At 48.3% G+C, this 280,871-nt stretch overlaps 10 protein-coding genes, 1 long non-coding RNA gene and 1 other non-coding gene across 25 annotated transcripts in view; 3 read left to right on the top strand and 9 right to left on the bottom strand.

Annotated features, from left to right (window-relative positions):
* TNPO3 (transportin 3) overlaps positions 1–45,869 on the top strand; it is an 83,547-nt gene extending 37,678 nt beyond the window's left edge. The window contains exons 5-23 of one of the 3 annotated variants that reach the window (XM_068973134.1): positions 2,709–2,852; positions 5,955–6,130; positions 6,868–7,006; positions 8,215–8,361; positions 11,238–11,345; positions 13,041–13,132; positions 15,100–15,239; positions 20,446–20,637; positions 22,952–23,043; positions 24,245–24,321; positions 26,128–26,188; positions 26,994–27,134; positions 29,696–29,812; positions 30,671–30,765; positions 32,190–32,346; positions 33,603–33,770; positions 35,956–36,068; positions 43,171–43,262; positions 44,773–45,869. In XM_068973134.1, coding sequence (XP_068829235.1) covers positions 2,709–2,852; positions 5,955–6,130; positions 6,868–7,006; positions 8,215–8,361; positions 11,238–11,345; positions 13,041–13,132; positions 15,100–15,239; positions 20,446–20,637; positions 22,952–23,043; positions 24,245–24,321; positions 26,128–26,188; positions 26,994–27,134; positions 29,696–29,812; positions 30,671–30,765; positions 32,190–32,346; positions 33,603–33,770; positions 35,956–36,068; positions 43,171–43,231 — 2,220 coding nt within the window. In that variant the 3' untranslated portion in view covers positions 43,232–43,262; positions 44,773–45,869. The remainder of the gene's footprint in view (positions 1–2,708; positions 2,853–5,954; positions 6,131–6,867; positions 7,007–8,214; positions 8,362–11,237; positions 11,346–13,040; positions 13,133–15,099; positions 15,240–20,445; positions 20,638–22,951; positions 23,044–24,244; positions 24,322–26,127; positions 26,189–26,993; positions 27,135–29,695; positions 29,813–30,670; positions 30,766–32,189; positions 32,347–33,602; positions 33,771–35,955; positions 36,069–43,170; positions 43,263–44,772) is intronic. The other 2 variants (XM_068973135.1, XM_068973136.1) reach the window with 2 other exon arrangements.
* On the bottom strand, positions 44,595–47,342 carry LOC138080179 (uncharacterized). Its single transcript, XR_011144942.1, has 4 exons — positions 46,409–47,342; positions 46,127–46,270; positions 45,431–45,577; positions 44,595–45,029 (listed from the first exon to the last, which is right to left on the bottom strand). It is a non-coding gene; the product is annotated as an uncharacterized lncRNA (long non-coding RNA).
* An 845-nt stretch (positions 47,343–48,187) lies between these two features.
* IRF5 (interferon regulatory factor 5) lies at positions 48,188–62,341 on the bottom strand. 5 transcript variants are annotated; one of them, XM_068972499.1, is made up of 11 exons: positions 62,272–62,341; positions 57,607–57,713; positions 55,818–56,026; positions 53,385–53,574; positions 52,924–52,970; positions 52,417–52,450; positions 51,961–52,239; positions 51,332–51,724; positions 51,124–51,242; positions 50,583–50,824; positions 48,188–48,233 (listed from the first exon to the last, which is right to left on the bottom strand). In XM_068972499.1, the coding sequence occupies exons 3-11, from the start codon at positions 56,010–56,012 to the stop codon at positions 48,218–48,220; spliced, it is 1,515 nt and encodes a 504-aa protein (XP_068828600.1). In that variant the 5' UTR covers positions 56,013–56,026; positions 57,607–57,713; positions 62,272–62,341; the 3' UTR covers positions 48,188–48,217. The 5 variants fall into 5 exon arrangements, with proteins under 5 accessions (XP_068828600.1, XP_068828599.1, XP_068828601.1 ...); XM_068972498.1 differs by lacking the exon at positions 62,272–62,341 and adding an exon at positions 61,361–61,393; XM_068972500.1 differs by lacking the exon at positions 62,272–62,341 and adding an exon at positions 61,361–61,393 and having other exon boundaries at positions 55,818–56,023.
* An 18,335-nt stretch (positions 62,342–80,676) lies between these two features.
* Positions 80,677–113,552, top strand: KCP (kielin cysteine rich BMP regulator). The gene is made up of 40 exons (XM_068972424.1): positions 80,677–80,755; positions 83,822–83,988; positions 84,513–84,702; positions 84,783–84,859; positions 85,458–85,538; positions 90,677–90,763; positions 90,969–91,062; positions 91,905–91,987; positions 95,906–95,999; positions 96,126–96,205; positions 96,282–96,375; positions 96,704–96,789; positions 96,864–96,945; positions 97,203–97,355; positions 97,446–97,549; positions 97,627–97,720; positions 98,715–98,888; positions 99,008–99,090; positions 99,536–99,635; positions 99,718–99,906; positions 100,220–100,390; positions 101,121–101,297; positions 101,921–102,006; positions 102,251–102,341; positions 102,465–102,547; positions 102,616–102,709; positions 104,716–104,889; positions 105,163–105,245; positions 105,837–105,957; positions 108,506–108,585; positions 108,782–108,881; positions 109,394–109,482; positions 109,787–109,889; positions 109,985–110,127; positions 110,390–110,562; positions 110,646–110,757; positions 110,849–110,950; positions 112,145–112,309; positions 112,745–113,051; positions 113,194–113,552. Exons 1-40 carry the CDS (start codon positions 80,677–80,679, stop codon positions 113,460–113,462), a joined length of 4,914 nt encoding a protein of 1,637 aa, XP_068828525.1. The 3' UTR covers positions 113,463–113,552.
* A 9,499-nt stretch (positions 113,553–123,051) lies between these two features.
* Positions 123,052–125,417, bottom strand: SPMIP1 (sperm microtubule inner protein 1). Its single transcript, XM_068972366.1, has 2 exons — positions 124,997–125,417; positions 123,052–123,161 (listed from the first exon to the last, which is right to left on the bottom strand). Exons 1-2 carry the CDS (start codon positions 125,415–125,417, stop codon positions 123,052–123,054), a joined length of 531 nt encoding a protein of 176 aa, XP_068828467.1.
* Positions 125,418–125,994: 577 nt separating this feature from the next.
* On the bottom strand, positions 125,995–128,677 carry ATP6V1F (ATPase H+ transporting V1 subunit F). The gene is made up of 2 exons (XM_068973162.1): positions 128,460–128,677; positions 125,995–126,430 (listed from the first exon to the last, which is right to left on the bottom strand). The coding sequence occupies exons 1-2, from the start codon at positions 128,615–128,617 to the stop codon at positions 126,229–126,231; spliced, it is 360 nt and encodes a 119-aa protein (XP_068829263.1). The 5' UTR covers positions 128,618–128,677; the 3' UTR covers positions 125,995–126,228.
* A 3,610-nt stretch (positions 128,678–132,287) lies between these two features.
* Positions 132,288–160,147, bottom strand: FLNC (filamin C). Of its 4 annotated transcripts, XM_068973028.1 has the most exons (48): positions 159,793–160,147; positions 154,196–154,444; positions 152,595–152,692; positions 152,328–152,478; positions 152,117–152,235; positions 151,876–151,953; positions 151,503–151,665; positions 151,079–151,279; positions 149,573–149,710; positions 149,089–149,215; positions 148,802–148,938; positions 148,392–148,585; positions 148,190–148,303; positions 147,429–147,572; positions 147,096–147,219; positions 146,786–146,946; positions 146,478–146,568; positions 146,222–146,391; positions 145,909–146,026; positions 145,552–145,814; positions 144,352–144,949; positions 143,565–143,738; positions 143,306–143,468; positions 142,903–143,063; positions 141,948–142,115; positions 141,747–141,870; positions 141,045–141,201; positions 140,780–140,969; positions 140,660–140,683; positions 140,292–140,539; positions 139,774–139,854; positions 139,361–139,460; positions 138,926–139,066; positions 138,532–138,660; positions 138,272–138,445; positions 137,549–137,710; positions 137,238–137,441; positions 136,639–136,791; positions 136,428–136,550; positions 136,060–136,302; positions 135,615–135,884; positions 135,380–135,517; positions 135,001–135,116; positions 134,157–134,289; positions 133,892–134,068; positions 133,527–133,745; positions 132,674–132,883; positions 132,288–132,561 (listed from the first exon to the last, which is right to left on the bottom strand). In XM_068973028.1, exons 1-48 carry the CDS (start codon positions 160,145–160,147, stop codon positions 132,374–132,376), a joined length of 8,163 nt encoding a protein of 2,720 aa, XP_068829129.1. In that variant the 3' UTR covers positions 132,288–132,373. The 4 variants fall into 4 exon arrangements, with proteins under 4 accessions (XP_068829129.1, XP_068829130.1, XP_068829131.1 ...); XM_068973029.1 differs by lacking the exon at positions 139,774–139,854; XM_068973030.1 differs by lacking the exons at positions 136,060–136,302; positions 139,774–139,854; positions 140,660–140,683 and having other exon boundaries at positions 139,361–139,502; positions 159,793–160,084.
* A 6,638-nt stretch (positions 160,148–166,785) lies between these two features.
* On the bottom strand, positions 166,786–194,578 carry CCDC136 (coiled-coil domain containing 136). 3 transcript variants are annotated; one of them, XM_068973088.1, is made up of 16 exons: positions 194,521–194,578; positions 193,622–193,729; positions 191,812–192,063; positions 191,654–191,728; positions 185,587–185,910; positions 183,266–183,377; positions 182,507–182,675; positions 182,117–182,257; positions 181,625–181,780; positions 181,173–181,343; positions 180,511–180,696; positions 178,789–178,983; positions 178,117–178,344; positions 176,182–176,691; positions 175,578–175,805; positions 166,786–166,896 (listed from the first exon to the last, which is right to left on the bottom strand). In XM_068973088.1, the coding sequence occupies exons 1-16, from the start codon at positions 194,576–194,578 to the stop codon at positions 166,786–166,788; spliced, it is 3,024 nt and encodes a 1,007-aa protein (XP_068829189.1). The 3 variants fall into 3 exon arrangements, with proteins under 3 accessions (XP_068829189.1, XP_068829190.1, XP_068829191.1); XM_068973089.1 differs by having other exon boundaries at positions 183,266–183,374; positions 185,620–185,910; XM_068973090.1 differs by lacking the exons at positions 166,786–166,896; positions 175,578–175,805; positions 176,182–176,691; ... (3 more) ...; positions 181,173–181,343; positions 181,625–181,780 and adding an exon at positions 171,044–171,145 and having other exon boundaries at positions 183,266–183,374; positions 185,620–185,910.
* A 9,795-nt stretch (positions 194,579–204,373) lies between these two features.
* TRNAP-AGG (transfer RNA proline (anticodon AGG)) lies at positions 204,374–204,445 on the bottom strand. The gene has a single exon. It is a non-coding gene; the product is annotated as a tRNA-Pro (tRNA).
* Positions 204,446–211,521: 7,076 nt separating this feature from the next.
* Positions 211,522–214,518, top strand: OPN1SW (opsin 1, short wave sensitive). The gene is made up of 5 exons (XM_068973476.1): positions 211,522–211,867; positions 212,164–212,332; positions 212,648–212,813; positions 213,230–213,469; positions 214,399–214,518. The coding sequence occupies exons 1-5, from the start codon at positions 211,522–211,524 to the stop codon at positions 214,516–214,518; spliced, it is 1,041 nt and encodes a 346-aa protein (XP_068829577.1).
* A 1,118-nt stretch (positions 214,519–215,636) lies between these two features.
* CALU (calumenin) lies at positions 215,637–238,555 on the bottom strand. 3 transcript variants are annotated; one of them, XM_068973318.1, is made up of 7 exons: positions 238,486–238,555; positions 230,870–231,101; positions 225,611–225,804; positions 221,729–221,895; positions 221,465–221,525; positions 219,469–219,668; positions 215,637–217,974 (listed from the first exon to the last, which is right to left on the bottom strand). In XM_068973318.1, the coding sequence occupies exons 2-7, from the start codon at positions 231,088–231,090 to the stop codon at positions 217,870–217,872; spliced, it is 948 nt and encodes a 315-aa protein (XP_068829419.1). In that variant the 5' UTR covers positions 231,091–231,101; positions 238,486–238,555; the 3' UTR covers positions 215,637–217,869. The 3 variants fall into 3 exon arrangements, with proteins under 3 accessions (XP_068829419.1, XP_068829418.1, XP_068829417.1); XM_068973317.1 differs by lacking the exons at positions 225,611–225,804; positions 238,486–238,555 and adding exons at positions 225,878–226,071; positions 231,276–231,288; XM_068973316.1 differs by lacking the exon at positions 238,486–238,555 and adding an exon at positions 231,276–231,288.
* GARIN1B (golgi associated RAB2 interactor 1B) lies at positions 237,976–260,754 on the bottom strand. The gene is made up of 8 exons (XM_068972423.1): positions 260,506–260,754; positions 259,120–259,304; positions 257,413–257,665; positions 253,212–253,333; positions 250,134–250,171; positions 246,375–246,550; positions 238,486–238,773; positions 237,976–238,038 (listed from the first exon to the last, which is right to left on the bottom strand). Exons 1-8 carry the CDS (start codon positions 260,752–260,754, stop codon positions 237,976–237,978), a joined length of 1,374 nt encoding a protein of 457 aa, XP_068828524.1.
* Between the last annotated feature and the right edge of the window lie 20,117 nt (positions 260,755–280,871).

The following is a 280,871-nucleotide window of genomic DNA, read 5'->3' as shown; positions in this document are numbered from 1 at the left end:
AGTAAGAGGCTCTTTAGTTCCTCTTTACTTTCTGTCATTAGGGTGGTATCATCTGCATATCTGGGGTTGTTGATATTTCTCCTGGCAATCTTGATTCCAACTTGTGACTCATCCAGCCCAGCATTTCAAATGATGTACTCTGCATATAAGTTAAATAAACAGCTTGACAATATATAGCCTTGTCATACTCCTTTCCCAATTTTGAACCAGTCAGTTGTTCAATGTCCAGTTCTAACTGTTGCTTCTTGACCCATATACAGGTTTCTCAGGAGATAGGTTATGTAGTGGAACTCCAATCTCTTTCAGTTTTCCACAGTTCGTTGTGATCCACATAGTCAAAGGCTTTAGCACAGTCCATAAAGCAGAAATAGATGTTTTTCTGGTACTCTCTTGCTTTCTCAGTGATCCAGTAGATGTTGGCAGTTTGATTTACCTTTTCTAAACCCAGCTTGTACATCTGGAAGTTCTTGGTTCCTATACTGCTGAAGCCTGTCTTGAGCGATTTTGACATAACTTTGCTAGCATGTGAAATGAGCGCAGTTGTACGATATTTGAACATTGTTTGGCATTGCCCTTCTTTGGGATTGGGATGAAAACTGACCTTCTCTAGTTCTGTGGCCACTGCTGAGTTTTCCAAATTTGCTGACATTCTGAGTACAACACTTTTTTAACAGGATCATCTTTTAGGATTTTTAATAGCTCAGCTAGAATTCCATCACCTCCACTAGTTTTGTTGTAATCCTTCCTAAGGCCCACATGACTTTATATTCCAGGATATCTGGCTTTAGGTGAGTGACCACACTATCGTGGCTATCTGGGTCATTAAGTCCTTTTTTGTATAGTTCTTCTGTATATTCTTGCCATGAATACACATGAAATGGTCCCTTGATATCTCTAATTTTCTTGAAGAAATCTCTAGTCTTTCCCATTCTGTTGTTTTCTTCTATTTCTTTGCATCGTTCATTTAAGAAGGCCTTCTTGTCTCCCCTTGCTATTCTCTGGAACTCTACATTCAATTGGGTATATCTTTTCCTTTTCCCTTGCCTTTGGCTTCTCTTCTTCCTCAGCTATTTGTAGAGCCTCCTCTGACAACCGCTTTGCCTTCTTGCATTTCTTTTTCTTTGGGGTGGTTTTTATCATTGCTTCCTGTACAGTGTTACGAACCTCCATCCATAGTTCTTCAAGCACTCTGTCTACCAGATCTAATCTTTTGAATCTATTCATCATCTCCACTGTATAATATAAGGGGATTTGATTTAGGTCAGATGCGAGTCTGAGTGAACTCCGGGATTTGGTGATGGACAGGGAGGCCTGGCGTGCTGCAATTCGTGGGGTTGTAAAGAGTCAGACACGACTGAGCGACTGAACTGAACTGAACTGAATAGCCTAGTGGTTTTCTCTACTTACTTCAGTTTAAGCCTAAATTTTTCAATAAGGAGCTCATGATCTCAACCACAGTCAGCTTTTTAGGTATTGTTTTTACTGACTGTATAGACTGTCTCCATCTTTGACTGCAAAGAACGTAATCAATCTAATTTCAGTATTGACCATCTGGTAATGTCCATGTGTAGTCATCTCTTGGGTTGTTGGCAAAGGATGTTCTATAACCAGCATATTCTCTTGATAAAACTCTGTTAGCCTTTGTTCTGTTTCATTTTGTACTCCAAGGAGAAACTTACCTGTTACTCTGGATATCTCTTGACTTCTTCCTTTTGCATTGCAATCCCCTGTGATGAAAAGGACATCTTTGTGTGTGTGTGTTTGTGTGCTAGGAGATGCTGTAGGTCTTCAACGAATTGGTTAACTTCTTCAGCATTAATGGTTGGGGCATAGACTTGGATTAATGTGATGCTGAATGATTTACCTTGGAAACAAACTGAGATCATACTGTTGTTTTTAAGATTGCACCCAGGTACTGCATTTTGGACTCTTTGTTGACTGTGAGGGTTACTCTATTTCCTCTTAACAGATTCTTGTCCATAGTAATAGATATGATGGTCATCTGAATTAAATTCTCTCATTTGAGTCCCTTTTAGTTCACTGATTTCTAAGATATCAATGTTCAATCTTGCCATCTGCTGCTTGACAGTGTCCAGTTTATCTTGATTCATGGACCTAACATTCCAGGCTCCTGTGCAATATTGTTCTTTATAGCATCGAACTTTACTTTCCTCACCAGACACATCTATAGCTGAGTGTTTGCTTTGGCCCAGCCAGTTCTCTCTTCCTGGAGCTATTAGTAGCTGTCCATCCATCTTGAGTGGTGCTGTACGGCATGGCTTATAGTTTCATTGAGTTATGCAGACCCCTTCGCCATGACAAGGCTGTGAAACATGGAGGGGCTGAGATGATGAGTGCTAAAGACGATTCTCTTGATAAGATTATATTAATACAGAAGTGGAATCTAAGAAATATAGTTGTTTCTGAAACATATGTATCTTTGAACCTCTGTGTAGTTCAGCTTCTTAGGTTAGAAAGTGGAGATAATAAAGATAATAGTATATACATCCTTGTACAATTTTAGTGGAGATTAAATTAATTAAGAGCAACAAGACAGTGTCTGGCAAGTAAAAAGCACTTTTAACTGTTAGGCTGTTATTGCTATCCTTCTCAGTATCATATCTATAAAGTAATCGTAAAAATATTTCATTTTTTAACAATGTATGTAAAAATTGGTGTTATTTTTATAATTTTTTTCTTCTTTTCAGATGACTTGTGTAGAAAAAGCAGGAACAGATGAGAAAATGCTTATGAAGGTCTTTCGCTGTTTGGGAAGTTGGTTTAACTTAGGAGTTTTGGACAGTAACTTCATGGCTAACAATAAGTTACTAGCACTCCTTTTTGAGGTTTTGGTAAGTAATGGCTTCATTTATGAAATGACTTCTGTTTATTTCTGGCACATAGTCACTTACAGTAACTGCCCTTATGGGATATAAGAGTGTTTTTGGAGTTTTGCAGTGTGAGTAGGAAGTGTGTGGTAAGAAAGCAGCACTGTCCGTTCCTTGTTGCCAAATATCACATTAAGATATTATTTTCAGTGCTCAGAATAGAATGAGTTAGGTTTAAGAGAAAAGCAGTTTTATATGTAGATCAGTGATTTACATATTAAAATTCAAGTAACAAAAGTACCATTGGCATCTTTTTCATTATTTTTAAAATATTAAGTTGTGTGTTTCTAATAATGACCATTGGGTGGTTGAGACAATTACAGATCAGAATATTATCTTTGTAGTTGAGATAGTTAAACATTGGTGAAGTCTCTCAGTCGTGTCCGACTCTTTGCGACCCCGTGGACTGTAGCCTACCAGGCTCCTCTGTCCATGGGATTTTCCAGGCAATAGTACTGGAGTGGATTGCCATTTCCTTCTCCAAGGAATCTTCCCGACCCAGGGATCGAACCCAGGTCTCCCACATTGTAGACAGACGCTTTACCATCTGAGCCACCAGGAATAGGGTATGTATAAGATGAATTTTGGGTTTTTGAGATTAAAAGTCATGTCTTTTTATATACTGGTACGTTTCTTTCTTAAACTTTAATAATGCCTAGTAGTACATTCCTCTGTCTTGGTTGATGGGAGTGCTTAGAATAAGACTAGTTTTTAGAACAAAAAGCAGCAGTATCTCAAGCACAATTGTTAAATGGGTCTTTGGAGGTGGGTGTGACTTTGTCTCTTTCTCCTTGATGGTTTTCCTTCCATGAACACATATTAGGGTAGAAATTCTGTATTTCCATTCTGGGTGTACGCTGGTAAACTATTTAGAAGATGCTAGCATGGTGGGCTGCAGGCCATGGGATCTCCAAGAGTCGGACACGACTGAGCGACTTCACTTTCACTTTTCACTTTCACACAGTGGAGAAGGAAATGGCAGCCCACTCCAGTGTTCTTGCCTGGAGAATCCCAGGGACGGGGGAGCCTGGTGGGCTGCCATCTCTGGGGTTGCACAGAGTCAGACATGACTGAAACAACTTAGCAGCAGCAGCAGCAGCATGATATTAATTGATATCACTGGATTTAAGAAGGAACAGGAAAATGGATTCTTCAAGGAGACATTTTAGATATTATCTATAATGTTTTTAGTGTATTGTTGCTGTCATTCTTGCATCAGAAGCTAAAATTCAGGAAAATTAAAATGCTAGTAATTGTTTTGCTAATCATTATCTTTGTCTCCATGTCTGTTGATGCCATACCTTAATGACAGTAATTCTGATTTTCATCTCACCAGGTTGTGTGAAAGAGTAGTCAGTATTAAAAAATCCAGGTCCTTTTTTTTTTTTTTTAAAGTATATAAATACGATAACGTATGAATGGAGGACAGGCTAAAATACACTTCAAACTTCAATGATGACTCTTGGGAACTGAGATTGGGGTAAAGAACAAACTAAGTAATGTGCCAGATATATTGCTATTGTTTTCTCTATTGATCCAGTGTCATGACCAGTCCTCTGTTACTTAAGAATGTTTCTAGAGTCAGGGTCAGATATATTCTCATTCTTATATTCTTTCAGTGGTTTGCAGTCATGCCACATAAAACTAAATAGTTTGCTTTATGCTAGGGCCTCCCTGGTGGTTCAATTGTAAAGAATCTGCTTGCAATACAGGAGATGTCAGTTTGATCTCTGGGTTGGGAAGGTTCCCTGGAGAAGGAAATGGCAACTCAGTGCAGTATTCTTACCTGAGAAATCCCATGGACAGAGGACCCTGGCAGACTACAGTCCGTGGGGTCACCAAAAGGGTTGGACATGACTTAGCAACTAAACAAATGCTTAGGCCAGGACCTTATTATATAGCTTTTTTTCTTATAGTTCTTAAAATATATATATTTTAAAAATAATAATTGATATATACAAAAGAGTAAATTTGAACATTTATTTAACTTTTGAAACATTGTAGTACAACGAATATTTTTGAGTTCACCACCACTCAAAGAATAACCTAATGAATAATTTGTGTCTTTGTGCTTTTCCAACCCTGATTTTATAGCTTTTTACCCCCTTGGAGATTCTAAATGTCCTTGTTTTTTATTATTCACAAACGACCAGTATGCCTTTACTAAATTTATCCAGTCTCTGGACTGTTTAATAGAACCCCTAGGGGCCTCCCTCCTTTAACCTTCTACTATGCTCTAGTTTTTTTTGTTTGTTTGTTTTTGTTTGGTTTTTTTCTTTTCTTTTTTTTAAAATATGCTCTAGTTTGTATCAGTTGTGCCTAGTTGTCATCCTGGGACTTCTCTTTACTCTGCTGTGGATTGGATTAACCTTTTTTTTTTTGGACCCATCTCAGATACTTTCCTCAGAAGGATATGTGGGAAATAAATGCTGAGTTTTTGCATGCGTTCCTGAGAAATATTTTTATTTCATTCTTAATTAATGATTTAGCTTAGATATAAAGTTCCAAATTCACTATTCTTTTTCTTCAAAATTTCCAAGGCCTTGTTTTCCTATATACTGGCAGGTATCATTACTAATGAGATGAATAACTTGATTTTTGCTCCTTTCTAAGTTACCTTCTCTTTTCCCCAGAAGCTTTCAGAACCTCTGTTTAACCTTAGTATTCTGAAATATCACAGTAATGTGTTAGGTTTGAGTAATTGATATTTGTTGAACCTTTTCACTTTTAATAGTACTTGAATATCAGAAAAAAGATGGAGAAGATTTCCATGGAAAATAGGGCAGGGAACACAAGGCATTCCAGGAGGGACTAGTAAATGGGAGAAAACATGAATTTTAGAAGTCATGTGACCATCTATGATTGAGGTACCAAACGGCAGATTTGCTTGGCAAATAGGGAAATAATAGTCAGAAATAGGAAGATTGATGGATGTTGTCTCGTTGGAGGCCATGAATATTAGGCTGTTATGCATATATAAAGTACATGTTCAGAAACAGGTTTTAATTGCTGTCCTATTGGATTACAGCTTAATTATCTTACTTCCCTATTCCTGCTACCTCCCAGCAACAGGATAAGACCTCATCGAACCTACACGAAGCTGCTTCAGACTGCGTGTGCTCAGCTCTCTATGCCATTGAGAATGTGGAAACCAACTTGGCATTAGCCATGCAACTTTTTCAAGGAGTCCTGACATTGGAGACAGCCTATCATATGGCTGTGGCACGTGAAGATTTAGATAAGTGAGTAGTTATTAAGGGCAATAGACCATACAGCCTGGGATTCTTTTAAGTCACATTCTGTCCATCCATATTTTGCCACTGAAGCCCTGTCTCTAGCTTCAGTTATTCTTTAGAGTTTATAGCTAAAAAACATACCAAATCTTAACTGTACCTTTAAGTTTTAACATCCAAAATTTTTCTCCAAATCATGGAAGGAAATGAGAATGAGATTGAAGAGACTTAAAGAGTCTTCTTCATCTCCAAATCTCTAAGACATGCTGCCACTTAAGTTTGGTAGATTTAAAAGAAAAAACCTCCATTCTTCATGACCCTGTGTAAATATATACATTGCATCCTCAAGATGCTCTGCTATTCTTCTCTGAACCAGAAGTGGAAATCAAATGCAGAGGGAGATGTGGTGATCATGCAGAATAGTAAGTTTTAGCACTTACAGAGGATAAGGCTCTAAGAATTAGGGATGACCTTTGAAGTATCAAGTGTGATTTAATGGGAATTTTCTTCAGATGTTTTAATAATTGAGAATTTGAACTGACTGACTTACATTTGCTTATATGTTTAAAAGTATATGATTTAAGGAAAGATGTTTGCTAAGGAGATTGTGCTACACCATAGCAAATAATCACTACATGTCTCTTAGGCCAAGGATTGTTTCTTTATTTCATTAACTGTGTCTGTGAGTATGTACACATAATATACAGATATCTGACTTGGTGTTCTTATTCATCTTTCCTTTACAGAGTTCTGAATTACTGCCGTATTTTCACTGAACTTTGTGAAACTTTTCTTGAAAAAATTGTTTGTACGCCAGGCCAAGGCCTTGGAGACCTACGAACTCTGGAACTGCTTCTTATCTGTGCAGGGCACCCTCAATACGAGGTAGTGTTTACACTATGCTGTTGCCATTGTTTTTCAATTGTATGTTTCATATTGTCTACATTCTGTTATCTCCTATCCAGCTTTTTATTTGTGGGGAGTTATAGTTTTATTTTCAATTAATGTCATGAAGCATTTACTCTGCGGTGAATTAAAAAAGAAAATTATATGTCAGCTTCTGCTTTGATTCTTTTCTGTTTTCCTACTTGGTTTTAGCTGGGCTGATTGGTACATAGCATGAAGGAACCTGTTAGGAACAAAGCTTATTACTTTTCCAATGAGGCCCCCTCTCTAGCTTTAGTTATTATTTAGAGCTTTATAGCTTAAGAAATATACCAAATATTAACTGTACCTCCAAGTTTTAAAATCCAAAAATTTTCTCCAAATTATGGATGGAAATGAGAATGGGATTCAAAGGACTTAAAGAGTCTTCTTCATCCCCAAATCTCTAAGACATGCTGCCACTTTTAAGTTTACTAGATTAAGAGAAAAAACAAAACAAAACAAAACTCTGTTTATTCAAAAGGCTTTATATCCTCTTAATAGTATAAGAAGTGAGAAGAACTCCCAAGCTTGGTTAGCTCTATTTAAATAGCTTCATTTTGGATCTTTGATGGGAAAAGGATGGTAGGGCCCCTCTCAGGGAGGGGCCCAGTAGTTCTTGTGAGTCTCAGTGTTTTTTCTGTGATCACATAGAAGATAATAATGTGTTTGCTTAACATACTTTCATGACAATATCTAGATTTTGTTGAAACTCAAAACAGTTTTGGGCAGAAGTATTGTTCTATGTAATAATTATCTTTCCTTTAAATAGTGCCACATATAAGATAAGCTGTGGTTTGTACAGATATTTGTAGGTTTATCTGCTGAGAGGTATTTTAATTTCAAAAAAATAATTTCAGAATTTAGGGAAAAAGACTAAATTTTAAAGAGATTTCTGTATCTGTTTCTCTAAATTTAGAATCCAGTGTATTGCTGGAGAAATTATCTCAGGCCTAGACAGAGAATATAAAGCCAGTCATCCTAAATGTTGAGTTTTGGGTCTAACATGGAAAGATAATTTGGGAAGATAAAAATCTGCTAGAGAAAAGGTGGCTGCTGAACTGGTTCCACTACTACTAGTTTAAAGTGTTTCTTTCCTATTAGCCCTAGTAATAATAAAACTGCCTTCTTTTCTGGTTCAAATCAATGTTTTCTCTTTCTTTTGATAGGTAGTAGAAATTTCCTTTAATTTTTGGTACCGACTAGGGGAGCATTTGTACAAAACGAATGATGAAGTTATTCATGGCATCTTCAAAGCTTATATTCAAAGGCTGCTTCATGCCTTGGCTCGCCACTGCCAGTTGGAACCTGATCATGTAAGTTTTCTTCTCTATTTAATCATGTCTTGATTTCCTCTTCTTTTCAGTGCTAACTTGAAAAGGAACTGAAAAGATAGAGAATAAAGCTAATGGAATCTGCAGGTTTTCTGTCACTCTAGCTTACACTGAGGAAGTCAGTACCAGTTTAGTGAAGAGTGCTATGCCTATGTAGAAAGAAATCAGTCCTGCTGAGTCAGTAATTCTTCTGGGAATTCACCTTAAATAATTCTGCTGAAGAAAAAAATTGTTATGTACAAGGCATTTTCTATAAATGTAAAATATGGTAAATCCATGTACAAGAGTATAGAAGAGGAAATTCCTCGGGGAGCCAGTGGTTAGGACTTGGTGCTTTCACTGCTGTGGGGCCCAAGTTCAGTCCCTGGTTAGGGAGCTAAGATCCTGCAAGCTGTGCCCTGTGCCCTCCCCACAAAAGAGTGTTATAGAAGAGTTACATAAATTATTATGTAGCAACTTGATGGATCATAATGCAGCAGTTAAAAGTAATTACTGGACTTCCCTGGTAGCCCAGTGGTTAAGACTTTGCACTTCCAATGCAGGGGGTGCGTGTTGGAGACCTAAAATCTCATGTGCCATGCAGCCGAAAAAGTAAATAATAATAAATAAAACCAAAAGAAACTATAGAAAAAAATAATATGTTTTAAAAATAATAACTTGAGATAGCAATAGTTGGTATCCTAAATAAAAAAATGAGAATGTAAAATTTTATGCTGTGTATTTTTAATAGTATAAAATACGTGGTTGGATTAAAACTAAACACAAAAATGAAATATTTAAGGGAGGACATGGAAAATAACATGACTCTCCCCTGAACACATAAGTGCAAATTTTTCTTTATATTACTTATGCTGATTTTATAATTTAAAATAAAATGTAGAAATAATCTATTTACTTAGAAGAAAATATACAAGAAATATTAGAAAATAGTTAATCAGAAAATGCTTCAACCACATTCTTTGCTTAGTTATTTCAAATTTTATAGTGTTTATTTCATCATTTTGGTTGGTTAGTTTAGTATCTCTATGCTTCAGCCTATAAATTGGAGTGGATTTTTTTTTTTCCTATTACTATTAAACCTGGCATGAAAACTGTCTGTGCTCTTAATGTTAATGTTGTCATCTGAGTTATGGTACTTTGTATTTCCACAGAACCTTAGTGATGATTTAGTTCAGTGGTTTTCATTACTTTTTTTTAAACTGAGGAATCCTGTCTTCAGCTCCATAGTGCTTGGAAACATGAGTAAATAAAAACAGGGCTACTCTGGTTTAAATGGCTGTGTTTGCTTGATCTCTTTGCTAGTTCTGTGGTACCATTTCCCTTGTAGGTAATTCCATACATTTGTAGGTGTGCCATGCTTCGTAATTCATTATCTCATCCGAGTCAACCATTATTTCCTCCTCATTCCTTGGCTTTAATTTTTTTCATCTTAAATTAAGAATGTTGAATTAGATTAGCAATTCTCAGTAATACTAAGGGCTTTTCTCAGAAACTCATGGTCCAAGATTCTTATACATACCCATAACCATCTCATAATTAGTAAACCTTCCGTCTGTGGGGTCGCACAGAGTTGGACACGACTGAAGTGACTTAGCAGCAGCAGCAGTGTACTCACAGGAGGATGTTAGAGTAAGAAAAACTTCAGAAGCATGAAATGTGAATGATCTCTGTATTTTTTAATGAAAAAATTAAAATATACAGCAACGGTGAAATAATTTTATAATGAATATCTGTATTCAGTTCAGTTCAGTCGCTCAGTCGTGTCCGACTCTTTGCAACCCAATGAATCTCAGCATGCCAGGCCTCCCTGTCCATCACCAACTCCCGGAGTTCACTCAGACTCACGTCCATCGAGTCAGTGATGCCATCCGGCCATCTCATCCTCAGTCGTCCCCTTCTCCTCCTGCCCCCAATCCCTCCCAGCATCAGAGTCTTTTCCAATGAGTCAACTCTTCGCATGAGGTGGCCAAAGTACTGGAGTTTCAGCTTTAGCATCATTCCTTCCAAAGAACACCCAGGACTGATCTTTAGAATGGACTGGTTGGATCTCCTTGCAGTCCAAGGGACTCTCAAGAGTCTTCTCCAACACCACAGTTCAAAAGCATCAATTCTTTGACGCTCAGCTTTCTTCACAGTCCAACTCTCACATCCATACATGACCACTGGAAAAACCATAGCCTTGATTAGACGGACCTTAGTTGGCAAAGTAATGTCTTTGCTTTTGAATATGCTATCTACGTTGGTCATAACTTTCCTTCCAAGGAGTAAACGTCTTTTAATATCATGGCTGCAATCACCATCTGCAGTGATTTTGGAGCCCCCCAAAATAAAGTCTGGTGCTGTTTCCCCATCTGTTTCCCATGAAGTGATGAGCTGCTGCCTAACTCCTACCATTAATATTTTATTACACCTCTGTTATGTATCTGTGCACCTTTATAAAATTCTTTTTAAAGTCTAATATTCTATTGTGTGTCTAGTTGTAGTAATGATTGATTTTGGGAGGTCTTGAATCATAGTTTCAGAGACTTATAAAAAGCTAGACTTTATCTATTATAGATAGACTTATATTCTAGAACACTTTCTACCTCCACCACTCTAGATTTTTCTAGCAACAGGGCAGGATGTAGCTTGGACATGTCTAAAAAAGAGTTTCTCATAGTAAAGGTAGAGAATAGGTTGTATTGATTTGACATATCTTAATGTTTGGGATACTTTCTGTGGTAAAATGTCTTTGTGATTGATGCAATTTATCTTTTTATTCATTGGGACCGAACTGCTTAATGGATTTTTTATTCTTTTAAAAGTTAGTGAAAGCCTTAGTGGGTTTAAAACAAATGTTATCTGATTTGAAATTTCAGGAGGGGGTTCCTGAAGAGACTGATGACTTTGGGGAGTTTCGGATGCGCGTGTCAGACCTAGTGAAGGACTTGATTTTCTTGATTGGATCTATGGAGTGTTTTGCTCAGGTAAGCCCATTTGAAGATTCTAATCAGCTTTACCAGTCATTTAAATTGTGTTCACTTCTGTGTCTTCTCTAAGTGTTCCATCTTTTTCTTCAATCTTGATGGCTAAATGGGACAGTAGATATGCAGGTGCCTAGCACACTGCCTGGCATATAGTAGCTATGTTTATTTAGTATCTTACGAGCCAATTGCAGTGAATAGTTCAGTTATTGTTTTACACTATATTCTTGCTAGTGAGAGCTGTTCCACTTGTACCATTGAAATGGAAGATCATAGATAAACCTTAAAGCCCCCAAGATACTTAAAGGGAATTTGGACCTAGCCAGGAAAAATAGACAAATTTTTCTGCTTTTAACAAGTATGTATCAACTCCTGGCAATCTTAGTTTTTTGGCATTTTGTTTGTTTAGTTATGGTTAGATTCCTTTGCAGTTTCATCCCAGAGATGACTGTAGTAGAGTAGAAGAATCATGTCCTATGGTTTTCCTAACAATCAGTGAGTAACATTTTAGGTCTTAAGGTTACAGTCATCACCATTCCATGTCACTTAACATCAGCATAATATCAGGTGGTTTTCATATTGCTGGATCATGCTCTGAATCCTGAAATACTGATTTTGATGGCTTATCAGTCATACTGAACTGACCTAATTTGGAAGATGGGTAACCCATGCATTTGGTATATTTTGGGGTATCATCTGATCTAGAAAGTGTTAATATAGTTGTAACTGTATTTCTTTATATTAAGCAAAGTGTGTTTCTTGACCTAATTACAAAGGGTTAGGGATTCTTAGAAAGCAGATTTAAGTGAGATCCCCACTAAATCACAGGCAGATGCTTTGTGCTCAGATTTCAACTCTTTTCTCACTGGCTCCATGACTTTGAACAAATTACTTGTTCTCCAGACCTCAGTTTACAAATGTACATTTATTGTGAGTCTTGTCCAAGATGTGTACTGTGAAACACCAGTCTCATGAGATGTTCTTTTCTGGAAAAAAATAGTTCTGTCAATTAAAACTGGAAAATGACCTAAATAGTATATTTAAAGGTTCTGTGAAGTCATACAAGAGAATTGTTTAATTTCATTTTACCTAGCAGTGTGTTATTTGATTACAGAAGCCTTATTTAGACTAACAGCCAGTCACATTCCACTGATGGCTATACCCTGGGGAATTTTAGGACATCTCTGAGTACATTTTGCTTTGTCTCTCCCCACCCACCCTTGCTTGGACATGGTATTGTGATGGGTGCTTCAGAACAGCTACTTTTTAGGAATTTAATCTGTATTACTAGTGTTGATGCAGACAGGGAGTTAAAATAATAAATGTAAAGCCAATGCATATGCGGAGGTTTTACATCATTTTTAAGTATGTTAATGTATTTATCAGTTACCAGAACCAAGAAAAGACACTCATGTAATATGTTTTGTTTTTTCCATAATACTGTTTTGTAGGGGCATATGATAATCTTGATATACTCTTGGGAATCTAAATGGATTTGTTTCAAATATTAAACTAGTATTGATTTAGAGTTAGTGAAGATTTGAAAAGTGAAAATACTATTCTCCCCTGGCTCTGAGAGATAATTAAATTTAGAAACAAGGGGCTAAATTTATTTTAACTAACAGGTTTTTTGTTTTGTTTTGGAACTCTATTCTGTTTTTCTTTTAATGGATCCATAATCCACCTCTTCTTCTCTAGTTATATTCTACTCTGAAAGAAGGCAACCCACCCTGGGAGGTGACAGAAGCGGTTCTCTTTATCATGGCTGCTATAGCAAAGAGTGTTGATCCGTGAGTGTCTATAAGTCTTTTGCTGGGAACTCTTAATATCAGAGGAAGGAAAATTGCGCCATTTTTCCTCATGTGGGATATGTTTGGAAACTCGTAGAACTTCTTTCTTCTATAATGCTGTCTAGTCTTCTGACTTCTAAGAGACTAGTTCAGAGTAGCATGCATTGCTGATCATGTTTTAACCACATTTTCTAGAGTTAAAATTCTTTTGTTCTTGATGCTAGGAAAAGAATGCTGATTTATTTTTCCAATCCAGGCTCCCTTGTGAAAGTTAGTATAATCAAAATTTTATTAGACTGTTAAATTGTTGGCACTTGCTTAAAAGCATTTGAATAGGCACTTATTTGGCTCTCACCTGCTTTTGTGATCTTGGGTAAGTTATCCTTACAAATATTTAATTATATTGTTCTCCTTTTTTCCTGTCTTGGAGAATCATTTGTAAGTTTCAGAGAGGCACAGCATAGTTACACCTCTTAAAAGAATAGCAGAATCTAAAGGCAATTATTTTTGTTATTGCTGTTGGAAATTTTTAAATTATTAGAATTTGATTTCTCCTTGATTACCAAAGAAATTCTATTTATTATTTCAACATGAATCCTTAAAAACAGAATTTACTTTGTTCTGTGAGTTTATAAATTGATGCTGATATCTGTCAAGTTTTCATGTATTGTATGTAATCAGACACCTGCAGTTGAGCTCTCTGTACAGGGCTTTGGTTGGAGAGATGGTTAAGGCATGTATTCATAAAATGTACAGTGCTTCTTTCTGAGCTGGCTGTCAGGGTCTAGTCAATGAAATCTTATATACTTTCTAATCAAGGAAATATTTAAGGAGATCAGAGTTGGTTTGTTTTTCTCTATTAAGAAGTTCTAGTCCTGAATCACTGATCATACTATTTGCTTTTAAACCCTTTTTGGTATCTTTTGGAACCTTCAGTAACAGTCTGAAGATACTACGCTAATGATCTAACTGATTTGTGATTGTGTATGAGAAAGGATGCGTAGAGAGTCTCAACACTAGCTTAGTGCCTTTAGGAAACAAGGCATAAATGAGAGAAGATTTTATTTTGTTTTTTCTTTATCCACATTTCACACCAACTGCATGATTATAGGTGTGGGTTTGTTTTTGTTTTTTAACGTATAAAAGGCTTAATAGACTTAGTTTATCAAGAAGGAGTGTTCTTGCGCTAATCCAGGATTTATTTAAACATCTTTCATTTCTGGATTATGTTCTGGTCATTTGGGGGGCATCCTCCCCTCTGCTTAAAAGAACTTGAGCCAGTATCCTTGAGGGGTGAGAAAAAGAGAAGGAAAAGGAAACAATAAACTCATGGAGCTGTGAAAGTATTTGGATAACTTTAATTTTCCCTCATGTTATAAGTCAGAGCACCTTTATCTATTCCTACAGCTTTTGTTCTCGATTCTTTAGTCAGTGAGCTGGCCTCCCCATGCTTACCTGTTCTTAAGGTTTCCATTATCCAGCCATAAGAAATCTTTTGGAGAATAACAACTAATAGGAAGTGGTCTATAAGAATTATTTAATCATTTAGTTATTCAGTAATATTTATTTATTGAGTGCCCACTATGTGCCAGGCGCTGTTCTAGGTGCTGCAGATAGAGGAATAAATAAAGTGAATTCACTAAAAGACATTGGTCCACAGTAAATGCCTACCTGTCCAGTTTGAAGAGCCTTATTTGATAGCAAGATGTGTCTTTAGACACTTCACTGACATTCAGAAGATTAAGGAGCAGTGTGCTTCTCAACTGAAACAATGATAACTTCCATTTCTGTCTTTTACCCCTTTGTGAGGGTTAAAAATTTTTATATCAGATTTAAGCACTTTTATTCAAATGGTTACTTATTTAGAAAGAAACCCTTAGCAATGACTTGTGTCATTGCAGCCTGTTTTATGGCCGTAACCTCACCTCTGAAATTGTTAACTCTGAGTACTTGCCTTCTAAACTCAGGGAGAACAATCCAACACTCGTGGAGGTCCTGGAAGGAGTTGTCCGTCTCCCGGAGACTGTGCATACAGCTGTGCGCTACACCAGCATTGAGTTGGTTGGAGAGATGAGCGAAGTGGTCGATCGAAATCCTCAGTTCCTTGGTATGTGTGAACACTCCCCTCTGTAGCTACTGCTTCTGATTTTTCTGATTTCTTTCTCTCTTATTTTTGCTTTTGTTTTCCTACTTTCTCTTTTATTGATAAGTAGACTGTTTCTAGACACTGAGAATAGATATATGAGTTACTGCTCAGTTGATACATTTTATAATCTGATCACAGACTTTGGAGAAAGAACCTTTGAAAATTAGATCTCTAGATAGGGTGACAGTTTGCTACTAGTACTCTGCTCCAGCATAAGTAGTTCTGTCTTTGTTAGGCTTTGGCATAAGCTTGAGCTAATCAGACTCTCCTGTAGTTCTAACCTAGAAGCTGCCAATAGACTAGAGCAAAGGGGAGGGCATTTCAGTGTTAAATACATGCACTATTTAAAAACTAAGAATTATTATTGAAACTAAGTAAGTATAAACTAAGAGGAAGAGTGTTGAGTTGTATAACCTGGCTGTCTTGAAAAAAATAAAGATCATATAAAATAATTTTAGAATTGAAAGTAAATTTAGAAATAATTTCTTCTGATTCCCTCATTTTCAAGATAAGGAAAGTGGAGTCCAAAGAGACTAAAGGATTTATCTAGGTTAATATAAATAAAGTCCCACTGATACTCAAGACTGACATATTCTGAGAATTTTAAGAATCCTTAAATTTGTGAATATAATTAAGTTCGATGTGCTGTGCTTATCTGTCTCTTTTTTTTGACTGTGCTGGGTCTTTGTTGCTGCTCAGGCTTTCTCTTGTTGCGATGAGCAGTGGCTGTTCTTCAGTTGCAGTGCACGGGCTTCTCATTGTAGTGGCTTGTGTTGCGGAGCACAGGCTTTAGTAGTTGCAACATGTGGGCTTATGCTTTGCAGCGTGTGGGATCTTCCCAGACTAAACCCTCTCCTGCATTGGCAGGCAGATTCTTTACCACTGAGCCACCAGGGAAGCCCTGTGCTTATCTTTATTACTACCTTTTGACTTGATTTTATTTTACACATGATCGCTTTTTTTATTGCCTGAAACTCTTACTTAAAAAGAGCTGTGTTGGACTTCCTTGGTGGTACAGTGGATAAGAATCCCCCTGTCAATGCAGGGGACATGGGTTCAATCCCTAGTCCAGGAAGATTCCACATGCCATGGAACAGCTAAGCCCATGTGCCACGACTCCTGAGCCCGCGTGCTGCAACTACTGAAGCCCATGCGCCTAGAGCCTGTACTCCGCAACAAGAGAAGCCACAGCAAGGAGAGGCCTGCCTGCCACAACTAGAGAGTGGCCCCCGATCTCCAAAACTAGGGAAAGCCCAAGTGCAGCAACAAAGACCCATCATATCCAAAAATAAAAGAGAGAGCTGTGTGTTCCTGTTTCTTGTATCAGTATACAGAGCATATGATAGGTAGGCTTACATTGTAGTTGAGCCACTTTCAAGTTTAACATACCATTAAAATTTTTTTTCAAAATACCTATTTTCTAATTCTTAAATTTCTTTCACTTATCTGCCACATCATTTGGGTTTCTTTTCTGAACAGTTTTTCCACAAAGAAACAAAGTGAGTTTACCTGTTTGTTAACACTTATCTTTCAGTACCACCTTGAGTATTGTTTAAATTTGTGCCTCAGTTAGAAGACACAGTGCTGCATATTCATACTTACTGTAGAATAGTCAAAATCACAGATATTCAATTTGAGAATCACTGAGGCCTATAGTATTGGACAGGAAAGCCTGGCATGCTACAGTCTATGGGGTCACAGAGAGTTGGACACGACTGAGTCGACTGAACTGAACTGAATAGTACTGGAGTTACTTGGACTAGGTTTTAGATTTTAGTTCTGATTCTCATGCTAAATAGGCTGTGTGTTGTGTGAAAACAGGGGTTCTTGTTGGGTTGCTGCCTTATTTTTCTCATTAGGCTAAAAATGGAAATAACTTTTAAATGGGCTTTCAGAGATTCTTTCCTTTATGATTTGGTATGAGGTTACTCTATAGTTTGGACTTCCCTGGTGGCTCAGATGGTAAAGCGTCTGTCTACAATGCGGGAGACCCGGGTTCAATCCCTGGGTTGGGAAGATCCCCTGGAGAATGAAATGGCAATCCACTCCAGTACTATTGCCCAGAAAATCCCATGGACAGAGGAGCCTGGTAGGCTACAGTCCATGGGGTCGCAAAGAGTTGGACACGACTGAGCGACTTCACTTTACTCTATAGTTCACAAAAAGTGCTCTTTAAACATGTATGATTTTTCTTAGGGTTTTTTCATAGAAAAACTTTTACAATTTTCATAGAAAAACTGTTACAAAGCAAGATAAAGGATAATTAGGATTTGCTGTATAGAAATTTGCCTTTATAATGTTTTCTTAGAACACTTAGATTGGTAACAAGTAAGACATGATGGACATAATGAAGACATAATGAAGACTCTACACATGGACATCACCAGATGGTCAACACCGAAATCAGATTGATTATATTCTTTGCAGTCAAAGATGGGGAACCTCTACAATCAGCAAAAACAAGACCGGGAGCTGACTGTGGCTCAGATCATGAACTCCTTATTGCCAAATTCAGACTTAAATTGGAGAACGTAGGGAAAACCACTAGACCATTCAGGTATGACCTAAATCAGATCCCTTATGACTACACAGTGGAAGTGAGAAATAGATTTAAGGGATTAGATCTGATAGATAGAGTGCCTGATGAACTATGGACGGAGGTTCGTGACATTGTACAGGAGACAGGGATCAAGACCATCCCCATGGAAAAGAAATGCAAAAAAGCAAAATGGCTGTCTGGGGAGGCCTTACAAATAGCTGTGAAAAGAAGAGAGATGAAAGGCAAAGGAGAAAAGGAAAGATATAAGCATCTGAATGCAGAGTTCCATAGAATAGCAAGGAGAGATAAGAAAGCCTTCCTCAGTGATCAATGCAAAGAAATAGAAGAAAACAACAGAATGGGAAAGACTAGAGATCTCTTCAAGAAGATTAGAGATACCAAGGGAACATTTCTTGCAAAGATGGGCTCGATAAAGGACAGAAATGGTATGGATCTAACGGAAGCAGAAGATATTAAGAAGAAGTGGCAAGAATACACAGAAGAACTGTACAAAAAAAATCTTCATGACCAAGATAATGACGATGGTGTGATCACTCACCTAGAGCCAGACATCCTGGAATGTGAAGTCAAGTGGGCCTTAGAAAGCATCACTACGAACAAAGCTAGTGGAGGTGATGGAATTCCAGTTGAGCTATTTCAAATCCTGGAAGATAGATAAATCCTGGCTGTGAAAGTACTGCACTCAATATGCCAGCAAATTTGGAAAACTCAGCAGTGGCCACAAGACTGGAAAAGGTCAGTTTTCATTCCAATCCCAAAGAAAGGCAATGCCAAAGAATGCTCAAAGTACTGCACAATTGCACTCATCTCACATGCTAGTAAAGTAATGCTCAAAATTCTGCAAGCCAGGCTTTGGCAGTACATGAACCGTGAACTTCCAGATGTTCAAGCTGGTTTTAGAAAAGGCAGAGAAACCAGAGATCAAATTGCCAACATCCACTGGATCATGGAAAAAGGAAGAGAGTCCTAGAAAAACTCTGCTTTATTGACTATGCCAAAGCCTTTGACTGTGGATCACAATAAACTGTGGAAAATTCTGAAAGAGATGGGAATACCAGACCACCTGACTTGCCTCTTGAGAAACCTATATGCAGGTCAGGAAGCAACAGTTAGAACTGGACATGGAACAACAGACTGGTTCCAAATAGGAAAAGGAGGACGTCAAGGCTGTATATTGTCACCCTGCTTATTTAACTTCTATGCAGAGTACATCATGAGAAACGCTGGACTGGCAGAAGCACAAGCTGGAATCAAGATTGCTGGGAGAAATATCAATAACCTCAGATATGCAGATGACACCACCCTTATGGCAGAAAGTGAAGAGGAACTAAAAAGCCTCTTAATGAAAGTGGAAGAGGAGAGTGAAAAAGTTGGCTTAAAGCTCAACATTCAGAAAACGAAGATCATGGCATCTGGTTCATGTTCATCAGTTCATGGGAAATAGATGGGGAAACAGTGGAAACAGTGTCAGACTTTATTTTTTTGGGCTCCAAAATCACTGCAGATGGTGATTTCAGCCATGAAATTAAAAGATGCTTACTCCTTGGAAGGAAAGTTATGACCAACCTAGATAGCATATTGAAAAGCAGAGACATTATTTTGCCAACAAAGGTCCATCTAGTCAAGGCTATGGTTTTTCCAGTAGTCATGTATGGATGTGAGAGTTGGACTGTGAAGAAAGCTGAGCACCGAAGAATTGATGCTTTTGAACTGTGGTGTTGGAGAAGACTCTTGAGAGTCCCTTGGACTGCAAGGAGATCCAACCAGTCCATTCTAAAGGAAATCAGTCCTGGGTGTTCTTTGGAAGGAATGATGCTGAAGCTGAAACTCCAGTACTTTGGCCACCTCATGTGAAGAGTTGACTCTGTAAAGACTCTGATGCTGGGAGGGATTGGGGGCAGGAGGAGAAGGGGACGACAGAGGATGAGATTGCTGGATGGTATCACCGACTTGATGGACGTGAGTTTGCGTAGATTCTGGGAGTTGGTGATAGACAGGGATGCCTGGCGTGCTGCAGTTCATGGGGTCACAGAGAGTTGGACATGACTGAGCGACTGAACTGAACTAAAGACATAATGAATTAATTCTTCTCAAAGTGCTAAGGATCTGCCGCTGTGGTTTTTATAATTATAAAGAAGTAAGTATAAAAGTGTCACTTTTTGGTAACTTGTCATTGTCCTGATTAATGTCGTGATTTTTTTTTACAAGTAATGATTAATCTATGAGTATTGTGGTACTTTCTGAGTTTTATCTTCTTTCTTACTTTAACTGTATTCTTAATACTTGGATGGTTATATCCACCAGTGTTTCAAACTGAGTCAGTGGTTTTCAAACCATGCTTTGTGAAGCCCTAGCAATAAGTAGAGCAGTTCATGTCCACAAGGTAAGTAATGCAAGATAAATAGATAGCCGTCGGAGCCCTCTGACACTGTCTGTCACTGAGATCAGCTCCATTTTTATATGTAAATACCTTGGGGTTTAAACATACTTTATTTTTTAAAAATGGTTCTTTTGCTTTAAAGGAGAATATAAATCTCTGTTCTAACAGCCTAGAAGTTTTCCTTAAGTTTCAAATATGTAATCTTTATGTATGACTTTTCTCCTTAGACCCTGTGTTGGGCTATTTGATGAAAGGCCTGTGTGAAAAGCCTCTGGCTTCTGCTGCAGCAAAAGCAATTCATAACATTTGCTCTGTTTGCCGAGACCACATGGCTCAGCACTTTAACGGACTCCTGGAGATTGCCCGTTCCCTTGATTCCTTCATGTTATCTCCAGAAGCTGCTGTGGGCTTGCTAAAAGGTATTTAGTTAAGATATTAAGAAAGAAAAGTCTCTAAGCCACTTCTGGGGATTATCTTGTGTCAAGTTGTATCCCCCTTTTTAGTTGCAATTTACTCAATGATGAGGAAGGTCACTCTGGGAGGAAAGGATGTGTGATTATGTGTGCATGCATTGTTAGAATGTTTTAAGGCTATATAACTAATTCAAAGTGCTTATAGAACTTATGATCCTAGATTTTGAGTGGAGTTAACATATTGGAACTAAATCATAGTTCCTTTTTGAGTTGGAGGAAAGAATAAAAAGGGAGACAAAATAAGCATTGCTATACCAAAGAGATAGGTGGAATTTTAAAGGTAGTCTGCCTAGATCAGTCCTGTAACTCAAAGCCAAGGGTTCTGGACACTTTTGGTCTTTAACCATTACTAATTAGTTTACACTGAATGGTCAAGAGGCAAAAGCCAGGGTAGTGATGAAACTCAAAATAAGAGAAGAATCAGAGATATTAACACTTGGGGAAAAGACTTAGACGAATGGCTATTTTTTAATATATGAAGGATTATTTTATAAAAGAGGGAGCAGGTTTATTTTATGAGTAATTGATTATTGACAGTTTACTGGCTTTTAGAAAGAAAATGCTTCCTAACCATGCTTTCTGCAAACAGATTGTTGTGTCCTGTCAGGTAGTAAAGTTCTTACAGCTGGATCAAATAAAAGATTCGGTGATGGGACCTTTGCAGAATCTTCTAAGTTTCTGTGAATGGCAGATAGCCTTGTCTGGATTGGATGACTGTTCTTTCTCACTTCTGTGATCAGGTTCCCTACCAGCCAATGTAACTATGCATTTTTAAGACAGACTTTCTTTTTTAAGCATGGGTTTTTGTTGTTTTTCTTCAGAGGCATAGATAATGAGGCATTAAATCAGGTCATATATTTTCTTCACTACTAACTGTGGGTATTGCTGCCATCTTGTAATTTTCTAGTGAAATTTAACCTTGATGATAGCATGACAGCTAACGTAATAAAATGTGGTATCCCAGTTAATACTGGTGGTATCTTCTAGATGGGGAAACCTTTTTAGTAACATTCTTTTCTGTAGGGATAAATTAAAAGAAAAAATTGTGTTTGTTAGATTTTTACCCCCTTTAGTTTTAAGTAAAAAATCTAATTCATCCATGGTTATAGACTATTAAGAAAAATCACTCAATATTTTATTCAAATTTGAAGGTTTGAATTGATTACTGTTCTGTTGAGTAAAATTTTAAGAGATGAAAAAATAATAGTCAAAGGATATAGCATAATGTGTAATCCTTTGGATGTTGGGGAGATACTTCAGCATTTGATAGGAATTGTGACACAAGGGAAGCTGGATAGGAAGGATTTGGGCCTTCTGTCCCCACTTTAACTTTCCTCTGTTTCTTTTTTAATCTGTTTTATTGGAGTTCCAAGTTAAGATTTTATTTGGGAAAAGGAGAAAGGGGAGATTTTTGCAACTATTTAAAAGTGAAATAAAGACAAACTTAACTATTACTGTTCTGTTCGAAGCGCTCATTTTTACAGGTAAAGAAACTGATGGTCTGAGAGAATGTCTTACCCAGCTCATAGGGTCTGTTATGGGAGAACTAGAGTTAATCTCTAACTTCAACTCATTCTTCCAGTAATAATAATAATAATAATAATAATGTCCCTATTTCTCAGACTTCTCTGATGATAAGAATTGCCAATAGTACTTATCAAAAATAAAGGCACTCCTTGACCTCTGGGACGTTTGAGAACCATTGTACTATGCTATATAAACTAGCTTTGGCATTGGCCTTGTGAAGGAGATTTTTAGTCTTTGAAGGATTAGAAGTGGAGAGACATATTTTAACATCTTTAAACCAGTTGGCTACTGAGGAGAAATAATTTAAGTAGGTCCCCTGGTGGCTCAGACGGTAAAGCGTCTGTCTATCGATGTGGGAGACCTGGGTTCGATTCCTGGGTCGGTAAGATTCCCTGGAGAAGGAAATGGCAACCCACTCCAGTACTCTTGCCTAGAAAATCCTATGGACGGAGGAGCCTGGTGCAGGCTACGGTCCACGGGGTCGCAAAGAGTCAGACACGACTGAGCAATTTCACTTCACTTTACTTCACTTCAGTTGTGAATGTCAATGTGAAAGTCTGTATGATCTTACTAAGCCCAACCATAAATAACAAAATATTATAATTTTTTTAAAAGTGCTGATCTTTTTAAAAGAATAGAACCAGTTAGCTTTTGTAAGCCATATAATGTAGACCAATGAATTACTTCAGTTTGGCTTTTATTTTCTTCATTTGTGTCATCCTTTGTCTTTCAGGGACAGCACTTGTCCTAGCCAGATTACCTTTGGATAAGATTACTGAATGTCTTAGTGAACTATGTTCTGTTCAAGTTTTGGCATTGAAAAAGGTGAGTCTAATTAAGAGGTGAAACAAATATAGTGTGTTTATATGATAGAAAGGAAAAGAGAAAATTGTTTTATTTGCAGGTGGTCTTTTAACTACCTAGAAAAGTCAAGCGAATGAACTGAGATGTTATTAAGATTAATGAATTTATCAAAGTAGCTACATATATGAAATAAGTGTTCCCAAATCAATAGATTTCCATTGTATCAGAAATACCATTTAAAAGATACAGTGGAGACAACACCATTCAAGTTAACTTCCGAAACCATAACCTACCATGTTTCCTTGAAGACTGTTGCGGAAATGTCAGCTCTTCTCAAATTACATTTATGGTGCAATAGCAGTGAGCATACCAATGGTAGTTTTAGGAGAACTTGATGAAATGACTCTAAAGTTTATCTCTAATGATATACTGGTAGAAGTGTCTAAGAAATTTTATGAAAGAAGAGGAAGCAACTTGCCTTACCTCTTAAAATAAAAAGATATAATAATTTTGAAGCTTTATATTATAAAATTATTGTATATATATGTATTATATAGTATAATACATATAATCTATACTATAATAAGAATGTCTATAATATCCTAATCATTATAAAAGTAAATGGGAAAAAATTAAATGATACTGCTTTCCTTTTTTTAATATAAATTTATTTAAATTGGAGGCTAATTACAATATTGTATTGGTTTTGCCATACATCAACATGAATCCACCACAGGTGTACATGTGTTCCCCATCCTGAACCCTCCTCCCACCTCCCTCCCCATCCCATCCCTCTGGGTCGTCTCAGTGCACCAGCCCCGAGCAATCCTGTATCATGCATCACACCTGGACTGGCGATTCATTTCACATATGACAACATACATGTTTCAGTGCCATTCTCCCAAATCATCCCACCCTCGCCCTCTCCCACAGAGTCCAAAAGACTGTTCTGTACATCTGTGTCTCTTTTGCACTGTTTTCCACTGTACAGTGATCATATAGTAAAAGTTAATATGCAGTCTTGGCCAGAATGCAGTAAGATGGAGGAAAATAGTTTGCTAATATGAACTTAAAAGTTTTTACCATTTTGAGTAACTTTCAGGAATCTGATGAAGGAAATAGAGATTGAGACAGAGGTTGATGGACAGAGGCATATGTTGCCATGTTTGCTATAGGTTTGTATGTTTAATGACTGGGTGTTAATATCTTTCTGTCTCTTCAGCTGTTGTCTCAGGAGCCCAGCAACGGCATATCCTCAGATCCCACTGTATTCTTAGATCGCCTTGCAGTCATATTTAGGTAAGAAGGGAAATGCCAGGTTCCTGCCCTGGGTTAAAATCTCTAATGAGACTACTATATAGAAGTAAGAAAGTTTTTTTTCTCAGCTTCTGAGTACTTCCTATAAACTGCGTCTGTCAGAAGACTAATTTACTCCTATTACAAACTGCAAAGGCAAATTCTAAGAATTTATTTTTGCTAAACTTTTGTCAAAAGACTTTAAAATGTAATTAATTCTTTTGGTCTCTGAGTCAGTGATGCTCAAACTTTGAAAAGTAGAAGTGTTGGTCCGACTCTTTTGTGACCCCACAGACTGTAGCCCACCAGGCTCCTCTGTCCATGAAATGCTCCAGGCAAGAATACTGGAGTGAGGAGCCATTCCCTTCTCCAGAGGATCTTCCCTACCCAGGGATGAAACCTGGATCTCCCACACTGCAGGCAGATTCTTTACCATCTGAGCCACCAGGGCAGGCCCTCTCAAACTTCAACGTGCATCAGAATCACCTGTGGTGCTTCAGTTCCCAAAGCAGCAGATTGCTGGGTCCCGTTCCCAGAGTGTCCGATGGATTGGATCTTGATAGGACCCAAGAATTTGCATTTCTAATAAGTTCCCAAGTGCTATTGCATTGTATTCCAAAGACCATACTTTCATAATCATTGCTATGTAATAGTGTATGGGGGCAAACAAATAATGAAGTCTCTTCCGTGACCAGGTGAAATTAAACCTTCTTTGATGTTAAGAGGAGCCTACTAATTGTATTTTTAAAAAGAGAAAAAGAAAAAAGCATTAGAGCAACAGTATTCAGAGAGTGATCTTTCTTAGTTGGATAATATAACTTATGTGTCCTATAGCTATATCTGGAATATCAATTAATATTTGTGTAAAAACCTGTGTGGAAGAAGTTGAAACTGAGGTGTTGTTTTAGCTTGTTCTTGCCTACAAGTATCTTTTTCTGAGTTGGTATAATGCTTTTCTTGTATAATTAGGGGAGCCCCTGTTGCATACCATTCTGAGAGTGTATTAACAGTCTTATTCCACAATAAATGAAAGAAAATCTGCAAAAGGTGAAATGCCTTAATGTAAAGAAAAATTATATTTTTTTATATTGGGCTTCCCTGGTGGCTCAGCAGTAAAGAATCCACCTGCAGTGTAGGAGACTTGGATTCAATCAAGAAGGGAATGGCTCCTTTCTCCAGTATTCTTGCCTGGGCAATCCCATGGACAGAAGAGCCAAGAGGGACACAGTCCATGGGGTCGCAGGAGAGTTGGACACAACTGAGCAACTAAACAACTACGACAGCATATTTTTATTGAGTTGCTGTTGAGCTTTTTAAAATTAAAGAATTGTTTTCCTTTAAAGAGATTGGTAGTTAATCATAGTTTTTGTTTTTTCCTGCTTTCCTTCAAGTTAGTGGATTCTAGAATGAGATAGATAGGTGAATTCATTGTATTGTGGGTGGGCCCACATTGTGTATCATTGAGTTTAGACTAGAACTGTGGGAAATGTCTTTGGTAGACCAGAGTTTCAAAAGCTTTTACCTTTTAAGTGCTGGGAATGAAGCAGTACTTGAGTTTTCGTAGTGGATTCAGACAACTTGAATATATTTATTAATTTGGAAAAAAACTACATATTCAGGTTTATAAAAGAAAAAAAAATGAAAAGGGTAGTTGTAGTGCCCCATACCTGAGCCCATGTACCCAGAGTTGACTATCTGGTTTTCTTTAATTGGTGAGAATGATACTAAGTAAACTAACAGGGATTAGAGCTCTGTGTCCTTGATGAAATTGCTCTTCTTTCACTAATTTGGATCATTGTCTTTCCCCAGACACACCAATCCCGTTGTAGAAAATGGACAGACTCATCCGTGCCAAAAAGTCATACAGGAAGTAAGTACTAATCAATGCCTGTGGAATAAGGCTTTCTTCCTTTTTCCTTATAAGACCCTAGGTAACTAAAGTGAGAAGGTACTGTCTTCTAGGTTCATAGGAAGATTAAGTTTGTTTGTAGGAAGATTCAGTATCAGTGAAAAGATGATTGGAACTATCCAACGAAACATTTTTTATTTTCGATTTGGTAAGAAAACAGGCTGTAAGAAAACACCGTGAAAGGCCAAAGTAAGAAGAGATTTAACTGTGTGAATCCTATAGTTGTTTAGAGGCCTGGTCAGTACTGACAGAATGTTTTTGACAAAGCTGATTAACCATCATAGCTTCCTCTTTAACAATACTTCCTTTGTAAAAACTCAGGGCAATGTGCGGATTAGGGGGCATGTTTTGAGAAGTGCTTTTCAGACTTAAGGGGAGAAACATCAGTTATCCTTGAGTGTTCACTGGTATCAGATATCTCTTCCTTTAACTTGTTCTACTTTTTCCCATCCTAAATCAGAAGTTCAGAGTTTAGGAAAATAGAGATCTTTGTCTTTTTAGTAAAATTAGTCATGCTTCTCTTCTGTTGTAAAGAATTACTGTGTTTCCCTTAAGACATGGTTGTTTTCATTGATGGATAGTGAATTGAACCCCAGCACATATACACACACCCACTGACCTGAATCAGGCCATGTGTGTTCCTGTAAAGAAGGATTTCCCCAAATTATTTAAAAGTCAAATCAGTTGTTACCAACTTGGGAGCATTTTTCTCAGCACTTAGTTGTTCATTATTTTCTTCCTTGTGCTCTTTTCACTTTTGACTCAGATATGGCCAATTTTATCTGAGACTCTAAATAAGCACCGGGCTGATAATCGGATTGTAGAGCGTTGTTGCCGGTGCCTCCGTTTTGCTGTTCGCTGTGTAGGCAAAGGATCCGCAGCCCTGCTGCAGCCACTAGTCACACAGGTGAGTTCCCTGAAAGATGGAAAATGTAAAGGGTACAGAATTTTGAAATAGGAGGCTTTAGAACAAAAGCTCTTGCTAATGAAATGAAACACTTCAACATTTCTTAAATGCAAACTAAAAAATATTTGAAAGATAAGTAGTGCCTGTGGTAGGTGTGTTATTTTTATGGCAAATAGCCTGTAATCTGTTCTGTGTAGTGATAGTCTAAATAGCAGCACATCTTAGTGTAAAATTCATAAATGGGAATGACTTTAATGAATCAGCTCTTATGTATTAAGCATTTTATATTAATTTCCTTTCTGAAAATGTGGCAAGTCTAGCTTTGCTATTTCTGGCCTAAAGAAATTTTCTTTTTTCTTCACCATAGTTAGTTGTTCATCTAAGTGTCTTTATTTGTCAGGAAATAAATTTGACTCTTTCAATCAGCATGATTGGTATGTAATTATGCTGGTGTGGCTCTTGTACATGGCTCTCTGAGATCATATCATCTAGAATATTCTTTTGAGACGCCTATGACTAGGGACTTAATTTACTAAGTAATTTATGTTGGGGTTAACCTAACAGCAGGGCCAGAACTAGATGTAGGCAAGTGAGCTGCCATGACCTAGAATTGATGGAGGCAAGGCAAAGTGCCAATCTTGCATTTGCAGGTCTCTGAGCAAGTACCTTCTCAAATTTTGCACTCATCTGTGAGGAAAGCTACTGCAGGGCTTCAGGCTAGACCTCACCCACTCAACCTGAAGGGGCCTTCTCCAACTGGGCAGGGCATCTATTGGACCGACCCTGACAGTGAGTGCCCCTCAAGTTCTTAAGTTCTGCCTCACTCTTAAGGAAGCTCTTATCCTGAACCAGGGTCATCCTGTTGGCTGTGTCAGTTGACACTTATATGATCACACTTCCTTAAATTATAGATTTGATTGAAGTTTGTAAAGGTAAATATGTTAACAGAATTTTTTGTGATTTTTCTGCATTTACTATACCCTGAGTACAACAGTATGTGTTACATTTAGACTGTTCATTTCTGGTCAAGTGTCTTCTTCAGTGCAATACATTATGGGTCCTATACAATGTGGTTTAATTCCCCTTTGCTCTTGGAGGATATGCCCATGACTTCTGGGCTTCCCTGGTGATTCAGATGGTAAAGAATCTACTTGCAGTGCCAGAGACCTGGGTTCAATCCCTGAGTTGGAAAGTTCCCCTGGAGGAGGGAGGGGCTACCCACTCCAGTATTCTTGCCTGGAGAATCCCATGGACTGAGGATCCTGGCAGGCTACAGTCTATGGGGTCACAGGCAAACAGGACTGAGTGACTAACACTTTCAGTCATGACTTTTATATTACTCTTTTTTTCCAGTAGCATAGGGTAGCATCTTATATAGAAAGTATGTTCAAAAGTCTGTACATGTGACAAAAAACCTACAAATTCGAGGTCACTAAACTCCAGCCAGTGGGCTTGCCCCTTGTTTTTGTAAATAGAGTTTTACTGATAGTCATGCTTAATCATTTAAGTATTGTTTATTGGCCATTTTTGTGCTTCAGTGGCAAAGTTAAGTGATCAAAAGATTATAAAGCCAGTAGAGCCTAAAACCCTTTGATGTCTGGCCCAGCCTGTAGCTTATTCAGTAAGAACAGCATACAATTTTGAGTATACAACACTGAACAGATTCATAGCTTCCATCTTGTGTTCTTTTCATGCCGTATGCTGATAAGAGCCAATTACTGGACCTTTCCACCCCACCAAGATCAAAGAATTGAATTTATGTAATAAGATCAAAATATGTGTGTTATGATGGCTTTTTTTTTTTTTTTTGCCGCACTTCTTGACTTGCAGGATCTTAGTTCCCCGACCAGGTACTGGACTCCAGGCCCCAACAATGAATGCACTGAGTCCTAACCACTGGATGGATGACCAGGGAATTCCCGTGTGGTGGCATTTTGAATAGATTATGTATGGTGGCCTAATTTTTGGAGGATAGTAGGGTAAAAATTCTAAACAAATAATTTAAATGCTTAAATTGTATTAAAATTTTTATTCTCCAGAAGTCTAGATAATCTTAATTAGAAACACTGTTCATTACCCAAAAGATTAAATAAGAGTTTATAAACCAATTTAAACAATGCCTTCCTTCTCCTCTAAAATGAGGGGCATTTGATACTTTGTTCCTACTGTGATTGTTTTTTTTTTTTTTTAAAGAATCATCTTTAATGCATATAAGAGCAACCTGTTGGTTAGAAAGTTTAGGTATACTTTATTAGGGCATTGCAAATATAACAGAAGCCTCGGATAATAACTTATGAATAGTTCCAGTCTGTAGTATTATACAACTCTCCTATAGCATTGTTTTGAAAAGGTGAAAGGTCGAAGACCTGAACGAACTCTAAATAGAGTACTTGACAATTAGTCAGCCCTATATTTTAGAAAATGTTGTCAACAAGCTTTATTACATTGTCTTAGAGAAGAGACCAATCTATCTCAGAATTTCTTCCCTCAGACAGCTAGCTGCCTAACCTGATACTCTTTGACAGATGAATAATTGAACTAATTGGTTTTTCCCTTGGCAGATGGTAAATGTTTACCAGGTACATCAGCATTCCTGTTTCCTGTACCTTGGTAGTATCCTTGTGGATGAATATGGCATGGAAGAGGGCTGTCGGCAGGGACTACTAGACATGCTCCAGGTGTGTTCTCTTGGAGGGTCTGAAGGCCTAGCAGTGTGTTCTTCACCATGTCTTTAATTCTGTTCCTTCTTCAGGTTTGCTTCCCAAGCATAATGATTTCCTAATATGGAAGTAGATCTTCCTAGTTATTCTGTGGACAGGCCTGCTTGGAAGAATGAGAGAGAGATTGACTACACCAATGTGCTAGTCATTACAGTTAATTGCTGTCTAATTTATGTTCTCCAGAGATAGAATTTTTTGGGAAGGTGGGAAGGTGGGCAAGTGAATTTAAAATAAAGGATCTCTTAGCTCAAGCATGATTATATTTTTAATTTCTTGCCCGAACAGCCAGTGAACTAGTTTACTTAGCAGGGATGGTCTCACCTTAGGGTAAATAGCAGGCATTGGAAAAGGCTTCCCATATACTGCTTTTACCCTCTCCTAGTCAGAGGGGAAAATATATTAGGGAGTTAAATCATGGTGCTCCTTTTCTCAAGATGTATTTCCCTTTAAAATTGCCATTTCATAATTAGTATTATTAAAATGTCAGCTACTCCCTTAGTTGACCAGATCATATCTAGTACATAAGCACAGTTGTCACTTCCAGAAACTTCTAAAACTTTGAGATGACATCTGTCCAATTTCATCAACAGAAGTCTGTACCCTAAACCCTTTCTGAAATGTAGACCTCATATGTGAATACTTTTTATGTCAACTGAGAAGGATTTTTGTCTTCCCTTTCTTGATCTGAATCTCATCACAGTCTTTTTCTTATCTGTGCTTTTACCTTTGTTCTCTGTGTATGTTGTGATATTTAGCAAGTCAGAATCCCATGGCATTTATTTACAAGCATTTGTTTTAAAATCATTTCTGTTTTAGGCACTGTGCATCCCTACCTTTCAGCTCTTAGAACAGCAGAATGGACTCCAGAATCACCCTGACACAGTGGATGACCTATTCAGGCTAGCCACGAGGTCAGTCCTTCTGAAAAGCAAACTTTTATTTTATCAGTCATCCTCATCATTGCTTTGTCTTGTCACCTAACACTTACCTGTTTCCTTCTCTGTAAAATGAGGTAAGAGAAGTAGGTAGAGTAATTATTCATAATCCAAAGTTAAATCGTGAACCAGAGTATTGCCATAAATGAAGAAGAGTTGGATAAGCACAAGGGGAAATAACTGAGCTCCTTTCATAAAGGAGGGAACACACCCAAGACAATAAAAATGAGTTTTGCAAGAACATTTGACTAGACAGTCTCTAGAATCCTGTGTGGTTTTAATGTTTTATGCTACTATGATGTCATGACTTTAACTTTTTCTTGAGAAGTGTAGCATCCTTAAAATATAATCATATCTCAGAATAAAAATTTTTTAGACTTTTAAGGTACTTTAAAAATTATCTGATACTGTACTTCCCATCTCTGCTCTTAGCCTACCACCCTATTTGTTGCTTAAATTCCTTTTACTAGTAACACTGACATTTGTATTCATTCTTAGTCCCCAGCTCAGGAATTTGATCCAAATCAGTTGGTAATGAACACTTTTTTGGTTCATTTTTGGACAAGTTAGAAAACCCTTTTTATTTATTTATTTATTTATTGAGTTGGTATGAGAAAACTGTTGGGTGGGCCGTCAACCTGTTTTCCTTGTGTGCTTCTTGAAAAATTAATCTCAAGAGATTCTCTTTGCACAAATGATCGTCTGGTAAAATAAATTTGGAATGTTATTTTACTTTTTCTCGGAGATTTTCTATGAACATTAGAGAATCTGAGAAAATTGTATAGAGTTCCCATATACCCTTAGCTTCCCCCCTCCTTCTTTCACAGCCTACCTTGCTATCAGCATCCCCCACCAGAGTGGCCCATTTATTAAAATTAATGAACTTCCATTGACACATCATTTTTAAAGTACTTACTTTACATTAGGATTCTGTCTTGGTGGTGGTATTCCTATTGTTGTTTAGTCGCTAAGTCATGTCTGACTCTTTGCGACCCCATGGACCATAGCCCACCAGGCTCCTCTGTCCATGGGATTTTCCAGGCAAGAATACTGGAGTGGGTTACCATTCCCTTCTCCAGGGGTCTTTCCAACCCAGGGGTCAAATCTGTGTCTCCTACATTGCAGGCCAGTTGTTTACCATTGAGCCACCAGGGAAGCCAAGGTCTTTCTATGGGTTTGGACAAATGTATGACATATATCCACCATTGCAGCATCATAGAGAATAGTTTTAGTACCGTCAGTATCCCCTATGTTTTACCTGTTCATGTTCCTATCCTCCACTCTGTCAATCCCTAACAACCATTGATCTTTTTACTATCTCCATAGTTTTGCCTTTTACCCTGGCTACATTTTTATAGCCTAATTTTGTAATTTTTACCTTGCCTATCTTTCCATACCAGGTTTATTCAGCGTAGCCCTGTTACCTTGCTGAGAAGCCAAGTTGTCATCCCTATCTTACAATGGGCCATTGCCTCTACTACCCTGGACCACCGGGATGCCAATTGTAGTGTCATGAGGTTCCTACGAGACCTCATCCATACAGGGGTAGCCAATGATGTAAGTATAAACAAGGTATTAAATAGTTTTTTTACTTGTAGCTCATTATCACCTCATATATCATTCCTTAAGGAAAAAGAAGCATCTCATTTGATCTGTGTGGGTAGGTATATCCCATAGTGGATCATTCACTAACCAAAATATCGACTAGTAGATTTAAGACAACCTATACTACGTGTTGTAAGCTGTATCAACTAGTCTAAACTGTCTCTGCTTCCAAGCCATTTGGTGTCTAATTGAAGAGAGAAATAGAGTTGTAAAGAACTAAACAATAGCAGCAAGGCAATATTTGATTGTCAGATAAGTGATAAAAGTTGTGCTTGCTTTGAGATCAGAGGAGGGAAAACTCTTTGGAAAGAAGTAGGTTCGGATGACTTTCTGGACTAGGAGGGACCACAGTGGAGCCATTTGGATGGATTGGAGGAAAATCTAAATGGGTATATAAATCATAATCAGAAAGGACTAAGTTTGTTAGTAGATACTTCAGAGACCTTTTTGGCTGGAGGTAAAGTGGTTCACAGAATTTTCAAACGTAGATTTGACTAGATGTGGAGTAGAATTGAAAGTAAGGGAGAACAGTGAAGAAGTATGTGATAGACTAATTGAAGAGTTTTGACAATAAAAAAAGAGAGGGAATGAAGGTAAATAGCTAGAAGTGAAAGGCACTTTAAAAGGTTTTTTTTCAACATATTAGAAATACGTATATTCAAAGACTAAAAGGAAGAAAATAAGTAAGATTTTTTTTTTAATTTATTATTTTTGTGGACACCCACAGCATGTGGGATCTTAGTTCCTTGACCAAGGATCAAACCCAAACCTCCAGCAATGAAAGTGCAGGATCTTAACCCTGGATCCCCAGGGAAGTTCCTAAGTAAGATTTTTTTGATAGAGGTTAGATATTTGATAGAAGTCTTCTTTTTTCAGTTGCTTTTTAAAAAAGGAAATAGGAATACTTTATCTTTTACCAGAATAAAAGGTTAAAAGGATCGCTACTCTTAATCTCTAACCATTGTTTCTCCTCTGTGTTCTATTCATGAAAAACCTAAGGGTTAAGGTTAATCTCAACTGAAGCCCTTACCCGTTTCCTTGAAACTAAACTCTTAATGTTTTCTTCCTTGTGACAGACAGTGCACCTTGTGAGTCCAGCTATTATATATACTGTCTTTTCTGAGAAAGAAAATTACTAAAGGGGAAAGAGTACTTGCCCTTCAGAAAGCTGAAATTAGCACTTTCCTGTTGTTCCTGTTTTCTTACAGCATGAAGAAGACTTTGAATTACGGAAAGAACTAATTGGACAGGTGATGAACCAGCTTGGACAGCAGCTTGTAAGCCAGCTGCTTCACACGTGCTGCTTCTGCCTCCCCCCATATACCCTACCGGATGTGGCCGAAGTGCTCTGGGAGATCATGCAGGTTGACAGACCGGTAAGATTGTTTGCATAAGGAACCCACTTTCAGTCCTGGACAGTTTCTTGAGAGGCTGACTCTAACTTTGAAACTAGTCCTATTGTATGCTCTTGGTGGTATGTCTTACATTGCTATGTTTAATTGTTAAATGAAGGAGCCAGTAGGAGGATTCTAGAGAATATGTCTGTGTCACTGTAAGAATCTAATACAGTAGTATTTTTGTTTTTCTGAAAAATACTCTTTGAGCCGTTGCGGAGTGACAAGTTTATTCCAAACATCATTGATAATAGAAATAAAATTTCTGTACTCTTACTTTTTAATAAATATACTTGGTTTCCAGGTAACAAAAACCTTATTATATACATTTAACTTTACAAAAAATGTTGGATTTGTAAGCCTTTATTATCTCTTATCTTTCTGATCATGACCTTTCTAACAGGCCTTAAGATGATATGTCTTTATAGTTTTAATTTGCATTCCCATTATGATTGGTGACACTGAGCATTTTTTATGTATCTGTTGGCCTTTCATGTATCTTCTTTCAAGAAACGTTTGTTGAGGTCCTTTGCCCATTTTTTAACTGGGTTATTTGTTTTTTTGCTAGACTTCTGTGGGTTGGTTCTCTATGTATTTTAGATACTAACCTCTTTACCAGGTATACGGCTTACAAATATATGTTTTTTCCCTTTCCTTAGGTTTTCTTTTTACTTTGTTGATGGTTTCTGTGCAGAAGCTTTTAAGTTTGATGTAGTTTCCTGTGTTTATTTTGCTGCTTGTGCTTTAGGTGTCATTGCCAAAAAATCATTACAAAGACCTATGTCACAGTACTTTAGGCCTTTGTATTCTTCAAGGAGTTTCATGATTTCAGGTCTGTGTTTAGTCTTTAACCTGTTTTGAGCTACTTTTTGTGAGTGGTGAAAGGTAAGAGTCTAGTTTGTTTTACATGCAAATATTCAACTATCCCAGCACTGTTTATTGAGAAGGCTGTCTTTCCTACACTGGATAGTCTCATCTCCTTTGTTCTATATTAGTTGACAGTATACAATTTAGTTTCTTACTGTTTTTATTTTCAGGAGATACTATGGTTAACTTACGGGTCATTTTGGATGCCAAAATGTTGTCAGTTAAGAGTTCGTTCTCCCTGTTTGCCTCTTCTTATTTCTGTCTGAGTGGTGTGTTGTCTTCCTTGGAGGCAACACTTGGAGAATTCGGTGGTGCTTCCAAGCATTTCTAGTGGAATGTTACTTTTGGTCTAGTCTGTGGTGATCATGTGCTTAGTCACTCAGTCTGTGTCCGACTCTTTGCAACCCCATGGACTGTAGTCCACAGGTGCCTGTGTCCATGGGATTCTCCAGGCAAGAATACTGGAGTGGGTTGCCATTTCCTTCTCCAGGGGGTCTTCCTGACCCAAGAGCTCGAACCTACATCTCTTGTGTCTCCTGCTTTGGCAGGCAGATTCTTTTCCACTGTGCTCCCTTGGAAATCCCATTGTGATCATAAATTAACATAGTGGAAAAATACATAATGTAAAAAATGTAGGTATAAAAACGTTCTTTTCAGCTAAAAACTATGACCAAAGCATACATCCTACTTAAAGACATGAAGAAAAATTAGAGCCAAAAAAGAAAACAAAAAGAGCAACAAAAAAGAATTTTCTTAACCTAAAGACTAGGCAGTTATCACAAAGGAACTGACTGGATGTGACTTCTGCTGAGAGAAATGACCTTAAAATCCTTAAGATTCTGGATTCATATTTGTATATACACTTTTTTAAACGTTTACTTGTTATACTTTTTGACCCTGCTCTTTCTAGTACCTGAACTTTTGCTTTGGGTTGCCCTTGATCTCCAAGCTCAAGAGATTTTTGGCAGCAGTCTGATTTTTTAAATATTGCATGTTTAATGATAGAAACAGAATAATAACTTCATCCAGAAGAGACTTTACTTCCAAGGTAGAAGGGCTCCACCTGAAATGATGTCTGCTGCCCCCTTGAAGGGAGCCTGGACATGCCTTTGTAGGCTGTTCCAACCCTCAGTAGGTTGGAAGGCCAAAAATAGTACTTCTGTTAACTCCTTTATTTACTTCCAAGTCTGGAACGCTAATGCTACTAAGGAAAACTTGTGGGTTTTTGTTATTACCTGTAGGGTCTCAATTGAGTAAGCCCTGCCTCCCTTTAAAATGCTTATCCTTCTTCTCTGTACAGACTTTTTGTCGATGGTTAGAGAATTCTTTGAAAGGTTTGCCAAAGGAGACAACAGGGGGAGCCGTCACAGTGACACACAAACAACTTACAGATTTCCACAAACAAGTCACTAGGTGAGTGATAAACAGCAGCTGGCCTATGTAGAAAGAATGTCTTTGTTTCTTACATCATCTTAGTTACAAATACACCCAGTAATATTTTTGTGTGTATACCTTTATAAATTAAAATTTTATGTCTTCTGAACGCTTGAATTGCACAAATTGGTGTTGGAAACCAATCTGTGGGGAAATAATCACCATGTATGCCTGTTTTATTGTTCATATGTATCAAACATATCCTAATAGGTAAGTGGAAGCATTATGTCTTCCAGCAGAACAACAGTGCCTTGAACAGCTCACTCTCCTTCAGGAAATCTGTATCTTTTTAAAGTCCTTCCCAGCCCTTATCCATATTCAGGGGTCAAGAATGCAGGTGTCTGACTAGGTGAAGCAGTGCTTGTAAAATAATATGGAGTGATGCAGACTGATTGGGAAGTTTTTGCCATGCCTAATTCAGAAGATAAGCAAGTTCTAATGTAATGCAGGCCAAACGAAACCTCTCTCTGGGACACATTAGTCCCATGAGCCACTTGCTTACAGCCCAGTTAAAATGTTAAGTATACATGTATGGGTTTGTTGGGTTGGTTTTTTTTCTTACTGTAAACATAATAAACATTTTAAATATAGCTACATAGTCTTCCTAATTACAGTTTTATAGCTGTAAGATATTGATTGATTTCCTTACAGTGCTTCTATTAATTTTCATTTTTTAGTATTATGAGTAATATTAAATGTCTAGCCCTTAACTTCTTTTGACTACTTTCCTTAAGAAATAATTACTGACTCAAAATTATGTGACTTTTATGGTTCTTGATAGTATTAACAACAGCAACTTAAATTGGATTTTGTAACTGTGTGTTAACCTTGCTCTGATATTTCTTTTTCTGTCTAGTCTTTAGAATTTTGACTAAATTTTAGGCAATGGCTTATATTCATACAGTTGTGTAATGATTTTAGGTCCAAAAATGAGTTATTGCAGTAAGGTTTGTAATAGTGGAAAAGAAGAAGGAAAAAAATACATGTGATGATACAGAAAAATATATAAGATATAAAGGGGGAAAAAACTATTATGTAACCCAGTTTGCACTTAAGATTTTCTTGATTTAAAATTTTGATAAAATACAAACAAAATTTACTACCTTAACTTTTTTTTAAACCATTTTTAAGTGTATTATTCAGTAGTATTGCTGCATTCACACAGTTGTGGAATTAACCCCAAATTTTTTTTATCTTGCAAAACTGAAAGTATATTTATTTAACAACTCCCCTTTCCCTCCTTCCTCTAGCCCCTAATAATCATCGGTCTACTGTCTATGAGTTTAACTACTCATAAAGTGAAATCATATAGTTTTTGTCCTTTTGTGATTGACTTAGCATAATGTCCTCAAGGTTCATCCAGCATTGTAGTGGGAATCAGAATTTCCTTCCTTTTAAAGGCTGAGGAACATTCCATTGTATGTATATGTTGTATCTTCATCCATTCATCCTTTGATGGACATTTGGTTGATTCTGCCTCTTGGCTATTGTGAATGATTCTGCTATAAACATGAGTGTATAAATATTGCTTCAAGACCCCACTTTCAGTTCTTCTGGGTTGATACCCAGAAGTGGAATTGCTGAATCATATGGCAATTCTGTGTTTATTTTTTTTTTGCATAACTGCCATACTGTTTTCCATAGCAGCTATACCATTTTGCATTCCTATCAATGGTCCACAGGTTCTAGTTTCTCCGTATCTATTTTTATTTTTGTTGCCTGTGCTTTTGGTGTTACATTCAAGAAATCATTACCAAATACAATGTCATGAAGCTTTTCCCCAATATTTTCTTCTGAGAGTTTTATAGTTTTGGGATTTACACTTAGGTCTTTGATTCATTTTGAGATAATTTCTGTATGTGATGTATGTTAAGGGTCTGACTTCATTCTTTTGCAGTTTGCCCTGCACTGTCCTTTTTTCATTGAATGGTCTTGGTACCCTTATTGAAAGTCATTTATATGTAAGGGATTTATTTCTGGACTCTTTATTCTATCCCAGTGATTGTCTTTATTTCAGTCCCATACTGTTTTGATTATTATAGCTTTGTAATAAGTTTTGAAATTGGGAAATTGAGACCTCCAACTTTGTTTGTTTGTTTTCAAGAGGTTTTTGGCTATTTGGAGTCCCTTGAGATTTCATATGATTTCTTTTTTGGACTCTAATCCTAGGTTTATTCCACATAATCCTTTTACTCTACACAACAAAGTAGTACAAACACGACATTATCTAAAATACTACAAAGTTACAAAACTCAAAACAGAAAATGTATAGTACTAAGTCGACAATAAAGGCCAAAGAAGCACTGGACACATTACTGAGGTGACCTGCCTGGCCACCTTGAATGCCAGCACAGCAGGTGGAACGGTGTTCATGCAAAGTTTAGGATAGGCTTTTCTGTTTCCACAAAAAACGTCATTGGGAGTTTTGGCTGGGATTGCATCGTATCTGTTGATCACTTCATTATAGCACTGACACCTGAACAGTATTGGGTTTTCTAGTCTGTGAACAGAAGATGTCTTTCCATTTATTGGTGTCTTTAATTTCTTTCAGTCACATTTTATAATTTATTTTACTCTTTTTCATGCTGTTGTAAATGAACCAACTTGTACATTTAAAAGCTGTTCTATTATATATATATATATATATATATATATATATATATATATATGCACACACACACAGGCTACTTTATTACAAATAATAAGTAGTAAATTATGTACATAGGATTTTCCTAATCTGTGCTATTTTTTTTTCATGAGCATAGTGTATATACTTTTACAGTTAAAACCAGACCTAGTTTTTTAAAAGGAGATAAAACTAAATGTTAATCTTTTTTTATGAGAATTGATTTCTTGTTACTCTCAAAGTTTACTTTCTCATTCCCCAGAGTCTCCAATAATTTTGTTTATGTTAAAATCCCTAATCTTTTAGTATTACTTTTTTGTAGTTTACAAAGTGGCCTAACTTCATGTCCCAGAAATAACTGACTTTGGGCCACAGATCAAGTGACATGCATGACTTAAAAATAGCATGTGACTGCCTTCATGACATATTTTGCCAAAGGAGGAGATCTCTCTAGTAGATAGTCGTATACTAATTGGGATAACCTTAAAAAACTCTCTTTTTTTTTGTTTTTTTAAAACTATGAATCTTCCCAGTTGAAGTAGTATTCTACCTGCAAGGTGTCTCAGGGGAAAGAAGTATAACAGTTGTTTCTCTCTACTTCTGTTTTTCTCTGTTTTATCTAGTGTTGCTCTTTAGAAGAACAGGATCATATTGGCCCTAGATTGGGGCGAATGAGAGCATGGGGAGAACCCTCAAAGGAGGTCTGGGCTTAAAGTCAAGGCGGTTGGTTTGAATCTTGCCACTTACTGTTACTTTGCAGGAGACTTTTTATCTGTAAAATAGAGTTAGTGATACCTAGCTCATAGGATTATGGTAAAATACCAAGTAGAAATTTAAAGATGATCTGGCATGTAGTAGGTGATCAGTGAATGTTAATTTTCTCCTTGGAAAAGAGCCTGCCAGAATGTCATTATGTACTTGCAAAACTAGCTAGAGCGTGTCTCCCTCAGCTCTAAGGCAGACACCCACACATGGAATAAGTCTCTACCAAGTTCATATTTCCTTATGCAGGCTAATACATGATGGATAGAAATACAGCATAAGTCTGAAATAAAAGTCATGGACATTCCATAATGTAAGGAAAATCTTGAGGCTAGGAAAATGAACCCAAATAATGCATTGCTTTAAACAAAAATATCTGTGATCTTTGTCCTGTAATACAGGAAAATAAGATACATCATCCACCTGGCCTGCTTGATTTCTTACTGCTAAGCAAGTTTTACAGCTCCTCCTTTAGTAGGCTGTGACATATGGTGGGAAATGAACAGAAGTAAGAGGTAATATTGAGGTTCTAGAGAAAGGATTTGAAATTGCTCACCTCCTCTTAGTAATTCTCTTTCTCTCGTGTGTGCATTACCCTTGAACCTTCTGTTCCACACATGACTCAGTGTCCCTTTTGGTTTTAAGGTCCTGTTACTCCTGCCTCAACATGCTGCTTTGTTTGCCATCCTAGCAGGGAGGGTAAACTGGTTCAGTTTCATTTCAGCAAGTCCAAGCCTGTTTCTCATATGTACTGGTAATTAATTCCCTGGCATTTTTAGTTGGCCAACTCGAAGAAAACTGGAGTTTTTCATTCTAAAATATCATTCTTGCTTTCCAGATACCACTAAGCATGTCCAGAAGAAATTTTGCCGTCATTTCCCATTTCTCTTGTCTTGGTACTTACTCTGTGAGTGTCACTTGCATGAGGATCTCAAGGTCAGAAGATAGGAATACGAAGCCCTGACACTAGAATAGGCCGGTATGGGGGTGTCTTCTTGCTGAATGAAGTCAGTAGTTAGAGCTTGATCACTTTCCATTATGCACATCAGATGAAAAGAGCTACGTTTCTCAGCACACTACTGGGATTATGGGGCTTGAGGAATAGTGACCATGAAATTACTCAAAGGTACGGTGAAAGTCTCCTGGGCATGTATCTGGAGAAAACTATAATTTGAAAAGATAACATGCACCCCAGTGTTCATAGTAACACTATTTACAGTAGCCAGGTCACGGAAGCAACCTCTAAATGTCTGTCAGCGGATGAGTGGATGAAGATGTGGTGTATATACACAATGAAGTTCTACTCAGCCATAAAAAGGAATGAAGTAATGCCATTTGCAGCAACATGGAAGGAGCTAGAGATGATCATACTGAGTAAAGAAAGGAAAGTCAGAAAGAGAAAGACAACATTATGATCTAACTTACATGTGGAATCTAAAATATGACACAAATGAACATATTTACAAAACAACGACAAGACAGATATAGAAAACAGATATAGAAAACTTATGATTACCAAAGGGGAAAGGATTGAGGGAGGGATAAATTACACCGCATACTTCGATTATTTAAAAGTAAATAAATAAAGGATAAGGATTAGGATGGTAGGACTAGAAGTCAGAAAATTCTACAAAAACAATGGCAATTTTGAATGAATGAATATAAATAAATAGGTGTAAATTAAAACAATCCCAAAATATTAAATGCCAGGAGGACTGAGGCAGAAAACAGAAAATAGTTTTAGTTTTTAAGTAAGTTTTTATTGTATTTATCTATTTTAAATCCATTTCTTTGGACTTAATCACCAAGGACACTTAAGTTAAACATTGACTAAAACTCTTGACAGCAGAGCAGTTGCTGACAGGATTGGGGGCAGAAGCTGAGCCGATTCTAGAGACTGTAACCATACCTCATTTCACCCTTTCTCACCACAGTTCTCCTGTACTTGTATTTGGGTTTCAGTACTTTTTCGTGTGTCATGAAAGAGGCTAAGAATGGAGTTGTCATTTCTTTTCCATAGTTAACCAGGATCTCCTGCTGAAGAAGGGTAGAATTGAAGAACATGTAAGGCTTTAGGATCACAGAAGATTTTGAGTCTCTAACATTATCCTAAGTTTATCTCTTTCCTGTTGTTTTAGTCCCTTATAATATCAGTAACACACCACACAGTGACTTTTCTAGAGTTACTTATCTTCCTCCTTCATGACTTTCAGAAGCATGCATGAAAGGGGTTCACTCACCAAGGCTGCCTACTTAGAGTCAGTGTTGATTTGGAAATAGAGAAATGTTATGTTTTTATTGAAACATGTTAAATTCACAGGGCAAATGGCAGAATTTCCATAAAACTAGAAGATCTTCTTTAATTTCCTTATATTTTTAGAATGGAGGGAGACTAGAAGAAAGTTTCTGTTTAATCAAGTCCTGAAATCTAAATCAAAGTTCTTAGTGATGTTTCAGACCCTATAATAAATAGCTGAGGAATCCAGATACAGGCACTTAAGGTGATAGCTCTCGTTACCTTTTTTATGCTGGATCACAGTTAGTGATTCCCGCTCTGACATTTAACCATTACAGGAAGGAGAGAGCTTTCTTCTGACATTGAATCCTAGGCTATAGGCTGTGGTCCCTGATTTTTCAGCACCAAAGAGAGTGCCACATGAGGGTGAGCATATTATTAATTGAATGTGCTTTGTTTAGCTGAGCCTCATGTTCAGTTACCAAAAACTATTATGAAGACTGGCAGAAAAGAATGCAGCTGGCATCAACTTGTTTTTTGGTGACAGGCTTAAGACAAAGGAAGCCTTTTGAAAAAAACAGGGTCAAATTAATATTGGGCTATTCATACCACCTAGGCACCTCTGTGCTTGCCTGAAGACCAAGACCAGCTTCCTCCTCCTCCCTTTCTTCATGCCTTAACCCTTTCCTCTCTCCTCTCCCTTCTCCTCCCACAGCGGGAAATCTTGAGCAGCCTGTTCAACTAGACTGATTGAGAGTTACTTGCTGAACTGGGCTGTAAAACAAAATCTGCTTTTGGAAAAGAATGAGGAAACCAGGGTACCTAAGTTAGCTCAGTTCATAGAGTTAAAATTATCCACCTTAGATGAATATGCTTGCTTTTTTACTTTGAGGGTTCTGACTTCTTAGATTTATCAAGGACATTAACCAAGTATTGTTACTGTTATTTGGCCGCACAGCATATGGGATCTTAGTTTCCTGATCAGGGATCGAAACTTTGCCCCCTACAGTGGAAGTGCAGTCTTCCACTGGACTACCAGGGAAGTCCCACAAGCAAGTTTTATTGTTGTAGCAGCCTATATTTGTCAAATGCTATTTTGTTCCCGTTCTGTTATCCTAAGCACTTTACATACAGGAACTGATTTAATCCTCAGAACATCTTGGGGTAGATAATGGATGAGGAAACTGAGGCAGATTGGTAACTTGCTCAAAGACAATGAAACCAAGATTTAAACCTAAGCAATTTTTTCTCCAAAGCCCACTCTTTAAGGGCCACATAGCTTAATTATTCCCATATACAGTAGTTAATATTTACCCCTGAGTTACAGAAAGATCAAAAGTAGGGTCAAGAGCAGAGCTGGGACAGTTCTCAGCGTCCCTCAAAGTTGTGGTTGCTTTTCATTGTATTATACTTTTCTTATCAGGCAGGGACCAACCTACCTTTCTTTTCTTTTCTAGTGCTGAGGAATGTAAACAAGTTTGCTGGGCCTTGCGAGACTTTACCAGGTTGTTTCGATAGCTCACACTCCCGTACTGTGCCTGTCACCCAGGTGAGTGGTGGCTGTCAGGAGTACTTGAGGGTGGGCACAGGCTTTAATGCCCATCATGGGACTAGTACTATAGCTGAAGTTTTTGGATGCCATTCACCCCCATAAGAAAGTTACTATTGCAGAATATCTTTTTTTAAAAATTCCTCCCTTCCTCTTCTTACAGATACTTCCAGAATGGTAAGTATGTGTGGTGACAGATGAGAGTACTTTTCAACCTAGCTATTTTGGTGAAAACAGTGCTGGCCTTAAATCCATGATACATGGCACTGCCCTCCTAAAACTGATCTTTCAGATTTGAGGAGCAAAGAGGCTGTTCTTACCAATTTTTATCATTTTAACACTGAAATGCCAGGCTTTTGACCAAGGCAGGAGGTATAGGAAAGGAGCCAGCCTATTTGTCTAGCCCCTGATCATCATCAGTTTTCTCCATGGACTTCCTGATTCTGAAGTAAAGCAGAGAAGCTTAGCTGAGGGAGGAAAGGACTGAATGGTGGGATCTGGGTGCCTGTTTCTTGACTGAGAGAAGAAAGGCAGCTCTCCTGTAAGTCCACTCTTTGATGTCTTAAGCCAAATTTTTCCTCCTTGGAGGTAATTCTTGATGAATGTGCAGCCCTCTCATTGATGTTTTTGTGATTAAATGCTTTATGGGTGACGATGCTGTTCAGCGGTGCCACCCATTACAGAAATTGTTCTAAACTTTGGTTTTTTAATTAGTAATATCGTTTGGAATCCTCAGGTTTTGCAGTGTCTGAATAGCTAATATTGATGCACATAGGGTTATTTGTGCATAGCTGTGGGTATTCGTAGTTAACATTTATGGAGCCCTGATTGCGTGTCTGGTACTATGCGAAGTACTTTGTATCATGTACAAAGCATATTATGTACTAACTGTAAGATAGTCCTCACACAGTCCTCTGGATTAGTTACTATTATTTCCATTTTACAAATGAGATTTGTAAATTTGGTTTGAAGATGTTAAGTAATTTGCTTGATGCCACAGTCAGTAATTGATAGACCCACAGTTCACTTTTCTGGTGTCAGAATCTTCACCTTTACCCACTCTACTTAAAGCTTTTACATAGTACCCTTTACGTAAAGTCTAGATCAATGATTTTTAAACCTTTTTTTAGTAGGCAGAGCTTTCTTTCAAAATAAAATCTTGCATGCAACCCCAGTATTTAAGGAGACTTAAATGGAGGTTTCCGGGTTTGGTTTTGGAGTAGGCAGCCTGGATCTGCTGGCTACTCCTTACCTCTACATATTACCCCTGAGCACACTCAGAATTGGAAAAGAACGACAGACAGTATTTCATTAAACCAGTAGCTCCTTTAAAATGACAAGGTAAAAAATCCAAGTGCTTCTTTTCCTTTGTTTTTAAACTGAAGTTCTTACATCAGAGGCCAGAGTGAGGTACTGGAGCATGTATAGAAACTTCTGCCTTGTAGTTGACTTTATGAAGTGCTTGCCATCTCCTGGACCAGTTAATTGACTGTCTTCTCTCTTTTGTCAGGAATGTCTTTTTTAATTAGAAGACAGGAAGAAAACAAAAACCAGACTGTGTCCCACAATCAGAAACCTCCACTGTGGCAGAGGGGCCTTCACCCGCCACCAGGGCATCCCGCCAGACAGGGAGAGACTCCAGCCTTCCAAGGCCACCCTGAGGAGTTCCTGTTTGGGGATGTGAGGGAGAATCAGCGCTGTTTAGAGAGATGGCTGTGGCCTGTCCGGCGTGGTGGGAGGGGAGCTGGTTTCCTGGTGAACTTGTTTCTAAAAGGAAAAATAATTTTAAAGAAATAAAAAAGAAAAAAAAAAGGGAAACTAAACTGAAACTACAATTGAAAACATTCTCCTGGTAGCAAATGACGTGCACACTTACATACATGTACCTACACACACACATGCTAGCACGCATGTGTGCACACAGAAAAATAAAATTACAAATCTTTCTGTGAAACAGAAACATTTACTTAGGGAAGATGGGGATTCAAATGAATTAAACAGCTGCAATCGGAAGGAAAGGATCAGGATCATCTCTTAAGGTTTTGTTTTGTCCTTTCATTCTCTCCTCCCCTCTCTTCTTTTCCTTTCCCCTTCCTCTTTTAATGAAAGCGAGTCGAAATTTCTCCTCGTGTCCCAACTCGTGTGTGGTCCCAACTGTTTATTCTCACCTTTAGAGTTGTTCACATAAGGAGAAGTAAGCAAGGAGCCTGTTCTGCTTTTTATCATGGTCACATCAATGATATTAGGACCTGCCAGGGCCAAAATTCATGTATACGCCAACTCTGACCCTATTCAGTCTCTTTAAGTCCAGTCATCTTTGGAGAGAAGAGCCAAAATTAGGGTGAGTGGGATACAAATACTTTTTTTTTTTTCTTTTTCGTTAATTTTTTACCCATAGACTTGAGAGGAAAACAGAAGGTGGGAGAATGGAAAAAAGTGTTTACAGGGCTAACTGTATTACTAAAAAATGTGGAAATTATTTGACTTCATGGGGGGTGAGGCAGGAGAGGAAAGCTGAAGCAAGCCCTGGATGCTTTAAAGGAATTGTAGCCCTGCAGAGGCACTGGACGCAAGGACATGTCCTGTCTGGTGGTGTTGCCATCTCAAGAACAAATCAACAGCAACGAAAGAAAGAAAGAAAAAATAAATAAATTTTTAAAATTTAATCAGTGTTTGTTTTTCCTTCCTTTCACTGCTTCATGAATCTGAGATGGTACAGCTGGTGACTGCCTGAGTGGATAGTCTTAGTTGTTCTCTAATAGATGTCTGGGTACGGAGGTTGAAAGCCAGGTCCCTCCCACTGCCCAGACCCTTCATATTTCAGGGGAGTGGCTCGCTCTGCGTCTTTCATTCTTCCAGCTTACCCTAAAACTCCTGCTACATTCTGTCCTCCCGTATGGCCTCAGTGGGTAGGAGAATGGGTCACTTGGCACGTTAAACAAAATGTAGTGTGTTCTTTTTGCAGTGGCCATCCAAGTAGATTGTTTCCTAACTACTGAATAGTCAATCTTAAAAAAAAAAAAGAGCCCTGTAATGAAGAGTCGTTGACATAAAATAAGCTGCATGTGTTTAAGATATACAGTTGGTAAGCTTTAACACAGGGTACACACATGAAACCATAAAGACAATGAACCTAAGTTCTTTACCCAAAAGTTTCTTCATGCCTCTTCCCATCCTCTCCCACACTCAAGTGACCACTGCTGTCATTGTGGAGTAGTTTGCATTTTCCTGAGCTTTATGTAAATGAGATCAAAGAGTATGTTAGTAATTGGGCTTGGAGCTAATAACCTTGACCACAAAGTTGCATCTAGCATTTGGAGTCTTTGAAACAAACCTCTCTGCATAATATCAGAGTTTTATTTTCTAAAGAGGCAGTGTTACAAAGTGGAGAAAAAAAACGAGTATGGAACAGTATTTGGAATAAGATGATCAAATTCTGGGGATCAGCACCTTACCTTAGTCATCCTGCTCATTTTCTGGCTAAACAAAATTTTGAAGCCTAATTCAGCCTTAGGTCCTTTCAATGATCCATTGACTTTAGTCTGTTTAAGGAATTTGGCTTTTATCACAGAAAGTTGTATCTGGGACTGAAAAATGTGGAAGGCTTAATACGACTCCCCAGCCACCAAAAAGTAGCCTTTGGAATATATATCTTAGTATATATCAAGAACATCTCCACAGCTACAGTATTGAAAACCAGAACTGTTATTAATGGTTCTCACTGTAATCTTCAGTGTCAGATTGTTTAGACTACTTGATACAAATAGTCTAGCTAACAACTTCTGTCATAGCAAGGATACCCACCTATATTTCAGTTTAAAAGGATCAGTTTACTGTTTGGGATCAGGTATCCTAATATAATCCTGTCTTCCTGCTTGACATTGTCTAGTGGAAGTAGAATGAGTCTTACACCTGAATTAACCTGTCATAAAGTTCCCACGGAGATATTCCCTTATTTCCATGACTTGACTTAGCCAAGTAATTTTAGTCATGATTGTGTGGAACACAAATCACCCATTGGGCCTATTCCCAGCAAGATTTTACTAAGGAGAAGTAACTTATAATTTTATGTACCTGTTCTATAAAGATCAATAACTTGAGTTATTGTAAATAAGATAGGATCTTTTGGATGGCATCCACACCTCATGAAAAGTACGTGTCCACATTGTATAGCCCTGGTACTAAGTCGCTTTACAAGGATGAAAGCCAAAAATCCAGAGAAGTTAAATATCCAAGATTTTGCAACAAGGTATGTCCAATTTTGGTGAGATGTATTACTAGCAAGTGAGAAGGTTGCCTTGTGAGAACACTCCTCTGACAAAAATGAGGGAAAGCTATCAATATTCTCTCCTACTGGACAAAGACTGAGAAGTTCTTCAGGTTAGTGAAAAGCTGAATAAGAGGAAGGAGTCTTGAATTAAAAGGGAGTATTATGTCGGATACAAGGATGAACTTGGGGAGGAGAAGCCTTGAAGAACTGAGGGAAAGTACTGCATGCTAAAGAGGTGTATTCATCCCTGGCATCATGAGTATCAGTATTCTGTGGATTCCAACCTGCATGCTAGCAGAGGCCACCAGGGCAAAGGCCACTACCAAGGGGAACTGGAGCCTAGTGGAGCAGTGAATGGCAACGCGTTGTCCTGGCTTTAACTCTGGAACTTAATGATATTCAGTATCTGCTACTGTGGGGCAGGCAGAGCGGGGAGGGGTGGCAGTGTAGCGGCTAGTGCTCCATCTGCCACTGGCTACTACAACACAGTCACCCTACAGGAAATGATGGCCAGGCGTGCCGGGGTTTTTTGCTTTTTGCTTTCATTTTTGTTAAGAAATCAAAATGTAAGTAGAAGCCAAAGGAGGATCCTCAGCAGCCACTGCACTGCCAGCGGTATTGGAGAAGTCAGTCCAGGGAAGGTCGCCTGCTTCATCGTTTCATCTACTCGGGTGAGAATGGCAGTTCATCTCTGTGTCTTCCTTGCAAAAAACCATGAGAGACATCAGATAAATCCAGACTGAGACATTCTAAAATGTACCTCCAAGCCATCCAAGTCATCCAAAACCAGGGAAGTCCAAGAACCCGTTAAATCAGTGATAGCTAGGGAGACACGATCACTAAATGTAAAGTGATCCTTTGGATGAGGTGCTAGAACAGAAAAAGTGTGAGATTAAAAACTAATGAACTCTGAATAAAGAGTGGAATTTAGTTAATAATGATGTATTCATTTTGTTTCATTAGTTGTGACAAATGTTTCATAGTGATGTAAGGTGTAGTGTAAGATGTCAACAGTTGGGGAAACAGAGTGTGGGTCATATAGGACTCTATTAGCTGCTGCTGCTGCTGCTGCTAAGTCACTTCAGTCGTGTCCGACTCTGCGACCCCATAAACCACAGCCCACCAGGCTCCCCCGTCCCTGGGATTCTCCAGGCAAGAACACTGGAGTGGGTTGCCATTTCCTTCTCCAATGCATGAAAGTGAAAAGTGAAAGTGAAGTCGCTCAGTTGTGTCCGACTCTTTGCGACCCCATGGACTGCAGCCCACCAGGCTCCTCCATCCACGAGATTTTCCAGGCAAGAGTACTGGAGTGGGCTGCCATTGCCTTCTCTGACTCCATTAGCTACTTTCCTGTAAATCTAAAACTATTCTGAGATTATTTTTATTTAAATCACTAAAATCTGCACAGGCCACTTAACCATATGAAGATGCTTATCCTTGTTCATAATGAGAAATGATAGACATACTATTTCTCACCTATCAGATTGGCAAAAATCCAAAAAATTGGCATTATAACCTTGTTGAGATTGTGGGGAAACAGCTGCACTCAGAAATTTATCTGGATTTTGCAAATATTTAAAATTAGACCCATTTTTATCCTTTGAGCCAGAAATCCCATTTCTGTGGATTCATCCTAAAGATAAACTGGCAAAAGTAATAAAAAGACATAAATATGCACAAGCTTATCCACTGTAGTGTTGGGAACTTAGATGAGAAAGACTATGAATTGATAATTATTGAAGCTACTACATGGGAATTTTATACCATTCTCCCTACTTTCACAGATGTTAAAAACATTCCATAATAAAAAGATAACAGCAAAATTGTCCAGGTCAGAAAATTACATCTATAAGCCAGATTCAAACAATGAGCTCCCAATTTGTATGCATTGTCCTAATATATTTAATAGCGTATGAATATACATGAGGCTAACAGATAGTAATGGTCCTTAGTTGAGATCCAGCCCCTTTTCACCATTATGGGAAAATTGATTTGGACAGGATCTTAGACTCTGCACACATTTAAAAGTCCACACCCTTGCTTCAGCTGGCTTCCTCCTGGAAAGCAAAGCCAGCCAGCTGAGTGCTTGTGAAGGCCCCACTGACTCATCAGCCTGGAAGGCAGGCCCTCCCTGTGTCAACAGCCCCAGAGCAGGAGGGCAGGTGCTGGGGTAAAGAGAGCTAGCTGGCAGGAGAAATACGGTCCAGTAAAACAGCATGGGAGCAACTGGTGCTGAAAAATAATAACTGAGTCTGTTTTTAATATTTATTAATCCAAAAATACATAAATGTCCCCTTTTTATCCTAGGTTCTTAGTTTCTCAAGGGAGGTAGCTGCCAGACTTAGTATCTGGTGTAATACTTAATCTGTCTCTGGATGTTGTGAGGAAATGAGTCTCAAGCTGTGTGTGTGTGTGTGTGTGTGTGTGTGTGTGTGTGTGTGTGCTCATGTGTGCACGCACACTCAGTCGCTCAGTCATGTCTGACTATGAACCCATGGATTGTAGCCCAGCAGGCTCCTCTGTCCACGGGATTTTCCAGGCAAGAATACTGGAGTAGGCTGCCATTTCCTCCCCCAGGGGATCAACACTAAAGCTAGGGAACTCCAAAAGCAGGCCCATGCCCTGCAGAGGACCTGCCAGGGATGTCTGACCCCCAGCACTTGGCTCTTCTTGCCAGAAGAAATGAGGCAGCCACAGGAAGGGACTGCTCTGGGGCAACTCCCTCTGTACAACTAGGCCCCCTGAGTTGGCGGAGTTCCTTCCCTCCACACTGATGCTGATGGCCAAGTTCCCCCAGAACCAGTCCAGGAGAGACATATGCAGGAAGACAGAGTCCTCAAAGCAAAACTGGCTTCCAGCTTCCCTCAGCTTCTGAGGAGAACCTGGATCTCAGGCCTCTTTTCCCTCTTCTTCATGACCCAGATCCACTTCTGGAGACCCCAAGATAGGACCCTGCTGCTCATCAGGTGCCCCCTGGGAACTTTCGCCCTCCACATCTCCGCACAGCCACCCGGGAAACCTGGGCCAGTCACTATGTGCAGCCTCCTTACTGCATGCCAACTGGGTGCATGGGCCAGGGTCCCTGTGCAGCACTGAGGCCTGGCATGGCAGGGGTTTGGGCCACAGGCTGCAGATGCTGCTGAGACAGCCAGATGTGATGGAGCTCCTTGAACTGTTCCACCATGCGGTCTTTGAGGTCTGGGTTTGAGATCTGTAGCCGGATGCTATCAGCTGACCAAGAAAGCTCCCCTGAGAACATCTCCAGCAATAGCCGGGCTGCTACGGGTACCACCTAAGCGGGTGAAGAAGAGACAGGACAGGGTGAACTGTCTAGATCGGCAGGGCTGTCCAATCGAGTTATGCATGAGGGGATCCACCAGGGGCAGGTGGTAGTTCACATCCGCCAGAAGAAGGGGCACCAATTTCTACTTCATAAAAAGGCAGCTTATGTGTGAGCAGTGCCGGTCCTCATTTAACACTGACTGCTGAATTCACCCTACCCAGACAGTCCTGCCCCTCCACCCTGGGGCAAGGGCCCAGGATTCCCCAATATCCAAAGCAGAGTTCAGGAGGTTGAAGATGGGAGTATACCTGTACAGTAATGAGCTTCTTCTCCCGGGGTTTGCAGTCAGGCCACTCCTCCCCAAAGCAGAAGAAGATCTCGAATGGAGGTGGGGTGTTGGTCTGGCCCTTCTGGAATAGGATGAGCTCTGCATTGAGAGCAAGACCCTTAGTCAGAGGCGGGCGCCAGGCCCCTGGATGAAAAGAGACCCAGAGGAACACGAGGTGGGGCCCTCACCATTGAGAAAGTCCTCCAGGCTGAAGAGCTTGGTCTTGACCTCCCGCTGGATGGGGTTGGGGTGCAAGCCATGGGCTGAGGCGCAGGGCCCGCTCCAGAACACCTTGCACTGGCACAGGCGGATGGCATACAGATCCTGGCCTTGTAGCTGAAGGATGAGCCCACGGTCCAGGACGTCCAGCAGCTGGTTGGTGTAAAAGCGCTGCTTCTCACTGGGGATGTCCTCAGGGCTGGGGAAGCGCACTTGCTCCAGGCTCACCGGGCCAAAGAGCTCCACCTGCTCCTGGGTGGCCTCCAGTTGGCTGTAGAAGAGCCGGCAGCCTTGAGGATTGCTGATGGTGAGAGCCCGGGGTGGCCGCCCCCGGTATTGGAACTTGATCTCCAGGTCAGTCACTGCAGGACAGAGAGGCAGGCCCGCCCCGCCCATGAGCCCCATGCCTCCACATTCTGCCACCCACTGATCTTCTCTGCCCTCTCTGCCCTGCAGCCAGGCCATCATCAGTCCTCCCCACTTCCCTCCCAGCCAAGCAGGGACTGGTATGGGCATTTTTGTTCTTCTCTTCATCCTCCTCCACCCTCCCAGCTGCTCCTCCCTGCCCGCCCTCCACCCCCCTCCCGTGGGTTCTTACGAGGCAGCATGTGGGGGCTGATCAACAGGTCAGGCAGGAGTTGTTCGCCTGCGGGGGGCAGGCTGGTAGACAGGGGCCCAGGCTGCGGGTGCGAGCTCGGCAGGACCTCAGAAAACACCTCCCCAAAGTCAGCGGCGTTGCCAGGAGCAGGGACCAGCAGGTTGGGGCCTGGAGCAGGGGGTGCCAACACCACAGGCAGCGGCTGGAGAGTGGGTGGCCACTTGACATCCTCTTTGGGTAAAGAATAGGGTGCCATGGCAGGGCCGGGCTGCACTGCTTCTATAGAAGGTGGGAGTGGACAAAATTTTAATGTCACTTCTAGGAACTGCCTCCAGGCTTACCTACTCCCAGCCCTGGGCCATCCCCCAGCCTCCCTTCAGCCCCCTCCCAGGCACCTGTGGTCCCCACAGCTCCTCCTTATACTAGACCCCCAACCACACCACCTCCCAGCCCCACCTGTGATGCTCAGGCCTGGTAACATCTTCTGGAGCTGAAGAGAAGACACAGGCAAAGGAGGAACGAGGAGGCCAGAGAGAGAAGGGAGGTCAGGTTATTAAACTGATCCGATGCTGAAGAATGAGACCCACAAGGCAACTCCCTGGTCTTCAGCTTAGGTGAGGCCAGACCCTCAGGCCCAGCTCTGCCATCCAAGGCATGTCAGTAGGCTCCTGGTGCCCCAGTTTCTGCTTCTGCAGGTGGGAATACCTACTAAGCCCCAACTACTGAGGCTGAGACCATGCATGAGCATGTTTTCTACCAACAGAGTCCCAGGGAGGTTCAAGGTGGTGACTTTGTTCCTGTCCCCAGAATCCCAAGAGAAGAAACCCAGAGAAGGGCTGCAGAAACGGCAGCAGGCTCCAGAGGAGTGGAACTGCCTAGTCCTGCAGTGGAGTGGGACAAGCAGCCAGGCCTAGCAAGGCCCAGGGCGGCGGCACAGGCTGCCAAGCGCGCCCCCAAGCTCACCTCTTCCTCTTCTTCCTCCTCCGCATTATCCTCACTGGGCTGTGACTCTGCAGGGGGAGACAGAAATGACAGACCAGAAGGGAGTCAGTGGGGGAGAGGGAGGAAGGCCTTCAGGGCTCCGGGTGGCTTCTCTCCTGCCCAGAGCTGCCCAAACACAGAGGGAAAGGCCACACAGCCACCAGCAATCACTGGGGACACCGCCCCTGACCCCACGGCGCTCCCCTCCCTGGGTCACCCGACCTACATTCGCTGGAGCCAAGAACCAGGATGGGGTGAGGAAATCAAACCCGGCGGGGAGGGGCCTGGTCCATGCCAAGCCGCTCCTAGCCTCACCAGTGAGCCACTTCTGGGAGCCCTGGGTTACTGCCTGAGCGGCACGTCCCCAACCACTGCACGCTGGAGGGGCCCCAGGCCTCCGTGCATAGCCCGCTAGGTGGCCCACATTCAGCCAGGCAGAATACCTGCGGGAGCCGGGCCATTGGCGCAGACCTCGTAGATCTTGTAGGGCTGAGGCGGCATGTCCCGGGGCCCATCATAGATGAGGCGGAAGTCACGGCTCTTGTTCAGGGCACAGCGCAGGTTGGCCTTCCACTTGGCCGGATCGGCCTCGTCCACCCCCTCGGTGTACTTCCCCGTCTCCTTGGCCCAGGCCTAGGGCAGGAAGACAAGACAGACAACCACAGAGAACCACGCCCCTCACCGAAGCCAGCCCCTCTGGGCTGGGGGGAGTCACTGCTGTGGATGAGACCATCACACAGGCCGAGCCCAGCGCCCATCTGCAAAGTGGGAGTTAGGAGGCCAGTCTCTTAAGGCTCCAGCAAGCTAGAGGAATTCTAGATGCTTTGAAAGGCATCATATTCACTGGTCTTAAGATGGCAAACAGGTATAATCTCTAAGGAGATGGGATAACATGGTGGATAAGAGGGGTCTGGAGAAGAACTGGCTTTGGATCGGAATCTGCCACTGCCACCTGTGTGCCAGGCCATGTCACTTTGCCTCTCTTTGGTCTCCCCACCACAGCATCTGCCTCACAGTGTGGTGGTGGAGACTCAGACTTAATGCCCATAAAGCTCTCTGAACTGTGTCTCCCCTTGGGATGGACTCTGTACACTTGGGCTGCTGGTATTATTATAACGATTTTTTTTTTGTAGGGGGTGCCTTACCATGTGGCTTGCGGGATCTCAGCTCCCTGACCAGAGATTGAATCGGGCCATGGCAGTGAAAGCGCTGGAGTCCTAACCACTAGATCACCAGGGAACTCCCAGTACTGTTATTTTGGAAGGTAATTTGGTTGATCTCAGGATTACCACTAGATCACCAGGGAACTCCCAGTACTGTTATTTTGGAAGGTAATTTGGTTGATCTCAGGTTTACACATTTCCATCCTTTAACCCAGTAATTTGACTTCTGGGAATTTATCTGACAGATAAAGATGCATCCACACAAAAGCTTGCACATATAAGCTTATTCATTGCAGCTCTGTTTCTAAAAGAAAACGACTCTCAATTATCTAAATGTCCATCAATGGGGGCTGGTTAAATTATGGCCAACCCATAAAATGGAATATTGGGCAACAAGAAAAAAAAAAAGGAGGAAGTTTTTTATATACTGACACGTTGTAATCTTCAAAAAATGAGGTGCAGAAGCATCTACCATTGTTGTCAAAAGTAGGGGAAAGGATCGGAGAAGGCAATGGCACCCCTCTCCAGTACTCTTGCCTGGAAAATCCCATGGATGGAGGAGCCTGGTAGGCTGCAGTCCGTGGGGTCGCTAAGAGTTGGACATGACTGAGTGATTTCACTTTCACTTTTCTCTTTCATGGAGAAGGAAATGGCAACCCACTCCAGTGTTCTTGCCTGGAGAATCCCAGGGACGTGGGAGCCTGGTGGGCTGCCATCTATGGAGTCACACAGAGTTGGACATAACTGAAGTGACTTAGCAGCAGCAGTAGGGGAAAGGATAGGCACATATTTGCTTGCATATGTACAAAAATCCCTCAGGAAGGATAAACAAGAAACAGAATACAAACGGTCCCAAAGGAGGAGGTTGGGTGTCTGGGAGACTGTCTCCCATTTGGGAGACTTTTTGCATTTTACACTTTTTTAAATGTTGAATTATGTGACCATGTTACTTATTCAAAAATGAGAAATGGATTTGAAAGGAACCTTGAGAAGACAAACACTAAGCGCAAAAACTAAGCAATACATGGCCAAAACTTTAAAAATAAGCATTCTCTTCAACCCAGAAGTGTTTAACTCTAGGAACTAATCCCAAAGGAAACCATTTGAGATGTGCCAAGGATAAGAGTTTAGAGGGTGTCCATGGCAGTGTGATCTTCAACATGGAGACACTGAAAGCAACCTAAGGTGTCCAAAATCTGGGACTTGGTGACTAAAGTGTGCTCCCTGCTCTGATGGAACGTTCAGTGGCATTTGAATGTGGCATTTGTTGGAATGGGGAAGCCGGTCCTGATGTTGGGTGGAAAATGCAGGTTACAAAATAGAATCTATAGCTTGATTCCATCTTTGCACTTCATATACACATGGAGAAAACTGATAATACAAGCAAAAAAATATTCATAGTATTAAGATTATGGGGGAATTCTGTGGTCCTTTAAGTGCATGTGTACACCAAATGTGCATCCTGGACAGGTGCTCACGTGTGATGAAAAAGTACAAAGAGAAAGAGGGGGAGGAGTTACCCGAAGGTCTCCTGGGGCCCCTCAGTCCTCACCTTGCTCCAGGGATCGGGTTAGAAAGGTTGCCCAGCGGTGATGCCTGCAGCCCTTAGCCCCGGCCTGGGGTCGCTGGCCACAAGGCAGCTGGAAGAGTTGCCAGTCTGATGTAGGGGGGAGCCCTCTTCTAGGGAAGGGCCTTCAGAGGCCCAGGGCTTACCTTGAAGATGGTGTTATCTCCGTCATGGCTAGGGCCGTGCCGCGTGGCGTGGCGCCAGGGGATGTAAAACAATTTCTTTTCCCCATTGACCCACTGAAGCCCGGGGTACTGGCAGCTGTTGACCTGGGCCACCAGCCAGGGCTTCAGCCGCACGCGCCGGGGCGGAAGCAGGGTGGCGGGGGCCGGCTGGTTCATGGCACAGGCGTCTGCTGGAGAGAGCAGGGGGCAGTCAGTGCACATCAGAGGGCCGAGCCACGGCCCATAGGACTCCCCCTTCCTCCCAGCACAGGAGCCCAGAGTCGCTCCAGCCTGTCCAGATGCTTGAGTCAGTTCTCCTCTCCAAGCATCAGCTTTCCTGTCACAAGGTCCCTGCGTCTAGGCTTTGTTTGAGGGAAAGGAAGGAGGGGTACACAGCTGGAGTGGACACTGTGGGTGTCCCACCCAGACGTCCTGTGTCCGGCGGGGCAGCAGTTCCCCAGCTGCTGTGAGCCCCAGCACAGCACGGAGCTGCCCATTGCCGGAGAGCTGCCCTCAGCTGCCCCCCTCCAGGGCCAGGCCACTCCTCCACTCTGTGGGGGAGAGCCCACAGTCAGTGACACACAGGGACAAAGGGCCGGTCCCCTTGCTTCAGGCGGAGCAAATGTGCACTCCGGGGTCCCCACAGGTTCTAGCTGAAGCCAGTCTCCGGCTGAACCCACATCCTTGCTCAGCTTTCTTCCTGCTTCCCCTGTTCCCCTCCGTCTCCCTCACCAAACCAACTTCCAAGAAATTCCGCTAAGACAAGGCAGAAGCTGTGAGTCAGGGAGGGGTTTCCACACCCAGTCCTCAGAGCTTCCTTCCTTCCTTGGTTTCCCTCAGGGATGAAGCTTCCCACCCTCCTCCGACCTGGACATCTTGAAAGAAATCCCATGAGCCAGCTCCATCTACCGCCTGAATCGCTGGCAAGGACAGTGGCCACCAAACTTAGAACTTCTGCTTTTCAAGGCAGCAATTTCCTAGACTGGTTCCTCCACCAACCATGCATTCATTCAGCAGCACCTTATGTTCGCTGTGGGATCCACACAGATAGGGTCCCCACCAGACCGAGTGCCACCCCCCACCCCAGGCCACAGACTTGCCTCCCTGGTCAGAGGCCAGCTGGTCACAGGGAGTCTCTGCCTCCTCCACTGCACCTGCCAGCCCCTCTCCAGACCCCGGACCGAAACTTCTCTCCACTGTCCTGAGCCTGCTTTCACTCTGCTCCACTCCTGCGGGGTTTCTCCCCTGCGCTTGCCCCTCACCTGTGAGCCCGGGGTCAGCGACAGAAGGGACGGGGCCATCATAGCCCCCCGGGCTGAGACTCAGAGGAGACTCTGTCAATGGGCAAGGAAGGAACAAAGGGCTGAGCCACGACGAGAAATGAGGCTGCCTCCCACCCTGGGCCCTAGGTTTCTGAGCACGTGTGAGTTAGGTGGGCGTGCACTTGCGTGTGTAAGAGGACACACACTGTGCAGGTACCATGCTCCTCTCCCACTTCCTTGGTCCACCCATCCCCTGTAGAAGACGCTCCACAAGTGATGGAGAGGGAGTGGCCACGACGGTGGCATAGGGGTGGGGTGGGCCGGGGTCTTTCGCAGAAGTCGTGCTTCCTGAAACAAGGGTGCCAACACTAGCCCTCCAGGCTGGGTCTTCCAACACTCACAGCTCCCTCTCCAGAGCGCCACGGCCTGCCCTGGACTCTCCTCCACTGAGACAAGTGGGGCTCCTATTCCACCCTGCACAGCCTCCCCCACCCAGACGTCTTGCTTACTTTCCAGGTCAGTGGGCAACCTCTTCAAGGGCAGGAGTGCCTCCGGGTCTTTCTTCCTCACCACTCTCCCCTCCTGGGCATCTGCATTTACTGGGCCAAAGTAGCACCTAAGGAAGGCCAGCCAGATGTTGGAAGCGTCCATCCTCCAGCTGTTTATCACCCCACCCCCACCCGGCTGCCACCCCAACCAACCCTCCCCTCCTCTGACTCAAAGGTGAGACCAGACCCAAGAGGAAAGCTGTGAGCGCTGTGGGGCAGTGAGGGTCTGAGGTGGGCAGGTCTGTCGGGGAAGGGATGACTGAAGGAAATGAGGTATCTGGGTGGCTGATGTAAACACTCAGTGGGGTGGGGATGAGAAATACCCCCGTGTGGCAGAAAGACTAGGGTTCAAGTCAAGACCAAGACAGCCTCCCCTGCGACAGACTACATCCTTGCTGAAGAACCTTCTGACAGCTAAAGCCACCCAACCACAGGCTGAACTGTTGCTGGGAACAAAGGCTTCTGGGAGTACAGAAGTCTTGGTGGGCTTCCTGGCCTGCACTGGGATACACACACACACACACACACACACACACACACACATACACACACCCCATCATCCAAGCCTGCTTCAGAATGTCCCCTGAAATTCCCTGCCCAACACCTTTCTGGGTTGTGGTGGCTAAGTGCCACCTCCACGCTGCTAAGGATTCTCGTCTGTGGCAGAGAGCAGTGCCCAGCACTGGGCTGGGACAGAGAGGATGGGAGAGCACCCAGCCCTGCCCCCCGGTCTCAGAAGATGGGTGACTCGGTTCCCCTTTCTGCACTAGCCTCCACCCAGCCCTAGGGGAAATGAAAGTGGCCAGACCGGACAACTCGGAAACCTGACTCACGACGAGCTGGGGGAAGGAAGGGTTGGGGAGAAAATCACATTTGGGTCCCCCCAACCAAATGCTCCGTCTCTCATCCTGTAGCCCATCCCCCAACCCTCAAGCCCGCTGGCAGTCATCGTCCATTGTGTGATTCACAGCGTTGGAGAGCTTCATCCAATTCGTGTCTGTTGCATCCCCACGCCTCCCAAAGGCCTGGGTCCTAGAACAGACGGGCGACGGTCACAGCAGCAGGCCATTCTTGCTACGAGAAGGTGGACCGGGGAAAGTTCTGCTGACAGAGGGCAAGGCAAGCTTCCCTGATGACCCCCACACATGGTCTGGCCTGCAGCTGTGCCAGAGGTGGTGAACTGGGAAGCCAGGAAGGTCGATTTCTCTGCCCAGGGCAAGGAGGGTGTCAGGGCAAGTCCAGCTGCACCGCTCTACAACACCAACTCTGAGCTCTTGGCAGAAAGGTGCAGCCCCTTCTAGCAGCACAGGGAAGGGCTCTGTAGAGGGCCTCCCACCAAAAGCCTGGCCATGGCCAAGGGAGGGTCTGCCTAGCAAGCCACACAGGGAGCTTCAGCCACAAGTCTGCCTGCATCCAGGGGCATCAGGACCAGGCTCAGCATCAGCTTGCCAAAGAGGCTGCTTCCTGCCTGGAGATGGACTTAGACCTGATGCAAGCTATCCCAATGCCAGGAGTTCTGAATTTCAGTGCCCTTGCACTCCATTCCTACTTCCATCCTGAAAGAAGCAGTCACTTAGATTCCCAGGGAGTCCCAGAAGCATAGCCCTGAGAAAGTCCATTCTACATCCCTCCCTCACCAGAAAAGTGGCTCACGAGGTAAAGAATCTGCCTGCAATACTTTGCTCTAGAATAACAGGTCCTATCTCTGGATGGGGAAGATCCCCTGGAGGAGGGCATGGCAACCCACTCCAGTATTCTTGCCTGGAGAATCCCCTGGACAGAGGAGCCTGGTGGGCTATAGTCCATGGGGTCGCAAAGAGTCAGACACAACTGAGCAACTACACACACACACACACACACACACACACACACACATGCCCCTCATGGCTGCTGGGAGGACTTGACATCCCATCAGGATGCAGGTTGGTGAGGGGGTTTGCCCTGACTCCTCAACAGCTGTGCAGGTTTGCAACCCCCAGACTAGCCTTGTGGATTAGAGCCCTGAAAGATGGGGAAAGGCGGGATGAGCATACATCAGCTTCCATGGAAACATCAAAGGGGGAGTGGCCTGCTGAGGACCTGAGGAAGGCCCTATTATAGGGGAAGGGGCAGCCCAGGAGCACCTCCGGAGGTGCACAGGCCCGGCAACTCCGGGACTCCCAGGAGCCAGCCACAAGGGAAGCCTGAACACTGTGGGTACCAGGGACCCCTAGGGGAGGAGGGGAGGAGGCTCTGCAGCCCCCAGCACTGCGAGATCAGCAAGCCCTTGCACCTCCTGAATTTGATTCAGACGTTTCCCGCAAACTCCACACCAAACTCCTGGAGAAGGCATGGGTGCCCGGCGCACAGCGAGACCTTAAGCCCCTCCCCCTCCAATGGAGACGAGCTGAGACTCCAGGGCGGCAGATGCGGGCAGAAAGACGCTTCCCTCGGCTTCCTCTGGGGGCACGGTGGGGTAAGGCCAAGGAGCAGGTGGGGAAACCCCAGGGTTAAAAAAAGGGTGGTTTCCCAAGGCTTCCCTTGACTTGCTGGGAGCCCCAGTATCCAACCCTATAACCCTGCTCTGGCCTGGCTGCCTCTCCCGGGAGACTCTAGCTTTCTCCATTGACCCCGCCCTCGTCCTTACTGGTCCTGGTCACTCATCCCCGCTCTGGGCGTGCAGGGAGCCCCAACTCGGCTCTGCTCTCAAGACCGTCCCCGCAGGTGCCCGGCTTGGCCGCGCCTCCTGGCCCAGCCCACTGAACTACCCCCACTCCCTCCCCGGCCCGGAGCGCTGGTTTAGGGTCTGCCTCTCCGACCGCTCCTCGGGGTGGAGGAGCCCCCGCCCTCATCCCCGCTCTGCTGGGCGCAGGGTGGCGGCGAAGGCAGGGAAGTCCCCTCCGCCTCAGGTCCCCAGGGCCAGATCCGGTGCCTCCGGGGCCACAGAGACAACTGCGCGCCCGGGCCGCGCAGGTGTTCACCGTCTCCTATCCCGCAACACGGTCACACTGGTCTCACTTTCCCTCCACTTTTAGATTCTCGATTGTTTCCTTCTGATGTTCGGGGGAAGGCTGTAGAGAAACTAGTCTAAGAAGTATCACGTCTGTGGTTCTTCTCGCTTAGGAGGGTCAGCAGCTGCTTTTCTCCGCTGCAAGTAAAAGGACAGCCGGAGCCTCGCCTGACACCATCTTCCTAACCACTCTCTGCCCGAATTCTTGCCATTGTCTTAAGATCCAGGGAGAGATGGACCTCTTAAACCTCATTCTCCTACTGGAAAGGATGAGGGGAGGGCTGCCCGGGGAAGGGGGATCGGAGCGTACAGAATTCTAGGCGGAATCGGGGCTTTCCCTCCATGGCCCAAGCCGGGCGCTGCCCATCCCATGGCAGCCGGGCGCTGCCCATCCTCCGCGAAGCCCAGAGGAGGGGAGAGAAGGAGAGCTGGCGCCCCCGGCCGCGGTGCGGACTCCGCCGCCCGCGCGTCCGGGCTCCTCGGGTGCCTTCTGGACCAAGGCTGCTGGTGCGGGGCACCCCTCTCTGATCAAGACATAGGAGGCATCTTGGAGACCCCCACAACGGCGGGGCGCGTCCTGCCTTGGGCGTTCCCCACCCTGAGCTCGGGCACCTGGAAGAGCCGGACGCTGACCCCTCCCGCGCGCCCGCACCGCTTCAGTCCCCAGCCCGCCGCCGGCAGGTACCCCGCGGGCGCGGAGAGGAGCGCGCGGCTGCCTGGACTTACCTGTCTGCTGTGCGCCCGCGTGGCTGCGCCCGGGAGCCCCGGCCAGGCGGTGGGGCCGAGCTGCGCTGTCCTGGAGCCGCGCCGGTCCGCCCGCCCGCCCGCTCGCCACTTCCGCATCACCCGCCCCCGCCCCTGGGCCGCGGCCGCCCAGCCTCGGTGCACCGGCAGCGCCCCGCCCTGCCCCGCAGAGCCACCCTGGGGTCCCCGCGCAGACTCAGCGACCCAAGGGACGGGGCTGAGCCCCGGGCCAGGCTGGTTCCCCTGCAGCCCAGGGCCTGGCGGAGACGCGCGGCAGCGCGGTGGCCTGGACGGACTGCTGGGCTCCTTCAGAAATCTGGAGGCGCAAGAGTCGTTCGACAACCTCAGCCCCCCCACCCCACCCTGCCATAGTGATCGGCTGGGCCCGGGAACTTTCTAGCCCGTCCCTCCGGGAGCTCTAGATCGGTGCGGACACTGGCGATCAACCGAGCCACATACTAGCGCGGTGGGGGTAGTAGTAGCCCCTGGCGTTCGCCTCACGAGCCCGCGAACCCTTCCGAGGGTCGCCCAGTACCCAGCCACTGGCATCCAGACTCAGACACTCCCTCCACGAGGTGCCTACAGACAGGGATGGTCAGGCTACTCTCTTTCTGATCCTTAACCTTCGCACCTGCCTGCCCCTGCTCCCCGTCCCTGATCGCCTTGGGGACCTCTGTGGGTCAGCGCCTTGGTCTCTTGTCCCACGTCTTCACTCAACGCTACCTTGACCATCCGTCTGCCAGTCTGAACGTTTTTTTTGTTCCGCAGGCAGGCCTCGCTCGCTGGTTGCAGCCCTCACATTGTCCAGTTACCACTCCTGGAGCATTCTTCGCTTGGGAACTCCTGCTCCTCTTCAGATTTTGTTTCAACATCACCTCCTTTGAAAAGCTTACCTTGACTTTGTCTCCTAGGTAGGGTTCCCAGACCCTGAGGCTTATCTTCACTGGTTTTCACTTAGGAGTTTAATGTCTGATTTCCACTAGAATCAGCTTACTCAGGAACCATGCCTGTCTTTTCATCTCCTATTTTCTATAGTAATTTTTAATGAAAAAAAACATTTTTATATGAAGGAAATTTATGTCAATCGATTACATCTTAGATAGAAACTAAAATATATAAGTTCTAGAAAGTACTCTTTGCCCATTAAAGTTTAGTGCCTGTATTTTTAACAAACACAGGGGTAGCAGTTAGTGGATGAATCAGAACTTTGACCTTCCCTTCCCGCCTCCATCTCTGTAGAAATACCTGGGTTAATCTTCACCCCTGATCTGTATCATTTGCTCGTTACATGTTGTCCTTTTTCTCCTCTCTTGCATTTCTCTCCTTCTCCCCGACTCTTGTAGCCCTAATATAAAATAGAAATATAATCTTATATAAGTACTGTATTATTTGTATCTGTTGAATATGTCGCTACTTAAGATTTTTAAGATTTAAAGTGTGAATGCAGAAAATGAGGATAGGGAGATTGTTCTGTATTTCTTTCTTTAAAAGTAAAACTGCTATTTAAATTGAAAATAGTTCCCCCCAAAATACAAACCTTTTTCATTGGAGGTGAGTCATGCTTAATAGGAAGTATTCTATGTTGGACTAGAAAATATATCTGGAATGATCATCAAGAAGAGTCTTCTTTTTGCTAAATGTCCCCCACACACAGTCTAAGGGAGACTAGGACTAGGATTCTGCCTGCCCCCACGACTATCCCCAGTCCTCAGGTGAGGCCCCCTACCCTGTGAGCCCCTGAACTTGGTCTAAAACCATTTGGGGGATTTCCCTGGTGGCACAATGGCTAAGACTCTGTGCTCCCAATGCAGGGGGCCCAGGTTTAATCCCTGATCAGGGACCTGGATCCCACTTGCTGCAGCTAAGACCTGGCACAGCCAAATAAGTTTTAAAAAAAGAATCCTCTGGAGGCCATGTGTAGAAGAAGGGGCACTGCCCTTGAGCTTGCACCCACTTCCGCTGTGTTCAAGCTCAGGGACCTTAGGCAGGTCCTGTGAATCTCATTTCCTGCGGTGAAAGGGGAGGTGATGGTACTATTGAGATCGCAGCATTGGCATGAAGCTCCAGGGCCAGGGGCTATGCAAGGGCTCCACATCCCTTGGGTCCTGCCTTTCCCAGGTTCAGGGGAACCTGAACCAAGAAGCACTCTGGGCCAAAGACACGGCATCAGGAGGACGGGGTGGGGACAGAGAGCATCTCTCAGACTCTTCCAAAATTCAAGGGTCCCCTTGCTTCCGGATGCTGACTTATGGTGAGGCTCAAGCAAAGGAGAAGTGAGACTGCACCAGTGACCCCATGTGATCACTCCAAGTTCCCCCGCAGTGGGGCCAAGGCACACGGGGAACGAGGAGACGTGGCCTCCACAGCTGGGAGCCTCAGTAGAGATGTGTGTCCACACCTCTCATTTCCAATGGTGAGACAGCCCCTGCCCCCACTTCCCCTGGTCGGGGCATCAGATTGAGGGTGTGGTGAGAGGCCTGATTCCGGTTAAAGCCACAGTGCGTGTGTGTATGTGCAAGGGTTGGGGGTGGGGGGAGCCACATCACCAAAGGGAACCGAAAGCCCAGTGTGAGTGGTGGGGAGAGAAGCTAGAGGTCCTGCAGGCAGCAGGACAAGACCCCCTCCCGACTCTAGCCCCATCCCCTCAACACAGGCCCGGGACCCACCCCCCACACCCGCCCTCCAGGAGGCCCGGCCCCTCAATCCAGGCTGTCAGGCTTCCCCGGGCCGCCCTGGCCCTTAGATATTCACCCCCATTTCTGGGAACTTGTTGGCGAGACACTAGACTCTGGGATCCAGCTGCCCCGAGCCACACCCTGGCTCTCCCTCAGGAATGGTCTGATCCTGGGCAAACCTCAGACTCCGAGGACCCCCAAGTCCTGCCCGTAATGTGAGAATGATAACCTGAGAGTCACAGTGAGCCCTTCGGCCATGCCAGGTGAAAGTGGCCAACCAAAGTCCGCTCGGTCTAAACACCCCTGCCCTCCTGGAGCTTCCATTCTGTGGAGCCAGACAGACAGTCAGTGCCTCAGGAACAGAGCTGGGCCAAGGGCGCCCCGTGGTCTGACCGCAGGCTTCATGCTGCCATTCTGGCTCCTGCCTGCAGAGGACATGACACCGTATCTGACACGCATCGCCATGGCCCAGGACGCCGCAACTGGGGCTTCCTTCCCCTTTCTCACTAAACCCTCCTCCTCGGAGCACTCAGAGGTGTGAGCTGGAAGTCCCCCACTCGGCCAGCACTGTCACACAGACGCCTCTAGACCTCACATCCCCCTTCTCCCAAATCTGCTCTCTTTCCTCAAATGGTCTGAGTCCCAGGAAGCTCCGCGGCCACCCTTGTCCATCCCCAGGCCCACTGAGAACCAGTGCTACTTCCCTTTCCCTCCATGGTCAGCCCCTCTCCTCTCCCTAATCCTCGACAATCTGGCTCCCCCCCATGGATTCTGCTCTGGACCTTGGACCCACAGCTCCAGCAGCCCCTGAAACCCCCAGGTATGCCTCAGAAACTCCAGTCTCTGAGTTTCTTTCTCACTTCAACCCTCAGGTCCTGAGACTTCACTATTGCTTGAGTTTCTCACCATCCACTGTAAATAAATGCCCTGGCAATCTGCTCCTAGCTCAGCTCGGGGTCTTAGTGTCCTCCTCTACCCCACGCCGCCTGCCCCTACCCTGCCTCTTGGTGCAATCGTCATTGGTCCTTCTGCCAATTGTCCCCCGACTTGTATCATGTGCCCCACTGAGACATGAGGATGCCTTTCGCCCAGATCCTCATCTTCGCGCCCCTTCCTCCATCTGCCCTTGGTCTGATTCAGACTCTCCTACAATCTGCTTAGTTCAGTGCTTCGCTCAAACCACTTCCCTCCCCTCTCCTGGGCTGTGTCAAGGAAGGGGCCAGGGCCTCCATCCTTCCTGCCAGTCTGGAGGACTCACTTTAGAGCATGCAGCTGTTGGACAAGGAGGAAAAGAAAGAGAAAGAAGTCCAACCTGGAAACAGCAGCCTTCCAGGGCTCTGGCAATGGGAATGGCTGAACCCCTGCTTTGTGGGTACGGAGGCCACCCCAGTCCCACAGGAACCAGCAATGGACTTCAGTGTTCCTGCTTGTCCCAAACAGACTTGGCCGAAGCCTAGAATTCATAGGTGTCCCCACTGGAGAAAGGGGTCCCATCTAGATGCATGAGGACCACTCATCATCGATGTGGGAGGCAGGAGGCCCCGTGGCTTCTCAGCCAGGTTCATCTCAAGTCCCTGAAACTTACAACCAGGGCTCAGGATCCCCCTTGGGGCAGGGACTATTGTCCCTCTAAGGTGGGGGGTGGTGTGTGTGGCTCAGCTGTGTCCAGGATGGTAGGGTCAGCCCAAGGACACAGGGGGCCTTTTCTCAGCTCACGTCTGGCCCTCAGGGTGGTGGAATGAGGCCAGAGCCACCCTGGATGGGAAGGGACACCCACGATGGCTCTGGGAGTCCAGAGGAGGCACTCTCTGACCTGGAGGAGCTGGCACGTGAGATTATGGGAGGATATTTGTCCCACACAGCCTCTCAACACTTTGTCGTGGGAAGGGGATGTCCAGGCTGTCCCTCTGGCCTCCTAAGGGGTGGGCTGGCTGGGGGTTGTGGCATAAGTACATCACATGCATAGCAAAGGCAGGGCAAGGAGCTCCTGGAGGGCCGGGAGCCAACGGAGCTGCGGGTACAGGTATTTGGTTCTTCCCAGCCAGGTACCCTTGGGCCAGAGCTACTGCCTTGTAGGAATCAGGCCTGGGGGCCCAGGTGGGGAACCCCTAGGCTGCTCTGCTGCTATGGCCTCTGATGTTGGGGGCAGAAAATCAAGAAAGCAGAGAGCCCTGAAGGCTGAAGGACTCTGGAGGTGGGGAGGTGGGTTAGGCCTCTCTGAAGAGGAATCCAGAGGAAGTTCTTACCAGGCCAGCGTCCTGGAATCTCAGTGTTTCACAGTTTTCCAAGTCGGGAGCCAGCTGGCACTCTGATACCCACTCAGGACCCTGTGCCAGGCAGACTGGACCCATAAGGACGCTGGTGGGCATGCAGGATCCAGGAGTCTTTGCTGATCTGTGCTAGTCTGTGGACCAGTCTCCCTACCTCTTTCAGCCTGTCCTCCTCCCTTTCTTCTGAAGCAGCACTTCCAAAGCTGCAGGGAAGGCGACACGGCCTGACAGCGTGTCCAGGCCCATCAGTGACTTCCAGGACAGGGACAAGAACGAGGAACCTGCTCAGGTAGAAAAGAGCTTACAGGGGCTTCCTCATCACCCCTCCACACACTGCAAAGGCTTTGGTGGCAGTAACAGGTCACAGGGATGCCCAAAAGGACTCAGCAAGAGGGCAGTGAGCCTGAGGATCCTGGGTCCATCTGGAACTCGGCTGTCTAGAGAGCACGTGTGCTCAGTCCAGCCTCCTCACTGTAGTTCAGAGTCATGGTGGACAGGAGAGAGAGAAAACGGCAGGCCTCTTGCAAAGGGACAGCCCATCCCAAGCGATGGGGAAGAACCAAGAGAAGTCCGGCCAGCCTGGTGAGTGAAGGCCCTATTGTAAAGGGACGTGGTGTTCTGGGGAGGGCAAACCGCATGCTGGGCTGGGTGGAGGAACCCATGTGTGTGCATGTGTGCATGCTAGGTCGCTTCAGTCAGGTTCAACTCTCTGCAACCCTAGGGACCATTCCTCTGTCCATGGGATTCTCCAGGCAAGGATACTGGAGTGAGCGGCCATACCCTCCTCCAGGGGATCTTCCCAACCCAGGGATCAAACCTGAGTCTCTTAAATTTCCTGCATTGGCAGGTGGATTCTTTGCCACAACCAGGTAATGCTATGAACCCCCAAGACATGCGGGACACCACTAAGCACTTTTCATACATTATTGCATTTAACTGTCACACCGACCACCATGAGATAGGTGGGCATCATTCGTACGTGTCCCCATTTGCAAAGAAGCAAACTGAGCGACTGACTTGCTAACCTTTCAAACCTGAACAAGTTACTCAACTTCTTTGTATTCTTAGACTTATCTTTGGTGTTCCTTGGCTTGAAGAAGCATCACCATGATCTCTGCCTTCATCTTCACATGTTGCTCTCCTTGTGTCCATGTCTCTGTGTCCCAATTCCCTTTTTTATAAGGACGCCAGTCATACTGGATTCGCACCCACCCTAATGACCCCATCTTAACTAATTACATCTGTGAAGACCCTATTTCTAAATAAGGTCACATTCAGAGATACTGGCAGTTAGGACTTTAATTTGCAGGGAGGACACAATTCAACCCATGACAGTATTTACCGTGCAATCCATTATCCACCAAACATGGGTCACATTTGATTCTCATAACAGCTGTGCAAGGCAGGGATATGTACTATCTTCATTTCATAGACGAAGACATTGAAGTTCAGAAAGGTTAGGCAGTTTCCCCAAAGGCACACAGCAACTAGTAAAATGAGGCACTTGGATTTGAACCTGACTACGAGTGATCTTTGTTCACTTTAAAGTCACACAGCGCCAGTCTATGTCTGACGCAGGATACAGCATGCTTGGGGCTGGTGCATGGGGATGACCCACAGAGATGTTATGGGGAGGGAGGTGGGAGGGGGTTTCATGTTTGGGAACACATGTAAGAATTAAAGATTTTAAAATTAAATAAAAAAAATTAATTATTAAAAAAAAAAGTCACACAGATCTTGATGTCAGGTCGCAGCTGTCTGATTTTGAGCAAAGCATTCAGCCTCTCTGAGTCGCAGTGTCCTTGTTTGTAAAGGGGCTTAACACCCTACTGCCAGGAAAGAACTGCTATTCAGTAGTAGGGTTGGGTGGTCGGGTTGTCTAGCCCAGCGCCTGGCACACAGCAGCAGAAGTGATGATAATTTAAACATAGCAGCAGCTACTCCCCAGAGTACATCCTGTGTTCTGCTGGTTCTGGGTGGCTGCCTCACTACAGCCAGCTGTCCTCGCTGAGTCCCTGGGGTAGGCAGAGCCAGGGAGGCAGGCAGATCCCACCCTCTGCCAGCCCAGACCATCCTGGGGCTATTCCCCCACCTCCAGGCACCCATCCAACATGCCTTCCCCTGGGAGAGGAGAGGGAGCCGGCTGCTAGGGGCCTCCTTCCTCACTCTCAGGCCCTGGGGGGTTGTCTGTACAGAAAATGTGGCCTTTGTGTGCCGGGGCATGCTCATGGCCCCTGAGAGAGGCTGCCCACTCCCCAGCCGCCTCACCCTTAGAAACAGGCCCAGGAGAAGGTGTAGGATCACAGCACAGAGCTGGGTGGGTGGATGGGGGACTGTGGGGAGGGGCTGACCACCAAGGGGGGGCAGTATGAAGTGATGGGAAGGGTTCTCTATCCTGATCTGATTGTGGTGACAGTTATACAACCCTCTGTATATTCCAAAACTCAGAACTGTGCACTAAAAAGTTTTCACTGTATGTAAGGCATTAAAAATAAATAAAAAGGGCACTCAGAAAATCCAGATTCTACATGTTGAGAAGTTTTAGGAATAGAGACTTCCCTGGGGGTCTAGTGGCTAAGACACTGTGCTCCCAGTGCAGGGGCCCTGGGTTTGACCCCTGGTCAGGGAACCAGCTCCCACATGTCACAAGACTTTGCATGCTGCAATGAAAGATCCTGCGTGTGGCAACTAAGATCCGGCACAGCCCAATAAATGAATAAATAAAAATAAATATTTTTTAAAAAGAAGTTTTAGGAACTTAAGAAATGTATTAGCTTGTAATTTTCTTTTCATGGAAGCAAAAGACCTATATATGGTAAATAGGCCTTAAAGAACTCTTTTAGTAAGTCTTAGATAAAAATTCTAAATAACTTTAAAAAGAAAAGTGAAAGAACAGGCTCATCACACAGACGCTGGGGTGGTGATTGCCCCGACCCTCTCCATTTCTTCCTCCCTCTGCCTGGCTCTTCCGCCCCTCCCCTGCTTGTCCTGCTGCACCTCTACGGACTTCCTCCCGCTCTCAGGAAGCTGAGTACTGTCTCTGGGGTTTGATGACTTCTCACAGGCCCCCTGACTGCCCCAGGGACTCAGAAAAAGGGGACACCTCAGTGTGGGTAGCTCCGGATAGGAGGCGTATGAGACGAGGTTGTGGCAGGATGCAGGTGAAATTAAATGGAAGCAAGTTTAGAATATTTGCAGAGATGTGAACAAGATTGAGCTTCCCAGGTGGTGCTAGTGGTAAAGAACCCGCCTGCCAAAGCAGGAGACATAAGAGATGCAGGTTTGATCCCTGGGTTGGACAGATCCCCTGGAGGAGGGCATGGCAACCCATTCCAGTATTCTTGCCTGGAGAATCCCATGGATAGAGGAGCCTGGTGGGTTACAGTCCGTGGGGTCACAGAGAGTCAGACATGACTGAAGCAACTTAGCACACACGAACAGGATTGACGAAGCCACTGTGAAACTTCCAGGCCCCCAAGGTGAGCATCAGCAGGGAACTGTTACCATCCACAGAGGGGCTGCCCTCCAGGATCCATGGCCATGCACAGTCGGCGTGGGTTAGGGGGGGGGCAGGGGGCTCCATCTGTGCCACCCTCCTGCCCTCCTATTTCTTTCCAATGCCTCCCCTTAGCCAATTCCACCCAGAATTCAGAGGCCAAGGGACCCCATGTCACACAGGCCCAGCAGCTTTGGGGAGTGAAGTAGAACAGAGAAAAGCAGAGGGTGGTACCCGGACGGGAGGTGGTGAGGATGGGGGGGCAAGAGGTGAGAAGCCAAAACCCTGGGAAGGGAGGACCCTCCTGGGGAAACTGGGGGCATACCCTGGTCCCATGGTTGCCTCAGGCTTCTGCTGAGGGCCAGCCAGCCAGCCATCCTAGCTCTTCCATGGTGGGAGTTCCTGGATGAATGAATGTTAGATGAGAAAAGGAGTGGGTGACAGAATGAATGGGAAGGGGTCTGTTTCCATCCGCACTAAGAACAAGGTGGGTCCTGTTCCCCAGGATTTCCACCTTTCCGGGACTTTAAGGACTACTTCCTAAGTACCCACTTTGGGGCCTTACAGAAGACCCTGAGCAAGATAAGCTGAGGTCACGGGCTGGGCAGGATGGGGCGCTGTGGGCCATCAGGTACAGGGGGAGCCTGAGGGTCCTGCAGTATAAAAGGCCTGACTCCTCCTCCGTCTCCCTGGAAACCTGCCCCGGAAACCCTCCCTCCCCAAGCCCCACCTTCTCCATCAGGCTTTCTCAAGGACATGGGCTGGGTTCACTGGGCTCAGTCAGCCGTTGGCTGCCGAGGAGGGGAGGCATAGCAGGGTGGAAACCGAGGGACCTGTCACCCCGAGTAGCGCCCGCGTGCTCATCCGCGGAGCAGCAGCCATGCTCCCCAGAGCGGCCTCCTGGTGGGGGGAGCAGCGTCTGGCCTTGGACCCGCACACGCTCTGAGTGCCCTGGGAGGCGGGGCTGGTAGCTAATGGGGAAAAGGCGGGTAGCCTCCATTCCCACTGAGCCCTGCCGCCTGTTGGTCCCTGGGGGCTGAGGGGCACTGTAGACCAGCTCAAGGGTCCACACTGGGAGGCATTTGAGGAGCAGGATGGAGCCACAGGGGCAGCTACCCCGGGAGCCTGACTACAAGGCTACCAATAAGTCCTGCCTGGATCTTAGAATACGCATTTCCCTGAATGTGGACCTCTGCCCTGACTCAAAAATCTGAGGTCCGTGCAGCCCCACAAAGTTCCATCACAACTGCAGCCTGTATCCTGGGGCTACCACACTGTGGCCATCTCCCTGGTCAGTCCAGCCTCCTGTGGCCCATCTCTAAGGCCATCTTTCTTCAGGCAGCTCTCCTGCCCACTTGCTCTGCCCAGGACCTTTCCTGGGGACAACTTACCTGGATGGGACAGGAAGACAGTAAACTGTTCACAAGTAAACCCTAGAATAACCGCTAAGAAAACAGGAAAAAAGTTTTTTTTTTTTTTAAATCATTAAAGGAATAATTAAAATGTTATACAAGAAATTACTGACTTGGAACTTGCCTGGTGGTCCAGTGGTTAAGACTCCATGCTTCCAATGCAGGGGGCATGGGTTCAGCCCCTAGCTGGGGAACTAAGATCTTACTTGCCATGCAGCACGGCCAAAAAAAAAAAAAAAAAAAGAATTCACTTAATACAAAAGGAGGCAGTCTAAGAGAAACAGAGGAACAAAAATAAGAATGATACATTTAGAAAACAAGTAAAATCCCTAATGCAAATACAACTATATTAGTAATGTGAATGAATTAAACAGTCCAATCAAAAGGTAGAGATCATCAGACCAGATTTAAAAACAAGATCCAGCAAAATACTGTCTATAAGAAGCATACTTTGAAGATACAAATAGATTTAAATTAAAAAGATGGAGAAAAGTTTTATCATACAAACAGCAACCATAAGAAAACGGGAGGCACTATAGCATCACCAGACAAAATAGATTTTAAAACAAAAAACGTAACTTAAGGTAAAGATGGACATTTTATAATGATAAAAGTATATTCCATCAGAAAAGTGACAATTATAAACATATGTGTACCTAACAACAGATCCTTACTCCATATACAAAAACTAACTCAAAATGGATCAAATCCTATATGGAAGAGCTAATACTATAAAACCCTTACAAGAAAACACAGGGATAAATTTTTCTAACCATACACATGTCAGTACGCTTGCCTGGCAAATCCCATGGACGGAGGAGCCTGGTAGGCTGCAGTCTGTGGGGTCTCGAAGAGTCGGACACGACTGAGCGACTTCACATACACTTGTCTATAGTCAAAGCTATGGTTTTCCCAGTAGTCATATACGGACGTGAGAGTTGGACCATAAAGAAAGCTGAGCACCGAAGAATTGATACTTTTGAATTGTGGTGCTAGAGAAGACTCAAGAGAGTCCTTTGGACTGCAAGGAGATTCAACCAGTCAATCCTAAAGGTAATCAATTCTGAATATTCATTGGAAGGACTGAAGCTGAAGCTGAAGCTCCAATACTTTGACCACCTGATGTGACGAGCTAACTCATTGGAAAAGACTTCTGTGAAAGATTGAAGGCAAAAGAAGAAGGGGTTGGCAGAAGAAGAGATGATTAGATAGCATCACTGACTCAATGGACATGAATTTGAGCAAACTCTAGGAGATATCAGAGGACAAAGGAGCCTGGTGTACTGCAGTCCTTGGGGTCGCAAAGAATCAGACATGAGTTAGCAGCTGAAGAACAACCACCATATACTAGGCAATGATTCCTTAAATATGACACCAAAAGTACAAGCCGCAAAGGAAAAAAACAGATAAATTGGACTTTACCAAAATTAAAAACTTTTGTGCTGCCAAAAAAAAAAGAAACAAAACAAATCATAAAAAATGAAAATGACCCACAGTATGGGAAAAAAATATTGGCTATCTATATACTTGATAAGTTACTCGTATCTAGAATATATAAAGAACTCTTACAACAAAATAATAAAAAGACAAATAACTCGATTTTTTAAATGAGCAAAAGACTTGAATAGACATTTCTCCAGAGAAGAAACATAAATGACTAATGAGCTCATGTAAAGATGTTCAACAGGATGAGTCATTAGACGAATGCAAATCAAACCACAAAGAAATACCACTTCACGTTCACTAGATGGCTATCATCCAAAAAATCAGATGATAATAAGTGTTGTCAAGGAAGTAGGGAAATTAAAACCCTCATACATCACTAGGCTTCCCTGGTGGCTCAGACAGTTAAGAATCTGCCTGCAATGCAGGAGACGTGGGTTCAATCCCTGTGATGGGAAGATCCCCTGGAGAAGGGAAAGGCAACCCACTCCAGTATTCTGGCCTGGAAAATTCCATGGACAGATGAGCCTGGCAGGCCGCATTCCATGGATTGCAAAGAGTCAGACATGACTGAGCAACTTTCACTTTATCACTTATCACAGCCCTGCTGGGAATGTGAAATGATGCAGCCAACTTTTGAAAACAATTTGGCAGTTCCTCAAAAAGTTAAAGTCATAGTTACCATACGCTGTAGCAATTCCAGGCCCAGTAATATCCCCAAGAGAAATTACGGTGTCTGTCCTCACAAAATCTTGCACATAAATATCCACAGCAGCATTATTCATAGCAGCCAAACAGCAGAAACAACCCAAATGTCTATCAGCTGATGAGTGGATGAATAAAGTATGGTACATACACACAATGAAATATTACTTGGCAATAAAAAGGAATGAAGTACAGATACATGGTACAAAATGGATACATTATGACAACATTATGCTAAATGAAAGGCCGGACAAAGGGCTACTTATATGAAATGTCCAGAATAGGCATATACATAGACAAGAAATGTAGCTGAATGGTTGCCTAGGACTGGAGTATGGATGGTGGCGGGAAATAGCGGGGGAAATGCTAAAGGGTGTGGGGTTTATTACAGATAAATGTTCTAAAACTGATCACAGTGATGACTGCACAACTGTGAGTATATTAAACTATCCAATTGTACACTTTAAACAGGTGAATTTATGGTGTGTGAATTATATCTCAATAAAGCTGTTACCAAACACCCCAGACGAGTAGGAGTTTGAGATCAGTACTGGGTGCCAAGACATCTGGGGCCTCAAGATGACCCCAGCTGTGGCTTTGACCCACTGGCCTCCACTCCCTCACCCTCTGACCCCCTCTCTTCATATGACCTGGAACAGACAGCTGCCATTTCCCCTCCCTCAGCCTAAGATCTTGCTTGTGTCCAAACTATGGAGTGGAGCTATGGTGCTGAGTGAGGTCAGGGCCTTGTCCAGAGGCCCCTGGCAAGTCCTGGCCCAAACTCCTGCAAGATTCTCTCTTCTGGCCAGCCTTCGGGGGAAGGTCTGCGTGGGCAGCTTCCTTCCTGCCTGCAAAGGAAGTCAAGAGGCAACCATTCAATTACATTTCTTTACACTGCCATCTGGGGTTGGGGCCTGGAGCCATGGCAGCCACATGGGGCTGTGCGCTGCGCAGATCGAGGAGGCCTCTGCGCAGATCGAGGAGGCCTCATCCACATCTCCGCCATTGTGGACCCATTACAAAACTTTCCCAGCCCATGGAAGGGAGTAGGCTGTCTTGTTAAGCTCTCCTTTTCACTAATTTGCACAAATTTGCCTTACAGTCTGAATATGTGCTACGTAGCCACTAGCTACATAGAGCTATTTGTATTAAAGTGAGTTAGAGTTAAATAAAGCTAAAAATTTAGATCCTCAATTGCATTAGCCATATTACTACTAGGGGCTCAGGAGCCTCGTAGGGCTCTTGTATTGGACGGGGCAGATATAGAACATTTCCATTGTCACAGAAAGTTCTATTGGACTGTGCTGCCCAGAACCACCAGAAGAGGTTTTATGGGATCTTGAGAGCAGGACTATGAGGCATTGGAAGAAGAAAAATGGGTGGGAAGAAGGGGAAATTGCATGCAGGAAGCCACACACATTTCCTCTCCTCTTTGCCCCCGCCCCCCGCCCCCCCCCCACCTCAGCGTCTTCAAGCCCTAATGATATCCCCAAGGATCATTCTTTGTGAAAAAGAAAGTCAAAAGAGGTTGGGGAAGTCCCAGTTTCCCCAATCAGCCCAAAGCTGATTGGCAAGCTCCCCTCCAGGCTGGAGAACCTCGTGGCTTCGAGGTCCCTGTGTGGTGCCTGGAGATATTCTGCCAGTACTGCCTATCTCCAGGTGCTGGCTCTGTGGCAAGGTTCAGACAGGCAATCTGACTGCACTGGTCTCTCTTTACCAAAAGACAGTAACAGAAAAACACACACACTCCTAAAATCCCAGCAGGTTCCATCCAACAAGGAAGTACTGAGTTCCAACTCTGCTATTAACCTGTGAGCAGTGATGGTCAAGTGTGTGGGCTGACACTGGTACTTGAGAAGGCATGCTGCAATTTGGCATGGTCCCTGGAATACAGTGAGATGGACCCCTGCAGATATTTTAAGGGACAGAAGAAGTCCTTTCTGGAAGGGGCTGGCAGCCTAGTTATTCTGAATCAGGTGGAGGGGTGGCCAGCTGTGGGATACAGCTGTGGAATTAGAATCAGATCTGTGATAAACAGCGCCCAGTCAGTCAGGGTAACCTTTGCCTGGGGTGAACATGATGTTGTGAGCGGGGAGAGAGGGTCCTGGGTAAATAGGGAGGTGGAGACAGGAACCACCAAAAGAGGAGCTTCACGGGAGAGTGGGTGACTTGCAGGGGCAGACTGGGGTGGGGGGGAGGGATGGGATCCTGCCCAGCCTGTTCCCAAGCACCACACCCAAACGAAACCATGTGATGCTCACAGGCTTGCACGTGGTCGTGTGGGCCAGGGGATGGGTGTGGAACAATGGACCTTGTTACCATTGCTCACGCTGGGGGGAGTGATAAGCAAGGAAGGGCTGAAGCAGGTGTCATGATGCGCTTTGCCTTTATAACATTGTGATGGCTTACTTCACTTGTTACAACTGGCGTGGTTTGAAAGGTTGCTGTCATTTAGTCAATAAGTCATGTCCAACTCTTTTGCGACTCCCTAGACTATAGCCCGCCAGGCTCCTCTGTCCATGGGATTTCCCAGGCAAGAATGCTGGAGTGGGTTGCCATTTCCTTCTCCAGGGGATCTTTCCGAGCCAGGGATCAAACCCGAGTTTCCTGCATTAGCAGGTGGATTCTTTACTACCGAGCCACCAGGGAAGCCCCAGACTTGAAAGGCATTAAGTACAAAATTAACGATTTCCTTATCCCTATCTCCCTCACTCCTTACAGCAACCTTTTGCTTCCAGCCACAAAATCCAGAGGAAAATCAACCTGCTGCTCTTGTCAGTACAACTCGAAGGAAGGGAAGAAGAGAAAGTAACTTATGTTGGGTTCTTTTGTGTATCAGGAGCCACACATGTGTCAGGCACATCACATGTACATTGCCTCACTGGACTCTCCCAACCTACAGCAGTGGTTATTACTTCCTTTTACAGATGAAGGGGCTTCCCAGGCTCAGCGGGGAGAATCTGCCTGCCAATGCAGGAGATGCAAGAGACATGGGTGTGACCCCTGGGTCCAAAACATTCCCTGGAGTAGAAAATGGCAACCCACTCCCGTATCCTTGCCTGGAGAATTCCAAGGACAGCGGAGGCTGGCAGGCTATAGGCCATGGGGTTGCAAAGAGTCAGACACAACTGAGCACTCGTATGCACGTATTACATTACAGATGAAAGATTTTGGCTTAGGGAGGTAGAGTATACGTGGTAAGGTTAGCATATAAGCTAAAGGACCAGGAGAAAAGAGAATTCCCCTCCAAAGGGGTTAGCTAAAGAGAAATTTACGAAGGGACCATTTACAGGTCTGCAGATATGGTTAAGAGAATCACCAGGGATGCTGAAGGCCAAGAACTTGTTAGCAGGGATCCACTGCCACCCTCTGGGCTGAGCAGATAAGGGACAGGGATAATGTGGTGAGCAGGAGGCCAGGAAGAAATACCCCAACCACTCTCCTCTCCTGCCCGCAGGTCCTGCCTGTGCCTCTCTTCGACTGACCCAACAGGAAGACAGAGGGCATGAAAGCTAGAGTGAAGCAGTCTGTAGGCCGTGGAGGGGGAGGATGAATGGAAGAGGTAGACATGGAGATCACTCAGCACAGACAGTAAGCAGTGGAGCAGGATTTGAACTCAGGACTCACTGACTCTAGACCCGGAGCCCTTCTGCTGCCATACTGAGCTACACACGCTACTGTGCCCACAAGCCCTGCTGAGTCACAGACGTGGGGACACCCTGTCAAGTAAGGACTCAAGCCTGGCCAGAGTTATTCCTTGTTTCTCTAGCCAGAACATTCCTGGCTAAAGAAAACAAGAAAGCGTTGGTTTTTGGTGAGGATGGTGGCATCTGGTTCCACTAGCTGAGCAGAGAGATATGAACCCCTTAGCCTGACACTTGCGTGCACCAAGGGTCGTGTGTTCGTGCCCCTCCCTCCGCTAGGGGCCATGTCCCACATCCCTCGGCCTGGCCCAGGGCGTTCTGCCCATTGCTCTTCCTGATTTGTTCATTCCTGTATTCCTGTATCTGGCTCGATACCTGGCGCCAAGAGGCTATGATCAGTCGTGGTTGAAACTCAACTGCCTCTCCCAAACAACACCCTTTCCTGGGTTTTTATTTCATAGAGTGACTTTTCCAGAAGTTTCTGTACCTTCTGTGGCAGATAAAGAAGGCTAATATTAGCTTTTCAGGTTGGGCTTCAGCAGGAGATGACAATGATGTCGATAAAAATAATATGTTTGGGGTGCTTAACATGTGCCGAATACCGTAGAAAGACTTCTACAGGCATTGTCTCATTCGTTGGACACCTCTTCTGCTAATTCTTTCAGTTCAGTTCAGTCGCTGAGTCACGTCCGACTCTTTGTGAACCCATGGACTGCAGCATTCCAGGCTTCCCTGTCCATTGCCAACTCCCGGAGTTTACTCAAACTCATGTCCATTGAGTTAGTGATGCCATCCAACCATCTCATCCTCTGTCATCCCCTTCTCCTCCTGCCTTCAATCTTCCCTAGCATCAGGGTCTTTTCCAAGGAGTCAGATCTTCACATCAGGTGGCCAAAGTATTGCAGTTTCAGCTTCAGCATCAGTCCTTCCAATGAATATTCAGGACTGATTTCCTTTAGGATGGACTGGTTGGATCTCCTTGCAGTCCAAGAGACTTTCAAGAGTCTTCTCCAACTCACCTGCACCTTAATCCATTCTCCGAAGCAGGCAGCTCTGCAAACACGCATCCTGGCAGTGTCTCGCCTCAGGCCCCAGCTGTTAATTGCTCCCATCTTGCTTTGGAACTTCCCTGTTGAGCGGCACTGGACACCTTAGGAGCCCACTTAAACACTTGTTCACACCTGACTGGGAGCAGTGAATGCCCTGTGAGGCTAGCTCAGGGGAAAAGTGTTTCCTCTTTCCGTCTGAGCTGCTTTCATACAGACGGACCTATGGGATTGGACACACAGATGCCCAACACAGTGATCAGCTCCTCCACAAGGCGGTCTTGTATCAGTTTTCCATCCTTCCCACCCCTCATTCCTGCTCCCTGGGATCATATTCCAAAATAAACCTACATGTAAGCCTTTGTCTCAGGCTCTGCTTTCAGGAAACCCAGGCTAAGACAGCCCTTATAAGAATCACGAGGGAGGTACTATTATTACCCCTACTTCACAGGGGAGGGACCTGAGGCTGAGAAAGGTTTGATAACTTGCCAAAATCATATAGCGGATAAGGGTGGGGCCACTGAAACAGTTAGGAAGGAAGGCAAGGGTATGAAATGCTCCTCTCTGGGAACAGGAGATTGGATTTACCAGGGATTTTTTTTTTTTTTTTTTTAATTTTTGGCCTCTTTGCACAGCATGTTGGATCTTTTTCCCCAACCAGGGATTGAACCTGGGCTCCCTGTAATGGAAGCATGGAGTCCTAACCACTGGACCACCAGGGAGTCCCCTTACCAGGGAACTGTAATAGAATTTCTGATGGTGTTGCATGTCCATTGAAGTTTGTAGGTATGAATTTGAAGTGAATCTAGTCACCCAAGGGCAGCGATACTCAGGTGCTCTGACAGAGGACGGAGGGGATGGAGTGGGCACAGTGGGAGGGTAAGGGTGTGGGGGGTTGGCCAGAGCAGAAAGCAGCTGGGAGCTGGGGTGGCCAGGGCAGGTGCTTGGGCTCCTGGTGGTGATATGCAGTACGGGCCCTGGGGCCCCAAGGGCCTGGCATTGAATCCAGGCTCCGTGGTTTACTCCCAGGGTGACTTACCCGACTTCTCAGATTCTTCATCTGTAAAGGGGGAATGATGGGGTGACCAACATCCCAGAGGAGAAGCGATAAGACCTAATGCCTGTGTGCCAGGCCCATGCTGAGTCCTCTTTCCAGCTAACTTGCTAACCCTCACGCACCAATGAGGTGGGTGCCATTAGAGCCACAGAGAAGAAAAAGTAGCCACTGGAAGTTAAATGACTTGCCTGAGGTCACAGCAGAGAGCATCAGACTCTGGACTGACCTGGAGTCTGCTCTTAGCCTCTCCTCCACCCAGCCTCCTGGGGCCCTGCTTCTGACAGACATCACTTTCCTTAACCCTGGTGGGAGCACAGCTGCCACTTCCTCGTTCCTCTTCCAGCCAGCTGGCCCTGGCGCTCTTCTGCTCCCAGGAGCCTGGCTCCAGGCTTAGCCAGGCCTGGTCTCAGTACCGGCCCATAGCTGCCCTCTCTGCCCCCTGCTGCCAACTGCTGGGAAACTTTCAGGGGTTCACACTTGGGGTGGGGGCGTTGGGCGGGGGAGGAGACACACCTTTCCCTGGGGGAGTAGGGGGCGGGGGGAGGGAACGACTGCTATGGCGGGATTCGTGGCTCCACTCTCCACGTCCCTGGGCCTGTGAGCTGGGGCCCATCCCCACCTCCCCTGCTTCCCAGCTGCACCGAGGAGTTTCCCAGGCTTGAGGTCCACGTGACCAGTGTCTCTCACTTCCTCCCTTTTTCCCCCTCCCCCTGCAGAGCCCAGGGCCTAGCCTGGCCCCCTGCCTGGACTCACAACGCCCCCCTCCTGAGGCCAGGCCTGAGCCCAAGATCTGGCAATGGGTTGGGGAAGGAAAGTCTTGGCATTTGGGGCCCAACCTGGGGCTATCAGGGTAGATGGGAATGGTGGGTAGAGTCCAGGAAAGAAATGCAGAGGTGGAGAGGAGGAGGAAACCAGGAGTCCTTGACTTTGGAGACCTGGAGCATCACCACTTGTTTCCTTTGTTTACTGAGCACTTAGTCTGTGCCAGCCACTACCCTACCCTAAATTCCTTATCTCCATAGTTTCGCTTAGTCCTCACTGCAAGTCTACACAAGTAGATATTATGACCAGTTTACAAATAGGGAAACTGAGGCATGAAGTTAGAGGCTATGGGCACATGGAGTTGGCTGAGCCAGAATTTGAACCCAGCTCAGTTTGCTTCTCCTATACACAGGTGAAGAAGGGAACCCCAGGGTGGCAGAGTGACCCAAGGGTCAGGGAGACCGGCAGTCCCAGAGCCCGAGAGTGACGAATTTGTGGGGTTTTTTTTAGGGTTGGCTCCTGGACCTTATGCAGGAGAAGTCACCCCCACTTGCTTCCAGCTTCTGCCCCCCCCCCCCCCCCCCCCCCCCGCCCCAGGCACTCTCCTGCACCTCTGATCCAGGGCTGGGGTCAGGAGGTGCCATGAGGGAGGCAGGCACCACAGGCCTGGATGACAGACACCAGAAGCCCTCCCTGAACAAAGGCTGGGTGGGAGGCGGCCTGGTGTGTCCCCACCCCCCTCCCAGTGCCTGCTGAGCCAAGACCACAGTCAGCAAGGCGGGGCGAGCATGGCCAGAGCTGCGGCCGTCCTCCTGTCCCTCATTCTGCAGCTCGCGAGCCAGACACTGGCCCCGGGGACCGACCGAGGTAAGTTGGGGTGCTGAGGGTTTGGGGACAGCCAGGTGGGACCTCACCTCTTGCTCAGCCCAGTCTGAGGGGACAGCTGGGCTGGGAGGGGGGCTGCCTCCCGGGGCACTGCCTTGCGGTATGTTCACCTCTCCAGCCGGCCTGAGTCCTCCCCATCGGTGGAGGAGCGAGCGTGGGGGCGGCAGCACGGAGACTATGGCACGGGGTTCCGGGGTCCCGGAGAAGAAGAGGGCTTCCTGCTCTGGCCTCGGGAGGAATTCCTGCAGGCAGCGGTGGGGGAGAGGCTGCCCTGGAATCTGGGAGTCTGAAGTTAATTATTTGTCTCGAGAACGGAGGGGAAAAAAAAGAAGGTCCGCCATGGGAACTGGCTTTGAGTGTCTGTATCTGGCTTTCCTCCAGCAGGACCGGCAGGAATAGAGGGGTCAGTGCATGGATTGTGTCGGGCGGGGGTTGGGGCGGGGAAGGGAAGGGAGCTGAGGACAGTTCCATGGGAAGCAATCAGGCTTTGCACAACAACCAGGAGCTCTTCTCTACAGGTCTCTCCAGGCAAAAGACTGGCCGGATCTTCCCTGAGGGTCCCAGAGGACCCCAGCTTCTCCTGACCCCCTGACTGTGTTTGCTTCAGCAGGCGGGCAGTGGCCTGAAAGAAGGAATCATGGGGCATGGGGTGTAGAGGTGGGGTGAAGGGTGTAAGATACCAGGACCACTTTGGCCACCCTTCATGGGGCCAGGAAGGGAGCTGGATCCCACACCAGGACAGAGAGCCATTCCAAGTGATGACACCCTGCCCAAGGTATGGGTGTTGGGGGGTAGGAGAGTAGGCTGAAAAGATAACGGGCACTTGGGAAAGGTCACATTTGGATTTGCTGCTGGGCGCCTTCAGATGTGGGATTTAAACCGACTGTGCCAGGAGAAGAGGAGCAGCTGGAGGCAGGGAGATTTCAGCCTCCAGAGTGGAGATAAGAGGGGAGAAGAGTGGAGCTGGGGAGATGGGGTGAGGGGATAACCGGCTGAGACCAGAGACTGATGGGGTTTGGGAGGGGTACCAAGAGGGCAACCAAGCCCCAGATTTCTAGGTAGGTGGGGGTGGCATCAAGCTTCCCAGGTGGCGCTAGTGGTAAAGAACTTACCTGTCAATGCAGGAGACCTAAGAGACGCAGTTTCGATCTCTGGGTCAGGAAGATCTCCTGGAGGAGGAAATGGCAACCCACTCCAGTGTTCTTGCCTGGAGAATCCCATGGACAGAGGAACCTGGTGGGCTACAATCCACGGGGTCACAAAGTCAGACACGACCAAAGCAACTTAGCATGCACCACAAAGGTGGCATTAACCAAGCCAGGAAACTCAGGACAAAGCAGGTTTGGACAAAAGAAGACAATTTAGGTTTTGGACTAGACTCTCCAACCCACTTTGGTGGAGGCAGTCGGGGGCTGGGGAGTGAGCGACATTGTGCCCTTGCTTCACTGGACTAGCGATCACCAGAAGCCCTTTCAGCCGCCCAGGCCAGCCTCACTAATGAGATGCCTCTGCGGAAGGACTCTTCCCTTTCCCTCCTCCCCTTCCTGCTCCTCACCTCCTTTCCGCTCCAGACCCTCTGCTGCCCGGCCCACCTCACCCAGAGGAGGGATGATGTTTGGGAACCAAGCCTGGAGTCAGACGATCCCCATTTGCATAATCTTTATTTTCCTGACTGTGGAATAGAGATCAAAGTGAGGTGAAAGTGGCCTTCCCCAGCCTCTCCTAGGACCCAGTATCGTGTAGAACCCGGGACCGGCTGTCTTCATTCTGATGGAGCCTTGAAAGCTAGTAGGGGCCCTGGCAGCACTTTCCCCAAACCCTTCAAGAAATGCAGCCACATCCTGCTTTCTGGAGCACACCCTGCCCAGTGTGGGTTCCCAAGCCCCTCTGCCATAGGCCTGAAAAGGAGTGGCAAGGCTTGGGCGTGACAGCAGGGGGAAAAATTGCCCATTGCTGTGCCCAGAAGCTGTGTCCTTTCTGAAGATGAAGCCGAGCAGATGGAGGCGGGGTTTGCTCACAGACACCAGGTCCCTGGAAGCAGGCCCATCTTGCACTGGTCTGTCTCCCTCTCCTGCTGACTGTGCTGACTTGTGGGCCCTCCCAGCATGACCTGTCAGTTCCCCAGGCTGTCCCTGGCAAAGACCCTGGTCTGAATGAGGCTGGATGACCCTGGCACGTTCCCCGTGGCTGGGGACCCCTGCAGAGTCAGAGCAGGCTACAGGGAAACCTGGTCTATATCCTCCCCCAGGCCCCCAGTGAGCTGGGATCCCTTGGGCTTATACCTGCCTGAGGTTCTTGTTACTCTTATTCAGTCAGTAAGTTGTGTCTGACTCTTTGATACCCCATGGACTGCAGCACACCAGGCTTCCCTGTCCTTCACTATTTCCCGGAGTTTGCTCAAACTCACATCCATTGAGTCGGTGATGCCATCCAACCATCTCACCCTCTGCCACCCTCTTCTCCTTTTGCTTTCAATCTTTCCCAGCATCAGTGTCTTTTCCAATGAGTTGGCTCTTCTCATCAGGTGCCCAAATTATTGGAGCTTCAGCTACAGCATGAGTCCTTCCAGTGAATATTCAGGGTTGATTTCCTTTAGGACTGACTGGTTTGATCTCCTTGCTGTCCAAGGGACTCTCAAGAGTTTTCCCAGCCTCACATTTCGAAAACATGAATTCTTTGGTGCTCAGCCTTCTTTATGGTCCAGCTCTCACATCCATACGCAGCTACTGGAATAACCATAACTTTGGCTATACAGACTTTTTTTTTATTTTTTATCAAAGTGATGCCTTTGTTTTCAATATGCTGTCTAGGTTTGTCATAGCTTTACTTGGGAAAACTGGTCTGGGTCACTTTTGTCCACCCCGGCACCCTCCTCCTCCTCCCATGCTTTCACTCCAGCCCCTCACAGACCATCTCTCCTTCCCAGGACGGTGGGTTTGGCATGTGGACAAGGGTTGGGTATAGGACTGATATCATTGGGAAGACAAACCCAGGAAGCCTTGCTAGCCCCCTCACCCATAGGCCCTCCCTGGATCCTTGTGCCTTCAGGTGGGGCTGTCTCCAGGGAGCTCCTTGGCTTTGCTGACATCCACGACTACCAGTCAGAGGGGCCAGCCCACTCCTCAGCCCCTGCTGGGGTCCTCGAGGAACGGTGGCGCCCCCTGGAGGAGCGGCTGGAAAGGCTGGAGGCTGAGGTCACGGAGCTCAAAGAACAGGTACCATTGAAGGCAGTGGGTGTGCAAGGGGCAGGGCAGGCCTGGTGTAGTGGAAAGAAAGGAGGGAAGGGGAGCCTGTGGGACCCTGAAATAGAGTTTTGTTTTAAAAGCACATAGAAAGGCTCTTATCTGAACACTTAACATCGATTCTTTCTTACATGAGGACCTGCAGGTATCTGTCAACCAGATTTTCATTTTCTTTCATGTACTTGGTGGACATTATGGAGTGCCTACTTCATGTAAGACATTGTCAGGGAAGATTTTGGATGGATAAAGGTCTTTAACTGGGTAATGAGGCCTGGGTTCCCTTTTGTCTAAAGAAGAGGACTGGGGGCCCATGCTCCTCTGAAGCCCGTCCCGACCCCAGGCCATGAGAACTGGCGCTGTCTGATCGGGTTGCTGCCTGGAGGTGGGCCCACCTCTGCTCCATCAAGTTTCCTTCTCATCCTGCCCTGGCTTTCATACCCTGCGGGAGACGGTGGGGAAGGCTGAACCAGTGCCTCCTGCCCCCACCTCTTCCCCAGAACAAGGACCTGCAAGGCAGGGTGAAGCAGCTGGAGTCCTGTGAGTGCCTCCCGGCTCCCCCCCAGTGCTGGGGGCTGGGCCGGGCCTGGCCCGAGGGGGCTCGCTGGGAGCCCGACGCCTGCACAGCCTGCGTCTGCCAGGACGGGGCTGCAAACTGTGTCCCCAAGCCCGGCCCGGCCCGCTGCCACGGTGAGTGCCATCCGCCTGCCCGTGGGTACCACCCTGGGGCTTGGAGATGGCCCTGAGTGACAGCACTGTGTCCTCCCTAGGCTGCAGCCACAATGGTCAGGCCTATAGCAATGGGGAGACCTTCACCCCAGATGCCTGCACCACCTGCCGCTGCCTGGTGAGTTCTCGTGGACCCCGAGGATACCCCACCCCTGTCCTCCTCACCTCAGCTGCCTGTCGCTGCAGCTGGTGTGCAGAATGTTTCGAAGTGGGGGGGTTCTACCTGCCATCCCTCCAAGCCTTGCCTCTGGCAGCCTTCAGTTGATTCTGAATTGTTGTGCTTTCTGGAGCTCAACCCCCGCAACACACGCAGAGGGGTTCTTATCCTCCTGTACCCGCTCCTCACCTGTGCACCCTCAGTGTCCCCCACTCATGCATCTGTCTCTGTCATCTACCTGCCTCTTCTCCCTCGCTTGGCTCCACCTTCCTCCAGCCTTCCCTCTTCACCCCTCCATAGCAAGCGTTCGGTTCCCTTCCCAGGATCTCCCCACTCTGGAGATGTGGGTGGCTCTTGAAAGCGCTGATTTCCGAGGGTTGAGAGTGGCAGGAGATGATGGGGGTGGGGGAAGGACATCCCTTTTCTGCCCTTGGGCCAAGAGTAGCCTGCAGACTCTGAGCCCGCTCAGCCTCTTGCTCCTCCGGTGGGTCCCAGCCTGGGGGGAAGTTTTGGTTCTGGAAGACCACCCTCCAGAGTTCTATCACCTGCTTCCCCACAGGAAGGAGCTGTAACTTGCACCCAGAAGCCATGCCCAAGAGGACCCTGCCCAGAGCCGGGAGCATGCTGCCCACACTGTGAGCCCACTCCGCTTCCTGTCTGCCCCAGCCCCACTTCCCACACTGGTTCTGGGGCCCCCAAGCCTGGCCTGCCCCCTGCCATGTGCCCAGAGGGTGCCCGCCCACTTGCTCCAGTTTAGGGAGTTTGGAAGTGAAGTGCAAGTCAGCAAATGCTGCCTCTGGCCTGGGACTGAGCCAAAGGCTTGACATGATCTTCTTCGTTCCCTCCAGGAGCTTCTAATCTAGTGAGAAGATGAATTTATATAGCTAGTGCAATACAAGATTTAAGAGCCAGTGAACAGATTAAGAGGATGCAGAGAAAGGTAGTAAGTGGCTGGTTGCCAGAGGAGAGGGCAGTAAAGCAGGGAGGGCTCTATGGACAATGGGTCATCCAAGCTGGGTCTTCAAGGGAGAGTGGGGTTTCCTCAGAAAGAGGGTCCTCTGTGCACCAGAATGCGGAGACGTGTGTCACAGCAAATCAGCCTGGGAAGGCCAGTGGGAACAGGCTGCTATAAGCCTTGCAGTTTGGACTTTCTTTTGTGGACAATGGGAGCCACTGAAGGCTGCAGAGCCAGAGTGTGGCATGTTCCAAGAGGCATTTTTGGAATATTCATCTGGTATGGGCTAGATGCAGGAAGACCAGGTAGGGGGTTATTACATGCTCAGTGGTCTGGGCATGGAGCCAGAGACGACAGTGGGCTGCAGAAGGAAGGTTGTTCCTAAGGAACATGGTTGTATGCCATGGGAGAGTGGACTCTGAGCTTTAGGAGACTAGGAAGGCCATGGGCCAGTGACATGAAGAGAGCTGGGCAGAAGTGGAGGCAGTGACTGCTGGGAAGTATTACTAGCTCATAGTTAGGAAGATAAGGTTTTCAGGTTCAGCAAATAAAAACAGGATGCCCTGTTATATTTGAATTTTAGATAAATAGCACATATTTTTAAAAGGATGTCCTGTGCAATGTGACTGGTGATAGAAGCAAGGTCCGATGCTGTAAAGAGCAATATTGCATAGGAACCTGGAATGGCAGGTCCATGAATCAATGCAAATTGGAAGTGGTCAAACAGGAGATGGCAAGAGTGAACGTCGACATTGTAGGAATCTGCGAACTAAAATGGACTGGTATGGGTGAATTTAACTCAGATGACCTTTATATCTACTACTGCTGGCAGAATCCCTTAGAAGAAATGGAGTAGCCATCATGGTCAACAAAAGAGTCTGAAATGCAGTACTTGGATGCAATCTCAAAAATGACAGAATGATCTCTGTTTGTTTCCAAGGCAAACCATTCAATATCACAGTAATTCAAGCCTATGCCCCAACCAGTAATGCTGAAGAAGCTGAAGTTGAATGGTTCTATGAAGACCTACAAGACCTTTTAGAACTAACACACAAAAATAATGTCGTTTTCATTATAGGGGACTGGAATGCAAAAGTAAGAAGTCAAGAAACACCTGGAGTAACAGGCAAATTTGGCCTTGGAATGCGGAATGAAGCAGGGCAAAGGCTAATAGAGTTTTGCCAAGAGAACACACTGGTCATAACAAACACCCTCTTCCAACAACACAAGAAAAGACTCTACACATGGACATCACCAGATGGTCAACACCAAAATCAGATTGATTATATTCTTTGCAGCCAAAGATGGAGAAGCTCTATACAGTCAGCAAAAACAAGACCAGGAGCTGACTGTGGCTCAGATCACGAACTCCTTATTACCAAATTCAGACTCAAATTGAAGAAAATAGGGAAAACCGCTAGACCATTCAGGTATGACCTAAATCAAATCCCTTATGATTATACAGTGGAAGTGAGAAATAGATTTAAGGGACTAGATCTGATAGACAGAGTGCCTGATGAACTATGGACGGAGGTTCGTGACATTGTACAGGAGACAGGGATCAAGACCATCCCCATCGAAAAGAAATGCAAAAAAGCAAAATGGCTGCCTGAGGAGGCCTTACAAATAGCTGTGAAAAGAAGAGAAGCGAAAAGCAAAGAAGAAAAGGAAAGATATAAGCATCTGAATGCAGAGTTCCAAAGAATAGCAAGGAGAGATAAGAAAGCCTTCCTCAGTGATCAATGCAAAGAAATAGAGGAAAACAACAGAATGGGAAAAACTAGAGATCTCTTCAAGAAAATTAGAGATACCAAGGGAACATTTCATGCAAAGATGGGCTCGATAAAGGACAGAAATGGTATGGACCTAACAGAAGCAGAAGATATTAAGAAGAGGTGGCAAGAATACCCAGAAAAACTGTACAAAAAAGATCTTCACGACCAAGATAATCACGATGGTGTGATCACTCACCTAGAGCCAGACATCCTGGAATGTGAAGTCAAGTGGGCCTTAGAAAGCATCACTAAGAACAAAGCTAGTGGAGGTGATGAAATTCCAGTTGAGTTATCTCAAATCCTGAAAGATGATGCTGTGAAATTGCTGCACTCAATATGCCAGCAAATTTGGAAAACTCAGCAGTGGCCACAGGACTAGAAAAGGTCCATTTTCATTCCAATCCCCAAGAAAGGCAATGCCAAAGAATGCTCAAACTATCGCACAATTGCACTCATCTCACACCCTCGTAATGTAATACTCAAAATTCTGCAAGCCAGGCTTTGGCAGTACATGAACCGTGAACTTCCAGATGTTCAAGCTGGTTTTAGAAAAGGCAGAGGAACCAGAGATCAAATTGCCGACATCCGCTGGATCATTGAAAAAGCAAGAGAGTTCCATAAAAACATCTATTTCTGCTTTATTGACCATGCCAAAGCCTTTGACTATGTGGATCACAATAAACTGGATCACAAGACCCTGTGGAAAATTCTGAAAGAGATGGGAATACCAGACCACCTGACCTGCCTCTTGAGAAACTTATATGCAGGTCAGGAAGCAACAGTTAGGACTGGACATGGAACAACAGATTGGTTCCAAATAGGAAAAGGAGTATGTCAAGGCTGTTTATTGTCACCCTGCTTATTTAACTTCTATGCAGAGTACATCATGAGAAATGCTGGACTGGAAGAAGCACAAGCTGGAAACAAGATTGCTGGGAGAAATATCAATAACCTCAGATATGCAGATAACACCACCCTTATGGCAGAAAGTGAAGAGGAGCTAAAAAGCCTCTTGATAAAAGTGAAAGAGGAGAGTGAAAAAGTTGGCTTAAAGCTCAACATTCAGAAAATGAAGATCATGGCATCTGGTTCATGTTCATCAGTTCATGGGAAATAGATGGGGAAACAGTGGAAACAGTGTCAGACTTTATTTTGGGGGCTCCAAAATCACTGCAGATGGTGATTGCAGCCATGAAATTAAAAGATGCTTACTCCTTGGAAGGAAAGTTATGACCAACCTAAACAGTATATTGGAAAGCAGAGATATTAATTTGCCAACTAAGGTCCATCTAGTCAAGGCTATGGTTTTTCTAGTGGTCATGTATGGATGTGAGAGTTGGACTGTGAAGAAAGCTGAGGGCTGAAGAATTGATGCTTTTGAACTGTGGTGTTGAAAAAGACTCTTGAGAGTCCCTTGGACTGCAAGGAGATCCAACCAGTCCATTCTGAAGGAGATCAGTCCTGGGTGTTCATTGGAAGGACTGATGCTGAAGCTGAAACTCCAATATTTTGGCCACCTCAAGTGAAGAGTTGACTCATTGGAAAAGACCCTGATGCTGGGAAAAGTTCAGGGCAGGAGAAGGGGATGACAGAGGATGAGATGGCTGGATGGCATCGCTGACTCGATGGACGTGAGTTTCAGTGAACTCTGGGAGTTGGTGATGGACAGGGAGGCCTGGCATGTTGCAATTCATGGGATCGCAAAGAGTCGGACACGACTGAGCGACTGAACTGAATTGTGCAATATTTTCGGTGTACTTATACTAAAAAATTTTGTGTTTTTCATCTGAAATTCACATTTAAGTGGGTGTCCTATATTTTATCTGGCAACTGTACTGCAGGAAGAATAGCAGCTGGTAGTTTGAAAGGTGGGACAGGGGCCCAGGCACTGGTTGAGGTCTGGCAATGTAGCCTGAAAGTCTTGGCCAAGATGAGATGAGGAGTAATGTCTTTGGAGTCATTAGATCTCAGTGAAAAGGGACACACACACACATACACACACGTGCTCGCACACGCACACACATAGCTTATAAAATAAATGGTGCCTCAGGGCCACTGCTAGCCCATATGATGTCTTAGAGAGCTGACTCTTTTGAAAAGACCCTGATGCTGGGAAAGATTGAAGGCAGGAGGAGAAGGGGATGACAGAGGACAAGATGGTTGGATGGCATCACCGACTGAATGGACATGAGTTTGAGCAAGCTCTGGGAGTTGGTGAAAGACAGGGAGGCCTGGCGTGCAGTCCATGGGGTCGCAAAGAGTCAGACATGACTAAGCAACGGAACTGAACTGAACTGAACTGATGATGTCTTTGGTGAAATTTTTAAAAAGTCACTCTTCCCTCACTGCTTCCATGTGCTGTAAAATGATGGACCTACTGATATTAGAGTCAGACACTATACTGCCATCTGCTGAAATGTTGTAGTAAATATACAAATCTGATTCTCACCTGAACAGTGCCCCTTTGATGTTTTGTCCTTGTCTTTTGCCCCAATTCTCTGGGTCCCTTACTTGAGGGTGTGGCCCTGGTTTTGCAGGCTGCCCTGGAGGCCACAGAGATGGGGAAACATGGCAATGGGAGCGCTGTGTTATCTGTACCTGCCAGGTAAAGGAATCAGAGCCTGGCCCCAACTACCACCTACGTCCCTGCTGTCCAGCCTACCCCAGGCCTGGCAGTGCTAAGCCTGACCTGGGGGCCAGGCAGGGCTGCTGCTGCCACCCTGGCACTGAGCCCTGGAGCTATCTAGGCCTCCACTCAGCTTGGGCAGTGGAGAAGGAAGGAGGGCTCTGTGTCTGTCCTGCAGGCAGGGACAGTGCGGTGCCAGGGGCCCTCATGCTCAGAGCTCAACTGCCTGGAGAGCTACACCCCACCTGGGGAGTGCTGCCCCGTCTGCCGGCCAGGTGACCTGCCCTTGTCTTGTCCACCCCGCCCCCGCCCCTGGCCTCAGCCCCAGAGGGTTCTTTACCTACTTGGTGTCATGCCTTCCCCTGGGTGATGACCACCCACCTTGCTCTCTGCTGACCAGCTTGTCTTTCTGGCAATCCTCCCCAGGCTGTGAGTATGAGGGGCAGCTTTACGAGGAAGGGGCCAACTTCCAGTCCAGCTCCAACCCTTGTCTCCAGTGCTCCTGTCTGGTGAGTCCTCCGAAACTTTGCCTGGGCCCTGCTCTTCCTGGGATACCCGCGCCTGCTCTGGGCCGCACCTGCCACTCTTTCAGCCCCTCACATACCACCCAAGGCCTGATGCCAGAGAGATTCTCCCTCCATCCCCACCCTGTGGCCCAGTCTGCTCTCTCTGGGAGCCAGAGCCTGAGGCAGCACAGCTGTGGGTGTGTTATAGAGGAGCCTGGTTCGCTGCGTGCCCACGAAGTGCCCGCCCATCCCCTGCTCCGAGCCAGTCCTGAGGCCTGGGCACTGCTGCCCGACCTGCCAAGGTGAGAGCCCCTGCCCCTTCCCTGGTGGAGCTCCAGGTGGGGCTGTTAGGCTGTTTCGTCAACCCAGAGCCCACTCTGCAGACCCCTGACCTGGGGGTCCTGTCAGCGGGGGAGCCGCGCCTGACCACACCTGCTCCAAGTTCTGCCCTTGACACTTAGCACTTGTGTGCCTCTGAGGGAGTTACTCCGTGTCTCAGTTCCCCATCTGTAAAAGGGGATAATGATACTGTATACCTGAATAAACATTGACTATTACCTGCTTTGTGCAGACACCCGGTGGACCCTCGAGGCAGACCACTAGAGGGTGTCACTGAGTCACAAACTAGGACTGGCAAAGGCGGGATTAGATTACACACAGATACTATGGAAACTCAGAGGAAGGAGACCTAGTGGAGACCTAGTCCAACCTGGGCACGGAAGGGAGGGCATCCTGGGGGTGGTGGGTCCGGACAGAACCTCAAGGCTAAAGAGCAGTTCGCTAGGTGAAGGGCAGAGGGGATGCCAGGAAGAGAGGGCAGTTTGGGACTAACCCTCCATGTGAGGTGGGCGTGTGTTGGTTGGGAAGGTGCAGGCAGGTGGGCGTGGTTTACACTGAGAGGTGGGCGGGGCCAGAGACAGGTGGGCGTGGCCATGCTGGCCCTCGAAGACCTAGAAAGTCAGGCCAAGGAGCTTGGGCTTGACCCTGCCTGGGGTGCTGGGAAGCCAGGGCAAGGGGTCCAGGCAGAGGCAGGATCTGGCTGGATTTAGGCTCCGGGGAGGACCCTCAGAGGGCATGTGGAGGAGGGAAGGTCTGGCTGAAATTTCCACCAGGCTTCCTCTCTGCCTGTCTCCCTCAGCTCAAGGCTGCACAGAAAATGGTTCTCACTGGGAGCATGGCCAAGAGTGGACTACCCCTGGGGACCCCTGCCGGATCTGCCAGTGCTTGGTGAGTCCCCATGCTGCTCCTGGGTTGCCCCCACCACTCCCCGACCCCGGGTCACCCAGATTCATTCCTTCAGTCCACTGAACACATCCCAAAAGGCACTGTGAGGGGACAGAGATGGAGGAGACCTAATTCTGGAGGCCGTGAGGCTGGGGAAGGGGTTGTGCCCTGTATGTCCAGTTCCAAGCACAGTAGGTGGGCAGCATGTTTGTGAACCCAAACCAAGGCGCTTCAGGTTACAGGAGGAGTGAGGCTGGGCAGGCAGGATGTGACGGGGGCACAGACTCCAGGGACAGAGAAATACAGTTGATCTGAGATGTCCGGAGCCCTGCTGTCTGAGCAGGAGCCACTCCGTGTGGACACTGAGCTCTCAAAATGTGACTGTCCTGTTTGAGATGGACGTAAAGGGTAGACTACGCACTGGATTTCAAAGACGTATTATGAGAGAAAGAAGCATAAAATGTCTCTTAACACTTCCTGTTGATTACATGTTGAAATAACTTCTTGGATACATTGGTTTGAGTGGAATATAATGTTAACATTTAGTTCCATCTGATTCTTTTTCTTTTTGAATTTTAACTACCAGGGAATTTTAAATGACATATGTGGTTCGTGTTATATTTCTATTGGGCAGCACAGATCTAGAAAAACTTCGGGGTGGGGTGGTGTTTACTTAGGTCTGAATGAGTGAGTAAGATTTGAGCAGGGAGGAATGGGGGGACACTCCAGGTGCTATAGACTGAATGTCTGTGTGCCCCCCTCACATTCATATGTTGACATTTTAACCCCTACATGATGCTATTAGGAGGTGGGGCCTTTGGGTGGTGATTACTTCTAGAGGGCAGAGCGCTCATGAATGGGATTTTGTTGTTGTTCAGTTGCTCAGTCATGTCTAACTCTTTTTGACCCCATGGACCACAGCACACCAGCTTCCCTGTCCATCACCATCTCCCAGAGCTTGCTGTAACTCATGTCCATTGAGTTGATAGTGCCATCCAACCATCTTGTCCTCTGTCATTCCCTTCTTCTCCTGTCTTCAATCTTTCCCAACATCAGGGTCTTTTCTAAAGAGTCGGCTCTTCGCATCAGGTGGCCAAAGTATTGGAGCTTCAGCTTCAGCATCAGTCCTTCCAATGAATATTCAGGACTGATTTCCTTTAGGATTGACTGGTTTGATCTCCTTGCAATCCAAAGGACTCTCAAGAGTCTTCTCCAATACCACAGTTCAAAACATCAATTCTTCAGCACTCAGCCTTTTTTTATAGTCCCAACTCTCACATTCATACATGACTACTGGAAAAACCATAGCTTTGACCAGACGGACTTTTGTTGGCAAAGTAATGAATAGGATTAGTGCCTTTATAAAAAAAAAAAAAAAAAAAGACCCCAGAGGGATTTCCCTGGTGGTCCTGTGGTTAAGACTCCATACTTCCACGGCACAGGGCACAGGTTTGATCCCTGGTTGGGGAACTAAGATTGTGTGTGCCACAGAGCACAGCAAGTACAGCCAAAAATGAAAAAAGACCCCAGAGAGCTCTCTTGCCCCTTTCACTATGTGGGGGACACAAGCAAGAATACAGCAGGACTGGGAAGATCCCCTGGAGGAGGGCATGGCAACCCACTCCAGTATTCTTGCCTGGAGAAGTCCATGGACAGAGGAGCCTGACAAGCTACCGTCCAAAGCATCTCTAAGAGTTGTACATGACTGAAGTGACTTAGCAGGCACTCACGCTTGAAGCAGGAACGGGCCTCTCACCAGACATTGAAACTCCTAACACCTTTATTTTGAACTCCCTGGCCTCCCAAACAGTGAGAACTAAATTTTTTGTTGTTTGTAAGCCACCCAGACTACAGGATTTTTATTACAGTAGCCTGAAGGGACTAAGACACCAGATATAGGGAGGAGTCAGGGCAAAGCCTGGGGGAGAAAGGCAGGGACACGAAGGCCTCACATCCAGGCAGGGTGCACGCCAAGGAGGGCTATGATTCAGAGGGCTGAAGCCAGAGCCACAGAGCTTCCTGACAGCTCACCAAGGACGAAGGACTCCACTGTGAAGGCCATGGTGCACCCGCCCCCTTGTTACCATGTGCTTCCCCTCCCTGTTCACACTGACACCCAAATCCCTACCCCACCTGTGAGAGAGTCACTGGCTGCCCAGACACTTACGGGGCTGGAGGTAGCGAGCCCAGGTATAGGTGTGAACTCCAGGGACTGTGTCTGTCTGGGAAAGACCGTGGGGAGTCATAGCAGCTAAGTGTTTGTTAAGTGTCAGCTTCTGGAGGTGGGTGCCACACCACACACTTATCTTATGCCCATACAAGGCTATGAGGACAGGACTATTATTGTCTCCTTAAAAATTTTTTTATTTTATTATTTAAAAAGTTCTTTATTGGAGTTTAATTGCTTTACAATGTTGTGTTGGTTTCTGCAGTACAACAAAGTGAATCAGCTATCAGTTCAGTCCCTCAGTCGTGTCCAACTCTTTGCGACCCCCTGGACTGCAGTACACCAGGCTTCCCTGTCCATCACCAACTCCTGGAGGTTACTCAAACTCATGTCCATCAAGTCGGTCATGCCATCCAAAATCTCATTCTGTCGTCCCCTTCTCCTCCTGCCTTCAATCTTTCCTAGCATCAGGGTCTTTTCTAATGAGTCAGTTCTTCCCATCAGGTGGCCAAAGTATTGGAATTTCAGCTTCAGCGTTAGTCTTTCCAATGAATATTCAAGACTGATTTTCTTTAGGATTGACTGGTTTGATCTCCTTGCAACCCAAGGGACTCTCAAGAGTCTTTTCCAACACCACAGTTCAAAAGCATTAATTCTTTATGGTCCAATTCTCACATCCATACATGACTACTGGAAAAACGATAACTTTGGCTAGGCTAGGATCAGTTATACGTATACACATGTCACCTCCCTCTTGAGCCTCTCTCCCTCCCACTGCTCTAGGTCATCACAGAGCACCGAGCTGAGCTCCTTGTGCTATTGCAGCAGCTTCCCATCAGCTAGCTATTCACACGTGGTTGTGCATATATCTCTGGAGAAGGCGATGGCACCCCACTCCAGTACTCTTGCCTGGAAAATCCCATGGACGGAGGAGCCTGGTGGGCTGCAGTCCATGGGGTCGCAAAGAGTCGGACATGACTGAGCAACTTCACTTTCACTTTTCACTTTCATGCATTGGAGAAGGAAATGGCAACCCACTCCAGTGTTCTTGCCTGGAGAATCCCAGGGATGGGGGAGGCTGGTGGGCTCATGCCGTCCTCCCCTCCCCCACCCCTTCCCCCATGCCATAGGCCCATTCTCTACATCTGCATTTCTATTCCTGCAAATAGGATCATTCTCTTTTTTTTCCAGATGGGTAAACTGAGTCACAGAGAACTTTAGGTCACATGCCAGGTTATACACCTGCATTTGTTTTTAGGGCTGCATAACAAAGTGCCACAAACAGAGTAGCTTAAACAGAAATTGGTCCTCTCATGGTTCTGGAGGCAGAAGTCCAAGATCGAGGTGCTGGCAGGGTTGGTTCTGACTGAGAACTGTCAGAGAGACTGTTCCAGGCCCCTCTCCAGCTCTGGCGGCTGGCTGGCAATCCTTGGCAGCCCGTGGCTTCTGCCTTCGTCTCCACAAGCTGCTCTCTCTGTGCGTGTCTGTGTCCAAATTTCCCCTTTTTAAAAGAACACCAGTCATTGGATCAGGGGCCACCCCCTTCCAGTCTCACCTCATCTTACGTGATTACATCTGCTACGACTCTATTTCCAAATAAGGTCACATTCTGATGGAGTTAGGACTGCAACATAAGAATATGAAGGGGGACACAATTTGCTCATAACAACATCTAGTAAATGGATAGCTGGGACTTGAAGGCTACTTCTGCTACCTGGCTGCATTCTGATGGCCCCTTCCTCTGTCCCCCACAGGAGGGCCACATCCGGTGCCACCAGCGGGAATGTGCCAGTCTGTGCCCATACCCTGCCCGGCCCCTCCCGGGCACCTGCTGCCCAGTGTGTGATGGTGAGTCAGCAGAGGGTAGGGGGATCGGAAAGCGGATGGACAGCCTATCACAGGCCTCCTGAGAAGACCAGGACACTGACTGGCACGCGTCCCTGAGGAGGGTCTCAGGCACCGTCTTCCCAACAGGCTGTTTCCTAAATGGGCAGGACTACCGCAGCGGGGAGCCCGTGGGGTCTGGGGACCCCTGCTCGCACTGCCGTTGCGCCGTGAGTGTGGCTGCCCGGCAGGGAGGGGCTGGCGTCTGGGCCTGCCTCTCACATGCTGACCAGGCCTTGTTGGCAGAACGGGAGTGTCCAGTGTGAGCCTCCGCCCTGCCCACCCACGCCCTGCAGATACCCAGGGAGGACCCTGGGGGGGTGCTGCCCTGTCTGTGACAGTGAGTGAGGGTTCCAGTCTCCAGGGGGAGGGCTAGCCGCTGCCCCAGGAAAGGCTCTGGGTCTTGGGGTGGGAGTGTTTCCCTCCACTGAACCTACAGAAGCCCCCTTGAACGAACCTGAGCTCTGTCACCAAGGGTGAGGGACGAGTTCTCACCTCGCCTCATGGCATGCTGGGCACCTGGGGGCCGGCAGAGGCTGGCAGGCAGGGCTTCCTGGAGGACACGTGTGACTGTCCTTATCAGGATGGGAGGTGGAGGCCTCAGGTGTGGTGAGGCTTCCCCATCCGCCCCCAGCCCTGTCCCCCTGCCCCTCTGTCATCTTGTCCAGGCTGTGAGTACCAGGGACACCAGTATCAGAGCCAGGAGACATTCCAACTCCAAGAGAGTGGCCGCTGTGTCCGCTGCTCCTGCCAGGTAGGCAGTCCTGCTGTCTCACATCCCAGGTCTGTCTTGTCCCCTGAGGGCCTCTCACCCAGCCTCCCTCCTAGGCTGGCGAGGTCTCCTGCGAGGAGCGCGAGTGCCCAGGCATGCCCTGCACCCTGCCTGACTCTGGCCCCCAGCTCTGCTCAGGTGTGTGTATTGGGGGACAGGGCGGGGGACAACCCTGAAAGGGTGCTGCTCCCAGCAGCCAGGAGTGTTTCTTCACAGTAAGGCGGGGGGCACATCCCTAAGTCCACCAGCCATTCCAGAGAGGGTTCAGAGGCGGCTGTGGGGATGGTGAAGCTGGGGTCCTGGGAAGGGTTCTGGGTGGTCTGGGAAGGACAGGGATGGATGGAGGTGCCTGGGCTGCCACGGTGACACCCGTTCCCTGCCTCACACCACTGTAGTCTGCGTGCTTGATGGAGAGGAGTTTGCTGAGGGTGTCCAGTGGGAGCCTGATGGCCAGCCCTGCACGACCTGCTCCTGTCAAGCTGGGGTACCTGTATGTGGGACTTTGCTCTGCTCCCCAGCTCCCTGCCAGCACCCCACCCAGCCCCCAGGTGAGTGCCCTGCCCAGAGCTAGCTTTCTCCCCTGTGCCTTGACCAGTTCACCTTGATGGGTAGGGCTCTGACCCACCTGCCCTGCCCAGGTGCCTGCTGCCCCAGCTGTGAGAGCTGCACTTACCACGGCCAGGTGTATGCCAACGGGCAGAACTTCACAGATGCAGACCCTTGCCACACCTGCCGCTGCGAGGTACCTCCCCAGGCTTGCCGCTGCCCGGCTCAGCCCCTCCCAGGACCCACTGCCATTGCCCTCTCACCTGCTCCCAGGATGGGACCGTGACATGCTCCTTGGTCAACTGCCCTCCCACAACCTGTGCCAGGCCTCAGAGTGGACCCGGCCAATGCTGCCCCAGGTGCCCAGGTATGTACTCATTGCACCCGTGTGGCTCGGGGGACCCTTGACTCTAACACTCCATGGCCCCTTGGGCCCTTAGTGAAAGTGAGAGTCGCACAGTCGTGTCCAGCTCTTTGCTACTCCATAGAGTGTAGTCTATGGAATTCTCCAGGCCAGAATACTGGAGTGGATGGCCTTTCCCTTCTCCAGGGGATCTTCGCAACCCAAGATTTAACCCAGGTCTCCTGCATTGCAGGCAGATTCTTTACTAGCTGAGCTACAAGGGAAGCCCAAGAACACTGGAGTGGGTAGCCTATCCCTTCCAGCGGATCTTCCCGACTTAGGAATCAAACTGGGGTCTCCTGCATTGCAGGCAGATTCTTTACCAACTGAGCTATCAAGGAAGCCCCCCACCCTGGGGCCTAAGCCTAACCCTAACTTTAGACAGAAATGGCTTTCTGAATTGTTTTCAGTCTGACCCAGCTTGGAACTCTCTGGAACTCACAAGGCAGGGGTGGGAGACACGGTAGACATCTGTTTGTCCCTTCGTGTTACTACACCCACCCTTCTCTCCCATCTTGTACTACTTCCTCTTCCACTGCCCACACACCCGGACCTCGTGTATCTACCTGTACAAGACTGGTTCAGATGACAAGTGTTCAAGTTTTCCATACCATAGGCTGGAAGCTGGGATGTGGTGTGCCCTGATCCCCACCCACATGGAAAGTGTTTGGGGTGCAAATCAAACATAGGCAGGCACGTGCACTAGCCCTTCAGCTCTTCACCCTCAGAGGCACACACATCTGCCTGCAGGTAAAGGGACTACACACATACGCACATGCACGTGTGCTCACAGAGATACCCTTGCGTGTGTACACAGCCCCTCCTCCTCCTCCATGCGGACAGCTTCCAAGTGGCACTTCCGCAGTGGCTCTGGACTCAAGGCAGGAGGGGGCTGTCAGCCTGCTCCTTGCGCTGTCTCTGTGCCCCCATCCTGCCCACCCCCGACCCCACTGTGCAGACTGCGTCCTGGAGAAACAGGTGTTTTTGGATGGTGAACGCTTCTCGCATCCCCGAGATCCCTGCCAGGAATGCCAGTGCCGGGAAGGCCATGCCCAGTGCCAACCCCGGGTCTGCCCCCGAACCTCCTGTGCCCACCCTCTGCCTGGTGTCTGTTGCCAGAACAACTGCAATGGTGAGGCGAGCAGAATAGGGGGTGGTTTCCGGGATTGCTTGGCCTTTAGGGCTGGAGAAGGCAGCGTGCCCTTGGGGGAGGAGGGCCTGTCCCGGGCCTCTAGCTGCCCTCTCCTCCAGGTTGTGCCTTTGGTGGGAAAGAGTACCCCAACGGGGCCGACTTCCCCCACCCCTCTGACCCCTGCCGTCTGTGTCACTGTCTGGTGAGTCTGCCGTATGGATGGGAGGAGGAGTCGGGGAGGGAGGGCGGGGATTGGGAGGAGGAGCCGGGGAGGGAGGGCGGGGATTGGGAGGAGGAGTCGGGGAGGGAGGGCGGGGATTGGGAGGAGGAGTCGGGGAGGGAGGGCGGGGATTGGGAGGAGGAGTCGGGGAGGGAGGGCGGGGATTGGGAGGAGGAGTCGGGGAGGGAGGGCGGGGATTGGGAGGAGGAGTCGGGGAGGGAGGGCGGGGATTGGGAGGAGGAGTCGGGGAGGGAGGGCGGGGATTGGGAGGAGGAGTCGGGGAGGGAGGGCGGGGATTGGGAGGAGGAGTCGGGGAGGGAGGGCGGGGATTGGGGAGACCAGGCGAGGTCAGCCAAGATCAGGGTGGGAAGGCGTGGGGTCTCCTCCACCTCCTACGCTAACTGGCCCTGGCCTGGTCCACCTGCAGGGAGGCACCGTAAAGTGCCTGGCGCGCCGCTGCCCGCCCTTGCCCTGCCCAGAGCCGGTCCTTCTGCCCAGAGAGTGCTGCCCACGGTGCCCAGGTAGGCGCTGCGCCCCTCGCCGCCTCTCCAGGGTGGATCCCTTCCGCAGCTTGTCCCCAGCCCTGCTGATGGAGGCTCTCCCCTGCAGCCGCCCCCTCGGGCTGCCCTCGGCCGGGGGGCTTGGTCCCCGCCCGCCACCAGGAGCACTTCTCCCCGCCCGACGACCCCTGCCGCCGCTGCCTCTGCCTGGACGGCTCGGCGTCCTGCCAGAGACTGCCCTGCCCGCCTGTGCCCTGCACCCACCCGCGCCAGGGGCCCTGCTGCCCCTCCTGTGACGGTAATGCCCTGGCTATCCCCCTCCCTGCCCTGTCCCCACTTCTTCCAACTCCACCCCTTGCCTTCTTGGTGCCCCTCTTTATCTCCAGGAGGGTGCCACCTCCTCTCCCCACTTCCTCCTGGCCTGCCCTTCCCACATTGGGGTTCTCACTAAGAAAATGGGGAAACAGTGCCCACCTGATCCACAGGGCCTGGCAGAATGGGGGGTGGTCTCCGGGATGGCTTGGCCTTTAGGGCTGGGAGGGCAGCATGCCCTGGTAATGCTCCTGGTACTCCACGAGCCGCCAGCCCCTCGCCTGCCCGACCCCCCCCAGGCTGCCTGTACCAGGGGAAGGAGTTCGCCAGCGGGGAGCGCTTCCCTTCGCCCACTGCCAGGTGTCACATCTGCCTCTGCTGGGAGGGCAGCGTCAGCTGTGAGCCCAGGGTCTGTGCACCTGCCCAGTGCCTGTTCCCTGCCCGGGGTGACTGCTGCCCTACCTGTGATGGTGAGGGGCAGGGACTGGGGGGTGGGCTGGGAGGACGGGGTCAAAGTCTTCTTTACTGCCCAGTGTGCATGCTAAGTTGCTTCAGTCGTGTCCGACTCTTTGCGACCCCATGGATTGTAGCCTGCCAGGCTCCTCTGTCCATGGGATTTTCCAGGCAAGAATACTGGAGTGGGCTGCCATTTCCTTCTCCAGGAGATCTTCCCAACACAGAGATCAACCCAGGTCTCCTGCAATTGCAGGCAGATTCTTTACCATCTGAGCCACGAGGGAAGCCCCTTTACTGCCCTCAGTTCAGTTACTCAGTCATGTCCAACTCTTCGTAACCCCATGGACTGCAGCACACCAGACTTGCCTGTCCATCACCAACTCCTGGAGCTTTCTTAAACTCATGTCCATCGAGTCAGTGATGCCATCCAATTTACTGCCCTGGTGTGGGTCAAAGATATTTATTATTATAAGAAAAAAAGCCCCAGACTAAATTCTAGGTGGATTTTCCCTATAGACTGGACAGGGGGCTTCTTTGCAGACCAACGGGGAGAAAGTCTGTCCTTTGGCCAGTCCATCCATCCCCCTGCGCACCGCCCACCCCCCACTGCCAGGACTGAGCCCGCCCTTTGCCCCCAGGTCTTTGAGCCCTTGAGCTCAGGCCAGGTCCAAGCTCAGAGCCAGATGACTGGTCTCCTCTCTGATTTCCGCTCCTCCACCTTGGCCTCCCTGTCCTCTCTTGAAGGCTGTGAGTATCTGGGGGAGTCCTACCTGAGCGGCCAGGAGTTCCCGGATCCCCGTGAGCCCTGCAACCTGTGTACCTGCCTCGGAGGCTTCGTGACCTGTGGCCGCCGGCCCTGTGAGCCCCTGGGCTGCAGCCACCCGCTCACCCGAGCTGGGCACTGCTGCCCGACCTGCCAGGGTAGACCTGCCCCCCCACTGCCCCTGTCAGTGGGTCTGGTCACTGTCACCCTCCCCTGAGACAGCCTCACAGCAAGCCCACACCCTGGATTCTCCTCGGGTTCCTCACCCCATGCTCAGCCTCCTCTGGGTCTCTGCTGTCACCTCATGCTGACTGTCGTACTCACCAAATACGCAGAAGGTCTGTGTGGCCAGACCTTCACGTCCTTTGGTTGTCACCCTGCCTCCCTCAAACATGTCACGAGGCTCGAAGCCGTTCAGTGATTCCCACGGCCCTTGAGTCGCCCAGCACGCCCAGCACCTTCCCTCCCTCCTGGCTTCCTTCGTCCAGCCTCCCGAGCCCAGCCCGCCTCTCACCTTCATTTCCAGGTGCCCCTCCCTCACATCCTCCTCCTACCCTGGCCTGTGGTCTGTGATCTCACTCTCAGTCCTCCCCTGCTTCACGCACACAAGTCTCTCCCCTTCCCAGCCACTCACCTCTCCCTTTCGGACTGTTAGCTAAGCTTTGGTAGAGGACCCCAGGCCCGGATGCGGTGTGTGGCCCGGTGTGTGTGTGTGGAGGCTGGGGTGGGTGGAAGGCTCCGCTGATTGCAGCCCCTTCCACTGCATTCCCTTTTCCGCCAGGATGCCTCTATCATGGGGTCACTGCCGCCCCTGGAGAGACCCTTCCTGACCCGTTAGACCCTGCCTGCTCGCTCTGCACCTGCCAGGTGAGGTGGCCCTCTGGGGGCTTGGGAACCCTTCATCCCTCGATCCTCCTCTCTGGCCAGAAAGAAGGTTGTTCCTCCTTCCGGGCTGCACTCTGCCTGTGACATCCACTGGGAGCAGGATTGGGTTCAGGTCTCCCGGGGCCGGGGGAGGGGTCAGTACAGGTACCCCCACGGGTGTGCAGCCCTGTTTGAGGGTGTGATGGCACGGGAGTCGGGGCATGGCCGGGCGACCTCTCTCCCCCAGGAAGGCTCCATGCGCTGCCGGAACAAGCCGTGTCCTCCGGCTCTCTGCCCTCGCCCCTCTTCAGGACCCTGCTTCTGCCCCGTTTGCCACAGTGAGCGCTCGCCTGCCCCCAGGCGCTTCTCTGCCCCTCCTCCCTCCCTCTCTACCAGGCCTGAGGTGGGACGGGGCAAGGTGGCTCGGCCGCACTCTCACCCAGGACACGTGTCGCCCACAGGCTGCCTCTCTCAGGGCCAAGAGTACCAGGACGGGGAGGAGTTCGAGGGGCCCGCAGGCAGCTGCGCGCGCTGTCGCTGTGAGGTGTGGCAGGGAGGTGGCGAGGGGCTGGGGGCGGGGGGAGCAAGCCACTGAGCCTGCCTCTCCCGCAGGCCGGCCAGGTCAGCTGTGTGCGGCAGCGCTGCCCGCCCCTGTCCTGCCCGCTCCAGGTCACGGAGCAGGGGAGCTGCTGTCCTCGCTGCAGAGGTGCGCCGGGCTGATGGGGCTGCCCCCCTGTTTCTGTCGCTGGGTCTGGGTCCTGTGTCCTTCCATCTGCCCCACCGCCCTCCCCTCAGCTCTCCTCCAGCCTTTCCATCTCCCTGTCCACCCTTCTGGCCTGCCCACACCTCAGGACTTGAGCTCTCACCATGCCCACCTTCATCTCTTCCTTCCTGTTCCTGCCCCTGGCCTGCTCAGCCCATTTCTCCTTCTAGACTCTTACTGGAATCTCCTCAAAGCTATCCTGTTCCTAACCACACCCCATTCATATTGGTTCGGTTCAGTTCAGCCCAGTCACTCAGTCGTGTCCGACTCTTTGAGACCCCATGAACTGCAGTACACCAGGCCTCCCTGTCCGTCACCAACTCCCAGAGCTTGCTCAAACTCCTGTCCGTCAAGTCGGTGATGCCATCCAACCATCTCATCCTGTCGTCCCCTTCTCCTCCCGCCTTCAACCTTTTCCAGCATCAGTGTCTTTTCCAATGAGTCAGTTCGTTGCATCAGGTGGCCAAAGTATTGGAGTTTCAGCTTCAGCATCAGTCCTTCCAATGAATATTCAGGACTGATTTCCAGGCTGTCACTGTTTCCATTGTTTCCCCATCTAGTTGCCATGAAGTGATGGAATCAGATGCCATGATCTTAGTTTTCTGAATGTTGAATTTTAAGCCAACTTTTTCACTCTCCTCTTTCACTTTCATCAAGAGGCTCTTTAGTTCTTCTTCACTTTCTGCAATAAGGGTGGTGTCATCTACATATCTGAGGTTGTTGATATTTCTCCCAGGAATCTTGATTCCAGCTTATGCTTCATCCAGTCCAGCATTTCTCATGATGTACTCTGCATACAAGTTAAATAAGCAGGGTGACAATATACAGCCTTGATGTACTCCTTTCCCAATTTGGAACCAGTTTGTTGTTCCACGTCCAGTTCTAACTGTTGCTTCTTGACCTGCATACAGATTTCTCAGGAGGCAGGTCAGGTGGTCTGGTATTCCTATCTCTTTAAGAATTTTCCACAGTTTTTTGTGATCCACACAGTCAAAGGCTGTGGTTCATAATAGTAATCATGATAGCTAACATTTATTGAGTATATACCATGTGCCAGACTCTGAGCTAGGCACCTTATACATAACATCTCATCAGGTAGGTATTATGATTAATTATTCCCATTTTACAGGTTAGAAAACTGAGGTACAGACAGTTAACATAACTTACCTGTGGTCACTTAGCCAATAGGTGGCAGAGTCAAGATTTGTATCTAGGCCGCCTGGTTCTAGAATAGGAGTCTTTTTTAGCCTATTAAGAAGACCCTCACCCCATACAGTGCCCCAACTGGTATAAGAACCATGAGTGTCTCCTTGGCCTGGGAGGTAGGCAGGACAGAAGAAATCTCCATTTAATGGGTAAGGAAATTGAGGGTTGGAGAGATGGAGTTACCTTGGGCACATGGCTAGTGATGGAACCTTTCATTCATCCCGTGCATGCCTGCTAAGTTGCTTCAGTCCTGCCCGACTCTCTGCAACCCCATGGATTATAGCCTGCGAGGCTCCTCTGGCCATGGGATTCTCCAGGCAAAGATACTGGAGTGGGTTGTCATTTCCTCCTCCGAGAGACCTTCCAGACCCAGGGATCCAAGCCGTGTCTCTTGTGTCTCCCATGTTGGCAGGCAGGCTCTTTACCGCTAGTGCCACGTGTGTGTATTGCCCTCCTGCCGCAGGCCCGGTACTGCTGCTGGTGCTGGGCTGTGGCGCACAGTGCTTGCTGCCTGGCTCGGGGTCTAGCAAGCAAGCAGGAACAGGATTAGAACCTGGGTGTTCTGACCCCGACCCAGTGTCTTTCCCCTCCAGCACACACAGGAGTTCTGTCCCAGCTTCCTACTCCAGCCCTGAAGAAGCCCCTCCTGGTTACCCACATGCCGTACTGACTACGCAGGGTGGGGCAGGGAGTCGGGGCAGACATGCAGACTCAGAGCTCACCCCTGCCCACCTTGGACACAGGCTGCCTGTTTCATGGGGAGGAGCACCCTGAAGGCAGTAGCTGGAAGCCCCCTGACAGCCCCTGCTCCTCCTGCATGTGCCATGAGGGTGTCATCACCTGCGACCGCGTCCAGTGTGTCACCTCCTGTGCCCAGCCCCACCAGGGGCCCAGTGACTGCTGCCCTCGATGCTCTGGTATGCCCTCGATGCCTGGGGAGGGGTGAGGCGGGGGTGGCAAGGAGGCAGAGCCAGTCAGCATCTCCCTGCCATTGCCCTGGGCTGGGTGGCCCCCGTTCTTATACACACTCCAATCTCTGAGGTTGAGAGTGGGGGTCCAGGGGGCAGAGAACCCCACCCCTGGCATGGCGGCCAGTCTGAAAGTTCCCTGGTTCTGTTCTACTCTTACCCCACCCCACCCATACCCCTCCTCCCCTCCCCACCCCCCCCCAACCTTCACCCTCCAACAAGACTGTGAGCATGAGGGTCGGAAGTATGAGCCAGGAGAGAGCTTCCAGCCCAGTGCAGACCCCTGCGAAGTCTGCGTCTGTGAGGTAGGGGAGGGCACCGTGGAGGGGCAGCCTGGGCACTGTGGGGAGCAGGCACTGTGGGGTCAGGGACAGGCGTGTGTCCCTGAGGCCAGGGAGTGAGGCAGGGGCTTCAGGGGAGGAGCCAACAGGGCCAGAAAGTCTGGGGTTGTGGGGCAGGCAGTGCACAGGCCCGCCCAGCTGGACTGGAGGGTGGTGTGGGTAGAAATCTGGGGGGAGGCACCTGGGAAGTGGTCAGGGGCCCTGTCGGGGAAAGTCTCTTTGAAAGAACAGTGTGCCAATGGAAGGGTTTTGAGCAGGCAAATGATGTCATGGGTCGGGAGATTAGGCAGTGGGGAGGGAAGATGCCTTGAGCTTGCAGAAGGCTCAAAGGTCACACAAAGGCTCACGCCCAAGTGACTACAGGAGCAGGCACCCCATAGGCCATCTCTGAGGACTGGGACGGGGGATGAGGGGCAAGTCTGGGGAGAGGTTGAATCTCTCTTTAGACCGGAGTTTGACCTGCACAAGGCAGACAAGAGGCGCTTGGAGTCCAGGGGAAAGGGGGCGGCTCTTGGCTTCCGTGGCCCGGATCGCACCCTCTGCTCTCTCGTTCAGCTGCAGCCTGAGGGGACACCCAGCCTGCGCTGTCACCGGCGGCAGTGCCCCCGCCTGGTGGGCTGCCCTGCCAGCCAGCTCCTGACCCCAGGACCCCAGCAATGCTGCCCTACCTGTGCCGGTGAGTCCCCGGACTGGGGGCGGGGGTCAAGAGGGCAGAGCTGCCATCCCCCAGAGTGACACCAGAAGGGCCAGCCAGCTCTCCTCCACAGTCCCAGCCCCTTCCTGAGTCCATTGGGTTGTTCTAGAAGCCCACACCCTAGCCAGTGAGACCTGTACGGCCCTAAGGGGAAACACAGGTGACACCACCCTTATGGCAGAAAGTGAAGAGGAACTAAAGAGCCTCTTGATGGCAGGGAAAGAGGAAAGTGAAAAAGTTGGCTTAAAACTCAACATTCAGAAAACTAAGATCATGGCATCTGGTCCCATCAATTCATGGCATATAGATGGGAAAACAATGGAAACAATGACAGACTTTATTTTCTTGGGTTCCCAAATCAATACAGATGGTAACTGCAGCCATGAAATTAAAAGACGCTTGCTCCTTGGAAGAAAAGCTATGACAAACCTAGATAACATATTAAAAATCAGAGACATTATTTTGCCAACAAAGGTCCATCTAGTCAAAGTTATGGTTTTTCCAGTAGTCATGTGTGGATGCGAGAGTTGGACTATAAAGCTAAGCACCGAAGAATTGATGCTTTTGAACTGTAGTGTTGGAGAAGACTCTTGAGAGTCCCTTGGACTGCAAGGAGATCCAACCAGTCAATCCTAAAGGAAATCAATCCTAAATATTCATTGGAAGGACTGAATGAAGGAAGAAGCTGAAGCTGAAGCTCCAATATTTTGGCCACCTAATTTGAAGAACCGACTCATTGGAAAAGACACTAATGCTGGGAAAGACTGAAGGCAGGAGAAGGGGACGACAGAGAATAAGATGGTTGTATGGCATCACAGACTCGATGGACATGAGTTTGAGCAAGCTCTGGGAGTTGGTGATAGACAGGGAGGCCTGGTGTGCTGCAGTCCATGGGGTCACAAAGAGTCGGACACGACTGAGCGACTGAACTGAACTGAACTGAAGCCTGCTGCCTCTTGTCCAGCAGGTGGTGCTACAGGGTTGCAGTTGTGCAGGCTGCTGGCTTGTTGAGCACAGGGATCTTGGGACCAGCGGGGCACTGAGTGGTCCAGCTACAGAGGTGGGGAGAGCTATCCTTACCAACCAACACCTGCTAGAATGTGCTGCAAGGGGAGAGAAAAATAATAATACTTATTAAGCACCTACTTCCCTGGTGGCTCAGATGGTAAAGCGTCTGCCTACAACACTGGAGATGCGGGCTCAATCCCTGGGTCGGGGAGATCTCCTGGAGAAGGAAATGGTAACCCACTCCAGTATTCTTGCCTGGAAAATCCCATGGACCAAGAAGCCTAGTAGGCTACAGGCCATGGGTTCGCAAAGAGTTGGACACAACTGAGCGACTTCATTTTCACTTTCACTTTTTCATTAAGCACCTACTGTATGCCACATACTGCTGCTGTTGTTCACTCAGTCAAGTCTGACTATTTGCGACCCCATAGACTGCAGCACGCCAGGCTTCCCTGTCCTTCACCATTTCCCAGAGCTTACTCAAACTTATGCCCACTGAGTCAGTGATACCAACCAACCATCTCGTTCTCTGTCATCCCCTTCTCCTCCTGCCTTCAATCTTTCCCGGCATCAGGGTCTTTATTAATGAGTCGGCTCTTCAGATCAGGTGGCCAAAGTATTGGAGGTTCAGTTTCAGCATCAGTCCTTCCAATGAACACCCAGGACTGATCTCCTTGAGGATGGACTCGTTGGATCTCCTTGCTGTCCAAGGGACTCTCAAGAGTCTTCTCCAACACCACAGTTCAAGAGCATCAGCCTTTAAGGTGCTCAGCCTTCTTTATAGTCCAACTCTTGCATCCACACATGACTACTGGAAAAAACATAGCTTTGACTAGATAGACCTTTGTTGGCAAAGTAATATCTCTGCTTTTTAATATGCTGTCTAGGTTTGTCATAGCTTTTCTTCCAAGGAGCAAGCATCTTTTAATTTCATGGCTGCAGTCACCATCTGCAGTGATTTTGGAACCTAAGAAAATTTAAAGTCCGTCACTATTTCCATTCTTATTAAGCACCTACTTTATGCAACACACTGTACTTGGTGCTTTTAATAAAGTTTCACATGTAATTCTCACAGTTACCCAGTGATGAGGAATTTTACAGATGAAGAAATTGAAGTTCAGAGAAATTTATTAATTTGCCAAAAATGGCACAGGCTCTGAGTGCTGGAGCCAGGATTGGAACAGGTGTACCTGGCTCATTGTGCTTCCTTCCAGACAAGATGAACAGAAGTGGGAGGGGCAGGCCAGGCAGCCCTATGGTCCTTAGCGACCTCAGGCTGAGGAAGCCACACTTTGTCCATTTCCAGGCCCCCCGTCCTAGCAGGGTTCCTTGTCTAAAGTCCAAACTTTTTTTGGCTGAAACAAAAGGAAAAAGGATTTATCTTCCCTGGATTGAAGGTGTCAGGGCTATAAGTATATCCTGGGCTCAAGAAATCCTGGGGCACAGTAAGGGGGCAGGCGGTCAATGGGGCTTTCGTCCCTGCTCCCCCAGCATCTCCCACACTGCATTTTTGTCTTCTCAGAGGCGCTGAGCCACTGCACAGAGCACCTGCTGGGGTCTGAGTTGACCCCACCAGACCCCTGCTACACCTGCCAGTGCCAGGTGAGCCCTCTTTCCTTGGGGACCCCTCCAGCCCCCTCTTTTTCCTCCTCTGTAGCTGTGGGTCCTCTGTTTAGCACCTCCAGGCTTCCCAATCACCCCAACAACGTTCGCCCGCTTATCCTGAATGTCGCATTCCACCTAGGCCCTGTGCCTTCCCTGCAGTTTCTTCCTGTGCTGTTCCCATGCCCTTCCACAGGACCTGACTTGGCTCTGCATTCACCGGGCCTGTCCTGAGCTCAGCTGTCCCCTGCCTGAACACTACATACCCCCTGGGAGCTGCTGCCCTGTGTGCCAGGGTTCGTGCCCAGTTTTGTTCTGCATCCTCAGGACATGAGCCGGGAGGGAGACAGGAGGTGTGGCCTCTATGGGCCAAGCGGGCAACCTGGGGTGTGCACTCCGAATGCAGGCTTTGTTCTTTTATAGAAATGGAGGGCTGTTCATTAGAGGAGGGACCCGTGAGGTGGAGGGAGGCAGGGAATGGAGCCTGGATTCTCGAGGGCTGGCCAGAGGCTTGTCAGGGGGCTCAGGGACCCCAGGTCCACTTAGCAGGGTATCGCACTGCTGAGCTGGCAGCCAGACCAGAGGAAAGTTCCAGCCTCTGGCTCTTTCAGTTTCTGGGACGCTCTGGATATCCTGGGCGCTGGCGTAAGGTCTGCCATTTAGTCAGCCATGGTGCTGCTGGTTGAGGAAATTAACACCCTCAGGGTACTAATTAGATGGGGTGGGCACCGCCCTGCCCTGGGCCTTCAGAGTGAGCTCAGGCAGCCAGAATGACAGTGCTTCCCCGTCCCCATTTCTTTGTCCTCAGAATGTGTGGTGGAGGCTGAGGGCCGGACAGTGGCGGATGGAGAGAGCTGGCGGGACCCCAGCAACGCCTGCGTCTCTTGCACCTGCCATGTGAGCTGGGGGAGGGGGGTGGGGTGGAGGACCTTACAGACGGTAAAGTGAAGGGCCTCAGGACACTGGACCAGAGAATATGGGGTCTTTGAGGTAATTAGAAAAAGGCGCCCCCTCTGGGTGAGAGGGCAGAGGTACCCCTGTGTGAGGGCAAGCAGCTAAAGGTGATTTCACCCCCTACTTGATCATGAAGTGGGTGCCCTTGTGGGAGAAGGGTTGCTTGCCCAGTCCTTGATGCAGAAGCGTGAGGCCAGGGACTCCAAACCCTACCGGAAGTCCCTAGAGCAATGACGTCTGTCCTCAGCGGGGCCACGTGGAGTGCCGCCTGGAGGAGTGCCAGGCGCTCACCTGCCCGCGCGGCTGGTCCAAGGTGCGGGAGGCTGGCAGGTGCTGTGAGAGGTGCCAAGGTGCGGGCCAGGGCCATGGGGCTGGGGGTCGGGGGCACGGAGCGAGACCCAACGTGAGGGACTGGCAACTGTCTCGCCCCTTCCCGTCCCCTCAGCCCCCGCCCCGTCGTGCACGCACCAGGGCCGGCAGGTGGCCTCCGGAGAGCGCTGGGACGTGGACGCCTGCACCAACTGCTCCTGCGTGGCAGGCACCGTGCGCTGCCAGAGCCAGCGCTGCGCGCCGCTCTCCTGTGGGCCCGTGAGTGCCAGAGTCTGGGGCGGTGGGATGGGTGGGCACGTGGCACGGCCCACCTGGAGCAACGGGGAAGTAGGAGACCAGGCTCGCTCGGGTCGTGCAGTGTCTGACATGGCCACGAGGTGGCGTCCTGACCTCCTCCAGCACGAGCTCGGGAGCCCGGGAACCTCCCCGGCTCCCGGGGAGGCTCGGTCCTCCCGGGAGGCTCAGCGTGGGCCCCGGCCGGGAGGGCGGCGGGTCTGACCGTGTGCGGGGCGGAGGCCAGGACGAGGCCCCCGCCCTGAGTCCCGGCAGCTGCTGTCCCCGCTGCCTGCCCCGGCCCGCTTCCTGCATGGCCTTCGGAGACCCTCATTACCGCACCTTCGACGGCCGCCTGCTGCACTTTCAGGGCAGCTGCAGCTACGTGCTGGCCAAGGACTGCCGTGGCGGGGACTTCAGGTGCGCCGCTACCTCTGCCTTTCTCCCTGCCCGCCTCCCACACCCAGCCCTGCTGACCCCTGCACCCGGGCCTCCCGCCGCAGCGTGCACGTGACCAACGACGACCGGGGCCGGAGTGGCGTGTCCTGGACCCAGGAGGTGGCTGTGCTGCTGGGAGACGTGGCCGTGCGGCTGCTGCAGGGCGGGGCGGCCACGGTCAGTAGAGCCAAGGATCGGGGGGCCGGTCGGTCAGCGCTGTCCCCTTCTCTGTCCCGATCTTGCTCCTCCTCCCACGTCTCTTCTCCAGGTGGACGGGCGCCCTGTGGCCTTGCCCTTCCTGCAGGAACCGCTGTTCTATGTGGAGCTTCGGGGACGCACGGTGGTGCTGCACTCCCACCTGGGGCTCCAGGTGCGGCCAGGGCCAGTGCGGGGCAGGGGGCGCCTCAGGCCTGTTCTGTAGGAGGGGTATTACCAGGCCATGGGGCCAAGGAGCTGAGAGAGTTCTGCTGGATTCTAGGGGGAAGAGGAATCAGGGCTAGAGAACTCCAGGTGTGATGAAAGGAGTTCTGAGCCTAGTTTCCAGCCACGGATGTGCTGGGGCTCTTAGGCCATTATCTTAAGCCAGTCCTCTGAGTGACTAAAGTTGCTCAGTCGTGTCCAACTCTGATCCCATGGACTGTAGCCTACCAGGCTCCTGCGTCCATGGAATTTTCCAGGCAAGAATACTGGAATGGGTTGCCGTGTCCTTCTCCAGGGGATCTTCCCGATCCAGGGATCGAACCCAGGTCTCCCACATTGCAGACAGACGCTTTACCATCTAAGCCACCAGGGAAGCCAGTCCTCTGGGCCTCAGCTTTCCCATCCCTCAAGCAGGGAAAGGGGGAGGCAATGTCAACTACCTTCTCCTAGATGGTTTCAGAGATTCCAATTCCCATGTCAAAGAGTAATTCACTTCCCTGCCTCCACCCACAAGCACATTTGTAAGTACACAAAATATAGCTTGTCTACGCTTAGGATGGGGCTTCCCAAGTGACACTAGTGGTACAGAACCTGCCCGCCAATGCAGGAAACATAGAAGACGCAGGTTTGATCCCTGGGTGGGGAAGACCCCCTGGAGGAGGGTACGGCAACCCACTCCAGTATTCTGGCCTAGAGAATCCCATGGACTGAGGAGCCTGGTGGGCTATAGTCCATGGGGGTTGCGCAAAGTCAGACACGACTGAAGCGACTTAGCACACACGAAAACAGGATACAGACCCGATTTGTGCTTTGTCCTCTGTAAGGCCTGAATGCCCGTGAGGGAGTGAAGCTCTGGAAGTGGGTTGCATTTCACAGGGAAGCCTAGCTCAGGGATGATGACGGGAGAAGGTGCCCTCCTGAGGGAGCTGTGTTCACCTCTTCACTCTTCCGTGTTTGCCCAGGGCTGACACCGCAGGTGCCTTCCTGTCCTTGGCCAGAGCAAGCCTCCCTTCCGTGAGGCACTCCACCTGTCCTTTCTCCTCCCCTCCTGCAGGGGGCATGCTGACACACCACCGAGACGGGCCCTGGGCTTCCTGGGGCCCTTGGCTTTCTCCTGCTCTCCAGTCCCCGCCTCTCTGCACAGGTGCTGTGGGATGGGCAGTCCCAGGTGGAGGTGAGAGTCCCTGGCTCCTACCGGGGCCACATGTGTGGGCTCTGTGGCAACTTCAATGGCTTTGCCCAGGATGACCTGCAGGACCCTGAGGAACTGCTCCAGTCCACTGAGGCTGCGTTTGGGAATAGCTGGCAGGTGAGGGGCACAGAAGTGAGGGGTTGGGGGAGGCACAGTTGAGCCTGAGTCTCAGAGCAGCCCTCTGGTAAGGAAAGGAGGGGTTGGGCTTTGGGGCTTTCAGGAAGGTTTGGGGTCTTTTTGCCTGTTACAGTGCTGGGGGGGGGTGGGGCAGGGCACCTGTTGGAAGGGATCTCCTCAACTGAATCCCCAAGGCCTGCTTCATCATTCACTGACTCTAAGTCTTGGACAAGACACTTAACTGCTCTGGGCCTTGATTTGCCAATCTGTAAAATGGGGGCAAAGGAAAAGTAGCTGATGCTTTCTTTGCTGTTCTTGTAAGGAAGTTTTTGAGGCTACAACAAAACATTTGGTGCAAAGCTCTTGGAAGAACATAACACACAAAGGTCAGCTGCCAGTGGATGCTGTCATATCAGGGCCGCCTTCCCCATCTAGGTCCCAGAGGGCCCAGGACCTGGTCGGCCCTGTTCCAAGGGCCGTGAGGTGGATCCATGCCGGGCAGCAGGGTACCGTGCCAGGCGTGAGGCCAACGCCCGGTGTGCGGTGCTGAAGTCCACCCCGTTCAGCCGCTGCCATGCTGTGGTGCCACCAGACCCCTTCTTTGCCGCCTGCGTGTATGACCTCTGTGCTTGCGGGCCAGGTTCCTCCTCTGACGCCTGCCTCTGTGACTCCCTGGAAGCCTATGCTAGCCACTGTCGCCAGGCAGGGGTGACACCGGCCTGGCGGGGCCCCACACTCTGCGGTGAGGGGGTAGCGCCCCGTGCAAGCTGGGGAGGGGGTGACACAGAGGGCTCAGGTCTGGACAGGAAAGGTTCAGGGAGGGTCATGGGGTTGGGGGGAGCCTGGGGACTGGACGGTGACCCTTCCTTCCACTCCATCCGCAGTGGTGGGCTGCCCCCTGGACCGCGGCTTCGTGTTTGATGAGTGTGGCCCACCCTGCCCCCGTACCTGCTTCAACCAGCACATCCCCCTGGCAGAGCTGGCAGCCCACTGTGTGCGGCCCTGCATCCCCGGCTGCCAGTGCCCGGCGGGCCTGGTGGAGCACGAGGCCCACTGTATCTCACCCGAGGCCTGCCCCGCCGTCCTGCTCACTGGGGACCGGCTGCCCAGCACTTCGCGCCACCCTAGCCAGGAGCCCCAGGGGCCAACCTGAGCCAGGACAACACCGACCGGGACTCATCCGGACATGAAGTCTCCCCTTGGCGAGCACCTCCCGCCCTGCCTGGGTGCTGGGAGGCTGGGCATGGCTCCCACAAAGACCCCAGCTGTGTTGCATTGGAAACAGTAAACTCAGGCTCCACCCTGATGTTTCCTTGTGTGTATGTGTGCTTCCTCCTGGTGCTGGGGTGGTGGGGGTGCTGTTTGCAATGTGGGGTCCAGAGGTCAGTGTCCAAGAAGTGGGGTGGTGGCAGCAGTGGGGACTCAGACCCGGACCTTACACACTCCCTGAGCCTGTATCCCTGGGCTGCCCTGCCTGCCACACCCTGGGCTGCCTGGGAAACCCTGCCATGGGCAGGAGGAGGACCCAGGAGTCCCATCCCAGCCCTGTGCTTACATGTCATAGGCACAGCCTGTGGCCCCTCTGCGGGGGCTTCTGTGGATCCTTGTACAATCGTGCAGGGGCTGAGGAGCCCGGAGGAAGGACTCAGTCCCCACATTGCGTCCCCTTTCCTCGTGGCTTTGGGGATATTGAGAGCTCAGGCACCCCGTGGGCCACTCTAAGATCTGGTGACACAGGGAGCCCGTGCCTGGGGTTGAGGAATGGGGCGACAGTATGTATGTGATGCCATGCAGGCCCATGATGGGCTGCACACGCAGACCCTAGAAGCCCAGATAAATCCACACACGCACCCCGTGTGTGTTCGCAGCTACACCCACCCCCGATGGACATGGAGGCAGGGACACGTGTGCAACTTTCAAAGACATCCTTATAGAGAAAAGAACTTGGAGTCTGAAATCGAAAAAAAAAAAAAAATCTTTTTTGACAAGAAAAATCTCTTTTCAAAGAGAACTCTGAGTTCTCTCTGCCACCTATCAGCTATGTGATCTTGGTGTTTTAGAGACCTTAGCTAAATGATTGGGGTTGGGGGACTCAGTTCTCTTGGTGGGGCCCCCAGTATTCCAACAGGGTTGAAGGGAGAGCCAGCTGAACTGAGTGCCTGCTTGTTCAGCCCACTTCTGCCGGGGCCCCTTTCACAGAGCTGTTCCAAGACTCAGGCAGGCCAGGATACTCCTGACAGCAGGGGAAGATGACAGACCATCTCATATGCCCTTTCTTTCCCCTTGTCATAACTTACACAAACTGTCCTCGCCCTCTTTATCTCCTGTGTTGCGGGGAATAAGCAGAATGACCACGGACAGTTTGGATCAAGCGCTAGGGAAGTGCGTTACAGTTCACACTTGGGACCACATTTTCCTGGAGCCTGTTTCTTGGGCTGTGTGTCTCCAGATGAGGGAGACAGTGCCCTGTGTTAGTTAGGGCAACTTACTCTCTAGGGCCTGATCTTCTCATCTGTGAAATGGGGATGAAGATGATACAAGTTGCTTCATAGAGTTGTTTCAAGAAAGGATCACACGTCCGTGGCAGCATCTTGTGTCCTGGCATACAGTAAGCTGTTGGGAGCTGCTGCCTGTTTGGGCATGTTGTTGTTCAGTCACTAAGTCGTGTCTGACTCTTCACGACCCTATGGACTGCAGTACACAAGGCTTCCCTATCCTTCACCATCTCCCAGAGTTTGCTCAAACTTCTGTCCATTGAGTTGGTGATGCCGTCCAACCGTCTCATCTTCTGTTGTCCCCTTCTTTTCCTGCCTTCAGTCTTTCCCAACATCAGGGTCTTTTCCAATGAGTTGGCTCTCTGCATCAGGTGGCCAAAGTATTGGGTATGAGTTCAATTCAGTTCAGTCCCTCAGTTGTGTCCGACTCTTTGCGACCCCATAAAATATCACATCACTAATGCAGTTGCAAGCTTCATATATACAGTTTTTTTAAAAATCTACACGCTACTTTATTTCCATTAGAAAAATATTATCTCTATAAAATTTGGTCCAGTTTCTTCTCCTTTACCTCTACCATTCAAACTTTAATTTTACTCAAGTAAAAGCAGAATCACATATTTGACATAACAAAATAATTCACATCATTAAATTGAGTTTAATTGAATTAGGTGTGCTCATTCTTTATTCCGCAGGACTAGTAACTCATCTTTCCTACATGTTACTTCCTTCTATTTTTATTTTTCTGAGTTAAGTAAGGCATGTCTGTTTTCCCACACCCAGCAATACAAGTGTTATAGAAGTGTAATTTATAATATTGGCAACTAGATTAATCATTAATCTTCAATTCATGTTCAGTTCCCCTTATTATATGCTATTATATGGTATTTTCATATTTCAACCTTACACTTTCCAACAAAGATTAAGCTATTAGTTAAAAAATATTATTAAAATTCCAGACTAAAGAACACTGGGCCCACTTAGAGTCATGCTATTGTGAGAGGTCCTTGCACAGCTATTGCTTTAATCTCAACACAATCTCCTTTGGGCAAAGCAGCAACCTGGTAAGCAGTTCAAGCAGGAAAGCTCCTCTGGAAATATTGTTTGTAGATGTCATTGACAGTATTGAAGTCATTTATGCCAGCCAGCAAAACAGTTGTTTTTACAACATTCGTGAAGTTGCGGCCTGCTGCTTTCAGAATTTCACCCATGTTTGTAAGAGCCTTTGTAGTCTCTTCTGCCGCCCCTCCTGGCACAAGCTGTCCACTTGCAGGGTCCATGCCTAGGTGTCCTGAAATGTAATGGTCCTGTCGACTAACACAGCCTGCGGGGACCAATGGCCACAGGGGCTTTTGCTGTGCTGATCACACTTCTGATCAAAGATGACATGGCTAACCTTCTCCCTTGCTGCCCCTTGGAGACAACTACCCAGTATACAACTCTTACTCGTGCCTCTCGGGACTCCATAGATATAGTCGACATTTGAACAACATGGGGTTGAACTACACAGACGCACTTATACTCACAATTTTTTTCAGTAGTAAATACTACAGTACTACACCGTCCCCAATAGGTTGACTCCTCAGATACAGAGGGAGGATTGTAAGTTATATATGGATTTTTGACTGCAGCAAGGTGTGCAGCACCCAAACCCCTGTGCTGTTTAAGCATCAACGTATGCACAAAGCAGATGTTCATGTGGGGCTGCAAACGAGCACCTGCACACACCTCTCTCTGTCAGAGTCACAGTCCTCACCCCACGCTGCCACCCACGTGGCCAAGAAACCTGGATCCAAGTCACGCCAGCGTCTCTATGAGACTTGGCTGAGGCTCAGGCCTGGCTCAGATGTCAGGGCCCTGCGTTACTGAGCTCAGGAGCCTTTGTCTCCTTCTTGCCCCTGTCCCTAGCTCCTGGTCCTTCTCTTCTCCAGGAGCAGCAGGGAGTGGGGTGGGGAGACACCCTCCCAGGCCCCCAACTCCATGGAGCAGGCAGCCACCCTGGGGAACCTAGGGCTCCCTTGTAGCCCCAAGCAGGCCTTGGCCCTGTACCAGCACCTCTTCCGGTGCCCTGCAGGCCTAGACCAGCTCCAGGCTGCCCTGCGGCAGGTGAGGAGCACAGGGCACCGTCTCTGAGAGAGCAGGTCTCCATGGGGTCTGATTCCACCTTGCCTCCCCAGGTGCAAGAGGGCTGAGCCTGCCCCTCGGTCCTGGAACTGCCCACCGTGCTGCTGCAGATGGAGCGGAGCCGGCGGGCCCAGGAGCAGGTAGGGGCCGGCCGGCCAGGGGGTGCGTCAGGGGGCAGGGTGAGTGCCACTTCATGTCCCAGCACCCCCCCTTCCTGCAGCTCCTGTGGGATTTGGAGCTGCTGACCGGGGCAGGGCTGGGCCTCTTCTGGCCACCCTGGGCCCAATTCTGTGGTCTGAGGGCCCAGGTCCAGCATGCACAGAACCAGCGCAGCAAACCCCACAACAGGACAGATGACAACTCTGAGCGGCTGTCAAGTGGGGTGAGCTGGGGCTCAGCTGAGAGATGGGGGGTCAGTGAGACACTGGGCCACTCACAGTGGTTGAAAAGGGGGAGGAACGTGGGTTTTGGAGACAGATCCAGGTTCAAATCTCTGCTCTGATGCTTCCTGTGAACCGGAAGCCTGTTTCCTTCCTTGGCTACAGGATGGGAAAGATAAGAACTCTTTTCAGAGGGCTGCTAGGAGGCCCGTGAACTCATCTGTGTAGAGAGTTTAGCACCCTGCTGGACATGTAGGACCATTCCAGCCTGTTACTGTTCCATAATGAACTGTCCTAGTCCAATCAACTGCATGGTGACGCCACGCCTTTAGCCATGGCTGCAGTGAGAGAGGAAAGCAGGGCTGATGGGGCCCAGAAGACAGAGGCGCGGATGCCCAGGGTGCCCCTGAGATGGGACTCCAAGTAGCCCCAGCTCCGGGTCCCACCCTCCAGGGCTGGTGGCCCCTTCCCCGGCCCGCCACCCAGCTGCATGAGGCCCTTTGGGCAGGTTAGTAGCTGTAGCAGGAGTAGGTGTTAGTCATGACTACTGAGGAGTGTCCAGCAAACATTTTTGGCCAGGGCTGCAGTCTCATCTGAAGGTTGGAGTGGGTAGGAGGGCTCCATCTCCAAGCTCCTTGACTTGGAAGGAAAGGGGAGGGGTCACACAGGGGCACAGAAGCCAGGAGATGGATCCCTGGGGGCTGTTTTAGAGGCTCCCTACCACACTGGGGGATTATGCCCTGCGGGCTGGGGCACCCCCCAATCCTTCCAGAATTCCAGGCTGTGCCCACCACACCAGACTGAGGACTCCCTGAGCCAGAACCATCAGCTTCTGGAGGGGTAAGCCTCCCATGGAATTCCATCCACTCCATGTTGCCACATAAAGTGACCAAACCCAGGACCCTTTGCCCTGTTGCCCTCCAGAGCCCTGCCCAGCGACCCCTCCTCATGCCTCTAGCTCCTCCTGAGGCTTTTACTCAGTTAAAACCACATGGTAGCCCCACAGTCTCTGGAAAGGATAACCTCAAGTTCCAGGTCCTAGCAGCCAGTGGTGGGTGCAGAGGAGGGGGAGGGGAGGCTGCCATGGGCTGAGTTTGAGTGGTGGGGTGGGAAAATTCCTGCAGCCTGCTGTGGGTGGGGAGGCCTATGCCCCCCCCCCCCCCCCCACACACACATACACAGCAGAATGCAGAAGCAAGAAGTATGCCTAAGGCAGTCCTTGCACTCCTGCAGGCGGCAGGCAGCGGACCCACCATCAGCCCCGGATCTGAGCGAAGCCAGCCTGGATGCAGACCCAAGGCAGGAGAGCCCTGGCTTGCCTGCAGAAGGGCCCACATCTGGTACTTTGAGAGGAGGGGTTGGCAGCCAGGAGAACAGAAGCCCCTGGGTTAAATGCAGTGAAATGGATGCTGTGAGCTTAGCTTGGGACAAGCCGGGAAGCCATCACTCCAAGTCCCAGGATTCTGGTTCATCCTTACCCATTCTTCCTCTCATACCTTTTTGTGGGGGTGCCAGGGCAACCAGGGACAAAAAGTAGGTTTTCTTTTTTAAAAATAATTCTATTTTTGTGTGTATGTTTGGTGCGCTGGGTCTTCCTTGCCGCACAGGCTTTTCTCTAGTTGCAGCCAGCAGAGGTTACTCTCTAGTCGTGGTTCAGGCTGCTCATTGCAGAGGCTTCTCTTGTTTCAGAGCACAGGCTTCAGTGGTTGCGGCACTTGGGCTCCGTACTTGCTGCTCCTAGGCCCGAGAGCACAGGCTCTATAGTGGTGGCGCACAGGCTTGGTTGCTCCACCGCCTCTGCGATCTTCCCAGTTCAGGGATTGAACCCGTGTCTCCTGCCTTGGCTGGAGGATTCTTTACCACTGAGCCACCTGGGAAGCCCCAGGTTTTATTTTCTATGCCAACTCCACCTGATTGGTGCTAGCCATCTCAGGCACTGTGTCCAGGAGGATCCTGAAGCTAAGCTGGGGCTCAGAGGAGAGAGTGCTGGGAATGGCTGGCTGTCCTCCCAGTCCTCCAGCGGGGATGGAATGGAATGGCAGCTCCAAGCTGCCACCCTCATGTCAGGCACTGGGGAGATACAAGGCACAAAAGAGACTTGGCCAGTCACTTGTCCTCATCTCTGAGGAGATTGCAGCCTAGTGAGAGAGTGTGACAATAAGCAGGTGATTAGAATTCATCAGGATGTATGCTGTGAGCCCTGGGCCTGTTCATTTAAATGAAAGAGGCTCTCAAATGATTGGTTAAATAATAAGCCTAGCAAAGTCACAGGCTTTTTAATTGTGACATCATGTATGGGCAAGAGGAGGAAAGTACAAATGATTATTTTCTGATTGACAGAAATTTTACAAGTATATTATCTCTTGGGACTACATCGGCGGAAGATATCTGTTACAGCATTATAACCAGTGAAATAACTGATCCAGTAAGACAACAGATCAGAATTACAGAGGGACGGGGTTGGAGGTTATTTTCACAGTTCATGGCAATAATTTCTGAAGGCTTGGGACTCTTACCAGATGTCTTTGTTCAAAACCCTTCCAAAGACAGATTTGTTTTCACAGAGAACATTCCCATTTGGTTACTGTTATGAATATTCACACATCCATGTTGCATAAAGATGGCATTTCTTGTGAGAGTTCTTAATTTAAGACCTTATGAAATCAGGTTCTTTTAAGTGTTTTTTTTATGAATGCAAAACGATGCTCCTTCCTCCACAGCTGCAAAGGAGCAGTGACATTTCATCTCTTTTTTTAGATTCCTTTTGTTAATTATAAAGACTTGCAGTTTTTAGACTAGCCTCTGGCCTAAAATTCCACTTCTTGAATTTCATTTGATTTTGCCTTCCAGAAACCAAAAAAGAGCTAAAGAGGATTATCCTTAATAACAGAAAAGCAGGCACCTATTGTGGGGCTGGACAGGACTTTGTGTCTTTGACACAAGAACAAAGTAGGGGTGTCCTTAAGAGGGACTGGTAACCCTGGCATACTGTCCCTTCCTGCTCCTGGGCTGCCTCTGGCAGTTTTGAGGAAGACAGTGTATAGGTTCCTCTGAGGTGGTCCTTGGCTGGGAGGATGGGGAAGATGGGGGTCAGCTGTTGGCAGGCAAACCTGACAAGTATATAGCAGGCTGTGTAAATAAAGGTGGGATGGTGAGCTGTGAAGGCCGTGAAGTTCCAACGCTAGCCCTCAGGGTACCCTACCACCCCCACTCGGTTCAGTCCCCTCACCTGCTGGGGACTCCCTGGGCTTCCTGGTTCCAGTTCAGGGGTGTGCGTGTGAGGGGCTGGGACATGAGCAGACATCTGTCTTTCTCCTTCAGGTTGCTTCCAAGTGCTGAATGTTACCACCAGCAGTAGCCCTGGAGAACCAGGAAACTCAGAGTTCAAGGTGAAAGGGTGAAGTTTCCTGGGCAAGACCCCTCGCAGATGGGGGATAGCAGAGGTGGGGTCTGCCTGGGAGGAGACTGCTGGGGTAGGAAGCCCACAGCCAGGTGGAAGAAGGGGCCATTGCTAAAGCACCTTTTAAACTACATAACCTGGGTTTAGGGCTTCTCAGGCTATAGTCCATGAGGTTGCAGAGTCAGACATGACTGAGTGACTAACCACAGCACAACCTAACATGGGCTTTACAAATTCAGGAGTCAGGGCAGGGGCCTAATGGAAGTAAGGCTCACTGGGGCCCTGGGGTCTCCAGGCTCCCCTGGGGGAAGTGGCCCTGGAGGGAGGATTCCCACACAAACCTGGGACAAAGTGTTCTTCCTTCCTAGGATCTGGCCCAGAGGCCAGAGGGGAGCCAAGCAGAGCCCACGCCTCAGAGGCCCCATCAACTATCATCTGGAAGCCTACAGGAGAAAAAGCTGGCTCAGGGAGCCCCAGGGCCCCCAGGCCTCCCCTCCCAGGCCTGCCAGAACCCCAAGATCCCCTGGAGGGGCTGGGCTGGAGCCTGGGCCAGGAGAGAGCAAAACAGAAGAAACTGCTAAGCACTGAGATTCCTCACAGTCAGAGAGAGGGGGACCCTCAGGGTCAGGGTAAGAGAGAGAAGACAAACCAGGGTCCGAGCGGGGCCGGCACTCCGGCTCTGATGGAAGAGGTCTCTCAAGGTCAAAGATGGGAGGGCCTCCAGGGTGAGCACAGAGGGGCGCCTCAAGGTCAAAGCGAAAGTTGCCTCAAATGCGGGAGAAAGGAGGCCCTCCCGGAGCCGAGGGCAGATTCTCCCCGGGGTTCGGGAGAGAAGATCCTCCAGTCTTCCGAGGGCGGAGACTGCATCCTACCAGCCTGGGAAGCGGCTCGGGGAGAGGGGCCCCGGGAGAAAGGAGGCTCCTCGGGGGACTTCTGCAGGTCCCTAGGGGAACGGATGCGGCAGCCTGGGGGAAGAGAGGGACCAGGGCCCCGGGGAAGGACCACCCAGCTGATGCAGGTTAAGACCGATGGCCTGAGAGGAGGCAGCGCACCGGCCCTGGGAGCGCGGGCTCCGCTTCCACTCGCTGGGCCCCCAACCCGGCCACTGCTCCCAGGCCCAGGAGCGGTGATGCTAGCGGCCCCATACACTGGGGGCTCCGGGCAGCGGGAGTGCCCCGCTGCTCTCCCAGGGCACCTGGGCCCGCTGCGCGATCCGCACTCGCTTCAGGGCCCAGGAGGAAGCCCTGGCCCCGCGGAGCAGGAGCTGGGTGGCTCCACGGGGCTTCAGGGCGCCTTCGGGAGACCGAGGGTTGCTGCGGAGGCCCCCAGAACCTCGAAGACCGCCTGGCCCGAGCCCCTGAGCAGAGACCGGGCGTCGGCGGGCGTGAGCGCCGCGCAGCAGGCGTCGGCTCTGCAGCGGCTGCTGGAGCTGAACCGCGAGGCCCGGCGCCGGCGGCAGCGGGACCGCGAGCAGCAGCGGCTCTGGGTGCGAGGCCGGGCCAGGCGGGCGGGGCCCCGAGGGGCGGCCGCTGGGCCGCTGACAGTCGCCTCCTGCAGGTCCTGGAGCGCCTCCGCATCGCCAGGAACCGCCACTGCCGGGTGTACCCCCTGGAACCCTCACCGAGCCCAGCTCAGCTCCCACCACAGGCAAGACTCCCAGGAGAAAGCGGTGGGGCCAAAACGACCCGGCCGGGGCGGGGGCCGGTGGCCGTGCTGGGGCGCGACCTGGATCGCTTTGACTGGCGTCTATCCCGCACTTGCGATAACATCTGCGGAGCGGGCCGACCCTGGTGCTGCCCTCTGCTGGCCGCTTCGAGCCCCGGGGGCGGGAGGCACGGGCGGGCGCTCAGCGTTCCGTCCCGCCCCAGGAGGACGCTGCAGGGCGACGACGCGCCCTACGGGAACAGCTGGAGCAAACGCACCGGGAAAGGACCGGGCGGCTGCGAGCCCTCGGGGCCAGGTGAGGGGACGGGCGGGGAGGCTTGTGGAGTGGTGGCGGTCACTTTTTCCTGACATCTGGAATGAAAGTCCACTCTTCCCCAGGAACACCCAGAACTTCCAGCAGCTACTACGGCCCCCCGGCGCCGCGGAACCTGGCGAGTATTGCTCACCCTTCCGAGGCCCCTCTTAAGTCTCTGATGAATCCTCAAGGAGATGATTAAAGAGACGGGAGGTTAAGGGAAAAGCAAGAGAGCAATCGGCAGGTCAGAGGGAGTTTCAGAAAGGCCCAGAACGCAGCCTCAGCGCCTGGGAGAGCCAGACACAGACATACATGCAGCTTCGCCCCACCAGGAGGTGTGTTATTTCTTCTTCCCTCCCCTGAGCCCTCTGCGCTGCTCAAGGTCAGAGGGCCAAATCCCGGGGATCGAGTAGTGCGAAGGCCCCATTCTTGCGGAAGAAAGAATCAGTGCGGCACATCTTGCAGGAGACCAGTTCTTGCTTCACTGGGGGGCCTGGGAAAAGATGTCAGAGGCCAGGAGTGGGTTTCTGGGAAAAGGACCGGCAGAGCACAGCAGCCCTGCCTGCATAGCCCTAGGAGTCTGCCTGTGTTGTATCCACTTTGTAAGTGTGCAGAAATAAAAAGAAATGCTTCTGAGAAGCGGGAGTTACATGGAAACAGGGAGCTGGCTGGCTGCCCACCCGGATCAGCAGTGATGGCCAAATGCCAGTCAGCTGTGTGCCAGCACCTCCCCCAGCCTCAGAATCCTCCACAGAGGTGGGTGGTGGGACTCCCAGCTGTGCTTGCTACAGGGACAGACAGAGCTGGACTTCTCTGGGGCAGATAGGGCTTCTTTCTACCTTCTGCTTTCATTTGGAAATTGTTCCCTTTCCTCTCTCTAAAGGGAGAGGAAATCCTGGGGCAAATCCCCCTTGGGCCCTGGGGGGATTTTTTGTTAAGGCCAAATTTCAACTGTTTATCCTCAATCATCCACCTTTTCTGTGCCGGAACTGGAGAAAACACCTGATTGAGTAGTCTCACTTGAAATTCATGATCACAGACAGCAAAGGAAGTCTCATCAGGCAGCAAACGCATGACACTCCCTGGCATATTCTCTGTCCCACACCTGACTCTTCAGCTCAAACTACACCATTGCCTTCGCTCCGCTCCCACCCAGCTGACGACCATGAGTCAATCCAGACGGACAGCCTTCTTGCCAATACCACGTCCTTACATATCACTGTGTTCCCCCTCAACCCCGCACCTTCTCCCTGTGTGATCCAGCCTCTGGAGCAACCTGGGTGAGTCTACCCACTCTCAAGGCTTTAAACAGCACCTATATTCTGATAACCCCCAAACTGTGTCTTCAGCTCTGACCTCACTCCAGAGGGCCAAATCACCGACACCTCCAGCACAACATAGCCAACGCTGACCTTCACACCCCCCAGCACTCTCCCTACCCCCAGTCTCCCCTGCTGTAGCTGCTTTAGTCAAATACCTGCGTGTTGCCATTGCATTCTTTCCTTCTGTCATTCAAACTACCAGTAAGTTCCATTGAGTCTTCCTCCAAATCACATCCGGAATAGATTTCAGCTCAACTGCTAATCGGAGAAGGCAATGGGACCCCACTCCAGTACTCCTGCCTGGAAAATCCCATGGACAGAGGAGCCTGGTAGGCTGCAGTCCATGGGGTCTCTTAGAGTCGGACACGACTGAGCGACTTCATTTTCACTTTTCACTTTCATGCATTGGAGAAGGAAATGGCAGCCCACTCCAGTGTTCTTGCCTGGAGAATCCCAGGGACGGGGGAGCCTGGTGGGCTGCCATCTATGGGGTTGCACAGAGTTGGACACGACTGAAGTGATTTAGCAGCAGCAACTGCTAATCACTCTAGCCCAAGCCACTGTCATTTCTTGCCAGGATAACTCAACCATCTGCCAGAGTTTGTTTTTACCCCTGAAAAGGCCACTGCCTACAGAATAGTCAGGGTAATTTTTTTTTTTTTTTAAGTAAATCAGTATCATTCACCTGCTTAAAACTCACTGTGGCTTCCCCTTAAACTTAGAATAAAACCCAGGCTCCTCCCCCTCGTCAGTTAGCTCACTCTGCCTTTAGGTCCTGAGAGAGGCCTTTCCTGACAATCCGTCCTAAAGCGGCACACGCCCCTGCTTCCTCGCCCATCACGCCGTTTCATTCTGGAACTTGGCCCTCTCTTGCTCTTATGTTTCTCCACTAGAATGAACGCCCCCAAAAGGTGTGTCCATGTGTCTAGTGCCAAGAGCGCTGCCTGGCTCGTGGCAGGTTCTCTGTGTCTGTGAGGTGGATAACTTCCGGGAGGTTGGGGCTCACCCAGCTGCCAGCCATATGTGAAGCTGGTGGTGATGGGGAAGAGGTAGCGTTTCTCTGGCATGTCCAGTTTTCGGGTGCTGAGGTAGCGGTAGCGGCCCTGGAAGTCGTGGGAGATGCCTTCGTACAGCAGGGCCCGGGTGGCAGGCGGGACTGGGTACATTTCTGACTGAATAGGAGCCTCCAGGGCAGGGCTGGAGGCCCTGGAAGGAACTGCTTTGGGGGCAGGCGGGGGTGAGAGTGGAGCTCTGGGGGACAGGGCTGGCAGCTTGAGCGGCAGGCGGGCTGCAGCCTTGGCCTTCTGCTTGGCCTTCACCAGGGACCCGTACTTGTGGTGCCACTCGCAGCGCAGCATCTTCTCCCTCAGGTACTCCTCCTTCCAGAAGTTCTGCCGCACCGTGTCCATGCTGAGTTGCCGAGACATGGTGGCAGAGGAAGGAGCAGGCGCGGGGTGCCTGCCACCAAGGGGTGAGCACAGCAAGCAGAGTCCCTCTGACAGCAGGTGGCTGCCCAGGGACAGTCACTCGGCAACCGCGCCTCACCTCACACAGGGCCATGCCCTCAGCATACTTCACCTGCCTTGCTTGTTGAGGCAGCCTCAGGCCAGGGCCCACTGGCTAAGAGCCTTGCCCCCCAAACCTCTTGCCAGACTCAAGCCAAGTATCTCTGGCTTCCAGGTTTGCTGTGGTTCCTCCTTCCATCCCTTGAGAGTCCAACCCCTCCTAGCCAATACAGACTCAAACAGGGGCACCAGGGGTCTAGACGCAAGCCTGCTTCCATTCCTCCCTGCCAGGGCTGGTTACCTTTAATTCAGAAGACCAGGCTGGCACAATCTTCCTGGTCTAACTCTTCTAGGCCTGGGTCTTTGGCAAAACCTTTTCCAGCCCTGCCAATCAAATCTCCCCCCCCGCCCCCCCAAGAGTCTCCTTCCACACATGTCCTTTCTAGCATCCAGCCTCAGATTGGAGAGAAGCAAGAACGTTATTTTAATTTAACATCAATAATGACACTGTGTAACAGCACAGGGAAGAGGCAGTGGAGAGAAGACACTCAGGTTTCCTGTACCCCAACCAGCCTTAATTTTAATGGCAGAGCCCCAGCAACCTGGAAGCACCCCAGCTCTGGTGCCTGTCAGTGGAATGGGAAGGGGCAGGGAATTGGAACTCAGAGGCTAAGATCTTAGAGACGGGCTGATGGCAAGGCTGGAGTGAGGCTGCGAGGCGGAGGGGAGTCCTCTAGCGCAGGTCTTCAGCAGTGAACATGCCCCTGGCCCTGCGCAGGATGGAGTCCTTGGCAGCATCATACGGGTGCTCCTTGGATGGGATCTCCAGTACTGCCGGAATGGAGCGCTGGTGGGCGTCAAGGGCATGCCGCACCATCTCTGCGATGTACTGGTTGATAAGGATGATGCCGATGTCATCCCGGTTTAGAAACTGCCTGGAGGGAGAAATGAGAAGGGAGTCCAGGGTGGCCCACTCTGAGTTGGTGGCTGGACCACAGACGGAATGAGCTTAATCCAGAGAGCACAGTGGACAAGAGAAAAGGGTGCTACACTAAACTCTCCACTTTGTTTAGAGTCAATTTCATTCAAAAGCTACGGGCATGGCTTCTACCCCTACCCCACCCCCACCCCCGCCGCCTGGAAGACTCCCAAATGATCTGCTAATGAAGATAAGGGTTGGAGCTTGGTGTGTTCCTTATGCTACCTTCAGGTAAGAATGGGAGAGGACAAGACTATATATGCCAGTCTCTTTTTACCTGCATAAAGAAAAAAAGCAGAAAGATGGAAAAAAAATACATGAAGGAAGGAAGTAATGAAGTAGAAGAGGTCAGGGGTTGAGAGTGTGACTTCTCAATGTGTAGATCTTTTAAATATTAATTTGTAAACCACATGAACATGTTAACTTTGGAAAAGGAAACAGATTAAATTTCTAAACACACACACAAAAATTTTTTGACCACACCATGTGGCATGTGGGATCTTAGCATCCCAACCAGGGATCGAATCTGTGCCCCTTAAGAAACAGAGTCTTAACCACTGGACCGCCAGGGAAGGCCCCATAAAAATTTTTAAGCGGGGAAGGCACTGTTCAGACCACTTATGGTCTATGCGGATGAGGTCAGGGGGTGGATCAGAGGGGAAGTTTGGCCTGAGCCAGGAACACAGCATAGGAAGAGGAAAAGCAGTAATGAAGGGACCACACTTTCCACACAGAAGGAACCTGGCACTGGGCTCTTACTTTCTTGTGATCACCCACACATTCATTCATTTATTTACTCACTAAAAACTATTTACTATTAAAAAATAAAAACTATTTACAGAGTAGTTATTTTTTACCAGACACTAAGGCAGGTTCGATTGGATGATTTCAGAGGTCCCTTTTGGTTGGAAACTTGAAAAGATCTTGATGTAAAATTTGTCCTTCTCTCATGACAACTTGAGTCACTTTACCAGACTGCTTAGAGATCAGCCTCCTGGGTCAGAGCTGATCATACCCCAGGCAACAGGAACCAGTCTCAGCCAGCAGCTTAGGGCTGGACTGTTTAGGGGAAAACAGGCAGGAGAGGTTTGTTCCTGGCACTTGGCATAGGGGCTCCAGAGAAGGGGTGTGGGAAAGAACAGGGGCCTGGTGCTTTCAACTCTAATCACCAGGTCACCTCCTGGATTAAGGGACACCCCTGCACCCACAGCTTGACGTTACTGCTTTTAACCCAGGACAGGAAATGAAGACTTGAAGCGCAAGGTATCAGTAGAAGGTAGGACAGTCCTGATATTCTGTCTGCTGAGCTCAGGACAATGGGAAATTCCAAAGCAGACTAAGAGCTGAAGGAGCAGAGAGTGGCCCTGGCTTAAGAAAGGCAGAAAAGGTGAGACTGGGTTCAAATCTTTGCTCCATCTTTTTCCGAATTGTATGACTTTAGTGTGTACCTGTAACCTCTCTGAACTTTAGTTTTCTTACCAGTAAATGGGAATAAACCCCTACCTTACATGATGATTGTGAGCTTCTAAGGGAGATGAAACACTTGAAAGCCCGAGCCCACTGCCCAGGTGTTCACTGAGTGGTTCCTTCCGGAGTCAACTCACAAGACTCCAGCGCTTGCAATGACCAGGGCCTGCTCTACCGGTGAACCGGGAGCTGAGAGTGGCCCTCTCCAGGCCTGAGCACTCTGGAAGCTCAGCTCTGGCGGGCCAGGTTGGACCAAAGGGCGGTGCCCGTCCGTCATGAGCTGTTCCCCTTCTTTCCTGACACACGGTCATGTGAGGGGGCCCTTTGTGGACTGCTCCCACCGAGCCCCCAAAGGGAGCTTGGGCCGCAGTGGCCTCCTCTCCAATCGGTGGACCGACTTCCTCGACCCTCGAGGACGGGGTCTGACACGTCAGCCAGTGCCGCCCCCCGCCCCCTCCCCTCCCCGCGCTCCCACCAGGCAGCAAAGGGTCCAGTTCAAGCCTCGCGGGCTACCTTACCGGAAAGTGTCTTCGATCTCATTGATGGTAGTATCCTTCTCCACCACCAGGAAATTAGGGTGGCGGTTCTTGTTAAGCTCCCCTATGCCGCCCAGCAGGAAGCCAGTCACAGTGTCCTCGTCTCCGATCACCGCAATTAGCTTCCCCCTCCCCGCCATCCTCACAGACGAGCCGAGATCCTCAGCGACCGCCGGGTGTCACCGAAGCCCCGCCTTCGCAGCGCACCGCCTTTTCGGCCGCACCCCCACACTTTAGACATGCGCACTTGTACCACTCCGCCTCCTGGAACATGCGCATTAAGAGGAGAAGCGCCTCACTCAGAATACGCCTGCGCCATAATGGGAGCCCCGAACCCGGGGACTACGATTCCCAGAAGTCCGCGTGGCACAGTCGAATCGCGCAGGTCAGTTCGCTGGCTCTTTGGCCAGGTGAGGCAACTGCTGTTAGACGTCTGGACGCCGAAGGAGAGATGGTGTCTGTTCTCCAGGGTAAGGTCCGAGTCTTTACCGTGTATGTATGTAACTATGGCACGTAGTTAACAACTAGTACATATCTGCTCAATTAATAAAAGGATAGATAAGTTAATGATGATACTCTTTAGTGAGTAGTGTGTTAATTGCTAAAATGTGAAACGTACGTGGAAGCACCCATCAGGTGTAACTAACCCATGGGGGAGAGGGGGCCCGCGAAGAAGGTCGCTAGCTGGATGAGGCTGGTAGCGATGAGGACAAGAGGGTGTTGTTAGGAAGAGAAACAGCACGTGTGAAGACTTAGGGACTAGAGAGAACTAGTGCCTTCAAGGAAAGAAAAAGAATTTGGAAGTTATCCTGAGGACAGAGTTATTCTGAAGCCACTGAAGGATTTTAAGCAAGAGAATGATACGGCCAACTTCATGTAGTAGCGATAGGTTGAGACCTGTGCTGTGTGAGGAGGCAGGACTGAAGGAAGAGAAACCGTTATGGGAAGAGATGATGGTGGGCAGAACCCAGGGAGTGGGAATGGGGAATGTGAGAGTCTGGTGGAGCCAACAAATATTTAGAGACAAAGAGGACAGAATTGGTATTAGATATGTTTGGGGAAATAGACAAGGTGACTTCCAGGTCTCTGGCCTGTGCAGCTAGGTGGACGGGAGTCACATTCCTGAGAGAGTGAACTCTGAGATGAGTATGTTGAAGGAGAAAGGTCCACTCGCTCCCCCTCCCTTCTAACAAACAGGCGTCCTGGCATCTGGCGTTTGATCTGCGGGTTGAGAGCACTTGAGCCATCCGGACGGTCTGGTCTGGTGGTTACATGTGTGATAGGCTCAGGATTTTAACCTAAGTGGTATGAATCTCGCCCTTGCTACTTAGAGGTATGATTTGGAACTCATCACCAAAATTCTCAGGACCTTGATCTCTTCAGGTAATAATGTGCCCATCTCACAGAGCTGTTAGGATTAAGTGAGATAGAGTCCTTACATGCTTAGCAGCCGAGGCCATGAGGCCACTGAGGGAGAGCAGCGGGACTGGATATCCACAAACACATCCTCTCACAGGTGGAGGGCAGCAGAAGGAGGAGGAGGCCGGCAACCTGGCAGGAAAATGCTCCCATCTTGGGGCGAGGTGAGAGGGGAGGCATAGAGTGAGGAAGGATGTGTTTAGAAGCACCTGGCTCGGTGGCTGGCACAGGGCTGGCCCTTAATGGCCATGAATGGCTGGGAACTTGAGAAGGGATCTCGCCTTCAAGGGTCTGTCAGGTGAGGGAGGGAGCTGTGAGAGCACCCCATTCATCACACAGACCTTTATTCAACCAGCCTTTATCAACTGTGGCCGTGGAGAGGCTGAGGACATGAGATTGATAAAATACAGTTTCTGTCCTCAAGGAACTCTCTTGGGACTGAGGGGAGAGTAAAAATATCACAGGGAGGGGGATGGACTTACAGAGAGGCCCTGGAGGGGTCTTGAGGGGGGAGAGAAAGACGAGAGGAGCCAGGAGGCAGACATCCTTTGAGGGAAGAGGTGGGGGATGGGCGTATTTGGAGCCAGGCCACGTGTGTTGGGTTTTCTCTGGTCAATCCACCGCTATGCGCCGAATGTCTGGAATGAGTCTAAAGCTGGGGGATCAGTTGAGTGAAGCTGCCTTGCCCTGCTCTGGCTACGCAGTTGCTCATTTACTCGTTGGTCACACCTGTCTGCATTGGACTTCCTAGGTCAGGGAGCGCAGTCTGGTGGGGCAGGCCTGCCCTCAGATTCACTGTTACAGATGAGGATAGTAGTAATAAATGCAGCCAGAGATGTGCCCCAGGGCAGCATGAGAGCTGGGGGGTAGTTCTGGGAGGATAGGGAGGGGTTCAGGAAAGCTTCCTGTTGGCCAGGAAGGTGAGGAGGGTGGAGAGGCAAGGATGTTCCGGGGCAGAGGCCCAAACTGCAGCATGTGGGTCTGGGAATCTAGAAGTTGTGAAGAGGGTAGGAGGTGGAGGGTGTGGTGAGAAAGGGTACACCGCCAGCTTGGCGGGAGGTTTCAGTGAGTGGGTAGGGAGGCTTTGGGAGCCTTGTTAGAACACGTAGACTAGTCTGGAGAGAAGGGAACCACAGAAAGGACTTGGACCAGAGAGGGCCACAGTCCTATAATGTGACCACTCTCCTCTGGCTGCAGTGTGGTGAGCTGGAAGGAGCTGCTGGTGGATCAGGAAGGAGGGACGAGTTCAGGAGGGAGGCCCTAAGCAAAGTCGGGCTGGAGGGACGGAGGAGACCCAGCTTTGACCCAGGACCTAGCTGGAGTGACAGGTTCCTGGGTTTGTTTGTGGTTCTGCCTGCTGGTTGAGGAGCATTCCTGCATGAGCCAGGGTGAGTTTTTTAAGGTCCTGATTTTGAGAACATCCTTGAGATCAGGCTGAACAGAAACTGGCCTCCCAGTGGTCCCCGGGGCAAGCTTCTACAACACAGTGCCCCCCTCCCTCTCCCACCCCCAGCTCTCCAGGAATCTGAGGACCAAGCCCACATCCCTGACATGCCCCCCTTTCTTTGGAGCATTCTGTCAACATTCCAGATCTTCCCAAATAGATGGCCCAGTGGGGTGCCTCTCTGCCCCAGGCCCTTCCCCTGGACCTGATTCGGTCCTCCAGGGGACAGGCAGCCAGCCTCTGCCTCCCAAGGCCTGGTTCAGGGTCAACAACCAGAGCTGGCCAGCCAAGGAGAGCACACACACACAAGGAACAACCACGCCTCTGCGACAGGCCGCACTTTATTTGGAGTTTTCCGCCTAAACGGCTCCCAGCTGAGCCGCATGACATGTGCAAAAGCCCCCCAGAAAGCTGGGCCTCGCAGTGTGTAAAAAAGGCCCCCCCATGGGGCAGAGCTGTGCAATTATTAAAAAAAAAAGAGAGAGAAATCAGTCCCCCAGAAAGCCTGGCTGGGGTCTCAGTTGCCCAGGGCCAGGACATGTGTGCAGCTGCCGCTAGGTACACTTTCTGACTGTGCTTCGTTTTCCAAGTTGTAACGCTCTGGGGTTGTGGCCACCAGAGGGGCTGGATGCAGTCCTCAGTGGCTAGGAGGCCTGGCTGGCAGTGCGATTTCAGGGTGACCTCTCTCACACATGCAGACACCCCCAAACACGTGCTCCTCCACTGGCCTCAGCCCCATCAGAAAACACAGGGCTTCCCTGGCCCCCCAACCCCCAGTTCACCCTCAGGTCACATTTGAGGCAAGGGACACTGCCCTGAAACAGACAAGGCCCTCCAGCCAGAGGGCCTGGCGGCGAGGGGCCAGTGCCACTCCGTCCACACCCCAGGGCAGGTGTTTGTGGTGTCTGATTCTGCGAGCGTGCATCTGGGTGTGGCCCATTTGTGTGTGTGTCTGTGTGTGTGTGTGTCTGTGTGTCTGTGAGTGTGTTTGGCCAGAGGTGGGGGCCGAGGCTGGGGGAGGCACTTCTGGGATTCAGGGCACATTGACTTTGAAGGGGCTTCCGGGGACACTTTCGTCGCCCCACTTGACGATGAGGATGTAGTCCCCTTTTTCCTTGACGGTGTAGGTGACGTTGTACACCCGGTTCCCCATGTGCTTCACGTACACCTCCTCACAGGGGGTCTTGGGCCCGTGCACGCCCACCATCATCATATTGGTGCCTGGAGAGAGAGGCAGCGAGGGACAGGCTCACCCCCAGCCCTTGGCCTCCTGTTCGCGCACACTTGCCCACTCTGGGAGACCACCCCCTCTCCCACTCCGCCCGCTGCCTGCCTGCTTTGCTGCAGTCCACGGTGAAGGAGTTCTTCTGGCCCACAAAGGCCTGGGAGAGCCCGGGGCCCCGCGTCACCACCTTGCTGGCATCTGAGGAGAACTTGGGGATGGAGCTGTAGCTGGAACCCCGGCTTGAGGACGACTTGGTCACAGTCTCCACCAGAACCGTGGATGTTTCATGAAGGCTGTGGCCTCCAGAGAGCCGGGGACCTGAGGGGCAGGGTGGGGTGGTCACGAGCCGGGTCAGAGGCCTGCTCTCCCTGAGGCAGTAGGCCCCGAGTGGCAGCCCTGACAGCCCCTGCCCCCTTCCTCAGCTGCAGCGTCCTGGGAGCAGCGGCCCATTTCACACAGAGCTCTTGGGCAGGCTCGTCACCAGGTCTGGGGCCTCCATGGCTCTGTCCACCCACCTCCAACCCTTCTGGCTTTGTCTGGGACCCTGTCACACGGTAGGTAGAGCCCTGCTTTAAAAAGGAACAAGTCTCCAACCAATCCTTCACACAGCTTCCAGAAGGGCAATCAGGTAAACGTCTGCTGAGCTCTGTATTCCTGGAAGCCAGAAATGCGGATGCCAGGAGGGCAGAGTTCAGTGAAAACTTGGGGAGCCACCACAGGGAAAAGATTAGTCAAGGGACGGACAGTAGAGAGGGATTTGATTTTTTTAAAATGATGTACACGAGTCCACACATAGAAGGTGGAGAATGGCACGTTGTGTAAAGCCAGCCCCACTTTATTCCTGGTAACCTGAAACACTGATATTTGGGGCCAACTCTGCCCTGGATGTGAACAGCCACTGGAGCCAGCCCAGGATAGGCTTCCAGCCCAGGTGGGACCTCACCCCACCCAGGACGCTCACCTGTGACTTTAGCCTTGAAGGGGCTGCCCACGATGTGCTGGGGGCCACCATACTTGATGGCAATGAGGTAGTTGCCAGGAGCCATGGGCGTGTAAGTGACCACATGACCCTCAGGACACTCCCGACAGTCCAGCTGCACCTTGGATGGGCCGTCAATGGTGACAGACAAGGCCCCTGAGCCTGCATTCAGGGTGTTGACGATGAACTCTGACGACACACCTGGGGACCAGAGGTAGCAAGGATGTAGGCAAGAAGGGCTTGGGGCCCAGAGCTGGGATGGGCCCAGGCTCCCCGGAGCAGACCTCTGCCAGGACTTGGGGCTCATCAGCACTGTCCCACCTCTCTCCCCAGCCCCAGGCACTCACCTGTGGTGCCTCCCTCGAGCCCAGGACCATAGGCCGACACCAAGCCTGGGTCCCCAGCCTGGCTCTGCTCCCCAACTCGGATCTTGAAGGGACTGCCAGGGATATGGGCACCATTGAACTTGACGTCGATGGAGTGGACGCCATTCTCATGGGGGATGAAACGGATGGTGTGCTTGTCTGTGGGGACAGAGGTTGGTCGGTGAGCCTTAGTCTTTTCCCTCCCCTTTCCAAAAGGTCCTAGCCTGGCAGGGACAGGCCAGCTCACCACTGTCCAGCTCGGAGACGTAGCACTCCTCCACTGCACCCGAGGGCGTGTGTACCCTAGCGTCGATCACGCCCCGTGCGCCATTCAGCTGCACCGCAAAGGACGCCGGCTGGTTCACCTTGAGCCCGGTCTCCTGCAGACACCACAGAGGGTGCTCAGACTTCTGGGAGGGCCTGGAGGGCTCATGTCTGCAGCCTAGCACTGATATCCCTTCCTGCCCAGCCTGGAGGCTCCCTCCTCCCACCCCCAGCTGCCCCCTGCTGCCTGGCCCAGCTCAGGGAGGCTCTGAACAAGGCTGCGATGGGAGGCAGAGGCTGGGTCTTTGGCCTTGGCAACCACCTGCTATGGGGTGGGGCCACCTGGCTGTGCCGGGCATGGTTGGGGACCAGAGATGATGTGCCCTGTCCTGGCTGGGGAGGTAAGACCTGGATACTGTAAAGCCGGCCTGATAGAGAACCCAGTGCTGGGACAGCATTGTGTGGACTGCGAGAACTCAGTAGCTGGGATGGGAAAGAGACATGTGGGCTGGACTGCCCTGGGGGCACTTGATGGAGAAGGTGGGGCTGATAGGGAGGCTTGAGGGCGGGTAGGTCGTGAAGATGAGGCCAGTTCTAGGATGGGGAAGGGGGAGGAGGGACACAGCGGCACCTGAGGCTTCCAAGACTACCCCAAGGGGCAGCTAGTATAGCTAGAGCCCCCTGTTGTCCAAACACTGGGAGAGAGGGGCCATCTGTCTGGACCTTCCAAGGTCACTGCTAAGTCCCTGGTCACATGGGGCTGCCATCCTCTACTCCTGCCCATCTCTCAGGGTGGCAGGAGGGCCTCATCCCCCCCGGGCACACACCTGGAGGCTGGTGACAGTGAGACGGCGAGCATCATCTGAGAGGGAGGCCACAGGTACCACGAAAGGGCTGTCTGGGATGTGCTCGTCGTTGAACTTGATGGAGACCTCGTAGTCACCTGGGGAGAGAAGACCAGTCAGCGCAAGCTCCAGGACGGGGGGCAGCAGCAGGGGAAACGACCCCACCCTGATCTCAGCCCCGGACAAGCTCCTAGGTCGAGCTCAGCTCTGGAGACACGTGTTCCTGGGGGTGTAGGGTGGAGGGAAATGGGCAGAGAAACTGCAGTGGCCCAGGTGAGGGGTTGGTTTGGGAGCCCCATCTCCTGCCGGGCTGAGCAGAAGCCTGGTCTGGAAAGTCAGGCAGGCCCAGCAAGATGCCCACCTGGCTCCTGGACGACATAGGAGACCCCACATGAGCCATCCTTGCGATCCTCAAATGCAATTTCCGCCTTGCTGGGACCCTCCACAGCAATTGATAGGCCCCCGGCACCTGCTTCTCGGGTCCAGATGCTGAACTCAGCTGGAGACAGAAATGGGATGGGGCAGCTCTTAGCACTGTCGCCCACCCTGCTGGCTGTCCTGCCCCCATCCCTCATCCCGGGCACCCGCCCCCTTACCTGGCACGCCAGCCACCCCTCGCTCCAGCCCCGTGCCTCCAGCCCGCACCTTGTGGGCACCGCCTTCACCCAGCGGCCCCACGGTGAACTGAAAGGGGCTGCCTGGCACATGCTGGCCGCGGTACTTGACAGTGACTGTGTGGGGCCCCATCTCCTGGGGCACAAAGCGGACGCTGTACGCGCTGTCCTCCCCCTCCACGATCTCGGCGGCTTCTGTCTTGCCCGATGGGCTGGTCACCTGTGCAGTCATGTCCTGAGAGCTGGCCTCACCTGCAGAGGGTGGGGAGTGTCAGGGCAACACCGGGGCTGCCCCAGGCCCTTGCCCTTCCCTCCCTCCCCTCCTCAGTAAACACCCCCTCCTCTGCTCAGACCAGCAGCCTCCCCATGCTGTCCCAAGGGACAGAAGGCCCACCTCCCTGTGAAGAGCCCGGCCGGTGCTGCTCACCCTCCTGCTGCCGGGTGATGCTGCCAAAAGAGCCCAGGCGCTCCCGGCCCAGGAAGTCCCCGAAGACGGCGGGGAAGGGGTCTCCGCCAACCTGGGTGGACTCCTCCACCCGCACCTCACGCTTGGTCTCCCCACCCCGCGTCTTGCTGATCTCTGTGCGCTCCGTGCGGGTGTATGTGTGGCTGCTGCGGGTGAAGGTGCGTGTCAGGCGCTCCTGGGCGGACACCATCTGGAACCAGTTCCCTGTGGGACAGGTGGAGCCGGCGGAGGGGAGGGAGGTGAGAAATTAGCCAGAAGGACAGAGGCCCCGGGGACAGGCTCTGGGCCCTCCCCACAGCCCCGCCCCACCAGGCTCTTCCGGCGCCCACCTGGGATCTTGAGGTTGAGGTCACAGGTGCTGCCGATGGTGGCGATGGACGGCGCCTGCCTGCGCCGGGTGATGCTTTCCTTCATGCGGCCCTCGCCGGTGACCTTCACTGTGAAGGGGCTTCCTGTAGGGACAAGAAAGAGCGGGTCTGCCACCTCAGGTCACTCGTTTCCGGCCTCCTGGCCTGTCCCGGCCACAGCCCAGAGCCTTACCAGGCACGTGCTTGTCGGCGAACTTGATGTTGATGATATAGGTGCCAGGTTCGGTGGGGCAGTAGGTAACTTTGCACGTGCCATCCTCCATGTCCTCACAGTTGATGTCCACCTTGCTAGGGCCTTCAATACTCAGCCCCAGGCCCCCATAACCTAGTGGGAGGCAAGGGACACGTCTCCCTCAGTCCCCACTGCCATCTGCTCTCCCCTCCCCAAACCGCAGGCTCCGCCCAGAACAGACACCCAAGGGGCACCGTAACCACTAAGGAAAGATGGCTCAGTAGAAGAAGGAGGCGTGAGCCAGGCAGTGACCCAGAGGGTCAGGGATAGGTAGTCTGGAAATTTCTCTAAGGCAGGCCTCTTGGGTTTTGGTGAGCAAAGGAGAGACAAACTCAGGATGGCTGAGCTTTCTCTTAGACACAGAAGAAGTGACAGGGGGACATTTATTCTTCCCAGGTGGGCCCCAGAATGGGAATCTCAGCAGAGACTGGGCCAGGAAGTTCAGGAGGGGAGGTTATGGTCCGGGGCGCTGGGAAGGAAAGGACTGGTCCCCACTTGAGGCACCAGCTGCAGTGAGGGGTCTCCGGGGCGAGAAGCACCTGCATTACGAGTGTCCACGATGAACTCCGCCACCTGGAACGTGTGTCCTTCGGACAGGCCCTTGCCCCAGACCCGCACCTTGCTAGCATCCCCAATCTCAGACGGTCCCACCAGGATCTTGAAGGGGCTGTTGGTGACATGCTTGCCGCTCTTGCGCACGCTCACCACATGCTCCCCAACTTCTTTGGGGGTGAAGGAGATGCCTGTTGCGGGGGAGGTCACGCATGAATGGGGCTCTGGGGCTGGCAGTAGTCCTTTCCCAGCTCTCCCACCTTTCCCCCCTGGGCCCCTCCCATGGCACCGCGCTCACCGATGTGCCGGTTGGGCAGACGCTTCAGCAGACAGGGCTCCTCGTTGCCCGAGGGGGCACGGATGCTGGCGGTCAGCTGGCTCAGGTCACTTTCGGTGATCTTCAGGGACACATCCGTGGAGGTGCCCACGTTCAGCTGTGACGTCCTCATTGAGTCATCACCTAGGGGAGAGTTGGCATGTCAGGCAGGGTGACTCCAGGCAAGCCCTTCCCTTGGGATCAGGAGACCCCCTGGACTCAACAGAGCCTTTGCCTGCCCCCCTCAACCCCCAAAGCAGGCACAGAGAGACCGGGGAGAGCACAGTCTCCGTGCACATGTTAGGGGCCCAAGATTAGGGATGAGTCAGCACCCCAGTCCTGAATGGGTTAAACCCCTAATTTACATAAATTTAAATTCCAAGTCAGGTAATTTGGTAGAACCAAACAGGAAAACTGAGACTAAACCACACACAGCCCAGATCCCTTACCTGCTGTGTGTTGCCCCTCCGGGCCTACTGGTTTCCTCATCTATCATCAACATCCTGACTTAAAAGACTGCGAGAGTGTGTTTTCAAAGGGTGGCTGAGTGTTTCTCACTTGCTGTAGAGAATAGCGTACTCCTTACACATATCCAAAAATGACCTCTTCCATCTCGAGGGCACCCTACCCTAAACACCCCAGAGACTTGAACGTGCTGGGCTTGCCCAGCATCGTGTGCTGGGGTGAGCCCACGCGTCCCCCCACCTGTGATCTTGGCTGTGAAGGGGCTCCCGGGGATGTGCTTATCGTCGAAGCGCACGATGATGCTATAGTCTCCGGGTGCCGTGGGGAGGTAGGACACGGTGCAGGTGCCGTCCTTGTTATCCTTGCAGGTGATCTCTGCCTTGGATGGGCCCTCCACGGCCAGGGACAGGCCCCCTGTGGGTGGAGGCGGGGCCGCGGTCAGAGGTCCTCACCCCTGCTCCGGCTGCCCGCCCCCAGCCCCTGCTGGCAGCTCCCCTCACCTTCCCCGGCATCCTTGGTGACAATGGTGAAGGTGGCTGGCTTGTTGACCATGCCATGGCTCAGGCCTGGTCCGTAGGCACTGACGTGGCGGCTGTTGATGGCATCCACATAGAACTGCAGGGGGCTCCCTGGGGGTGGTGGGGGAAAGGGGGCTGGGTCAGCAGTGAGCACAGGGCTGCCTGAGCCCCCCTCAGACCCCCACACCTTCCCACAGCCTCCCCGCCAGGTCCTGCATCTGTGCCGACAGGGCCTCCCACTAGGACACCAGCCTTCCTGGGGCCTCACACGTGTCTGCACACAGCACAAGCTCAATAATTATGAGTGAAAGAAGGCCGAGGAGGAGGAAGTCACTGTGGCTCCCCTCAGCCCAGCTCAGCCCGGCCCCCGACTCACCGGGGATGTGGTTGCCGTCATACTTGATCCCCATCTGGTGCAGGCCCTTCTCGGTGGGTGCGTACCTCACTGTGATGGTGCCATCCTTGTTGTCAGTAATGTTGGGCCGGGCGGTCTTCCCAGACGGCATCCGCACCTCCCCTGCCAGGCAGACACGGGTATGTGTGGGACCCCAGTTTCTCCCAGCTCCACCCCTTGCTGTCCCAGGCTCCCCCCAGCCAGGTACCAGGAGACAGCCAGGAGGCCTCAGGATGAATCCTGACCTGGGAGACAGAAAGCTGGAGTCTCGAGTTCCAGCTCTGCTCAGCTTGCTGTGTGACCCTGGGGAGCTTACTTCCCCACTCTGGGCCCCAGCTTTCATCTCTTAAGGAGGAGCTGGGCCTGGATATATGTCCTCCCTTGGTGCCATCCTGCCACAGGGCCCTGGGGCCGTACCTGTGAGTTCCCCTTTCTGCACAGTAAAGGGGATGACCAGGTTGAAGGGTCTCAGCATGGACTCCATCGGTTCCGCAGGCACCACCGGCTCCTCTGTGGCCTGTGGCGGGGGAGAGGGAACAGTCACCTGGCTGGGAAAGGTCTAGGGAACTCGGCCCGAGCCGTGACTGAAGTCAGAGAAGGTGAGGAAAGAGCAAGATGGTTAATGGTGAAACCAGAGGGCAGGAGAGGCGCATCAGCTGCAAGAGAAGAGGTGCCGTGCCCAGCTCTGGGATCCGTCTGCCCCGCCTGACTTCCCACCTGCTCCCCATGATGGCCCCCAAACCATGCCCCGGCCCTGGCCGCTGAAGAAGAGAAGAGATGAAGGAAGAGGAGGCGGGGGTCGAGTGTGGCCCAGGTGGGAGGGGCAGTACCCAGTGTGTGGGGTAGGCGCTGGGCCGGTGCAGCTGCGGCACATCAGGGGGCTCCTCCACGCGGGGCATGGCCTCACACGCCTGGGAGGCAAGGCATGGGAGAGCACGGGCTGTGACAGGCCAGTCCCCACCAGCTCGGGTGACCACAGGCTGGCCCAGGAACCTGATATCCCGGGCTGCCCCCAGGGCAGGATGGCTATCTCGGGTGCTTTACTCTCCCGAGGGCTTCCCTGTCCTGCAGGGCCACCTGAGGAGATGGACGGGGACAGTGGGCCTGGGGGTCAGAAGGAAGACGGCAGGTTCTACCAGAGAGCTGCCTGACGCCCAGAGGGGCCAGAGGTAGGGCTGCACGCCTCCTGGGTTGGGAGGCTGCGGGAAAGCACAGGCTCCACCCTGGAGCACTCTGGGCCCAGGATCCATCAGACGTAGGTACAGGTTCTGGGGTTCCTTGCTCCCACTAAGAGGGCCTGGCCCCCCTCCCCTGCCACCCCCAGCTCTGCTGCAGCCACTGAACTTACCAGCACATGGAAGGGGCTGTTGGGGATGTGCTCGCCTCCAAAGCGAATGGTGATGACGTACTTGCCGGGCTCGGGCGCTGTGTAGTAGATGTCGAAGGTACCGTCGTGGTTCTCGACCACATCCACGTCAAGCTCCGCCCCGTCGGGTGTGGACACCGTGCACGTCACCTTCCCCTTGCCTGCTGCCTTGGCATCCACTGTGATCACCGTCTCCTCCCCAATCTGGATGCGAGGGCCCAGGCAGGCGCCTGCAGCACACGAGTGCCCAGTCAGAGGTCCGTGGGACCTGTGCCCACTCCCCCCGCTCAGTTCCCAGCTGCCCCCATCACCTCAGCCCACAGCAAAAAGAGAAGAAAAAGGACACTCACCCAGGCCGTGACCTCCAATGGACACTGGAAATAGAGAAAAGCGTAAGCCGCAGTGTTAAGGATGAGCTGGGGTGGGGGAGTGGGTGTGTAGGGAGGGGAGGGGCAGGGGTGGGGGCCCACCTGTGACCAGGCACTTGCTGGCGTCCCCAGTGGGCAGGGCATGGATGCGGAAGGGCGAGTAGGGGATCTCATCGCCGCCATACTTGATGGTGATGGTGTACCGGCCACTCATGTCCGGGAGGTAGGACACGGTGTATGTGCCGTCCCCGTTGTCTCGGATGTTGGCCTTCTTGGGCTTACCCTCAGGGTCCTGGGGGAGAAGCAGCAGTTAAGGCCTGCCTGTGCCTAGACCCTGACCTGAGAGGTGGGCAGCACAAAGACTCACCAGGATCTGGACAGTGAGCAAGCCCTCCCCAGCATCCCGGGCATCGATGGTGAACTCCACAGGCAGGCTGGCTGGGATGCCAGAGGCGTTGAGGCCGGGGCCGCTGGCCCTCACCTTGCTGGCATCGTGGGCTGGAAGCACCTTGATCTTGAAGGGGCTTGAGAGGCAGAAGGGACAGACAGTTGGCTGAGATTCAGGGGGAGAAGGAATCCCATCTCATTTTGGGCCTGGAGTACCCTCTACATTCACGAGCAGGGGAGAGGAGTCCTGGCAGGGAGGAGGGACCAGGTCACAGCCTGGTCTTAGGGGAATCTTAGGGGAGGGTCACAAAGGTATACCCCTGACAAAGCCTGGGCATTTCTTCTCCGTTCTCTAGGGAGATGCTTCAGATGGTTTAAAGAGGAGGCTGCCCTGTCACACCTGTTTGTAGCTACATGGTGCCTTTTCCCAAGGTGCTGATTTTGTAGCTAACTAGGGGGACAGCCCAACCAGAAGAGAGCCCCTGGGGCTGTGCCACCTTCAGGGTGGAGAAGAAGATGGACAGGGGACTCTGAGGAAGAGTGGGATGGTGCAGCAGAGAGCAGATGAGGCGTAGACAAGTAGGGGAGTGTTTCCAGGGCCCGGGAGTGGCCCTGCAGCTGTGGCCCTGGTGGGAGCTCCCCAGAGCCCAGCAGAGCACAGAAGCCCCAGGCTGGGCCTCACCTGCGTGGCACCTCCTGGTCGGCATACTTGACGGCTACTGTGTAGGGCCCGTCTGTGGCTGGAGTGTAGTGGACAGTGTGGGTGCCATCCCCATTATCACGCACCTCCACAGGCTCAGCCACACCTGGGCAAAAGGAATAGTCAGCAAAGCCTCCAAGCACCCCTTCCGTCTCCTTCCACCCGGCCCCAGATACTCCATACCTGTGGGGCCCAGCACGGCCACCTGCAGGGGCGCCCGGCCAGCTTGGCTGCAGTCCACTGTGAAGGTCTGGGGTACCCGGGCCCTGACACCGGCTCCCAGCCCTGGGCCCGAGCACTTCACCTTTCCGGGGTCCACCACGTCCTTCACTGGGACCCGGAATGGACTCCCTGCAAGGAAGACGCACGTCAGCCCCAGCCCACCTGCCCCAGAAGGTCTCCCCGACTCAGAGGACGCAGGAAAGCGAGGCCTCCCCTGCCTTTGAAATGCCCCGGGGAGACCAGACCAAATGTGCAAACACTTAGAAACTTGCTAAGAAAATGTAACAAGGAGAAATAAACTCAGCTACAGAATACATAACTCCAATACAAATTAATGAAAGTAAAATTAAAAAATAAAACCCAAAAACTTGGCTACAGGCTAAAGCAGGGTGAATCCACTTATTTAGGCCACATGCCTGAAAGAAGGCCCTCCTAAATTAATAAATTGCTAAAAGAAGTATTTGTAAAAGAAAATGAATTTTTTCCAGCATGAAATTAGATAAGTGGGGTGGGGAGAGTCCCATTTCAGCAAGCCCGGGTAATGTGATAATTGAAGACACCAACCACTCCCCACCCCTGCTGGAGGGCTGGGGGGTTCCTGGCTTTGCAGACAGAGCAAGAGGGTGTGAGAGGCTGTCCTGACTGAGCCAGCGACACTGGCTTGGACTGTGAGTGACAGAACTCACGAGATCTGGTGGTCCAGGCAAAAGGGCCGAGACACCAGTGCTGGGCCTCTGGGAATGTGCTGTACCCACCACCCTGCCTCAGCCCTAACCGTGGCACCCGTGACTGCCTGCTCCTCGTCCCTGCTGCTGGTTTGGAGCTTTCCTCCTCCTTCTACTTCCTTCCAGTTTCCCTCCCGCGGAGCAGGGCCCCTGCTCGCCTCCCCGACACCCGTCCTGCCCCCAGTGCACACCTGGAATGGGCCGGCCCCCGAAGGTGATGTTGACGTCGTAGTCTCCAGGGGTGAAAGGGATGTACTCCACGGTGCAGCTCCCGTCCTTGTTGTCCTTGCAAGACATCTTGGCTTCCGACGGGCCCTCGATTGCTAGGCCTAGGCCCCCGGTGCCAGCTCCCCTACAAGATGGCACCCCTATATCAGCGCCTCAAGGACCAGTGAGTTGGGATGAAGAAGCAAACAGGTGAATGGGGGTGCAGGGCCGGTTGAGAAGGGACCAGCAGCTACAGTGGGGAGGTTTGCAGCCTTGACGGGGTGGGTGGGGATGAGGTACACACAGGAGGATGAGGGGGGAGGGCAGGTGGCTGGGCTCAGTGTAACCACAGCATCAGGGTCAAGGTTATGAAAGGGGCAGGCGTACCTGGTTTCCACGGTGAAGCGGTTAGCCTTGTTGACCAAGCCCCCTTCCAGCCCCGGCCCGAAGGCCCGGACACGGGTGGGGTCACAGCCCTCAGTCACGCCCACCCGGAAGGGGCTCTTGGGCACGGCCACGTCATCGTACAGCACCTCCACCAAGTGTGCTCCTGGAAGTCAGCCACACGGCGCAGGTCAGCGTGTGCACAGCCCCCCCCACCCGCCCCTCTGAAAACGCCGGGCCGCCACCCGGCCAAGCCCCTCACCCTCTTCGTAGGCCGTGTACTGCACGCGGTAGGTGCCGTCCCCGTTGTCAGTCACGTAGGTGTCCGTCTTAGCGCCCGAGGGGTTGAGCACGCGAGCCGTCACGTGGTTCCCACCCGTGGCTGTCAGGGATCTCGCGTCCACAGTGAACTCGGTGGTCACTTCACGCAGGACACCTGGGTCCCAGGAGACGAGCGCTCAGCCCTCACCCGGCTGCCCACCCCTGCCCTCCCTCCCCAGCTCCAAGGCGCCCTCTCCACCTGCTACTCCCCAGCCCGGACCATCCCCACAGCCCAGGCCCTGCTTCCCACAGCCCCTGCCTTCCCTCCCTTCAGCAGATAGTGACATTCTGCTCACCTGAGTCTCCCCACCCGGCCGTGGGCCCCTGGAGCGTGGCGCTAGCTCTTCCAACCCTCTGCATGCCCCCTCCTGCCTGGGCCAGGGTCTGGCCCCCAGCAGATGGTAACTCAGTCACTGAACTGAGCTGAACCATCTCCTGACTCTCGTCGCCCTCAACCCCAAAGCCTTCCCTCTGTACCATCAAGTGCAAGATTCTTTGATTTTCAGATCGGCTGATGAAAGTTGAGGATCTCCCAAGGAAAATGGCCACAGGCAGAAGCAATCTTGCCACCCAGACCAAGGCAAAGCTCCACACCCTGCCCTTGGCTTTGATACCTTCTCAGGGGTATCTGAGCCCCCAGGACGCCAGTGCTGCCCCCTAAGCCCTCAGCCCTGCTTCCCTCTTCCCCTGACTGGTGACGTGACCAGCTCCAGGTTTCTCTCACTCACCATGCGGCTCCACACCGGGCCCTGAGACCTTGACCCCACTGGTGTCGACCGCGGGCTGCACGTGAACGCGGGTGGGGAACTTGGGTACAGGGTGCCCGCCGTACTTGATGGTAATGGTGTAGGTGCCGGGGAAGGCGGGGCTGTAGGTGATGTGGTAGGTGCCGTCCGCGTTGTTGTGGATCAGCACCTCGGCCTTGACGCCGGCGTCCGACAGGATCTCAATGGTCAGCTCGGCCTCGCCCGCCTCCGAGCAGTCCACAGTGAAGGTGGCCGCCTCCCCAGCCTTGCCGCGCTCCAGGCCTGGCCCGCTGGCCCGCACCTTGCTCGGGTCAAACACGGGCCGGATGGTAGCCTTGAAGGGCGAGCCGGGGATGTGGGCTTCGGCAAACAGGATGTTGATGGTGTACTCGCCTGGCTCTGTGGGCAGGTAGCTGACGGCACAGGATCCATCCCCATTGTCCTGGCACTCGATCTTGGCCTCGCAGGGGCCCTCCACGGTCAACCCCAGGCCACCGGTGCCCGCTCCCTTGGTGTCGATGGAGAAGGGAGCTGGCGTACCTACCAGCCCGCCCTTGAGACCAGGGCCGTAAGCACAGACCTAAAAGAAGGAGCAGGTGTGTGGGTTACCTCGACTGGTCCCACGTCCAGCCTTCATGGTTCCCAAATCAGCTAAGCTCTTGCAACTGTAGCAGCTCCCACAGGCTGAGTCCTGATAACAATTCCAGGTGAGGAAACGCAGGGAGATTAAAACCTTTGTCCTGGCTGATGGACTTGGGGTTGAAGCCCAGATCAGATCCAAGGCCAGGTTCTAAATAACTAAGCTGTCTTGATATGAGTTTTTATATATGGAATAGATAAACAAGGTCCTACCGTATGGCACAGAGAGCTATATTCAATATCCTGTGATAAACTATAATGGAAAAGAATATTTTTTAATGTATCCATTTGTATGCATATATAACTGAATCACATTGCTGTACAGCAGTAATTAATACAACATTGTAAACCAACTATACTTTAATAAAAATATAAAAAACAAAAACTAAGCTGTCTCATAGGCAAGTCCTGAGTTGGGGGACTGTCTCGGCTCTGGGCCTTTGGCTGTGCTCACCCCAGGACATGAGGCCTCTGGCCTCGGCCCCTGTGAACTACCCACCTTCCCTACAAGCCCCCAGCTCCCACCCACCCCTACTTCCTCACCTTGGAGGGGTCAGGGGGCAGGACGCCCTCCACGGTGAAGGGGCTGCCAGGCACTGGGTGACCATCATAGGTGATGTCCACTTTGTAGGGCCCCTCCTCAGGGGGCATGTACCGCACTGCCTGGGTCTCAGCTCCACCGCCAGGCTCCAGCTTGCAGGGGATGGGTCGTCGGGAGGGCGAGGTCATCCGCACGTCCAGCTGGCCCTGACCACCAGCCCCTCGTGTGTTCACAGAAAATGACTGTTCCTGCCCCACAGCCACCTCTGTGTGAAGGGTGAGGGACACGGTGAGCAGAGATTCCAACCCACCACCCCCCTCAACCCTCCTCACTGCATGGGCAGCTCCTGCCCCACTTACTGCTGTTGAGGCCTTGAACCTTGACTTTACTGAGGTCCAGCGGCGGTGCCACATTCACCACGAAGGGGCTCTTGGGGACGGGGTCTCCACCATAGGTCACTGTCACCGCCATGTTGCCCTAATGGGTACAGCAGGACGCCAGAACTGCCAACATGTCCTCGGCAACACAGACCAGAGGCTCAGAGACCCAGGGCAAGAGAGGATGGGGAGGCAGGAAAGGGGCCAAGACCCCAAACAGGCCCTCTGGGACTGGAAGAAGGAGCCCCCACGCCCCCAGTCAGCCAGGACAGGAGGGCCGGGGGGCGGGGCACACCTGCTGCACGGCCGTGTACTTGACGGTGTAGGAGTAGTCATGGTTGTCGATGATCTCGAAGTCTCGCACAGCTTCTCCCTTGGCAGCCCCGGCAAAGTGCACGTCCAGCTTGGCCTTGCCAGCTCCCTTGGTCAGCACCGTGAAGTGAGTGGGCTTCCCAACTTCCACACCTGGAGCACCCATCCCGAGATGGTGGTGAGGGATTGGTGGCCACCCAGCCCAGCCCGGCCCAGCCCCGCCCAGCCCAGATAGCTACCTGTGCGGTTCAGCCCAGGACCCTCTGCCTTGACCTTGCTGGCATCGTGGGATGGGTCCACCTTGATGTGGAAGGGGCTGGCAGGGATCTCCTGGAGGGAGAAAAGGCTTGGTCAGGGTGGACACGGACAGTGTCTGAATAGAGTCCCTTGTCTCTTTTGCTTCCTCTGAGGCACGTTGTCCACACACAGGAAGTGCTCAATCAGGGGCAGTAGAATTGTCCCCAAATGACAGCCTCTCAAGCTGCTGGTTGGGATGGGGTAAGGGGCTGAGGTTAGGGTTGATAACCAAAACCCACGCACAAGGTACCTGGTTGGCAAACAGCACCATGATGGTGTAGCGGCCCGCCCCTGGAGGTGTGTACTTGACTGTGAAGGTGTCGTTGTCATTCTTAATGATGTCAAAGTCAATGTCAGCCTCTGCGGGGCCCACCACGCCAGGGGCACACTTGATGCCAATGCTCACATCGCCTGAAGGGAGGCAGGCACGAGGCCATGAGTCGGGGGCTCGACAACCTCCTGCACGTGACGGGGACCACTCCGGGGAATAGGTGGAGGGTACCAGCGCCTCCTGCCTGGACACCCCCGGCCCCACCCCCACTCCCTGCTCCTGAACGCACCTTGCCCTGCCTCGCTGCAGTCCACCGTGAAGTAGGTGGGCTCATTAGCCTTGAGGCCTGTCTTCTCCACGCCGGGGCCGTACACCTTCACCCGCTCGGGGTGGCTGCCCTCTCCCACGTTTACCTGTGGGGAGGAGTCGACGGTCAGCATGGGGCCCCCTCCCTCAAGGTCCATCCCTTCCTCAGCACTTCTAGGCCTGGTCTTAGCCTCTTCCCAGGGGTCATGAAGTGGGGAGTGGGGACAGGGCCCAGGGACACCCAACATCCCCCCGCTTGGGGTTCCACCCTCCCTCTGGGGTTGCTGGCAGGGGACACAGGGCTTGGAGGACACACCCGGAAGGGGCTCTTGGGCACGTTGACGCCTCCCCAGGAGACGATGATGGTGTGCTTAATGGGCTTGGTGGGGACGTAGGAGCAGCGGAAGGTGCCGTCGCCATTGGGGATGACCTTGATGTCGATTGGGCAGCCGTCCGCGTCCTGTGGGCATCACCCAAAGCAAGGTTCTTAGAGCACCCCGGCCGTCTCAGAGCGCCCACACCCTCTGCTGGGCTGCTTGCCCACTATCAAAGCCCCTCCCTGCAAACAGATCACAGACCTCCGACCACTGGAGCCTAGTGCCATGAGCTCTGGTGGCCAGGGCACACCCTGGAGAGCTAAGGAACCAGGTTAGAGGTCATCTGTGTGACCTGGTCTCTGAGCCTATGTCTCCAAAATGTGTTGTCAGGGGAAAAGGCTCAGCTAAACCAATCTTCTTAAAACTGAATAAACAAACTTTCAAAAAAGAAACATCCTCCTGGACCAAAGAACATATTTGTTAACCTCTAGGAGTCAAAGGACACCATTTTGAGAAACTCACCTGGAAACCAATGTCTTAACCCAACCATCTTTAAATTGTAAATGATTAGCATAAAAATACATATCTGGTAAAATGTTTTTTAAGATTATCATCAATAAGAAAACACAAAACTTTTAGTTCAAATGGATTCATGAGAATCAGTCCTGTGATGCCTTGAGGCCCTTTTCTCTAACCTACCCTACCCTCCCAGGGTCCCCGCTCTGGCAGCGAGGGGCAGAAAGATGGGGCAACACCCTACCTGGGCGTAGAGCTTCAGGTCTCCCTTGCCAGCAGCCCGGGCATCGATGGTGAACTCCGCTGGCTTGTCCACGATGCAGCCGGTGGGCTCCAGGCCGGGCCCAAAGGCCTTCACCTGTGCAGGGGCAAGAGTGCAGGGCTGGGTTGGGGACCGGAGGAGCATCTGTCCACCCTCCTCCCGGGTGCGGGAGCTGGGGACACACCTTGTCCGGGAAGCAGTCAGGCGGAGCTGGCTGGATGTGGGCGATGAAGGGTGAGTCTCGAATGTCCTCGTCGTCACAGATCACGTGCACTGCGTACTCCCCGGGCTCCGTGGGCCAGTACCGCACGTCGCAGGAGCCATCTCCCTTGTCATCACACTCGATCTTGGCCTGCGAAGGCCCCTCAATGGAGAAGCCTGGGTCAAAGGTGGGGGAGGGTCAGGGGGCACCAGAAGCGACTTGGACCTGCACCAGGCAGGTCCCTCATCACTCTCCCAGGATCACCACCCCATTCACGCCTTCAGTGCCTGTCTCATCTCAACACTGGCCCAAATTCCTGCCTCCTGCCCCCCAGTCACTCCCCAGTGTCCCTCCTCACACCACTCCCTGGAATTCCCACCTCAGCCACTTACCCAGTGTCCCCACCTCTGTGCCAATGGCCTCCACCACAAAGTCGGCTGACTTGCCCACCTGGCCAGTTTCCAAACCGGGACCCCAGGCCCGGACCTTCTGCATGCCTGCCTCTGGGCTCACCTGCACCTCAAAGGGGCTGGGCAAAGAGGGAGCTGGTGTCGGTGTCCCGAGGTGCCCCCACCAGAGGTACCCCTCTTCCTTTCGCTTGGAGCCCCAGGCAGCCTGCCTCCCTCCGCCCACCCTGTGAGGGCCCGGACTGGAGGGCTCTGGGCTGCGTGGTGCTCACCTGCGGGGAATGGCGTAGCCGCCCCATGTGATGGTCACCACGTACTTCCCAGGCACCACAGGGTAGTACTCACACTCGAACACACCATCCCCGGCCTCCCGCACCTTCACCGGCTCTTCTGTGCCTCCTGAGGATACGTGGGAAGCAGAGGGAGCAATGATCTGTGCATCGCTGCACCTCAGTCCCCTCAAGGACCCTTGGGACTGTGCTGTGGGACAGTCCCTGGCTGAGGACACCGCTGCTCACAGGCACCGTGGAGCAGGCACCGTGTAACAGCCTAGTGCAGCCTTCCCAGCTTGCAGCCTGGGAGACTGAGCCAGGCAGGGTGGTTCACCTGAGGTCCCACAGTGTCACTGCCTTTTTGGAGCCCCTCCCCCCAGGGGGGTGCACAGTGCTGTCCTTGCCCTCAGGGGGTCAGAAGCACTGGTTGCCTTTCCTCCCAGCTCCCCGACCCCCCACCATGGCCCTGGGCCCTGGTGCTCACTTGGTCCCTTGACTGTGACCTTGAGCTCCCCACTGCCAGCACCCTTGGTGAACACCTTGAAGTCAGCCACTTCTTTGACACGCACACCCTTGGGCTGCAGGCCCCGCCCAGAGGCCCGGCAGGCGTTGGGGTTACAGGCTGGGAGGAAGAGGAGAGGTGAGGTTGGGAGTGCTGAGGGGCCCTAGACGGAGCCTCAGCCCTTACCACCACTCATCCCCACCTCACTGTGTGCAGTCCTGCTGACCGACCTGCCCACCCCCATCCCTTTCCCCCAGGCACAGGCCGTGGCCTCATGCAGCCCTCCCCTGTTGCTCCCTGGCGCCCCCGACACAACTGAGAGCCATGCTGGGCAGGGAGCCGCCACAGCTCCCCCAGACCTCCGTCCCCAGGCTGGTTATAAGAAACCCTTCCCTCGGGGCTCCTCTGAGTCAGGGTCACCTGGGACAGAGGCCAGGCGGAGCCCAGAGCTAAGACAGACCAGGAGGGGCCTTTCATCCACTCCACGGCCATCCACCTAGAGCCATCTGAGCCTTCTTGGAGCCACCACAGCAGCTTCAGGAACCGAGTCATGCCACAAAACACTCAGCCACACCATGGAACAAGGCAGGGCCGTGTAACGAGAAGCCTGCCACAGACCACAGGCAATGCATGACAGTCAGCCTGCTGCGGAACGCTGCTGGTGGCAATGACTTTGCTGCTGAACACAGACCAAAGGACGGGGACCTCAGCCTGCCACAGGACACATAAAATGGCATGGAGCCCACGGGGCGCCACCCGACAGGCAACAGTGTATCATCCATCCAGGCCTGCCCCGGAACACAGACAAACGGCCCAGCTTCCGGGGACTGCCACAGAACCCAGACCCTTCTCACAGAAATCACCAGGCCAGTCCCAAGAGACCAGAGCTGCCACAGAACAGAGGCAAAGGCGTGGAACCTGGGGCCTGTCACAGAATGCCACGGGAGAGGGGGCGACTGCACCCAGCTCGGGCCATGCCACACAGCACAGGGGAGGCCAGTCAGCTATGGCCATGCCCAACCCGCCTCCACTGGCGTGTACTAACGCGGCACCACTCTCTTGGCCTGGTGGACGATGGGCACGGAGGGGGCGGGCGGCGGCAGCAGGGGCTCTGAGTGGCGGAGAGAGAGTGGGGAGTCACTGCCTGAGAGCCTGGTGCAAGGTGCTCCAGTGAATATGCCCTTCCTCCCGCATGGTCCGGTCGCTTCCCCCTCGGCCCTTCCACTGTGGCCCCTGTCTGGTATCCGTCACAGTGACCTGACCGTCCTCAGGGGCAGGGGCTGGACAGACGAGCTCTCAGGAGCCCCACCCTGGGCTCTTCTTTCTGCCCACTTTAAGCCTACAGAAGGCTCCCCCTGACCCCATCCCCACCCACCCCACCCCCTGGTTGCGGTGCTTCATTTCCTGTAAGTCCTCAGACTTGGTGGCAACACTCTGCATCCTGGCCTTTGGTGAGGGCGGTCATGGGGGTGGGTGAAGGGCCTTTACCTTCTGCCACGTGGACGGGGAAAGGACTGCGGGTGATGGGGGCTCCGGCGAAGGCCACGTGCACCGTGTGGGGGCCCTCCATCACGGGCCTGTACGTGCAGCGGAACGTGCTGTCACCCTTGTCCTCCAGGGCCACCTCCACGGTGTCCCGCCGGCCCTGCGGGTCCACGATCACCACGGCAACATCCCCTGTGCCGGCCCCTGTCATGGCAACGGCTGTCAGCCCCTCCTGCTTGGGTTCCCTCACCCTGAGACCACGGCCCCCAGGCACCCCCTCCCACCCAAAATAATAGTCATGGCGTGTCCCTCCTGCTCAGGCTCCCTCACCCTGAGACCACGGCCCTCTGGCCAGGCCCTGTCCCTGGCTCCCAGGTCCCCCACCATGAACAGTCATGGGGTGTCTGGTGGAAGGGCCAATCCCCACCTGCAGTGTAGATGTCAAAGTACGTGGGTTTGTTGGCCACATTGCCCACGGGCTCCAGGCCGGGACCACGGGCTGACACCTTGTTAGCATCTCCCAGGGCCATGCCCACGTTCACCTCAAAGGGGCTGCGTTCAATGTTCTGACCAGCAAAGAGCACGGTCACCTGGAGGTCAGAGGCCAAAGATGAGCTTCTAGAAGAAAGCAGCTCTGAGAGGGGGGTTGAGGGGCAGGGCAAAGCCAAGCAGGGTGAGAGGCGGGTGGGGCTGGTGCATGAGGGTGGGGTGGGGTGTGAGCTGAGAGAGGGGTCCAATTCAGCCAGATGCAAGGATGTGAAAGGAGTAGGGAAGACACAGGAGAGCCTATAGAGGGATACCTTGTGCAAGCCGGCGACCTTGGGCACGTAGGAGACAGCGTAGGTGCGGTTCTTGTCATTGTTGGGAACCACCTTGGCCTACAGGAAGGGAAACGATGGGCCGTCAGAGCTCCTCCTGACCCCACGCCTTCTGCAACCCCCATGGGGAGGCCTCCCCCTTCTCCAGTGCCCCAGCAGCCATCTCCAGCCCATTCCACTGTTGGTCTGTGCTCTTGTCCGATCCCCAGCGGCCTCTCCATACCTCCTCAGTGTGGCCCTCAGGATCCTCGATGTAGACCAGAACCTCGCCTACACCAGCGTCCACTGTCTGCACGGTGAAATGGGCAGGCTGCAGCACGGTGTTACCCTGGGGCTCGATCCCTGAGGGCGGAAGGCAGAGCCACGGAGTTTAGGGAGAACCATCCCAGCCCGTGCCAGCTGCCCAGGAAAGACCGTCAGGGCTCAACACATACCAGGCCCATAGGCGATGGCTTTCTTGGGGTTCAGTTGCTTGGAGCGAACAGGGGCACCAGGTTTGAGTTTGGCCTTGGGGAACTGGGACAGGTAGGTCATGACCGAATGTTCATCCACGTTGGGGTCCACGATCTCCTCGGGAGCAATCACCTGCCAGGGAGGAAGGGAGTCAGAAAGTGTCCTCTGTCCCCAGCATTCTGCCCAGGTAGCTTCACAGACTCAACCCCACCCCTGGCGCTCTCCGAGTCCCTTTGCTCTCCGCCTACCTGGGGCACCCCAAGCCAGTCGTCCGCCTGCTGCATGGCCTCCCGGGCGTTCTCCACAGGCTGGTTGGGGTCCCAGGCCTCCCAGTCAGGGCAGAGGCCTAGAGAGATGGTGGAGGGAAGCAGTGATGAGGGGGAAGCGGTCAGCCAGGACGCAGAGCACTTGCTCCACCAACACCCTCCCAGGCCATGGGTTCACATTCCCTTCCCATATGGCCCCAGGCCCCTGACCAGCCGGGTTCCTGCTGACCCCCAACCTTACGGCCCGTCAGCCAGGATGCCCATTGCTGTTTAGACGCACTGCAGCCCTCCCGGTCACCAACAATGAGGCCTTTCTGCCCCAGCTGACGCAGCCTGGCACCAGTCCTGCCAGCCGGCCTCCAGCCTGCCCAGGCCCCAGCACCCACCCTGAACACCAAACCCCAGGGAGCGCACCCCTCGCAGACCCCCCGCCTCATTCCAGCAGCCTCAGAGGTGGCCAGTCCCCGTCCCACAAGTGCCTCTGACCCATCTCCTGAAAGGTCTCCTCACAGCTGCCCTGAAGCCCTAGGTGTCCATGCACTTCCCACATCAGCTGTAGAGCATAAGGCTCTCTCTGCTTCCTAACTTCCACCTCGGGGAAATGAAGGGACTGAAGAGCTTGTTTGAGAGGCCGAGTTCTTTCTGGCCGCCCAGAACCCAGCCCTCCTGATGGGAGGACTGCTGAGGCAGCCAGAGGTCACTCCTGAGAAAGGGTGCAGGGGTTAGGGGGTACTGGGTCCCAGCCAGAGCTGGAGGAGGAGGGTGATGCTCCCTGGTGGGGAGGGGACCAGCTCAAAGGCTGGAATCCATGACTGGCCAGAACAGCTGAGCTCACTGCTGGCAGTCGAGCCAGCCGTGGGCAATGGCTCAGCAGCTGGGAATGCTTCCCAGGCGGCCGGTGCCCCCTCCTCCCACCCCTTGCTCCCCGGCTGACCCCAGGCTGGGGGAGGATTCCCCCAGGGGGACATGGCTCCAAGAGGTGGGGAGACGAGGGTCAGAAAGAGAGCTACACGTGGGGTACTGTTCTCATCTGTGATGTCTAAGTCTTCTCATGGGCCCTTAGTGGCCCCCGCCTGCCCAGGCCAGGCCTGGGTCACCTGGCACTGGAGCAGTGTCCCACCAGCCTCAGACCACATCATCCTGGGCCTCAACCCCTTCTCAAAGCTATCCCAGGGGCTTGCAAAGAATAGCCTTCTCCAGGCCTAAAGTCCTGGCCTTCTCTCTACAAGTCCCACCACATTTTCTTTCTACTGGCTGAGCAGAAATGACCCTTCTGTAGCAAAATAGGTCCCCACTGTAGCTCCAGGTCCCCACTGGCCTCTGATTCAGTTCTGCCACAGATAAGCTGTGTGACCTTAGACAAGTCACTGGCCTTCTCTAGACCTCAGTGTCCTTGCCACTGCAGGATCTGGCAACTCATCGGGAAGGGTCCAACTCCAGCAGCGATCCTCAGCTGGAGCAGGCGGCCCTGATTCCCCCAGCCCTGGGACACACATTCTGATAAACACAAGCCTTGGCATCGCCAGCTCATCCCGCACCCCTTCCCGGCTCAGGGAGCCACGGTGTGCCGTGGGGCCACTCACCAGGGGCACAGTTGTCCACCAGGGCACCCAGAGCTTTGCCATCCTGCCAGTCCCGGTTGAAGTTGGTGATGGGCAACTGGGGCACCTTGTTCTGGATCCAGCCGAGTAGGCGCTGCTTGGGCGTCTGCTTGCGGGCATCCTCGTCGTCCTCGTCCTCCCACATGGGCATAGAGATGGAGTAGTGTAGGATCAGGGTCCAGATGAGCCCCAGGATCAGCTTCAGGTTCCCATCCACGATGGCCTTGCTGTCTGCAGGGAGGAGGGGACAAGCAGGGCTCATGAGGGTCCCACTTCTGATGCAGTGCCCTCCCTCTCCTGGCCCAGCTTCTGAGGCTGCTGCTTGAGCGTTGGGTCTGGACTCCTCCTCCTGGAACCTACAGCTTCTCTGCCTACCACATTCTGCATCCCATAAGGCCCAGCCCTTGATTTATCTCCCACCCACCTCAGAACATGGCTGGGTCCCAATATGTCCCTTGGGCAGGTACATTCAACTCTTTGACGGCACTTGCGTGGGCCTCCTATCAGGCTACAAGCATCTATACAGTTATGCAAGATTGTAAGTCTCACCACCCTTATGGCAGAAAGTGAAGAGGAACTAAAAAGCCTCTTGATGAAAGTGAAAGAGAAGAGTGAAAAAGCTGGCTTAAAGCTCAACATTCAGAAAACGAAGATCATGGCATCCGGTCCCATCACTTCATGGGAAATAGATGGGGAAACAGTGTCAGACTTTATTTTGGGGGGCTCCAAAATCACTGCAGATGGTGACTGCAGCCATGAAATTAAAAGACGCTTACTCCTTGGAAGAAAAGTGATGACCAACCTAGATAGCATATTCAAAAGCAGAGACATTACTTTGCCAGCTAAGGTCCATCTAGTCAAGGCTATGGTTTTTCCAGTAGTCATGTATGGATGTGAGAGTTGGACTGTGAAGAAAGCTGAGCGCCAAAGAATTGATGCTTTTGAACTGTGGTGTTGGAGAAGACTCTTGAGAGTCCCTTGGACTGCAAGGAGATCCAACCAGTCCATTCTGAAGGAGATCAACCCTGGGATTTCTTTGGAAGGAATGATGCTGAAGCTGAAACTCCAGTACTTTGGCCACCTCATGCGAAGAGTTGACTCTTTGGAAAAGACTTCGATGCTGGGAGGGATTGGGGGCAGGAGGAGAAGGGGACGACAGAGGATGAGATGGCTGGATGGCATCACTGACTTGATGGATGTGAATCTGAGTGAACTCCAGGAGTTGGTGATGGACAGGGAGGCCTGGCGTGCTGCGATTCATGGGTTTGCAAAGAGTCGGACACGACTGAGCGACTGAACTGAACTGAACTGAGGGGCAGACACTGTTTTGTTTTGTACCCTTTCTTCTTTGCTGTGATGTACAACAAACTGTACATATTAGAAAGTACAACTAGATACACTTTGACAATATGTGAAAAGTGAAAACGTTAGTCACTCTGTCATGTCCAACTCTTTGTGACCCCATGGACTGTAGCCCGCCAGGCTCCTCTGTCCATGGATTCTCCAGGCAAGAATACTGGAGTGGATTGCCATTCCCTTTTCCAGGGGATCTTCCCTACGCAGGGATTAAACCTGGTTCTTCTGCACTGCAGGCACATTCTGCACCATCTGAGCCACCAGGGGAGCCCTACCTTTGACAATATGTGCATAACCACGAATCAAGACAGTAAACACATCCACCCTTCCTCAAAGTTTCCTTTCTTTTGTGATCCATCACTCCTGCCCCTCCTAATCTATCCTTTGAGACAACAACCAATCTGCTCTTGGTGACTATACATTAGTTTGCATTTTCCAGTTTTATATGAATAGAATCATAGAGTATGTATCTTTTTTGTCTGCCTTCTTTCACTCTAGATACTATATTTTTCTCTCCATATATTCAGAGCCTAGAACTTAGTAAAATCTCAATAAATACTGGTTGAATGAACATTTTAAAAACTGAAGTTGGAGAAGACCTGGTTCCAGCAAAATTCTCCTTTGAATGCTATAAAAGGCTTTTGGAACAAAGTTCTGGGAGGAGGGGTTGGGGACAGTACACGTTCTGTTAATGGCAGGGACCAGTGAGATTTCACAAGAGCTCAGGGAGTGTTACCCATGTGGATTCAAGTCTCAGGAGCTGAGACTCTAGACCCATCCCCTCCCTTGATAAATATTATGGACCAGAACTCCAAGATTTGGGGGTGGGGGGCTGCCTAGTTCCCCTGTAACAGCCAGAGAGAAACATCCAGGAGCTGGAGGTGGTCTAGAGTATAGGTCATTGGAAACCAGCTTACTTGTAAAGGGCAAGGCAGGCCTGAAATCCACCAGCTTCCCTGAGCACTGCTTTCAGGAGGTTGGGAGGGGGTGAAAGACTCAGCCTTGTTTACTGGGGTTACCCGAGAGATGGGAAAGGGTGGTGCTGGAGGTGCCCCCTTACATATCTTTTCCTGCCCGCCCCCCCCCCCCCCCCCAGATCTTGGGAGACAGCCTTTATAGAGTAAAGATCCCAAAGGTGTCTCCCCTTACATTTCTTTTCCAGAATGCGCCCCCACATACACCCTGTGCCCAGCATTTCCCCAGCCTGCCCCTGGAGGGGAATCTCAGTCTCTCTGTCCCTCTGATCTTGGGCTCTGGCCCCCTTGGCTCCCCCACCCTTTCACTGATTCATCCTTCCTTCCCCAGCAGCTCCCCAGGCCCGCCCCCTCTCCCCCTGGCTCTGCTGCAGCACAATGGTTTGGCAGCTTGCAGATTCCATGACACACTCACTCCCGGCCTCCCGGTGCTTTGGTGCGGTCTCTCTCAAACACACACAGGCCCAGGACACTTTCACACAGCCTTGACACCCAGGGCCTCACGGCCTCTCACAACCCTGACAGCCTACAAAGCTGGTGCTCACACACCCAGAAGTGCTTCTTGCAAACTGAAGCCAGATCCTTGGGAGGGAGGCCCTGAGGCCGCCAGGATTGCCAGGATCGCCAGGATTGGGAAGGGGTGGGGGGGCGGGTGAGGGGGGTCATTCATATTTGCTGCAGGGAGAGATTTCTCCCCAGCAACTGGCCCTGGGCCAGACAGCAAGTGGCAGGAGAGCAGTGGGTCCGGAGTCCCACTCTGGGAGCAGTGACCTTCCTCGCCCTCCTCCCCCTTGGAGGCCAGGCAGAGGAGGGGAGCTCTGCTCAAGCCAGGCCTCTTCCTTTGTTGCACCCCACTGTGGATACCACCAAAGGGGTGGAAGAGCCAGTCCCTGAGGGCACCCCAGGCCTTGCACGGAGTGGGGGGAGAGGAGAGGACCAGTGAGGGAGGGGCCGGGACAGCTGCTGCCCCCTCCAGCCCCTCCCTCGGCGGTTGGCTCCAGGAGAAGGAATAGCAACTGGGGAACAGCTGCGGGACAGAGCGGCCTCTAGGCCTCTTTGTTCGGAGGGGCGGAGGGGGCGGTTCGGGTAAGGAGGGCACACCGCCCCTTCAACCCAGGCTGTGTACCCAGCCCTCCTTCAGAGGGACTGCTCAACGCCCAGCTCCCACTCCACTCCTGGAAAGGGATGTGGGGTGCCTAGAGGCTCACATTCAGTCCTGAGATGGTACCCAGAGAAGCCCCCGTCCCACCCCCTTCCCACCACTAAGCGGGACCAAGGGAATCAGAGGAAGCAGAAAGGGGGAACCCCTGACACCTCCTTCCTGATGGATGGGTAGCTGCTTCTGTCTGTGCCCCCTCCCCTCCAGCCTCCGCCTTGGGCCCAGCAGCTGAATTGCTGACAGCTTATCTCATCAGCCGCGCGAGTCAGCCACTTGGCCCAAATGGGGAACAGTTCCCCGCAGGAACGGGAAAGAAGGGTTCCTTCCCGCCCCCAAGCCAGCTTTCCCTCCTTCCCCCTCTATTCTGAGCCGGCCTCTCCATACACAGTTGAGCCAAGGGGGCTGGAGCCAGAGGCACCACTGTGGGGGAGGGGAGAGGTGTGCACTCAGGAAGGATGAGGCCAGGAGAGGGGCCAAGCGCCCCCGCAGCGGGAAGGGGAGGGCGAGGCCGAGCCATTTCCTATAAAGTCTTGGTGAGGCCCCAGGCTCTCCCTTCGGGATCCCACCTGGGACAATCAGTCCCGGCAGTCAGATCGCAGCTGCCAGGGGGGTGGAAGGGCCCAGGGCTGACTCCTCGATGACCCCTGGCCCCCCTCAACCACACACACTCGTGGGCAGCCCTCAGTCCCACTACACACACCAGGGTGGCCCCCTCCCCCACCCCCTGTCCTCAGCCTTGTCCTCTGGAAAGCTCAGAGACATCTGCTGTGTCACGGAGGCAGGGCTATTTCCAGGCCGGAGCGGGTGGGGTTGGGGGGGGCAGTATTGGGGCAGGAGAGGGTAAGGCGTAGAGAAGACTGGACAGGGCCAAAGGGCCCCAGACTGACCTCAGCTACTAATTCAGGAGGCCCAGAGATGCCCTGAGGGAGGCTGAGGATGGACAGACCTTCAATTATCTGAAGAAATCTCTCTGGGGCAGCTTGGGGGTGGGCATTGGGCCCCCTGTGAAATTCCCCTTCTGGGGCCCTGGGGTGCACCTCATCAAGGGGCGCTTTCCTGAAAATCACATCAGGACACTTAAGAGCTCACCATAAGGGTAGGGGTCTTGCCCAGGCCCCCAGCCTGAAGGAGTGACTCCAGAGCTGAGAGGGAACGGCCAACTCCTAGGCTCTCAGAACCCATCCTTGGCTCCCCCAGCTCCCCAGCTTGGAGTGCCTCCCCGCCCCCACCCAGCACTGACACACCTTCCAAATCTGGTTACACTCAATGACTTCCTCCCTTTTCCAGGCCTTGCCTCCCTCCCCTCAGCCCAGATCATTAGCTGTAGCCAATCGGGGCTTAGGGGGTGGGCTGGGGCCGGGAGTGGACGGGAGGGAGCCCCTTCCCTGGCCTGCTGAAGCCGATGGAGGACAGGCAGGGGTTAAGGCTGCCTGCGCTCGCTCAGAGCCTTTTTAGGTTTCCGAGGCCAGGCCCTGCCGGCTCTGGCCCCTGGGCCTGAACCCAGCTGCCGAGCACATGCCGGCGGGGGGCCCGGGCCCCGCGCCCGCCCGGCCACCCGGCCACCCGCTCTCCCGCTCTCCCGCTCTCCTTGGGATCCCTGGGACCGGGCAGGGATGGGGACCTGCCTTCAGCCTCTCTTCCCCGGTGGAGGTGCTGGGAGACTGGGAAGCCATTTGCTTTGTCTGGGGTGGAGGGGGCGCCCCCGGGAATCGGCAATGAGCATTGGCCCCATCCTCTCAAGCCTGGGCTGGGGGTGTGGGTGTCAAAAGAGGAGACGAGGGGGTAGAAGCAGGTTGGCCAAGAGCGTGGGAGGGGAGCTGAAGCTGGAGGGCTCAGGAACGGCCGGGGCTGGATGCCCCCGGGGGGCCCCCCTCGGGATGCTGGCCGACCAGAGCGGCGTGTGAAGGCAGAGCCCCCTCGGGGCTGGCGTGGGCGGGCTCCGGGAGAACCGGGTCAGGATCCTCTCCCGGTGCCGGGCCCCCCACCCTCGGCCCTGCCTCGGCTCCCCGCGCGCCCACCCAGTCCCGAGCACCCTGTCCCCGTGGGCCAGCCCCTCGTCGGGGCCCTGCCCCCTCGCCGCACGCACTGACCGATGGACACCAGCTTGATGTGCTCGCGTTCGAGGAACTCGAGGGCCACGGACACGTTCTCCAGCTTCATCTGGCGGAAGTTGGGGCGCGGGTGGAACTTGCGGTACATGCGCTTCTGGCTGAGCACCTCGAGCAGCGCGATGAGGCGCAGCCCGTCGCTGAGGTCGCGCTGCAGGTCGGTGAGGCGCTTGCCCACGCACTTGAGGTGCTCGTTGCACCAGCGCGTGAACGTGTTCTGCTGGATCTTCTTCCACGGCGCGTCCTCCGCCAGGTCCTTCTCCGTGGACGGCATGTCGTCCACCTCGTCGCCCAGGCCGAAGCCCGGGGCCTCGGAGTAGCCGCTGTTGTTCATCATGCTGGCGCGGGCTGGGGCGGGGGTTGGGGGCTGGCGGGGCTCGGACTAGGGGGGCGCTGTCCGGGACGGGACCCGCGGCTGTGCGCTCCGCGGCTCTGAACTTCTCTCGCGCCCCTGGCTGGCGGGACTCGGGCGGGCCTCCTCGGCTCCTCGGCCGCGCTCTGTCTGTGTGTCTCTCTCCCTCCGGGGGCGGAGCGGTGCTCTGGAAAGTGCGGGCCGGGCTGAGGCGGGGGGTTTAAGAAGCCCCCGGGCCGCGTCCCCCCCGCCGAGCCCGCGGCCCCCGGGTCCACGTCAGAGCGCCGGCCTCCCAGGAATGCCGCCCGGCCCGCGGGTGGGGGCCGCGCCGAGCCCGCCGGCCCCGCCTCCCTCCCTCCCTCCCTCCCCTCCCCTCCCCAACGCGGCCCTCCGTCCAGGCTGGGGTCCCGGGTCTGCTACCTCGACCCCTGGCGAAGGAGGCTCTGGCCCGAGGCCGCCAAGCTGGACAGATGAATAGTGGAGCTGGAAAATTAGGGGGAGTGAGGGCTCCCAACACCCCAAAATTAAGCATCGCTAGTCAGAGATGAAATATATACCCCCCACCCTGCAGGACTAAAGAGATGCAAAGGGAAACTGAGGCCAGTGGTTAGAGCAAAACTCGCTGATCGGGTGTTGACAGAATTTTCTGGACTGGTTGGTGGCAGGGCTGTTGACAGGGCCGGGGAGACCTGGCTGCTAGCCCAGGGTATTGTCCACCTGCGGACCGGCAGGGGAAGTGTGTGTGCTTGTGTGTAGATAGACTGAGAGGAAGCGACAACTCCGCTGCAGGCCGATTAGGGAGAAGGCCTGGGGTGGGGGTGTTCCACATTACAGGTAGAAAAATCTCTGCAACCAAAAAAAAAAACAAAAAACCCCTCTGCAACTCCAGGGTCCCAGGGGAAAGACAGAGGTTACCCCTGACTCAGTGTCCCTGTCACCAGTCCGTTTGTCCTCATCCTCTCAGAATGAAGCTGAGCTCAGGAAAAGTGTACCCAGTGAGTCACACTGTGCCCCCTTCCCCCAAGTCTGACTCAACTAAGGTGACGCGAGAGGAGGCAGAGCCTCTGCCCTGTACTACCAGGGAGCCCCCTGGGCGTTGTGCCCATTTGGGCCGCTGGGCAGATCCTTCCAGTCAGAGGGCAGGTTAACCAGACAAGAGACAGAGAGCCCTGCCCAGAGCAGCCTCGGGGAAGTGTGATGGGGGCTGGGGGACATGGAGAGCCCTAGGGAGCCCGCCAGGAAGTCTGGGCAGGACTGGGCTCAGGGTAAGCCAAGGGCAGCTGACATCAGGGAAACTGAGGCACTCAGAGCAGCTGGCCTGGATGAGGTGAAAAAGTGGTAGAATATACTTACATAAAGAGACTATGTATTCTGAGATTCTGTAGGATAACATGTATTCCACACCTCCTGGTACCCCCTTTAGGCCAAGTTTCCCCCACTTTCCCATCCTTCTGGACCCTTAAATTTGGGCCCCAACTCAAGTTGTGTGATGACTGAAATTGGGCACGTTTCTGGTGAATCATTTGACCTTATTTCTCTTCCCCAACCAAGCCAAGTGAAAAGGGAAGGGATGGTGGGCATCTGAGAGGAGTATGAGGGAAGAAGTTCAGGAGCTTGGCAGGGGGTGGTGGGGGGCAGCGCTAATGGTGAAAGGGCTCCATGAATGATTTCTTCCCCTTCTCATCAGTTAGGGAGGGGGAGGAGGAGAGAAAGGACCAGAAAGAGAAAAGGGACCTGCTGTGTGTGACTTCAGGGGGGAGCTCTGGGGGCCCTGAGAGTGACAGGCGAGATATAAATAGCTTGGGCCCTGCGGCTCATGTTCTGTCGGCTGCCTGTGACGAGGTGCTCAGGAATTCCACTCTCCTGTTGGCACCCCCTTGCCTGTCTCCAGAACTCTCGCTTCCCCCATGCCACCTTTGTCCCGTGGCCAAGACCAGCCATCAGCCATCAGTGCTGTCTGTCTGCTTGAGAGGCTGAGCTCTCCTGTGGAGAGATGCCCAGCTCCTGGGGACACATGACATGTAGCTGGGTCTCACAAGGGAACTCTGTGTGTGTAAAAAGGCAGACTTCTGACACCCAACCTTAGGTGCCAGTTTGGGGTTCAATGATGAAGAAACTGAGATACATAGATCTGGAAAAGGATGGATCCCTCTCCCTGAGCTCCTAGGGAGAAGAGAGAGGGATTGGGTGGCTTTGCTTGGAGCTGACAGCCTTTTACAAACCCTAAAGGCTCACAGTCTGGTTTTGAGGGTTTCCCAAGGTCCTCCAGTAAGTTGAAGTTCTCTCTTAAGGTGGTGGGAGTTCAGAGGGAAGCCAGCAAGTGGACAAAGGGCTCCCCTCTCCCACTTCTCATTCCCTCTCTTTGGGAGAGGTCTGTGTGCAGTGAGTGAATGGTTAGCAGAGGGTGCCCGGTGCCAAGGATGGTTCCCGGCACCCTTCTCACACCTCCCCTCCCCCCTCACCCCAGAAACCAGAGCCCGTTGCTCTCCAGGATAAATCAGGGCCTGACTCAGGCCCCAGCCAGCCAGTCACAGTCAGCTACCCAGGCACAGGTTGGTGACTCAGCCCTCAATATAGCCCATGAGCCCGGGCCGGGCCATGAGAGCTGGAACAGGCCGTGCACAATGCTGGTCCTGGGGCCTGCCAAGCGGGGGCCCCCTCCCGGAAGAGGGCTGATGTGCTCCTCTCAGAGCCAGGCAGAGGCTCCTGGAGGGGCTTACGGGGGCTTTCATCAGCTGAGTATTTGGGGGCTTTGCTGCTGTGGCTACAGACTGTTTATAGCCCCCTGACTCACCACCCGCTGACCTGTCTCAGGAGACCAGGTTTGGCCTTTCACCTGGCCCTCCCTTTCCTACCAAGGGGCACTACTTCTCTGCCACCAATGCTGGCCATATTTAACTTGAGCTGAGAAGCATCTGAGTGGGTGAGTCCATGTCTGAAGGGCCATGTCTGAAGATCCTGTGTTTCCATAGTCACCTGTGATGGCACCAGGCTGGCCAGGCTTCCAGCGGGCACTTTGTTCAGTCTGTGATACTGACATGGCTCTGGCCCAGGTGTGGTAGGGTTGGGACGGTACCTAGGCTGAATTCCAGCCTCTTCACCTCTGGTTCTATAGCCATGATCAGGCAATGTAACTCTTTGGGCCCTCAGTTTTCTTATCTGCAAAATGAAATTAATAGTACTCTCATATGGATTTTTTTTTAATGGATGAAGATGTAAAAGTAGATAACAAGTAAAACGATTAGCATGGTGCCAGGCAGCTAATAGGTGATCAGAAAAAACAGTTTGCATCCTCTGCTGGTATCCTGGGGACCATGCGGGTTCTAGTGAGCTGGGCCCTCCTCATAGCTACCTCTGCCCCGTGTGGCATCCACTGCCAGCATCTTCCTCGGCTCCCGTTTCCTTCCTTGCATCCTAACACTCTACCTGCCAGAATCAGAGCCAGAGAACTACTTACAATCGTTAGAGCCACCCACCCTGCCTCCCAATAGCAGCTGGTCGTGGAGAGAGGTGGCAGGTGGTATGCCTACCACGTGGCCTGGGAAGGGAAAGCAGAGGGGGGGCCATGGTGCAGGGAGAGAGCAGAAAGGAAGCAGTTACGTAGAGGGCAGTAGAGGGGGGAGATGGAGGCCCCTGGAGGTGTTTTGAGTCCTTGGTTCTATCTGTACCTGGGCCAGAGTGCGTGCTTGCCTGTGACATCCCTGTAGATTTAAAGCTAATTCAAGGGACTGTTTAACATTCAACAGGTAGATCTCTTTAATCTACTCCGGTGACCGTGCACCTGCAAGACCAGAAAGCAGAGTCCACATCAACGAAGAGCACGGTCTTCTAAGATGAGCCCACAGGGGCAAGCGTCCTGAAGGGAAGAGCTCTATATTCTAAACAAAAGGACTGAAGAAAAGGACTACTTCCCTGTCATTGCAGGTTCTGGGTTTGGGCCTGAAAAGGACCAGATGAAAGTCCTTAATGGAGGCTGACTGCCTCCCAGAACATAACCTCCATCTTGGCTTCAAATTTGAAGTTAAAGCAGTGATACTCAGTGGTGGGTAATCTTCCAGTCCTTTCCACCGCACGTTCTCCAGCCAACTGGTGGCTGGACTAAACTGGATAAAAAGCACAGTCTCAACAACAAGGGGACAGGGTAGCAGGTAGATTGTGAAGGAATTTCGATTAGGTTACAACTGAGAATACGCAATCTAATATAGTTGAAGGCAGTGCAGCTCAAATTTTTTTTGTGCATACTAAACTGAGGATCTTGTTAAAATGTAGATTCTGTGTCTGGGCTTGAGCTGAGGGCTGAGATTCTACCTTCCTAATGAGTTAACAATGCTCATGCTGCTGGTCTGTGAGCCACACTTTGAGTAGCAAGGGGCCAGTCCCCTCTAAATCCCTGTCTTCAAAGAGGAGTCATTTAGAGGGAGGCAAAAGGGACCTGCGGGACTGCCTTCAATCTGCCTATGTGCAACCCTGTGTATAGGGGCTGGTCACCACTTGGGCCCTGGCCCCAGGTCTCCTAGGGGTCCCAGTCAGCCTTGCCACTCCTCTGGGCTGCACATAATTTTAAAATCTCCTAATTCTAAATGTCTTTGCTACTCCCCCTAGGAAAAGACTGTGGAAGAAATGAATTCATTTAGTGCTCAGCGGTGCCCACCCCAGTATATAGGTCACCCCAGTGATAGGTATGTGCTGCTTTGGATATTTGGAGAAATGAAACAAATTCCATTGCTATCAGGTAGAAAGGAGGCAGAGATAAAGAGTCCCAGGAAACCAGCAGTTATGGGGACCATTGCCCACCATGGTGTATGAATACACTTGGGGACTTTTATTATTAATTTATGCTTGTGCTGGGTCTTTGTTGTTGTGTGTGGGTTTTCTCTAGTTAGGGCGAGTGGGGGCTACTCTTCATTGTGGTGTGCAGCCTTCTCATTGTGGTGGCTTCTCTTACAGAGCATGGGTTCTAGGGTGCATGGGCTTCAGCAGTTGAGGCTCGCGGGCCCTAGAGCACAAGTTCAGTAGTTGTGGTGCCTGGGCTTAGTTGCTTCACTGCACGTGGAATCTTCCTGGACCAGGGGTTGAACCTGTGTCCCCTGCATTGGCAGGCGGATTCTTATCCACTGTCCTACCAGGGAAGTCCCTGTGGGTTTTCACATGGTAACATCCATGATGAGAACAACCACCTATCACAAAGGGTTCTGCAGGAATGAAGGTCAACAGGAACACTCCTAAATTATTCTCATCATTCTGCTTGTTCCCACTTAGACTGACTCAGTCCTCTGCCTTGCTCCAAACTTCAGGAGGCTGGCCTTGAAGGACTGTCACCTGGGCACCTCTGCTGTCTGGCTGCTAGCTGGGATCTGCCAATGAGACACACCAACAGAGAACTGGCGGGTGAGAGGAGGGCGGAGTAGCACATACACTCCCCATCTCGCCATGGCTCTGACAAAGGCTGCAGCCCCTGTAGCCACTGTGTGTGCCTGGCCCACGCCAGGTCTCCAGCTCCTGCTTCCTCCCCTTCCCCCTTCAAGTCCGTGATGGCAGCACTTTTCCACTGTTGCTGGTGCCTGGTGCTGGCTTAGTCGTTCAGTCGTGTCCAACTCTCTAGGGCCCTATGGGCTCTAGCCTGCCAGGCTCCTCTGTCCGTGGAATGTTCCAGGCAAGAATGCTGGCATGGGTGACCGCATGGGTGACCATTTCCTACTCCAGGGAATCTTTCCAACCCAGGGATCGTACCTGCTTCTCTTAAAATCTCCTGCGTTGGCAAGTGGATTCTTTACCACCGAGCCACCTGAAAAGCCCACTGGCGCCTGGGGACTTCGCCGTTTCTTGTTGGTTCTCCTACCTCTGCCCTCTGCACATAGTCTGTTCACTGAAAACTCTTCAGTTAAAACTTTTCTTTTTTTTTTTTTGGTCTGCACTACATGGCTTGTGGGATCTCAGTTCCCCAACCAGGGACTGAACCTGGACTGTGGCAGTGAAAACCCAGAATTCCAACCCCGAGGCTACTGGACTCCCTTCAGTTCACTGCTAGGAGCCTGGATGATTTTAAGTCATCTCTGAGGGTAAACAGCTCAAGAAGTTGTAAGAACTAAGCCATGAAGGCCCACACACAGATCTTCTCCGGGCATCCTCCTCACAGGATCCATGTGGCCCCCCTCACACACAGCACCCAGATCATTCAATTTCTCTACGCTCAAATGAGTTCCTGGAGATTAGGGTGAGTGTGGACAGAACAATCCATTTGTGACTTGGATGGCCACACAAGGAGCTGACCTCATTGCTGAGGTCATTGGCAGGGTTAGAAATTGTAGGCAGGAGCCAGACCCTTAGTGAGTACCTGGTTAGAGGGGAACCACTCTGTGCTGGTTGTGTTGTGAGATGCTGAACAAGTGAAAAGCCACAAAATCTCGTAATTCAGTTGACATTTAATTACAAGGAACCCAGGTTCTTAGACAGGGCAGGCGATGGGAGCCAGCAGTTCCCCGTAAGCCTGAATGGTGGAAGCTAAGGAGATGGGGACAACGCGGAACACATGGGTGGGGTGGGGTCACTGGCAGTGTGTCCTGCCCAAAGCTGAGGGTAGTGGCCACTGGGAGTCTGCCCCCGTGGCTGGCCCGGGCCTGCCATCACTCCATGAGGCAGAACTCTGTCTCCTGCGGTCGCATGTTGGGTAACACATACAGAGCCACAGCTGCAAGAGCCAAGAACACCACAGGCTTCCACATCCCAAACATGTTCTGTGGGGACCAAAGACAGACGGTGAGTGCCCAGCCTTCTGAACCCTTCCCTAAGCCAGAGAACGCCCTGCTGACTGGTGCTGAGAGACACCTCAGCAACATCATTATGGTCCAGTCTCTCTTACCTCCTGGGTGACCGCTGCAGACAATGAGGGCTTAGCCCCGGCACCACTAGGTATCTGGAACAACACTATGTGGATCACCTGAGTGGGCTGCCTCTACTCACGTCCCGTGGGGTGGAAAGAAAACCAGCCCCTGTGTGTAGGAGGCAAGCTCAGGAGCAGATTTTAGAGCATCCAAATGGTTGCCACAAAGGATTAGATGCCATGGCAGGAAAAAAGAGGGTAACTTTGGGTCCTTGGGAGAAGCAGAAGCATCATTAGCTTGATGGAGGAAAAGTGAACTCAAGAGTCAAGAAGAAGGATGATAAGATGGGGGAAGAAGTGAAGAAACTGCACCACGGAGTATAAGCCAACGTGAGGTTCTCATGCAGCCCAGACTGTCTGTGGAGGACAACGTCCTTGAAGGATGAATTCAAGGAAGCCGGTCACTGGCCCTGGGAGGCAAACACCAGGGTCATTAAAACACCTCCAGTCACCGGGCCTGGTGCCTGGCTTCCTGAGCATGTGCTGGAGTTGCTGAGGCTTCCAGACTCTGCAGACCACAGCAAATCCTGCTGATTCTTGGGACCGAAGGAAAAGCATCACTCAGGGAACGTGACATCTTGAACAAGAAAATACATATACTTGGGAAATTGTTCTTATTTTATATTCCTTTTTTTTTTTTAACTTAGAAGACAATTTGGATTTTGAGTCATAAGTATAATGGCATAAGGCATAAAGTAACAGAAGAATGGTTTTAGGTAAGGACAAAGAATAACTCACTACACTAAGGATGCATTTGCTCAGGGAAAAATGGGTCTAAGAAGATTTTTTTCCTAGGGAGTGCTGCCTTATTTCATTGTGGCATCACTGTTATACCTTTTAGGCGTACTATTTTCACATTTATTTTCTGTTTGTCCTATTGTTTTCTGTTCTGTTGTTTCTCCTTTCTTGCCTTCCTTGGGTTAATTTAAAAGTAATTATTGAATATTATCTTTTGGCCATACCTCTGTATTCTAAAAAGAGGATTTTTAAGCCAAGTATAAAGATCAAAGAAAATCTCCTACCTTTGTAGAAATAGGTACTGAGAAGAATAGAAGATATGAAATGAAAGAAAAGCAAAACCATGTTGGAAGTGCAAATACAGAGTAATTCATGTGAGAAGATAACTGAAAAGGGAGCTAGTAAAAACATTTACTCAGATGCTCACAACCTAACATGCATTGCGAAAAATGTCAGTCTGGGACTTCCCTGGTGGGGCAGGGGTTAAGAATCTGCCCTGCAGTGCAGGGGATGTGGGTTCAGGACCTGGTCAGGGAACTGAGATCCCACGTGCCGCAGAGCAACTGAGCCTGTGAGACCCAACTAAGACCCAACGCAGGCAAATAAATTAAGAAAAGAAAAATATTAGCCTAATGTTCTTAAAGGAGGAAAGAGCTGAACCCACAGATATGAACTGGTGGCCTTTTACACTGGGCAGAGGCGAGACTTTAGACTGGCTGAGGGGAGGGTGGGTGTGGATGTCCCTAAGGAGTGAGTCATGTCAGGCTTTCCTTTCAGAGTGCATTACTGAATTGACTGATTAAGGAAATCCATGTTTTGGGGACTTAATCAAGGTGTTTGACAAGATTTTCCATGCTGTCCTTGGAAAGAATATGAGAATCCAAGAGCAGGCTGACAGCAGCCTGCTGCATGAGCACTCGCGTGTGACCAGTGAGCCTGAGAGCCTGCAGACGGCCTCCAGAGGCTTGCCCTCCCCTCACCTGTAACTCAGGTGAAGACGAGATGGTGGCCGGTCACCCCTGAGCATGAGGTGAAGCTGGGAGTGAATGTATTTTGAAACCACAGGGCCAAGAGAAAAACAAAAACAACCTATAGGTGAGAACAGTGGACAATGGACTAGATTTCACAGAGCTGAATGGAAAATTCTGTCCTGGATCCAAAAAATCAACTCCAGGCAGAGGACAGGGAAAGAATGCTCAGCATATGCAATGTGCAAAGAGGTTTTATAAACAATACATGAAATAAGTTAGCAATGTGGTATTAGTTAGCAAGAGAGCCAATGAGATCTGAGACTGCACTAAGAGGCTGCTGAATGGTGTTTTCCTAATTACTTGGAAGTAACCAAGGAAAACTGCTCAAAATGAGGAGATATACAGTGAAACAGGATGAGCATTCTTTTTCATTTCTTTTTTGGGTCACACAGCATGGCATGTGGGGTCTTAGTTCCTCAACCAGGGGCTGAACCCACTCCCTACCTGCAGCAGAAGCACAGAATCTTAACTGTGAGACCACAGTGAAGTCTAAGAGATTAGAATTTTATCTGATGCTAATACTAAGACCTTAGAATCGGATTCACAACTTCCTGGCTATATTACATAACCTCTCTAGGACCTTAGTTTTACCATGTATAAACTGACGATAGCTACCTTGTTGGGTTGTTGCGAGAATTAAATGAGTTGATACTTACAAGGTGATTAGAACAGTGCCTGGCATATCATATGCATTATGCAAGAAGAGTATGCGCTCATTATTATTTTTGTGGTGTTCTATCATTTATAAAATATTTTCATATACATGAATTCATCTGTTCCTCATATGAGGAAGCCAGAGGACTTACCATCTTTCGCTTACATTTGAAGAGACTAATGTTCAGATTATCCATTTTGCCCAAGACAGACTCAGCCAACGTCCCTGCCACACTTGCTACTCAACTCTGAAGCCTCAGTTCCTGGATGGGGGGCAGCATACTAGGGCGCAGCCAGGCTCTGGGCTAACAGGTTCCTCCCAGAGGACCCTTACCCAGGAGTTCCTTCGGCTCCCTTGGACCAGGCCTGGTTGGGTGTGAGTTGGTGAAAGGTTATGGCTGAGTGCACTGGGTCTCATCCCACAGGGAGGGACTCAAAAATCCGGGAGTGTAGAGGGATAGAGTCCTCACACCAAAAGAGTTAAAGACCGTCTGAGAGGAGTAACTAGAAAGTCTAACAGAAGGGAGGAGACGGGTCGAAGAGAAAATAAAAGGTGAGGAGGAAAACAGGAAGGAGAGAAGAGGAAACAGATAAATGCTACGACGAATGGTCCAGCAGTTACTCTGAACCTGCGTGTGCTCTGAGCCAACTGCACTCCATTTACAGGGATGTTAGAAGAGAGGGTGGGCGATGGAAGTGGCAGGCGGAGGATGAGAAAGGAGCCAAAATGGGCCAAGGGAGAATAGTTTATGGGTTCTGGAAGGGTTCTACCTTGGGCTGGTCTACATTCTACCTCCTGAACTTGGTGTCCTGTTAACAGATCAGATTACGTGGACTGGTGCCCAGAATATATCAGTTTGGTTCCCTGAGAACACAGCATCTCTGGTGAATGGAAACTTTTCACCAATACCACATCCTCTTCAGAAAGTCTAGCTTGGGAAGCCAATCACAACAGAATCTGACCCCCCAAAAGAGATGTGGCTTTCTTTTTCTGATTTTTTTTTTTTTGGAGACCAGAATTCCCAAACCAGAGCACGTCTCAGTAGGAAGTATATAATATGGTGGAGTTTGATGCCAAGGCTGACAGACAACCGAGACTGCCCTCATACAAATGACCCTGGGGCTCACAGCTCTCCAGACCTCCTCTCTCACCCAAGCGGGGAGGCGGTAATTAATGGTTATAGTGAGAATTTAGCTCTAGGGCTAAACAAAGACAAAGAGCAGCCAGGCGAGCCTTGCAGTCAGACATCTCTCATTGGAAGTAGTTGAAGGGGCTCTGAAAGAGCCACAGGGCTGCAATCATCCAGATTTTTCCAAGCCAGAGGACAGGAACTCAAACTGTGTCAATGGTGAGCATTCCAACTCCCCACACATTAGGAAGACATGTTCCAAGATGTTATGGGCTTTGTGGTAGCCCAACGGGAAGCCAGGACTAACACTCAGTCATTACTGTCGCCTATTGTAAAATGGCAAAAGCAAACAGCAAGCTGCTGACAGAAAGGGTGAAGAGGAGAGGCCAGGGCAACCTGCAACCCCCTCTATCCCTCGGAAGGAGAGGACGCAATACCAGTACCTGCATTAGGACGACGTCTCGGCCCACCAGCACCAGAGCAAAGCCGATATGACCACCAGGCCTACGAGAGGCAAGGAGAAGATGGGGGGATCGGGGGTGGGGGATGACTGCAACATGTCAAATGAGGAAGAGGCACGAGGAGAGACCAGGAGATGAGAGATGGAATAAAAAGACAAACACACACGAATCCAACAGATAATGAAGATGATAAAACAAAGGGAAGAGAGAAAGAGATCAAAAGGTTAAACAACAGGTCAGCAAGAGCAGTGGTGTTTCTTTTCCACAACTCGGGCCTGGCTCTTCCCGCAGGTGGCCTACAGAAGACGCAAAATTGAATGGGTTAAAAGCAGCAGCTTAGGTCCAATTCGGGACCAGGTTTCTGGCTTGTCATATCCCACTTGTATCTTGTCAAGCCAGGGTTATCTGCAGCGAGACATTTCTTGTGGATCAGTACCTCTGGGAAGTAAAGCTCCAGGGGGTAAAGCTGGGCGCTCCAGATGTGCAGGATGTCTGCTCCGCTTGGGTCACTCTAGGAAGGGCAGTCTCCTGCCAGGCTGCCTGGCCCTTTGTTAGCCGCGTGTTCTGGCTGCTTTCCACCAAGTCTGTGTTCTGGGCTCTGGTCCCTACCATCCCCTAGGAGTCTGATGCTGTCACTGTGAGACAAAATGCACTAAAACAAGCTGACAATGGAGAAGGGCTAGTCGTGACTGCAACCATCTTCCAGAGAGAAACTGGATTTGCAGGTAGTAACACATATGCCGGAGAAGGCGACGGCACCCCACTCCAGTACTCTTGCCTGGAAAATCCCATGGACAGAGGAGCCTGGTAGGTTGCAGTCCATGGGCTCGCGAAGAGTCAGACACGACTGAGCGACTTCACTTTCACTCTTCACTTTCATGCATTGGAGAAGGAAATGGCAACCCACTCCAGTGTTCTTGCCTGGAGAATCCCAGGGACGGGGGAGCCTGGTGGGCTGTTGTCTATGGGGTCGCACAGAGTCGGACAGGGCTGAAGCGACGCAGCAGCAGCAGCAGCAACACATATGCCAGTATAGCTGCCTGTAAAAGAGGCAGGACCCACGGAGGCAAAGGAACATCTCCATAAGCAGACACAAGAAATGTACTAGATTTTGAAGTAGAAAAATCCAGGCAGCTGTCTAGAAAGATGGCACATGAGGCAAGGAGATCTGTGAGGAGGAGGTTCTGAACAGGCATGTGGTGGGATATAAAGACTTCAAAGAAATGGAACCCTGAAGGAGGGGCTGAGCTTACTCCTACTTCCCACATCCTAAGTCAAGGTCCTCTGCCAAAAGATTGACAGAGAACTGTAATTGGGTCCTTAGCCAGTGCCACAGACTGAACTGACAGAAAATTCCAGAAAACCTTACGAGTTGACTGGGACATCCGACCATAAGAGACTTACTTTCTTACCCTGTGTTCAAAGGGACAAAAAGAATCAGTACTATAAACTGAGGACTTCTTCAGATACTAATCAAACCCTTCAGAAATCAGAGCCCCCAGTTAACTTCAACCAGGGCAGAGATTCAGCTAGTATGTTCCTATATAGATGTACCAGTTGTTAAAATATAGAAATGCTTTTGTTCTGTTGGTATGTTACCCAGGACACTCCCCTCCAACCTCCCAAGATCTGGTAACTAGAGGGTTAGGGCTCTGGTTGGCCTCCTGAGATTGGCCAACGGCCCTGCTGTACAGATGGAATGTCCCAGCACTTCTGATGGGCTCCACCCCCTTCCTCATGCCTGTAATACTATATAGAACCCAGGAGGCACACCAGCCTCTCCACACCCCTCACGGCAACAGAAGTCAGCCCTAGGGGTGCACCCTGGGAAAGCAGGACTGGATAACTTGCCCTGGCTGACAGAAATGGCCATCACTGTCCTCAGCACAGCACTAGCAGAGGGTGAAGAACCCTCCTGAAGTAACAAGGGCTACCCCGTAGATGAGAGGAGGAGGGACTCCAACCAGCACACTGCAATTCCCAGAAAATGTGGTCCCCACCTCCACTCCCACTTCCCCAGTGTGGTGCCTCAGAGCTTGCCGGCCTCTGTTCCTGCCAAAGTCCATCCAAGGGCTGGGCCACCCCCAAACACTGGGCACTTGCAACCAAGAGCCCATTTCCCACACGATCTAGCCTTCAGCTATGGTTACCTTTTTGCTCTCAGCAAGTTTGAGGGGGTTGCTTTCCTCTGAAGCTTCTTCATCCTCCTCCTCCTCCTGGTCGTCTTCGTCCTTACCCTCCTGGTTGGGGAACTCTTCGTCTTTCTCCTCCTGATCGTCTTTGAACTTAACCTCTTTAGGACCTGATGGCTCAGAAACCATTCTGTCCTGGGACTCCTCCTTTGTTTCCTCCTTCTCTTCCTCTTTCTCCTCCTCCTTTGTTGGACCATCCAAAGATGTGTGGCTGGCCTTATAGTACAGCACCACCTCCAGACTCTGTGGGCGGGGGCAGGACCGGGGATGCTGCTATGACCTTCACGATGATGCTCAACCACCTCGGGAACACGTGCTTCCTGGTGTGTCATGGTGCGTACACAGTACTGTGTCCCGGGACCCAACTGATGCCCCTGTGCACCATGTGGAGGGTAGCCACACCCAACTTCTCTGTGCCTGTACTACACCTACCTGGGACCACACACCTACCTGGGACCACATGTCTACCCAGGACCACACCTACCTATCCGGCCATTAGCCATTTCCTGTAGTTCCCAGAGCTAAAGATCCTACACCTCAACTGCTGTTTCCTACCGTTGTATGGTGGCTCCCATTTTATCCAATCCTCTTCCACCTATGTGTACACAGGGCTTTGAATAAATTCCTTTCTTTTCATCCATTTGGTGCTTCTCTTGGGCATGTGATCTAGGAAAACCACCTCCCACCTCCCCACAAATGGCACTGGGCTACCTGAAACAGTCATCCAGCCTGGGGGCTAGAGCTCCAGATCCGAGTGGTCCATATTCTACCCTCCCTTTGACCTCACAAGAAAAGGGAGGACCAAACCACTACTAAGATAGATCTATGCTAGACGAGTTAAGAGACCCCAGAAGCTTCTCTATAGTGACCTCATCTGGTCACAACGGTGATGGAGATGAATTTTCTTCCCAGGATCTCTGGTAACTTCCTACTCGTCTGACTACTAAGGTTACTACTCACCTTCGTGGTCTCAAGGCCGCTCTCAGTACTCTCTACGCTTGGCTTGGCCACCTTTTTATTTTTCACCCCATTGGCGTTCTTGTTCATGTTCTTGTTGCCGTTCTTGCCCCTGATTTCCTTGGTAACAGAGGACTTCTTCTCTTTGAGCTGGCGGAGCTCTTCCTGGCAGCACTGTAGCTGCCCCTCCAGCTGCTCCTGCACGGCCAGGAGCCGCCCCTGCTCATCCATGCTGGCCTGGTACTGCAGCTGCAGCTCCCGCAGCTTGGCCTGCAGTTCCTTGATCTGTTGGTAGTGGAGAGCCCATTACCCGCAGCTGGGCCTACGTGATTAGTCTGGCCCCCACCTGGGGGTCCTGGCCTCAGAATCTCCCTGCTAAAGCCCGGGGGGAGGCAGATAATACAGAAAAAGTGAAAACCATGGAAAATTAGCCTCAAAAGCAGTTTTACAAAGAGGTTCTCCCTAACTTGAGGCACCTGACTTACAGCTAATGTGATAAAAAAAAAAAAAGGATGACTTAAATTACGTTTTTTCTATGAACTGGTGGGGGAATGACTGCTGGGCTAACTGAACCATGGGGCTTGATTACCTAGTGGTTTTTGATAGGAACTCCTCCTTTGCTCAGGCTATTTCTCTAACAGGTCAATCATTACTATAGGAACTGCGTCGTATCCTTCTGAGACCAGACTGGGCTCTTGCACCTTGCCCTGGAAACAAAGGCAACCGCCAACCCTGCTCACTACTCACTGGTTTTTGTCCTTCCTGGCTTCTGGCAGCACACTGTGGCCTCCGAGGTAGGTACCAACACTAAGCAACTGAGGCCCATGTGTTTCCTGCTCTCTGAGCTTCTCCCATGCGTACAGTGACCCCCACTGGACAGTGGACTACTCCTGGTCAGAGTCAATGCCCTCTATCCCATTCCTAGGGATGCAGAGCACTCTGCTTGGTATTATGAGAAATCCAAAAGACCTGGCCCTGTCCTTGAGGGGCTTACAACCTAGTTAAAGAGACAAGGTGGAATACACACAAACTAACTAAAGAAAATTGGCAGGTAAAAAAATGCAACTCTACAGAAGTGCTCTAGGACAAAAGAGAGAACAAAATGGCAGACGGGAAAAAAAATCATTTCAAGGGGTCTTGATGATCAGTAAATTCCAGAACAGCGGGCACCTGAGAAATGCCCGTCAGAGGCCCAGCAGACTGCCCTGCTGCCTGGAGTTCAGCCCCTACTCCGTCCCTCCACCAGGAGGATGGCACCTGAACAGAGTCAGCAGTGAGCTCCCGTCTCACCCTCAGCCTCTCTGAAAGGACTCCAACCTCCTTGGGTTCTGGGGACACCTATGAGAAGCCCTGCCTCGCTGAAATCAGTTACCTCATTCTTGTCCTTGTCGTTTTGGGAGGCGATGGGCTTCTCAAGGCCTTCCATGCACTCCTTGAATTCCTTCTCGCAGGCGTCCAGCTCCTCCTTGAGCTCTTTCTGCTCATCCAGCAGCTTCTTCATCCGCTGCTGCAGCAGCTTGTGCTCTTCCTGGCTGAGCTGGTACATGGCCTGCACACCCTGCAGCTTGATCAGCACCTTGGCGACCACGTCCTCAAGGTGCTGTGGAGGGCGAGGAGTGAGGAGGGCACCCTGAGGAGCCCCTGCCCTCCACCCGCTCTCTTCGCTGGGCCCTTTTTTCTCATGGGTACAAAACTCTGGCCGATAGGATCTGAAGCTGCCCAGGGGGAGAACACTGGATTTCTTCCCATGAAGAGCACATGACTGTGTTGATGAAAAATCCAGAATCTTAGACTTCCGTCCAGATGGAACTGCATCTCCATAGAAGTGGGGAGAGCACCTCATTCATTTCCTGACAGTCACCCAGCTCAGCTCTGAGCCCGCTGCCCACTTCACCTCTCGGGCCCTTCCCCGTGGCCTCTCCTAATGAGACAAGAACCACTGTCCCCTGTCTGACCGGACACCTGACTGCCTTTACCTCCACATCTCCAGGCTCGGCCAGCTCGTCGTCCATGCTGCTGCTGATGTAACTCTTGTGACAGGTGTCGGAGCTGCTGCTGCTGCTGCCATAGCTCCTCTTATAGGTGTCGGAGCTGCTGCTGCTGCTGCTGAAGTAACTCCGCTGACAGGACTCGCTGGCATCTGTGCTGCTTTCGTAGCTCTTGAGGAGGCTCTCTTCACTGGCCTGGCTGCTGCTGTAGCTCTTCTGGTAGCCCTCATCGTCATTGAGGTTGCAGCTCTTGTGGCAGTTCTCGTTGCTGGTGGTCGTGCTCGCGTAACTCTTCCTGTAGGAGTCCAGGCTCATCTTGATTGAAGGGGACTGGTCTTGGAGCAGCTGCATTTCTTCCAGACAGAGCTGCAGGTCAGCCTGCAGCCTCTTCCGCTCCTCCAGAAGCCGCTCCTGCTCCTGCTGGAGCAGCTCCTGCTCGGTCTCACTGGCCTCGTACAGCTCCTGCAGGGCCTGCATCTGGGCGATGATCATCTTGGACTGGCGGGAGTGGGTGGGGAGACACCAGCGTTACTTCAGACGCTGCGATCCTTCCAGCGGAACCCCTCCTGGTGAGGATGTCTGAGATCCCAGGTCAAGGAACGGCACACCTGGCCCTCCCAGCTCACTGTGGCCCAGGACTTCCACTTAGCCTGCAGGTAGCTGGCATGATTCAATTTCTTACTCACTGGAGAACATTTCCTAGGGCAGACACTCTGCAATTTCTGGGCTCTCACTTCCCCTGGATCTATGCTCTGGTAACCTCCTCTTTCCCTGGAGTAGCACTGAGTGGGTCTCAAGGTCACTCAGCCTCCCTTCTCTCTTCTTAGTCAGGTGGACCTATTATCCTGATCTCTGGGGCTCAGTCCCCTCCTCCACCCCCAATTCTAAAATCAGCCCTGGCCACGAACATGAGCGTACGAAGAACTCCTCCCTTGGAAGATGCAGACTTCAATCAGGGTCTCACTAAGAGTCCCTCTCCTGCCTCAATTCCAAATCTGGCTTCTGGCATGCTTCCTGGGCCCTCTGGGCCTGGCTCCTTGGCAGCTGATGCCCAGGATGAGAGCTGATCTGTTAAGGAAATATTTTCTATTTCCTGGTCTGGTTCCTGGTTTCTGTTATCCAGGCTGAAATCGGATGCCCCTGGAACCTGATCAACCAAATTGCACAGTTTGGACTTCTGCTGCTCCATGCACCTCTGCCTGTCTAGGCTAATATCTGGACAAATCGATCTCACTTAAATGGAAACTGTCTTCCTGCTCTTCCTTGCCTACACTGAGGCCTCAGACCAAATGCATGTCCCAATCCTGAACACACTTGTTTAGAAATTTCCACCAGTATGACCTCAGAGGCCTGACCACTCACTGGTGCTTGAGACACATGGATTCTCTAATCTAATGCCTCTGACCTGGCTGTTACTGCTGCAAAGTTCCAATCCAATGAAGACAGTGAGGTCAGTACCAAGAACCCCATATGATGGGAATTTCTGTCTTGGAAACAAATGGCCCCAGATATGCCTCATGTAGAACACCAAAAGGTTACAGATTTGGATCACTGGAAAGTGAACTTCTCAATTATCAACCAGCTCATGAGGAAAAGACATGTTTAGAGTCAGTCCTAAAGAACCCAAACACTAGGTTGATCTACTTCCAACTACATCTGGAAAATGAGGTATTAAAGAGACTGAGTTCAAAGGATCAGGAGATCACAGACGTCCTGGTCATCACAGTGCTTCAGCTGGGCATCCACCCAGAGGAGCAGCTCAGGCCAGCCCTAAAGCCGTGACTAAGGAGCCCATGAGTGGGCTTTAGCTTCCTCTCTGCTCCTGGCCCAACAGGCCTTCGGAACTCAGACCCTGCTATGGAGCCCCTTTCCCTAGCATGCTGCTACCCCCAGAACTGTCTCCCTACCTCTTGCTATGGTTACCTTGTTGTGACCACACTTTGAGGACTTAGGCCATTTGGGATCCTCGGGATTCTCCAACACTTCCCGGAAGCTGGACTCCTTGAAACGGTGCAGTGCTCCTTGCAGTTCTAACTGTTCTTTTACTATGTTCTCTTGGTTCTGTATCAGTTTCTTCTGCTCCTCCTGCATGCCTTGGTAGAGCATCTGCACTTCACACAGGTCCTGTAACTTTGTGAGGAGCTCCTGACTCTGTGAGGTGGAGTGGAAGGAAGTGGGCGCCACTGTGATGGTTACACGGAAAGACCTCTGCCTCCTTCCCTCTGGGGACCCTTCCCTCAAAGGAGGTGGCTTTGCTCAGCCCACCTGGGACAGGAAGGGAGTCTTTCTACACAGACCTGCTAGTGGAGGAGTAAAGACCTCCTGTGGGTGGATGTCTTTTGCTTTTTATAAAGTGATTTCAAGGACATTTTCTCCAGATGGACTAAATATCTAAAACGTTGGACAGATTCCAGAGTTGAGGATGTATTTCAAGATTTAAAGCCCTAATCGGCTATACTGAGCAGTTTTGTGAGAGGAGACTGGCGAGAAAGTGAGGAGTTAAGACAAAGTTCCGTTTGCACCCTTTCACGTCTCCTCAGGTCGCTCACATCCGGGAAGGGCCTCGCAGCTGACGGCCGCCCTGGCCGCCATTACCTTGTGGAAGAGACCAGACTTGGGGAGCGGGAACGTGAGCCTGTGCAGCTCTTCCTGTAGCTGGCCCTGCTCCTCCTGCATCCTCCTCTGCTCCTCCAGGAGCTCGCACTGCTCCATCTGCATCTGCGCCATCTCCTTCTGGCTGGCCTTGTAACTCTCCTGCAATTCTGTCAGTCTGAAGAGCAGCGCGTCACACTGTGGACGGGGCGGGGCACACAGGGCGGTCAGCGGACCACACCTGAGTTCCGTCCTGTGATTCACCAGAGTCTCCCGCCCTGTGGTCACCTTAGACTAATCACCCCAAGCCCCACTGCGCCCCCTAGAGGCCTAGATGCTGAACGGGAACCCCAGCAGGCGGCTCAGGGCTGAAGTTTGGCCGTGCTGGATATTTTGCCTACTAGTCCTCTCTGAGGGTGGTTTTCAAGAGAGTGTTGGCAATGCCCCTCCCTTCTTACCTCCCCCCTGCTTCTTTCCTCTGGTGAAGACCATTTTCCCACCGTGCTGGGAATTCTAGTTCTCCAGTTGTTTCTATAACTGATTATGTTCCTTACCAACAACGATGTATTTTCACCCTAATTTCCCCCCATTTTTGTATTCATCATCAGCTTCAAGAATCTTTAGAGAAGTATGAACTATTGCTGAGCTGGGGTTGAGAAGACTAAAGTAGCCTATGATTCCAAAAACCCAATCTTCTAATATCAGACTAGTCTCAATGCTCTTTTAGGACTAGAAAAAAGACCGGCTCTGTGTGCCAGCATCCTTCTCCCTTCCTATGGTCTCCTCCCCTAGTAGAGGAAGTGATGAGTGGGATATGGACCCCTTGGACCTCTCAATGCAGTCGGTGTGGCGGGAGGAGAGAAAGTGAGCCTGGGTGTACAAAGGCAGGTGGACTACTAGGGCAGCCCGAAAAACATCTCCAGCGCTGTGTCTTCGGAAGGCCTTCCCCTGGAGACACAGCCTGCTGCAGCAGGAGCGAATGAGTATTCTAGCAGTATTTTGCATCATGTGTTGACATTTTTCCATTTCCTGTCAGTGATCAGGAGCTGAAAGTACTCAATAAAGCTAACCAATAATGACTTGCCTTTTACACACTATGGAGAAAAGGGAAAGTGAGGAAGGAAGGCCTTATTCATCATCAGGATTTTTCACTAAAACAAAGTGAGGTAAGAAGTATTCTGCTCCATTTAAAAAGGGTAAGATTCGAGTTGAGAATTTAACTACTCTGAAGTCATGGAATAAATCCTGGAAAAGCCTAGGTTCTTCTAATAACCAATCAGCACTCAGGGCACCAACCATGCCTTCTGACAAGAGCGCCTACAATCTGCCTCAGAAAACTGGACCTTCTCTTTCTAGTTCTAACAGTCATAGTTGCGTATATGGGCCTACATGTATGTTCTCCTCCACAAATGACAGGATATCACTATAGTTCTAATAATAAAGTATAAAGTCTACACTCATGGAGTCATGTGTAAAATCTTCAGGTGTTCAGACTGGACCCAGATGTATTGATTCTACTGAGCTGTAGCTCAGGCTTAAAGTGAAGGTCAAGTCAAAGTTTTAATGTTAACAGCATGGGTTCTGCCTCTGTTCCCTGCCTTTCCACACTCAGCTGTGACAGGACAAGAGGTCCATCAAGCCTCTCGTTTGCACGACTTCATCTCTTGCCCCTCTACTTCCTCTCTCCAAGGCTCGGGAGACCTCACCTGTCTTAGTTACAATTACCTTATTAGCACACTTCCCCTTGTCTTCTAGGATGGACTGGGTGCTCCTGAGCTGCTGCAGCTCCTGCTGGCAGAGCAGGAAGTCCTGCTCCAACTGGTCATACATGTGCTTCTGCCGGTCCAGCGTTTCCTGGCTGCACTGGTACAGCCGCTTCGTCTCCTGCAGCTGGGCGTGGACCTCTGCACTCTGGGGTGGGGAGGCAGACCCCGCCATTATCCCCAGAGCCACATGGCCACACTCTCTCCTCTCGGGCAGGGGCTAAGGGGTCTTACCCTGTCCTTTCCAGGTCTGGGGTGGGACTCCCTGAGATGGACCAATCCCTAACAGGCTCTCCACAGACACTGGGGGCTTCCTCTCTGGGGAGGCAGGGAAGGGAAAGGGCCTCCTTTCTACAGTCCTTTCGGACTTGAAATCACAGGAAGCCGAGCATGTTGTGACCCTCTGAGGTCACCTTTCCACTGAGCACAGTCATAGTTGCGCATATGGACCTACATATATGTTCTTCATGAATGACAGGATGTGATTATGGTTCTAATAGTAAGGTAGAAAGTCTCCTCACCAACAGCTCCTCCACAGAACTACCATCCCTTTCTCCTGCGGACCCAGCCTCTCACGGGAGGGTCTGCCGGGCTACCTTCTCCCTCGCCTGAAGCCTGTTTTACCTTCTCGCTGCTCTCCTGGTAGGTGGTCACAACACCCCTGAGGTGCTGCACCTCAGCCTCGTGGCAGCGCAGAGTGTCCCGCAGGTGCTGCTGCACGTCCAGCAGCTTGTCCTTCTCACATGAGATGCTCTGGCACTGCAGCTGCAGCTTCTGTAGCTGGCACTGTAGCTCCTGCAGTGGAGGGGGCCTGGGGCAGTGCCTCTGCAGTCCTCCACCCACTCACTCTTCTGCTGGAGTCGCCCTCAGACACAGATAGTCTGAGAATCCACTGGTCCCTGCCCTGCGCTTACAGGCTGCCCTCTGGTCCAATGGGGGACTTGAGGGCAGCTGGAGTCCTGGACCTGTGGTGCCATATAGGTGGCAGCTGGAGCTATTTCAATGCTCTACTTTTCTCCCCACCCTGCCCAAACCTCTTGGCACCTAAGCAGCCCCTCATCTTGGGTTGCTGTTACCTTCTCACTCTGGCTTTCTACTGTGCTTTTCATGACTTTGAGCTGCCGGAGCTCAGCCTGAAGTTGTAGCTGCACCTTCAAGAGCTCACTCTGCTCATCCTGGCTAGCATCGTACTTTTGCTGCAGGGCACAGAGTCTGGTCTTCAGCTCCTCGTTCTGTGGTGGGGAGGATGTGGGAAGAGTGGTTACTCTCAGAAATCAGCAGACCCCTCTCCACACCAGAGTGGTTCTTTTTGCTGAGCGGACATCTTGAGGATCTCCCCTGGGCATTAGGGTTTAGTTTCTTCTCTGCAGCAGACGCTCCATCATGACTACCATTCTAGAATGCAATGCTGTGTGACTTCTCCACTTGCTCTCCAGTTGACCATATCCCTGGCTGCAGGCCAAGAATCAGTAGAGTGCAGCCCGCCTCTGCCTTCATCCTCCCTGGAAGTGGCAACTCCAATCAGGCCCTTCTGCCCTCCCCTGGTGCCCGGCCCTATCCGTGTTTACCTGGGTGACGCTGTGGGATGTCTGAAACCGAAGCACCTCATTCTGTGCACACTTTAGCTCCCTCTGCAGCCGCTTCTGCTCCTCCTCACTGGTCCGGCGATGGTGATGTAGCTCTTGCAACTCACAAGTCAATTTCTTACACTGTGTGGGAAATGGAACAGGAAGCCTAAATTACTACAGGGACCATATGCACTCCAGGAATGGACCTAGGCAGAGTATGGCAGTCCTTTTCCTGGAATATTCCATGAAAGGCACGCAAGTGAGACCCCAGAGTCTGATCTCTTGCCATAGCACCTGTCTCCCTTGTTAGCCTTGTGTCTAAGGAGATGCTGCTGACACAGGCCAGGAGAAGGTAAGAGCAAGGCAGTGAAGGAGCTGGCCTTTCCCTACCTTGCTCTGCATGTCATGCATCTGCTCCTTGGCTCCCAGTAGCTGCTGCCGCAACAAATGCATTCCAGGATCGGGCTCCAGGAAATCCTCTTCTGAGGTCTGAGACTCTGCTGACCTCATAGTCCGTAGCGTTTGGGACTCCAGCCACCTTTCAGTTGTTCTTCGTGTCCTGTAATTCAGAACCCCAGAGCTACATTTAGGAGAATGCTCTGCCCAGCACCACCTGCGAAGTATGCCTGGTCCTGATGCCTTCATTTTAGGCAAAAGACAGTTAAGGAGCCTTCTCTTGTGATTTACCTCTCAAATACACTTGAAGGATGACAGAAAAAGTCCCCAGCATCTCAACCTGCAAAGGCATGTCTGGTTCTGGGAGACCCTAAGGGTACTAGTCCAGTCAGGCTCCAGGCTGGGACTGGAGTCAAACCAGCTCCAGTTTGGAGGCAATGCGTCCTTTGACTGGATCAAGTCTGGGAGGACAACAAAGGAATTGCTTCTCCTCTGCTCCAGAGCAGAGCCAACCAGACCTAACTGCCTGGAGTGGAAGAAAATGAAATTTCAGAACTTGCCCAGCTCTAGTCCTGAGACATCTGGTTGGATCCCCATGCCTGCTTCTCAGCAGTATTCAAACCCTTCAGATACCACGGGAAGGACCAGCTCTCCCACAGTAGAGGAAGGCGGGGGAGCCTGACATCTGCCTTCTCTGGTCCTACTCAGGGAACAGCCCTGTCCTAAAGAGCCCTGTGGGCCTGTGGGCTGTACCTCTCACTCTCCAGATCTGCAAGCTGCCCTGTGAGGCTGCTGTTGCTCTCCTGCAGGGCCTGGTACTCCTCGTTCAGGAAGTGGTAGCGTTCCCGCAGTTGCTGCAACTCTTCTGCAGAGGACAGGCAGAGACGTGAGACCCCAGGGAGGAAGCACAGATGACCAGCCCCCAGTTTTCCAGACTAGAAATCTGGCTGTGGAAAACTGAAGTTTCTTTTTCTAGAGACAGATGAGATACCCCATGCAGAGGTTTAGAAGATGGGGCCCGGAAAGTTTCAAGTTGCAATGGGTCTTTGTCCTCTCAGTGTGCTGCCCATCTTTTCAACTTCCCAGAAGACTGGCCCTGGGTGTCCATCTTCAAAACTTCAACCAAGAGGGCTGGGCTTGGGGGGCGGAGGTGGCAGGGGAAATAAGCAAAACCAACCAAGACAGTGTCTTCAGATTTTCAGGAGCTTTTGAGGGTTTAATTAATTGTGAGGGTTTTTGGTTTATTGTATTTAAAGCTCCCATTCAACTGTTTATGGTTAGGGTCCTTACACTTTTAGTACAAAAAGCTGAGAGTGTGAACTGCCAGTCCTCGGCTTTCAGAGACAACACAGGCATCCTTGCATTTCTTGTTGTCCTTTTACTTCCTTTATCATCGCACCCAATCCATCGGCCTGCACATGGTCAAGAATTCTTTCTAATGATCTTTTTTATCTGCCGACGAAAAAGCCCACCACAACCGAACCCACAAATCATACATCCACAAGCATCAGCAGAGATCTGGTTAAAATGCCCCAGCACAGATCCTAAGTTCCATATACCAATACTCTTTCATGATGTGAAAATAGAAACACACATATCTGCTTTTTCATGATTAAGAATTAATTCTCTCAGAATACTAATTCTGCTGATGTTTAAAGAACACTAACTTGCTCCAATTAGAGCCCAAGGCCTATCTTTCCCGCTGTAAGAGTCAACACCCTGACATTCACTTTCAGTGTTCTTTCTTTAGTCCAATCAAAAGTCTTCGGCATACTCCAGTTTACCGTAGAAGGAAGGAAGGAAACTAATCTTTAATAAAAGCTAACCATGTGCTAAGCATTAGACCGGATGATTCCCGCCTTGGAGTTAGTTGTATGTGAGTGCTTTCAGCATACTAGGCATTTCATTTAATCCCCAAAATAGCCCTATAAGGTTTTCTTTCTTTCTTCCTTTTTAAATAAACTTTTAATGTTAGAATAGTTTTTGATTTACAGAAAAGTTGCAAAGATAGTGCAGAATTCCCTGGGAGTATTTTCACCCAGCTTCCCCTCTTATTAACATCTTTCCGTGGGTACATCTGTCATGAGTAAGGAATGAACACTGGTACATTACTGTTAACTAAACTCTATACTTTATTCAGATTTTTCAACGTTTTCCCTAAGGTCCTTTTCCTGTTCCAGAATCCCATCCAACTATAAAGTTTTATTAATCAATTTTCACAGCTATGGAAACCATGAGATAATAACCAGGCTAAGTTTATCCTGCTAATTAGCAGAGCTGAGATTCTGAACAGCCCAAGCCTTCCCACTGTGTTAGCCTCCTTCTCAGAGTATATCAGTCCAAAGGCGCTTCTGAGAGGCCTATTACAGCTCGGAAAACTTGCAGTTCTTTTGATTCCTTGTTGACTGCCTTTGCTTGACCTGGCCTAGTACAGGGCCTCCCATTATACTCAGATCATAAATCTAGCCTCAGAATAAAGGCAAAGTCTCTGATGTCATGAAGCCTAGCAACTCACTGGGAGACTCTGAGCAGAGCTCTAAGCTTTTGTGTATCTCATGTATTACTGGAAATAACCTCTGTTCCTCTCCAGCTGTCTTGTGCTCTGGTTTGTTGCCCCCTAAAACTTCTACTTGGGGTGAGCTGTGTGCTATGCTGTGCTTAGTTGCTCAATTGTGTCCAACTCTTTGTGACCCCATGGACCGCAGTCCACCAGGCTCCTCTGTCCAAGGGGCTTCTCCAGGCAAGAATACTGGAGTGGGTTGCCATGCCCTCCACTCAGATTCTTTACCATCTGAGCCACTAGGGAAGCAGGAAGGGCTTTAGCACAGGCAAATCAACAAATGTACAATGGCTCTGTGAGGAAGAATTCTCAGGGGACATCTCCATGGTGCTGTTTCTTATACCATCATAGACTGGTTACATGACCTCAAGCTTTTCTCTCTCACAGTCTTGAATCCCACCCAGAAGTTTCTTCTACAGGTTCCCAATTCATGATCTAAGCCCACCTTCTTGCAGCCTAGCTCCCTTTGCTTGATTTGACTCCTAGACCGGGAGGAGGGCTTGCTTTCTCATACCTTGCATCTCAGAGAAATCTGAGAGACTGAAACTATTGGAAGGGTCAGAGTTCTTCATGTCTATTTCTGCACGGAGGGAGGTGATCTCCATCTCATACTCTCCTCGGATTCGGTCCATGTCCTCGAGTTCATTCTGCATCCGGCAGATGTCCTCCTGCAGGGAGGCTATGTCACTGTCGTGTTCAGTCGCGGAGTCCTCCGCTGCTTGCCGCAGAGTCTGGATCTCAGCCCGGGCTAAATGCAACTCCTGTTCTACTTCCTTAAGTTCACATTCTTTTTCACGCTCTAACAGGGAAATTTCCTCCCGCAGGGACCGCAGCTCACCTGCAAAGCCCAAAGATGATATTGAGATGATCAAGAGGATAACCGACCATATTCTAGAGGCACAAAGTTAAAAGGCAGGTTTATTTCTTATCTGGAAACTCCTGACAACCTGGTCTCTACCCCATCAGAGAAGTATAGCTTCACCTGATGTGGAATAAAGGGAATACCTAACAGAACAGAGTCAATCTAGGTAGTGAGGTGCAACAGGAAAGCAGATCTTGAGGCTTTGCATGAAAAACAAATTAGGTCAAAAAAACAAACAAAACAAACCCCCAAAGACAAACAAACAACAACAAAAAACAAATTAGGCTACCCCAAACAAAAAGTATTAGGTACTTCTAAGAAATCACCTAACAGTTAAAGACCAGACCTAATTTTCAGCATTTTACTTATGCCCTGCTGCTGCTGCTGCTGCTGCTGCTGCTGCTGCTGCTAAGTCGCTTCAATCGTGTCCAACTCTGTGTGACCCCATAGACGGCAGCCTACCAGGCTCCTCCGTCCTTGGGATTCTCCAGGCAAGACTGCTGGAGTGGCTCGCCATTTCCTTCTCCAATGCATGAAAGTGAAAAGTGAAAGTGAAGTCGCTCAGTCATGTCTGACTCTTCACGACCCCATGGACTACAGCCTACCAGGCTCTTCCATCCATGGGAGTTTCCAGGCAAGAGTACTGGATTGGGTTGCCATTGCCTTCTCCGACTTATGCCCTGAGTCTTCCCAAAAAGTATCTTACTAAAAAAACACTTATAGACTATTCTCATCTATTCAGTCTGGGAGCTTAGAAATTACAGAGGCTCAGATTTTCCACAAACTGCTTGTGTAAGTACTGGTCCCAAAACAATGTGTATTTAGAGCTCACAGCTGAAATTCAAATGTAAGCTCACGGCAAGGTAATCAAACAATGGGGAAATAAACTAGATGCCAATCAATAAGGGATTGTTTAAACTGAAGAAGATGAAATAGAATATTGGCTTCCATTTAAAAGAAAGTGGCAGATCTATAGAGAAAATATGAAAGGGTTTCCATAATATACTAACTAGAAAGAAAAATGAGCTGTAAAATACATGGTATTATCTCATTTTTGCAAAAATATTTCTATGTATAATATATAACACAAATATATAAAGACACAGAAAAAGGTCTGGAAAGATAGAAGTCCTCAACTGTAAAACACCGTTGCTGCTAAGGAATGATTCAGCATGTGAGAGGGACTTTTACTTTCCACATTATATATATCACTGCTTTGATACTTTTCACAACAAACCTATATTTTATAATATGTTTTAATGTACAAAATAAACATGTCAGAGCTCTCAGTATCTGTGGAGCATCTCAGGGTTTCTGAACAGAGGTACCCATTGGGAATCAGGAGAACCTAAACGTGGAGCAAGAGTAAAAGATATTGCCACCAATACAGAATTCAAATTTAGGGGGTCAGGATTAGGAAATTAGGATTGAGTTAAGAGGGTCAGGACCTTCCCACAAACTCTTTGCAAACCCTCTCCCTAATCTTTGCCCCCAACTCCCTTCAGATTTCAACCTTCCCTAGCCTCTCCCCCGACCTTCTCAAAAAATTAAGCAAAGTCCTTCATTAAATGCTCTCATAGCCCCTTGTACTTTGCAGTGTGTGTTTTATTAAAACGCTGGCCTCCCCTTCACTTGTAAGCTTCATGAAGACAGGAATCATGTCTGTTTTGCTCACCATTATAGCTCCAGGATCTGCCAGAGTCCCTAACATAATGCACTCAATAAATATTTGCTGTATACATGCATAAATGAGGCAGGGGATACATCTAGTTCACAAACTTTTACTGAGGACCACAGGTGCAGAATTGTTTGTTTCGCTATATAAAAACAAAAACACTAGAACAGAAAATGGAGGTTTGAGAAGAAAAACTTGGACATACTACAGACATAAATGCTGAGCCGATGGGGAGCCCGGAGGCATGGGGGAAGGTCTCTAGCCCTACACTGCCAAGCTCACAGGTGCGGTTCTGGGCACACCTTTTCCCAGTCTTCCTCTCTCTACAAGCATCCTAGCTGTCTCCTCTACTTAGTCTATTCAACAAGTATTAGTTGATCACCTCTGTGCCAAGCCCAAACATCTCTGCTCAGATTCTCTGACTTCCTTCCTTTTTGAAGGAAACAAAGTCCTTGTTCTTTTTACTACTGAACAGTCTGCCCCTTGGAGCATATAGCCTAGTGGGGGAGACACACAAGTCATCGGCCATTAGGATAAAGGCCCGAGTGGGTTTTCTGTCAGAACCCTTCACTTCCCCACTCTGCCCCTGATGTTCAGGTTCAAGTATCCCTGAGGTTTTCCTCTATGTCTTTAAAAAAAAAAAAAGGACATTCTCAGATCCACTGAAGAATGGCGAAAGGTCCCTCTCAACCTTGAAAAGCTCTTAATTGGAAACACAGGGGCAGGGAGGTGGCGCTTGCAGAGGGGTGGAGCTTGCGGGCACCAGGGAGGACCTTATGGGGAGGCTGGGCGGGGCTCACTGGGGCGGCCTCCCTAGGAGCTGGAAAGGCCGGACCGGGCTGCTGAAGAGCCGGCGCCGGTTGACAGTGAGACTGGGGCCGTCGGGGCGACCCCGAAGGCCCTGGAGCCGGGCGAGGGGCACAGAAGAATCAGTTCTCACTCACTGGTTATGGCCTCCATCTCACTGGCCCGCCCCTCACCAAGCGGTCTCTCTTGGGGGGCCTTCCCGCCGCCGGCCGGTCCCAGCCCCCGAGGGGCTGTGGCGGCCTGAACGGCCTCTCAACACCAGCTACCTCTGAGGCCGCGCGCGCCCCCTCTTGGCGGAAACGGGCAACGCGCGTGCGCAAGGACTCCTCCGCGGGGTGGGGTTTGGGCGCCTTCCCCAAACCTTCCCTCATAGCTCAGTGGGTAAAGAATCAATCTGAAAGGGAGGAGACCCAGGTTCGATTCCTGAGTCGGGAAGATCCCCTGGCAAAGGAAATGGCAACCCACTGCAGAATTCTGGCCTGGAGAATCCCATGGACAGAGGAGCCTGACAAGCTACAGTCCATGGGGTTGCAAAATTTGGACACGACTTAGCGACTAAACCACTACCACCCAGACCTGCAGCATCCGCCCACCGCCGCCCCATCCCACCCCTGCGCTAAGGTGAGGTCTAATGCTCTAGCAGATCCTTTCTTTCACCATACCAACATGATCCAGTGTGACCCATCCCCCAAAACCAAAACACCAGCTGTCCCCTGACTTCCTTTCCGTTGTTTCTCTGCTTCTTTCCAAGACATGACTACTGGAATTATGTGTACTCACCTTCTCCATTTCACTTCCCCTTTTCTCTTCAAGCTCAGTACAGTCAGGCTTCTATCTTCACTGAAACGTCTCAGAGCCCTCCGTCTTGCCCAATCCAATGGCCATCTTACTTAGCAACTTTTGACAGTGCTGATCACTGTCTCCTTGAAGCACTTTCTGCGCTTGGCTTCCAGGTCACCAAATGCTTCAGTGGTTCCTCCTACTTCAGTCTCAATTCATTTCTCCTTGCCTGTGAGACTTTTAACTTCCAGAGCATCCCTGGGACCAGACCCTTTTCTCTCCTTTTCCTGAATCTCTCCATGTGATTTCACTGTGATCTCCCATGGATTCAAATGTAATCTATATGCTAATGATGCCCAAATTTATATCTCCAGTCCTGACCTCTCCCCTGGTTCTAGATTCATATATCCAACAGCTTCCTTTAATATATTTACTTAGATGTCAATAGCCATTTCAAACTCAACATGTAGAAAACATGTCTTAAAGAGTTCTCTTGGCCCTGAAATTTGTTCCTTGTCAAGTTGTTCCCAATCCAGTAGATGACACTGGCATCTCAAGGCAAAGTCATCTTTCATGCCTCTCTTATCCCCCCATCCAATTCAGCAAGTCCTGAGAGCTCTAAATTTCAAATTGCATTCTCAATCATCTCCATTTCTACTGCTCTAATCCAAGCAACCACCATTTCTTTGCTGGACTATTGCAATTATTTGCTGACCAGACTCAACTGTTTTGACTCTCTTCCTGTCATTCAATTTCCACAGAGTAGCCAAAGCATTCTTTTAAGAATGTAAAGTGGATCATATCCCTCCAGCCCTGGCTAATACCCTCCCATGTTTTCCACTATACTTAGAATACAAGTCAAACCTCTCAGCTGACTTATAAAGTCCTCTGTAATCTGAACTCTCCCACTTCTCAGAACTCTCTCTTAGCAAAATCCTCCACATGCACTTTGCTCCAGCCACGATGTCCCTCAAACACATGAAGCTTATTCTTGCCTCTGAGCTTCTGCAGTTGCTAGTTCACCTGCCTGGTGTGCATGTCCCTCAGGTATTCTTCATGATTCAGGTCTTAGCTCAAATGTCCCTTTCTCAGACATTTCTAACTACTTTATCAAAAATATACTTCCATCTTACCCCCATCCATATCATATTGTTATATTTTCTTCCTAGCATTTATTGTTATATTTTATTCCTGAACTGATGGTGTTTGTCTGTTTTCTGCCTTTCCCATCAGAATGTACTCTTCATTAGGGCAGGGATCTGATCTATGTTGTCCATAGCTAGTCCTCCAAGTATACAAGCAGTCAATAAATGGTTGATAAAGCATGTAAGTCAGCCCTATTTTACAGCTAAGGAACTGAGTCTCAAAAAGATAAAAGTGACTTGCTCAATATCACAAAGCTTGTTATGTGCCAGAACTGGGCTCAAGAATCTAGGTGACCTGAGAACAATGCTCACACTCTTTCCCCAGAGCAACATGGCTCCTGCAGTTTCTCTCCCTCCCTGAATGGCAATCCACTCCAGAATTCTTGCCTGGAGAATCCCATGGACAGAGGAACCTGGTGGGCTACAGTCCATGGGGTCACAGAGAGTCGGACACGACTAAGCGACTAACACTTTTACCTCCCCTCCCACCTGAGCGCCTTTATTGTCTACTTTTCCTGTTTTATTTTCTACCTTTGCTTACGTCTTCTTTCCCTCCTTCTCTCCCACCTTGGCTTGCTCTCTCCAGGCCTGCTTGCCAGCCTTCCTTATTTTTCCATTTATACTTCTCTTTTGGCTTGATCTCAGTTCTGCCTGGAGAGTCCCTGCAGTTTTCTAGGGCAGCTCCCCCAAATCTTCCCAAAGCCCACAGATGTAACAAAACCTGCCTCTTTATTTCATGGCACAGTGGACTGTAGGATGCTTGCCTTGCTGCTTCCCAGAGACATGGGCGTTAGAAAAAAAAAGGGCTTTGGGGGCCACTAGCTCGGTCCTAGGTAGCAAGAGAAACGTTCTCATCTGCTTCCCTTAAAAGATGCACTGAGTCCCCTCCTGTCACTTCTCATTGGCTCACCACTCTTCCCATGATGCTCTTGGAGGGATGGGGGGAAAGGTAATATGGTTTGTAATTCAACCCTGACTACATACCCCTGGCACTAACCAAGAAAACAAAGAAAAAGGGATGAGAAGGGGAGAGACTGAGGGGAGAAGAGGGAGTTAGCTTCAAGGAAAGGGGGTGAAATGGGAGGGCAAAAAAGGGAAGGAGGAGGGGAACAGAAGAGTCAGTCAGAGGTGCAAAAAAAAAAGGAAATTAAGAGGGTAATGGAGAGATGAGGAGAAAAGGGTAAAAATAGTAGAAGAAACTGAGGAGAAAGTACCGAGTTCGGCTCCACTGGTCTGCTGTGCCTCTGCTAAACCCTCAAGACACAAGTACTCGGATGACCGCCTACCCGCCAGTCCAAGTGCGAGGACTTACCCTGGAGCTGCTGGATCTGCTTAGTGAACACCTCTGCCTGCTGGGCGCTGGCCAGCCGCTCGTCCTCCAGGAGCCCTGCAGGGACAGGGGAGCTGATGTCAGGGTGGGGACCCAGTGCCTTTGGGTCCAAGCCCTCCAGTCCCATCGCAGGTGCTCACCCTGCAGCTCCAGAGAGTCATCCTCGTGCTGCCCTGCCAGCTCCCGGGTCTCCTCCAGTTCTGCCACCAGCCGCAGCACCTGAGCCCTCAGCTCCTCCAGCTCCGTCTCCGTGAGGCTCAGGCCTCGGTGCTTGCTGACCGACAGGGAGCCTGCGTTGCCGCCTTTCTGCCCTGGATCATCCTCTTCTTCCATCTCTTCCTCCTCCTCCTCCTCCTCTTCCTCCTCGTAGAGAGCTGGGAGTAACACTTCCCCTAGGAGAGACCCCCGCAACATCCCGCCAGCGAGTAAGAGCCTACTTTCTTACGCAGTCCTTAGAGGGCCCTCCACCTCACTGTCCTTAGAGGGCAGAGATGGTATAATAGTGCCACCTGGTGTCCCCCAAGGAGCCTCTGGGCAGCACCTGCATGCCTGAGGGGCCCTGAGGTGTGAGAGTCAAGTTTGGAGGTATCCATCCCCCTCGCAGGCACTTTCTGGACCAATATTGCCTCTGGGGCCTCCAAGGACTGCCTTCAGGTGGACTGAACAGCCAGGGACTGGCTTGCACAAGGATACCTTGCTTCTTCTATCCTTGTCTCTGGGCACAAGTAGTCAAGAAAGGATTCAGACACTGGGTGTGTCTTTAAGCCAAACAGGGCAAGAATTACAGTTTGGGGGTTTGTACAAAGTTTACAAACGATCCAGGTGGCTTGTGAGAAACTAGCCTTTCCATTATACGAAAGTGTTGCCTGTCAGTAGGCAGAGAAAGAGAACATCTGAATGAAATGATCTAAAGGATTTACTGGACAAACACTGGGGCCCTTCCAAACATATTCCATCGAATAGACTTTTTGAAATTTTCTACCAAGTCCACTTTTCTTTTCCCTGCTGAGTGTCTGGGGGTCTCACTTCCTCCCCTGCTGACCACAAGGCAGTTTTTAGGGGGAAGTCATAGGTTGTACTTGTGTGTAAAAGAAAGCCTGCCATTTGAATGAGTTAAGAAACTGGGGTGTGTTGGTCCCCAGTCTATGGCTGGCAAGCACCCCCTCCTTTACTGCAATGCAGTTTCTCTAAATAGCAAAACCTTATCTGGATGGCAATTGTTTTAAAATTCTGAGTCTCTGGCCTGGTTTTGTCCAGTAACCACAGCCTAAGATTCATCTGGGACCCCTGGCATCATCTGTCTCCCCGGGGTCAGTGGGGGGGGGGGAGGGGCAAGATTGTCCACACTAGATGTGCACAGGGACCTGGGGACCCTTCACAGGAAGTCCTGGCAACAGGACTGGCACCCTTCTAGCATTCTCCTGGTGTTGGCAGCAACTGCCAAGTCGCATGGGTGTGGTGGGAATACACATGTGTTGGGAGGTTGGCCTTTTCAGCAGCCCCCTTCCCAGGCTCCCTCTTTCAGGCAGTAAGATAGCCTAGAGAACCAAAGCCACCAGGCTTCCATTTGAAGTCAGTGGTGGCAGCACCAGAAAGACAGTTCACATGCTCACTTCCCTGCTTTTCAAAATAAGAGACAGCTTGGGATCTGGGTCGGGAGGCAGAGAGAACAAACCCCCTGCTGAAAGGCTGCTTCAAAGCTCTGTCCAAAGAGGCCTCTTTCTCTGTCTGGCAGCTCCCTCGGGACACACAACCTGGTTAGCTGGTGATTAGAACCCCAAAAGGATGTACCTTGAACTTCCCTCAAAACCTGAGCCCTGAGGAGGGCTAGTGGGTGCTGAGCTGAACTAGGGGGAAGGTGTGTGTCCTGGCTCAGAGTTCTGGAGGGTCAGAGGGAGGAAGGAAAATTGGGTGAGGGAGAAGGGAAGAAAGCTTTACGGGAAAACTCACCCTCCATAGCTTGCATCCCCCGCCGTTCCAAAGACCCCCAGCGTTGGCCCTTCTTCCTCTCACAACCCTCTGACACCTCATAGGAGCCTAAAGTGGTCACTGTGGGTCCTGTGAGCAAGGAGAGAGAGGGACTGTGGGGTGCCAGGGTGGCTGGGGTGAGGCAGGGAGGGGAAGGGACACACCTTCTAGCCCTTCGGAGCCCTGGGGGTTTTTATCCCGGTGGAAGTATTTGGCTCACTCTGCCAGGCACTGCGACTCCTCTCCCCAAGCTGCCCCTTAGGCTGGGCCTCTGGGGACCCCGCCCTGCCCTGCCCATCCTCCTCTGCAACCTGTGTTCCAGGCTCCTCTCCCTTGCACAGGTAGAAAGGGTGTGTGTCTCTTTAGCCCAGAGGGGACAGAGGGGTAAGATGGACAAGGATGGCAGAGGGTGGGAGCAAGTAAACAGGCTGAAAGGGTGAGGTAGTGCGCCTAAGGGGAAGGTGGGGAGGGGGCCGGCGATGGCTGGCGGGGGTCGTGTGGACCGGACCCCCTCCCCTCCCCTCCATCTCTCCCTAGACTTCGTCCACCCCACCCGCGCCCCGCGCTCAGAAGCTTTAGGGGTGCGAGCGGGTGCAGGATCTATAGAGCCCCTAGGGCTGGAAGCAGTATGAGGCTGGAGAGTCGAGATTGAGAAGGCTCAGGGCAGGGAATGCCAAGGAGGATGCGGCCGGTGTGGGGAAGACCCAGCCGGGAAAGATGGAGACCGGGCCCGGGTGGGGGGCGGGAGGGAAGGAGGAGGAAGACTTCGGACGTCAAGGTAGGGAGTAGCGGAGGGGGGAGAGGCCGTGGGGGTCTGGGGGGAGGAGAGATGGAGAAGAGGAAGGAGAGGCAGTGGAGAGGTGAAGGAGGGGCGCTCTGACCTGGGCCCGGGCAGCTCCAGCCCGAGGCGCCCGCGCCGGCCCCGGCGCCCGCCTCCATGGCCGCTCTCGCCGCCGCCGCCGCCGCCGCCGCCGCGAGGCCGGGTACCGGAGCCGGGTACCGGAGCCGGGTGCGCAGGGGAGGGAGGGCGGGCCGGCCGAGGGGGCGGGGCCTGGCCGGGCCACCTGACACCGCCCCCGCCGCCGCCCGGAAGCCGGTCGGCCGCCGCAGCTCCGGAGTTCCCCGAGGCCGAGCGAGCGGGAGATGGGAGGAGACCCGCGCGGAGAGTGCGAGCAGCCAGGAGTCGGCTGCGCGAGGGGACCCCCTCTGCTCCGTGTGCCAGGATCCCGTCTAGCTCGGTGATGAGGCAGGAAAACCAAAAGGATGGACGGATCCTTCCGGCTTGTTTCCTGCAAACACGCGGATGCTTTTCCACTCCCCTGGCTCCCTACGGCGCAGGGCGCGCCCCCCAGCTCTGCAGTCTCCCAGCCTCAGAACTGCGTGAGGGCAGGAGCGGGGAAACTGAGGCCAGGATACGTGAACTCGGGGCCCTGATCCCTCTGTTGTCCGTGCGTGCGCCCCTCACCAAGCCAGAAGCAGGACCCTCTTAGGAGGGGCGGGTCCTTGGCCCTACACAGTCCTTAGTGTCCGAAGGCCGCCTTTCTCCACCGCTTGCCTTCCCACGAGCCCTACTCCCGGTGGGCTGCGAGCATGACCCCCACTCATCATGCACACATAGCCTGTTCAGGGTGGGCACTGCTGATTTACACTGTTAAAAATGGGAGATGTGAAACTTACGCGGGCTTATTTCACTTAACTTCATCATTCATTCAAGGAACGTCTACTAGGGGCCAGGTCTTGAAGAAACAATTGTTCTCACATCTCTGAAGGTCTTAGCTAGGAAAAATATGGGTACACTTGAGAACTGGGGCGTCCCAGGACATCCAGAAAAGCACTGGGAGTTTCCTAAGCCAGGGACACACACCAATCCTTTCTCTCGCCCATCCACTCACAAGGTCTTCGGCATATGTTGTCTTTGTCACCGCCACAGGCTCCCAGGTTCACGAGCCCTCCATATTCTTCAGGGGAGAAACTTTCTTCACCTGGACATCCCCTACTTATCCTTCAACACTCAGCAGGGAGTCATCCCTAGGCAGCCCATCCTGATGCCCCCTCCCACCCCATTATACACACCCTGTCCTCCTTTCTCTCTAGGGCAGTGCCAGTCACTCAGGGTTGTCAAGGTCAGATTTTTAATTTTCTGTCTGCCCATTTTCTTGAAGACTGGGAAGTTACCATGGTCTTCTGTATATCTCTGCTGTTGCTGCTGCTGCTCAGTCGCTTCAGTCGTGTCCGACTGTGCGACCCCATAGACAGCAGCCCACCAGGCTCCCCCGTCCCTGGGATTCTCAAGGTAAGAACACTGGGGTGGGTTGCCATTTCCTTCTCCAATGCATGAAAGTGAAGAGTGAAAGTGAAGTCGCTCAGTCGTGTCCAACTCTTAGTGACCCCATGGACTGCAGCCCACCAGGCTCCTGTGTCCATGGGATTTTCCAGGCAAGAGTACTGGAGTGGGGTGCCATTGCCTTCTCCTAGCATCTGACAAATTCTCTTACACGTAGAATGAATGAGTAAAGGTAAATCTCCTAACTTCACATCTGTATACTCTGCTTATCATTTAGTATATGATCTCACACTCACGGAGTTCAGTGTTACCTGTTAACAATAATGTTGCCTCTCAGCCTCTGTCTGTCTCTCTTTCCCTCCCGCCACACCCTGCCTTCTCTCCTCACCTTTCTTCCTCCCTCTCATACTCCCAGCCCAGTATGTGCTCAGAGAGATGGTGAGCATAGATTAAGATGTTTCTTGTGCTCCCTGGGGGATAGGGCTCCACTCCAGACCTGTGGTTAATGTGATCCAGCTGTGGGGAAAGACTGCTGAGCAAGTCCACCCAGACCCCTTCCAGAGGGACTGCTGCAGACTTTAAGTTTGTCAAAACTTGGGGAGCAGAGTGCTTGTCAGGGATGGTGGAAGGGGTTGGCATCAGGAAGATGAAGGGCATAGCATTCCCAGAAATGATGGAGTCTAATGCTGGAAGCAGGGTGACTCTTTGTTCTGCACCAGCCCAGCTCCTTCTGGTTCTGACAGACCAGCAGGGTCAGTTAGCAGACCTTGACTGCTGACCTCTTGGCTAATAGAGGGAGGGACTGGGAAGGCAGTTGTCTACTGTAACATCCAAGGGTCCAGGCTCTCCTCAGGGAGCTCTGATCCTGAGTATTAGGACTAATCTCTCCTTGCCTTCTGGGTGCAGGTCATCATTTACCCTTGATTTGAGGAGTATTCAGGGGACACCTGAACCAATCTATTCTAGGGACCCAAATGTGGGTAATCCCTGAGCAGAACAGTACTGGATTGAATGTGAGAGTGGAGACAGGAGGCAGGAAGTATGGGGGGAAGTGGACTGTGGTCCAGAGATGCATCTCTGAAGGGCTTGGAGTGCTGGGAATGCCAGCCAGGTGATCAGCTTAGGGGGATGATCTGAATTAATCCTCATAATCCCTGGACCCAGGACTCAGCCTCCCTCCTAATCCCATCCCAGCAGATCATCCTCTCTGAGGACTGATGCAGCCATTTATCCCCATTTACCCTTATTTCTAAATACCTAGATCCTTTCATTAAAAAAAAAGAAAAGAAAATCTTTTAAAGATGCATAAAGTACAATACAGAAAGTAACATAATAAATATCCATGCACTCACCACTGAAATCTAACAACTGCTCATTTCTTGACACATTCGATTCAGATAGCCCATCTGTTATATATTTACTTAAATATATGTATTTATAAACAATGGACAATATATTGTCACTCTGGTTATTTAACTTATATGCAGAGTATATCATGTAAAATGCCGAAATGGATGAATCACAAGCTGGAGTCAAGATTGACAGGAGAAATACCGACAGCCTCAGGTATGCAGGGGATATCACTTTAATGCAGAGAGTCAAGAGGAACTAAAGAGCTTCTTGATGAAAGTGAAAGAGGAGAGTGAAAAAGCTGCCTTAAAACTCGACATTCAAAAAAACAAAGATCATGGCATCTGGTCCTATCACTTCATGGCAAATAGATGGGGGAAATGTGGAAACAGTGTCAGATTTCATTTTCTTGGTCTCCAAAATCACTGCAGATGGTGATTGCAGCCACAAAATTAAAAGACACTTGCTCCTTGGAAGAATATCTATGACAAATCTGCTGCTGCGGCAGTCGTGTCCGACTCTGTGCGATCCCATAGATAGCAGCCCACCAGGCTCCTCCATCACTGGGATTCTCCAGGCAAGAACACTGGAGTGGGTTGCCATTTCCTTCTCCAATGCATGAAAGTGAAAAGTGAAAGTGAAGCCTTTCAGTTGTGTCCGACTCTGTGCGATCCCATGGATGGCAGCCTACCAGGCTCCTCCAACCATGGGATTTTCCAGGCAAGAGTACTGGAGTGGGTCGCCATTGCCTTCTCCAATGACAAATCTAGACAGTATATTAAAAAGCAGAGATATCACTTTGCCAACAAAGGTCCATCTAGTCAAAGCTATGAATTTTCCAGTAGTCATGTATGGGTGTTAGAGTTGGACTATAAAGAAAGCTGAGCACTGAAGAATTGTTGCTTTTGAACTGTGGTGTTGGAGCAGACTCTTGAGAGTCCCTTGGACAGCAAGGAGATCCAACCAGTCAATCCTAAAGGAGATCAGTCCTGGGTGTTCATTGGAAGGACTCATGCTGAAGCTCCAATACTTTGGGACTTGATGCGAAGAACGGACTCATTTGAAAAGACCCTGATGCTGGGAAAGATTGAGAGCAAGAGGAGAAGCAGGCGACAGAGGATGAGATGGTTGGATTGCATCACTGACTCAATGGAAATGAGTTTGAGCAAACTCCAGGAGACAGTGAAGAACAGGAAAGCCTGGCATGCTGTAGTTTATGGGGGTCACAAAGAGTCAGACATGACTTAGTGACTGAACAACAACAAACAATAGACGATACTGGTTTGTGTGCTTTAAAAATATATTTATTTTTTAAAATTTAATTAATTTATTTTACTTTACAATATTGTATTAGTTTTGCCATACATTGACTTGAATCCGCCATGAGTGTACATGTGTTCCCCATCCTGAAGCCCCCTCCCACTTCCCTCCCCATCCCATCCCTCTGGGTCATCCCAGTGCACCAGCCCCGAGCACCCTGTCTCATGGATCGAACCTGGACTGCAGATTCGTTTCACATATGATAATTCATATGTTTCAGTGCCATTCTCCCAAATCATCCCACCCTCACCCTATCCCACAGAGTCCAAAAGACTGTTCACTACATCTGTGTCTCTTTTGCTGTCTCACGTACAGGGTTATCATTACCATCTTTCTAAATTTCATATAATGCGTTAGTATACTGTATTGGTGTTTTTCTTTCTGGCTTACTTCACTCTGTATAATAAGCTCTAGTTTCATCCACCTCATTAGAACTGATTCAGATGTATTCTTTTTTAAATGCAAACATTCATGTTATTTCATATAGTGCCAGTTCATAAATTTTAACTGCTGAATACTGTTTCATGGTTTGAATATACCACAATCTATTTATCCATTCTTCTGCTAATGAGCATTTAAGACGTTTTCAGTGTTCCAGATCGTAAGCAATGCTGTGATAAACAGTGCTGTGTGTGCCTCTTTGGCATATATGTAAGCACTTCTCTAAGGTAGATACCTAGAAGTAGAATTTGTGGATCATAGGATACATGCACCTTAAACTTTACAATGTATTGCCAAATTGTTCTATAAAGCAGCAGGACCAATTTACATTCCACCAGCAGTGGCTTTCAGTGCTTGTTTAGATTGACGAACATATTTATCAGTCTCTTTGCTCATCATTGCTTCTTGCATTTCATGCCTTTCTTCTTATTTCAGTTTCCTTCTTATGAAGTATATCCTTTGGTGGCATTTCAGACGTCTGAGTGGCAAACATTCTCAGTCTTTGTGTTAAAAGATCTTTTATTTCAAAACACAAATGGCAATTTAGTGGGCATAGATTTTTAGGCTGACAGTTTTCTCTTGGCCTTTTGAAGATATTCTATTTTTTCTATAATATTTTGCAGTGAATAAGAAGTCAACTGCCAATATAATTGTCATTCTAGGCGAAAAGGCTTTTTTTTTTTTCTGGTTGCTTTTAAGGTTTTCATTTTTCTATTCAATATTCTGCAGTTTCACCACAATCTGTTTATAAGCTCAGTTTCAACCTGAGAACTGTGTCTTTCTTCTTTTTGGAAAATTATGGATCATTATCTATTGGAATATTACATTCCCTCATCCTCTCTCTTTCAGAAACTTTATATACATATAAACTTTATATGTTTATAACTGAAATCAGATTGATTATATTCTTTGCAGCCAAAGATGGAGAAGCTCTATACAGTCAGCAAAAACAAGACCGGGAGCTGACTGTGGCTCAGATCATGAACTCCTTATTGCCAAATTCAGAATGAAATTGAAGAAAGTAGAGAAAACCACTAGACCATTCAGGTATGACCTAAATCAAATCCCTTATGATTATACAGTGGAAGTGAGAAATAGATTTAAGGGAGTAGATCTGATAGAGTGCCTGATGAATTATGGATTGAGGTTTGTAACATTGTACAGGAGACAGGGATCAAGACCATCCCCATGGAAAAGAAATGCAAAAAAAGCAAAATGGCTGTCTGGGGAGGCCTTACAAATAGCTGTGAAACGAAGAGAAGCAAAAAGCAAAGAAGAAAAGGAAAGATATAAGCATCTGAATGCAGAGTTCCAAAGAATAGCAAGAAGAGATAAGAAAGCCTTCCTCAGCGATCAATGCAAAGAAATAGAGGAAAAGAACAGAATGGGAAAGACTAGAGATCTCTTCAAGAAAATTAGAGCTACCAAGGGAACATTTCATGCAAAGATGGGCTCGATAAAGGACAGAAATGGTATGGACCTAACAGAAGCAGAAGATATTAAGAAGAGGTGGCAAGAATACACAGAAGAACTGTACAAAAAAAGATCTACATGACCCAGATAATCACGATGGTGTGATCACTCACCTAGAGCCAGACATCCTGGAATGTGAAGTCAAATGGGCCTTAGAAAGCATCACTACGAACAAAGCTAGTGGAGGTGATGGAATTCCAGTTGAGCTCTTTCAAATTCTGAAAGATGATGCTGTGAAAGTGCTGCACTCAATATGCCAGCAAATTTGGAAAACTCAGCAGTGGCCACAGGACTGGAAAAGGTCAGTTTTCATTCCAATCCCAAAGAAAGGCAATGCCAAAGAAAGCTCAAACTACCGCACGGTTGCACTCATCTCATGCTAGTAAAGTGATGCTCAAAATTCTGCAAGCCAGGCTTCAGCAATACATGAACCATGAACTTCCTGATGTTCAAGCTGGTTTTAGAAAAGGCAGAGGAACCAGAGATCAAATTGCCAACATCCGCTGGATCATGGAAAAAGCAAGAGAGTTCCAGAAAAACATCTATTTCTGCTTTATCGACTATGCCAAAGCCTTTGACTGTGTGGATCACAGTAAACTGTGGACAATTCTTCAAGAGATGGGAATACTAGACCACCTGACCTGCCTCTTGAGAAACCTATATGCAGGTCAGGAAGCAACAGTTAGAACTGGACATGGAACAACAGACTAGTTCCAAATAGGAAAAGGAGGACGTCAAGGCTGTATATTGTCACCCTGTTTATTTAACTTATATGCAGAGTACATCATGAGAAACACTGGACTGGAAGAAGCACAAGCTGGAATCAAGATTGCCAGAAGAAATATCAATAACCTCAGATATGCAGATGACACCACCCTTATGGCAGAAAGTGAAGAGGAACTAAAAAGCTTCTTGATGAAAGTGAAAGAGGAGAGTGAAAAAGTTCAGAAAACAATGATCATGGCATCTGGTCCCGTCAGTACATGGGAAATAGATGGGGAAACAGTGGAAACAGTGTCAGACTTTATTTTGGGGGGCTCCAAAATCACTGCAGATGGTGATTGCAGCCATGAAATTAAAAGACACTTGCTCCTTGGAAGGAAAGTTATGACCAACCTAGGTAGCATTTTCAAAAGCAGAGACATTACTTTGCCAACAAAGGTCTGTCTAGTCAAGGGTATGGTTTTTCCAGTGGTCATGTATGGATGTGAGAGTTGGACTGTGAAGAAAGCTGGGCACCGAAGAATTGATGCTTTTGAAGTGTGGTGTTGGAGAAGACTCTTGAAAGTCCCCTGGACTGCAAGGAGATCCAACCAGTCCATCGTAAAGGAGATCAGCCCTGGGGTTTCTTTGGAAGGAATGATGCTGAAGCTGAAACTCCAGTGCTTTGGTCACCTCATGCAAAGAGTTGACTCATTAGAAAAGACTCTGATGCTGGGAGAGATTGGGGGCAGGAGGAGAAGGGGACAACAGAGAATGAGATGGCTGGATGGCATCACCAACTCGATGGACGTAAGTTTGAGTGAACTCTGGGAGTTGGTGATGGAGAGGGAGGCCTGGCATGCTGCGATTCATGGGGTCACAAAGAGTCGGACACGACTGAGCGACTGAACTGAACCGGACTGAAACTTTATATGTATAATATAACAGTACATATAACCAGTCCTCTTTCTTATGAAGTATATCCTTTGGTGGCATTTCAGTGAAAGTCTTTGAAAGTGAAAGTGAAAGTTGCTCAGTCATGTCCTACTCTTTGTGACCCCATGGACTGTATAGTCCATGGAATTCTCCAGGCCAGAGTACTGGAGTGGGTATTTCCCTTTTCCAGGAGATCTCCCCAACTAAGGGATCAAACCCAGGTCTCCCACATTGTAGGCAGATTCTTTACTTGAACCACCAAGGAAGCCCAGAAATACTGGAGTGGATAGCCTATCCTTTCTCCAGCACATCTTCCTGACCCAAGAATCAAACCGGGGTGTCCTGCATTGCAGGCAGATTCTTTACCAACTGAGCTATCAGAGAAGCCCAAAAGTCTCTCATATTTTGTATCTCATTACTTTCCCCTTTCCCCCCTTATTTTCATCAGCCTCTTCTTCCAGTTCATCAATTCTCTTCCCAGCTGGGTCAAGTCTACCGTTTAATGCATTGAGTCTTTAGTGGTATAGCTTTCATTTCCTAAAGTTTTGTTTTTTCCCCTCAATGAGCTGCTTTTCTTCATAGTGCAATATTTTCATTATTGTTTACTTTCTTGTCTTTCATCTTTAACACTTTTAAGAAAACTTGTACAGTGCTTGTCATATTTTTCTATTATGCACTGTTCTTAGTGTGTTAATTGTCCTGTCTGCTGTGTCTGCCAGTTCTTCCTTATGATGGATTGCTTTCTTGTCTAGCTTTTAATATTTTATTATGGATTCTTTTTCAGTAGGTGTTTTTGACTTGTCACTTTTTAGTGAGATTTCCATTTATTTAGTGAGATATACCTCGGGTTATGAAACATGCTTGGAGAGCTCTTTCCTGCTTTCTGTGGCTGTGTGGTATTCCTAGGGATTCCTGTGGTATTCCTTTGTGGTATTCCCAGGGAGTCCTGTGGTATTCCTAGGGATTTCCCTAAACCAATTTATATTGAGTTTCTTGGCTTGAGGATTCAGCATCGTGCAGATATACCCAGAGGCAGCACAAGCATCTTCTCAGGCTTGGAGTTCAGTTTCTCAGAGCTGACTTATATTTCTCCCCCTGTTTTCTCTGCTTCCTTGAACTGGGGTGTGCCATTTTTAGTCTTCCTGCATGGATAAGGTAGATCTTCGATGTTCTAAACTTGAACGTAGAGGGTTCAGTCCCAGCTCTTTGTCTCTGCTGGGCTGAGGGGACATAGCCTAGAACTGAAAGCAATATATCTGTTATCTGTGTCTGAAATAAACCATGGGCTCCTGTGATAGCTCTTTTCCTTCTTCCCCTCTCCCTTCTTTGTTTTGTATTCCTTTCTTTTTCTTTCACTTTTTGGCCACACAGTGCAGTATATGAGATCTTAGTTCTCTGACCAGGGATTAGAAGCAGAATTAGAAGCAGAATCTTAACCACTGGATTGCCAGGGAAGTCTCTTGTATTCCTTTTTAAATTCTGATATCTGGAAATTTCAAAGTCAATTTTGCAACTGTTCATACTTCAATTTTTAAATTCTGCTTTATGCAATATTTCTGTGTGTGTTTTAGGGGACACTAGGTGAAGGGAGAGCTACATTAGTTCAGTCTGTCACGTTGTCAGAATTTCCTTTCTAGATTCTCTTTGCCTTTAGTAGTATTCCTAACAATCCCTGTCTGTAAGGTACATTATAGTTTGCAAAGGGCTTTCACATACAATTTCTGATTTAATCCTCCCAACTTTGAGAAATGAATATTATTGTTCCCATTTTACCAAGAGGAAAGTTGAGAATCCAAATTGTAACTTTGATCCTAGCTTTTGGACTTTGAAGCCAGTATATTATATTTCATAGCTTGGATTTTGCGTGGCGGGTTTGCCTTTTATTGACCTCCAACTCAGACCCACTCCTCAGTCCTGACCCCCTGCTCTTTCTCTGAGGCTGAGAGGCTTTCTGCCCGACACAAGGCAACATTTTGTCTCTATAACCTTCTCAGGTTCAGCACCTGGAGCTATGACAATCTCTTTCTGCTTGGTTTGGCCTCAGTGGGAATAATGGGGTATCTATAGGACATGGCTAGTGGGGAAATTGACTGGCAGCTTGTCCCGAGTCCTTTATTCACTCACCACCGCATCATCTCTGCTTCTAACTGTAGAAAAGGCAGGCAGTGTATACTTGTGTGTGTGGTGGGGAAAAGGGAATGGAAAAAAAGCAAAATCCAGGAAAAACAGGGCTCGTCCGGGATTTGAACCCGGGACCTCTCGCACCCTAAGCGAGAATCATACCCCTAGACCAACGAGCCACTGATGGTTATCCCTTTCCAGATGTGCCTTCTCTGCCACCTCAGCAGCAGCCACAGTCTGTGGTTCTTGGAAGAGTTTCTTCGTCCAGGCTGGCTCCCAGCCCAGGCCGGCTCCACTCCAGCAGGCCTCACCCCTCAGCGCTCTCCGCTCTTCCCCAGCCCACTGCGGGGACTGTTCCATCTTCCCTGTGACCATCCAGCTCTCCCCCAGGCTGCCAAGTGGAGTTCATGGGGTGCTGCTGGGGAAGGGCAGAGAAGGGGCCAGGCTCCTCCAGCCCCCTTGTGAGAAGCCCAGGGCTGAGGGGAGCCAGTTTGGTGTCTCCTGCACCCGGAATAAACCATCCTTCTTCCTTATCTCATGATTAGAGCAACAGAAAAAAATCCTCCTTACTCATCAGTCTCCCAGATGGGGACTGAGAAGCCTGTCCTCGATCACCTTTGATTAGGTGACAGTTGCTATATGACTCAGTTTCTTCATCTGTCAGTTGGGGAAGGAACCCCTGCCCTGTCTCACAGGGTCATTTGAGGATCAGGTGAGAAAACATAAGTGAAAGCATTCTACAGGGACTTCCCTGGTGGTCCAGGGGTTAAGACTCCCCTTCCAGTGCAGAGGGTCAGGGTTTGATCCCTGGTCAGGGAGCTAAGATCCCGCATGTCTTGTAGCCAAAAAGCCGAAACATAAAACAGAAACAATAATTGTAACAAATTCAATAGACTTAAAAAAGAAAGGAAGTATGCTGCAAACTGTAAAGTGCTGGAAAAGGAAAGGAGTTATGATGGTGTAATCTGAGGGCAGGGAAAAAAATACACACTAGGAGAGCTGCCACTTAATGCTTACGGTAGGCTGAGCGGTGTGATCTGCGCTTTACAGCTCTTTCTTAACTTCATGGCAGCCTTGTGAGATAGCTGTCACCCCACTGTAAGAAAATGAAACTTGGCAAAACTCAGCTTACAAGGATCACATTTATCTGAATCCAAAGCCTGTTTTAAACACAGTACACATGCTACCCAGACTTTCTAGAAAACCAAAAATGGGAATACATTCTGTAAATACACACACTCCCTCCCTCATCCCAGCCTGCCCTGTTCATCCCATCCAGGGAAGCTGCAGGGACGAGCTGGCCCATCAGCTAAGGGTGGCCAGGGTGGGGTTCTTCAAGCTGGGGTTCCCCAAATGAGAGAGAGGGAGGAAGTCACCCCTCTAGAAACTGGGGCCTTGTAGGAGACCCAGGAGGCTCTGCCACGGCACCACACCCATCACATCCCAGGACACTTGCTTGCTTCCGGGGTGGGGGGTGCCCCCTAGGAGGCTGGGGACTTCTGGCGGGACAGAGATCTCTCTTATTGATCTCTGGATCTAGGCTGGCATCTGGCACTCGGCAATATGGCTGACAAAACAAACAACTCCCAAGCACTTCTGTGTGCCTGGCCTTTGCTAAGCACTCTATCAGATTAATCTCATTTCACCCTCACAGCACAGTTGCTGCTGCAGATATCTCTCAGCAAATGACTGTGGAATTAATTAGTGCAAGAATGAAGAAAGAAAGTCAGGGGTATACACACAAAAAAACCCACCAGGGGCAACAGATACTCGGATCGAGGTAAAAACCATAAGCCTGAAGAAACCCTCTCCACCATCCACGTAAAAATAGGCTTCCTAATAAACCAACCCCTTCTCTTGGATAGGAGGAAGAATGGTTCTCTCTTTAGAGAACTGATTGGCCAACATTCCTTTGTACTCAGGGGATCAAGTTTTATTATCTCCATCCAGGAGTGTCTGGACCAGACGACTGACTCAGCTAACTAGTCATGGCCAGAGAGAAAAGCAACAGCTCATCTATTCTCAAACCAAAGGGACTTTTTTGGGTAATTGTTCCCCAGCTTCAAACTGGCTTATAAATAAAAGCCACTCAACACGTCATTCCATTACCTCAGTATGCATTCCCTAATTGTTTCTCTCGCTTGGTGTGCCAGGGAGTGAGGTGGCTCCTAGTAAGGGCTCCAGGGGGACTTGGAGAGAATGTTTCAGGGCTGAGACTGGGGTTGGGTCCCAGCCCAGGCTTCTCTCTGGGGGAGCTGATGGAATTTGAGGCTGGATCCTTCTCAGTGTGGGCGGTCTTGAGCAGTGTCCTGCCTAGTCAATACCAGTAAACCCTTCTTTGCCCAGAGCCATAAGACACTCTTTTCCCACCCCACACTTCCCTGGGCCACCCCTGATGGCTCAGACGGTAAAGAATCTGCCTACAATGCAGGAGATTTGTGTTCAGTCCCTGGGTTGGAAAGATCCCCTGGAGAAGGGAATAGCTACCCACTCTGGTATTCTTGAATAGCTATCCACTCCAGTATTCTTGAGGCTTCCCTGGTGGCTCTCAGATGGTATAGAATCTGCCCACAATGTGGGGGATCTGGGTTCAATACCTGGGTCAGGAAGGTATTTTCATCCCCTGGAGAAGGGAATGGCAACCCACTCTAGAATTCTTGCCTAGGAAATCCCATGGATAGAGGAGCCTGGCAGGCTACAGTCTGTGATGTCGCACAGAGTCAGACACATCTGAGCATGAAATGTGTTTTAGCAGTTTTAGCTTCTTTGCCAAGAGCCATAAGACATCCTTTCCTCGCCCGCACACTTCCAAATGCCTCCAAGATGGTGGGGTCAGGGAGAGGATCGCTTTCCTGGTGGCAATCCGTTGGCATCTACCATGCGTCGATTTCCAAAGTGACTGTGGCCTGGCTCTAGGCAGTAGGAGTTCAGGCCCTCAGTGACTCATTTGTCTCTGCATTTTAAGGCCAGCAGATGAAATTCTCTAGGGAGAGTCATGATTCTGCCTCCGGGTGGGGATAGGGGATGGGGGGTGGTTTCTGTCCTTTCCTCCCAGATATGAGGATGGCATTTGTTCAAGTAAACCTTGGATGATTTCTCATTTTCAAAAGAGCGTGTGTGAACCTTTCCCTTATCTCACCACTTCTCTGGAGAGTGACTGGTCAGTATTTAACAGACAACATTGTCACAACACATCATTTCAAGCTCGTTGTCACCTCCTATGCAGGAAAAACACAGCAAAAAACGAACACTGGTTGCTTCTGGAGAGGGGAATTGGGAGACTGGGTGGGAAAGAAATGTATTGTTCACTGCATGTTCTTTTGTACTTTTTGAATTTTGAGCCCCGGGCATATACAATCCACTCAAAACAGGAATTAAATGATAAAAAACTAAGCGGAGAGAAGCAATGATTCAAGCCTCCGGAGAGTTGAAATGTCCTGTGGATCAGAGCAGCCTGGCAGAGCTGGTATTTGGCCCCCCGGGGAATGGTTCTGGTTTATGTCCAGTTCTGAATCATGCCTTGTGTGGAGCCTATATTGAAGGTACTAGTCAACAGTAGACCCGGGCCAGTGAAACTGGTGGTTGTGCTACTCAGGAATGTTGTTAAGGACCTTGTTTATTAAATCACACCGATGTCTCCTCTGTGATCCCCCCTCTTTGCCTCTCATAATCCAAAGAATGGTTAGTTTGTGTTTGCTTTCTGGACATTGAATTTTGTAAATGGGGCCCCTGGGGAAGCATGAATATATGGTCCATCAATAGCGAGCTCCCAGAGTAGTTGTACTTCATTCTCACCCCTGAACTTGCTTCTGTTGTTTCTCTCTCTCTTCTTTTTTGCTTTCACATTTGATTAATAATTTTTCATTTATCCTATATAGTTCCGTAAGCCTTCCTTAAACTATCTCTGGAAAAGGTGGGAGTATATATGAATACACTGCTGCTGCTGCTAGGACAATAGGGGGATAAAAACCCTGAAACAAATCAGAAAATCTCCTCTTTCACTAGGACTTTTTTTTTTTCTGGATAATTAAAAGTACTAGAAAAACATAATTTCTCTTGATTGTTTTCTGTTTGGTTCTGGGCATTTATAAGTTTAACTTGAAATCACTGGTTCTCAATTGGAGGGGAGAGGAGCAGGGGGCCAATTTTGCCTCTTGGGGGGCCATTTGTGTCTGGAGACATGACTGGATTATTACCACTGGGGTGGCAGTGGTGCTTTCATCATCCAGAGGCCAGGGATGCTGTTAAACATCTTCCATTTCACAAGACAACCACCCCCCGCCCTGATCCCCCCAGATCATCCAGTGTGGTGGTAGTGCTGAGGCTGAGAAAACTCTGGTCTAAATGTACCTGACGCGATATTCTGTAAAGCCTCAGTGTATTGTCATGTTCCTAAATTAATAAAATAACTCGAAATCTGAAAAGGGTACAATATTATATATTAAATATACAGTTGCCCTTTAAATATACAGGGGGATTGGTAAGGACCCCCTGCAGACACCCAAATCCTCTGATGTTCAAATCCCTTATATAAAATAGCATAATGCTTGCATATAATCTCACATTCTCTTGGATACTTGAAATTATCTCTAGATTACTGACAATACCTAATACTTATAATACCTTGTAAATAGTTATAAATACAATGTAAATGCTATGTGAATAGTTGCCTGTATAATGCAATTTTAAGTTTTGGTTTTTGGAATTTTCTGGAATTTTAAAATATTTTGGTTGACCCTTGCAGAAGCGGAGGGTCCACCATACCTAAAACGTCTTCAGTGTTTATATCATTACCCTTCTCCGATACCACTTGTCCTCTCCCTAAAATCTCCCCTCCTCCTACTCCATGGCTTCAGTGACTGGAAATTTTTATCCCTTGCCAGTGAGACTTTATGCTTGAGTAAGGCTCGGTTGGCCTGAGCCCCACAGGGGCATCTGCCTCCTTTCAACTGTGGCTGCGTTGCCCTCAGCTGGGGCCCATTGCCCCTTCTTCTGATGTGGGGTGGAATAGAGAGGAAGACACTGTCTGGGAAGTTGTCAGGACCACAGTGGGAGAGGCTAAAGATGCAGCCACTTGGCCTAAGGAGTGGGCGTAAGAGGCGTCTCTTACCCATAACGGTTGGACTGACAGCCCAAAGCCAGCGGGCTCCTGTCAGAACCAATTGCAGAGGTGGGTGCCTCAGCAGAGCTCTGACAGCTGAGGGGGACTGAGTCCACTCAGCCCAGCCTGACGCATTGCTGTGTGCCCTGCCCAGGGATGGGCACTTAAAACACTGCCTCCAGGGGGACCTCTGGCCCTGGTCTTAAGGACCCAGGGCACAGAATATGCCAACTCAGGCAATCTAGTGTGGACCAACTGGCCTTGCAGTTCCTGGACAGTTAGCTGGCTTTCACCAGGAACCTCCACGAGGAATCCTACCTGTGGGTGAGTGTCTATGCGGAGCATGTGTGTGTGCTCATGCACACATGTCCCTGTGTGCCTGGAAATGTCAGACTTTCAGAAATGGCTGACATGTCTCCATCTAGTATTTCTAGTTCAGTATTCAAGGGACAGATTTTTGTCCTAAAGTGTGGTTTTCTGGGAGTTTCAACTGGAGAAGCTGAAGTCCTTGCTTAACTTGTCTAACTTGGAAGGAATCAAATATAAACTCTTTCTCTCCTGCAGTAGGTAGCAGCCCATATCTCTGCTGAGCTTTCAGACCTTCAGCTCTTGCCTTTTGCTGGACTCCTCGGAGATTCCTCCAGGCATAGCTCAGCAGTTGTCTTAGGATTTGAGGGGAGTTTATATCCAGATTTGAAGGCTTCTCCTTTCATGGCTTCCTTCATTCCCAGAAACCCACCTTCAATTTCCAGCTGCTCTGGAGTCCCAGGCTCTGTCTTGTGACTTTCCAAGTCAATAAAGGCTGGACTTTTTACTTGAGGAGTCCTAGCTGGTCCTTGCCCTTTAGATGGGGATTGTCCTTAGGAAAAATCCATTTGAATGTAGATAGTAGGTGGTTCCTTTCATTCAAGGGTTGAGTCCCCTTTAGTTTCTGCCTGTTTTGAGGGTACTTTATAGTGCTTTCAAATAGTTTTTTTTTTTTTTTCACATTTTGTCCAGAGTTAACTTTTATCTATGATGGGATTCATCTGACCCAAATGACTGCCATTACTGGACCATCCTTTCACTTTTAACTTAGCTATATATCTATAGTCACTCTTATCTATATATCTATAGTCTACTGAGGTTTGGAAGAAGATACACTCATAAAGGCTGAAGTGTAGTGTTGAGTATAAGTGCAAGCAGAGCTTTAAGTAGTTTATTTTTTTTTGGCCACTCCATGTGGCATGCAGGATCCTAGTTTCCCAACCAGGGATCAAACCCGTGGGTAACCCCTGCAGTGGAAGTGCAGAGTCTTAACCCCTGGACCACCAGGGAAGTCCCCACACAGAATTTAGACTGGAGCTGGGGTCACCAGGGTGGGCTTCTCAGCAAATCAGGCTAAGAGCTGGGCAGATCTGGGATGGGCCGACAGGAGGAAGTCTGGCAGCTTAGGCACTGCTGAGTTAACGGCAGGGGCAGGTGTGAACATGGTGTGAGAGGGACCACAACACACCAACCTGGACCTGGCTGGGAAAGTTCTGAGCAGGAAAGGTTCCATCTCTGGGATGACTCGCCATGAAGAAACTGGCAGCCTGGGATGCCTTAGACCTCTAGGCACTGTCAATTTACCCCTGGACTGTTCCATGAAGGCTGTTCAAGAACACTCTCCATCCTCTACCCTTTCCTGCAGCCTGAGGCTGGCTGAGCCCAAGACCCCTGGAGAGGGAGACTTAGGGGGCACCTTCCACAATGAGGTAGATGGTGTGCAAACACCTACAGGGATATAGTGGTGCCTGAAGCGAAACGAAGAGGCTTGCCTTCAACAGTTCCACTCAAGGGAAGAAGAGTGGTGGAAGGGTCTTCATTAAATATGGGTCTGCATCTCCCTACTGAGTCCACTCTTATTTATTCCAGCCCGCAGCATTGCATATCTGGATTCTGTGAGCCCAGTCTTTTATCCTCTGAAGAACACACAATCGGCTTTGGGGCCACAAAAGGTTTAGGTGGGGGTTTGGGGTCTCTAATCTCAAACTTTGTCCTTAGGAGGCTTAGGATCAGTACTGATCTTTCAGGGGGCCCCAAAGTGGCTTTGGAGGAGAGGGTCTTTGGCAGGGTGGGGGAGGATGATCTATAAGAGGAATCAGAGGGGGTGGGGGACATCCCACGAGCAAGATGTCAGAGGAGGAGGAGTTTTTTCTGTTCAAGAACATCTCCTTGGTGGGGCCGTGGGATGGACCTCAGTACCACCTCGCCCCTGTCTGGGCCTTCCACCTCCAGGCAGCCTTCATGGGTTTTGTCTTCTTTGTAGGGACGCCACTCAATGCCACGGTGCTTGTGGCCACACTGCGCTACAGAAAGTTGCGGCAGCCGCTCAACTATATTCTGGTCAACGTGTCTCTGGGGGGCTTCATCTACTGCATCTTCTCTGTCTTTGTCGTCTTCATCAGCAGTTGTTATGGGTACTTCGTCTTCGGCCGCCATGTCTGTGCCCTGGAGGCCTTCCTGGGCTGTACAGCAGGTACTGCAGGCGAAGGGAGCTGGAGGGACGGGAAGGATCCTGCTTCAGGATGGGAGCCAGGGGCCAGGCTGTTGGGTTAGAATAGACCGCTAAAGAGGACTCCAGGGGGAAGAAGTTTGGCGTTCTTTTGAATGCTGAGGTAGAGAGCCACCCGGAGGTCTGAGCGAGTCCCAAACTCTATCTCACTCTCCAGTCCAACCCTTCCTCTCTGTGCTTTCTCCACACCGCCTGTATTCCTCTCTGCCTGCCAGGATGAGCGGAGCTGTTTACCCCATTATCCGCCCATTTCATCACAGGTCTGGTGACAGGCTGGTCACTGGCCTTCTTGGCCTTTGAGCGCTACATCATCATCTGTAAACCCTTCGGCAACTTCCGCTTCAGCTCCAAGCATGCCCTGATGGTGGTCGCGGCCACCTGGACCATCGGTATTGGTGTCTCCATCCCACCCTTCTTTGGCTGGAGCCGGTGAGAGTGCACGGCAGTTATGCTGACTTAGCTAGAAGCTCAGGTTCTCAGGGTGGGAAGAGAGTGGGGCATGGTTATTGACCTCTAATTTTTAAAGAGCGGGAGGAATAGAGAAGGGAAAGGGCTGTGGGAGACAAGTGCTAAGGTTTACTCTGTGGTTGGAATTGCCAAAGGTTGGCTAGTAAGGACAGAAAATACCCTCTGCCTGACATAACTCTGGGTTCTAAGCAGAGAACACAACCCAGGAATCTCAGCTCCCGCTCTACCAATTCTTGCTGTGAGCCTCACAGTGAACAAGTGCTTGGTCCCTTGCAGATTCATCCCTGAGGGCCTGCAGTGTTCCTGTGGTCCCGACTGGTACACCGTGGGCACCAAATATTACAGCGAGTACTATACCTGGTTCCTCTTCATCTTCTGCTACATTGTGCCTCTCTCCCTCATCTGCTTCTCCTACTCTCAGCTGCTGGGGGCCCTCAGAGCTGTGAGTGGCTTTTGTGAGGGTCAGGGAGGAAAGGGTCACAGGGCTCTAGATGAGAGGGAAGAGTGGGTATGTGCTGTAGAACACAAAACACCCGGAAATGTCCACAGCCAGTGAGGGGTATCAAAAAGCAGTGCAGGAAGCAGGGACAGGGAGATGAGGGGATGAAGAGTGAGGTGGAGTCATCCCAGCTCAGATGCATCGAGAGATGCGTGTGATTCCATCCAGTATCACGGACTGGAGAGAGAGCTGGCTCCATCTTGCCTTCCTCAAGGAAAGGGGAACAGAGGAACTAGGTCAGAAGGTGGGACGGCAGAGAGACAATTAGAGCAGATGGCCCCCTGGTTGAAAAACGTCCAGAGACTTGGGGGTTCAGGGCCAGGGAGCAGAGGGCGTGATGTTTTCTGCGCTCTTTCCAGGTTGCGGCTCAGCAGCAGGAGTCAGCTTCGACCCAGAAGGCTGAGCGGGAGGTGAGCCACATGGTGGTGGTCATGGTGGGATCCTTTTGTCTCTGTTACACACCCTACGCTGCCCTGGCCATGTACATAGTCAACAATCGTAACCATGGGGTGGACTTACGGCTTGTCACCATTCCTGCCTTCTTCTCCAAGAGTGCTTGTGTCTACAATCCCATCATCTACTGCTTCATGAATAAGCAGGTAAAGTCCTCTTTTTATAACAACTTTGTTTGGGGCTGTGCTGGGTCTTTGTTGCTGCCCATGGGCTTTCTCTAGTTGTGGTGAGCAGGGGGCTTCTCACTGCGGTCACTTCCCTTGTGGAGCACGGGTTCTAGGCTCGGGCTTCAGTAGTTGTGGCACATGGGTTTAGCTGCTCTGCCTACCCCAAATCCTGTATTGAAGCTAATAACCCAAACTCAGACAAATCAAGGAGGGTTCCTGTCTTATAGAGCCAAACACTCAGCTTTGAGAATTACTTTGTTTCCTCAGTTCCAGAAGTGGATTAAAAACTAATGAGGAAGCTCCTGGATATTAACAGAACTGGCAGCCCTTTCCTAGTTGGGAGCACTTTCTAGTAATAGTGGGTGGGGGTACTGTGGGGTCACTTTTGACAGTGCTCTCCTGGCCACCCACTCCAGCATTCTTGGGCTTCTTGTGGCTCAGCTGGTAAAGAATCTGCCTGCAATGCGGGAAACCTGGGTTCCATCCCTGGGTTGGGAAGATCCTCTGGAGAAGGGAAAGGCTACCCACTCCAGTAATTCTGGCCTGGAGAATTTCATGGTTTGTATAGTCCATGGGGTTGCAAAGGGTCCGACACAACTGAGTGACTTTCACTTTCACTTCAATTTCCTGGGACAGGGTGCTTTGTGAGGTTTCCCAACAGTGAGTCCTCAGGGTTAGCCAGAACGTGTAGGGATTATTATTGTAGATCCCGGAGGAGTGAGTAGTGTTAGCCTGGACTAGCCAGCTCTGCGGATTGAGAAGACATAATCAGTGCTGTTAGAGGAGATCCTATGTATAAGGCACTGTGTGAGGCTATGGGGATACAAAGGTCTTTTTTCTCGCACGCTTCCGGATGTTGCCTCCTCCGTACTGGTCTGCCAAGGAGACTCTCTGCTCTTTCCCTCTAGTTCCGAGCTTGCATCATGGAAATGGTGTGTGGAAAACCCATGACAGACGAGTCTGAAGTGTCTAGCTCCCAGAAAACCGAAGTGTCTACTGTCTCTTCTAGCCAAGTTGGCCCCAACTAAGGAGCCGTACTGGCCTGCGTGCAGTGAGGACTTTACATTTGAGGACATTTCTACTTTCTGTATCAAAAACCAAACCACTACCAACACAGAAAATGGGAAGGGGAGTGACAGCAACTTGAGGGGTCAGTTTTCCATTTTCCTATTTCCTTCCTACCTACAAAGCAGCTGTTCCAGCTGGGTCTACTTCAGACCACCTCAAGGGCCATTTCCGCAGTCATCAGTGTCTACTCTTAAGTGGCACAATTTATAGCGTTTGAAGAACAGATTTCTATGTACAAGGCAATTGTAAAGGAATATGGCTACTTTTTCAGTGTACAGGCAATTATCTTCCTTTTCAGTATTTTCCCCCTCCTGGGGATCCGTTCAAAGATGATACATTTTGAATCAGAACTTAGGAAAACACCTTAGAAATGAGACATTAAAAAAAATTTTTTTTAACCCTTTAGTAGGTCCTAAATATGAGTTTGAAATAACTTTCTTATGCTGTCACTGCCAGTAATCGCTATCACTTTGACAGTGACAGTCATGCCCATAAATGCCTGCACCAGCATGAATTATTCCAGGTGCTTCCTCCCCCCTGCCCCCACATCTCTTATTTGGCTAAACTGATTTATCTGTCTTAAGCTGTGTATTTACTGAAGTCAATGGTTCAACTCCCTTCATGTTCTCAAAATGATTGGCGCATCTCAATACTGTTTATAAACTATACAAAATGTTCAAAAAACTGTTTTACCTTATATTCTGTCTCCCCACCCCCTGAAGAAGAACCTTTTTGAAATAAAAATCAAGATAAATGTGTGTACATTCAGAAATGGCTGTGTTTGGTATCAGACAATTATGTAATGAGCAGCTGGGCTCCTCTCCAGTTACATGGCCTAAAAGAAGCCGAGAAAGGTTACGGCCGTATAAGGATGCTGAAGATTTCAGGAATAGAAGGAAAGAGTAACCAATCTGGGAGAAGGTAGCAACTTCTCTGGGTTGGGGTGGGGTAAACCTTCTAGGAGAGGTCCATTTTCTGTGACATTTTATAACCCCATAGTTCTAAGCAAGAGTTCCATTTCTTAAGAAAATAAAGGACATACATACCCTTCAGTGAATGTAAACAGTTTTATTTAGAAACAGATAGGTACCTGTTTGCATTATAGAATATAAAACTTGGTTTACACTCTAAAAAATAATAACCAGTATCCAAATTCAAGACAGCTAGCATTCACAGAACACACAATGTGGGTGTGTAGCTACTGTTCACCAGCCTCAGGCTTGATTTAAACCAAAAAAAAAAAAAAAAATCCAGGAGGGTCATTAGAGATTAGAGTACAAATGCTTATTGATGAGCACCCAGCATCCAGAAGTTGCTATCTTAGCAGATGGAGGTTTGCTTTCTAGGTGCATGACTTTAACGTGAGGCCTGGGTTCTCTGCACCTAGTGACCTGTGAGGCTCTCCTGCCACACAATTTGTGCTGTGCCCTCTCCAAGCCAGGGTTGGTGGCATTATTAATCATTCCTGGTCTTCTTAACAATTCAAATGGGGAATCTGGAAGGCAGAGAATTCCCATTTCCTTATACTGGGGTTCAAAGAATGTATCCACTCTCAAGAGCAAAGGCCAGGGTGAAGTTACATATCTGGCTTTTTACCAGGCCAAGTAGCCCACCTGAACATGATTATGGAAGACCTAGGTTCAGATTATAATAATCACCCAGCACCACCTGAATGTATTATCCAGAAAGATATATGAAATAATAAAGGTTATATATATATATATATATATATGTCTTAGTAACCTGAGGGCTAAAAACTTGGAATACATAATTCTTCTCAAAAGAGGTCCATGTGTATGAAAGGGACCAAAAAAGGGCAGTTTCTTGTTATGTAAAATATAGGTGAGTTGGGAACAGAGGTGGTTTCTTCAGCTCTTTCTACAATGTCCCTCTCTTTGATAAGGATTGGCAATGTTGATCCATGATAAACATTTTTTGGCAGCGGGGAGATGGGGACATAGGGAAGGATGAGTCAAAGGCAGGAAGGGTGAGCGACGGTCCTCAAACCAAAGAGCCCTCTCATCTCTGAGCCTTAGCTCAGCCTCCTCAGCTGACAGAGAAACAGGCCTGGTAGATAAGTGGTTAGCATTCTGAGGTATGAGGATCCCTGGTAAATTCAGCAGCATGTGGTTTTCAGAAATCAGCCCACAAGGTAAGAACACTGCAACCAAGCCCCTAACTAATACTGCTATTGAACCACTGTCCAAAAGAGAAAGGGAAGGAAAAAATCCCCACCACAACAGGAGGTTCTAAGCTTTCATTTAAGGTGGTCCAAATCGTCTACTTTCTCTTTATCTTAGGGTTTCTTAAGAGAATCCTCATTCAGTGACCGTTTCTCTCATTAAAGGCACTTTCAATGACACGACTGGAAAGGAGCACATTTTGACAGCAGTGAAATCAAGATTAGTTCCTTGGAACACTTGGGGAAATAGGAACTGAATGGGGCACTGACTGATTGAATAAAGACAGGCTTGAGCACTTCAATAGATGCACACCCAGAAAAAAGCATGTGCCCTAAGAACACTTGGATTTTTTCTTTAGTTTTCCAGCTGTTTCTATTTATATCTCTGTAATGAGATCACACTCACTACTTGATTGATATTCAAGACACTGGCCCCAACTTTTCCCACCACAGCTGTGCTTGACAAAATTAGCAAACAGCTAGTCCCACAGGGAAGGGGGGGGAAAAAAGGATGAATGAAATCAAGTCGATTCAAGCTTTCTTATAACACAGGGATCTGTCCTTGCCCAGATAATGCTAGGACCTAGACATGAAGCAACTGAATGGAACATGTGGCCCCTACTACTTATGAAATATACTTTTCAATAGGCAAGTTTAAGTGTTATCTCTCTAAATATAAATTGTGGGGAATATTTCTTCCCTTTTCTCTCTCCTGAACATTTCTTATTGATCTCAGGCTTAAACTTAAGTCAAAATTATAAAAAATTACATGATAAGGGTGGAGAAAGAGTGAGGGGCTAATGTTTGCCTACAAGTGTGAGTTGAGGATGTTGATCCTTCATATCATACTCTCAACCAGAGAACAAATACAAAAATAAACACACATGTTATACATAATACAAAGTGTAAATCTACAAACACAAGTGTACTAATTAGAGTTGTTCCTCAGAAGCACGGTTTCCCTCCTGTCCCTCAGAGAGGAGGAGGAATGGGGACGGGATCATTTCTGTTACAACTTTTCATGTCTTAAAAAGTTTGTAATAACAGTCTCAGTAGCGCAATTTCATGTGAAACCAGAAGCTGTAAAAATAAATTATTTTGAAGAAATGTGGGTTCCTCTGTTTTCAGCTCAGAACTCATCATGTCGTACTAAGGCCTCACCAAAATCTGTGGCCTGGCTGCCCACAAATAAATCATACTTGTCAACAATCTCCTCCTTGGTAAGCTTGCCATCCTAAAAGCAGAAAGAACAGTGAACTGAGGCAAAATAAAAGTTCCCATTTCAAATTCAGAAACACTGCTATCATACAATAGGGGATCTAAGAATTGCCAAGATTTAAGATTCTAATTCCCACTAAATTAAATGTGAACTCAGTACTCATGGCCCATCCCCAACACACACACACACGGAAGAAAAGAGCAATTAATATATTTCCTTATCAAGAAAGCTAAAAGGATGAAAATAATACAGCTGAATAGGTCAACACCAGCGGTACGGGTTTATTTCTTGGGGAGAAAATGCTCCCTTTTCAGCAAAATGTGGGACACCTCCTAGATATCGGTTAGAGATAGTTAACAAGAGCCAGGAAAAATACTTCAAAGTCAATCAAGTCACTGTCTAACAGGGACAATGAAATCTGTTACTATCAAGCATAGTTTTCAACTCCAAAATGCCCTAGCTACCAATCAGATTCCAGACAGAACCCCTAATGGAGGTCCAGATCTTATCTCAAGAATTAGCTAGGCCAGATTCCCAAGGGATGACTATATGAGTTTCCTTTCCTCATGTCTCAGCACCTGGCTACTGAAGAGACTGAGCAAGAACGCAAAACAGACCGACCCTTAAAAAGGCTCAACGATAAGAAACTACATAAAAACCAAACATTAATCTAAATAAAAGAAGATTCAGAATTCTAACCCCCCCATCTTTAGACTGATTTTCAGTCTGCTCTAGGACGACATTCTCTGAAAAAGGTGACAGGGCTCAGTAGTAACACCACTCTTTCAATGAACCAAATGCCTTCTGAGATAACTGGTCAAGGACTGATGCTGAAGCTCCAATACTTTGACCACCTGATGTGAAGAACTGACTCATTGGAAAAGACCCTGATGCTGGGAAAGACTGAAGGCAGGAGGAGGAGACGACAGAGGATGAGATGGTTGGATGGCATCACTGACTTGATGGACGTTGAGTTTGGGCAAGCTCTGGGAGTTGATGATGGACAGGGAAGCCTGACGTGCCGCAGTCCATGAGGTCGCAAACAGTCAGATACAACTGAGCGACTGAACTGAATTATAATAGAGAAAAGCTGATTTATAAGCTACAACAAGCATGCTTGATTTAAGAATGAAATAATCAGCTTTGAGTAGGCAAAGTGAGCCTGTAAAATGTAAAAGAACAAAGGAAATAACAACAAAAAGGCAAAGAAAATTTCTTGGGGTTCCAAATATAGTGGATGAGGCACGCTGGGCACAGGCTATATCCAGAGGCTCTTGCTGAGCCTTAAATTCCTCCAGTGCTAAGAACATTGGGCAAAGGGATTTCTAAAATGAGGGAGCATAGAGCTAGTGCTGCCCTGTAAGTTTCGGCTGCCAACTTTAGCTCCGTAGCAGACTTAGACTAATTAAAACCTTACATGCTCTATGTACGTTAATAGGAATTTTTTAAGCAATCCCCTAGAGACAGACTTGGACCATTGCTAGATTGCTTGGGCCTGGTCAGACCTACCTTGTTTTGGTCTGATTCATAGACCAGGTGCCTGGCTTCTGCCTCAGCATGGTCATAATCTGAGGGGAGGATCCAGTCTTTGGTCTCCTCCTTATCCATCTTTCCATCACGGTTCTTATCTCGAAACTCAACAAACTGTTCTCTCTCCGTCTTGACCCACTCTGGCTCATCAGCATTTCCGTCGTGGCTGTACATATCACCTGTATGAATAGACATCCATACATAAGATGGCTATGTCTTCTCTCAAAGCTTGCCCCATGAAAATCTGATCTGACCTTTCTTCCTCACTCATTAGTTTGGAACCTCACAGAAGTTATAAGGGTATTTTAGGTTGGAGAGATCTAATCAAGTAAGGCATTTTCCTGATGATCTTGCAAAAAGAATATTTCAAGCTATTGCTCTTGAGTGGTATGAGCAAAGAGAACTGTTTTAAAAAAAAGGCAGAAACTGGGATTTTCAGGTGGTCCAGTGGTTAGGAGTCCATCTACCAACGCAGGGGACACGGGTTTGACCCCTGGTCCAGGAAGATCCCATGTGCTACTATGGGGGAACTAAGCCTGAGAGCCCGCTTGCCTAGAGCCCGTGCTCTGCAGTGGGAGAGGCCACCACACGCACTGCAACTAGAGCGGGCCTGCGTGCAGCAGCGAGGACTCAGCGCAGCCCTAAGCGTTTTTTAAAATGCAGAAACAAAGGCAGATGACTAGCGTCAAGAAAGGTAAAGACCAACTTTCATAAGACACCTATTCCCTGCGTTCCATTTCACTACAAGGCAGCTAATTAACCTGACCACTAGTTTTAGACAGATGTGGTTGTAAATCCTCAGGAAAACCTGAGAGATGTAAAAGTGTCTGTAAATGTGAACAGTCAAACTGTCTACAACCAATGCCTAAGTATACTTTATAATATATCTCTTAAAATGATAGGCATTGTCTTATGCTACTTTCCATCACATGAACTGTGAAACAATTTGGTCAACTACTTGGTAAGAGGCAGCTCCTTTTTTTAAAGCAATGGGAAAATCTTGCAATTATTTTTGAGGATAATAAAAATAACTTTAGGGACTTCCCTGGTGGTCCAGTGGTTCAGATTCCATACTGTGGATGTAGGTTCAATCCCCGATTGGGGAACTAAGATTCCACACGCCAGCGGTGGCATGGCGAAAAAAAAAGAAAAAAGCTGTACTTGAGAGAAACTGCCTTGAAGGTATAGCATCTAAAATAAACAACTGGGAATTCCCTGGCAGTCCAGTGGTTAGGACTCCACATTTTCACTGCCAAGGGTGGGGTCTGATCCCTGGTTGGGGAACTAAGATCCCATAAACTGCATGGCATGGCCAAAAAAAGGACAAAAGGAAACAAATCAGAAAACCTCTACAGAAAATACAAACAGAATACAGTGAAAAGGAATGACGAAGAGGAACCAACAATTCCTGGTTGCTTACTCACCCAAGTGTCTCTCTTGTTCTGCTCCCTAGTTTCCCAATACCAGTCTAGGTTCCCTACAACTCCTCAGTGTCAATTCCATAGGGCATCTGGGATGCGCTATTTTAGTGCAGTCCACTACAGCAGCCACCGGCCACATCAGGCTATGAGGAAAGGAAATGTGGCTAGTCTAAACTGAGATGTGCTACAGTGTAAAATAAACTTTTGAAGACTCGTGTGAAAAGAGAAAAAAAATAACCCTTCATAACGTGGAAATTATAGTATTTTGGAATGTTAGATTAAATAAAATACACATGTGAAGTAAATTCCATCTGTTTCTTTTCATTATTTTTGATGTGGCTAATAGAAAAGTTAAAATTACATTTGGGGCTCACATTCACATTTTGATTGGCCAGGGCTACTCAATACTTTATCATGACCCACTATTTCCCGTGCTGGTCTGAGTTAATGATGTGCTAAGAGTTGACCCATGGGGCAGATTATTTTTATTGGTGGACATATCTTCCAAAGTTTCCCAGCTTCTTCTAAGAAAAACAGACTAGAAACAGACTTACCAATATACTCTTCCAGATCAATGAAACCATCAGCATTCTTATCTATATCTTCCATAGTTTCCTAAACAGAAGAGAATAATTAGATCTCGTATCTGGATGAATTAGTTCAGGCAATTATTTAGGACAAGAAACTGTGCTTCATTAAAATAAACACACACGTATATATGTGTTTATGTATATATATTAAAGTATGGTTAAACCACAGGAAAGAGTGTAAGCAACAAAAGGAGGAAGTTTCCACTGAGAATCCTCACTCTCACCCACCTGTACCACTATATCCTTCATGTAGTCATACTCCTCAGGGTGCAGAAAAGCTGTGAATTCCTCCTTTGTGGCAATGAGGTCTCCATCCTTGTCTGCCATTTTAAACCTCCGCTCATCTCTAACCATCATCTGTTTATAGTTAAATCCATCATCAGGGTCTGGATCATCTAGGAAACAAAAATTTAGGTCCAATCTTAAAAGACTTCTAGAAAACATGAAAATGTACGGAAATCAATTTCCAAGAACAATAAACCTAGCATGGAAGAATTAACTTGGTTACTCAGGGAAAACTACAGCAGTATAAAGACATTCAGTTTTGGTGATCAAAGACTACAAAGTCAGGTCTGAACTGAATGTAAATTCAACATGGAACCCTGGCTTTTGGCCTATGTGATCCGTTACATAAATGCTTCACTGTTATCGATATCAAGGCTACTAGAGGGCTTCAGTTTTCTAGTTATATCCAAGGGGCAGCAGTGGCTCTAAAGTCACAGGGTCTGGGTTTGAACCCTAACTCTACTACTTCTTAGCCATGTGACCTTGGACAAGTAACTTAACTGTGCTTCAATTTACTCATCTGTAGAATATAGACAGTAATAGAGTTGGCCTCACAGGATTGTTACGATGTTAAACAAGCAAATAAATAGAAGTTAAGTGCCTCGAACACTGCTTGACACAGAGCTGGCTTTCAATACATGTTAACTATTGCTATGTTTATGAAACATTATTTAAACATTTATTAAACATTAGGCTCTCATTAGGAAGCCAGATATCAAAGGCCTTCTTTCCCATTATAGGCCATTTGGATTCAATACCAGAACAGCACCACTCTGAAAGGTCACATTTTAGTTTCTTTGGTCAATTCAGAAATATACCATGAGATACAAGTTCTGTTCACTACCCCCACTTCCTCCATTTTTATAAAATTCTGGAAAATGCAAACAAATCAAGTTACAGAAAACAGATCAGTGGATGCCATGGGACAGGGCACGAGGAAGGTGAGGACTATAATGGGACCAAGGAAGCTTTAGGGGGTGATGGAAATATTTAATTACAGTGAGGGGCTCACTGATGCATACACATATGGCAAAAGTCATCAACTGTGCATTTTAAATATGTGCAGTGCGATAAACTGTATGTCAATTATACTTCAACAAATCTGTTACAGAAGACAAATATTAGATTACAACCAAACTGAAATTGGACCTATCTGTTAGGATGTTGAGCTGCACAAGCAGTAGTTATTGTGGCTCAGCTGGTAAAGAATCTGCCTGCAATGAGGGAGACCTGGGTTCGATTCCTGGATTGGGAAGATGCCCGGGAGAAGGTAAAGGCTACCCATGCCAGTATTCTGGCCTGGAGAATTCCATGGACTGTGTAGTCCTTGGGGTTGCAAAGAGTCGGACACGACTGAGTGACTTTCACTTCACTTCATAAGAATCTAGAAAAATGAACTTTAAATTGAAAAAAAGTGAAGGAGCTCATGGCAAAAAAGGGGGAAAAACAAAAACTTTTCCATCTGAGTTGCTATATGGACCAAAATAAGATAACATGTGAAGATATTTTGAAAAGTAAAAGTCACCACATTAAAGGTAAGAAACGATTGTTCCCAAAACATATTGATCAAATAAAAAAAGGTAGCACTAGTTTTTATTAACAAACAAACAAACCCACAGGGCCCCTTAACTAACACTACACTGTTGAGTTTCGATACTGGAGTTCAATCTTTCCATACTTTAAGTATGGTCAAAAACAGCAACAATAAACTACTGCTCTATTTTGAGTTGAGCAACGTGAAGCTTCATTCTTTGATGAGGGTCAAAATTCAGTAAGACAGTTTACTGATTAAACTGGGGCTCTGGGGACCCTATGTGTATACTCAAAGCCATAATAGATTAGAGACTGAGAATTTAAGGAAAATACTACCTCACTCAGATACTAAGCCATTTCTTCTAAACAAATAATCAGTACAAACTATGTAACATAAATAAGATAACAGAAAGCAACTTACATATTAAGAGTAGATTCTTAACTGAGAGCCCTTCTTTCCTTAGGTAAAACTTGGTGACTAGGATCACATACACATATACAAGGATGAAGAAGAAAGCTACAGAACTGTATTTAATGACTAAACTCGCATGCTTCTCATCACTGCTCAGAGTGCCCTATCTATCCTAAGCACCAGTTTACTGGGCCAGCTGGCTTGCACACAGTGAAGGGTAGGCTCGTGATCTAGTTTTGGTTTTGGTATAGGCAGGACAGATCTTAGCATCTCATATTTTACTTGTGGCAGAGACGGGGTTAACGTCCCTTTTGTGGAAAGCAGATATTAAGACAGACCCTAATTAGAAGCTAAGATGATTTGTACCTTAACTCAACTGAGTCAAGAACACATTTTCACAAAAAAACTCCTCAGCACTTTTGGAAGGCGCCTCCTTACCCCAGCATTGTCCACCCCTAGGCCGCCAGAGAAAGATGCCTTATAAAGACATTGTTTCTCTAGCCAGTGCTTCAGCTTATGCAGAGTTTCAAGTCAGTAGAAATACTCATTACATTGAATCACTGGCCCTGTGAGGTAACAAAGCTCTCAACAGATTTGTATGCACATAATCATAAAAAGAGTTTAAAACTCCTTCTGGACAGTAAGTGCCTAGGTCTGAGCTGAGATTTATTAACACATCATTCTGTTGAGATCACCAATAGCCTAACCAGTGCTTTGTATTTATAATTAATCCCAAACACATCAGGAAGCTCTGGGTCTCAGCCAGAGAGCAAGAAGCATGGTTGTCTCTCTATCTGCACTGACTTTTTGATACACGTGTTCTTAATTGGGAGAAGGATATGTTTGGTTCTTGGCTAAGTGTCAAGCATGAGAGAGGTGGCCGCTCTTGTCTCAGGAATGAGAACAAGCCCCATACAGAAATAAAAATCTGTTCACCAGAAATGCATGCAGTCCTGTAATTAACATGGACAGCTGGTTATCCAATGGGGGAAACAGACCATCATACGTTCATTGCCTGTTAGTCAGTGATGGAGAACGCCTGCTTTCACCCAGAAATTTATTTAATTTCCAGAGTAAAAATGCAAGAAGTAACATACATTCTTGTCTCACCTCAAACTGTGACCACGTACAAAAGAGGAATATCACTAACAAAAACACTCTAAGTCATCAACTTGGTAAGATCGCCACCTAGCATTTAACAGCAGGCAAGTGGAATAAGTAAAAGAAAATTACTAACAGGTGGCCCAAGCATACAAGCTACCAAATCAACAAAAAGCAATCAAAGTCACATTGATTTGCCTCGAAGCATTTGCAAAGCAGGCTAATAAACTCATGTGTCAGAGAAAACAAATGGGAAATACTCATTTCTAAACTTCAGTAAGCAGACATATTGAAATAGTTAAATTTCATCAAGGAAAGCCATTAGACTTGACCTTTATTTTAGCAAAGCAAGACAGTAATTTTCCTCCTATTCTCACCAGTTACAAAGAAATCTAATTTGGTTTAAATTTCAGGTCCAACGCTTTAATGTGACCATGTCAAGAGACATCTCAAAGCCTCCTGCTTTGCATTGTTGGTACAATGCAGCCTTTTGAACGAGAATTTACTCCAAAAATGGTCTCTTTGAGGGATGACAGCAAGAAAAAAATGGAGAAATACATCTGAAATGCTAAAAGATGTCAGACCTTAGAAAACCAAAATAAAACAAATTTTTAAAAATACATAATATACAAATTCAAAATTAATAAAGTGAAGGAGAATCAGCATAGCATCAAACTATCTAAGATAAGTGTGATTTCTTCCTTTCCTTCACTGCTTGACCCATTTGTTTCTTTGACTCAAGACCATGGTCTCCACCAGGCTGACACCTTGCCCCTTACCCAGGTAAGTGCCATAAGTCACGTTTCTGTACTCATCCCAGGAGATTAAGCCGTCTTGATTCAAATCAAACTCCTGCCATTGGTTTTCAACATTGTCATATATGTATTTCTTCTGGGCGTGCTTAATCCAGGATTTCAGCTCCCCCTCCGTCACAAACCCATCTTTATCCGCGTCTATTTTATCTACAATCATTCTACAAGACAAAACAGTTACGTTTCAAGGTGCCGGCTCCACAAGGCTTTTTCCCCCAGAGAGTAGGGACCTACCTAAAACGTAGCCGTAGGTGGCATTTTTATACTCCTCCCAGGAAACGAGGCCGTCCTCATTGAGGTCATGCCCCTTCCACTGCCGCTCTACGTCCTCGTAAATCCAGCGCTTTTGTGCAAATTTAATCCAGTCTTTGAGCTCATCCACAGTGACAAACCCGTCCTTGTCGCCATCTATTTTACTTACAATCTTTCTGTAGAAAATGCAGAGAAATCCAGCAAGAAGTTAAAAGGACACAAAGCTCTGGACTTAGCCAGATGTGTGCTATGGCCACGGGTGTTGCCCAAGGCTAAAGGATGGAAATGAAAATTGTCTCCAAAACAAAACTGCCAGATGGGCAACTGAAAATTTTTCTCTTGAGTGCCTGCTGCTGGTCTGAAATGAGTCATCCAGATAAGACAAGCACAGTCCATGGATGGTGTACTTGGAACCAAAAGCAAACTATGGACTATCCCTAAGAGGCAGGTCTCAGCCAGTGGTCAGAATTTTGGAGTGAATATCCTTTCCTATCTGGGTACTTCACTCTTAGTATCAAACAACATGCAAATTTTTATATTTGTTCTTTATTGCTCTTAGGAGAATCTCTATTTCTGGGTAAATAATCACAACCACTGACGTGGTTTTCTAAAAATTCAAAAACTGTAACCAGATTTTTTTTTAAAAATTCAGTTTTTTTAAAAAACCAAAACGCCTTTGCTAAAAATATAAAGGTATCAAAAATAGTTCCAGGATCACTTATACCTGAAGTCAAGATTTTTCTTTTAAACCCCAAAATAGGTACAGAGACATAAGCATGCTTATACATTAAAAAAAAAAAAAAGCTAGCAGTTATTACAGACTATACTGAATTGGATTTTTACATATAACCACAAAAACAGAGAGCTCTGAAGAAATAACGTGGTAAGAATGTACATCCTTGATTATGAGAATGTTAATAAGCCGAGAGGGTTAGGGTGCAGATGATAAACCAAACTACAAGGCTAAAGAATGAATATACTTTGCTCTTCATAAGCTTCTTTCTTCCAGCAATGTCATACTAATAACAGACCTTTTTAAAAGACTTAAGGACTTCAAAATATGTGCATGATATGAAAACTTCTGTTTAACGATGCAATTGCTTACTTATAGAAGCTAAGACTGCCTATGTAAAGTCACGAGAATTTTTTTTTTTTTTTACAATTTTACACACCAGTTATTTAATGGCCCAAGAGTAGTAATATTCACTGACTATATTCTTTAAGAGAGCCAGGAAAAGATCATGTAAACACCCCTTGGCCCTTTGTAGGGAGGATCAAGTAACAAGAACTTTAAATCAAAACTTCTAATGGAATTGACACAGTAGAAGTCCATTATGCACACTTATTTCATCACATGGAATATTTTAGAAAGAATTCAAGGGTCAAGAATTAATAAATAATTTTTCTACTGTTTAAAAAAAAAAACTTCTATTGGAACTGAAATCTTGGCATACCCCTATGCTCTGTTATTTGCAGGATTGAAAAAGACGGTCATTTGGTAGCTTATGTCGTTTCCCAATCTGTATTCTTATGAATACAACATTGGAAAGTGACTAGAATCAGAGAATATAAGAGACACAAATTCACCTTGATATTGATTGATATGCTTTTAGCCATGATTGTCTATTACTGAAATCCTGTAATTAACAAGCATTTTCCTTCAGAGAATCTTATAGTTTTTACTCTAAAATATTTTTTTAAAAAGGTAAAACAGTAAGTAAGTGTTAGTCACTCAGTTTTGTCTGACTCATTGCAACCCCATGGACTGTAGCTTGCCAGTCTCCTCCATCCATGGGATTCTCCAGTGGACTGTCATTCCCTTCTCCAGGGGATCTTCCCGACCCAAGGATCAAACCTGGGTCTCCTGCATTGCAGGCAGACTATGGTTTGAGCTACCAGGGAAGCCCCCTAAAATAGTAAGAAGTCACCTCAAATACCCTTCTGTATCTACATGGACACGGGACAAAAATTTTTTTGCAACTTGAATCTGTAGAATCTTGACAATACCAATAAATTAGCTTTTCTTACTTTTGGGGGGCTGTGCTGTGCAGCACGAGAGGTCTGAGTTCCCTGACCAGGAACAGAACCCATGCCCCCTGCACTGGAGTGCAGCATCTTAACCACTGGACCGCCAGGGAAGCCCCAACAGATTAAGTTTTACCTGTTCAAAAACCTCTACATTATCTATAATAGAATCCAGTTTGTGTCTGAAAGGCATTGGCTACCAAGAGTTCCACTGTACTGTTAAGAGAAAAAAGGCAATTCTCTTATTGCCAAAAGAAAATTTTAAACTATTATTAGTAGCCTAAAGAGAAGCATCACTTAGATAAAAAAGGCATATGACTCTTTTAAGATGGGCTTTTCCTAATGAAGTTGGCTGAATGCTATTCTATTCATCCCAATAGAAAATATCCCAAATGGTTCAATTCAGACATTAGCAAACTTTTTCTGAAAAAGTCAGATAAATATTTTTCACTTTGTGGGCCACATATCATCTGTCACATATCTTAAAAACAACAGTAAAAATAACCACGCAACCATTTAAAAATAAAAAAGCTATCCTTATCTTTCTAGTTAACCAGCCTACAGGCAGTTGTCAAAGTACACTGGAAGTGGGCATGGCCTATTTTTGGCATGAAGCTCTAAACTCTGATCTTTAAAAGCCCATGTTAATTTATAAAGCTAATGGTATTGTATTTCTATGACACTGGAGAACCCTACAAACGCATGATGCCACTAAATAAGCATTTACTCTAGGATAGACACAATGCACTTAAGTGGATATTATGTCATTTCTAAGAGATGACATATGCCTCTACATTTCAAAAGGCATAAAGCCAAATCCTTTGGCTTTTTAAGAACCTGGGTCAATAAAAGGATTCCAGGAGGGTTCAAAATATTCCAGAAATTTTCAGCATGCAAAATTTTACACATATTCATATACTTGCACTTTAGCTTTCATTAGACTGCCAAAGGGATTGGGCCTGTGACCCAAAAAAGGATGATAAGCCACTCTACTTCATTTCTATATCAAAATAAGTGAAAATTTTACTAAGGACCACCACCTCAAATTGGATAAATCATCATGTGAAGGACACATAAATGAAAATTAAGTATATTTAGACTGCTTAGGGGTGGGGTAAGGTCGAAAATACACAAGGAAAAAATGTTCTATTTGATTATTCATAAGAAAAAGAAACTAAAACCTGGATGTTAAAATTGTTTTTAAGTGCTTCCTGTAGCTTTTTAGATATTATTACTAAAGATTTAAAAATAGTAGTAAATTTTTGCAACTAGAGATATAAACAATGATCTTATTTCCTAATAATTACTGGCCTCCTAGATAGATGGAAAGGGGAAACTGTCATACCCAACCTCTGGTGTACAGTCACATACCAATGTTCAAAAATGCCATAGTAAGCTAATTTAAAAGAAAAAAAAGTTCACTTGGAATTCTTGCTTTCAACAGTATATCACCTTATTAATGGGCTATTTGTTATTATCTCCACATGTGGGAGAAGCAAACCGGACTTGGTTCATTCACACATTCCAGGAAAAATATCATTTTAACCATCTTATTCTTATCAAATACAGAGTCTGTGCACATGTTGAACTTTTGATATTTACTGAGGACTAAAAGAAACGTTTTTTTGTCTACTGAAGGCTGTTAGCAGAGCAATTCCAATACCTTCACAGGGCCAGAACACCGACTGATACCAAGCCTAGAGGCCCTTTGTTATTTGACAGTAATTCTGCAGAGATGTGTGCAGACCAAAATCTAGGCTGGACATGCATGTTATTAACAGGCAAGACATGAAGACTGAGAACACCCTCATGCACCCCTATTTTCAGCTTGGAATGTTAGCACAGTTAGGAGATTAAAAGTGAGCACAGTCCTTCAAAGTTAAAACACAACCTAACAGAAGACTATCTCTGATGTGCTTGTTTTCTCTATTTTCAATGTTTTGGGAAAGTTTCTCATTCTACACGGCAAAATTTTTTGATTATTTCTGTCAGTGTTTAAGAATACTGTATCCTTCAGTTGGCAGATAACTCACTGAGAGAATAAATTTATTTTAAAGTACCACTCAAAGCAAACCCAAAATGTCTTCTAATCACAGCACTATCCGTGGGGAAAATATTTCTGGAAATCCCTATGGGGTATAACTTTTCCAACAACTCTGTTAAATTTAGTTCAGAAAGCTACACAGATGGTCACTATTCATTGAGGAGAAAATGTTCACCAATTAACCTGCATTTCCTTAAAAGGCAAGCCTTTGAAAGAATTAAAAAAGACATTCTCAGACCCTCGGAAATAATCAGCTGGAATTCTACCCCATCAACTATTTAGGTAAAAAGATGCCTTCAGAGACAGCCACAGAACCTGACTATGGCCCAGCTGTTTACTCCAAGAGCCAACACATACTCTGACATTAAGAGCACAGCTTAATACAACCTTGTGAAAGCCAAGGTTGATTTGGTTTTGCTTTTAATTAAGCAAATACCTGAGAATGAACCAAAGAGGGTGAAGGACAACCTTGGAAATCATAAACTACAGAAATTAGTCAGTCCAGGGGTCTAATTTGCAGTTTCTTATCCACTCAAAGATTTGGCATGGTCAACAACAAAGAGGTCACAGACTGTTTTTAAAAATTAAAAGCAACAGTGTTGAGAAAATTCCCATGTGATGTTCCTTTGGGATCAAGATGATGTGGTTTAAGCTGAGTCCTACAGTATCTGGCACTTTAATGCATAAATGACTTTGTTTTGTAGAGTGAGGTAAAAACTGTCATTCAATGGAGAAATGAGGAAAGAGATTAAATTTTAGCGGTAGCAATTCTGTGGTTAGCTTTCAGCAGATGTAGTTCAGTACAGCTTTACTGGGTGACTGAGATAGAAGAGAAAAAAAAGAATGAGTTGATTTATAAAGAAAGGTCATTATTCTAACTAGCCCCCTGAGAGCTGGCACCTTACCCAAGTCTTTCCTTGCTCTCTTCTGGCGTCAGCTGATCAAAGGTTTTTGCTTCTTCAGCACCCAAGAAGGCGTCGTGGTCATAATCAAAACTCTGAGCATCATTGTGAACTTTGTCACTGAGCTGAGGCTCATGGTGTACACGGTCCTTCTTTTCTGTGGGCTTGCTCAAGGCAAAGGCCGTGCACAGGGACAGGCACATAAGAAACTGTCGCAGGTCCATGATAATCAGAGCTTAAAGAAAAAAGAAAGGTAGTTCACTCAGCATGCTTAAGAATTAAACAGGAGATTAAAAGCTCAGACCCAGTAAAATTATCAATTTGACATTATCCTAAATACAATTATTTAACCCATAAAAAAGTATGCTAGAATATGAGACTTTCTAGTTTTACTCTGAGAAATTTTCACCACTTTCCTTCATCTGATTGTAGGCTGACAAGGAATTATAGGAACAAGGAATTACAAGGAACACCCATCTTATAAGTAGTCTCCCTTTATGCAGACACAGAAAACGAACCTATGGACACGGAGGGGACGTGACTGAGCGCGCATGCATGCACATGCTTCTGAAAGCTTATCAGTGTTTTTCATGCTATTCCATCAAAACACCCAAATTCATATACAAAGATGCTCTAATTGATGATGATATTTTATGGTTAAAAAATGAAAAATGAACTAAATCAAAGATTTAGTAAATACGTATTAAACCACCACTACCACCACAAAGTAGGTATGGTGACTGTCACATTCCAGCAGTCTATGAAAACAACAAAAGCATGTTGCAAAACAATGTCAAGATCTCATTCATAGAAAAAGCAAACATCAACTAACCTCTCCAGGTTGCTTATATTTGTATAAAATATAACATATATGCACGAAAATGGTGTGGAAGGATAAACATCTATCTATAAATAGCAACAACGCCCTAGGCTGAAGAAGAGATGGCGGTGGGGTGGTGAGGCTGGGATGGAGTAAATTTTAATACTGTGCTCTATTGTGCTATCTTCCTTTTTCTAAAAGAGTACATTACCTTTTTGTGTGTACTTTTTAAACAATATGATAAAAATTATTTTCATTGTTAGGTAGCATACATTTTCAAGCCACTTCTCCCGACTGGGAAAGGAGACATATTTATTCTTAAGGAAAAAACACATAATTATTCCTAAGACACAAATGCTATTTTTCAAGTAAAATAACACTGCCCAAGGAGAAAAACACTCCAGGCTACTTCAATAATTGAACTAATCAATCAGATCAGTGGAACAGTAGAGAGAAAATTAGATTTAGTGGCTCTCTCAAACGTCACAGTGAGTATCTCTTTATTTTAGGACAAAATGAAAGTTTCACTGCAAACTACAAATAATTCTTTAGATAAATAAAATTCTTTAGAGATAAGGAATGAGTTTTACGCTGTTATTCTGTGACATATTCAAATGATAGCTATGTTAAAGGCTTACAGAATCAAGTAAAAATCAAGAGTCATAGTAACAGTATCTTCCTTATGCCTATTAACAAAGTGACCTCACATTTAGGAAAATTTTATTAATTACTAATTACATCCCCAAAATAACAGCCTACCAACTCTTGCATAATACCCTGACAGCTTTCGCAAACCGCCATTGTTATAATATAAATTAATGCTTAAACCTGGGAACACTATCAGGGCCTGGGAGGGATACTGTGTAAAGTTTTGATACTGTGTAACATACAGAAATGTAACAGATTGACTCATTAGGATTTAGAGGGAAAACTACATTTAAGATTGAGACTTAACATCTTGATACAGTGATAAAAGAAGAATGTCAGCATAAAAGCCAAGTGATTCAGCTTTATCATTTATCCATCTCTCTATCCTTTCCCTTCACAATTAAACTCAATGCTGCCCCTCTACAGGTTCCTTCATTCTGTCAATCAATACTTCTCAGGTCTTCTTAATCCAAAATCAGTCTTTCTCACACCGCATATTACTTCAAGCGTGCTCTTCCCTGTTCCTTCACTCACACGGTGTCCAAAAACTCGTCTCTGTTTCCAAACCACCTACTGTCTCCCTGCAATCTGGGTTTCTACCGACTACTGAAAGTACCTAAAAACATCACCAAGGACTACCTACCAGACAAAGCAATGGTTTCACCTTCATCTCTCTGCAGTGGGCAATGAAAAATCTGTACTTTAGTAGATATTTTAAAATATACTTTTCATGCCTACGTATATCAACTCCTGGCTGTTCGTGCTTGTGCTTAGTAGAGAGTTTGACTCTGCCAGTAATGTTTGACTCTCATGGACTATAGCCCACCAGGCTCCTCTGTCCATGGAATTTTCCAGGCAAGAATAATGGAATGGGTTGCCATTTCCTCCTCCAGGGGATCTTCCCAAATCAGGGACTGAACCTGTGTCTCTTCCGTCTCCTGCATTGGCAGGTGGGTTTGTTACCACTAGTGCTACCGAGGAAGCCCCCTTGGCTGTTAGAAACTTTAACAAAAGGGCTCTTGTTTTATGAATACAGACACTAAAAAAGACTACCAAATGTATTTAAATCCATACATATAAAAATGTCCATTAGAAACAAAGGGTATCTCCCAAGACAAAGGGCATATAATGTGGAAAGATGTGAAGAAAGTATAGAACGACTTATACAAGGCTCCTGAAGAACTACATCAGCACAGTTATTTCTGAAGCATCTTTCTCTTTTCAACCAAACTGAAACCAAGTAATAGAAAGCAAACAGACCCTTTTTTCTCCATCACGATAGCTTGCTTGTATGGCTTTTTACTGCATCATCTAGATGGGCCTGACCAGAGGTTTATCAATTTTATCTACCCTTTCAAAGAATAGGAAAAAAAAAAAAGGCTTTTGGTTTTTTCTATTTTTAAATCTCTACTGCCTCTGATCTTTATTATATTCTTCCTTTCGCTGACTCTACCCATCCTCCCTGGTAGCTCAGATGGTAAAGAAGCATCTGCTTGCAATGCGGGAGACACAGGTTCAATCCCTGGGTCAGGGAAGATCCCCTGGAGAAGGGAATGGCAATCCACTTCAGTATACTTGCCTGGAGAATCCCAAGGACAGACCATGCGGTTGCAAAGAGTCAGACACGACAGAGCAACTAACTCTTTCTTTCTTTGCTGACTTTAGCTTTTGTTTTTCTTCTAATTTATCTTAGGTGGTAGGTTAGGTTGTTTGAGATTTTTCTTGTTTTTTCTTTTCTGAGAAAGGACTATAGACATGATCTAAAGGTAAATCAATGGTTGTGAAAAATGCATCTTCCCACTTCCCTTTTTCAAATGACTCGTAAGTTTCTCTCATTCAAATTCTGCCCCTCCCTCACCAAGGGTAACATTTAATTGTTGATACTGTTCAGTTGCTAAGTCATGTCTGACTACATTTGATTTTTTTTCTTAAAAGAAAAACAAAACCAGAAAACCAGACCTGCACTGTCCAGGATGAGAGCTACATGTGGCTACCAAACACTTGAAACATGGCTAGTGTGAATTAAGGATGTGGTATGTTATACTTTATGATAAAAGAATGGTACTTTTGTATGTACTGGATTAAATTATTTAAATTAATTTCACATGCTTTATTAATAAATGTTCAGTCGCTGAGTCATGTCTGACTCTTTGTGACCCTGTGGACTGTAGCTCACCAGGCTCCTCTGTCCACGGGATTTTCCAGCAATACTGGAGTGGGTTACCATTTCCTCCTCCAGAGGAATCTTTCCAACCCAGGGATGGAACCCACGTCTCTTGCATTGGCAGGCAGATTCTTTACCGCTATGCCACCTGGGAAGCCCCTTGTTTTAAATATTCACTTAAAAAAATCCCCCCTTCCCCACCCCCCACAAGCAGGAATCTGACTGGGGACTGAACTCATGCCCCCTGGCAGTGGAAGTGCAGAATCGTAATCACTGGACCACCAGGGAAGTCCCTCACCTGTAAATTTAAGATTACATATGTGGCTTGTATTGTATTTCTATTTCATTGTGCCATGTTAGAGACATAAATAAAGGGCTAGAACAGAAAACGTATCAAGTTACTACCATACTTTTCCACTATGTCAGCCATAATGGTTTCCTACAAAGTTATTTTCATGACTTGTTCCAGTAAATTTATAAGGAGAGAGAGGCAATAGCATAAACTTGAATTTCTTTCAGTAACAATGATAGCCTTAAGAATCAGTTTTACCCATTCAAAAAATTTTTTGGAAGCTTTAAATTCTTGCCCTTTCTCCTTTTCTTCCCAGTCATTTTTAATAAAAATGCACTGGTCATAGAACCGTTAAAATTAAGTTGATTCAGGGAAATTTAGAGGTTTGGATTAAATTCAGCTTCTCAAGAACATTAACAATGAGTGACCCCACAGTTATTCTAGTTAACCAAAGACCCATTGCTCAGTGTTAACAGTGGGAAAAATGGGCGTGGTGGTAAAATTCCAGATCTGTGAGTTGGATATGGGGGGGCGGGGAGGGGAGGCATTCCTCTATAGTGCAGCAAAATCGGAATCTCAATGCTTAAGTGCCTACTTCAATTGGGAATTGAGGGCAAGAATCTGATAGTAATTTAACAATAGTAAAGTTCTTGTTATAAGGTCTAGGAATTAAAGCCACCTGGGGATCTACCTGACATTCTTCACTTCCAGACTTTAGTACCACCAATGGATCATACTAAGGTAATAACTTCACCCTTCATGATTTGATGAGAGTTATAATAATGACAAACCATTATTCAGCATTTCTCTAGCAATCAACGGAACAAACTGTTCATTAATACATTCTAATTAAATCATTTGTGTGACTGAGGGTATACATTTATAAGCTAGCCAAGTATATAAAAGTGCAAAATTTGGCTGTAGGAGAAAAGCTTTGAAATGGCTACTACTTAGGTTTCATTAATTCTATAACCAAAGCAACCCAGTGCAAACTTAAAATTTTTCTTGCTGCAGAGTAAAAAAAATTTCCTTAAACCCTGGGAGAATGAAGGTTTCCTTTTGGCTGATGAAACTTAAATAAATTATTAACTGCCAAAGGAAAGCTATGTAAAATGTAGGGGCAAGAGTTTTGGTTTCTAGTTGTAATTCTGTTGTGCATATGTAACAGGCACAAAATTCTTGGGAATTTGGTAGTTATTTTAGCTCAACCTTCCTTTAGTGCCAGATGTAAATAAACAATTTAAAATCCTAGATGAAACGACCTATCTACTATGATCACTCCAGCTTCAAGTGGTCTGTATATATTCCTCTAAAGAACTTTATAGAACTTGTTTGTACCACTCCACAATAATGATCATAGGTTATCTCAAGTTGTCTCCTTAGCTCCTCTATAGATGTACTTTAGGAAGGCAGGGATCTCAGCTAAATATAAATTAATACTCATCTATAATCCCTGCAGTCCATGGGGTTGCTAAGAGTCGGACACGACTGAGCGACTTCACTTTCACTTTTCTTCACTGGAGAAGGAAATGGCAACCCACTCCAGTGTTCTTGCCTGGAGAATCCCAGGGACAGGGGAGCCTGGTGGGCTGCCGTCTATGGGGTCGCACAGGGTCTGACACGACTGAACCGACTTAGCAGCAGCAGCAGCAGCATAATCCCTAACGGACTTCCCTGTGGCTCAGTAGTGAAGAATCTGCCTGCCGATGCAGGAGTTGCTGGTTTGATTCCTGCGTCGGGAAGATTCCTTGCAGAAGGAAAGGGCAACCCACTCTAGAATTCTTGAGTGGAAAATTCCAAGGACAGAGGAGCCTGGTGGGATACAGCCCATAAGAGTTGAAAAGAGTTGGACATGACTGACTGAGCATTCATCCTCGTAGTCTCTAACACTGTGTCTTGTGCTTTTTGTACAGTAACACATTTTCTTGCATTAGTTGGACTGTACTTGGCAACAATATAGCTCCTGCCTGCCACCAGTGCTCCCCATCCCCCAGTTCCCCTTACTGGATGTGGTCATCAGCCAGCAACAAAAAAAGTGCTATTTCAGCTGTCTTAACTCTAATACATAAATTACAACATCAACAACAACCATATTTAAGAGTTCATAGAAAGACTGGAACTAGGACCTTATGGCCTAGCACGCATCTCCAGTGGCTATTCCTGGCTACCCCTCTGTGCTTCCAACACCCCTGGCACAACCAGAGGAAATGCATGTGCCACACACAGAGGAAAACGTGTGTTAAAATCAAAGAACTGATCTCTCGTACTGATGCAATATACGGAAAATGCCCTGAGTATCTTTTGACAGATCACTGGATAAATGCAGGCAAGTGATTACATTAACAGTGATGATTTAAGTTTACTAGCCATTCAGGCATACTTGGTCATTCTTTGTTAGCTTGTGTTTCTCCTAGTGATTCTCAAAACAGTCCTGCTGGATATCCCTGAATCCCTGTAAATCTCAGATTTAGGCCAAGATACACAAACTCATCTTCGCTCCACACAAATACAATTTGCAGGTTATGTGTGGAGCCGCAATAGTACTAGATATACATGAATTCTTCAGCGATGACCATCGTTTGGTCCTCGGTTAACTAAATCTATCAAACGAGGTCAAACGTGCATGTGCCTTGTGTCAAGTTCCATTCTATAGCAAAAAAATAAGTTATCAGAAATCCTATGGTTCTCTACCTCTCAGCTACAAAAACAAATCATAAAAAACCTTATTTCCAACTCATGTGTATTTTATGGTTCATGCCAGGAAGTGATTGCAATTCAATTTCTCAAGGACATTATTCTGGGACTTTATACACTTAGGACTTCAGATCAAAACTCCTACTAAAGTTTTAGCAGGGGATCCAGGGAGCTTTTTGCCTAGAAGCAAAAGCACCTTTTGGAACTGAAAATCACTCGACTCGATCAGGGCAGCTGTAGGGAATTAAGTTTACTTATGAACCCAGCATGCTAAAAATCAGAACTAGAATCTGGGGCTAGAAGCAACAAAACCATGTAATAATACAGTACCTTATTGGAGTTTTTTAAAACTATTTTCCATCGCTGACCGAGGCATACAGCCAAACATGCTAGAGATATTCGTCTTTTCTTTAAAATTATAGACAACTTTCTTAAAAAAAGCACATAAGGTCTGCATGCTTTCTTCCCCCATCGTTTCTACACCCTCCAAGTCAGCGAACACGACTTTCTTGGCAGATGCAGATGTCCTCTCGGGATGTGGCCTTGGGGCGGAGCTGGCGGACACAAGCAGGCCCAAGCGTGGGAAGTGGCACGGAGCTGTAACAATAACGCTATCTGACTGCCCTCCGACCTTCAGGAGACAAACAAGCGTGACCCTTTAGGATGAGAGACCTGGTGACTGGCGGGGCCCACAGCCAGAGGACGTGGCAAGCAAGAAACAAAACAGTACCCCCACAAGACGCAAAGCGGGGAGCCGGAGCTCTCAGGGCCCCAGGCCCCTTCCCAGAGCGCGCGGGAAGGCGAGCGGCGGCCTCCAATCCAGGCTGCACGCCGAGGGCCGGGCAGTCACGAACAGTGTCAGGCCCCAGAACCACAAGAGGGCAGAAACGGGGACCCTGAGCCAAAGAAGCCCTGCCGCGCCGGGAGCGAGGCCCAGAAGACAGAAAGAAAGTGAAAAGGGAGGCGGCGGCGGCGGAGGTACGGTGCACCGTGGTACCTACCTCTCTCCGTCGCACCCACTGCCCAGGCTGCCGCTGCCGCCGCTCTCCCACCGGCTTAGCTCTGGCGCGCAAGCCCCGCCCAACCGGAAGCGGCTCCGCGCCCCGCCGCTGTCCTCCACGACGGCAGCCTCCAGACCAATCATCAGCCAGCCCGCCGCCTACGCGCAGCTTCCTCGGGCAGCCATTGGCCCCACGGTTGCGTAGTAGGGATTGGCTGGAAAGCGCCACGTCCCCGCGAGCGCGCCGGGTTGCGTGGACAGGATTCCCGCCCAACTTCTGTCCGGGGCCCTGTGGAGTTGGCGGGTTGTAACCCCTTACTCAGGTTGGCGTGTGGGCGCGGCTGTCTGGCCGCTACGTACCGGTTCGCAGAGCGTGACTCGCCCTCCGCAGGGCTTCTTAAATTATCCTAGTTATCTTCATGCCCACAAGAAACCAGGGCCAAATTACTTGAATCATTCGCCAAGTATGTTGAACAGCCCTACCCACGTCTTTCCCTTTAGCTCTGCCTCCTAGATGGGTACGTACCCTGTGCTATGACTGTCATGAAATAGATGTTTCCAACTGCCCGCCCTTTCATATCTCTGTGCTGTGCTTAGTCGCTCAGTCCTATCCGACTATTTGTGACCTCTGTCCATGGGGATTCTCCAAGCGAGATACTGGAGTGGATTGCCGTGCCTACCTCCAGGGGATCTTCCCAACCCTGGGATCGAACCCAGGTCTCCCTCATTGTAGGCAGATTCTGTACTGTCTGAACCACCAGGGAAGCCCTTTCATTATCAACCGACAGTGAGCTCGTTTTCCAAATCCTCTGCCTTGTGAATGACAATACAAGTCCCAGTTCACAGAAATCCCAGTTTGATGTTAGCTGTAAAAGCCTTTTCTGACCTTGCTAGGCATAACAATTCCTCCCTTATTTACCTTAATACACTTTGTATCTTTGGTATGTATGTTCCTGCATGCTTAGTCCTGTTGGACTCTTTGCAACCCCATAGAGGAGCCTGCCAAGCTCCTCTATCCATGGGATTTCCCAGGCAAGAATACTGGGGTGGGCTGCCATTCCCTCCTCCAGGGTATCTTCCTGACCCAGGGATAGAACCCTCTTTTTTGACTCCTGCAGTGGTAGGTGGGTCCTTTACCACTAGAGCCACCTGGGAAGAACAGATTTTGCTATAAAACGCTGTTTATCCATTTGTCCTCCAGATTAAGCTCCAGGAGAGAGATCTACCTTTATCCATCTTTGTACCTGAAGCTTTCAGCTTACTGCCCAGTTCAAAGTAAATGCTTAATAATGTTAAGTGAACTGAATGGGTGGAACCCATATGATGTTCCAATTGAAGAGAAACACAGGAAATCATGAACTTATTCATTTTCAGTCATGAAATTAGAATTAAATAAGGATAGCTCAGTTGGTAAAGAATCTGCCTGCAATGCAGGAGACCCAGTTCAATTTTTGAGTTAGAAAGTCGGTAGAGGAGGAAAAGGACGTGAAGGCTGACACACGTCAAGAAACATCACCATAGCTGCACCCAAGGCCCATCGAACTGTAAGGGAAGCGCCGAAGGACTGTTTATAGCAGATAGAATAATGTCAATCTCAAAGGGCTGATAATGTTCTTCAGACATCCTAACTGTTCTTATATGGTGCTACTGAACATTCCCTCTGCAAATGTATTGTTTCCTGTGTACAAGACACTGTTCTAGGCACTGGAGGCACAGCAGGGAACAAAATGGACGAAACTCTCGCCATGGGATTCTCCAGACAAGAATACTGGAATGGGTAGCCATTCCCTTCTCCAGAAGATCTTCCCCGACCCAGGGATCAAACCCAGGTCTCCTGCATTGCAGGAAGATTCTTTACCATCTAAGTCACCAGGGGAGCCCCAAACTCTCTCATGGTGCCTATATTCTGGAATGTGGCCTATAAACAATATACAAAAGCAAAATATATAGAATGAGAGGTGGTGATAGATGCTTCAGAATAAAATAAGGCAGGAAAGGAGACTTCCCTAATGGCTCAGTGGTTAAGAATCCATCTTGCAATACGGGGGATGCAGGTTCGATCCCTGGTCACGGAGCTAAGATCCTGCATGCCGAGGAGCAACTAAAACCCGGCACTGCAACTACTGAGCCTCAGTTGCTCCAGAGCCTGCACACCACAACTACAGCCTGTGGGCCACAACGGAAGATCCCTCATGGCGCAACTAAGACCCAATGCAGCCAAATAAATTATTTTTCAAAAAATAAGGCAGGAAAGGAAAAAGGAAATGTTAGGACCATCAGGAGTGATTTGCAGTCTTCAAGAGGGTAGCCAGAGAAGGCTCCTGAAGAGGACCATACATGCGTGTAAGTGAACATCTGACTTTGGTGAAGAACATCCCAGGAAAAGGCAACAGCGAGAGCAAAGGTCCTGAGCTTCTGAAGCCTGCTTGGAGTGTTTGAGCAGCAGCAGGAAGTCAGTGTGACTGGGTAAAGTAATTGAGGAGAGTAGAGGATATGAGGTCAGGGAGGTAATAGCTGGGATGGGGGTGAAGATGAGAGGGACACCATGGAGGGCTTTAGGCCATTTTAAAGTCTTTAGCTGCTACTATGATTGAAGTAATGTGGAAGAGACTGGCTGTTTACCAAACTGTTTCCTCTTCATCCTCTGATGCAGCTGGACTACATTTCCCAGCACCCCCCTCTCAGGATATGGCAATGTGACAGAGCTTGGGCCAGATGATGTCCACTACTTCTAGTACTGGCCATGCAAACCTGCCACAGGTCATTCTCCAAGCTCTTGTTCTTTCTGTGGCAACCCTGGGAGCCGTGTAGCACAGATGGCAAGTCACAAGATGGAAGGAGCCCAGGGTCCTGTTGAAGAGCCACTCCCTGAACAGGACACCCTTCTTGAACTTTTCCTGTGTGTGAGAAATGAAGTTCTGCTGATTGTTGTATGCCACTGATATATTGGGGCTTATTTCTTAGAGAAGTAGCATTACCTTAATACAGATGGGAAGCCATTTGAAGGTTTTAAGCAGAAAAGTGACATGCCTGAGATCTTAAAAGGGTCACATTAGGGACTTCTGTGGTGGCCCAGTGGCTCTGACTCCATGTTCTTAATGCAGGGGGCCCAGGTTCCATCCCTGATCAGGGAACTAGATCCTACACGTTGCAACTAAAGATTAAAGATCCTGTGTGCTGCAACAAAGACCTGGTTCAGCCAAATAAATAGGTTTTTAAAAAATAAAATAATGTTCTGTACAAAAAGTAGTATTAGTCACCCAGTCATGTTCAAATCTTTGTGATTCCCATGGACTGTAGCCTGCCAGGCTTCTCTGTCCGTGGGGTTCTCCAGGCAAGAATAGTGGTATGGTTAGCCGTTCCCTTCTCCAGGGGATCTCCCTGATCCAGGGATCAAACCAGGGTCTCTTGCATTTCAGGTGGATTCCTTAACATTGGAGTCATGGGAAAGTACGTTACCATCAATTAGAAAAAAAAAAAAAACCAAGCCAACGTTTGAAAAAAAGGAGTCACATGAAATTGAAGAGGGTAATATTAGAAACAAGCCACTCATTTAGGTGACTTTTACAACAATACAGATGATGATGGCTTGGTCCAGGGTGATAACAGTAGAAATTCTGAGAAGTGTCAGATTGTGTGTATATTTTGAAAGCAGTTTAAAGGTGTTTCCTGATGGTTTGGAAATGAGATGGAGAGAAAGAGGAGTCAAGGATGATTCCAGGTTTGAGTAAGTAGAAATATGGAGCTGCCATTTACAAGAATAGAAAAGACCTTGTGGGGAGCAAGTCAGTATTGAGAGATCTTTTTTTTGGACGTGTTGAGATGCCTGTTAGAAATTCAAATGGAGTTGTCAAGTAGGCAGTTGGCGATCATAGTGTTCTGGACTAGAGAAATACATTTGGGAGTTACTGGTTTATGTGTGGTATGAACCATGAGGTTTGATTAGAAGAGACCCAAGACAGTCCTGCAATTCTAGTGTTTAGAGATGGTGATGATGTTGGTGGTGGAGGGGTGTTGATGAGAATGAATTAGCAAAGGAAACTGAGAAGAAAAGCCAGTGAAAGAGGAGAGCATAGTGTTCTAGAAGGCAAATGAGGAAGTGTTTCCAGGAGAAATCACATATGTTACATGCTAACAGAGGGGTGAGGACTCATTGACCATTGGCTTTAGCAATGTGAAGATCAGGTTTGGTGTTGTAGTGGAAGGGTTCAAGAGAAAATGGGAAGCAAAACATTGGAAACCCTTTTAGGGAGTTTACTAAAGGGGAACAGGGTGGGCAGAGAGCCCAAGAGAGGTTTTGTTTTATTTTTTTCATGTTTTTAAATGGAAGAAATAGCAGTTATATTAAGGAAAAATGCCAGCATGTTTGTTACTGATGGAAAGCCTCTAAGAGAATCAAATTGATGATGAAGGGAGAAGGGAGAGTTGCTGGAGCAATGTCCTTGAGTAGGTGAGGTGGGAGGGGACCCAGTACAACAGGGGAAGAGTTGGACTTTGCTTAGAGCTAGGAGAAGGCAATGGCACCCCACTCCAGTACTCTTGCCTGGAAAATCCCATGGATAGAGGAGCCTGGTAGGCTGCAGTCCATGGGGTCGCAAAGAGTCAGACACAACTAAGCAACTTCACTTTGACTTTTCACTTTCATGCATTGGAGAAGGAAATGCAACCCACTCCAGTGTTCTTGCCTGGAGAATCCCAGGGACGGGGGAGCCTGGTGGGCTGCCATCTATGGAGTCGCAGAGTTGGACACGACTGAAGCGACTTAGCAGCAGCAGCAGCAAGCAATTCTTTTATATTAACAAGAAGAGAATCTAGATCTGCTGGTCTGTTTCTAGGTGAGTGGTAGGGGTGGTCATGAGAATTTGGAGTTCTCTTTCAATTGCTACTATGTTCCCAGTGAAATAGGAAGCTGGGTCATCAGGAGGCACTGGGGAAGCCTCCCACCCAAAGGAGAAGATGTGAAATAGCCATTCAGCAGAGAGAGCAGATGAGGGGAACATAGTGTGAGCTCCAGGGAAAAGGACCCTCTTGAGAACTGAGATAATGTTGAGGTGAAACTGGGTAATATGGCATGTGATTTTTCTCTAGGCAAGCTTAGTGGCGTGGGAAACTCCCTAGTGATCCTAATGCAGGGGCCCTGGGTTCAACCCCTTGTTAGGGAACTAGATCCTGCAACTAAGAGTCTGAACGCTGAAAACTAAAGATCCTGCATGCCTCAACTAAGATCGAAGATCCTAGGTACCGCAACTGAGACCTAGTGCAGCCAAAAAAAAGTTTAGCGTCATGGTGGAGAGTTCGATCTGGCCAGTTAATAAAGTGGAAGAGGTGCAAAGGCGCTGAAGGGTACTTGCAAGAGAGTCGTGATATTCAGGATGGATCGTGAAATCTAGGCTGGAGGGGAAGGGAATGAGGATGTGAGGACAGGAAGGGATAATGAAAACCCAGCAAGAAATTGCCGGATTGTTGGGGTTGAAGGATTATCGGACTCAGGGAAAGACAGGAGATGGTATATAGTTGGAGAGTAGAAATGATGGGGTGGGGTGCAGTTATTAGTGGCAAACTCTAGGGTAAATTGGGGGGGGTCAGTGGCTGAGGAGGGTTAAAGGACAAGGAGAGCTACTAGGGTATGGGAAAGATCATTTATGTGGGTACTGAAATCACCAAGAATTAGGACATAGCTCACCCTTGGCTTGATCAATGATGATCGAGGAACTTACTTTTTAGCCCTCCAACCATTTCAGTCTGAAAACCGCTTCAGTGAAGAAAAATACCCTCCCCTAGGATAGCCTAAATCAAAGCAAGATGTCCAGAAAAGCTTTCCAATTGGAAGGCTGGGTACCTTTTCTGAAGTACGTATAGTCTGGCTTTTATTGAATGTGCAATATTGTGCATTTTAAATAGAGACCAGTCCATGGTCTCTCTAGCAGACCCTCTTTAGTGACTCTCTTCATCCATAATTTGTGAACCCTTGATTTTACCTATACTTTGAGCCTGGAACCTCTGATTTACCTGTAGCTTGAGCCTGTGTCTCCTCTCTTTGGAATATCTAATAAGTACTAACAAGATACTCTATTTCAAGGGGGTATGGTATGCAGAAGAAACTGAGCCAGTGTTTGTAGGGCTAAGACAATAGAAAGCCTTATTTGTGAAACTCAGGAAGAGAAACTCCCCCTACCATATGCACCTTGTCTTACAACCTCCTGCAGGAAACTTGTATAGCCTCAGACCCAAACCACCATTTGGAACAGCAGGGCCAGGCTAGCAGGTCCAAGTCAGGAAATGCACTAAGGCAGAAGGTCTAAGGCTTGAATCAAAACAGAGGGACTAAGGAGAAAAATTGGCAAAAAGGAACATTTAAGGAGAGGCCTTTGGCTGGAATTCATTTCTCTCCCCTTATCCTTGTCCAGAGGAGTCTGAGCAGAGAAGAAAACACATGTCTCCTTTGGTATATGGCCTTACTTTGAAGTTTTAAATTAGATAAATAGAAGCGTGGTGAGGCATCTCTCAGTGTGCTGCTCATTTCCTTCTGTTTCCACTTTTCTGCATCACCCCTCTTCTCTGTTTTCCGCCCTCCACCTTCCTCTTCAGCCCCGTTTTGTTCTCTTCCACCTCTTTTCCGGTTCTAGTTCTCTTTCCTCCCTTCTCTCTCTCGATCCTGGTCCTTCTGAGAGCGTATGTTCTTGTGCTGGAAGGGAGGGGAGGTGCGGTGATGTGTGGTGGTGAGGATGCAAAGTTACGGACCAGAATAATGCTTCTCATCTGGGTGCCATGCTCCCAAGCGATTCTCCAGGGAAAGGCTATGCCGTCAGCGTGAGACAATTCTAGTTTTTCCTTAGGTGCAGCTTTTCTCCTCCCCTCCATAAAGACAGTATCCCACAGAAAGCTGAATGCTGCAGAGTGGTGTTGGCAAGGGTCGTATGATTCTCTCTACTGTGAAAGGGTAGCTCAAATAGAACTTCCTGTGAGTATAGGAGAGAAAAACTTTCAATAAGATGTAGCTTGCCTTATGAGCTCTTCTATCGGCACCTAGATACTTTGGTTAGTTTTTTAAATCGTCAACTGTTGATAATAGGTAACTTATAAGAGTTAGTGGCTTATGGATAATATTTTACTCTGGAAAACATAAACCACTGTACCTTCTTTAAGGATCTCTCTCTGGTTAGACAGAGGCTCATAGGAAATACTTAATGAATGTTAAATGAATACATGGATGGATGGATGAGCCGTGGTGCATGGAAAGATAAGGGCTGGGCCTCAGAGAAATTTGATCCTTACACCTCATCCCTCCTGGGCTTCCCTGGTGCCTCAGATGGTAAAGAATCTGCTTGCCTTGCAGGAGACTCGGGTTCGATCCCTGGCTCAAGAAGATCCCCTGGAAGAGGGATCAGCTACCCACTCCAGTATTCTTGCCTGGAGAATCCCATGAACAGAGGAGCCCGGTGGGCTACAGTCCATGGCGTCATAAAGAGTCAGAGGTGACTTTCACTTTCATTCCTCATGGACTTCCTCCTTCCCACTCTACACAGCAGAAGGTTGGGATTCCCATGGAGGCCAGAGAAGGAGACGGAGCTCCTCCCTCTGCAGAGGCAGCCCCTCATGCCTCCTGCACAGCACGGAGAAGGCAGCTCTAGTGACAGCCGTGTCCTGCTAGTCTCTGTCTTTTGAGCCACTTGTAGGAAGCCCAGGGGCCTCTGGTAGCTCTGGAGGTGCCACTCTTAGGGTTTCACTCAGCCCAGTTGGAGGTAGAGAAGAACAGGGCAAGAAGAAAGAGGGTTGAGGTAGCTGTGGCTGGTCCCCCACTCCCAACCCACAGCCTCCTGGAATCATTCCCAAGACCCTAGAACCTGAACCCAGGCCGGTCCCAGGAAGGCAGTAGATGAATGCCGTCACCGTACCTATGAGTGGGGCCAGCTGGGGCCCAGTGGAGGCTGCCAGAGTGCTGAGGAGCGAGAGGGATTGCGGCCCAGAGGGGTTCTCTCTTTCCCACTCTCCGTAGGTGAATGAATCCCTCCAACTGAGGTCACGGGTGCAAGGGATGGAGTCTTCACTCGGAGAGGTTTTTTTTCCTAGGTCAAAAAGGAATGCAGTTGTTTGTACTTTAATTCACAGAGCACACTCACAGGTTCCAGCCAACATTTGTGAGGTGCTTATTATGGGCCGGGCACTCTTCCAAACAATTACACGCATTAATGCTCTTTTAACCCTCACAGCAACCTCCGAGAGGTCAGTGCTGCCATAGTCCCCATTTGATGCATGAGGATTTTGAGGCCCAGCAAAGTGAAGTCACTTACCCACGGTCACATCGTGAGGAGGCAAGGCCAGAATCCCAAGCCAGATAGCCAGGCAACAGAGCCCGTGTTTTTACCACTACATCATGTCAACAGGCAGTACCCATAAAACGAGGCAACCAACGTGGCTTGGAGAGGTTAACCAAATGAATTCCCCCAGGAGATTCAGCTAGCTGAACAGGTAATGCCCTTGAACCCAGATGGTCTGAAGCCAGAGCCTGTTCTTGGTCCACTTGGCTCGAGTTACTTAAGGGTGGCTCACAGCCCAGCAGCGTTGGCGTCACCCAGAGCATGTGAGAAATGCAGTCTCCGGTCTGCCCAGATGCTCTGAATCAGAATTTACATGTTAACAAGATCCCTAGGGAGGTATTTGCACATTAAAGTTTTAGGAAGGACCATATAGATCACATCACCCACAAATGGGGAAGTGACATGTTCAACTACACAGGTACACTTGGGAACGCTGGCTTTTCCAAATGTAGCTCCCTCTCTCTTTCCCTCTGATCATCCAAAAGTTTTAAGAGGCTGGGGTTGTGAGCATCCTTCCAAACTGAAAGTGTATGCTACTTGGCCCAAAGAGAAAAGAGGGGTTCCTTCAGGTCCAAGGAAAGAACAGGGTCCTAAGTACATCCCAGGATCATTCATTGCAATCAGCCTAGGGACATCTTGGGAGCAACAGTTCCGATGACACAGATGTCCTATGACTCTGAAGTTCTAGCTGTTTTCTCAAGTCCTAGAAGTAAGTTTGAAATATTCTCTAGCTCTATCTTCTTCAACACTAATCTCATGGGATATGTTTTGAGTGTATGTGTATGTACATGCAGAAAAATTTGCAAAAATTTGAATGTGTGTTTGAATGTATGTATAAAAACATGAATGACTCACCAGGGTATTAGCAATCACATAATATTAGAAAGCAGTTCTAGACTTGCAGAAAATGTGGGCCAGCAGTCAGCTCTGCTTACCATAAAGAACAGGGGCTGAGAACTGGCAACCTCCAGGCTCACTTTGGTCTGCAGATACCTTTTGTTTGCCCACTAAGTTTTGGCCTATACTGTACTTTGTTGGGGAGGAGGCAATGGCAACCCACTCCAGTACTCTTGCCAGGCAAATCCCATGGATGGAGGAGCCTGGTAGGCTGCAGTCCATGGGGTCGCAAAGAGTTGGACACGACTGAGCGACTTCACTTTCACTTTTCACTTTCATGCACTGGAGAAGGAAATGGTAACCCACTCCAGTGTTCTTGCCAGGAGAATCCCAGGGACGGGGGAGCCTGGTGGGCTACCATCTATGGGGTCGCACAGAGTCGGACACTACTGAAGTGACTTAGCAGCAGGAGTACTTTGTTGGGCTTCCCTGGTGGCTCAGATGGTAAAGGATTGTCCTGTGATGCAGGAGACTCGGGTTCAGTCTCTGGGTTGGGAAGATCCCCTGGAAAAGGGAATGGTAATGCACTGCAGTAGTCTTGCCTGGAGAATTCTAAGAACCGAGGAGCCTGGAGGGCCACAGTCCATAGGTTCACAAAGAATCAGACACGACTGACCAACTATCACTTTCACACTATAGATTTTTACGAAGTGGGGGGTGGGGGTGTTTGTGATATAAAAATTCAGATTTTTGTTTTTTCTTGAAAAATCAGATTATCTGGCAATGCCAGGCCTGTGTTGCAGCATGGCAACCATTAATGAAACTTTAATTGAAACATTCACTTTTTCATTGCCACAGTCCCCATCACTCCCTACTGTCTCTTCAGTGCTGAACCGTGTCAGCCCAGCTGTTGTTTTATGAATAATAGGGATGAGAGAAAAATTAGCCATTTCTTATATCTATGACACATAGACTTCTTTACTCCTTTATAACACCTGCAGATGTTTGAGTTTGAATCCCTGGTTTGGATATAAGTTGGCACAGCTCCTCTGGGATCTACACACTCCTCCAAATACAACATGATATTCTGGCTGCCTTATGAGCCGATTTGGAGGAATAATTCCTTTAGGGATGTGATGATGAATATTTATTGAGCTCCTATTGCATTCTCAGACCTGCGCTTCCCACTGTAGGAATTCAGAGGCATGCAAAAAAGTTTAGTATTGGTTGAAGAAATAAGACTTAAACCTATGAAACAATTAGGGAACTTATGTTATGAAAGAGAGGTTATGAGCAAGGCAAGATGTGCCTGGACAGGAAGGTGTTGTGAGTGTTGTTGTTTAGTCTCTAAGTTGTGTCTGACTCTTTGCGACCCCATGGACTGTAACCCTCCAGGCTCCTCTGTCCATGGAATTCTCCAAGCAAGAATACTGGAGTGGGTTGCCATTTCTTTCTCTAGGGGACCTTCCTGACCCAGGGATTGAACCCGTGTCTCCTGCATTGCAGACGGATTCTTAACGCTGAGTCACCGGGGAAGCCTCCGTTGTGAGTGTATCTGGATGATTAGGCAGGATTTAGAGTGGCGTCAGGAAGAAGGGAGCAGAGGAGGAGGAATAAGTCATGGGGAAGGATAGCTGAGGTTTGACCAGAGCAGAAGATTTGAGCTGGAGAAAAGGAAGCAGAGAGCTCCCAATTAAGGAGGAGAGAGTAATCAGGTGAGATGGGTAAGAGATGGAAAGTTCATGCAGGATCAGCCATGCCAAAATGAGTGGATTTAGGGTAAACTAGAACCTGAGAATGCATCGGGAACTGGCTGCTGTTTCCAGGATGTGTCATGCTGTCTCACACAGACTCTGTCTCTTTCTAGGATCCCTGCCTCATCCGCCTCGGCCAGCCCACTTGTACTCATCCTCTGTGACTCAGCACAGACCCCAGGTCTTCCGGGACAGCTTCCCAGAAGGAGTGAGGGAGTTCTGCCTTTGTGCCCTCAAGACAGGAGCACCCCAGTCTTGAGCTTTGAATGTTGCCTGGAAGGAGAGGTTATATGATTTGGAAATTTACCCATTTGACTCCAAAAACTATAAACCCCTGAATGGGATGCTGTGTTTTTCTTCACTGTGACTCCAAAGCCTTCAACAGTGTTTGGCACTTACCGAGTGCTCAATGTGTGTTTTTGAATGAATGAATGAACTAGCAGGAGATTGTTGCAGTGGCCCAGGCAAGAGATGATAAAGTGGACTAGGGTGGGATCTGTGGGCTTGGAAATGAACTCAAGAATGTAAAGAATATTTAAAAGAAAGAAACTGGGGTGATGTGGTGCCAAATAGACGATGGTGACCGCAGATCCCAGAAGAACTAGAACCAAGGTACAGGAGGAAAATGGTGATCCTGACAGCACAGGAAAGCTGGGATGGGGGGCTGGAGGGAATTTTATTCCTATGTCTGCAGAGCAGAAAGATTCTCCAAGATCCGGGTGCCCTGTGCCCTCCCTTACCTGAGCTGTCCTTTTTGTTCTCTGTCTTTCTGCTGCTCCTGGAACTCCAGTCATTTCAGGATCAAGGAAATAAAGGTCAGAAGGAAAAGAATAGAAAGTGAGACTCTTGTTTTAAAGCTTGTTTCTTGTTATATTTTTCCTGATGCAACAAAAGCTTTAGAGGCAGATATAAATATGAAAACGGACAGCTGTGGCTATACTGGGTGGATGTGACCCATATTAAAGCACCAGAAGGAAAACTAGAGAAGGGGAAGGTAGGGTGGGGTAGGGGTTTGGGGAGCAGAACCCTTGACGCCGACTTTGCTGAGGTGGAGTGGGCGTGACTCCGTCTGTTTGGCATCGCAGCCATTCATTTTATTTGCTGTAAGTGGCATATTGCTGTTGATGTGCAAAAACTGCTAAAACTGCAACCAGACCAGAACCTGCCTAAATGAGGAGAAAAATCATCACTCCAGGGCTTCATGCTGGGAAATGAAAAAGAAGAAACTAAACGTCTGTACAAAGTAATTGTTTGAGATGGGGAAGCAAAAATTAAATGTTCCCAGCTTCTCGCATCCTTCTGATCCGTCTTGTACATGACAGCCCGGACTCGGTTGCCATGGCTCCCTGGCTGGTCCCATCACACCTAGCCTCCCTGTTTTCAAATCGCTGTCACGAAGGAGCCAGCTTGACCTTTTAAAAATGTAAATAGGATCACAGCACTTCCCTATTTAAAATGCTAAGGTTCCCATTACACTTAAAAGCTTAAATCCATTCACATGGCTTCCCAGGCCCTGCCTGGCTTGGGCCCTGCCCACTTCTACATATGTCCTCCTACCAACATCCCCACTTTCCCACTGATCTTCCTCCCTTTCTCTACACTGACTCATTAGGCTTCTTACTCAGGGCGAAGCCTCCGTCTTACACCCATTTGTTCCCTTAGTCTGCACAACTTTCCCCATCCTTTATCTGAGTTCTGTGAGTTTTTCCTTCAGGTCTTCACTTCTCTGACCTTTCAGAGATATTAAAATCTCTCTGTGCCAGAGATTGCCAGTAGGCCCCCAGCATCCCTTCTTCCCTTCTGCTAAGGCAGAGCATCTAATTTTGTGTTGGGCCCATGGCTATGCGGAGTGAAGGCTTCATTTCCCAGCCTCCTTTGCAACTGGGTGTGGCTATCGTTATTCAGTCTCTAAGTCATGTCCCACTCTTTGCAACTCCATAGACTGCAGCACACGTGGCTCCTCTGCCTTCCACTATCTCCTGGAGTTTGTTCAAATTCATGTTCATTGAGTTGGTGATGCTATCTAACCATCTCATCCTCTGCCACCCTTTCTTTTGCCTTCAATCTTTCCCAGCATTAGGGTCTTTTCCAATGAGTTGACTCATTGCATCAGGTGACCAAAGTATTAGAGCTTCAGCTTCAGCAACAGTCCTTCCAATGAATATTGAGGGTTGATTTCCTTTAGGATTGACTGGTTTGATCTTGCAGTCCAAAGGACTCTCAAGAGTCCTCCAGCACCACGATTTGAAAGCATCAATTCTTTAGTGCTCAGCTTTCTTTCTGGTCCAACTCTCACATCCATACATGACTACTGGAAAAATCATAGCTTTGACTAAATATAGGTGTGGCTAACGAGGTATAAACAGAGGCTTGTCCTAAGAGTAATAAAGAAAATCTGTGAGTTAACATTTTGAGACAATCAAAAAGTTGCTTCAGAATATCTTGTTCTGGGAATTCCCTGATGGTCCAATGGTTAGAACTCTGCACTTCCACTGCCTGGGGTCAGGAGTTCTACCCTTGGTCAGTGAGCTAAGAGCTTGCAAGCTGAGTGGTGTGGTCAAAAAAAAAAAAAAAAATTGCTGTATTAAGTCCAGAGCTCTCCTGTTCAGAATGTGATATCTTACCCTGGAACTTCTTCATTACAGATCTCTGTGTGATATACCGAGTGACAACCCCAGTATAAAAAATTATTCAACAGTGGGCAACTAATAAGTCTTTTTCTTGTGTTATCACTTTTCTACTTTCAGCCCAAGTTAGAATACAAGTTAATATTTGTTGAAATTTAACTTATAACTGCCTCTAAATTTGCTGAGGACCAGCAATCACTTGATGCATTTGGGTTCATTTTATACTGACACTATCTGGATGAGGTTGGCATTATCATAATTTCCACTTTACAGATCTGAAAACTGAGGCCCAGCAGAGTTAAGCAATGTGCCCAAGGGCTCATAGTCAGAGCAGTGACTTGGGTCCAAACCTATGTGAGCACTTACCCACTATGAGACTTTGCCTCCTCTGCGCTCTCCTGATTTTCAGTTTATTACTGGCACTCATACATACAAAAGAACTTTCTCTTTAAAATTCTCTCTCTGAGTTGCTGGTCCCTGTCATGACAAAATCTCCTTCTCTGGTGTCTTTCTCTCGTGGTGACATTTACTAACTTATTTCTGTTCTCCCTTTTCTTTGACACCACATGTCAAGTTCGCTAGGACTCCGGTTCCCACTTGATCTTCGCTCTCTGGCTGTGGTACTCTGAGGTCTAACTGTGCTCTGCTTTTGTCTCTCTCATACACCAGTCCTAAGAGTCAACCCCAAGTCATCTGTACCTACAATGACATTTCCTCAGACATGGAGAAGACAGGCCTACATGAGGGAGCTTTCCAGAAAACACTTAAAAAAATGACCACAGAAGCTCCATAGAGTCCAAGCAGAGGCCAAGTATGTAGATAAAGGAACTCAGTGATAGAGGATGTTTTAAACAATGTTTTGATTATTTCTCAGCAGGAAATCTAGGAACTAGATTAGAAATTAGGTTTTACATTTCCACTGTGTCACTAATTTATTCTTAATATTGAAGAGGTTACTTTTCATTTTTTATGAATATCCTCCTCTGAAGTCAAGCCCACAGTGCTTGTGGAAGACAAGCAGGCAAAGAGACCACAGAAAGGTTTCCCTGAGTCAAGAACACAGACTGGATTGGATATGGAAGGGCAGAATTTCATGTACTTCCTTGTGTCCCTTAATCAGATTACTTGGTTTCTGGGTCTCTGGGGCAGACCACCTGCGGACATCAAGCTGGCTGGATTTGAGTCATGTACCTGAACAGGTGGTGCTGATGCAAGTCCGCAAAGATCTGACAGAGGGCCTCACTCTCCCCTTTGGCCATCAGCTGCATGAGGCTCTCGCTGGGCTGGGAAGCTTGGGGTTTCTTCTGTACTAACTAGATAGAGCAAAGAAAAACAAAGCCAGGTTGTTAAGGTCTTAGCGTCTCTGCACAGTTTCCTAATATCATGGTCTAGACCCTCAGACAAAGCCATGTCAGCAGCTCAGAGAGGCAATTCTGAGGCTATATCTGTTTTGATCTCTATTGTTATAAATTTCCTTTGATGTCCTAAGAATAATATTGTTAAAACATAATTTAGTGTAGATAAGCTATTCTTAACATACCTTACTATGTTATTGAACAGTCTATTAATATAAACTTTAATAAAACTTACTGTACTTGGTTTTATATTTAAATAGAGGGGGTTAAATGTTTATTGTAGAAATTAAATGTTTTTCAAATTCATTTCTCTAAGAAATATCCTGTGTTGGGGTGCTTTTTATGCCAAAGTAAAATTACCTCTTTTCTTGTTGGCTGTGATGCCCTTCGGATGTTCTAGTTGTGCGGGTGTGTGTGTGCACATGCTCAGTCATGTTAGACTCTGAGGCCCCATGGACTGTAGCCCACCAGCCTCCTCCGTCCATAGACTCTTCCAGGCAAGAATACTGGAGTGAGTTGCCATTTCCTCCTCCAGGGGATCTTCCTGACCCAGGGATCAAACCCATGTCTCTTGCATCTCCCACACTGGCAGGCAGATTTTTTACCACTGCACCACCTGGGATGTCCCCTAGTTGTGCACGCTGCTCATGTTCATTTAATATTAATATTTACTGAATATCAACTACTTACCAGGCACCGGGGAATCTCAGTGAAAAAAACATAAAAATCTCAGCCATTGTGGAGCTTATGTTGTAGCTCACGTCAGGCTTCAGTTCATTAGACTCCAAGGCCTGAGGCAAAAAGGCCCAGGTGGCTTCCCTGATTTCTATCAAATATTTAAAGAAGTAGTAACATCAATTCTTCAAAAACTCAGAAACAGAGGAGGAGGGACACTTTTTAAATTACTCAATAAGGCAAGGAGTATTCTGATACCAAAGCCAGGCTATCACAAGAACACTACAGACCAATCTCTAATGAACATAGGTGAAAAACTCTTTTAACAAAATGCTAGCAAACCAAATCAAACTATATAGAAAGGCTCATATACATCGCAATGTAATGGAATTTATTGCAGCAACACAAGCCTGGTTTAACATCTAAGAATTAAAGTAATATAATATATGGGCTTCCCTGTTGGCTCAGTGGTAAAGAATCTGCCTGCCAGTGCAGGAGACCTGGGTTCTATCCCTGGGTCGGGAAGATCCCCTGGAGAAGAAAATGGCAACCCATTCCAGTATTCTTGCCTGGGAAATCCTATGGACATGGACAAAGGAGTCTGGCAGGCTACAGTCCATGGGGTTGCAAAGAATTGGACACAACTTAGCAACTAAACAACAACAATATACTATATTAATAGAATAAAGAACAAACAATATGATCATCTTAGTAGACAGAAAAAAAGCATTTGCCAAAATCTAATACCCATTCATGATAAAAACTCTTAATAAACAAGGAATAGAAAGGAATTTCCTCTATCTTATAAAGGGCATCTACAAAAATCCCGTAGTTAATATCATACTTAGTGAAAGACTGGATATTTTCCCCCTAATACCCGGAATGAGGCAAGGATGTCTGCTTTTGTTACTTTTATTAAACATTGTACTGAAGGTTCTAACTAATGCGATAAGCAATAAACAAATAAATGGATCCAAGTGAGAAATGAAATTAAGCTGTATTTATTTACAGATAATAAGAATGTATGCATATATGTAGAAAACCCTAAGGAATCCATGAAAACTACTACAGCTAATAAACAATAATACACAAAAATCGACTGTATTTCTATATACTTTCAATAAGTGATACAAAATTAAGACAACACAATTCCATTCACAATAATATCAACAACAATCAATACTTAGGAATATATTGAACAAAATAAGTGCAGAACTTATAAACTGAAGGCTGCAAACATTGCTAAGGGAAATTAAATTAGATTGAATAAATGGAAAGACTTTGTATACATATGTACTGAAAGACTCAATATTGTCAAGACGTCAATTATCCCCAGATTGTTGTATAACTTCAACATGTCGTTATCAAAATTCTAGCAGGTTTGTTGTGTTTTTTTGCAGAAATTGGCAAGTTGATCCTAAAATTTACATGGAAATGCAGAGGATCTGGAATTGGCTATTCCAAAACAATTTGAGAAAGAGAAAAATTGGAAGATTTACAACACCCAATTTCAAATATTAAAATTCAAAAGTTTCAAAAAACTTACTATAAAGCTTCATTTATCAAGACATTGTGGTATTGGCATAAGAATAGGCAAACAGATCAATGGAACAGAACTGAGAAGCCAGAAAAAAATCCTTAGGTTTATGGTCCAATGCCAAGACAATTCAACGTGGGAAGGATAGTCTTATAACCAATGGTACTAGACCAGTTATAACATTCACATGCCAAAAAAAATTTACTTAAAAGTGTACCCTTACCTCACGTCATACAAAAATATTAACTCAGGGATCAAAGACCTACACGTAAGAGCTAAGTCTAGGGACTTCCCTGGTGGTCCAGTGATTAAGACTCCATGTTTCAAATGGCAGAGGCTCGTATTCAGTCCTTGGCTGGGGAACTAAGATCCCACATGCCACGTGATGTGGCCAAAAAAAAATTTTTTTTTTAAAAAGAAGTCTATACAACTTCTTGAAGAAAATATAGGATAACACCTTTGTGACTTTCGGTTGAACAAAAAGTTTTTAGATACACCACTAAAAGTCAGATCTATTAAAGAAAAAATTGATAAACTGCACTTCATCAAAATTTAAAACTTTTGCTCCTTAGAAAACATCATTAAGAAAATGAAAAGGCAACTCACAGACTGTGAAAAAACATTTACAAGTCATATATCTGATAAAGGACTTGTATCCATAATATGCAAAGAGCTCTTACAACTCAATTAAAAAAATTTTTTTAAATAAGCAAAAGATTTGAATAGAAATTTCACCGAGAATATATGTAAATGGTTAACAAGTCTCTGAAAAGTTCCTTGACAGGAAATCCTAATTAAAAACACAACATATTCCCTAGAATGGCTTTAATTAAGAAGATAATATCATTGTTGGTGAAGATGTGGAGAAAGCGAAACCCTCTCACATTCCTGGTGAGAATGTAAATGGTACAGTCACTTTGGAAAAAGGTTTGCCTGTTTACACACAAACTTACCATATGACTCACCAATTCCAAATTCTTGGAATCTACCCACAACAAATGAAAACATACCCTAACATACATCTATACAAAAACTTGTACACAAATGTTCACAGCAGCATTATTCATAATAAGGCCCAAATGAAATAATCCAAAGGTCTCCCAGGTGGTGCAGCAGTAAAGAATTTGCCTGCTGATACAGGAGATGCAGATTCAATACCTGGGCCAGGAAGATTCCCTGGAGGAGGAAAGAGCAACCCATTCCAGTATTCTTGCCTGGAAAATTTCATGGACAGAGGAGCCTGGTGGGATGCAGTCCATGGGGTCTCAAAGAGTTGGACAGGACTGAGCGTGCATGCACGAAAATGATCCAAATGTCCATCAGCTGGTGACTAGACAAGATGTGGTCTATCCATGCAGTGGAATACTATTCAGCAATAAAAAGGAAGAAATTGTTGATAATCTGTGACTCTAACAGAGAGTTGGCCTCATGCTATGATATGAATGAACTTGAAAAACCTTATGCTAAGAGAAAGAAGCCAGACACAAAACACTATATATTATAGGATTCCATGTATGTGAAATGTTTCAGAAATATGAGTAGAGTTTGAAGACAGATCAGTGGTTGCCTAGGGCAGAAAGTATGAACAGAATGACTGCAAATGGGCATGAGGGAATTTTTTAGGGTGATATTGTGGTGATGGTTGCAGAACTCTATACATTTACTGAAAATGCTGAACTGTAAACTTGAGTGAATTTTAATCAAAAAAGTGATTAGAAAAGGCCTAAGGCAGGGATCGCCTTCCCAGGGTGCTGCCATATCAGCTTACCAAAGCTCTACAGCTCAGCTCTGGCCTTGGCTGGAGGAGGCCATAGTGTCCACTTACCTGTGAGTCTCCTGAGGGACTGCAGCTACTCTTGGGTACCAGGCAGTGAGTGACAAGAATCCTGGGGTCTTTGGTGGTGATGGACAGGCCCTTCTGCAGAATTTGAATGAGCCGGATCCAGAAGTGGAAGACAGTCTCAGGATGGTCGGGGTGGAGTTTTAGATAGTATATCTTCTCTGTGACTGTCCTCAACCGCAGGACACGTTGAAGGCTGTCAGAGACCTGGAGCTCCACAAACTTCAATGGGAGAATCCTGAAGATGCAAGGGAAGACATACATTGACAACACACATGGTCCAACCCTGTCTTCATTAAAATGAAGAGTGTCTCCTTTAGGACCAAGGCTTTGGGGGTGGGTTGGAGTGAATGGTTAGCACAGTGATTCTCAAACTTTAGGGAGATCAGATTCATCTGGGGAGCTTGGTTAAAATGCAGACACCTGAAGATACTCCCAAAGATTCAGATTCAGTAGGTCTGGGGTTGGGCCCTGGAATCTGCATTTTAACCTCCACCTATCCTTCTACGATTCTCATGCTGGTGTTCCCTGAATCCTGCTTGAGAGGGGCAGCCTGGGAGTAAGGTAGCTGGCATCATAGGGATTTTTAATTTTCTTAGGAGCTGACCTAAGGCCTCAATTACTCTTCCCAAAGGAGCTAAAGTTCAGGGAGCTGGCTTTGGATCTGGGATTAGTCAGCGGAACTGGGTTGCACTTGCTATAGGGGCTGCTTAGAACATAATGGAGAGGTTTATTATTGAAACAACATGGAGCAATGAAAGGTTAACTTGGGCTTCTGGGAATATCTAGAGATTCTTGAGATCTCCTGCAAATTACTTGAAGAGGCTCAAGCATCTAAAAGGGCCACTGCACACTGCTGTATTCAAAATGGATAACCAGCAAGGGTATAGCACATGGAACAATATTCAGTGTTATGCGCCAGCCTGGATGGGAGGAGGATATGGGGGGAGAATGGATACAAGTTATATGTATGGCTGAGTCACTTTGCTGTTCACTTGAAACTACCACAACATTGCTAATCGGTTATACCCCAATACAAAATAAAAAGTTGGAAATCTGAAAAAATAAAAGGGTCATTGCATCCTGGACAAGCATAATATTACAGTTCCAAGAAAGACTTCATTCAATTCACTTTACCAGTAGGAAAACTGAAATGCATCAAGTAACTTGGGACTCAAAAATTGTTTTGAGTCTGCTGCTGCTGCTTCTAAGTTGCCTCAGTCGTGTCCGACTCTGCGCGACCCCATAGATGGCGGCCTACAAGGCTCCACCATCCCTGGGATTCTCCCAGCAAGAACACTGAAGTGGGTTGCCATTTCCTTCTCCAATGCATGAAAGTGAAAAGTGAAAGGGAAGTCGCTCAGTTGTTTCCGACTCCTAGCGACTCCATGGACTGCAGCCTACCAGGCTCCTCCGTCCATGGGATTCTCCAGGCAAGAGTACTGGAGTGGGGTGCCATTGCCTTCTCTGGTTTTGAGTCTAGTCAGTTGCATAAGGTCTAGAACCTACATCTCCCAACCAACGCTTCATCTCCTAGACCCGTTGGCTTCTTTGTCCCTTGCCCCAGAGTAGAGAGACTTCCTAAGAATTCAGTGCAGTGAATGCAATAAGAAGGAAAGTGGGGGTGTAGACTGGCCCTCCTTCCTGTCCATGTTACGTGCCTCCCACTTTGCCCTACTTCAGAGTGCTCACCTCTTCAGGATGATCTTGGGGGCTGTGGATGGTTTGTTCCATATCTGGTTCTGCCCGTGGTGCCATTTGACACTAGCCATTAGGAGGATGTTGGGAAGAGGCAGGCAGGGCACGGAGGAGGTCACCCCCAGGGCCATGGTGTTGCAGGCTTTGTAGATGTCTATCCAGTTCCTGCCCTTTCTGACCTGCAAAGCAGTCCCCCAGGCACAGTCTGAGCATTTGGCAGAAGCAGCAGCATGTTTCACGAGAGAGCTTCTCAAACTCGGCACTGTTCACATTTGGGGCTGGATAATTCTTTGTTTGGGGGCAGTGGGCTCTCCTGTGTGTTGTAAGATGTTTAACAGCATCCATGGCCTCTGCCCAATAAGATGAGGATAGCAGTGACCACCCCAACCCCACCCCCAAATTGTAACAATCCAAAACACTTCATTCAGACATGGCCAGTGGCTTCAGACATGGCTCCACTACTGGTGGGGGCAAAGTCATCACTTGTTTGGAACCACAGTTAAACCTATATTGGTTAAACAATTGTAACAGTGTTTACTTTGCCTATTGTGGGTTGACCAAAAAGTTCATTTGGGTTTTTTAAGCTGAAATGGAAAAATCGAATGAACTTTTTGACTAATCCAATGTTAGCAATTGCCCACAAGAGTCTCCTGATGTCACACTTCTACAAATCCTCCCCAGACTGCTTCCTGGCTTTTATTTAAAAAACCTGTCCTTTGGCACTTTCTTGAGGGGCCCTATTATCTCCTGCATCTTTTTTTCACTGTCAGGCCCCTGTAACCCCCAAGTGCTACTTATTCTGGGTCCCATCTGGCCTAAGGAGAGCCCAGGCAAGGAAACAAAATGCACCGAGTGCTCCTGTGCTGAGGCCTTTGCTTCCCATGTTTCATGGAACAGCCAGGTCAGTCCCACCTCTTTTACAACAGAGAAAACTAGTGCACAGGTCACCTGCTCCATGACATGCCCTGACGAGAAAAAAGTGGACCAGACTCCGAGCCTAGATCTCTCTGGGTACCCAACTTCTATTCTTTCATCCATCAGCACTTCTGCTCTAAAGCCCTAAATAGCATCTCATTTTACTGCCTCTTCGTTCATCTACTTTGAACTGACAGCCTGGAGAATGAAGTAAACTAAGGGATTCAGAGATCAAACCCTCCCCTCAGAGCAGAGAACCCTTGACCTCTCTCCCCAGAGTGACTGCAGGAGAAAGCCTATGTGGGGCTCTGCAACGCCAGGGTCAGGTGTGGGTAGCCTTGCCTTTGGTTCCTCTCTTTGCCTCGGTTGTCACTCCACTCCAGTTCTGGGGACAGACTCTCCGTCACATTGTGGGAAGAGATTTAGAGGAATCAAGGAGTGCCATTCGGAGCGGCCCAAGAGTACCTGGACAAAGTTGCTTTCAAACACCACTGATTCAGGAAACAGGTTGAATTCTGGAGAATGAACCATCTGGCTGAGCAGTCCCTCCTCCACACCCAGGCCCACTCCAGGATTTGGTTCCCCATCCACAGGAAAGAGGCCCCTGAATTCTTCCCAGGCATTCAGGGAAGGGAAGGTTGGATAGGATCTTGTGACTTTTACTGTCTTCTTCGATTTGTTCCAAGTCTTTCTATGTGGAACTGATGACAACATTTCCGCACGTACTCAGGGGCCTGCTGCGCATTTGTCCTGGGTCCTCTTTCTTCCCTCCTGGCCTTGGGCAGCAAGCCAAAGCCTGGGGCCACCAATCAGCTCACAATGATGAATAGATGACATCATGAAAAACCAGGGCAGGCCTGCAGGAAAGGGAAATGAAGAGGAGCCTCCCTTTTCCTCCAGAGTGCTTTCACAGCTTACTGCGTGCCCTGGCAGGCCCCAGGCCCCTTGGGACCTGAGGACACAGCTCCCCTAGAACTTGCTGACCCAGGCACAAAGCAGAGAAGGAAGGCTGTTAGGAAGCTCCTTCCACTGTTAAGAGGAAAGTCCCCTCCCTCCCTTTCAAGCCTCCCTTACTCCAAATGTGACCTACCCCCAAAGAGTTTTAAGGGCGGTGGTTGATTTAAAACAGCTTTCCTGAGCTCTGTACCATGTGGGCCCCATGTGCCCTGGTCTATCTGCAGTAGCCTCTGCTGGTTCTGGGAGAAGCAGCAGGACCGTAGGTGCCTGCTCTATACTTTGCTACCACTGGCTGGCTACTTCTGTGGGGCTAATTTCCCTAAGGAAGTCAAACGGAAGAACAGTAGGAATAAGTGGTTTCTTACCCAGAGGCTGGCTGGGTGGGGGTGCCAGCTGAAAGGAATGGAATCCCAGTGAGCCGCTCGCTAGATCAACACGCCCTGCTTCTTCTCAGAGAGTGAGTCTGCCTCATCCCTGAGCCAGAGGAAAACAGAGCCCACATCTTGGGGTAGCTAGATAAGAGGCAAAGAACCCAGCAGAATGACCACCACTCCTACTGACCACTACCACTATTTCAGGGAGAAATCCTTTTCTAGTTTGAACAAAATTCCAGACTCTATTAACCACCAAGGTAAATACCCTCATCAAGGTCAAATGCAATCAATTTAGAAAAGCAATATGACAACCAAAACATGCAAAGTACAAGCGGGGAGGTTTATTTCTGTATTTCATTATCAAGCCAGGGAGAAGGCTGAAAGGTCACGAGGCTTTCCTTTGCTGATTCCATCACCCCCCTCTGGCTGCTTCTATTATACTCCGGCTCTATAGGCTGTCTCGTGGGCACAACTTCTACCTTCACGTTCCTTGTTTTCCATTTTTTACAGTGTGAGGAAATGTCTTCTCTGGTAACATTCTCTAGGGATGGGGTCAGAGACCACATCCGGTGGTTTACATTTCCCTGGAAACAACATGCAGTAAAAAGTGATAATTAGTACACTGATACGATGCTTTTCACAGCTAAATCTTACATGCTGCAGTAAAGCTTAGATGTATGGTTTGGATATATTTGACCATTGGGTCTCTAGTAATAGAGCATCTGGTTTTTAGCTGGCATGAGTTTGTGGAATAAAGATTGTGTTTCCTGGCCTCTCTCTTGGCTAGCTAAGGCTATAGGGCAAAAATGATGCAAGATCAGGAGTTGGATGAAATTTCTATATGAAATCATCATGGGAAGGGGGCATGCTCTTTTTCACTCATTTTTCCCTTCAGACTGGATTTTCCCTTCAGACTGGATTTTTCCCTTCTAGACTTGATGGCTGGAGCTTGAGCATCCCTACTGGGCCATGAATTGGCATGCTAAGGATGGTAGCATAGCAAGATAAAAGGGCTCTAGTTCCTTGAGGATCATAAAATTATACTAGTCTTGGACTCTTACCTTGAACTTTTCTAAGTATGAAAGAAATAAAGGTTTCTTTGATTTTGAATCAGGCTTAAAAGTAGCTGATAGAACTATATAAAATGCCTATATACTCCTCTGGACTAATTTTACAGGAAGTTATGGTACTATTTACCAATAATTCTAAGTAATGAAGAAAATAGGCTTAACTTTACAATAAAATCGGACCTTAAGAATGACAAACAAGTAACTTTTCGGAAAAGTTGTTTAATATATATTCTAGTAACATTCACTGGTTTTGTTGTTATGTGTATACACTGTTGTTGAGGTTGTCACAATTATTGACTTTTGCACATTTACTGATGAGCACTTTGGTGAGAGTCTCCTTGAGTATGTTGATTGTACTTTGGTTTGAGGTTAAAGTCACCTTGTCAGGGTTAGGTATCATTTCAAAAGCTTTCTCAAGAATGACTAGGATACCCAGTTGTCAGTTGAGGCTAGGCCCAGGTTTTGTGGAGTTTAAAGCTTATAGAGTTTTGGAGATTCTTAAAAATAAGAAGACTGGAGAGAGGGGTGAGTCAAGAGTTATTGTTTAACGGGTACAGAGTTTGAGTTTGGAAAGATGACCAAGCCTTGGAGATGAGTGGTGATGATATTTGTACAACAATGTGAATGTATATACTACCACTGAACTGTAAACCTAAAAATGGTTAAAAGAGTGAACTTTTCATTATGTGTCTTTTACCACAATTTAAAAATGCTAGAGAAATCAAAAATGAAATTTAAAAATCCTATAAAAGTATGGTACAAAATTGCTAGAGGGATGTCCTCCTAGACCTTGTAAGGGCACATGAAAAGGGATCTTGAAGCTTAAGCTTTATTATCTTCATGGTAAATATTTTAAATATAAAAGTAAAGTGTTAGTTGCTCAGTCATGTTTGACTCTTTGTGACCTCATGGACTATAGCCCGCCAGGCTCCTCTATCCATGGAATTCTCCAGGTAAGAATATTGGAGTGAGTAGCCATTTCCTTCTCCAATTTTAAATATGTGTCACTATTTTAAAAAAAACTGTATTCCATAAAAACTATATGTACTTGTAGAATACAAGTACATATTAGAAAATACAGACAAGCTTAAAAACAAATAGCATAGTCCTACCACCCAGAGAATATCACTCACTGTAACAGCTACCTTTGTGTGTACTAAAATGAGATCATACTGTAAAAATGGTTTTATAACATTTTTATACCTGTTTTGTTTAGGCAACACTTTCTACCTTTGTGTTTTAGTTATTTTATCCCATCTCATTTAATTTCCAGGCCATATTAAAATTTTTCCAATTATCCTTATCTGGTTTATTCATATCAGTATCAAATCAAGGACCATAATACCTGTTAAGCTTAATCTCATCCAATCCCTTTTTTAGAACACTTACTGGTGGAAACAATTGAGTCAGTTGTCCTACAGAATGTCCCACCTTCTGTATTTCTCTGTTTTTCCCTTATGTTAGCTTGCTTCTCTAGCTACTACATTTCCTATGAAATAGAAGTTATATCTCAAGGGCAAATGGATTCAAGTACTAGTCACTATTTCTTAGTAAAGAGCTACCATGGGATCTACGTGAGATACTATTCTCCTCTCCCAAAGAATGTCAGTAGAAAAATACATGTAAAGAATACACATCAGAAGAAAAATGATTTCAGAAAATAGAATAAATTCTTTGAAAAGTATCACTGTAACTGAATACAATATGAGACCCTATGAAACAAAAATTCAGAGATACCAAAATTAGATTAAAAGAAGTCTTGGAAAGGTAAGGAAAAAAATAGAAGAAAAACACACTAAATATCTGAAAGTCACATTAGAAACCACAAGAAGCAGAGTTGCTATAACAGAAAAGTGAGTCAGCACCATGGATAACAGATGTGAGAATATCACACAGACACAAAAGAGAAGTACAAAAAGATGAAATGATTAGAAAGGAAGCGGTAGCTATGTGAGATGTTTATATTGATCCAACATACAGCTAGAGTCCTGATGAAGGGGGAACAAATGAAATTGAAAAAGTAGTCGCAAGCATAAAAGAAAAGCCAATTCTGAAACAAAAAGACTCAGCTTGGCAAATGAACAGAATTTCCTGTGTTCCAGGTAAATTGAGTAAAGACACCATTGAAATCAGAATAGCTCTTGTGAAGTCCCTAAATCTTAGTATAACAAAAGCTTCGTACTATAAACCTCCCAGCAGAAGCAGCAGACCATCTACCAAGAAGGAGAAAATGAGACTGACCTTGGACTTCTTTTCAGCAGTTTTAGATGCCATAGGACAATGGAACAATGTAGAAAGAATGTTGAGGAGGAAAGGATGTGACTCAACAATTCCATAAGTGGCTAGAAATTAATTCAAGTGTAAAGGTAGCAAAAATAATCTTAAAACTCTAAGCACTCTAGAATAAGGAAAACCATAAGCTGCTTCTTTGAAAAAAAAATTAGATGACCCACTAGCTAACAGTTTAAGTTTTTAAAAGGAAGACAGAAATCATAAAACTTGAACTAAGAAAACACAAATAAGTACAAGTAGGAAGGACGGGTTCCTGGGTAATGGTAGTAACATGAAGCTTCGGACATAAAATGGGCAGTCAGAAGACCTCAAAATACAGTGACTTAAACTAAGCAGAATTTTTATTCTCTTACATAGTAGTCCAAAGGAGTGCAGTCTACAGCTGGTAGAGTGTCTCTGCCATTCTCAACAGGTGACTTCCATCTCTGAGTTCCCTGACTGCTTTAGCTCCTGCCATCATGTTTTCATCCTGGCCATTGAGAAGAGGAAGAGAGAAGGGGAGTGTACACTCATTCCTTTTAAGGGCAAGACCTGGAAATGACATAATCACTTTTACTCACATCCCATTGGTTGGAATTCAGTCACATGACCACGCCCAGCTACAAGGGAAGCTGGGAAATGTAGATTTTTTTAGCTGAGTGGGCATGAGTCCATGTAGAACTGGAAAGTTCTATTACTTATTATTTAATGATGAAGGATATTGATGGATTATCAGCAACCTCTGCAAAGAAGCCATGTCACAGAATTACTCCCTCTGCCACCCACAGTAAACACATAATATTTTTTAATAGCAAAATTTTAACTATTGACAGTCTAACCAGGAAAGAGGTTAAATGGTGGTCAAAGGATAGGGAAAACATAAAATCTGGGTATGGCCTGATAATAAAGAAAGCAAGTGAATATAACTGTGTGTGTTCTCACAGATTACCTGCCACCCCCAACAGGAGAGAGACAACCAAAGAGATGAGTAATAAGCTTCAGGGACACAGCAATAAGGAAAATCTTCAAGAGTAGAACCCCTTATTGATCACAGCACTGTCTCTGCAGAGGCAGAAAAGCTCAGCTAGGCTCACCATTTTTCAGATTTCCAGGCTGAACTGACAAAGATTATTCCATGAGAACAGGGTGCATCTCCAGCTAGAGAGAAGAACATTTAAAAGGCCATAGGAGAGAGAGCACAGCCCAGAATCTCACCTGGACAGACAGTCCAGAAGAGATTGGATAGGTAAAGTGAGTGCAGAACAAGCAAGATGGAGCTGGGGGGCTGGGAAGGGGTAGGAGGGGGCCTAGGAGGGAGCAACGGCCCTCCTGGGATGGTACCAGGGAGCGAGTGATGCTGCAGGAACTTGTTTCTCTGATGGGTAAAGAGAAGGTGTGGGACCAGCACAGCAAAGGAGCCTCTGGGAGCAGCCCCAGAATGAGGAGAGAGCAGGAGAACGTGCAGATAGCAAAGTAAGCTAAAAGTCGTTATCTGTTCAAGTATCATCAAGTCAACCAGAAAATACCTGGAAGGTCAATATTCCAATATGATGGCATCAACCTTGTCAGACTCAAGTTCCCTTTTCATGGTAGATATTTTTTATAATACATCTTTTGCTGTTCTGAAATAAAATTCAGTGATTATATCCTTACAGAAATATATACATATGTAGTTTTAAGAAATCGATGTGCTTCAGTCTTATGTGGCAGCCTGAAGGGAGCGGAGTTCGGGGGAGAATGGATATACATATATATATATATATATATGGCTGAGTCCCTTTGCTTTTCACCTGAAACTATCACAACGCTGTTAATTGGCTATATTCCAACTCAAAATAAAAAAACTTAAAAAAAAGAGAGAGAAAAAGAAAAAAAATCAATGTGTTAGCCTGTCATGTAAAAGGAAAAAAATATAATAAAAATATATATTCCAACGTGTAAATTTTTGCATACAACTTGTAAAAGTCACAATGAAATCTAATCAGAAATATTTACTCAGAAAATAATGAAATCCAATCAGAGACTTAGAATGCAGCTGTAACAACAAAAAAATACCCTTGAAGATGTATTGAACTGGGTACTGAAAAGCAGTAGAACTCCACAATAGACAGATAATGAGGTTCCAAATAGTCAATTGGTTGGTGGGGCATTGTTCCGAAGTTAATAAAATGCCTGGGGCTAGGCTACTCAGCTAAGGGGCTGGGAGACGCAGATCTGATCCACTGGGGTCCTGGCTGTGGTGTGGTGCCCCCTTGTGCAGCCTGCTTACCTAGGCCAGAATCCAGGGCTTGGGCTTGGGTTGGGCCGCTGGTATAGCAACTAGGCTGGGCTAAGCCTGCTACCAAAGGTCTCAGTGATGATGACTAACAGAAATGGGTACAACAGGGATGGACACTCATGAAAAGAGGCCCAGAGGCCATCGACCCCACTGCCCTCTGGACTTTGAGACTCACGAGCTGCCCAAAGCTCATGCCAAGCTGTTCTGGGCTTTCCTTTTCTCATCTGTAAGGTATAGTTCAAAATAACAGCTATCATCTCACACAACTGGGAAAATTACATTAGACTGTAGAAGTGGAGACACTTTTTGAAAAATCCAAAGCATTTACAAATGGAACATCCTGAGGATGAGTGTGTGAAGATCTCATACCACTAGGGGCCACGTTCTTCTTGCATCCAGATGTGGCCCTTGACAGGAATGCGACAGAAATTCCTTTCCTTTGTTGTGCAAGGCAGCATGCTTGACTGGAGACTTTAGGGGGCTATAAGAGGGCTTCCCTGATAGCTCAATGGTAAAGAATCCACCTGCCAATGCAGAAGACATGGCTTTGATCCTTAGGTCAGGAAGATCCCCTGGAAAAGGAAATGGCAACCCACTCCAGTATTCTTGCCTGGGAAATCCCATGGACAGAGGAGCCTGGCGGGCTACAGTCTATGGGACTGCAAATGAGTTGGACACAACTAAACAACCACAGCAAGACCAACTTGGAATAAACTATGACTACTTGTTTGTCAAGGACACATGGTGTGTTTCCAGTTACTGTTGCAACTATTAACATTCAAAAACAGTGTTTTGTTTGGGAGCATCGTGAAAAAATGTATCTCTCCAATGGGGAAATTAATTAATTTATTCTAAGTCAAACAGGAATCAGAAACAGATTCGAAAACCTGAACTGAAACCTCTCGGTATATTTCTAGATTGTTGTGTTTCTCATTGTTTCCATTCAAGAAATAGCTCCAGTAAGTGCCCTTAGCCTTAATAATTCTAAATTTTCATTTAAAATGTTCATTTTAGGGAGTTTTACCATTCTCAGTATTTGTTTTTCTCTTTTGAAACCATAGTCTTGGATTTCTCAAGATTGACCCCTTGTGGGCTTTTTTTTTTTTTTTTTTAAGTAAGATAACGAAGACTTTATTTGGGGCAGGAGGGGTGAGGGTTAACACAACAGGTATAGGGACCACCACGATGGAATTTTGCAACTGAGGAGAGAAATTGCATCAACTCTGACTACAGCATGGATGCACGTGCTCAGTTGCTCAGTTGTGTCCAACTCTTTGTGACCCCATTGTTTGTAGCCCGCCAGGCTCCTCTGTCCATGGGATTCTCCAGGCAAGAATACTGGAGTGGGTTGCCACTTCCTCCTTCAGGAGATCTTCCCGACCCAGGGATGGAACCTGTGTCTCCTGCATTGGCAGGCAGATTCTTTACCACTGAGTCACCTGAGAAGCCTTATTGGTGGCATTTTATAGCCAAAAAACAGGGTGGGGAGCAGTGGATGGAAATTTACTGGGAGGAAACATCAGGGGTAAGGAGGAAAGTGAAGAGGAACTAAAGAGCCTCCTGATGAAAGTGAAAGAGGAGAGTGAAAAAGTTGGCTTAAAGCTCAACATTCAGAAAACGAAGATCATGGCATCGGGTCCCATCACTTCATGGGAAATAGTTGGGGAAACAGTGGAAACAGTGGCTGACTTTATTTATTTTTGGCTCCAAAATCACTGCAGATGGTGATTGTAGCCATGGAATTAAGAGATGCTTACTCCTTGGAAGGAAAGTTATGACCAACTTACACAGCATATTAAAAAGCAGAGACATTACTTTGCCAACAAAGGTCTATTTAGTCAAGGTTATGTTTTTTTTCAGTAGTCATGTATGGATGTGAGAGTTGGACTGTGATGAAAGCTGAGCGCCGAAGAATTGATGCTTTTGAACTGTGGTGTTGGAGAAGACTCTTGAGAGTCTGTTGGACTGCAAGAAGATCCAACCAGTCCATCCTAAAGGAGATCAGTCCTGAGTGTTCATTGGAAGGACTGATGTTGAAGCTGAAACTCCAATCCTTTGGCCACCTCATGCGAAGAGCTGACTCATTTGAAAAGACCTGATGCTGGGAAAGATTGAAGGCAGAAGGAGAAGGGTACGACAGAGGATGAGATGGTTGGATGGCATCACCAACTCAATGGACATGAGTTTGAGCAAGCTTTGGGAGTTGGAGATGGACAGGGAGGCCTGGCATGCTACAGTCCATGGGGTCGCAGAGTCGGACATGACTGAGAGACTGAACTGAAGGAGGAGTCTAGCTAAACTGAAGTGACAGGATTCTTGCTGAAGATGAGACATGTATTGTTTTGTTTTTCTAAATCAATGCTCTGTAGTTCTGGGAGTTCATTAGTGGATGCCTTGGTGGCCCCAGGATGCAGGTCAGGATGGCTCATTTCTACATATTCTCTGTCCCCAGGTTCTCTGCTTCTCCCACCTGCTGTCTCATCACTACTAGAGTCTTAATGGAATTGCTGTTGATTATTTTTCTTGAGATTTACAGGGCATTTGTGAAGCTTTCATCTCATTTCCATCACACATTTTAAGTGGGTCCCTCTTGGTATTATTCCTTGAGGACATTTTCTCTTGTCTCTGAATTCCATTTCAGAAACTTTAACAGAGATTCTTACATTGTTTGGGGGATGGGTTTTGCAAATGTCATGTCCTGGTGGGCTCTATATGACTCTGGATAACAATGTTTTATTCCTTTTCCCTTTTAAATGATGTGCTTATTGGCCCTTAAAAGCTTTACTAATCCTTTATGTTGTGTTATTTTCATCTAAGAAATAGTCTCTGGGAAGTCAGTTTCTCTAAGCTCATTCAGCAAAGACTATAGTTTCTTCCCTTGTTTCAGGGGAGGAACAATGTGGGGCAGCCAGGACTGGCCATGGCAGAAATGGATTCACTTAACAGCTTTTAACTGGGTATCTAGCAGGAACCAGGCACTGGAGGGAACAGATGAATAAGACATCCATGTTTGCCATGTTTACACAGCATTCACTTTTCTGGGGATAGCAGCGCATCAATTAGACTTCATGTTTGTAGGCACAGGAAGCGACAGGCTCACCTAAGCAAAACAGAGTTCACTGGAAGGCTTTTGGAAGGTCTTGACAACAGCTGAAAGTTATGGGAACCAGACGAAGGATTTGGGATTCTTGGCAGGAATCAAAAGAGGACAAGAACCTGGATGGATGCCCAGCCCTGTCACACAGCCAGCACTGCCTGGTCAGGATGCTGTCCCCACTACCATACCTTCATTTAGTGGGGATGAGGGACACCCCTGATCAAGATACAAAATTCAGGGGGGAGCATCCAGTTAGCTAAAGTTCATAATGGCCCTAGGGGTGAGGGGAGGGCATGGTTACTGGAACTAGGAAAGAGAATTGAGTGGAAGAGGCTGCCACAAGAAGAACAATTTCCTTCTACTGAGGGACACACAGCTAGCCTCATGTTACTGCAAGAGAGGAAATAATTGTCTTGATTCAATTCTCCTCTCACCCTCTCATCTCCTACCTGGACTTCCTACTGGCCAAATCCATCTGGAGACCAGAGGCAATGAGACCATTGATGTAGTCTATGGTCTTGTAGAACAGGCAGAAACCATATGGTTCTGGCCACAGAGAAGGTGAAGAAGGGAGAGAGTGGGTTTGGATGGAAAAGAGAAGATAACTGGCACAGGCAGGCAACAAGGCCCAAGAGAGGTTTCTGGGACTTTGAATGTTAAATGGAAAAACGTAAGGACAGAGAACTTGGTGGAGCCTTGTTCAAGCTGGTAACAGTGTCCCAAACAAAGTGTGGATTAAATCCATGTCCTGCATCCTTGGTGCTGCTCTGAGTCTGCATTTTCTTTTTTTTTTTTTTGGGAGAGGGGGTTCTGCATTTTCTAAGTCTGTTTCTCTAATTGTCTCTGATTCTGTGCTGTGGTATGCTTAGTTGCTCAGTGGTGTCTGACTCTTTGCGACCCCATGGACTGTAGCCCACCAGGAACCTCTGTTCATGGAATTCTCCAAGTAGGAATACTGGAGTGAGTTGCCACGCCCTCCTCCAGGGGATCTTCCCAACCCCTGGGATCAAGCCCAGGTCTGCCCGCATTGCGGACAGATTCTTTATCGTCCAGGGAAGCCCAAGAATACTGGAGTGGGTAGCCTATCCCTTCTCTAGGGGATCTTCCCAACCCAGGAATTGAACGGGGGATCTCCTGGATTGCAGCCGAATTCTTTATCAGCTGAGCTATCAAAAAAGTGAGGGACACAAAACCCAAGCTCCTTCTAAACTTAGAGAAATTCCTATTGCTTGCAACTGAAGATCTCTGAGACAGAAATTGGTACTAGAGAGCAGATTGCAGGTTATAGGTCCTCCAGGGAGTTAATTTTATCCTAACAAGATGCAATAGAATTCAGCAAGATTCCAGCAATATTCCAGGTTGGGAACTTAACTATCAATGGCCTGCAGCTAATTATAAGTTGTTGATAACAAGGATCATTTGTTGGCTGAGGGTATCTGGTGAACGAGGTGGCTGCTGCCTTCGGACAACATAAAGGGTATGAAGAACTCCTGGACACCGGGGTACAATGGTTGCTTCTGATGACACTGAATAGCTCAAAGAAAGAGACAAAAAAGTTCAAAGAAAAAGAACTCAGAATCCAGGTTCCTTGGGTTGTTGAATTTTGAAGACTGCCAAAGTCATAGCTTCAATTCAGTCTTTAATGTAAAAGAAAGGCATGATTAAGCAGAGTGAAAATTTGGGATTAATTCTAGAGACTTAGAAGATCTAAACCCTCAAATCCTTCTGGAAATCTCCCACTGCCTAATCCCTTATGAGAAGAAGGCTTTCCTTTCTTGCAGGATGATGCTAAAATTTCCTCTCAGAAGTTAGGAGACTGGTAAGCAGAATTCAGTTCCACAATGCCCAGTGGGTGTGGGTAGGTAAGTGTAGGAATCAATGTAGGGAAGAGAAAGTATTTACCCACGAAAATATAAGGTAGGAATTTGATGATTTGTATGTGCAAAGTCTGGAAGTATCTATTATAATAAATTTAAGGCACTCCATCAAGGAGGGACAGCATAATTTTAGATAGAGCTGGTTTATTGATATGGGTCCGCTTACCACGGATTATGTAATGATTGCTATTTCTCCCAGCTCTGTGTGTTTCTAATAGTTTGCTGTGTTGGCTTAAATGAGCTTGGATTCAACCTGGTTTACATTAAAGAACAATGACAGGCCAGAAATTCTTGATAGGATGTAGAAAAAGGAATTCAAGGCTTTGGGAGACAAGAATGCTGACTCATCTATCATGTATCTCCTCTGCCCTGGCCCAACTCTGTCCTTTGAGAAGACTCTGAATACTTATACATCTCCAAGGTTTTTGCAAATGTCATTTATTTATCTGGCTGCCTCAGGTCTTAGTTGTATCATGTGGTATCTTTCGTTGCGAGGCACAGACTTTCTAGTTATGGTGCATGGGCTTAGTTGCTCTGCAGCATGTGGGATCTTAGTTCCTCGATCAGGGATCGAACCCATGTTCCCTGCATTGCAAGGCAGATTTTTAACCACTGGACCACCAGTGAAGTCCCTATCTCCAAGATTTTGAGAAAGTATTAGAATGTTTAATTAGGCTAGTTGTAAGCCTGTAAATGGGCTCCAGTGGAGACTTTAGTGAAGAGAAGAGGATTCTGGGAAGCACTTGAGGACCAGAAGCATAGTTAGGTTTGGTAATCAGAGGGCTTTTGAGATCTGGGACTGTGCTTACTTAATTAAGGGTGCTTTGGGGACATTTTCAAGACTTCTGGCTGCTGTACTTCTATTTGGGGATTTACACATCATGAGTTTCACTTTCCTGGGGAGGAAGCCAGACCTTACTTCCCCAGCCTCTGTTTCAGCTCAGGTACATCCTGTCACCTGGGTTCTGCCAAGCAGACTCACTTATTTGGGAGTGAGAACATAAGGAAGCCAGCACTGCACAGTCTTGTTTTCCGGGCCAGGTGGCTGTAGAAGTGTCTGATATTAAAAGACAGTGATGGCAGACTCTTGGCCCAGCATCCCTGGGGGGAGCTGTAGTGTTTGTGTTGTAGTCGGGCATGGGGTCTTTCTTGGGGCAGTCCTACCGTGGGTGGGCCATTATTCCTTGTGCTGGCTGGATAAGCCTTCAAGCCATTTATCTCTTGTCTTTCTTGAGAGTGTGTCAGCTACTGGATATCCTGTCAAATGTTCATTTTACACCTGAACTTCAGAGTTGGTTGTGGACACCTAAAAAATAAAAATTGAGGACTTCCCTGGTGGTTCAGTGGTTGTCTCTGGGGTTTCAATGCAGGGGGTGTGGGTTTGATCCCTGGTCAGGGAATTAACGTCCTACATGGCATGTTGTTCAGCTGTTTAGTCACTAAGTTTTGTACAATTCTTTGTGACCCCATGGACTGCAGCATGCCAGGCTTCCCTGTCCTTCACTCTCTCCTGGAGTTTGCTCAAACTCATATTCATTGAGTCGGTGATGCCATCCAACCATCTCATCCTCTGTCACAGTATTATAATAATCACAGACAAGGCATATACTTAAATTGTACTTCTTTTTAGTACAACTTTTTCAAGTTAATAATTGTAACATTGTCTTGTTTGCTTGGTTTAAAAAACTAATTATTTATTTGGCTGCACTGGGACTTTATTTGGCTCACAGGATCTTTGTTGCCACATTCTAACTTTTAATTGTGGCATGTGAGATCTAATTCTCTGACCTGGGATTGAACCCCAGGCCCCCTGCACTGATAGCTCAGAGTCTTACAAACTGGACCACCAGGGACATCCCTACTTGGTTTTATATACTATTCCTAATGTACCCCTTCCCAGGTGGTGCTAGTGGTAAAGAATCTGCTTCCAAATGCAAGAGACCCAGGTTTGATCCCTGGGTTGGGAAGATCCGCTGGAGGAGGAGATGGCACCCCACTCCAGTAGTCTTGCCTGGAGAATCCCGTGGACAGAGGACAGAGGCATATTTAGCAGAGTCCTTTCTTGCTCCAATAAGAACTGACTGTTCTGCTGTCATTCTGGCATCTCCCTCCACCAACATCCTGGATTTCCTTCACTTCTATCCTACATTGAATCCATCCTTTTCCTGGATCCGTGTTTTCCTTCTTCTGAGGAATTTTAATGCAGCGCATCCTCCAGAAGTCTTCGAAGGAAGTGTATGAAAAAAATGTCATAAGTTACATCTCCAAAGTTTGGGCCTTTTAATACCTAAGGATGGAAATGATTCCACCAGAGGCACAAAAATCATTCTACTGATTGAGACTGATGCTGCTATTTTGGGCTCCACTTGCCATTAGCAGAGCATGGTGATTATGTATAAAAGGGGGTTCTGGAGGCATTTGAGAAGCACTGACTCATTATCAAAGGCAAAATGTTGTAAAAACAACATGGGGGCAAGGAGGAGTAGGCATGGAGCCCAAAAGATCCACAGCACCTGCTCAGTTAACAGAAGAGCACGTGAGCCTACACAGCCAGACCAGTGAGGGCTTTAGGGGTTTGGTTTTTTTGTTGTTGTTTTAGCTGCACTGGGGGGCATGCAGGATCTTAGTTCCCTGACCAAAGGTCAAACCCATCCCCCCTGCAGTGGAAATGCAGAGTCTTAACCACTGGACCACAAGGGAAATCTAAACCTAAAGAATGAAGTTTTAAGGATTTTCAAGAATTAAGTTTTATGGTCTTCCTACCAAGAGAAGAACCCCATCTAGCTGAGGTGCTTGTCAAAGCAAAAGGTACATGGAATGCGTAATAAAGAAATAAATGCTATCCTGTTGTCCAGTCGCTTAGTCGTGTCCAACTCTTTGAGACCCCATGGACTGTAGCACACCAGGCTTGCCTGTCCTTCACTATCTCCCAGAGTTTGCTCAAACTCATGTCCATTGAGTCGGTGATGCCATTTACCCATCTCATTCTCTGTTGTCCCCTTCTCCTCCTGCCTTCAATGCTTCTCAGCATCAGGGTCTTTTCCAATGAGTCAGCTATTCGCATCAGCTGGAGCTTCAGCTTCAGCAACAGTCTTTCCAATGAATATTAAGGATTCATTTCCTTTAGGATTGACTGGTTTGATCCCTTGCTGTCCAAGCGAATCTCAAGAGTCCTCCCTGTACCACAGTTCGAAAGCATCAGTTCTTTAGCACCCAGTCTTCTTTATGACCCAACTCTCACATCTGTACCTGACTACTGGAAAAACCATAGCTTTGACTAGACAGACCTTTGTCAGAAAAGAGACGTCTCTGCTTTTTAAAACACTGTCTAGGTTTGTCATAGCTTTTCTCCCAAGGAACAAGTGTCTTTTAATTTCATGGCTGCAGTCACCATCTGCAGTGACTTTGGAGCCCAAGAAAATAAATTCTGCCACCGTTTCCATTTTTTCCCCATCTATTTGCCATGAAGTGATGGGTCCCAATGCCATGATCTTAGCTTTTGGGATGTTGAATTTTAAGGCAGCTTTTTCACTCTCCTCTTTCACTTTCATCAAGAGGCTCTTTAGTTCTTCTTTGCTTTCTGCCATAAGTGTGGTGTCATCTGCCTATCTGAGGTTAATGATATTTCTCCCAGCAATCTTGATTCCAGACTGTGCTTCATCCAGCCCAGTGTTTCTCATGATGTACTCTGTATATAAGTTAAATAAACAGGGTGACAATATACAGCCTTGATGAAATCCTTTCCCAATTTGGAACCAGTCCATAGTTACATGTCTGATTCTAACTGTTGCTTCTTAACCAGCAGACAGGTTTCTGAGGAGGAAGGTAAGGTGGTCTGGTATTCTCATCTCTTCAAAAATTTTCCACAATTAGTTGTGATCCACACAATCAAGCGTAGTCAATGAAGCAGAAATAGATGTTTTTCTGGAATCCTCTTGCTTTCTCTATGATCAAATGGATATTGGTAATTTGATCTCTGGTTCCTCTGCCTTTTTTAAACCCAGCTTGTACATATGGAAGTTCTTGGTTCATGTACTGTTGAAGCCTAGCTTGAAGGATTTTGAGCATTACCTTACTCAAAAAATGTGTTCATGTGTGAAATGAGCACAATTGTGCGATTGTTTGAACATTCTTTGGCATTACTTTTCTTTGGGATTGGAATGAAAACTGACCTTTTCCAGTCCTGTGGCCACTGCTGGGTTTTCCAAATTTGCTGGCATATGAGTGCAGCACTTTCACAGCATCATCTTTTAGGATGCAAACTAGCTCAGCTGGAATCCCATCACCTCCACTGGCTTTGTTTGTAGTGATGCTTCCTCAGGCCCACTTGACTTCACACTCCAGGATGTCTGGCTCTAGACATGGTGTGAGTGAGTGATCATACCATTATGGTCATCTGGGTCATTAAGACCTTTTTTGTACAGTCCTTCTGGGTATTCTTGCCACCTCTTTCTAATCTATTCTGCTTCTGTTAGGTCCTTGCCATTTCTGTCCTTTATTGTACCCGTCATTGCATGAAATGTTCTCTTGGTATCTCTAATTTTCTTGAAGTGATCTCTAGTCTTTCCTATCCCACTGTTTTCCTCTATTTCGTTGCTTTGTTCGCTTAAGAAGGCTTTCTTATCTCTCCTTGATATTCCTTGGAACTCTGCACTCAGTCAGGTAAGCCTTTCCCTTTCTCCTTTGCCTTTTCTTTCTCTTCTTTTCTCAGCTATTTGTAAGGCCACCTCAGACAACCATTTTGTCTTCTTGCATTTCTTTTTCTTTGAGATGGTTTTGGTCACCACCTCTGTTCAGTGTTACGAACCCCTGTCCATAGATCTTCAGGCACTCTGTCTATCAGGTCTAATTTCTTGAATCTATTTGTCACTTCCACTGTATAATAAATAAATACTAGCTACTGCCTGGTCATCAAGATGCAGAAGCAAGAATTTCAACCTATATTTCTTTCTTTGTGATGAAATATATTATTTAAGTTATTCCTTCTCTCATTACCATACATAGGATGTATCTGCGGCATTTCAATTTACCACTTGGTATAGAAGTTTTGGAATATAAAGGTAGGATAGCAACAAGCCAGGGGAAGAATGGACCTTGCCTCTTGAACCCAGATATGGAAATGGACACAGTGATTGAGGAAGTTTTGTGTTTTCTCTAAAAAGAAAGATCCTCCCCATCCCCAAACATAGGCATTATGAAAGCTGAAGATTTTTTTTTCTTTAATATTTATTTTTATTTATTTAACTTATTTAGCTGCACGGGGTCTTAGTTGCAGCATGTGAAATTTTTTAGCTGTGGCATGTGGGATCTAGTTCCCCAACCAGGGATTGAACCTGGGCCCCCTGCATTGAGTGCTTAGCCACTGGACCAGCAGGGAAGTCCTTGAAGATTATTTTTAATAGTGAAAAAATGATATTGGGTTGGCCAATAGTGAAAAAAATCAGACTGAATGTTGGGGTTTGGACAGTGTTGGAGACGAATCCAGGTCTCACAGAGGATAGCAGAGAGAAGCAGAGCAATGACTCCAAAGAAAACGACCAAGGAAGAAAGCAGACTGATTTACGACAGTCCCAAAGGCACCCAAAGTAGACTTGCAGAGTGAATGGATGAAAGCAAGACAGTTTGTTACCAAGAGCACAGCAAACAGAGGAGCCTCAGCATGATAATACAAGCTGCCCGGCCCCGAGTGCCCACAGAACAGGATGGGCCCAGTGAGCCCCATGCCCATAGTGAACTGCACTGCAGCTGAGGAACCAGGGTTGAGGGCTCAGCAAACAGCAACTGTAACCAAACCAGTGCCCCCCTCCGAGAGCAAGTCATTGTAGTCACGCGTTGGTCACTTCCCCTGTTGAATTGCCTATGTGGCTAGCTCCAGAAATGGCTCAAGGTCATTGGACAGTTAGGCCTAAAAACCTGGGCTTCCTCATTAAGGGTATACAGACTTGCTTGAGGCTGATGGCAGAGCTCCTGTCCAAATTCAGAGCAAAGAGTCAGACTGTGGTGGGCATTTGTTATCATCCTCCAGTAGACATCCATTCCCCTAATTGCTCTTTCATGCTGCTGCTGCTGCTGCCGCTAAGTCGCTTCAGTCATGTCCAACTCTGTGCGACCCCGTAGACCGCAGCCCACCAGGCTCCCCCATCCCTGGGATTCTCCAGGAAAGAACACTGGAGTGGGTTGCCACCGCCTTCTCCAATGCATGAAAGAGGAAAGTGAAAAGTGAAAATGAAGTCGCTCAGTCATGTCTGACTCTTAGCAACCCCATGGACTGCAGCCTACCAGGCTCTTCTGTCCATGGGATTTTCCAGGCAAGAGTACTGTTCTTTCACAAGAGCCCTCAATTGCCTTTGGGGAAACCACACAGCCTGCTGCAGCATTTGATGAGATGTTCAACTGGATATCCTTACCTGAACCCCCAGAGCTCTGCTGGTATCAGCGCATTCCAAGACTGGCTCCCAAGACTGGCTTTTCAGCTGGCCCTTCAATCCCATGGGCCAACTCATATTCTCCCAATAAGTTCCTTTAGATTTAAATTAGAGTCAGCTGCTTTTATTGGAATCAAAAGACTTTAATATAAAATGGATTCTCTTCTTAAATGTGTCCTAGTCCCTCCAAGGAAACAGATATGCAAGCAACTACAGTAATGTGAGAAATGCTATAATACAGGCACACACAGGGCACAATGGTAGCCTAGAAGAACTCCATCAATAAGGACAAGTATCTTGAGAGCAATGTGATAACAACAAGCAGAAAACACAAGAAAAGATATTTGAATCGAGTGAAGGATGTGAAACATCCTTGCAGCATCTAAATACGTGGTGCCTTATGGAAACCACAAGAAATTCAGCATGGTGGAAGCAGCTGACTCACGGGGAGCAGTGCTCAGTGGGGAGGCTGGAGAGATAGGCCTGGTCATTTCATATCAGAGTTTGGTTTTATCAAGGGTGAGGTTATAGTCAGATCTGTGGTTCAGAAAGACAGCTTTTTAGACATATGAAAGGGAAATGGATTGGGAAGAAATCAGAGTCATCAAGAGTATGGTCTTGGCTCTGCTATCGGTCCCTTTATGGCCTTGAACAAGTTCTTGAGCCCCTCTGTCCCTTGGGTTCATCATCTATCAAAATGTGATCCTTAGAATATCTCTATTCCAATGAGTTGGGTCATTTAAGTGATCTTTGTAAAGTCTTGGCATAGTGTTTGGCCTATAGTAAGTTTCTAATGAAATTAGCTGTTATTGCTACAGTGATGACAGAATCTGGGAGCCCAGTTGGAGTCATCACAGTAATCTAGGTGAGAGTTGATGGAGGCTTAAACCAAGGCAATAGAAGTGAGGATGGAGATCTCCTAAACATTTGTGAACACACATTATTAGTAGAGTGATTCACTATTCCTATAGGGATTCTTTTGAGAGTGGAATGGGTTCATGTTAATAATGATACTAGAACAACAGGCATAAATTGGGAAGTGTGGTCACCCTTCACATGAGTCTCTTCTAAGTTCTGCTTCTGGATGTCCTTCATCAGCACCAACAATGCTCAGCTGATTTGACTGTTAGCACGTGAAAGGAACATTTGTTATTTTTATTGGAGGCAGAGAGAAACCAACAAACACTGGGCAACCTCTTGGCTCAGATGTCTTTTCTGATCCAGTCTAGCCTGGATTTGTCCCGTGCCATGCTAAGTCACTTCAGTCATGCTGACTCTTTGCGACCCTATGGACTGTAGCCCTCCAGGCTCCCCTGTCTTTGGGGATTCTCCAGGCAAGAATACTGGGGTGGGTTGCCATGCCCTCCTCCAGGGGATCTGCCCCTCCCAGGGATGGAACCCACGTCTCAGGTCTCTTGCATTGGCAGGCAGGTTCTTTACCATTAGTGCTACCTGGGAAGTCCCTCTAGCTGGGATTTACCACTCAGCATAACTGAGTATGCACGGAGGCAGGGGGAAAGGGGGAGGGCAGTCATGCTCTTTCTGCCTCTCTCACTCTATTACGTGGAGAAGGTAATGGCACCCCACTCCAGTCCTCTTGCCTGGCAAATCCCATGGACGGAGGAGCCTGGTAGGCTGCAGTCAATGAGGTCGCTAAGAGTCAGACTCAACTGAACGACTTCCCTTTCACTTTTCACTTTCATGCATTGCAGAAGGAAATGGCACCCCACTCTAGTGTTTTTGCCTGGAGAATCCCAGGGATGGGGGAGCCTGGTGGGCTGCTCTCTATGGAGTCGCACAGAGTCGGACACGACTGAAGCAACTTAGCAGCAGCAGCAGCAGCACTCTATTAGGCACAACATGAACTATATGGAAGCGGGTCTTCCAAGCTTTGACTTGCAGACCAGGTGACTCAAACATCCTGTCCTCCTAAATGGCTTTCTTGTGTCTCCAAAACAGGGCTCAGTGGCTCTCCCATTTGCTCCCCAAGTCAAGCATCATGTCCTTCTGTCCTGTTCTCAATAATATACCCAGCATCGAGTGCAGCATCTGGCGCCTAGCTGGAGCTTGATAGATGCTTACTGAATGTTGTGGTGATATTTCCCAAGTCAATATTCCCCATTTGCCCAGATGTTGGCCAAGGCTTCTGCCCCATCCCTGATCTACACAGTGTGTCTTCCAGGTGACTTTCATTAGGTGCTGGGTCAGAAGAGTAAAATCAATTAGGACTTCAGTGATGAGTGATCACCAGCTTCCTTACCAGAAGCCCAGTCTTCATTAGCAACCAAAGTCTGCATGGCTAAGATGAGCCTTCATGAAATGGAACAGAACCATATGGTCCTTGCCGCCCGCCCCCCACCCCCATCATGTCCTCTGCCTGCCTTTTGCCTGTGGGAAACTTTAGTCAAAGAATAAGTTTAATCAGAGAAGTGAGAAATGCTGAAACAAAGGAAAACAGTCTAAGGAGACTGAATAATAATAC

Source organism: Capricornis sumatraensis, chromosome 5, assembly GCF_032405125.1.
Source record: "Capricornis sumatraensis isolate serow.1 chromosome 5, serow.2, whole genome shotgun sequence".
Taxonomy (NCBI): Eukaryota; Metazoa; Chordata; class Mammalia; order Artiodactyla; family Bovidae; genus Capricornis; species Capricornis sumatraensis.
The sequence above is the reverse complement of the archived record's forward strand: the minus strand, read 5'-3'. Positions and strand labels throughout refer to the sequence as shown.

Excerpts from the sequence above, each read along its gene's own strand:
- FLNC (XM_068973028.1), bottom strand. The coding sequence starts at position 160,147 with ATGATGAACAACAGCGGCTACTCCGAGGCCCCGGGCTTCGGCCTGGGC. Across the intron at positions 149,216-149,572 it reads GGTCACAGTCAAGGGACCAA|GAGGCACAGAAGAGCCGGTG; the intron begins GTGAGCACCAGG and ends ACGTATCCTCAG. Across the intron at positions 136,792-137,237 it reads CGTGGACACTCGTAATGCAG|GTTATGGGGGCCTGGGGCTG; the intron begins GTGCTTCTCGCC and ends GCCTCCCACTAG.
- ATP6V1F (XM_068973162.1), bottom strand. The coding sequence starts at position 128,617 with ATGGCGGGGAGGGGGAAGCTAATTGCGGTGATCGGAGACGAGGACACT. Across the intron at positions 126,431-128,459 it reads GAGATCGAAGACACTTTCCG|GCAGTTTCTAAACCGGGATG; the intron begins GTAAGGTAGCCC and ends TTCTCCCTCCAG.
- SPMIP1 (XM_068972366.1), bottom strand. The coding sequence starts at position 125,417 with ATGTCTCGGCAACTCAGCATGGACACGGTGCGGCAGAACTTCTGGAAG. Across the intron at positions 123,162-124,996 it reads CACATATGGCTGGCAGCTGG|GCCCCCCAGTGAAGCAAGAA; the intron begins GTGAGCCCCAAC and ends ATCTTTTCCCAG.
- CALU (XM_068973317.1), bottom strand. Across the intron at positions 221,896-225,877 it reads CACCTACGGCTACGTTTTAG|ATGATCCAGACCCTGATGAT; the intron begins GTAGGTCCCTAC and ends TTTGTTTCCTAG. Across the intron at positions 217,975-219,468 it reads ATGAATCAGACCAAAACAAG|GATGGCAAGCTTACCAAGGA; the intron begins GTAGGTCTGACC and ends TTCTGCTTTTAG.
- IRF5 (XM_068972499.1), bottom strand. The coding sequence starts at position 56,012 with ATGAACCAGCCGGCCCCCGCCACCCTGCTTCCGCCCCGGCGCGTGCGG. Across the intron at positions 52,971-53,384 it reads CAATGGCCCGGCTCCCGCAG|AGTCACAGCCCAGTGAGGAT; the intron begins GTATTCTGCCTG and ends CTCCCCCTGCAG. Across the intron at positions 52,240-52,416 it reads ACCAGGCCTGAGCATCACAG|AAGCAGTGCAGCCCGGCCCT; the intron begins GTGGGGCTGGGA and ends CACCTTCTATAG.
- CCDC136 (XM_068973088.1), bottom strand. The coding sequence starts at position 194,578 with ATGGAGGCGGGCGCCGGGGCCGGCGCGGGCGCCTCGGGCTGGAGCTGC. Across the intron at positions 185,911-191,653 it reads GCAGATCCAGCAGCTCCAGG|GTGAGCTGCGGTCCCTGCGG; the intron begins GTAAGTCCTCGC and ends TGGGCTTTGCAG. Across the intron at positions 178,345-178,788 it reads AGTCTGGTCTCTTCCACAAG|AGTCAGGAGCTCCTCACAAA; the intron begins GTAATGGCGGCC and ends TCCACCTCACAG.
- GARIN1B (XM_068972423.1), bottom strand. The coding sequence starts at position 260,754 with ATGTTGTCATCAGTTCCACATAGAAAGACTTGGAACAAATCGAAGAAG. Across the intron at positions 246,551-250,133 it reads GAACAAAAAGGACAGCTCAG|GAAAAAAAACCTCTCCGAGT; the intron begins GTAAGGGAGGGC and ends TTTTTGACCTAG. Across the intron at positions 238,039-238,485 it reads AGTGGGTGCGACGGAGAGAG|CTCCGCCCCAAGGCCACATC; the intron begins GTAGGTACCACG and ends TGTGTCCGCCAG.
- KCP (XM_068972424.1), top strand. The coding sequence starts at position 80,677 with ATGGCCAGAGCTGCGGCCGTCCTCCTGTCCCTCATTCTGCAGCTCGCG. Across the intron at positions 108,882-109,393 it reads CTGCTGCCCTGTGTGCCAGG|AATGTGTGGTGGAGGCTGAG; the intron begins GTTCGTGCCCAG and ends CTTTGTCCTCAG. Across the intron at positions 112,310-112,744 it reads CGTTTGGGAATAGCTGGCAG|GTCCCAGAGGGCCCAGGACC; the intron begins GTGAGGGGCACA and ends TTCCCCATCTAG.
- OPN1SW (XM_068973476.1), top strand. The coding sequence starts at position 211,522 with ATGTCAGAGGAGGAGGAGTTTTTTCTGTTCAAGAACATCTCCTTGGTG. Across the intron at positions 211,868-212,163 it reads CTTCCTGGGCTGTACAGCAG|GTCTGGTGACAGGCTGGTCA; the intron begins GTACTGCAGGCG and ends ATTTCATCACAG. Across the intron at positions 212,333-212,647 it reads CCCTTCTTTGGCTGGAGCCG|ATTCATCCCTGAGGGCCTGC; the intron begins GTGAGAGTGCAC and ends GGTCCCTTGCAG.